Source organism: Notamacropus eugenii, chromosome 3 (genome assembly GCF_028372415.1).
Source record: "Notamacropus eugenii isolate mMacEug1 chromosome 3, mMacEug1.pri_v2, whole genome shotgun sequence".
Classification (NCBI taxonomy): Eukaryota; Metazoa; Chordata; class Mammalia; order Diprotodontia; family Macropodidae; genus Notamacropus; species Notamacropus eugenii.
In genome coordinates, this window is record NC_092874.1 from 87160103 (window position 1) to 87448460 (window position 288358).

The 288358-nt window shown below is 38.4% G+C and overlaps 1 protein-coding gene across 10 annotated transcripts; it reads right to left on the reverse strand.

The window, feature by feature from the left end:
* Positions 1-88903: 88903 nt before the first annotated feature.
* On the reverse strand, positions 88904-216192 carry DNAJB6 (DnaJ heat shock protein family (Hsp40) member B6). 10 transcript variants are annotated; one of them, XM_072652088.1, is made up of 11 exons: positions 216063-216183; positions 185948-185992; positions 180761-180851; positions 178132-178241; positions 166319-166381; positions 164628-164738; positions 148725-148850; positions 147047-147188; positions 146385-146455; positions 102580-102777; positions 88904-90634 (listed from the first exon to the last, which is right to left on the reverse strand). In XM_072652088.1, exons 3-11 carry the CDS (start codon positions 180823-180825, stop codon positions 90552-90554), a joined length of 969 nt encoding a protein of 322 aa, XP_072508189.1. In that variant the 5' UTR covers positions 180826-180851; positions 185948-185992; positions 216063-216183; the 3' UTR covers positions 88904-90551. The 10 variants fall into 10 exon arrangements, with proteins under 10 accessions (XP_072508189.1, XP_072508185.1, XP_072508188.1 ...); XM_072652084.1 differs by having other exon boundaries at positions 148725-148853; XM_072652087.1 differs by having other exon boundaries at positions 185948-186056; positions 216063-216176.
* Between the last annotated feature and the right edge of the window lie 72166 nt (positions 216193-288358).

The following is a 288358-nucleotide window of genomic DNA, read 5'->3' on the forward strand; positions in this document are numbered from 1 at the left end:
TCTGAAGGTCCTCAATGCCTGGAATGCTCTCCTTCCTCTCCAACTACTGACCTCCATGATTTCCTTTAAGTCCCAGTTACAATCCCGCCTTCACTTCCAGTGATTGTACTTTGCCCCCATTATCTTCAAGATCACAGCTCATCTGCATGGTGCAAGGAGGCATTTTTTTTAGAACTGGAGTAGAAAAGTGGTTTCCACAGTAGAAGTCAATCCCCAGAAGGGTCATAGAGTCAGCCCCAGCCCCACTCCAAGGTATGTGTATGATCAGCCAATCAGAAGATGGGAAGACGGGTCCCATCCAATCCTGATTGTGATAACCAATCCTTGGTTTTGAATCCAACCACATTCCCTCCCCTTATCACCCAACACTACCTCTCTCTACTCACTCTCCTGTGCAAAGTTGCAATGTGTGACCTTCTGAGCCAGTTGTTGGCCCCTCAGAGTAATTATAACCTAAACTAAACCTGTACCCACAAGAGTTGCACAGGTTCAGCTGGGAACGTTCCAGCCTCCCTGCCCCTAAGCCACTTCAGGGCTATTTTAAATACACCTCAGAGGGAGGACTCTGCTCTTGAGGTCAGTGACTGGTAAAATAAAAGTCCCTGTCTCACCCTTTTTCATTTTGAATTGAAACAATATGAATCACTCAGGATGCAACAGATATGAATAAATTGTGATCTGAATCCAGGGATCCTTGCTGTATGACCCTGGGCAAGTCATTTTAACATCTCAGTGCTTTATTTAGGCAATCCTCTAAGATTATAAATTAAAGAGAAGGTGCTGACCTACATCAAAAGAGATAATGAATCTCTCTACAGTAATGAAATCACAGATCCAGTCTCTCCCTAGTATTATGTACATGATTAATAAGTAAAATGTGCATCTATAAGAGATGTATGCTCACAAATTTTTTTTTACTGAGAAGGCACATGATCAAAAAGGTTTAAAGAACACTGAGACTTAATATGATTGCCAAATAATTTATTATTTTTAAAAACTTGCATTCAAGCCTGAAATACCCTGATAAGGATTTTGTCCATTCATAATCTTTCTTTTTTACTCTAAGAAATTTTCCCTTTATAACTTGGCTCCCTCATCTTCACTGTAAACAGGGTGCAAGTTACTAAGCACTCCTTCCTCCTGAGGTTTTAGTAATAACCAATAAGAAAGCACTTTATAAATAGAAAGAAATATAAACAAGCTTCTTAATGCTAACAATCTACTACAAGGCATCTGAAATGCTACTGTGAATTGCAAATAAGAGTTGGATTATCTCCAGTTAAATAACAAAGTGAAAAACTGCAAAAACACATCTGAGATAAAATTGCCCTTTAAACAACAAATTCCCTTGTCTTTTCCCTGGCATTCAAATGTTAGAAGACAGTTCCTGTATCTCCATATACTGTACATCATTAGTTAAAACTTGGAGGGGAATAAGGGGAGAAACAGCAGACATTCAAGACACAAGGTTCAACTGGAAAATTGTGACATTCTTTTTGTTTAAAAAAAATCTACCTTTTAATTAACATAAGTTTTGGTAACATTTTTCAAGAAATTTTTTTTTTATTACTACCTATTTTTGTGGTCTTAAGGGTGATCACTAATCAGAAAAAGTTGTCATTTAAAGGAAAAGAATGGATGGGGAACAATATAGCAGGGCAGAGTTTTCTTGAGTTAGAATTTCATAAAATTTGATTTTATCACTTCATTTCCTTACTTTCTTCTTACTTTGTACAATCTGTGATATAACTCTGGGTCTTCTTTGTATAAATAATTGTTAAGAAATGTCCCAAACAGGAAGTAGGTAATTATCAGTATTTTCACTCACCACTGGGTCTTCAAGACTAGAAGTCAGATACAGTATTAAAATTTTGACCTTAACCAAGGTCAAATATTCCTTAGGTCAATATCTTTTAGACAAGGAAAAGAAATGTATTGGGATGCTAAGGTTAGCTGGGAGCAGTGTCAGTTTCTGAGGTTGTAGATTTGGCTCATATAGCTTATTCAGGAGTGTTAGGAATGCATACCCAAGCAACAGTATTCTGTGGCATTTGGATACAGTCTGACTACATGAGGAAGTTGATCTGGAAAAGTTCTTGGGTGTATGCTGCGTGCAACATTTGTGGTATAGAACGTAAGCTATTTATTGTGCCATATGCAGCTAGGTGGTGCAGAGGATAGCATGCCTGGTTTGGAGTCAGGAAGACCTGAGTTCAAATTTGATCTTCAACACTTACTAGCTATGTGACCTTGAGCAATGGTTGTAACACAACCTCTGTGTGTCTCAGTTTTTTGAATTGTAAAATGGGGATGATAATAGTACATACATCCCAGGGCTGTTCTGAGGATAAAAATGAGATATTTGTACAGCACTTACCACAGCACCTAGAACATAATAGGTACCATATAAATATTAGCTGTTATTATTATTACAGGTAGGGAGACTAAGGCAAATAAAGGTTAAATGATTTACTCAAGGTCACAGCTAGCTATAAAGCACTTAGCACAGTGCCTGGCACACAGTAAACAGTATATAAATATGAGTTGTTATTAGCCACTCCCTAAAAGAAACACAAACACAAAACATATCCCCTAGACTTCCAATCAAGCAGTCAGGACCCTTAAGAGAGCCACAGAAACTCAGAGGAAAAAGGAAATCCAGGAATCTTTGACACTACCGTTTATCTTCTCAGAGTATATGCCCTTCAGCTCTGAGTCAAGCACAGCCCAAAGCAGACCTGAAAGCTTCCATTTGGTCAACCAAAATCAGAAATGGCAACTCTCAACATGCTCCATGGAACTGCCCTTGCTACAGAATACATTATAATTATCTTTTTTTTTTCAATTAACAAGATTTTATTTTCTCTCTCTCTGACCCAACTAAATAATGCAAAAATAAAATGCTTCTAACAAATATTCTTAGTTAAACAAAGCAAATTTCTACATTTACAATGTCTAAAACCATATTCATTCTGAATCTTGATTTTATCGCCTCTCTGCCAAAAATAAAGCTTGAGTAATCCCACAGCTCAATCCTTTGCTCTTCCCAAGGGTTCTCAACATGGGGGTAGATTTCAGGCATCCTGTGAATTTGATAAAGAAAAAAATTACATCTCTATTTTCATATAATTGTGTGGGTAATCCTAGGTATGTTAGTCTATGCATTTAAAACTATTATTCTAAAAAGGGGCCCATAGTTTTTACCAATATGCCAAAAAATCAAGAACCAGTGTAATCTAGACCATCCTAACAATGCCTACATTATGGGAGCTGACCGACCTTTCAAAATGACTCCCAAGTCCATTAAAGAGCTTCCTCTTCAATGTAAGGTTAGCTGACATGTTCCAAAGCCACCCCAAATTTCCCTCATATATCATCACAATTCACCAGCTACAAAGGCAAGCTCCCTAGCGTCCTCCACATGGACAGAGTGCTCCAGCCAAGGAAGCTGACAGGTTCTGTGTACGTTCCAGATCCCCATCACCCATGGACAATCCCAGGGAGCAACGGGAACATTTCTACCATGAACTGCATGAACTTCACTTCAGAAGAATAAAATAAGGAAACGAGAAATGTCCAAGCAAAGTGACGTACAAGACTTAAGGAAGGAGATATATAGGCAGCAGAGCCTAGGAAAGGGAGCTTAGCATGAAGGATAGGGCATTGGCTTGGACTCAAGGAGACCTGGGTTCCAAACCCACCTCTGACAATTATTTCTTCTGTAATCTTGGGCAAGTCACAACCTCCCTAGGTCTCAGTTTCCTCATTTATAAAATGGGAAGGTTGGACTAGATGACCTCTGAGGTTTAGATCAGGATCCCTAGATCCTAGGATCCATGGTCCATTTCACCCAAGGAATGTCAGGAAAATACCTAGTGTGTGCCAGACATCATACTAAGCACTTTACAAATGTCTAATCTGATCCCAAGAACAACAACCCGGGAAGGTAGGTGCTGTTATTAAATCCATTTTACAATTGAGGATACTCAGGCAGATGGAGATTTTAGTGACTTGCTCAGGGTCATGTAGCCAGTAAGTATCTGAAGCTGAACTTGAACTCTATTCATGGCACTAACTGCTTCTTAGTTGGGTCTTGAAGGGAGGGATTTCAATCAATGAAAATGAAAGGTGAGAAGAAGAGGAAATGATTCTTTCATTTATCCCTCATAACAGCCTTATAAATTAGATATCTACAACTGATACCTATCAGGCAATCGTTACTGGACTAAGGCTCTGGAGAGAGGTTTGTGAATAGGAGTCTGGATTTAGGAGTCATTTAGTTACTCGTCATGAGAGTGAATAAGTACACCAAAAGGAGGAAAGGAAGGAAGGGTATGAGAAGGAATTAAGCATCTACTATGTGCTAAGCACATTACAAACACTATCTCATTTGATCCTCACAGCAACCCTGGGAAGTAGGTGCTGTTATAATCCCCACTAAGGAAATCTGAGCAGACAGAACTTGCCCAGGATCTAGAATATATCTGAGGCCACATTTGAACTCAGGAGTTCTTGACTCCTAAGGGCAGCTATGTGGCACAGTGGATAAAGTGTCCAGCTTGGAGTCAGAAGATTCATTTGCATGAATTCAAATCCAGTCTCAGACACTTACTAGCTATGTGACCCTGGGCAAGTCACTTAAGCCTATTTGCCTCAGTTTCCTCATCTGCAAAATGAACTGAAGAAGGAAATGGCAAACCATTCTAGTATCTTTACCAAGAAAACCCCAAATAGGGTCACAAAGAGTTGGACAAGATTAAAATGACTGAGCAATAAGAAATAAAAAATTTCCTGACTCCAGGTCCAGCACTTTTTCCACTACACCACCTGGCTGCCAAGCTGTAGGCATCTCAAACAACACATCCAAAACAGAATTCATTATATTCCTCACCCCTTTCCTTCCCCTCCTTTCTTTCTAACTTTTCTGTTACTATCAAGGACACCGTCATCCTTCCAGTCACCCAGCCTCAGAACCATGTAATGTGTTTAATATGAGCAATGATATGAATGGTAGGCAAAATATATAACTAATGCTGAACTGAATGCTCATGGAAGCAATATCATGAAAACTCATGCAGGCTCTTCTGAGTCTTCTGGTCCATGGTCTATCCAGACAGTTCTACTGCTGGAGTTAATGACGGAGGTTGGTGCTGTGTTTAGAAAAGTGAACTTGAGATCATTTTCTTTTCATAAATGACCATGTTTTTGTTTGCAAGTGTCATCCCAAATCTACAAGAAAAGCTGTCATAGGGACTTGATTTAATAGGTTCATGCAATTTAGAGTAAAAAGGGCCCTTCAAGATCACCTAGTCCAACCCCTTCATCCTGAGGATGTAACAGGATCTGGAACATTCTCAAATTCCATCAGCTTACTCAGCTGATTCAACCTCATGTTGGAAGATGCTAGGGAACTTGATTTCCATAAAATTGTAATGACATATTATGGAAAGTGCATGGGAGAAACTGTGGAGCACATGTAGATATTCTACGACCACATTGTGAATGGGACATTTTTTTGATTGGCTGTGGAGATGTAGAAAGTTCTTAACTGGTTTTTACCCTCACTCTTTATTTCATTTAGCGTCTAGTGATAATCTATGTTCTAATGGGAAAGGTTTTATGGCCTTCACTGTCTCTCAGGCTATATGGCCCCCCAAAATGGACCTTGGTCCTTGATTTTTCATTTGGTCTTTTCCATTCTAGGTGAAATGATTTTTCCAACCTTGGGAGTTTTCAAGTTTGAGAGAGTGAGGCACAGATATCCCAAAGTCAAATTCCAAGCTGGGTTTTGCAGTCAGTACAGTACTGATACCCTGAGAAGCAAGGAGTGACCTTCAGCAGCCCAAGCCACCTGGCAGGCATGTCAAATTTGGACATGAACTTGGTGAGGTCAATGCTATGTTGGAACAGAGTTAAGTTCTGAGCCTGCTTCCCCAGAGAAATGAGGTGGCAGAGGGGGAAGTATTCTCCTGGGTTGTTGGAGAAAATGTTTGTGTTTTATTCTTGCTATACCTTACAAGTAGATATCTCTTTATAAAAGTGAGCTGGTGTTATAAGGCCATATGGAACCAAGATGATGGTAATTGGGTCCAACAAAGGAATGAACACAGCCAGTTAGGGTTTGAACTAATCAGAGAAAAGACTCTGTGGCCTCCTAGTATGACCCCTTGGGAACTCAGAGGGGTAGACACAGTATCTTGGTTGTGGTATAATAAGCCAGAGCACCCACATTACACAGAAAAGGAAACTGAGGTTCAGAGAGATTAAATGGCTTGACCCAGTACATAAATGTAGTAAATAGGAAAGCTAGAATTCAGACCTACATTCTCTGACTCCATCTCCAGTGCTCTTTCTCCCCCTTCCTCAGACCCCTCCTTACTCTAATTTGATTAACGTAGGAGTAAACCTCAAGAAGACAAAAGGAACATACCATAAGGTGATTTGGAGAGAAAGGAAGTATCTTGCAATAAATGGACTTATTCACCCAAGAATATTCGTTATAGCCACTAACATGTTATGCGTATAACACTGTGTGAGGATCTAGGATGGCTACAAAGCACAAGACACATCCTTGCCCTTGAGGAGTTTCCATTTAGTTGGGAAGAAAATATCTATAGAACTGTAAAGCATATTAGCAGGAGAAAACAACAGCACAAGGTATCTCCGTAAGATCCAGAGAAGTGTTGTTTATGAAGAATCTTACATAAACGTATCGCCCACCATTTTCTTCACTGAAAATAAATCCTTCCCCTTTAATTTCCTGGCATTTAGTAGTGCATTATGGTAGCCATAAATAGAGCGGAAGCAATAATGCCTGCCAGAACAGATTGCGTATAATGTTCAGGAATACCTAATAGCTAAAAACACATCTGCAATAGAATCCCACCTGAGTTCTGCTTCGCACTTTGATTGGGCAGAATTTCCAGGGTAGTTGTCTCCTACATTTCTATAACTTCAGGGTTATGCAGTTTTCAATCATGTGAGTCTCCCCTCCGCAAAATATCAGAACCTAGACTTGGGAGAGCAGGAGACTGAGAAACTTGGAAGGAGTCCGATGCTCTGAAAACTGGGACTCAACTTTGTTCTCCATAACAGGTGTACAGGTTGAAGAAGGTGATTATTCCTCACTTCTTTAACTTGTGATTTGAACATTAATGCAATAATTCTCTCATGGAACTATTCTAATGCCATTTTAATCATGCACCAAGCAAATAACCAAACACAGAGAGATGAAATGGAATATTTGTGGCTGCAAAGACAGATATCATTATTCAAGGGTAGAAGGATGGGAAAGGGTAAAGGGGTTTTAAAGGGATACTTCTTTGTTGTACTTAACACTGATAAATGACATACAAGTCTGCGTGACAGGATAACAGGGCAGAACTGCTGTCAGGGAGACAATGATAAATGTGGAGGCTGGGACAGAAAAGTCCACTAAAGAGAAATCTGTACATGACACCTTGCACATTGGATAGACTTGTCTGCCCAGCCTAACTAATCCACAAAGCAATCGTCTCCTCTCAAATTATGGTTCTGAGTCCATAATATACAGGTGCTCCATTTGTATTTGTTTTTCATGTTTACCCACAGCCTGTTTGGGGATGTAGGCAGAGAGGAAACTCATCATCATCATCATCATCAGAAGCATCAAAGGGTAAAAAGCAATAAGGCAATGACTCAATGCTAGAAGAGAGATAACGTCTTTGTTTTAAATGAGTTTGAGGCCACTTCAGCCACCCACTCCAAACAACATTTCCCCCTGTTGTTAGAGCTTTCTCCCTTCTCAGAGTAGTTGGTATTTCTTTATCTGGGTATATATTATATTTTCCCAATAGAATACAAAGGCAGGGATTGCTATCTTTTTGTCTTCATATGCTGGCATCCAGCAGAGTGACTTGCACACTTTTTTGGTCCAAACCTGTGATTTCAATTTATGATGGGAATTCCCAGTGTGGAAACTCTCTTCCCCAATGAAGCTCAACAACTCATTTGTAATCCCAGTACAATGAGAGATTAAGTGACTTGCTCATGATCACACAACTAGTATAGTTAAAAGTAGAACCTGATAGGTCCTCAAGACTCCAAGGCCAGCCCTTCGATTCATTAGACCATACTCCTGCTGCCTTGTGTATAATAAATAAGTTGCTTAATATATGCTTATTCAAATTAATGCTTACTATATTCATACAAATCATTACATTCATTGGACATTATAGTCATGTCCAACTCTCTGTGCCCCATTTTGGGGTTTTCTTGGCAAAAGATACTGGAGTGGTTTGCCATTTTCTTTTCCAACTCATAGATGACTTGCCCAAGGTCACACAGCTAGTAAATGTCTGAGGCCAGATTTGAACTCAGGAAGATGAGTCTTCCTGATTCCAGGTCTGGCACTCTATCCACTGCATCACCTTCATTCACCTATTACATTCATATAAAAGCTTATTCAAGTTGAATTGAATTGCTGCTGACTGAGGCCAAGACTTCATAGAAGTCAAGAAGCAGACCTCCCACTGCCTGATTGACCAGTCTGGATCACTACCTAATTGGCTTGGCACATTTGGATTAATGACTTGACACTCTCTAGGTATTTTCTAGGAACTGAAACTGACTGAGACCAATTAATGGTAATAATACCTAATATATAGGACTTTAAGGTTCACAAATCTTGTGTGTATATATATATGTACACACATACATATATGTAAATATACACATACATGTGTGTGCGTGTGTGTACATATATATACACACATATCATTCAAGTCTCATAACTCAGTGAGGTAGATGTTTCCTTTTACAGATGAGGAAACTAAGGCTCGGAGAGCTAGTAAGTTGTCAGAAGTAGGATTCAAACCCAGGTCATACTGACTTTAGGTTCAATGTGGGCTTTCCATTACATCCTGCTGCCATATCTCTTGAAAATTCCCAGAATGATCCCCACTAAAATGGAAAACCGATAAAACCTAGCCCTGCTTTTGAAAAACTACATAACCTTACAAAAATTAATTAATTTTGCTGAGCCCCAAATTTCCCATTTGTATAATATAAAGGGTTGGATATGATGACATCTAAGTTACCTTAAGTCTCTTAAATGCTATTTTTTTTAATGATTCATCCCTTGTAAATAAAACAGAGGCTCAGTGACTCTGATGCAGAAAAATAACTTAAATTCCATCTTACTCAAAATGACACCACCTTTTTATGTACCTTTGGTTCAAAGGAAAAAAGAAGAGGGACTGGAATCCCTCAAGAAAGGTATTCTCATCTTCAAGAAGCAATTCAGAGCTGTTCACAAAGGAAAATTCAAGAACCAAATCTGGAGAATACATTCATGTAATGCCCTGTGAACCTTCTCCTTTACAGATGACTAATGTGTCTCCTTTTAGTAGGAAGACAAGCACGACAGAATAAATGGGTTCTTGGGTAAGACTGGAAATAAAGGTAAGGTCAGACAGGGTCAACAAGGTTAAGATGATCTAAGATGCTAGTGATTCCAGATGTGGTAGATGCAGCTCTGAAGCAGAGACCCTATTGAAAATAGATGTTCCAAGTCAGTATCCATTGATTGGCGAATGCTTGAACAATTGGTGGTTTATGAATGTAACAGATTATTGTCTCCATGTAAAAAACAACAAATATGAGGAATCCAGACAAACATGGGAAGTGTCATATGAATGACTCAGAGTGAACTAAGACAGAATATAATATATTATATATATTTGTCAATATACATAGTATATTATTATAATACTATATTGTATTTACATATTATATATTATGTTAATATATTATGTGCAGTGTTTATTACATACATTATATTAATATATAATATATTATATGTTAATATGTAATATTATGTTAATATATTATATATTATTATAATATAATACTATATTATATTAACATAATCATAATAGCAGTTAACATTTACATGGTATTTACTACATGCCAAGCACTGTGCGAAGCCCTTTACAATGATTATCTCACTTGATCCTCACAATAACCCTGGGAGATAGATACTATTATTATCTCCATTTTACAGGTGAGGAAACTGAGGCAAAGAGGTTGTGTGACTTGCCCAGGGTCACACAGCTAGTCAGTGTATGAGGACAAATTTGAATTCAGGTCTTCCTGACTCCAGGCCAGGCATTCCATCTCCTGTCCCAGGTAGCTGCCCTATTGACTAAAATGCTGTTAACACAAAGAACGTTAAAAGACAGGCAAGTCCTAATTGACTATAAGGTCAATCTCAGAGAACCTGGAGTACAGTGGAAAGAATGCTGGATTTGGAGTCAAAAAACTTGGATTCAAATTCTGACTCTTCCATTTACTATTTGTGTGATTTGGACAAGTAACTTAACCTTTATGACCCTCAGTGTGCTCATCTATGAAATGAGAGGTTTGACCTAGACAATATCTAAGGTCCCTTCCAGTGCATCATTATGAACTAATAATGAAATATACTTCTGTTCTCTCAGGAGAGATACAGAGGACTGACTCCAGAGGGATGTAGACATGGTTTCTGAGCTTAAATATTTTTTTGTTAGAAGGGAGGATTTGGGGTAAGGAGGGGATAAGAGGAAATGACAAGTATAAAAAAACACCATCATTTATATAATGCTTTCAGATCTGGAGAGTGTTTTGTATATATTATCTACAGGTAAAAAATTAAAACTAAATTATTTCAGCAAAGAAGATCCTATTGTACTGTGACGTGTATAATGAGGTATAACTATAAGGTTCGATAGCACAGTGGATAGAGTGCTGGATTTGAAGGTCAGGAAGACCTGAGTTCAAATGCCTTCTTAGACAAATGTCTGAGTAGCTGTGTGACCCTAAACAAGCCATTCAGCTTATCTCAGGTTCAGTTTCCTCATCTGCAAAATGAAGACAATAGTAGTATCTGCCTCACAGGGTTGATGTGAAGACCAAATGTAAAGAAGTCTGCGTACCATATAGCCTGATATAAGTGCTGGCTATTATTATGAGATAATGAAGCTTTTCAAAAAAACAAACTCAGTAGAATCTGCATATCTAAATGAGCATAGGGAGACCCCTTGGGAGGTTAGACACTTAGTACGATGATATGGTCATTGTTTAAAACTTTAGAATGGCCTTCAAGGCCCCATAAGCCACCCAAAAACTTATTTAAAAGTCACTTCTCACTTTGTATAAAAACGTGATTATCCACCCTTATTTATCATTCACTTTATTCATCAAAGATGGCTCCAGGTGATGTCTGACCATTTCCAAAAATCAAATGGATCTTCAGAGAAAGATCTAAGGATATTCAAAAGAATGTGCTATAAACTCTAATGGTTTCCCAAAAGGTTTTGAACTGTAACATTGTTGGAATCAGTGGATGGTCTCCCATAGGGATTCTTGGAAGAGAATAGCCTTCATTTAGACAACGATGTTCTGGTGTGTTTTCCAAAACATAAGTCTCATTACCCATTTGTCACACCTCGTGTTTGTGTCTGTGTGTGTGTGTCTGTGAGTGTGTATGTGTGTGTGTGTGTTCATCTTACTGAGAATAATGTGGTTGAAATATGTTGCAAGTGTTTTTTCCAAATAGACTCTGCATATATCCAGTACATATTAATACATAATTATCTCATGGGCTATCCCACAGGGCTTGTGGATGCAGCAGAACAAATATAGCTATCAAAGTGGGAGGTCCGTAACAGCTATGGAAAAGATCAACAGTCAGCAGAGGAGGAACATGTACAGTCTAAGTTACAACACACTTAGCTATGGAGCATATAGGAACATAGGAGGAAAGATATCCCCAAGATATTGCTCCTTGAATCATTATAGAAGCAGTTTGACAGTCAGTTAACAAACAGTTATCAAGGATTTACAATGTCAAGCACTAAGTAAGACCTAGAAATACAAAGGGAGGTAAAAATAGTCCCTGTCTTAAGAAGCTCATAATCTAAAGAGAGAGACAAAATGCAAATAATTGTATACATAAAAGAAATGTGATAAATGAAAGGTAATCGCAGAGAGAAGGGACTAGGGGACTGGGAACTGGGGAAAGGAAACCTGGCAAAGGTTTTAAGCCAAGTCTGGAAGGAAGCCAGGGAGGGAGGAAGAACCTCTTTGACCTCAGGCAAATCTCTTCACCTTTTGGGCCTTAATGTTCTTAACTGTAAAATGAAGGCATTCAATGGGGTGACCAGGAAGGTCTTTTTGATTTCTCAATTTGTGATCCATGAAGAATGAGTACTGATAGCAAGGCACTCCTAAGAGTCTGCCATTCTTATATCAGACTATTTTTTAAAATTTTCTTTTTCAATTAATAAGCTCTTATGTTCTTTCTCTCTCAGCGCTCTTCCCCATTGGATAACAAAACCAAACCCTTATAACACGTATGTATAGTCAAGCAAAATAAATCATTTTGCTTGAATTTATCATTCACTTTATTCATCAAAGATGGCAAAGAACATCATTCTAGAGATGAGAGATGACCGGTATGAATGCATGAAAGTAGATGGATTGGAAAATATAAGGAATGGTAAATTGATGTAGCTGAATCCTAAGTGTGTGGAGGGCAGAAAAATGTAAAAAGACCAGAAAAGTTGGAAGGGGCCAGGTTGTAAAGGGCTTTGAGTTCCAAACAGAATATTTTTTTATTTGATCCCAGAGATAAAGAGGAGCCAGTGTAGTTTATGGAGTAGGAGAGTAACATGGGGTTTAATCAAATCACTTTGTTAGCTAAGAGGATGACGAAGAGTAGAGATAGGTTTTAAAAAAGGATTTAAAACCATTTATAAGGTTCCTGTAATTGTCTAGGAAAGGGGAGACAAGGGCTTGTCAAAGAGTGCTGCCTGTGAGTGGGATGACCTCCCTATGAGAGATAGCATGAAGATAAAAACATAAGATCTGGTGATAGATTGAATTCGTGGAGGAAGAGCTGAAAATGACACCAAGGTTGTAAGCCTGGGTATCTTTGAGGATGGTCGTGCCCTTGACAGTAACAGAGAAGTTGGGGAGAAAGGAGGGTTTGAGGGGAGGAGGAAGACAGTGAGTCCTGTTTTGGACATGCTGAACTTCAGATGCCGAGAGCTAGGCATCAGAGTGCTAGGCCTCCAGTCAGAAAGATCTGAGTTTAATTTCAGTTGCAGATACTAACTAGTTATGTGACCCTGGGCAGGTCCCTCAACCTCTGTCTGCCTCAATTTCCTCAACTATAAAATTGGAATAATAATAGCACCTATTCTACAAGGTTGTCATGGGGGTCAAATGAATAATACTTACAAAAAAGCACTTAGTACAATGTCTGGCACATAGGAGGCACTGAAAAAATGCTCCTTCCCTCCCCTCCTTCCTTTCCCCTTTTCTATAGGACATTGGGAGCTCAGGAGAGAGACAAGAGATGAAGATAGATAGATAGATAGATAGATAGATAGATAGATAGATAGATAGATAGATAGATAGATAGATAGAGAGAGATAGATAGATAGATAGACAGACAGATAGATAGACAGACAGATATACATGTGTGTATGTATGTGTATATGTGTGTATATAGGTATATATATTAGACATGTATATATGCACATGTATAATACATATCCATATATGCATACATACCTATCTGTGGACAGAGATGAATCATCTGAATTTTGACAATGTTATAGCATTAAAATTTCTCAAATAAAAAATCTTTTGGGATCACCATACCTCTTACTACACTCACATATCCTAATCATTGAAATATACTGAAACTATTCAATCGCATTCTACCTTTTTCCCCCTAAAGTGAATAAGGCATTAGAACAGCCAGATGTCTGATCAGATTTGAACTGAGACATACATTTTTTGACAAAGCAAATGTGGGGAATTTATTTTGCTTGACTATACATACGTGTTATAAGGGTTTGGTTTTGTTATCCAATGGGGAAGAGCGCTGAGAGAGAAAGAACATAAGAGCTTATTAATTGAAAAAGAAAATTTTAAAAAATAGTCTGATATAAGAATGGCAGACTCTTAGGAGTGCCTTGCTATCAGTACTCATTCTTCATGGATCACAAATTGAGAAATCAAAAAGACCTTCCTGGTCACCCCATTGAATGCCTTCATTTTACAGTTAAGAACATTAAGGCCCAAAAGGTGAAGAGATTTGCCTGAGGTCAAAGAGCTAGTAAGGGGCAGAACCATGATGTGAACCCAGGGTCTTTTGACTCCAAATTCATTTACCACTATACCAACCAAGCTACCTCCCAAGCTCATTGGTAAGGTTGCAGATTATTACATTGAGGAGAGTAAGAGGATGATATTTTTTTTAAGTTAGAATTATTCCCACCCACTTGTTGGCTATCATCAGCTCCAGCAAGAAGACAGATTTCAGTTCAACTCAATAAAGTATTATTGAGGTATTAAGTACCTACTGTACAAAGCAATGGACAAACTCCAGAGCATATACAGAATTTAAATAAAGCTCCTCATGGAGCATGGTGTCTGGATTTGACTATCATTATAATTGTGAACATAGCCTTTAGTTTCTCTAAAAGACCTTACCCTGTGTCTCAACTCCCTCTGGTAATGAAGACTCTTAAGACATTCAATTCCACAAATATCTATTGAATACCTACTCTGTGCCATGCATTGAAATGGATACAAAGTTGAAGACCACAGCATGAATTAAGCCAGGCTGATAAGAACTAGGTACATTATGACTATTATAATAATGGAGTAAAGGGAGGAGTAGATTGGAATCCCTCTCCATGGAGCCGCTTCTCAAGGAGCTAAGGATTTGCACTTTGGTTCTGTGGGGAGAGACTCCAATACAACACTCCCTCTCGTATAAATGAAAACACTAAAAAGCAGTTTAACACTGATAAGTTCTGATGACCCATTTTGGGCTAGAAAATTGATCAAACATATTTCCCTTTTCTCATTAGAGAGGTGGAGGATCACCAGTGTGGAAAACAGTGTGTATCATTGTTTAAGTAGTTTGGTTGATTTTGCCTAAGTGGTAGCAGTGGTAGTGGTGGTGGTGGTGGTGGTATTACAAGGGAAGGTTCAACAAGGGGGGTCATGGTATTGAGGGGGAATTACCTGGTATACAAATCAAACACTGAAACTTTTTTTTTTTTAATGAGCTCCATTAAGGAGTCTACAATCTAGTAGGGGATCAGTAAGTTTATCCTTAAACAAGCTCGAGATTATCTGTAAAATGGCTATAAAAATCTTTGGGAGATGTTAGAAGAGTTACTTCATCTTCTACAGTTAGGTGGATCTGCCTAGATTATACAAAGCAAACATCTTAGCAGGTCATTGTGATTGATATAATAATTACTACTCTAATCAAATTTAAGGGTACATACAGTTTTTTTAGGTGCATGTCCCCTTAAGCCACTGTATCAATTCCTCTTGCACTCAAATAGGAAGTGTTTCCCTGCTAATAGCTATGGAGAAAGAAAAGCAAAGCAGCCAGTTATCACCCAGATGCCCCCCTCTCCGAACTAGTCTGTCACGGTTTGTCTAATGTGAGTAACAATAACACATTGAAATAGAAACTGTTTCTGTGTCATCAGAATCAAATATAGAAAGGAGACCAGATTCTCAGTTTGGGGAAATTTCTGAATTTGTTGGTAATAGTTTTCCTCATTAGTCATCCCAGATGGTATGTGACAAAGGAAAAACATACCTCATTTCCAACGTTGCATTATTCAGTATTGATTGCCCCGAAGGTCACTCCAGTTCACTTTGATCATTTGTTTCAAGGGAGCTGTGTGTATTTTTTTTTAACTTTAGCTTCCCATATTTTCCACTTTATCTAATGTACTTCACAATTTACAAATGCCGTTTAGAACCCAAGGAACAAGTGACAGGTATTAAAACCCATGTATGTACCTCCAACAATGCTATTAATTTTAATTGAATATTCAATCAGTCTGTGGGAATACTTTAGAGTTAAAATTCTGTTCCTTTTTGTGGCAGCTTTAATGCATTGATATTCATATCAAATTAGGAACTTTTAAGTTGTTAATCTGTATCACCTAAAACTGATAATAAAAATATATCTATATATTTCAGAGCAATTACAGTTTCAGTCAAGAGAACTCATTTTTATGAAATACCTGCTTGCCAAAGACTACAATTTACTTTTTACAGTTCCATTTAATGATCTGACATTTGAGGCATTTCCTAATTAATTCAAACTCTGTCTAAACCAGCTGTGATAAATATAACCTGTACAGAGAGGATTATAATGTCACTTCTGGCAAATCTAGAGAGTGGGCAAGGATGAGAGTTACACAGAAGAAAATTTATATCAGTTCAATGATTAGTATTGGGACAGGTCTTGCGATTCTGACCTGGTTCACTGTGTAAAGATTGTATAGGAAAATAAAATAGCAGAACTCCTCAGGCAGCCTCTTAATTTGAAATGAATTCTCTTGTACAGTGATAGATATGCCATGTAGAGACTGATAAAAGTTACTGTATCCAGCAAATCAAACTCTCTTTTATATTCTCCCAAGGTGCTTGGTAGGTATATCTAAGCAGTCTTCAATGCAGCAAGATCTTAAAGGAATGGGACTTTAAAAGAGTATCAGAAAAAGAGGGAGAACAGACTTCATTCTAGGCTAAGCATATTTCATTTATTTGTTTGTTTGACTGTTTGTTTGTTTGTCATGTACTTCTATCCAGATGTAAGGAGAAGCCATCCTCGTTCTAGACTTTCTGATATCAAAGCCAGTCAAGATAATATAGATGTCAGGTCTGAAGAGGAGGTTGGCTGAGAGTGTGAATATTGTGAATTTTTTTTATTCTCCCCCTATGAATCATGTTTGGTTGAGGGTTTTCTTTTTGTTGTTGTTTTTTTATAACCACACAAAAGGCTAGGCATTTAAATTTAAAGAAGGCTTTTAGAGACAAGCCTTCAAAATGTGAAATCCCATTGTTGCCATCACACACAGTACCTTCCAGCTTCAGACAATAAATCCTTGAAATATAAGATTGAAGTTAACAAAAGGGCCACATAAAACTAGGGTCTCAAATTGAAATGGATGCCTTTGTAACAGGAATGACTTCTTTTCCCTCTTTATTTGTAGGAATGAGGAGGGCTCCTAGAATAGGCCACAATGTTTAAAGAATTCATACATTACGGGGTTTTGTTTTTTAGTCCTTTTGTGGGAATGGGGTAAGGGAAAGGCATTGTTATTACTGTCTCCTTTGAATTCTACCACATTTTTTAAAAATTCCATCCATATCTACAGATTTTTACCTTTCATTCAGTAACAATAAACATGGAGGTGACAGATGATTTTTTTGGTGCTAGATACCACAAACTACAATACTACAGACATGTCAAAAGTGAAAGACTGTAACCTTGTTCCTTGTGTTTTTTATGAGAAAACTAAAAATCCTTGGAAAGAAAATCAGCTTCAGGAGCTATCCACCTTAGCATTATTAACTAGTACGTTAAAGAACTTCTTTAAGAAATTACTAATGGCTAAAAGGCCAGATTAAGGAAACAGTCGTGTGTTTCCACCAGTAAACAAGTTGAAGGCTGATTTTGAAATGCATGAACATGAATTTTCTTTCCTTCTGTCTCAAGTATCTAGAATAATCTGCCTTCTTAACTGCTTGGTGATAGGATTTAGACAGGCTTGACATTTTCTTCCTATTATTCTTATTTTGGAGGGGGGAGAAGAGGGAAAGAGTTATTGAATTATTTTAGCTGAAAGATTCTGGAAATCATGGTCATGAATATTACTTTCTCCATTTGTCCAGGAAAACACAAATCATCATCTTTAGGTTAGCTAGATTATATTGCGTGGGGCTCCCTGAACCTGAGTGAGTAGCAGAGTGTGGGAAATGAGGATTTTATGTTATCCTTGAATGTAGAATAATCTGGGGAGTTGGTTCTGATGGCTTCAAATGTTTTTTTATTATTTTTCATTTAAAATTCTATTTATTTACTAACAGATTCTGAGTAAAGTTCTACATTATCTTGATCATTATTTGTATTTTTTTGATAAATCCTTTGATGGGTTTTCATTAGGTTATGGGATTAGGTTTTGAGATAAGTGTGAAACAAACAAAACTCCTTCTTCTGCTGGATCTCTCACTCTCCCTGATGAAAGAAATTCCTTTTCTTATTCTACCAAAGAGAAGATGCCTACCATCTCCTCTTACCCCCTCCAACTCATTTTGCCCCCAATTCACTTAAAAACAGTCAAAGTAACACCGATTAATTTGCTCCATGTGTGTGCGTGTGTGTTTGTGTGTGTGTGTGTGTGTGTGTGTGTGTGTGTGTTTTCCAGTGGTTGTGGATGTGGATAGCTTTAGCACTGTCCTGTTTTCTTTTATGGAGGTGCCCTCCAGTGGCTTCTGAAAAAACTGCAAAGTGAAAGTTCTAACATCACAACCTGTGGTACAATAGAATTTATACCCTGGAAACAAAATAAATTTTTTAATTCCTGCTTTTAATCACATTCTTTGACTATTGTGAGATCATTTGCTATTTGCTATGAACATGTTGTATGTACACATACACACACACACACACACACACACAGAGTTCTTTTGGGACAGGAACTGTTTCACTTTTTCATTTGTATGTACAGAATCCAGCACAGCACCTAGCACATAGTAGACATACAAATGACTGTTGGTGGGGTGAAAACAATAGAACACTCAACACTGAAAGCTGTGAAATTATAATGACCTGTCTTGGACCCATGTAAAAGTTATGAGAAAATCCTTCCTTCCCACTCTCATCCCATCGCTCCTCCTTTTCAGATATGTAACACTTTGAGTGTAGAATACCACACATATAATGGGGATAAGCTAGAAGCATTTCCAGTAAGATCAGGGGTGAAACAAGGATGTCCATTATCTCCACTGTTATTCAAAGGGCACTAGAAACATTAGTTTTAGCAATAAGAGAAGAAAAAGAAATTGAAGGAATTAGAAAAGGCAAAGAAGAAACAAAGCTATCACTCTTTGCACATGATATGATTCTTGAAAATTCTAGAGAATCAAATAAAAAACTACTTGAAATAATAAAAAATTTTAGCAAAGTTGCAGATATAAAATATACCCACAGAAATCATCAGCATTTCTAAACATGACTAACAAAGCCCAAAAGCAAGAGATAGAAAGAGAAATTCCATTTAAAGTTTACTGGAGATATTATAAAATATTGGGAGTCTACCTGCCAAAACAAAGCCAATAACTATATGAACACAATTACAAAACACTTTCCACACAAATAAAGTCAGATCTAAATCATTAGAAAAACATCAGTTGCTCATGGGTAGGCCGAGCTAATATAATAAAAATGACAATTTTACCTAAATTAATTTACTTATTCAGTGCCATACCAATCAAATGACCAAAAAAATACTTTATAAAGCTAGAAAAAATAATAACAAAATTCATCTGGAAGAACAAAAGGTCCACAATATCAAGAGAATTAATTTAAAAAATGCAAGGCAAGGTAGCCTAGCCATACAAGATCTTAAGATTATAAAGCAGCAGTCATCAAAACTGCTTGGTAGTGGCTAAGAAACAGACTGGTGGATCAGTGGAATAGGTTAGGTACACAAGACAAAGTAATCAATGACTATAAAAATCTACTGTTTGATAAACCCAAGACTCCAGCGTTTGGAATAAGAATTCATTATTTGACAAAAACTGCTGGGAAAACTAGAAAATAGTATGGCAGAAACTAGGCATAGACCAACATCTTCCACTGTACACCAAAATAAAGTCAAAATGGGTACATGATTTAGATATAAAGGCTGATACTATAAGCAAACTGAGAGAGCAAGGAACAGTTTACCTATTAAATTTATGGAAGAATTTATGACCCAACAAGAGGTAGAAAACATTATGAAATGCAAAATGGATAATTTTGATTACAGTAAATCAAAAAGTTTTTGCACAAAGCCAATGCAACTAAGATTAGGAGGGAAGAGGAAAAGTGGGAAAGAATTTTTACAACCAGTGTCTCTAATAAAGGCCTCATTTATAAAATACACAGAGAACTGAGTCAAATTTATAAGAATACAAGTCATTCCCCAATGGACAAATGGTCAAAGGATATAAACAAGCAGTTTTCAGATGAAGAAATTAAAGCTATCTGTAGTCATTTTTAAAATATCCTAAATCACTACTGACTAGAGAAATGCAAATCAAAACAACTCTAAAGTACCACATCATACCTATCAGACTGGCTAACATGACAAAACAGAAAAATGATAAATGCAAGAGAAGATGTGGGAAAATTGGAGCACTAATGCATTTTTGGTAGAGTTGTGAACTGATCCAACCATCTGGAGTACAACTTGGAAGTATGCCCAAAAGACATACTTTGCATACCCTTTGATCCAACAATACCACTTCTAAGTCAATATCCCAAAGAGATCATACAAATGGGAAAAGTACCTACATGTACAAAAGTATTTATAGCAACTCTTTTTGTGGTGGCAAAGAATTGGAAATTGAGAAGGTGCCCATTAGTTGGAGAATGGCTGAACAAATTGTGGTATAAGAATGTAATGGAATACTATTGTGCTTTAAGAAATGCTGAGCAGGCAGACTTCAGAAAAACCTGGAAAGACTTATATGAACTGATGCTGAGTGAAGTGAGTAGGACCAGGAGATCATCGTACACAGGAACAGTCACATTGTACAATAACTAACTTTGATAAGACATCTCTTCTTAGCAATGCAAGAATCTAAGACAACTCCAAAAGACTCAAGGTAGAGAATGCTGTCCAAATCCAGAAAAAGAACTATGGAGTTTGAATGCAGATCGAAGCATATTATTTGTTCTTTCTCTCTTTTGTGTGTTTCTTCTTTCTCGCAGTTTCTCCCATTGGTTCCAATTCTTCTTTACAACATGGCTAATGTGAAAATAGGTTTAATATGAATGAATAATTAGAGCCTGTATCAGATTGCAAGCTGTCTTGGAGTGGGAGGAGGGGAGAGATGTGGAGAAAATTTGGAACTCAAAATGTTATAGAAGTGAAAGTTGAAAACTAAAAATAAATTAATAAAAAAAATTTTTGAAGGAATACTGCATATAGTATCAGTCTTTTTTGATGTGTTGTGTGGTTTTGTTGAACTGGGGGTTTTTTCCCCTCCTTTTTATTCTTTATTATAAGAGATTGGTCTCTAAGAGGGGAAGTGGGAGGGGGAGAGATACATTGGGAAATGGAGGTGATAAACAAACAAAAGATATCAATAAAAAAAAATTTTATAACAAAAAAATTTTAAAGAGTAGATTGGGGACTTTTCATGAACCAACCAAAAATTGCTTGGTGATTGTTTGATTCACTTGGAATTTTGCTTTGTTTTAAGATTATTTTGCTACTCAGACTTAACAGGAATTCTTCAAACGCAGAGTAAAGACTTGAGCCCAGGTTCTCTGACTCGAAATCCAGCACTCTTTTTCCATCGTAAAGCATTACTTCCCCAGTCCTTAGAAAATGAATTTGACCTCTCCATGAAATCCTAAGAGTAGCATGTGTTATAAGGTAAGATAGGATTGAGGGAACGTAGGGAGGAAGAACAAATTGTTTTGTGAACTGAGCACAGGAGAACAATTTGAAGAGTCTCCCCCATGCCCACCCTTTCACCTTTCCATGTATCTGTCAGGTTAAGTAAAATCAATCCCCTTGAAATCTTTTATCTTCCAGTTTCTCTCTCCCCCTCTCCATATCTGATAGGTTTGCCCATGCATTTTCCTGTCCCTGTCCCTTTAGAGTTCAATTAGGGCTCTTCATGAGACTCCCTGTTTTGGGTTTTCAATGGTTTTGGAGATGGGCTGAGTTTAGAGTTCTTGTGTATACAAATATATCAAAAACCTTCTGACCATCAAGTTCATTTATTTGCATTTTGGATTTTTTTTTCAAGTTGTTCCTAAAGCCTAGTCTCATTCAGAAATATATTTTTCCATGAGGACTGAATATATAATCACAACAAGAATAGCTCACACTTCTACAGTACTTTGGGGCTTTCAAAGAGCTTCATATGCAATAGTTCTATGAAAGCAAGTGTTAATATCCAAGCTTTACAGACGAGAAAAACCAAGGCTCAAGGAGATCAGTCTGCTAACATGGCTTAACAGGTGCTGCAATTAGGATTTGAACACAGGTCTCTTAACTCCAGGTCCACTGGTTACACTGTCTTTGGGTAATAAGCTATAAAACAAAGAACCCAAATATTCTCCTCTCCTCATTTCTGAACCTGAGTCTGATTGTCTGTGGACATTTAGCAAGCAGTTAGAGCACTATTCTGAGAAAACTAAGGAAATGGCCCCTTCTCACCTGAACTAATTAGTTCCTCTCAGATTCAAGTCTTCAGGACAATATTCAATTCCCAATCAAGTATCTCAAAAACACATTGGTCACAAAGATTGAAAGGGTATCATGGATTGACCAATGCAGTTCTGGCAACACTATGTAGAAATGTAATTCAAAGTTTGTGCTTTATTGATGCTAGGTCCATAGTCAGTAGCTCTCCATTGTTGACTAAATAAAGTCTAAAATCCTTATCCTGGCATTCCAGACCCTCCCCAGTCAGGTTCCAACCTCTTTTCCTCCTCTTATGTCCCATTATTGTTTACACAACTCTCCAGTCTGGCCACAGTGGGAGAAATGCCCCCTATTTAAAGTTATAGCATATCTTGGCTCCTGCAATTCCTCCTACCCATTTTTGAAAGGCCAGGCATGGAGATTTCCATGGTCACTCCATCAGAAGAGCTACCTCCCTTCCTCAAATGGACTTTCCAGATCATCTTGCCTAAGGTGTCAAACATATGGCCAACAGGTTATATGTAGCCCAAACCAGATTAAAATGTGATTGAGAAATAGCTCACAAAATAAAAATACAATAAAACATAGATGTGAATAATAATTCTAAATCAATGTGTACCTGCAGGTATCCTTGTGGATGCTTCAGTGGACTTGTTTCTAATTGAGTTTGACACCACGGATCCAGACCAACTTATCCAACTTACAGATGATGAAACAAATACAGTAGAAGCGAAATGACTTGCCTATGGTCACACAACAAGAAAATGGCAGAGTTGAGACTTGAGACCAGGTGTTCAGACTTCAAATCATCAATGATCTTCCTACTGCAATACACAATTCCCATAATTTATTATTTGTTTCATTTATGTGACAGTTGTCACATGTTGCTTTGTGTTGATGCATATCTCTCACCTTTTCTACAAGACCATAAGCTCCTATAAGGCCTTTTGGGAATCAAGCTGGAGTATGAATATCATATTTGCTTGCATATTGGCAGGTTGCCCTGTGAAATATATCTGTTTCCTATTCTTTCTTGGTCTGCGATAGTGCCTGGCTGGTAGTAATCACTTGTGAACATTTGTTGAATGAATGATGTGATCTTCAGGTGTGAAGTTCTATGCTAGTCCAAATATAGGGTGTCTCAAAACTCTTTAGGAAGAAAAAGCTATTAAAGCTTAAAACTGTACTAAGATACCTTGGATAGACCTTCCCTTTCCCCTTCCTCCCCAACCCCCCCAAAAAGTCTAGCTTGTACAAAACATGGCCTATACTTGCCTTCTGACTGTCTTTTGTCTGATCCAGCCCTAGCTAGCCTCCCCATAAGACCATGCTATAGGTCTTTTTTGTTCCTTCCACCCTTTTGCATGTGTGCTTGTTTAAGAATCTGCCAAAGGTGCCTACCTGTATGTCCACATGAAGAAGATTCACATTTACACAGTGCTTTAAAGCCTCTTGCCATTACATGTAGGCTCTAAGATGCCAAACAGCGTGGCCTACCTCTCCTCCCCAACTGACCAACCATTATACCTAACTTGCACATTTTCTTAATGCCATAAGGTTATATGACCTTTTTTTCAGTATATATATCTATACTTTTCCTTCCTTTTAGAAAGATGTCATTTTAGGGGTGCAGCCTATATTTCACAGGGCAACCTGCCAATATTCAAACAAATATGATATTCATACTCCAGCTAAAGGGCTAAACATGAGGTTCTTAGACTGGACCTACTCAAATGGGTAATGGAACAAGGTATCCAATTACCAGGATCATTAATGACATGCAACTGGCAGAACCAGTACAATGTAGTCTCCTTATTAAAGGGTACATTATTCTATAACTTTAGAGCCTCCTTTAAATGACGTCTCCTGAAAAATGAAAACAGAACAGAAGCCTAGCAAAATAGTTATTCTGTAAAGATGGTGATCTACCTTTTGCTCAACAGGGAGCAAGGAAGGAAGGAAGGAAGGAAGGAAGGAAGGAAGGAAGGAAGGAAGGAAGGAAGGAAGGAAGGAAGGAAGGAGGGAGGGAGGGAGGGAGGGAGGGAAGGAAGGAAGGAAGGAGGGAGGGAGGGAGGGAAGGAAGGAAGAAAAGCTTGTATTAAGAACCTACAATGTGTCAGACACTGTGCTGAGAGCTTTACAAATATTATCTCGTTTGATCCTCGCATCAGCCCTGGAAAGTAAGTGCTATTCTTATTCTCCTTTTATAATTGAGGAAACTGCAATAGACAGCAGTTAAGTGCCTCGCCCTGGGTCACATAGCTACTACCCGAGGTAGCATTTGAACTCGGGTGTTCTTAACCCCAGACCCAGTCATCAGTCCACTGTGCTGCCTCTCGCATCATAAATCAATAAACAAACATTTTTAATTGCCTACTGCGTATGTGCCAGGCACTGTGCTAAACACTGGGGATACAAAAATAGTCAAAAGACAGTCCCCACCCTCAAGAAGTTTATAATCTAATGGGGTTAAGAACATGCAAACAAATACATGCAAAGCAAGCAATATATAGGAAAAAAGGAAATAATTAAAAGTGAAAGTACTGAAATTAAAAGGGGTTGGAGAAGGCTTCCTGGAAAAGATGGGGTTTTAGTTGCAACTTAAAGGAAATGAGGAGGGAGAGCATTCCAGGTTGGGCAGCCAGAGATGGAGTACCTTGTGTGTGAACAGCCAGAAGGCCATGTCACTGAATGGAAGAGTACATGTCAAGGAGTAAGGTGTAGGAAACCTGGAAAGGCAAGAGGGAGGTAGGTTGTGAAGGGCTTTGAATGCCAAGCAGAGCATTTTGTATTTGCTCCTGGAAGCAATAGAGGTTTGGGTAGGAACAGAAAGATCTGGCAATTGATTAGCTATGTGGGGTGAGGGAGAGTGAGGAATGAGGTGGCAAACATGGGAGACTGGAGGGATCGTGGCATCCTTGACAAAAATTTTGAAATGTCCATTAAGCAGTTGGTGATGCTGAACTGGATCTCAGGAGAGACACACTGAACAAAATAGCTAAATAAGTCAGAGAGATCAGAAGTTTGGGCCCTTTCTCATTCAACAGTCTTTCTAGACACCACAGCATGTTTCTCAGCATGCCTTACAGTTAAATGCATTTTTAATGGGCACATACAGCAGGAAAGCCTAAAACCTCAATTAAATGCAATGCATAGGGAACTGGAATGGAATTTTCTATTTAAGTCAAACAAACCAGAGCCTCTCCCGTCCTCCTTTTTAAAGGTTAGTTGCAAATCTTTCCCGATTAAGCTCCTTGAAGGCAGGGGCTGTTCTCTAGTGTTTGTAAGGCTTGTTGATGATGACAATCCCTGCCACTTAGTAAATTTCATGAAATCTTCATTGATTGATTGATTTAATACCCCTGAGCATAATGAAACATTTGGTGGCTTAAAATATCTTCCCCTAGAGTCATTTCCATGATCTGGGATGGGGGTGTAGTTTTAGAAGGTGCAGAAGATTGGGCTGAACACTCATACTTAGTGATATGAATATGTTACACTCACTTTTCTCCAGGCTAGTTCACTGAACTTTCTATAGTCTAACAACATGTAGGAGATGGATAGGCATTGCTACCTTATTTGATATCTGGAGGAAAACTGAATTCAGCAAACATTTATTTAGCAACTACTGTGTGTACAGAACTATGCTAGGGACACAAAGACACAAAAGATGACACTAATTATGCCCTCAAGGCAAAAATAAGAGAAAGTAGGGAGAGCTAGAGGCAAATGAGAAGCCCAGACAAAGAAAATGCTCTAGGAAAACATAAAATGTTAGCTGAAATAAGGACCTGGGACCTGAGCCTTAAAGGAAGGTAAGGATTCTGAAAGACCAAGATGAGGAGGGAGTATATTCTAGAAATGGGAGATGGTTACTAAAAATGTATGGAGGGAGAAGAAGACCTGCTATCTTCACGAAAGAGGTAGTAAATCAATTGGACCAAACATGAAGCGTGTGAAAGAATTCTGTGAAATGAGGTTATAAAGGGAGGGTAGAGTCAGATTATTTGGGAACTTTAATGTCAAGGTCAGGGAATTTGTATGTGATCCTAGAGGCAATGAGGAACTACAGAAGGCCTTCAAAGAGGGAGGTGACATGGCCCAACTTGTGCCTCAGGAAGATAATTTTGTTAGTTGTGAGAAAGCTTGATTAGAGAAGGGGAAGACAGAGAGGAAAGGAAACTAGTTAGGATGCCAAAATGAGAAATAATGAAGGCCTGAAAGAGGGTGATGACCATATCAGTGGAAAGAAAGCAATTGACGTAAGTCCTGTGGAAGAAGAATGGCAGGAATTTAACAAGGGATTCCATTTGGGAGGTGGGGGAAGAGGGAAGAGGCAAAAATGCCTCAGAGCCCAGGGACCTGTTGCATGGGATGCCAGGGGTAAAGAATTTATCATTCAGTTTCTTCACCATCTGGGGATGACTCTTTCCCTATTTGCAGGCTGGACTTCAGATAGTAAATCATCCTGTATCAGCAGTATCCTCAGATCTGTTGCAAGTTGAGAGAAACTGATGGTGCTTGAGTTCCCCTGGCAGAGCTTTCAAGAAACCAGGCTTCCCTTATCACCAGAAGATGACCTCAGAGATGAAGGCAGGTGGAAGAACAATACTCACTCACATTTATACCAGGCTTTAGGGCTTATGACATGCAAGATGTAGATTTTCTCATTTGATGTTCACAACAATTCTGGGAGTTAGGCAGTATGCATATTATTTAAATGCATTCAATTGTTGTTATACATATAGACCCAAATAAGCTCCCTGATCTTTTATCTCCCTGATGCTATCCATGCTGGGCACACAGTAGGTGTTCAATAAAGATTTGTTGAGACTTGATTTACAAACCCTATTCAACCTAATCAGTATTTATTAAATGGCTACTATGCACTAGGTGTCCCATATACAAAAATAAAGCAGTCTTTGCCTTTAAAAAGTTTAATTCTATTTAAAGAATATAACATGTCTTTGTATAAGTCATTTCAAGAGGAGGAAGAGCTGTAGCAGTCTTAGAAAGAGAACAGGAATCAGGGAAAGGCCTTGAGGTGGACACTGGAGCCCGGGCTTTGAAGGAAACTAATTTTTGATGATCATGACAATGATTTTCTGTCTGCTGGGGAAGAAAAATGAAGTGCGGTAGGTAGGTTCTGAGATAGAATGCTAGGCTGTGGACATTAATGGAAGTTTTTGTTGTTCAGTTATTTTTCTGACTCTTCATGACCCCATTTGGGATTTTCTTGGCAAAGATATCGGAGTGGCTTGCCATCTCCTTCTCCAGCTCATTTTACAGATGAGGAAACTGAGGCACACAGGGTGAAGTGACTTGCTCAGGGGCACACAGGCCAGACTTTAACTCAGGAAGATGATCTGACCTCACTCCAGACCTGGTACTCTATCCACTGCACCACCTGGCCACCACCAATGAAAGAAACATGCCCATTGTTCCATCTTCATTGAAGCAACATGCCACTGCTATTTGGGGCTTATCTTCCTCACAGCTGGCTTTGCTTTATAAGGCTGGCTTCAGTATTTTCTAGTTTACGTTGGTGAAGCACCAGACTTGACTTCTTGAGTAACATCTCAAATCTTCAGGGAAGGGAAAAGTAGAGGTGAAGCTAAGATAGGGATAGCCAGAGCTTGATCTTTCACAAACAAGGACTTTATTTTTAAATTTCCTGATGTCCCCGGACTGTCCAAGCTCCCTCATCATCCATTCACTCATCCACTCAATATGAATTTATTAGGAGCCTGCTGTGGGTTATGCACTGTCACTAGGTGATAGGTTACAAAGAAAAACAAAAGCAGTTCTTGCCCAAAAGGAGTTTAAATTCTAGTGTGGGGGAAAATATATGCACAAGTAAAGGCAAATTATACATAATATATATGCATACATATAATTCATTGTATATATACACTATAGATTATGTCCATGTATATATAATTTAATATATTTGGGTGTATGTTTATACATTATGTGTGTATATGTAATATGTATATGAAAATAGTTAATATTGATAGAATGCTTTAAGGTTTGCAAAGCATTTTACAAATACTATCTTATTTAAACCTCTCAACTCTGAGAGGTAGGTGGTATTATTCTTCTCATTTTACAGATAATGAAACCAAGGAAAATAGAGGTTAAGTGACTTGCCCAAGGTCACATAGTTAATAAGTGTCTGAGGCCATATTTTTAGCTCAATCTTCCTAATGCCCTATCTGCTGCTCCACATTGCTGCCACAAAGTCATATTGGGGAGTGGAGGAGTCTAACAATTAGGGTTCAGGAGAGACCTCATGTAGGAGTTATTACCTTAATTAAACCTTAAAGGAAGCTACAGGTACCAAAAAGGAGCTGTGAGGAGGGAGGGCATTCTAGGCAGAGGGAACAGCTTCTAGGAAGGCTTTGTCCAGCCGTAAGCAAATTTCTGGGCTACAGATCAAAATGAATCATCATCCACCAATGACATGCAGTGTAACCCTAGGCAAATCATAATCTTTCTAGGGTTTATTCTCCCCCTCTCTCAAATTATCAGAGGTAAAACAAAGTCACCACTGTTACCAAACATATATCCACATGGATATGTACTTTCCTGTCATTGAAAGTTCTTTTCTTAAAGAAATACAACACATCAAACCAATGGGCTTTCTTCCAAAAAAAAAAAAAGAAAGAAAAACATAAAGTAAGATGAAGATAAAGACAGAGAAAATATTGATCCTTCTGGTTGAATTAAGAAGTTAAAAAGGAGAAAGATTCAGTTCTCACTTCAACATCTTGATAATGAATATTTTCCTCCCAAATGCACATTTTCAATAGACATCAGCAAAAAGAAAAAGTTATAAGAATATAAAGAGAAAATACTATTCTATAACATTCTAATAAAATAGAGTGGTGAACATAGTTGGTTGGTTGGTTGTTGTCCTTTGCCCTCGAACAGGACCAAAATGACATCACCATGACAAAGTGAAGTTTCAGTGTGTCCAACTGTGGCTGATCAGACCAATATGAGCTCAGAATGCTCTACCACAGGTTGTGCACAGAGAGTCTGTGTGAATATTTGGGGTGGATACTCCAAATCTGTGCATCCAGCATTTATTTTGTGCTGTCTCAATTCTGCTTTGCTCATAGAACACAGCACCTTTACTGATGTGGGCATACCATGCCGAGAGGTCCTGTGCCAGTGTCTCCCATGTTGCACAGTCAAATCCAAAGTTCTTGAGAGAGACCTTGAGGGTGTTGTTGTATCGCTTCTTCTGACCACAGTGTGATCACCTGCCCCATGCAAGTTCTCCATAAAACAGTCTTTTTGGCAAGCATACATTTTGCATTCAAACAACGTGGCCAGCCCATCAGAGTTGTGCTCTCTGAAGCATAATTTGAATGCTTGAAAGTTCAAGTTAAGCAAGGACTTCAGTGTCTTTTACCTTATCCAGCCAGGTGATCCTCAGTATCTTCCTAAGACAGTTCAAATGGAAGCGATTCAGTTTCCTGGCATGGCACTGGTAGACTGTCCATGTTTCACAGGCATACAACAATGAGGTCAGCACAATGGCTCTGTAGATCTTCAGTTTGGTAGTCAGTCAAATATCTCTTCTCTCTTATGCTTTTCTTCAGAGTCTCCCAAACACTGAGCTAGCTCTGGCAATGTGTACATCCTTAGAAAGTATACTACCAAGGTAAGAGGATGTGTGTGCATATAGTACATACCCAGTAAATGCTCTTTGATACTTATAGGGTAAAAACAAGATCTAGAGTGGTATCTAGGACAGTTCTCTCTCTAGTAATACTAAAACACAGGCATTTTTACATGTAGGATTCAAATGTCTTTTCATTAGTATTTAACTCTTATTAACAATAAAATTAACTTGCCTGATTTAATGTCATTTGCAAAAGTATGGTTGTAATAGATTGGTTTTTACAAATGGAAGTCTGAGATCCAAAGATTTGGTAGGCTGGCCAACAAGCTCTGATGGTTCCCTTTTTTCAGAGACTGGCTTATTTTAAAATTTAAATATTGTCCCAATAGCTCCTTCTGGGACAGCTGATGAAATTATGGGTCCACTGAAGAAGAAGCATGGCTAGAAATTTTTGCACCAGGCCCAGAAAGCAAGAGATGCCAACTCAGCCTCCACCCTGATTCAGTCAACCAGGTAGCAAGCTCTATTGTTCCTAGGTGTTGTTGGACTACAAGGATTTTCAATGCCTTCTGTATTCAATGTCCTGAAGAATGTCCTAGTCATCCCACCTAGCCCATAGTTATGTATTAATAGCAGCTATCATTTATATAGCACTATGTGCCATGTGCTGTGCTAAGAGCCTTACAAATATCTCATTTGAGAGTAAGGACGTAAAGAGCATTTGTTCTTTTTCTCTGAAATTAGTCTGTAAAATCACTGAATCTTAGACTTAAATAAAACCTTAGACTCAATAAGTTGGCCTCCCACTAAGTAAAGAAATCCCTTCCTCATTGATGCTTGAACATTGTTCCTTGAACAGGGAAAGGAAACTTTACCACTTTGATGTGAACCCATTTTAACTGTCAGACAGTCCTAGTCATTAGAGAGGTCTTTTGGATATTAGACTACACCTGCCTCCCTATAAGCTGTACTCTTGGTCCAAAGTCTGCCCTGTGGAGGAATACATAATGAAGTCTATTTCCTTTCTAATATTTTAAGGTAGCCATCATGTCCACACTAAACCTTCTCTTCTCCCAGTGAATTATCTGCAGATTCTTTCATTATTACTCATAGCTACCATCAGTTCCAAACAGTGCATAGAAAGCTGGTCTCAGAGTCAGGAAAACAGGTTCAAACCCTGCCTTTGACACGTATTGGCTGTGTAACCTGAGCAAGTCACTTGACCTCCCAAGCCCAGATGATTCTCTCAGACTGTAAGTCACAGGGAAGGGTTGCTCCATATTGGTGGAGAGACTGTCCTCACTGGAAGTTCCCTAGACCAATGAAATCACAGAACTGGGAGGTGGGGAAAGGCAGGGGGAGGCAGGAACAGAGATCATTTCTTGATCATTAAACTCTTCTGAAGACACTCAAGTTTATCAATGACGTTTTCAATGCATCACCAACATAATATTCTCTAGACAATAAAGAATACAGTGGGACTCATTCTTACTCTGATCTGGATGTGTTAATTGTACAAATGTAACCTAACCCACAACAGCTTCTTTAGCTTCTACATCATACGTTTGTTTCCAATTAAGCTTGAGGTCAACAGAAACCCATGTGAGCCCAACCTTTGTCAGTCTCTTCCGTCTATTGGGAGCTAGAGATGTCAGTGTAGAAACCAAGCTCTATGAATTTATAACATCTGAAAAAAACCAAAAGAATAATAAGGGCAGAGGAACCCTAAAATAAATTGCTTTCCCTGTGTGCCCTTCTTTAGAAGGGAGTAGGGAGGAGTGGGAGAGAATAAATCCACCTACTTTTTTCCCCATGATCCCACCAGCCCCTCCAGTGTTAATTCCCTGCTTCCCCACATATCAGTAGTTTCTTTCTTCAATATTTCAACAGAGTTGTGATCTCATTAATGAAATACAGTATTATTCCTTTATTTATCAAATATTTATTGACACCTGTGCTGGTTTCTGTGAGAAAAACGATAAAAAAAGCACAAGGTACAATGTCTGTCCTTAAATAGTTCAGACTTTGATAAAGCAGCCTGGGCCTATCCAGCCACCTCCACCTCATACTCAAGCTCTTACCACACACATACACATTCTTCCCCACCCCATCCCCCTCTCCCTCCCCTTTCTCTGGGGTCTTCCCCCACCAGAATAGAAGCTCTCTGAGGGTAGAGATTATCTTGCTTGCTTGTATTTGTATTACCAATGCTTAGCTCAGGGCCTGGCATATGGTAAGTTCTTAATAAATTCCATATCTATTTCCACTTCAATATCTCTGCATCTCATTTGATCCTCAGGAAAATCCCTTGAGGTAGGTAGTACAAATATTACAAGCCTCATTTTATAGGTTAGGAAATTGAGGTTTTATTATTCCCATTTTACAAAGGATGAAACAAAGAGATGAAGTAATTTACCCATAGTCACTAAGCTTTTAAGTGGCCAAGCCAAAGATCCAACCCAAGTTGGGGTGGGTGTTTTGGGGGTTGGGTTGGGTTTTTTTTTTTAATTTCCAAGACTGGTTTTCTCTCTCTACTTGACAGTAACAATGCAAAGCGGCATCTGAAGGGTGCAGACAATAAGTACTACAGGCTTTCAGAGGAAACTTGAGTGATCAGGGCAGAATTCACAAAAGGAGTGAGATGTGAATGAGAATGTAAAGGATGGTAGGTAAAGAGGAGGAGGAGGGCATTCCAGGTGGCGGGCACAGCTTGAGCAAAGATATTTTCTCCTTCCCACTAACTGAGACAACTGAATGAATGTAGAAGGGGAAATGAAGGGAACTAGAAAGCGAGATATTGGGCGCTCTTTTTTTTTCCATTTGACAAAGTGCTTTCCTGCATCTGTGCTTGGCCCCCTGTCTCATTTAGATGTCTCCTTTCAGCCTTTAGGGCAGGGATGGTGTCATTCTTTCAGCTGCTGAGAGTTCCCAGCTCACCATGGGTGTTCCCTAATTTGCTTTCTTAAATTGCAGCCTTTGTCTGAGGGTGGCCAGACGGTCCATTTTTGTGGGCTTAGCCTGCTTTTCAGTACAATAAAAACTCGATTAACCAGAGCCTAGTGAAACAGACCCCTCCAATGGTGGGAATGTTTTCAATGTTCACTTTTAGGAGAAAGAACTGAATCATAAGAAAGCAAGCAAATATCTCCATACTACATAGGCAGGCATCACTGCAAAGAAAGCCCTGTTTCCCAGTCTCCTCAGCTCCATCACGACCCTTCCAGAAAGCCTGGGAGCCCACTTTGGGCCCCCCTCCCTGTTTTCTCTCAGGATGCTTGAGGATGGCAGGCAGACAGGCAGGCATCCATTTTGCAAAGGTTAATTGCTGATGGTTTTAACTGAGTAGTCCTTACATTACCCGTGTCTAATTCGTTATAATATTATATGAACAACCTGATGAGCTGGCAACGGCATGAAGGTTTAATTAAGTTGAGAACAGGGCTAAGTTGAATACAATTTAAGATCCGGCTTCCCTGTGCCAAGTGCAATCCGGAGGTACCACAATATGTAAGAACTATGGTGGCTGGCCAGTCTCACCATTTTTGGTCATTATTCAGAGGTAAAGAGAGATTACAAGTGGAATGTGACCTCAAATGAACCAAAGAAACCTTTTCCTGAGACCGGTGTGGATGATCTTCAGAAAGAGCAGTTTTATCCTTCAGACCACTGCTGAGACAGTGACCAGGAATACAAAAGATAAATCTAGGACCTAATATTTTATTGTCTAACGAAATAAGTGTCATCACCATCAGATTTTGCTGGGGCCTTGCTGAGAATGAAAATCTGTTAATAACTGAAGTGTTTGGTCTGCTTGTTTTCCCTTATGTTTATGTGGTACCTGGGGACCCCCAGGAAAGCTACCTTAGGTTCAGAGTACTTTGCAGATTGGCTCCATAGCCCCCATCAATGCATTTATTTTTACCAACCAACCAGAAGACACATTAGATCAAAAGAAAAGAGATTTAATCAAACAAATGAAATAACAAGAAAAGAATCTCACTCCTTCTGAAGTATACCCCCCCTGAGTTAGCAAAACAATATCAGAGGAGAAGGTATACATAAAGAACACATGAGTGAATGGGCACACACACAGGCACATGTATAACCAGGGTATGTGCACAGCTGAGGTAGCTAACGCTACAGAACTGCTGACATCCTCTAGTGACGTCATTAACCTGCTCTTTACTGTTCTCTGAGGAATGCTGTAGCCTTTCTGGGGATTCACCGTCTGTCACATCATCTCCACTGGGTATCTCTACTCTGGTCATGATTTCAAGCTGCTCATTAATTACTTCCTGTGCTGACCATCCTCCGTCCTCTGCTTCCATCTACTGGAATGCAGTGGCTAAAAAGTCTGTCCTTGTCAGGGAGAGCTACACACAGTGAGTAAAGAGAATTAGCAGCCAAGGATGCAGGTTAAAGAGGAGAGAAGACAACTAGAGAAGAGCTGCACCACAGAAGCCAAGAGAGAATGCCAAGAATGAAGGGATGTATGTTCAGGAGTGTCGAAGGCTGCAAAAATGCTAAAAACTAAAAAGCCCTGTTGTGAGGAGTGAAGCAGTGAGTGGAGGGTGAGGACATGAAGGCAGGAAGACTACTCTGTCTAGAAGTTTAAATAGTAGAGAAACAGAAAGATAGCTTGTGGGAGCGCCAAGATCAAGGAAAGGTTTTCAGGAAAGGGAAAAACCAAACCAATTTTTAAACTGAGGAGAAAGATCCAGTAATTGAAAGATATTCAAGAGGAAATAAAAGTAAAGATGAAAGATTGGTGGAGCTCCATTCCAGAGGAGAATGGATTTGGGATCGAGGCACAAAGATGATCTTGGTAGAGAAGAGGGCCTCCTCACCCTCTGAAACCAAAGGGAAGATGGAAAAGCTGATTGAAGACAGATTTGGATATGCACAGGATAGGATATGAGGGAATTCATATTACACAGGCTTGATCTTTGCAGTAATGTAAGACATGAGGTCCACTGTTCAGAACGACAGGGTATAATAGAGTTGGAAGCTTAAAGAGAAAGAAGCTTTACAACATTTTGGGGGTGTGATAGGGAGTTGGAAACGAATAAAAGGGTTGCTGGTCCCTCATAATCTTTCCACTGGACCATGTTATTCTAAGACCTTCCTGGATAAATGAACTTTATTCAGATTTGAGGTGGATAAGAATACCTAAGGAGAACATTCTATCCCATTCCCTAGTTATACAACCTGCCCAGAATGTCCCAGCCTGGAATCCAGTTTTCTACTCTTATGCTGATCAATCTGAAAAAAAGCTACACTAGGAACCTGATCTGTAGCCTTACAGAACATAGGACAGTAGAGTTATTCCAGGTCCATTTGGTGCCAAAAGCATTAGAATCTTAAATCTAAAGAGGACTTAAGAAACAACCAAGTCCAATACTCTCATTTTATAAATGAAGAAACTGAAATCCAGGAAGGTATATTGCTCAAGGTCATATATGCACATATATACGTATGTGTGTGTGTGTGTGTGTGTGTGTGTAACTAGTTAGCAGTATAGTTGGAACTAATACAGATGAAAATATAATTAATTTCCATTCTGCTTTCCAATGTGATTTCCAACAGTGCAATGAGGAGAAAATGCACTGCAACATGACAGACATTTGTTAAGTGCTTACAATGTGCCAAGCACTGTGCTAAGCACTGTGATCACAATGACGAAAAATGACAAGGTGCCTACCCTGAGAGAATATGCAACCTAATTGTCTATGACATGTATACAGGTTGGCATGATGCAGAGCAGAATGTGGGAGAAGCAAAGCAGGAGAGAACAAAACTACGAAAACACCAGAAAGAGAGAGTGCATAGGAAGATAGTGATAGCAGTAACATGAAGACACGTCAGGAAGGATCAGAACTGAGAAAAGGTCATTGGATGTCACAATCATGAGACTTTGTAATTAATATCTTTGGCAAGGGATGATGCAGCCTTTACGTGGAGACACCAGCTCTGGGGACCCCATAACTGCCTACTATCTTGAGGATGCTCAAACTATGAGGGCATCTCCCTTCTGTTAAATACGGTGAGATCTTTTAGACCCTGATTCTTGTCATTCTCCTGGATGGAAGTACAAAAAAAATTATTAAGATTATGTGTTATTCTCATTCTGAGTAAGGTATAGTCTCTGTCTTCAGGCAACTTGCACCATAGTTGGAAAGAGAAGACCTATGTATGTAGAGGAAAAGAGAATGAGGAAATAAAAGGAAATATTGTCATGTTTTGATGGTAAGGAAATGCCATTCTCACACAGGGAGATCATAAGAGCCTAGAATGAGTCATCACTGTCCCAGTCTGTCAGCAAATCTGAGTCGAGTGGGGTCTGAACAGTGAGGGAAGGGGCTCAGTGAACAGCAGCTGGGGAGCTCAGAGCAAGGCTCTGTGAGGGAGACAAAAAAGTGGAAGGAAGGTCTGCTGGAGGACTTCAGAATGTCTGGGAGATTTCAATGAGAGAAGTGGGAGAGAGAAGATTCTCCAATACTTTAGAGGTCTGGGATTTCCATGGGTACAGAAGCTCCCTCCACAAGTGGTTATCACACAGTCGGTAAATGAATAGGTAATCAGAGTGGCGTGGGGTTCAGAGAAGGTTAAATACCCTGCTCGTGGGTCACACATCTAGAAAGGGTCAGAGGCAGATTGGAACCCAATTCCTCCTAACTCCAAAGCCCAGACTGTGTGTGACATAAGATATAGGAGCATGAAAGGAACGCTGGTCACAAAAACCGTGTCAGATGAAAGGTAGGTACAATAACTAGAATTACAATTCAGATAAAAAGGAAAAATTGTGGGGAGGAAGATGTAGTGACAGAAAGCTTCAGAGAGGAGAGAGGACTTGGGCTGGGTCTGGAAGAATGCAGTTACTGTGGATAGGTGAGGAAGGAAGGCAGAAAAGGGGGAAGGGAAGAAAGGAAGAGGAAGGAGGAAAGGAAATAAGCATTTAATAAGCGCCTACTATGAGTCAAGCACTTGACAAATGTTATTTCATTAATCCTCAACAACCCTGAGGTAGGTTCTACTCCAATCCTCATTAGGATTATTAATCCTAATAATAATTATTAATATAATAATGATATTATATTATATATTATTATATTGTATTGTATATTTTATCATATTAATATAATAATTAGTAATGATAATTACTAATTATCAGGTGAGGAAACTGAGGCAGGCAGAGGTGAAATGACTTGCTCTGGGTCACACAGTTGGTAAGTATCTCAGGCTGGATTTGAACTTGGGTCTTCCTGGCTCCAGGCCCAGCACTTTATTACTCTACTACCTAACTGCCTTCTAAAGAGATAGGGGGGATGGACACTCCAGGCAGGAGACACAACTGGGCAAAGGCTCATCTCCTAGAGGTAGAAAAGTGAATGGGAATTCTAAAGCCTGTAAATCCTTCAGGTGACTTGGCATTTTGCCTCAGCATCTAAGCAGAGTGTCCCTGCAGAAAGACCTTTGTATGGCTAGAATCTAGATTCTGGCACCTCTAAATTCAAGGAGAAGGCTTATCAGAATGAACGCTTGAATGTTTGAATTCGATCTTGTGAGAATGTCCTGCCTGTTACCACAGGGGATGAGGGGAGGGCAGGGAGAGGGTGTCTCTTCACATGTGTGCCGCCTGTGCTCCACACCTTCTGATTCAATATCCACCAAATGGCAGCTTCTTTCTCCTCCAAGGAGAAGGCAATAAACACTTGCTTGCACTAGTTGGTGCCTGAATGGTGATTATAGCATAGTTCTGCCTGATAAGAGCTTGAAACATTTTCAGTAATTACCATTGTCATTCTTTCCTCTATTTCAATTACAGACATCAAACTTCCAGTTCCTCAAATCACATTCACAGCTGCAGCACAATGGTGGGAAGGCTAACCTCTCCCTGGTGGCTCCTTCACATGACATCGACTGCCAACTGCCCTGAAACCCCTTCTGGGCTGGGTGCAAGCCAGGGGAGCCAGCTCCAATCCTGGGGGCTTTCAGAACCACTCAGAGTCAGTGGGACCAAAACAGACGTCATTGCCAGTCTGAAACAGGGATGCAGGCCTTGTGGGAATTGCCTGGTGCTGTTCAAATTTTATTATGTGGGGGAGAGGTGTCGAGGAAAGAATGAGAGCTTCAAATACAGGGCTCTTGCTCAGTGAGTCATAGAATCATTGATTAGAGTTGGAAGGCGTCCTAGAGGTCATTTTACAGATAAGGAAACTGAGGCCCAGCTCATACAGATGGTCAGTGGTCGAACCAGGTCCTCTTATTTCAGGGTACTCTTCCTACCACACCCCGCCCATTCTTAGCCATTTAGATCATTGGTGTTATCAGCTCTGTGATTAACTCATTCCTTTGGTTTCTGCCAGTATGGGGGCTGAACTAAGCGATTGTGGTCAGTGTTTCCTCCAAGGGAGCAGGGAAGGTATGCCTACTTCTTCACAGGAAAGATAGACGCCATCTGTCTGCCTTTCAGCAGAATCGTCTGATAGGGCTGTGCCCGGTGTCAGGCTATGGATCCGACAGGCTGCTGGCCCTTTCAGAAGAGGATTCATTGGGAGACAGCCAAAAGGGAACACCCCATCCAACTCCTCACAAACCTGCCTCCATCTGCCCTGCCCAGGACCTGATTCTCTCTGACTTTCAAGGCTCCCACCTAACTCCATTGGTCCTTTACTTGGCTGCTTCACTGGCTTATGAGATTTAGAGCTGAATGAGATCGTAGCGTTCAGCTAGTCCAACTTCCTCATTTTACTAATGGAGCTACTTAGGACCGGACAAGCATCAATGATTTGTACAAAGTCACACAGCTAGTGGGTAACAGAGCAGAAATCTCACCCATCTCCTCATTCCAAATCTGACTTAATTTCCCCCCTAGCATCATGTTCCCGACTCTCATTCAAGCTTGGGTTTTGTTTTGTTTTGTTTTCTGCACACTTTGCTAAACCAGCCCTCTCAAGCCCTTAGTTCTGTCTTGAGCTGACCTGCTCCAGCATTGGAGTGAGGGAGGTTTGCTTGGACAGTGTTTCTGGAGCCAGGGCACTCACTGCTCAGCTGCAAGCCAACACCAGGTGGCTGCTGCCCTCTGCTGGCTTGCCTCAATCAGGCACCACCCCAGCTAACCCTGCCTGTCCCCAGACCCCACCTTGGCTTCCTGACTCCTTCAATATTTCAAGGATCTTGTCCCAGGCATGGGGGCTCCTACTGCTGATACGGATCCCAACTTTCATATACTTCAGCTCTCAAGCTTTAAGAGCTGCAATGCCCCACCCAAAAAATATTCAACACCCCACATTTTCCTTTGGGCAATTAGCCTTCCCAAATTTAGCCTTCCAGGTGCTTGAACGATGGGCTTACACTCTATTGCCTGGCCCCTACTGAAAGCTTCTCATCAAAGCCTTAGTAGCATGTGGCAGAGTTTACTTTTCAAAGGCATGGCCTCCATGCTCGCCTTCATGACCTGATGAAGCATTTGGAAAGGACTCTGGTGGAAGGGGTCCATGGAGACTGAGGGTAAGCTCTCCTATTCCTTGTCGTTCCAACCAAAATGATAATACTACATTTACTTAGCATTCGCAGATTTACAACACACTTTCCTCACAACAATGCTACAAGGAAAGTGACATAAGTATTATCATTCCTGTCTTATAGAAGAAACCAAGGTTCAGAGAGGTCCTTTGCCATTTATTACGCTGATAAAAAGGATTAGCACCAGGATTCCAAGGTCAGCGATCCTCTTACTCCCTCATGCCACCATGCTTGATTTTTTTTAGAAATCTTACTTCAAGCACTGAATATAGCATGGATACAAGCCCCTAAATAGTCTTCTTTCAACGATGAGATGAACCTAGACATCTGTGGGCTAAATTGTAAAGCAATGGGCCCTTTCTGTCTATTTTTCTTCCCTGGAAAAAAGAGAATAACAGTAGCCTATGGCCCTAGTGCCCTACCATCTTAAGAATCCATCCAATGAAAGTAGCAATCATCAAAACCACTTGGTACTGGCTAAGAAATAGAGGGGTAGATTGGTGGAACAGTCAATGATTATGGCAATCTACTGTTTGATAAACCCAAAGACTTCAGCTTCTTGGATAAGAACTCACTATTTGAGACAAAGTGCTGGAGAAAAACTGGAAAATAGTATAGCAGAAACTGGGCATAAACCAACATCTGATACCGTATATCAATAAAGTACACCACCATATAAATAAAGTCCAAATGGGTACGCAATTTAGATATAAAGGTTGATACTATAAACAAATTAGGGGAGCAAGTATTTTATCTGACTTGCGTTTGAAACCTCCTCTATGCATTGTTGCCTCTCTCACTGGAATGTGAGCTCCTTGAGATCAGGGAGGTCTTTTCTATTTGTAGCCCCATGCTTAGTACAGTGCTTTGCACATAGTAAGCACTTAGTAGATGCTTTATTCATTCATTCAATATTGTAAAAAACAAACTTTGAAAAAACTTAAGAACTCTGATCAACTCAATGATCAATCATGAGTCCAAAGGAGGAAGGGAGGAAAAATGCTCCCTACCACTTGACAAAGAGAATACGAAGTTTAAAATGTACCATGGGACAACATTTATGGACATGGACAACGTGGGAATTAGTTTTGCTTGACTACGCATATTTGTTATGAGTTTTCTTTTTCTTTTCTTTTTTCCAGTTGTAGAAAGGATTAGAGTGAGAGAAAATCAATACTTATTGATTGGGGGAAAATATTCAAAAGTACATGAGCACACACAGAGCAATAGCTATAGCTGGGTAAAAGTTTCATGAGATCAGATTTGGGTTTTGTCTTTTTTTTTTTTTTTTTGGAGGGAAGGAGCAATAAGTAGGAATGAATTGTCTGAGTGACCAGGAACGTAACAGGACTAGAAACCACACAACATGAGGATTAGTTGAAGGAACTAGGAATATTTAGCCTGGAAAGCAGACAATCATGTCAATGTGATAAGTATCTTTAAATAGTTAAAGGGTAGAAGAATTTGATATGTTCTGCTTCACCTGGGAGGGTAGAATTAGAACAAGGGCATGGAAACTACAGCCTTCCCATCATTTACAGGATGAAGTCCAAATTAAGGACCCCCACAATCTAGTTCCAATCTACCTTTCCAGTTTCATCTCCTTTTTCTCCTTTCACATGCACTACCAGTCACCCCAACCACACACTCTGTAATCCTGTGACACTGACCTCCTGGCTGTTTCTCAGACAAGATAATCCATGATCCTATTCAGAGAATTTTCACTGGCTCCATCCTTTATGCCTAGTATATTCTCCCTCATCTCCACTTCCTGGCTTCCCTTCAATTTCAGCTAAAAGTCTAACTTCTACCCTCTTTCCAGATCCCTCGTAATACTACTTCCTTCCTTCTGTTGATTATTTCCAATTTATTCTGTATATAGCTTATACATGCATACTTGTTTGCCCATTGTCTCCCCCCATTAGATTATGAGTTCCTTGAGAATGGGGGTTATCTGTTGCCTATGTATCCCTAGTGCTTAATGCAGTGCCTTGCATGTACTAGATCCTTAAAAGATGTTTGTTGACAGACTTGGATAAAGGCATAGATGGCATGCTCATCAAATTTGTAGATGATGCTAAGCTGGGAGGGATAGCTAACATACTAAATGACAGAATCATGATCCAAAATTATATTGACAGGCTAGAGCATTGGATTGAATTTAATAAATTGAAATTCAGTAGGGATAAATGTAAAGCCTTATATTTAAGTACAAAAATTAACTTTACAAGTACAAAATAGGGACACATGATTAGACAGTTTGTCTGAAAAAGATTTGGGGATTTTTGTAGATTGCAAGCTTAATATGAGTTATCAGTGTGATGTGGCATCCAAAATTCTCAAGATGGTGGAATTAATGGAAACAGAACAGTCCAATTTTCTCACAATAGCAAGGATTTGGAAGAAAAAAACTTCATATGATGAAATGATCAAGACAATGCAACTAATATTAGAAGGGAAGCAGAAAACTGGGAAAGAATTTTAGAAGCTAGTGTCTGTAATAAAGACCTCATTTCTAAAGCCTCAAATTGCATACTAGGGGCAGATAGGAGCCCTGATAAAGGTTACTTGTAACTTGTAACTATGTCACTCTGACCCTAACACAGGAGTTGGGAGTTTTCAGGGCTCAGAGTAGGAAGACAGTGATCAGGGCAGAGTGGATCATACCATCCTGGCCCAGATCACTCAGCATGAACTGCCTCAGCACAGGACAATGAGCCACTCTTTGGGTTCTTGAAGAACATAGTACTCATCACACAGACCCCAGATACAGAAACACTTAGAGGTGCAAATTCCCAATTAAGAATATAAGGTTGGAAAATGAGTAAACAGAAGAAAATAACTATGATGAAGAAATATTCTGGATTTAGGGACACTGAAGACCTAAACACAGAAGAATATGATTCCACATAATCTATAAACAAAAAATAAACCCACAGATATATCACAAACTCTACTGGAATTCTTGAATGAAAAGTTATGTGGGAGCCAAAAAAGGTAATGTTTAAAAAAAAACTGAATTAAGCAAGATTCAGCTTCCAAAGTTAAAGAGGTGATAGTCCCTTTATACTCTTTCCTTGATCAGGCCTAATCTAAAGTACTATGTTCAGTTCTGGGCACCATAATTTTGCATGCAACTGGGAAATAAGAAATACAGATAATGGAGTAGAGAAATCTATCTTACCCTACAAGAAAAAAGAAAAGATGGGGATAAGGGAAGGGAGGGGTGTGATAGAAGGGAGAGCAGAGTGGGGGAAGAGGTAATCAGAATGCAAGGTGTTATGGGGTGGGAGGAGGAGAGAGATGGGGAGAAAATTTGGAACTCAAAATCTTGCAGAAATGAATGTGGACACAGAAGGATGTTAGTAAGCTGGAGAGAATCCAGAGGACTTTCCCCAGAATGGTGAAGGGCTTCAAACTTATGCCATATGAAAATCAGTTGAAGCAACTAAGTATGTTCAGAAGAAGACTCAACTCAGTGGACACACAGTAACTATGTTCAAGTGTTTAAAAAGTTGTCATGTGGAAGAAAGGTTAGACTCGTACTGTTTGGCCCAAGAAGGTAGAACTAGATGCTTTGAGGCCCATAGTGCCTTGATTTGTGAGTATTATTTGGCCTACCATAACCATAGCTAGAACTACTGAAAATCCAAAAAAGAAAGTTCTCACCAAAGTCATAGGCATAGTCAAATGGTTCAACATAAGAAAGTGACATGGTTTTATCAATGGAAATGACACTAGAGAAGATTCATTACCATCTGCTTTGCCACTGCAACCCTAAGGACTATAGGGTTTTCCAGCAAACTCAACTGAAATGTCCTTTATGTGTTGACTCGTCCATTAGAATGAATTTCATATGAGCAGAGACTTTCTCTACCTTTTTTTTTGTATCCTCATTGATTTACACATAGCAAACATTTGATTAATGCTTTTTCATTCATTAATTAATTCATTCATCTAGCCAGCCTCTACCATGCTTCCTATTCCTTCCCTGCCACCTTGCCATCCACCCTGCCATCTACTCCACCCTCTAGACCATCTCCAGAGACCTTGCTCTAGAAGACTTAACCCCCTCAGTCCTAGAACTCTCACACTGGCAACCACACTGTACTGAGTGATGAATGTATTATTTGGCTCACTGTATCTAGCCAACCTCTGCCATGTGTCACATTCTACCCCAGTTAACTTCTTGCCATTCACCCTGCCTCCATCTCTCCCTTTCAGTTTTTGAGTTCTGAACCAAAATCAATCCTGCCACTATTAGGGCAATGACAACTCCATTATGGCTCCACTCCACATGGTTACAACCTCCCAACCCAAAACCCCTCACCCTGGCCACTACTCCTTTATATATGTTGTTTCCCCCCTTGGAATGTGGGATCTTTGAGGGCAACGTGTATCTCACTTTTGTGTCTGTTTCCCTTGAACTTAGAACAGAGCTTGGCATACAGGAAGCACTTAAATGTTTTTTCATTTGTTCAAATTGCATAAAAGAACATTTAAAGGGAGAGAAATTGGAACTCAAAGTTTTAGGAACGAATGTTGAGAACTGTTTTTGTATGCAACTGGGAAATAAGAAATGCAGGTAATGAGGTATAGAAATCTATCTTACCCTACAAGAAAAGAGAGAAGATGGGGATAAGAGAAGGGAGGGGTGTGATAGAAGGGAGGGCAGAGTAGGGGAAGGGGTAATCAGAATGCATGGTGTCTTGGGGTGGGGGGGAGAGAGATGGGGAGAAAATTTGGAACTCAAAATCTTGTGGAAATGAATACTGAAAATTAAAAATAAAAAAATAAACTAAAGAAAACTGGAACATACAATTTAAAAAAAAAAGGAACATTTAGGCTTGAGTTCAGTAAAAACTTCCTAACAATTAGAGTTGTCAGAAATTAAAGTAGACTCACTCAATAGAGAAATAAGTTCCTTCTCCTTGGAGGTCTTCAATCACAAGCTTGATGACTACTTCTTGGTTATGAGGTATTAGGTAATCCTTGTGAGTAAGCTTTGGACTCAATGACTGCTGGGTCCTTCCAAATCTCAAAATTCTGTGATACTGTGGTTCCAATGAGATCTCCAATCCCTTGACCTTTTGTGCCTCTTTGGTGGTCAAATAAGTCTACTCACCTTCCCAACTCTGTGTGGAACAATGGGGAAAGCACTGGTTCTGGAGCCAAAGGACCTTGGTTCAAACCCCCACCTGTGGCACTTAGTACTTTGGGGAAATCCCTTCCTCTCTCTTGACTCTGACTTCCTCATTTGTATAATGAAAATGGCCTCTGATGTCTCTTCTAGTTCTACACCTACGAACATATTATCATCCTTTCCCTCCACCTAGAATGGTGTCTAAATCCAGGCTACTCTAAAAACCAGCTCAAATCTCATTTCTTTCATTCACCCTTTCACTGATGGTTCTCTGCCTAAAGAAAAACCCTCCCTTCCCTAAATGACCTTGGTGCCTATTTTCTAGGTCTATCACCCTTTGCTATTAGTTGAGAATTGTCTCCTAACATTTCTCCCTCTGTTATCTTAAACCCCTACTGAAATCTTGTATTCTTAACTTCTTAATCTGTATACCTTACTTTCCGAACTATATATATTATTTTTTAAGTTAAGGAAGGAATTTATTAGTAAACCAATGGGAGGTCATAAATCCTAAATTCTTTCAGAAAGAAATGAAATATAAACCTGACAAAGTCCCCTATGTAGTCCTCTCTTTAAAATGCAAAATAGTATTTTCAGTTCAGTTTGATATCTGAAAATTTATGTAAACAAACATATCTATATACAAATATACACAAGCAACCCCAGCACAACCACATCTAGCTAGTAGGATTTAAAGGATAATCAACACAACTAAAGATCTTTTCTATTAAAACACTGCAGGAAATGCTAACTCTTGAAAATTCTCATACTGACTAGGGTTAAATGCATCTTATTAAAACATCAATACACCTAGAAGTGGGGAGAAAGGAGAGAAGTGAGATGAGCAGGTTGTCTAATTCATCCATTAATTAATCTGGGAACCACAAAATTCTGAAACAATTTCACATCATATACTATGCGCAGCTTGCAAGCCAAAACATTTTATAATTACTGCTTAGTAATAATAGATTTAGCACAGAGAGATATCTCCCATTTGTCTAGTAAGCCTTTTATCACACTGTGGCTCAAAAATCCCACATGTAGAGGTGTGATAGACATTCAAAGCTTGTTTTATCATTTCCCAACTATATTTTTAATCTTCTTGAAGACAATGACCTTGTCTTTTGTCTCCCCCATAGCCAAGAATCATGGATGTAAGAGCTGCATAAATGTTTGTTGATTTGATTTTATCTGAAAACAACTACATACTAAAGTAGCAAAAATACCTCAATCCCTCATCAGCTGGCAGGGAACTAAGAGAACAGGTGCATTGTCACTTAAAGAAACCTGTCCAAGGTGATTGTAGAGCTGAAAAGCTGACCTACATTGCACTGAAATTGATGCCTCTCTCTGTCTCCCTCCATCAGACTCCTGACATAAGGAAGACTGTGACTGGTCCACCCATGCTTTGGTCTTCCGCCAACCTTAATCCTCTGCTCAGGTTCCCTCTCTGGTTTCTTCACAAAAGGCAAGTATAAAGCCTACATTTTACTAAATGACAAACCTGACGCTCTGCTTTGCTTCATTTCCATTTGCTTCCATTTCCATCAGTCCAGAGATAGTCTTTTCCATTTTGTGACCCTAAGGAATAATGTGAGCACCTTGAGGGCAGGGACTGTCTTTTGCCTCTTTTTGTATCCTTGGCACTTCTCGCAGTGCCTTGCACTCAGTAAGTGTTTATTGATAGATAACTTACATTTCTATAGTGCTGTAAACTTTACAAAGCTCTTTCCACAAAACCCTGTGAGGTAGGTGATAGAAGTGTTAGTGGGTATTTGAAGTGGTTATAGTTTTATTTCATAAGGGAATATTTAGTAATTATGCATGACTGTACCCTCTGGTAAAGTACCCTCCACTTCCTTAGGAAATTGAGTTGATCAATTGTTCAACAAGGGTTTATTGGGCACGAACTGTATGCCCATTACTGCATGAGGCACCATGGAAATGCAAGAGAAGTCTAAGACTCAATGCTTGCCCTCAGAGAGGTAAGTAACAATGTAGGTGCAGAAACAATTAAATAACAGTAGTGGAAAGAGCACATAACTTGGAGTCAGAAGAGCTGAATTCAAATCTATATTTTTTTCACTTAATACCTATGTGACCTTGGACAAGTCATTTCATTTTCATAGGCTTCAGTTTCCTAATTTGTAAAATGAAGAAGTTGAACTGTCTTTAAAATCCCTCCAATTCTAAATCCATGACCCTAACTATATTCAAGGATAAAGTGGTATGGATCTTCAAAGACATCAGTTCTGCCAGAAGAACACTGTTCACAGAAACAGCCACAGTGGCCAATGACTGATTTTGATTGACTTAGCCCTTCTCAGCAATGCAAGGATCTAAAACAATTCCAAAGCATTCATGATGGCAACTGCCATCCACATCCAGAGAAAGAACTATGGAGTCAGAATACAGAGCAAAGCAGACTATTTTCTTTGCTGTTTTTTTCTTTCTCATGGTCTCTCCCATTCATTATAATTCTTCTATGCAACATGACTAACATGAAAATGGGTTTAATAGCAATGTATGTGTAGAGCCTATAACAGATTGCATGCTATCTTGGGGGAAAGGGGGGAGAAAGGAGGAGACAATTTAAAACTTATGGAAGTGATGTTGAAAACTAAAAATAAATAAACAGTTTTTTTTTTAAAGAGACATTAGTTCTGATCTGAATATCAGGAAAGTCAACACAGATCAGGTAAGACCTGAGCTGGACCAAACTTGAATGGGCAGAAAGGAATGAGAAGGGCACTTTTATCAGGGCTACTATGAATGAGGAATTTTCCAAAGGGTCCCTTAATAAGTAACTCAATTTTTTATAGCCCTTTATAGTTTGCAAAGCACCTTCTCCACAGCAGCCCTGTGAGGTGGGTAGTATAAGAAATATTGTCTCCATCTTACAGATGATCCCAAAAGATTAAGTGATTCACCCAAAGTCACTGGGGGAATAGTGGTCAGAGTCAAGGTTCCAACCAAGGTTTTCTGACTGCCAGACTATTAAACTGCCTACCCAATTCTTCATCTATTGTAGATAACAAAGGTCTTATCTTCCCGTTCAGGATTGAGGGTGTTTGGTCTGAGCTGCTCCCACATTGACAGTCACACTTGTAGAGCAATTATAAAATTCTAGAAAGAGACTTCAAGCTCCCCATTGGGGAATCATCACTTCAGGTCTTCAGACAGAGGAAACAGTGACCTGGTTGCCAGGAAATGTGGATCTAGTCCAGGCTTTGCCAATAGCTCCCTGTAAGATGAGTATCACTCCCTTCCCTTCTCTGGGCCTCAATCTCATCATCTGTAAAATGAGGAGGCAGGATTCAATTATGTCTAAGGTTCTTCCCAGCTCTAAGATATTATTATTCTACTCATGATAAGGGTAGAGGAACTTGAGTCACCGGGTCCACCTACAAATTCTTAAATTAAACACCAAGTATCTAATGAAAAGCGAACTCACTCAATGAAATTCAACAGAGAGCTTCTCCATGCCTTTTGTACACCTTCTAGGCTGGAATAAAAAACAAAAGCCAAAAGGAGAAATACAGTCCTGAGGCCCCCCCACTCCCTGGATATCTCTCCTCTCTCTCTGTCTTCAAGGTCTACTCACTTTGCCTACTGTAGATGACAGCCTGCCTGGTGCTCTAAAGAACTAGTTGGCAGACTACAGCCCAAAGGCTGAATCCAGCTTATGGCTTGTTTTCCTAAAGCTCACAAATATTAGCATCTTAGTTCATGAACTGTACAAAAATGGACTGCAGGCCAGATTTGACTCTTGGGCAGTAGTGTGCTGACCCCTAAGCTAATGAGAACCTCCCTCCAAATGCAGATAAATTCAAATGATCTTAAGACTGGTAAATATTTGAACCACAAGCTATTCATCTCAAAAATATTCAACCAACATTTCTTAACATGTATAAGGTACCAAGGGATGCAAAGGGGAATTACACTGTCCCTGCCTTTGAGGACAGGGGTTTTTAACCAAAAGGTTTATACACTTGGATGGGAGGGGGAAAAAAATCTTTATTTTTACTATTCCAACTGAAATTTAGTATCTCTTTCAATTGAAATGTAGACAATAAATACGATTTTGAGACAAGGTCCATAGGTTTCACCAAACTACCAAAGGCATCCATGATACAAAAAGAGTTAAGAACTCTTAGGAGGGTACAATCCCAGTAGGAGCTAACAACTCAGACTTCTGAGCTTGTCATTGAAAGTCTATAATTATCTATCCCGAGGCTGCCTTTCCATACATTTCACATGGTTTCCCTTCACTCCATCCATGTCATAGCCCAACTGGGCTGCTTGTTATTCCCCAAACATGATACTCCATGGCCTGTCTGCCCACTTTTTCAATGGCTATCCCCCATGCCTGACATCCCCTCTCTGTTCATCTCCACCTCATCACATCTCTAGTTTTCTTCAAGATTCAAATTATATTTTGTTGTTGTGGTTCATTCATTTTTCAGTTGTGTCCAACTCTTCATGACCCTATTTGGCAAAGATACTGGCATGGTTTGTCATTTCCTTCTCCAGCTCATTTTACAAATGAGGAAACTGAGGCAAACAAGGTTAAGTGACTTGCCCAGGGTCACATACTAGTAAGTATCTGAGGCCAGATTTTTTTTTTTTTTTTGGCATTTTTCTGATTCAATTTTTTTTTCTCATAAAATTTTTCTGAGGTCAGATTCTGATGTCAAGCTACATCACCTCAGGCTGCCCACTATGGGTCTAGACTCCTAAAACTATAGTTTACAAACCCCCATTGATATATTTGCTGTCAGTAATTAGCCAGAGGGTTAAATTATCTCAAAACAAAGGCATTTTCTAAAATGGAATGATGAGAGTAGCAGTACAAAACAATTTCCCCATATATACAATGCTGATCGGAGATATGGAAATGTGGAGCAGACCACCAGAAGCCTCCAAGAAGCCAGGAACTGAGTCAGAAGTTGGCCTAATAAGTCTAGTAACAACAGCCATCCCTGTCCAAACTACAGAAGGAAGGGGACCAAATAAGGCATACCCAACTCATCCAATAATGCTGGAGGGGACCAGCCTGAGCACCAAAAACTGAATTCAAGAACTGACGCTGATGATATGAGAAAACAGAAGAAAATATCGAATATGATGAAAGACTGAGAGAAGCCCAAGAGAAGTCCAGAAGAAAATAGCCTCATAACAACAGGCTATCCCGAAAGAAATTTTCTGGCTCCAAAAATAATGTGCATTTCTAAAACATTTAAAAGTTTTAAATTTTAAAGTTTTTTTAAAAGTTTTCCTTGCCACATCACCCTCTATGTTGTCTCAGATGCCTACCTTATCTACCCATAGTCATAGTTCTGCCCTGGGAGCAACAAGAATATTGGTTAAAATGGGGAAAATTCACACAACCCATACCAATAGATATTCTGACTTTTTTAACAAAAAAACTCTTAAAAGTTATTAACCTGGAGTCCTCAATTCTGGTGTTTTTAAAAAGTTTTTGATAAGTATTTCAATATGATTGGTCTCTTTGGTAATCCTATGTGTTTCTTAAAGTATTTAAAAATATTATTCTGAGAAGGGGCCCATGAGCTTCACCAGATTGCCAAATTGACCCATGATACAGAAAAGGTTAAGAACCCCTGCTATAGAGAAAACATTTTTTCATTTACAATGCTTATTCTACTTAATACAGTGTTGTTATATTAACATAAATATATTTATTTTTCATTTTAACATTGTGTTTAAAATCTCAGTATCAGAGGATATACTTGCTTTCATGAAAGGTTTCACCGATTGACTCATTTTGAAAACATTATCATCTGTGCTTGAATACACCTAGTTTATTCCCTGAGTTGTGTAGACTCGGCCTCAGGGTCTCAGGAACCCCTGAATTGATTAGCTGGTTTATCCCATGGGCGTGACTAAGTCAGAATGCTTGTCCAGGTGTGACTTTTTTCTCTTTTGAGGGAGTTCTGAAAAAACAGGCACCAATCTTTCAGACCCAGGTTGAAGATTACAGCTTTGTCACCTGGGAACCACAAGTCTGATTTTAGCTGCGGCAACCTGCAGCTGACTCACTGAACCATTAGAATGTGTAAACAGGGTCAGTGGGATGCAGTGCCCGCAGACAAAGCAGCAAAACAATGCTTACTGGACATCACACAGAATATTTAAGATACACTCGTTTGCAAAGCAGCACTATAAAAATGTTCATATTTTTATTTATTTATATACACACAAACTCTCTATATCTACAGCTCTACGAACATTCTGTTACTGAATTGGGATCGGGCCATAAAAATAACCCTACGGAATTAAGTTAATTAGCTTGGGGTAGCAACTGCCCAACATCCAAAACTTGCCAACTCCTCTCCCTCTCCTCCTAAATGATCACTATCTGCAATCTACTTCCTTTGCTACTCATTCTTATCCTCCAAAGTACAAGTTGCACCCCACTCATCCAAGATCCCACACTCTGACACTAGGACCACCCTCTCACTTCCAGGTTCTAGCACATTCCCACTCCTTACTGTTTGGGCAATATCCTCTCCATGGGAGTCTCTCTCCTTCCTCTGCTCCACCCTATCTCTCCCTTCCAAACCTCCTGCTAAAGCCCCTTTTTCTATCTGCAGCAGGGCTCTCAGAGAGGGGGGGAAGGAGCTATTAGTGACTGAAGTTTCTGTCACCTGCCCAAGAAAAGCCTTGAAACATTTGAATTTCCACTTGGCTTATCCACTCAGCAGGGCCGCTTCCCACCTTGGAGCATCTCTCTTCCTCCAGGCAATACTGTGATCTTCCGCTTCGTAGAGAGGCACCGTATATCCTCAAGTGAACTCCCCCTTCATCCTGAAATTTCTTCTGCATCTGCATTTTACAAATGGTTTTTGATTCTTAAAGAACTCAGATATTTTGGGGGTGTTTTCCCACGGACTTTTTTCTTAAATATTTAATGAAACAAAACAGGTTTTTATTCAAATTCATGTAGCAGTTTTTAATAATGTATGCATCACTAGTAATAATATTCCCATTTTAATGATATGGAAACTGAGGGTTAGATTAATGAAGTAACTTGCCCAAGGTTAGATAGCTAGTTTTCTAAGTCAGATTTGAGCTAAGAGCTTCCTAAATATGCAAGTCCACAACTAGGTCCACTGTGTAAAACTGCCTCTCAAATCCCATTTCTGACACATTCTTGCTGTATATCCCTCAGGTGGATCAATTAGCCTTTTGGTATCACCAGCAACCATTTAAGATTATAAAATATATACTCATTTCCATCTGGATACTTAGAAGGGATTCCCAAAGCATCTAGAAGTTCCCAATATCAATAAAATCACAGATCTAGTCCAAAATAATAACAATCCATTTCTAGTACACTTAAATATTCAAATGGATTAATGTTCTATTCAATTTGGAAATTCTTTCCAATAATACAGATTGCAACCTATTCTAAAGAAGGCTTAAGGTAGGCCAGTTCAATGATGCAGGCTGATGGAGCTGGGGAATGGGGAGCATTGGAATGCAGCAAAACATTTGAAGACCACAGATGCAGTTAAAATAATAATAGCAAGAATAACTTTACTAATCAGAAGAAATTAAAAGAGTACAGCAAGGGGTTAAGAACTTGGGTCAGGACCTCATTCCTGGCAGACAACAGGCACTCATTTAAAACAGTAGAAGCAACAGCCAACCTTCTGACATAATCCCCAGCCTAACTGTAGGCCTCTTTTACTCCAGGCAGTAAAGAAACAGGGCACTCCCATCCTCCTAAAGAACCAGCCCCAGCCTACCTGTAGCCACCCACTATCCAAGAGGGGCATTGTGCCAGGTTATCAAAGAAAGAAAAAGGAAAGTGAGGAGGTGATGGAGAAAGGCAAAGAAGAGCAAGGCTCTGGCAGCAGTTGCAGAGGGGAGCACCGCTTGTCTGCCCCTATGAGAACACAAGATTCTTAAGGGCAGGAACTGACTTGCTCTCCCTAGAACTTAGCACAGTACCTGGCATTAACCAATGCTTTTTCATTCATTCATTCATTCAGATTCAGTGGACTCTGTAATCAAGTCCCAGTTCTAATCCTGACTTATTGTCAAAGAGAAGTCCTCTTTCCACTATATGGCTACAACAATGACAAAAAAGGAGAGAGGTAGACTTGACGACATCCAGGGACCCTCAGAGGTTTCAATCTGATGATCATCAGTCCTTTGAGGGGAAAGAGTTCTACTTCCACCCCACTCTGATTCCTTGGAAGTGGTGCTGGAGGTCCTCCCCACTGGTGGGCAGAGTTCTTTCTAAGGCTGTTTATTTAATCTATCATCTTTAGCAATAGGATAAGAATGCAATTCTTCCCCAGCTGGATTTCATTTTATTATTTAAAGGTGGGAGGAAACAGTTATCTCATCCCTATGCCTCCTCTACTGGGGCTCAATCAATGTAACTTGGATTCTGTTGCTGTTTTCCTCCCACATCTCATTAACCCAATGGCTGCTGCTGCTGCATTTGCTGAGCAAGTGAAGGCAATGCTAAGAGTTGCTTCCCTCCCAATTAAGGGACTTGCTGAAATAGATTCACTAGACCTTGGGAACTCTTCTCTCCTTCCTAGAGTCTTTTTTTTTTTTTAAAGCCAAAGAAAACAAAGTTTATTAAGGATTCGCCTAATTGGGTTGCCTCTTAAGGAGCCTAAGCTTTTGTAACGCCTGTATTCACAAGCGGGCCAGACACAATCCCAGTTAGACAGAGTCTGAGCTGGATTGCATCTGAGCACCTTCATGGAGGCAAGGTGGGACTTAAATACAGAAAAGAGTATAGGAGGGATCTGGGGGGGGTGGGGGTGGTCTGGTAGTCCAGGGTGATGGGAGGAGGGGTTTAGGAAGGGTCTTGAGAAGTCCAAGGAGGGTCAAAGACTGGAAACACCTGGAGGCTATCAGGAGATAGACAATGGAGGGTTTGGGTGGGAAGCAGGTAGGGCAATCAAGGGATAACAGACAATGATCACAGAGCTGTGTGTGAAAGGCCAGATTCTGTGAGGAGAAACAGAGAGCACAATTTGAGTATCAAAAGCCAGGTTAAGTGAGGAAATTCCAGAGGAGCTCAAGGAAGTTCCTCGAGTCTGAACCTCATCATTCCCCCCTCAAACAGATTGAACCCAAATTCTTTTGGCGTAAGGGGCGAAGGTCTCAGTTTCTGAAACTTCTTCCTGCTGGCAAGGGGCGTAGAGCTGTCCCTGCCTCGATGGGTCCTGTTCAAGGGATCAGACTTCAGAATCTGGGTGGTGCCGGGTCCAGTGGGCTGGAGACCTAGAGTTGATGGCTTGCACTCTGGAAAAGAAAAACCTGGCAAGAAGGTTAGGCAAACACACACCAAACAGGTACAAAAGGAGTTTAAAGAAAAAACAATTTCCCTGGCATCCCTTCCTAGAGTCTTATAACTCCTACAGACACTCATTGGAGTCCCACTTTCAAATGAGAAAGTCCCGTTCTCTGCCTGCTTACAAGACCAGAAGGGAATGATGCTGACTGTCAGGAAGGTCATCCTTAAAACACCTTGGATAAACAAACCAAAAAAATTGTAATAAAAAAGAGAGGTTGTTATGGCTTTGTCACAGTAGGGACATAACCAGACAATGACATAAACTCCAAAAAGAGAGTTGGCTAAAGAAAATCAGGCCTTACCTATAAGTGGGGTAGGCTTATAACCTCTCCATCATATGGTATGATCTTTGGGTAGATCAAATGTACCCCTGTTTAACTTCCCCACTGATCCTCAAAATTCTACCATGAGAACTGGTTAAGTGTATATAATATTCCTAAGAAAGAGATGAACATACCAAGTCATTATCAGTTATCAACACTGAGCTGTACTCAGCTTTTAAAATTATTTTTATTTTAATTAATTACATAATTCTTAAAGTTTTATTTATACATTTTGTTTTTATACTAGTCTTTCCAAATATACTCTGAAACCCCAACTCTCAAGCTTTCCCTGACAACCAAAACAAATAACAACCCCAAACCAAAATAAATAATTAAGCAAAACTATACATCAACTGTCTGATGGCAAATATAATATTCTATACGCATAGTTCCCCACCTCTCCAATAGAAGGAAGTGAATTTCCTTATTTTTCCCCATAGGGTTAAAAATGTTCATTATAATTATGAGATTTCAGGTTTGTTTTATTGTACTTTCATTTAGATTAATGAAATCATCATTTATGTTGTTTTTGTGATTGTTTACTTCACTTATTTCAGTTCATGCAAAATTTTAATATCCACTTAGATGCTCCCTCAAGCTCCCAAACTTCAAAATTCTCTATTTCCTTTCATTCTCATAACATACTGCTTTACTTCACCTCAGCCACATTTAGGAATGGTTACACACTAGATCTCACTATTACCCATAAATGTTTGGCTTTTCTAATTAGAAACACTGACATTCCTTTATCTGATTGGAATCTCCTATCATGGGCTGCTGGGTGGTACGGTGGCTAGAGCCTTGATCTTAGAATCAGGAAGATTCATCTCCATGAATTCAAATCTAGCCTCAGACTCTTACTAGCTGTGTGACCCTGAGTAAGTCATTTAGCCCTCTTTGCCTCAATTTCCTCATCTGTCAAATAAGCTAGAGAAGGAAATGGCAAACTATTTCACTATCTTTGCCAAGAAAACCCCAAATGAGGTCATGGAGATTCAACAACCTCTTATGATTTCACCTTTTCCTATGCTTCAAACCCTCCTAAATCTGTTCTTTGCCCATATCAAGAATTTCGGACCCTTCATAATCAGTACTCTCTCTACTGTGACTTCACTTTACTCTCTGTCCAACCATTTCAACTTTACCCTGTCCTCTGCTCTTGAATCCCTTGTATGTTTATCCAGTCTTGCCAAATCTCAGCTCTGGAGGAGTTCTCCTCTGCTTCCTCAACCCCTAATCACAAGCTGCTGTATACAGCTAGATGTCTCACAACTGTGCTGACCGCATACATTACAAATTTGTATTATCCATTCTCAACTGAGCCCTCTCTGCAGCAAGGCAATTCTTTTACTGTTCCCTAATTGATTCCCTTTGATATGAAATCTTTCCTGATTCCCTTAACAGTTAGTTCTCTCCTCTCAAACAACCTTATAAAGAATATTCCAGAAGTCTTAAGACTTTAATAGCTTAAAAATTGCACTAAGATTTTTAGGACACCCTGTATTTAGCTACTTTGTATATATTTCTATTTGCTAACTTTGCATTTATATTGTGTATATTATCATATGTACCCATCTCCCTCATTAGAATAGAAGTTCCTTGCTTCTATTGTAATAGGAATAGTCAGAATTGCTTCATTCTTTGTACTTTTGTACACAACACATAGTATAGTACCTAGCACCTTACAGACATTTAATAAGTATTTGTTGGTTGATTGATTTTTCCAGGAATTACTCATATTCATCATTTCTTACAACAAAATATCCCATTACATTCATATACCACAACTTGTTTAATCTTGCCCCAGTTGATGGGCATCTACTTTGTTTCCAGTTCTTTCTTTCTACAAAAAAGTGATGCTATGAATATTTTGTATTTATGGGGTCTTTCACTCTATCTTTGATGTCCTTGGGCATATGCCCAACCTACTTTGTTTCTAGTCTTTGTTACCACAAAAAGTGTTGCTATGAATATCTTTACATATATAGGATCTTTCTTTCCGTCTTTAATTTCCTTAGGGCAGATGGGATCTCTGGACCAAAGGGTATCCACAAATTTAGACTCATATTTGGCATAACTAAAAATGGTTTTCCAGAACTGTTGAATTAATCCACCAAAAGCATAATGTGCCTGTTTTCCTGCAGTTCCTCCAATATTGACTTTTTGCGTGTGTTTTGCCATCTTTGTTGTTGTTTTTGTCCTTTGCTCTCAAAGAGAACCATGACATTAGGAAGATGATTCCATGACTTACAAATTAGTTGGATTTAGGTGAGGGAGGGCTGTGCAAGGTCACCAACCTCAGTTTCTCCTCTAGAGTCATCTGGGCCCACTGGCAAGTTAGAAATGAGGATGACTAGAGATGGCCCCCATGTGCCATCTTTACCCACTTACTGAGTGTGATATGAAACCTCAGAATTGTTTTGATTTGTATTTCTCTTATCACTAGTAATTCACAGCAGTATTTCATGTGGTAGCTTGTTTGAGAATCTTCTTGTGAGAAATTAACTGTCTCTCTCTTACCATTTAGCCCAGCACTTAGAAAAAAAAAAGATTTCTACTCAAAGAAACTTGCTAAAAAAATTGTTTCAAATTAAATTTTTGTTGGAGTAAATGGAATGGAATGAGTTTATAAGATCTCATGACAAATAATTGAGATGAGATTTAGGGAGCAGTAAGTAAATAACCCCAGAGTAATAGGAAAGGCTCTATCCTAGGGCATCTTCTCTTTTCTCTCTATCTCTACTCCCCCAATGATCTTATCAGCTTCCATCGATGCAGTTATCATCTCTCTGCAGATGACTCATAGATCTGAACGTCTGATCCTCATCTATTCCCTGAACTCTCATCCTGCTTCCCCAACTGTTTGTGGACATTCCATCTGGATGTCTCATAAGCATTCAATATTCAACATGCTCAAAATAGAATTCATTCTCTTTGCCCCTAAACTCTTCCCTCCTCCAGACTTTCCTTATTTAGGTTGAGGTCACCAGTATCTTTCCAGTCTACCAAATTTTCAACTTCAGAGCCTTCCTTGACTTTTCCTTCTTCTACATCCCTTATATCCAACCACTTGCCAAGGGTCATCCATTCTGCCTCCATAACCCATAATTCTTCACCTCTTCATTGAAAAGAGGGAGGTACATTTCCTCACATCTGTCCATATATTCTTTCTATTCACATGGCCACCACCCAAATCCAGCCCCTCATCAAATCTTGCCTGACCCATTGCAAAAATCTCAGATTTGGGTTCCCAGCTTCCACTCTCTCTTCTTCTCTTATCCATCCTTCACAAAACTGACAAAATGATTTTCCCAAAGCATGTTTAACCATGACACTCTCTCCTGAGCTCCAGCCCTGCATCACTGTCTATTGGATATTTCTAACTGGATGTCACAGAGACATCTCAAATTCAACATGTCCAAACCAGAATTCATTAACTCTACTTCCCCTTCCCATATCATCTCATCTTACAAACTTCTGTACTTCTGTTAAGAGCACAACAATTTTTCCATTCTCTCAGGTTTATAACCTCTCCATCACCCCCAATTCCTCACCCTCCTTCATTCAATATACCTGATCAGTCAAAATTATCCACTTTATAACTCAAAATGCTCTGTCTCTTGTTTATTCATAAATTCTTCTACCATACCTAAGTCTGATAGTAATGTATTCCATGTTCTTCTCATTTACTTAGAATATCTCCCTTTATATCCAGGTCATGCATCCATTTTGACTTTATCTTGGTAAATGATGTAAGATATTGGTCTATACAAAATTTCTGCCAGACTGCTCTCCAATTTTCCTAGCAATTTTTACCAAACACTGAATTCTTATCCCAAAAGCTTAAATCTTTACATTTGTCAAACGAAGTTACTTATTTGTCTATTTTGTTCCACTGATCCATCGTCCTGTTTCTTAGCCAATACCATCTCTTCTCATAGGGTTTTGTTGGTGATATATGGAAATGCTGATGACTGATGTGGATTTACTTTATATTCTGCTACTTTGCTAAAATTAATCATTTCAGCTAGCTTTTTAGTTGAATCTCTACAATTTTACAAGTATATCATCAAGTACATACAAATATATCTCTGTAAAAAGAGATCATTGCCCATTCTGATCCCTTCCATTTTTTCTTCTCTTATTGCTATGGCTAGCATTTCTAATATAATATTGGATAATATTGATAATAATGATAATTAATATTGATAATAATAATCACTCCTAATCTTATTAGGAAGGCTTCTAGCTTATTTTATCCTCATTACAAATAACACTTGCTGATACTTTTAGTAGATGCTTCTTATCATTTTAAGGACAAATTGATTTATGTATATTTTTTCAAATCTTTTTAAGAGGAATAAGTGTTGTATTTTTGCAAAAGCATTTTCTACATCTTGTTTTAAATTGATCATCTCATTTGAACCTCACAATAACTCTGTGAGCTACTTCCTATTAATGACCTCCCTCTCCTATTTACTTTACCTACTCCCCTCCATCACACGTGGATTCTCTCAGAGCAGAAGTCTCATTAGTTGAGTTTCAAGCAGTATGACAATGAAGAGAAAAATGAGAGGAAAAGGTTGGGAGCAGGAAGACTTTTCCTTCCTAGGAGCCCTCAAATCTAGAGATGTAAAGCTTCCAAAAATATTAAAAGCATGGAAAATGAGTGCTGGAGGGGGGTAGTTTGGAAGTTTAGAAGCTTTTGTTTCTAGAGGGAAGGAGAATGTAACAATCATAAAAAATATTTCTTGTTTCTATAGCCCTTTATGTCATACAGAGCACTTTCCTTGCAACAGTGCTGAGGCAGGTGGTGGTGGAATTATTAGTATTCCCACTTTACAGAAAAGAAAACTGAGACTCGGAAAAATGAAGAGGCCTGCCTAAGGTTACAGGATTAGTGTCAAAGCTGGGACTTAATTCCAGCTTGACTGCGTATATATTGTGTACCCCAACCCACAGCCCAGCAGTATGTGTAAAGTCTTTTTTGTTTGTCTTTGTGTGTCTTGAACTTAATAGGTGCTTAATTAATAAAAGTGTGTTTTGGATTGAATAGGACATGATTAATAAATCTTTGATAAGGTGAACATGGGAGCCTGACACCTCTGACCTGACTAACCAAACTCCTCCAGACCTGTGTCCCCACCCATCCTTGGTCCTTAGTGTCTTTTTCCCTTGGGGTTGACTCATATCGGGGAAAAAATCCTTTTGTTTTTTCCATAGCCACACCCTGTTTGAAACACCCACTATGACTGTCCTGCCCATACCTTCCTTCTGAGTACCTGGAGAAAATTAGGAAAAGCTTCTGGGAATAAACTCCCTTATAACAAAGGAATTTAAGGACAGAGGATAGTGGAAAAACCCAAAGAAGTAAGAGGGAAATAACCTTGCTGACAGCACATTTTAAGGGGGTGTGGGCATTACAAAAGCCTATTTCTAGAATGCTAAATATTCTCCTAGAGATGCTTCATGGTGGTAAAGCATGAAACGTGATTGGCTTAGAAAAATCAGAATTCCAGGCAACAAATGAAGGATGATGGGAATGAAATGGAAAGAACACCAGCTTTGGAGCCAGAAAACCTGGGTTCAAATACCACCTCTCACAATGACTGTTTGTGTGATGTAAATAATTCGACCTTCCTGCACCTCAGTCTCCTAAACTATATGACGAAGGGAGGTCTTTGAGATTCCTTCCAGTTCTAAATCTATGATCCCATAGGCAATGGAAAAACATGTGGAAGCTGTGAGCATGCTATGACATATAATAATTTGTAAATATATATATATATATATATATATATATATATATACATACATAATGTTTTGAATGCAAGTAATTATATAAGAGGCCTGATATTTGTTTTTGTGCTGTTTTCTGTAATGGCCTGTTTTAATTGATAAAATATCAGAGGGGATGCAAGGAAGGTCATTTGGGGTCACTCAGGCTGTAACTAATCCCTAGGTTCAAAGTACTCTTTGGATCCACACTTTTAAAACTATAACTCATGAGCCCCCATTGATATGTTTGCCTTCAATAGTCAGCCAGAGGGTGCAATTTGTTCAAAGCAAATGTATGGTAAAAAAGAAAAAAACAAAAACAGTAACAATATAAAACACTTCCCCTTCTCCTGTCTGAAACCCTACAGAATAGCATTAGGAGAGAAGGGACACACTATCTGTATTAGAAAGGCACACTCTCAAGGAATAAATGTGTTAAAGGCAAATGATGCCTTTGATGCCACAGATACACTAAATGAGCAGCTCTGATATTATATTGGTAGCCTCATGGTATTAAAGGGAGCAGAGGAAGTCCTTTTAGTGTGTCAGCTGAATCCTTTGCAGAGGATTTACAAAAGAACAAGGATGCACAGGATGGGAAGGAAAGGAGTGGAGGACCTCCAGTCTTCATTGCTGGGGGCTCTACTCACTCCAGTGAGATGGCAAATCCATTAAAGTATCTAAATCCACAAAGTCAGATTTCTTAAAACTTGAAAGACACATCCTTTCCTACACCATCTTACCCTTCCAAATGCTCTCTTCTGGACAACTTCCAGCTCAGGGATGTTTGGGATCTTTTCTTAAAGATCCAGCAATACCCTAAAGACATGATTCTAAATTTAAGTCCTTCCCTCCTTCCATCTACAAAATATATTTTATATAAACCAGCCCTCCCCATGTACCATTCCCTCTTGGTCATCAGACCTCACTGTTTTCTACTCATCTCCTCTAGTTCCCTAGATCTACTTTTTAGCTAGCACATATTCTTTCCTCCATCTTTTCTTCTTCTGAGGGCCACATCACTCATTACAAGAGTGTTCTGCTTAAGCATAACTTAGGATACAGCAGAGGGATCTGAGGTTTCCATATTTATTTTTGTTAATTCCACAACTCTCTGCCCATTTTCATTATTTTAACAAATGCTCTCTCCCACTACCCATTCTCCAGACTCATTCTCACCACATGAGGCAAAGAAGTAAAACTGTTAAACCAGAAAACATTGAAATGGAGATAAGAAGCTGCTCAAAGGTTTAGTCTCAACTGCACTTGCTAGCTATGTGACCACAACAAGTCATCAAACATCTTGGAGCCTCAATTTCCTGATCTATAAAACAGATAGCACAGGGTTGTTTGGAGGGTTAAATGAAATAATTTATGAGAAGGTACTTTGTAAATTGTAAATTCCTCTGCAAAAGCAAAGCATTGTTGTCATTACAATGGGTGTGGGTAGAAGAGCCAACCAAAGTGTTTGTGCATGCCCAGTTAGATCATGTTTTCTAAGTACTGTCTACAATGCTGGGCACCCTGTGGGAGTTTTATAGATCCTTCTTGACTGACTGGCTGATTGTGAAGTTGTAGGGTGGGCCTACCAAACAATTTCCTTAGGTCTACAGTCATGATTGAGAAGGAGAAATGTTTTCTTACCTGGCTTCTCTCCAAACTCCTTACATCATTTATATATCATTCACCTTCCTACACACCCACTCTCTTGCACTTGGGCTCATTACTGGTTGTTTTGAGTTGTTTCAGTCATGTCCAATTCTTCATGACCCCATTTGGGGTTTGCTATTTCCTTCTCCAGCTCATTTTACAGATGAGGAAACTGAGGCAAACAGGGTTAAGTGACTTGCACAGGGTCACACAGCTATTAAGTATCTGAGGCCAGACTTGAACTCAACAACATGAGTCTTCTGATTTCAAGCCCAGCACTCTATCCACTGTGCCACCTAGCTATCCCACTCTTCATTGGCTACTTGTGTTACTACCACCATCTTGGCAACCTTGGCACAGAAACATCTCATTGCTTCTCTTCAGTGAATTACCCACATCGCATTCGCAGGCTACCCTTTAGAGCTGAAGAACTATTTGACTGTCATGGGAGGAAACTCAAAATGCACATTATATACAGGTGGCTAAATTACAGACCCAGCTACAGAATTGAGCTTTGTCCAGTTCCAAGGGAGGCAACGCCAGTTTGGTGGAATAGAGAACTCACTCTGTAGTAAGAGTACCTGAATCTGACTCTACTTCCTCTGTGTCACTGGGCAAGTTACTTAATATCCCTCCGACTCAGTTTCCTCATCTGTAAATTGAGGAAGATTGAACTATATGACCTCTAAGGTCACTTCTAGCTCCAAATCTCTGCTCCTGTGACCTGATAATTTGGAGCTGGAAGGAAAGGACCTTAGAAATCATCTGGTATAATTTCTTCATATTTTTATCATTGTTCTATCATTTTAATCACATCTAACTTTGTAACCCCATTTGGGGTTTCCTTGGGAGAGATATTGGAGTGGTTTGTTGTTTCTTTTCCAATTCATTTTACAGATGAGGAAACTGAGGCAAACATGGTCCCTCAGCTAGCAAGTATCTGAGGTGGGATTTGAACTCAGGAAGAGGAGTCTTCCTGACTTCAGGCCCAGCACTCTGTTCACTGCACAACCTCGCTGCCCTCCATCCTCATATTATCAAAAGGGAAATCAAGGCTTAGAGAAAAGAAGTCACTGCTCAAGGTGACACAGAGAATTAATGGCATCTGTTCTAATTCTACACTCCTTCAGTCCTAGACTAGCCGGATTCCATTGCTCACTCTCAGGTGTAATCAACAAACATTTATTCATTTTTTCTGATAGACTAAAACACTCCTCTTATGCCCCATTATCAATATAAGATGATGTCCCTGCCCATTTTAGGATACCCCCACAGAAGTCAGAACATAGCTGTAGCTAGGTTAGGGCAGCTATGATAGGGAGGATAGTCACTGTTGAACTATATAAATGAGTTCCATCCACTAAAAGAGGTTTGGGGCTTGGAGAAGGTGATAGTGATAAAAGAAACTGGTAAAGGCTTAATCAGGGGCAGGGAACCTGTGGCCTCAAGGTCACATTTGGATTCAGTCAAAAAGGCCACACTTGGGGACCCCTACATCTTTTGAATGAATCCAAATGTTGCCTTGAGGCCACAGGTTCCCCACCCCTGGAAAACATGGCATAAAGCATAGATTAGCAGAGAATCTTATACCTCTGGCTTTGCAGACCCACTTACATAATGCAGCTAACATATAGAAGAGGATGAAAGAAAAGCTTGGGAGTATCAAACCATTGGAACTGCCAGAGTGTCTCAAGTTCACACAACTAGGGATCAGTGATATTGATTTCTTTCCTCTCCCCTTGACCTGGGCTTCCAGCACAGGGTTCCTGATAATCTACCTTAGTATTGCTAGTGAGATTGGGGCATTCTTAGAGAATTCTTAGTGAATCAAGTGAAACCTGAAATTGGACAAGGAAAGAGGAGCCAGAGACCTGTTTCCTAGAGTATGAACCTACTGGGCTTGCCAAGGCAAATACTTCTTCCTATTCCAGGGCTTCTATCAGCTGGCCCATAAGTGCTAGCAACAAACAAACAGGGACGAAGGCCCACCAGTTTCTGTGAAGAAAAGCAACCTGAAATGAAAGTTATCACTAAATGAAAACCCCAAGATTGGTAATGGCTAAAAAAAAAAAACCATCTCACTGACCTGAGAAGCTGGGTCATCTTTGGATGTGGTCAACATCAACTCAACAAGAGAATATCAGAGTTACAATGGCTCAGAGAACAGAATCCCAGCCATGAATGGAATTCAAGTCAATGTATGTTCCCTCATCCTAGTTTGGGCAACTATGTGATGCAGGAAGACTCGTCTTCCCAAGTTCAAATCATGCCTCAGACACTGACTAGTTGTGTGACTCTGGGCAAGTCACTTCATCTTGTTGGCCTCAGTTTCCTCATCTGTAAAATGAGCCGCAGAAGGAATGCTTTGTCCCAGCTTCATTTATCTAGGTTACTTCCCAAGATTCTTAGTCCCTGGAAGGATGACAGAGATTAGGGACATCAAATGAAGGGCAGCGCTAATCTTTGAAAGTGAAAGACAAAAAGATGAAGAGATAAGAGAGAGGACTCATTCATTGGTACTCAGTAATGCACCTGTCCCCATGCCACTTTGGGCATGGACAGGCTCTGCCCATAGGCACAGCCTTTGAAGTATTCTATCAGCACCACTCTTTAGTGATGAGTTTTTAGGGACAGACAGTGAAATCTCAGATCCTGGAGAGCTGAGCCCTCAAGGCAACATTCTGTTATCCTATGTATAGGCTAACCTGGACATCCACAAGGAGAGAAATCTGGGCTTCTTTCTTTGGGAACCTGGATATTTATAACCACATACTGATTTTTATTGACTTGGGACTCAGACCCAGACCGTGGTGTTACAAGTCAGAGCTGGGGGTTGAGGAAAACGGACAGTGAGCAGACAGGATTTCTCCAGTCTGGGGAGTAGAAGTAGGCATTAAACTAAAGTCAGTTTGTGATAAAATGCAATCATTTTATACTAACTCACTTGTGTTTCTTTCACCACTTTGATTAAATGCTTTTCTGAATCAATGCCCTCGGTAAAGGTGATTCAATAGCATGAAGGGACAAACAATTAAGAAGCCAAGCTGAGTGATTTGATTTGCAGACTCATCTACATACAGATACACCTGCTAGACAGAAACTTCATCATCCACTGTGACCCATGCTAGAGCTGAAGCTAAGGGCGGTTAGCAGTAACTGCTTAGAGCTTTTGACGGGAAGGATCAAGCAGCTTAGCTGATACTCAGAGAACATGCTGGTGCTGAGTGGTAGGCATCAAATTTGCAAGGGGGTGAGAAAGCTCCTGGTGACAAGACTTTTCATTCAAGGTCCTGCCCGAAGTGGGGACACAAGAAGAGGAGAAAGTGTTGGGGCTAGTCATCTCCCCCTCCTTATAGAAACCTTGAAAGTACAAAAGAGGCAAAGGGAATAATTGGAAATGCCCATTTGTACTATCCTACTCTATCCAGAGAAGGCTCCTCACATGCTGGTGATCAGGCAAAAACCACTATAGAGGGAAATTTTTTCAAAAGGAGAGAAGGGCAGGCTCTGAATTGGGATCTGTGGAGGCATAAACCAAAAAGCCAGGCCAGTTTGGTACCAGACCTTCTTTTGGGGGAAGGAGAGATGGGGGAGGAAAGGAGTCCAGAGTGCAGAGACAAGCTGGAGAACTCTTTGCTAAAACAGATATTCAAGCAAGTCAGTCCTGGATCAGGAAGATAGAGACAAGGTGTGTCAGGAGTTGGCTGTTTTTCTGAATCAACTCATCTCCCCCAGGGCCTCACTCCTGCCCTTCCTTGACATACCAAAATGGTCCCAGACCACTGGTCTCTCCTTGCCCTCTCCTAATTCTCTCCTGCTGTTTAGAGAATGGGTTTGGATATTAAACAAGAGAAAGTCAAGAAACAAGATCTATGGGAAGACAAGATGGGAGCACTAAGAAGGATACTGGTGGCTTTTAGCTATTTCTAAAATGAGCCAGGGAAGAAAATAAGTATTTACATAGAGCCTACTATGTGCCAGGCACTATATTAAGCACTTAATAAATATTATCTCATTCGATCAGGACAAATCACATACCTTCTCCCAGGTAGTGTAGTGTGAAAGGTGGAAAGAGGGTAATAAGGGATTTTTTAAAAGAAGGTATATTATTAGCATTGAAATTACAGAAGCCACAGACACTCAAGGATCAAAGACACCTTGAGCAATCTCATTCTTCTTCTAGAAGTCTGTAAGGGTAAAAATCAGTCAGCAGCTGGGATATTTAAAAAGGAAAAACTATAGTTATTAGCTGTAGAGAATCAGGCATGTAACTGCAGGTAACTTGATATCTTTAATCAATTTGGGTTGATCATTATTGTCCTCGTTCAGTCATTTCAGTTGTGTCCAACATTTTGTGACCCCATTTGGGGTTTTCTTGGCAAAGATAATAAAGTGGTTTGCCATTTCCTTATCTAGTTCATTTTACAGATGAGGAGAGTGAGGCAAACAGGGTTAAATGACTTGCCCAGGGTCACACAAACCCAAATCTTGGGAATTCGGAAAGGGTTTGTTTGCATTGTCTAGGTCCAGAGGAAGTGATTTTGATGTAATGTTTTCTCTAGTATGAGCCTCAGAGAGATAGTTGGAAGAGGAACATATATGCCTTTGTTTTCCTGGGTATTTTATAGCCTGTGGCAAAGTTTAGTATATACCCGAGTTGCAGGAGGTTGGATTTCTAGCAAAGGATGAGTCTTTGATGATAAGTGCTTTCTGAAACAATCCAGCCTGCATCTCCTTAGGCCGGAACCCTTAGAGTACAATATAAACTGTGGGCTATTACTATCATCAGTGATGTAACCTGAGTTTTTGCAGAAAGACCTTATCATCAAAGACACAGCCCTAGACTGAATACTTCTAATGTAGTTTCCTTGGTTATCTCTTTTTATTTTTTGAATGTTTGCTTTGTAAGATAGCATGGTGGTTAACTTCTGCTTTTCTGATTTCATTTGGAAATTTTTTTTCATCCTTTCAGTTTTATTTTGTATATGTCTTGGTTTTTAAATGTATTTCCAACAAGAAACAGATAAAAGGTTTTGCTTTCTTATTTAATCTGTCACAATTTATAACTTTAATGTTTGATCCATTCACATTTACAAGAATTTGTTTATTTTTTATTTATTTTTTAATTAATTAATTTCTTTATAAGAATAAGTTACAAGAATTAAGTTTATATTTTCCTCCATTTGGCTCTAATATTGGATTTTTTCAAACTATTTTTTCCTTCTCTAAATACTATATTTCTTCAGTTACTTCAGCTTAATTTCTTTTAAGGTGGCTCTATCCTCACTAGGCTCTTTTCCCCTCACCCTAACCTCTTCCTCCCCTTCATAATCTTCTCACTTTGGAGTTTTACTTATTAGTTCGTTTTTCTTTCCTGCTTTTATCTGGTTACTTAATTTGTGTCCCTCTTTTCTTCTCTGTCAAGTAGATTCCCCCTTCCTCTCTCCCTTTTCAACTAGTTCTTCTCATGAGGTTTTTAAATCTCATCTTTTCCACCCCTTTCCAGAGAAGATTTCTCTCCCTCTCTTCACTATGCATCTACTTTTTCTGTCTATTCTAGACCCTCATTTTTTTGGTTCATGACCCCTATCATTATCTCATCTCTTTCTAGTCTCTCTATGCCTCATGGAATCAAAGCTTCCACGGTCTCTTTTCTGGGCTCTCCTCTCTAGGCACTTTCTGCCTTGTAGCACTTGCACTGAAAGTTCCCTTTTTCCATGGTGCCTCACTCCCAGGACAATGCAAATTTCTGTAGGTGACAAAGAGGACACTGCTCAGTGATAGGACACCACCCCCCTTGCCAACATCTCTGATTATGAAGCCTGTTACTGATCTATACTCTTCCTCTGGCTACCTTTTTGCCCCATTTGTCTAAAAATTTCTTCCCTGAATCCATACCCTCCCATTCCCCCAGGTGCCAATTGTCCCAGTAATTCCAACTCCCCACCACCACCACACCCAAGGTAGGATGAGTGGTGTTTTCAAGTACCAAATTCCCCTGACAATACCCTGCACAAGCTCTCATCTCCTTTCATAGAGCATCTCTCTTGACCCATAGGAGCATTCATCAGTGGAACTGTGTCTCATTACCTAAAAAGACCTTGTTCATTTGCTCTCCTTTTCAAGCCTTCTCTCCTAATCTTCAACCACTCCCCTTCAGTCTCTTCTCTTTCTTAGAGACCACAAGGTCCCCTTTCCCTCTAGCCCTTGATTTGACCCAGTCACATCACACATATCTCTTTATTCCCCTGCTCACCTCTCCCCTTTTATGCATCTCTTATTTTCTAATGTAATCCCACAAAAAAAAATTGACTCACCTGTAGTCAGGGTATTACAAGTCTCTGTCCATAATGCCCCAGGCTACGCTTTCACCCCTGTCTCTGTGCAAATCTAGAAAAAAATCTCTTGTTGATCTCTCTTCTGTCACTCTGTTGCTATTACTGTCGTTGGCTACCGCTTTCATTCGCCCCCTCCTGTATTTCTGTTGTCTGGGGTGTTCAAGAAGCAAATAATTTCTTTAGGTTTGATTCTTTTTCTAAGGATTATTGAATATTCATTTTTTCATTTATAGGTAAGCTCTCATTTACAGGGTAGGCTACCCTGGTCTGAATGCTAAGCCCCATTGTTCTTCAAAAGATATTGTTCCACTCCCTCTTGCATTTTCTGGTGAGTGCAGAATAATCTTGCATTATAAAAATTTCCTTTCCTTTGTTTTTGAAGGTCTCTCTTGATCCCTTGTAGAACTCACTTCTGAATTGAACTGTTAAATTTAACCACTGTGTGTCTTATAGTTTGTAACCTTGGGTTCTGCTTTGGTTTGGTTTTATTCTTTACAGCTATAAATTCTTTGCATTGGTATTTCATTTTCTGTGTTCAGAAATTCTGGGTAGTTCTCTTACATTATTTCTTACATGATGATGTTCAGGCTTTTTGTCTTACTACGTTCTTCTGGGAGACTAGGAACCTTAGCTGTTTCTATACATCCTGTCTTTAAGACCAGTATATTTGCTTGAAAAGTGAGCATATTTTCCTTTAACATTATTGTTTTTGGTTTCTCTTCTTCTAAAATGTCCTTCACTTCTGTGTATTTGCATTACCAATCAGCTGTTCTCTCTTTGGTTTCCTTGGTGAGATTTGCCGTCACAGATTCAAGTTTTCCTATTCCGCCCTTTTATTTTTCTTTTTGCTGCACTGGCCATAATTCTAATTTCAGTCTTTTCTTCCCCTTATTTTCTCCTGTTGCTCACTTCTTTACTCCCTTCCCTCTGGTGGTAGTTTTCTTGGGGATTGGTTTCACTAGGTCTCTGCCCCAAGGGATTTTTGAGGGACAGAATTGACCCCAACCAGAAGCTATGTTCTTTGCCTCAGGCTTAGTGAAGGGTATCTTGTTCCAGTGTCCTGTCTGGCTCCCTCTGTTCCTCAATTCTTTGACCTAATACTAGCAGTTCAGAGAGTTTCCATGCTGGTACTACAGGGTTGATTTATGTAGTCAGGGTCTCCAAGGCTCTTGGGGATGAGGTTGTGGATTTTAGCTCTATTTCAAACCCAGACATATGCATGGCACTAGAAAGAGAAAAGGTGTGCCAGAGAATGGGGCTGGGTCTTGTTGCAAGTTTGTGGGTCATGTCTTTGATTTGGCTATTGTAGCCTCATTGTTGGTAATGTGGTGGACATTTAAGGGAGAGGATGTTAAGTGAGCTCAAGGTAAGTATCAGTTCAGTTCATGGTTTGTTTTTTTTTAACCCACTTTCTGGTTCCAGGTGTCCTAGACCATGGAGATAACTGAAGTTGCTTTATCTTTGGTGCATAGTTTTAAGTTTTAGAGAGATTTGAGAGATCATGGGAATGAGAGTAAATATCTAGTCCTATACCTTGTTGATCACATGACCTGGAAATCCTTGACAGAATATTTAGACCATATCATATTATTTATGGAAAAGGCTTCTAAAAACAGAAAGATAATAATGTCCTGAAGAGCCATGAAATACATATTCAATTAACAAATATTTGTTGAGAACCTACTAAATGTTCAGCCCTTTTTAGACTCATAAAAAAATTGACAACAGCAGCATATGAAGCAATCAGTGTGTGGTAGACCAAGATGAACTGGATGTATTTGTAGAAAGAGTGCCAGGCAACCTCAGAATGGATGGGCACCCAAATTCACAGCTTTACCTGCAGAGCTGGTCAGAAGCAGGCACCTCTGCCACTGATGATCATCCACACACATCAGTATGTGGCCATCTAGGCTTCCTCTTCTTCAGTCCTAGGACCAGCTCATTCTTCATCTGCAGTGCTTGATGGACTAATTCAATGGGTTACTCATCCAACTGCATGTAACAACCTGCTAGAAAGTCAGGTCTCCTAACATCCTGTGTTTTGTTCTTTTTAACCTCAAAGCAGGACTCTGCATTCTTCCCCATTATACTCCTTTTTTTTTAATTTTCTTGTCAATATTTTATCTTGTTGACATTATGTTGAACCTTGATTGTGTCCTTCAGGGTGTTCACAACCTCTTCTCATTTTGTGTTGGCAACACATCCAATAAGTATGCCTTTATGTCTTCATTCAAAGCAGTTGTGAAGAAATGGGCCAAGTAAAAAACTCTCTGACCCTCCTAGAGACAAGATACAATGGAAAAGACACTGTCTCTGCAATCAGAGGACCTGAGTTCAAATTCTTCCTCTGCTGATTACTACCAGCTAGGTACAGCAGCAGATAGAACACTAGACCTGGAGTCAGAAAGACCTGAGTTCAAATCCTGTCTCAGATACTTATTAACAGAGTCATCCTAGGCAAGTCACTTTACCTCTGTTTGCTTCCGGTTCTGCATCTGTAAAATCTGCATGCTGTATAATAACAGCACCTACCTCACTTGGTTATTGTGAGGATCAAGTGAGATAATGATTGTAAAGTGCTCAGTACAGTGCCCAGAATATAGTAAGTCCTATAGAAATGTTAGCTATTTCTATTACTACCTACAGGACTTTGGGCAAACTCCCAGAACTTAAGCTTCCTTATCCATTTTAATGAGGATCCTAAAATAGAGAGTGCGGAACTCCCTTCCAGTTCTAAATCTATTGTCCTACCATGCTGCAATCTTCCTCCAAGTTCTGATCTATTCATTAATTTACATTCTTATGGGAGGGGCTTGGCCTTTGGTCTGTCTGTTCCTGGGGCAGCTAGGTGGTGCAGTGGATAGAGCACCAGTGCAGAAGTCAGGAGAACCTGAGTTCAAATCTCACCTCAGACACTTGACACTCACTAGCTGTCACTAGTGGGCAAGTCACTTAACCCCAATTGCTTCATCCTGGGTCATCTCCAGTCATCCTGATCACTGGATTCAGATGACTATGGAGGTGAAGTGAGTCTGGTGACCTGCACAGCCCTCCATCACTCAAAACAACACAAAGTCAAGTGAAAGTCATGTCATTTCTCTAATGGCATGATCTTCTTCAGCAATGAAGGATGAACACACAATCCTGGATGATACAATGGAGTAGGAGTTCCTAGGACAGAGCTTTCTGCCAGGTGCCAGCCCTGGAGAATCTCCATGGATACTATAGAAAATCCTCGGTGGATGCCTCAGAGGACAACTTCCAACGTAAAGTTTGTCCTAGTGGTGGTAAGTAACCTGCAGTTTCTTGTATTATCCCAATTAAACCCCAGTCAGGTAGCCTTCCTACACCTCAAAAAGGAGAACCTAGTCATTTCCCCTTTTCCATTGAGGTTGCAGATAAATGTTAAATCAGCAGAGTTTGAATTAATATAAACATAGCCTATTTCAATTATTCAAAAGCTGATTATCTCATACCATCTATTTAATAGGGTTAAAGATCAAAGGAGATAACATACTGTAGTCATAAAACATTTTGCAAACCTTAAGGGACTATATCGCTAACAGTTAGGTATTAGCTATCTGTTGAGTATGGTCATTCTGGTACTTTTTAAAATTCCTTCTTTTCATTCATTTAATAAACATGTATTAAGCTCCTACTCTGTGCCAAGAACTGTGTTAGACATTAGGAATTCAGAGAAAAATGAAACAAAAAACTCAAGTTTCCATTCTATTGGCTTCTTCTGTCTACCTTATTGGGGAACACTTCCTTAAGAAAGGTTAACATTCAGGGGACCAAGAAAAACCAGAGTTATCAGGTGTAGGGGAAAATCAGTAGAGTAAGAGCACGTGAATTCAAACCCTGTTTATGATTATGCCTGTGTAAACGCAGGCAAGCTCTCTGGATCCCAACTTCCTTATCTATAAAAACGTGTGGCATGTCCTCAGGGGTGTGCTAAAAACCAACTTGAATTCACTTTTGCAAGCATATGGTTAAATTTTTAATGTGAGAATTTATACCTCTGAAATTGGCAAATGCTACAAATCAGGGCTTGATTTATGAGTGTGATTGTGTAAGCCTTAAGAAAGTGATAGAGATTTTTCACTTTTTTTTTTGGTTCAAGTTTTCTTCCACAAAAAAACTAAAAATCGAAATGTCTCTTACATGATTGCACATGTATAACCTATATCAGATTGCTTACTGTCTCAGGGAGGGAGAGAATTTGGAATTCAGAATATTTTTAAAATGAATGTTAAAAATTATTTTTACATGTAATTGGAGAAAAAATAAAATACTAAAAATGAAGGTAATGGAAAAGTTTTAATAATGCAGATTAGACTTAAAAGTGCACACATTTTATTTGGAAAATTGATTGTTAAACTCTTATCAATATATACCAATGTACATTTTGCTATTGGCTTTATCACAAATTTACCTTGCTACCCAGGGCCTCCAAAATCACATCCAGCTGAAGAGTGGATTTAAAAAGAGATAGCCAGAATTTCTCTCTAATGCCACCTTGCCACCACACACATGCACACTGGCCTGAAACCCCAGAAGACCCTAACAAGAGTCCTGCCAAGACTCAGAGACGGAAACCCAATTCCTGGTGGCTACAGCAACCCAATATGAACGCTGTCTTATTTATGAGCTCCCAAATGCTAATGAACCCAACAAAGAGGAAAGTGCATTAAGCTGGAAAGAGGAAACTCAGTCTATCTCTGGACCCACAGCAGTAATACAGTATTAGTTCTTGTAGTCTCTGGTGAAACGAACTACTCAGAGAGATAAGGTCTATGCTTAGAAAGCTAGGGATCCCCTTTTAACTATTTTCTAAATTTATTTTAAACTTAAATATAAAATAAGAAAAGAAAAAGAAAAAACATTGCCATGTACAAAGCAAAACATAGGAAATGATTCAATATAAAGCAATAAATTTCCATTTCAAGAAAAATCATATAATAAATACTACTCATTGTTTTCAAAGCTTTGCTTTGCTTCCTTGGAGGTTCTTTTGAATTTCTCAAAGTCAGATTCATTCACTAGCTCTCCTGGCTACCTGGGAGCTGCAGAAACCAAAATGAAAGGGCTGAATATTTGGGCAGAACTGAACAGCCTCTGAAAGCGCTACCTCCTCATTTCTATGATACTTTTGGTTTGATTTCAGAGGGATAAAACCTAATTTTAGAAGAAAAAAAATTGTCTGCCAACACAATCTGGCCCTGTAATCTGCAGTAATTAACAGAAAAAAGTCTCAAACCTTCCTTTATTCCATGCCTAACAACCACTACCACCAGGCAAAAACTTCAGAAAGATTCTCCGTCTTTTGTTTTTTGCAAAAGAAATAAAGCTCACCCTGACTTCAAAGAACTGTTGGTAAAGCATGTCTCCTTCCTCTTGGTGGCAAGGTGGTGAACTACAAATGTGGAAGAAGATACATGCCATCAGACCTGTTCTGTCAGTCACCACTTTCATGCTTTTAAAGAAGCCCTGTGAGCCTCAGTTTCCCCTCGTGTAAAATGAGAAGGTTGAACTAGATAATCACTAAGAACCCTTACAACTCTATATCTATAGATGTGGCCGTTGCATTGATCAAATTAGATAATATCTATAAAGCAAGGCATAGTTCCTGCCACATTTTGCTCATTTCAGTCATGTCTGACTCTTTGTGACCCCATTTAGGTTTTCTTGGCAGAAACATTGAGTGGCTTTCCATTTCCTTCTCCAGCTCATTTTACTGATGAGGAAACTGAGACAAACAGGGTTAGGTGACTTGCCCAGCTAATAAGTATCTGAAGCTAAATTTGAACTCAGGTCTTCCTGACTCCAGGCTTGGCAATCTATCTACTGCACCACTTTGCTGTTCACCTAGCACATAATAGGTGCTTAATAAATGCTTATTCCCTTCCCCTTGCCTTGTTTTGTTTTGCTCTGTTTCTTTGGGGATAGGGTTAATGGAATATTGGTTAGTGACAGCAAAATGAAAACAGAAAAACATCAGTAAAATATTTATGTCAAAATTTTAAAATATCAATTATTTTAAATATTATTTATTTATTGTTCATTGTTTTTAAAATAAAAATATTCCTTTTTGGGAAAAAATAAGTCCCTCCCTGCCAGGGGCCTCCTGCCATGAATGTATTCACTTTTGTGTATGGAAGGTCCCAATCATATGGAGTTAGCTGCTCACTGCTTTGGCCTTAGCTAAGGGAAAGTCCTGAGATTTTAGGGGGAGAACAAATGCTATCTTGTATCTTGGGTCCACTTAACATCCATTTTCCCCTATTCACCTCACTGCCCACTTTAAGCCCAAGTGTCACAGAGAGAGAAAGAGAGTGAGAGTGAGAGCGAGAGCGAGAGCAAAAGAGAGAGAGAGAGAGAGAGAGAGAGAGAGAGAGAGAGAGAGAGAGCGAGCTACTCAGTACCAGCTCCCCAAGGAAGCCTCCAAGGAAAAAGCCATTATTTCGGTGAACAGGGCTAGTTCTCTCTCAGGCTTAGGAGGCTATTGACTGCCGCTCCCATAAATCTAATTTATTTTCTCAATGATTGGAAGATTCATTGTCTCCTGACAACCAGTGTCAATGGGTAACAGCTAGCCAGTCAGGGAAACGATAATTTTTATGCCATAAAAACTGAATTCCGTTTGTTCACTGAGGAGAATGAATGCTGCTTATCAAGTGAAAACCTATAAAATCCCAAGCGACAAAAGGCAAGGAATTAAGTCATGATGTATGGTAGGCCAGGAGACCCTTAATTATCCATGTCCATTACCCAATGGCCTCCCTCTCCCTCCTTTGGGGGAATTTACAGCTTGGCCACTCAACTGTCCCTACTCTCCCATGGATTGTGGCTGGAGCCAAGGCTGACTAAGAATCTTGGCATCTTGAAGTTGAAAGGCACCCTAAAAACTCATTTAGTCCAACCACCTATCCTATATGTCTCCAGGAACAGGAAGCCCACAGGCAATTTAGGATATAATAGCGGCTCGTCCAGCGCAAATTCAACTAGACTGCCCATTGCATCCAGAGCAGGAGACGTAGCCTCACCACAGGAGAACTTAACGCCATCTGTGCTTGACCATTTCTGAGACATTCTACTAAGAAGTCAGCTCAAGGGTGGAAGAGGTCAGAGAAGCCAGCTCATCAGTTAGTTCTTGGCTGGGAAATGGGGGTAATGTTGTTCCCACCACCTCTCTCTAACTAAAATCTTTCCAGCTCTCCATGCCCAAGAATAGAAGTTGGAGCCTGCCATAGACTGGCCTGTCCCTCCCTCCCCATAAGACCCTTGAGGTCACTCTCCTAATGGAATGCCAGTGTTGCAATTTTCTGCATTCTCCCTGATTCTAAAGGACAAAATCTCTCATTTAGCAAATGCAAAATTCGAGTTATGCTCAAACTGTTCCCTAGTATTTCAACTTTGTTGGAACAAATGCATGTTTTCAACACAAGAGTTATAGCAGAACTGACTGTACTTTAGTAAATTTTATTGTATTCCCTACATGGTTTTATCAAAGAGGCATACGCTTTGTTCCAAATTTTGTACCAGATTGTCCTATAACAGAGTAATTTGGTAAACAGTATTATTGCAAGATTCCAGGGAAGAAGCTTTGCCATTTAAAAAATACCCTCTTACTCTCCTAAAACCTTTGCATGGAACCTCTAATATATGTCAGACTTCAAAGTTACTGTCAGTGTGCTGGCTAGTTTACTTCAATGGCTTTATTTTTTTAAATTATGTAATTAAATATTATTTTATAAGCATTTATCCCTCCCTCTCACTGGTCTCCCCATTGAACAATTTTTTAAAAAAATATAAAAAGCAAAGCTCTCATAACAAATATGCATAGTCCAGTAAAACAAATTCCCACAGCGTCCATATTCCAAACATTCTGCATTTTCAGTTCATTTCTTCTCTGGTAGGAGCTAAGCAAGGTTGAACTGATCTTTTTCCTCCTTCCTTCCCTAGTTTTACTTACAAGAGATGACTCACTGGGTAGGAAAGGAGGGAAGGCTATATTTGAAAACAAATGTGATACAAAATGGGGCAGGTAGGTGGTACTGTGGGTTAGAGGCCTGAGCCTGGAGTCACAAAGGGCACAAAGACCAGTGTTCAAATTGGACTTCTGAAACTTACTAGCTGTGTGACCTGGGCAAATCACTTAGTCCCAGCTGGAGAAGGAAACAGCAGACCACTCCAACAGTTAGGTGGTACAGTTAAAGCACCAGGCCTGGAATCAGAAAGAAATGAGTTCAAATACAGCCTCAAATACTTACTAGCTGTGTGACTCTGGGCAAGTCATTTTACCCTGTTTGCCTCAGTTTCCTCATCTGTAAAATGAGCTGGCGAAGGAAATGGCAAACTCTTCCAGGATCTCTGCCAAGAGACCCCAAGCAGGGTCACAGAGTCAGACCCAGCTGAAAAACGACTAAACTACAAACAACATGATGTAAAACACACAGAGTAAAATAAGATAATTTTTTCAAAGGAAAAAATAGGACTTCCCAAGTTATAAGTAATTGCCACAAATCTTTCAAATTAAAAGTAATTCTCCAAAAGAAGTGGACAAAGGATATCTGTAAAAGGGATCACCAATGGACAGTGAGCTGGACCCAGAACTTCACTCTCTGAGCAGGAGAGTGAATTGGATTTCCTTTGTGAAGCTGCTCTTTCACTGATCTCAAGCTTCGCCTAAAATGAAGGCCCATTTTGTCAACGTCAACATTCTTCCAGTGATGAGGAGCAATAACTTTTTATCTGACACATTAAGAGTGGTGAGAGTTAGTGAGTGGTTAGACACGTCAAGAGTTTCATAGTAGATACAGAGCCAGCCCAAGAACCAGGAAGACCTGGCGTCCTATTTTCTGTGTAGTGCTGGGCAAGTCTCTTCATCTCCCAGGAGACAACACAGACTATGATGACCACAATAATAATTAAGATTTACATTTAAATAGCATCCTAGGGTTTGCAAAGTACTTCACATACATTCTCTCATTTGATCCTATGAGCAGCAACTCATCCACATTGGTCGAGGAAGAGCCCTATTAGGAATTCTCTATCCCAAGGAAAGCATGAATCTGGTCTCTAAAACAAGGGTGGGGAGAGGGAGGAAGGCCACGAGCCTTAATTATAGACACCCAAGGAGTACAGAGAAGGAAGGGGAAAAGGCAAGGGGAATGGAGGCATAGGTGAACACTTCCAAAAATAGGGCAGCCAACCTCCAAAGCAGGCTAGGGAAGGGTAGGGAATGCAGAAAAAGTCAGGAACAACGGTCTTCAGGCCCAGGCAGGGGGGTAGAGTCCACAAAACCCCTAGAAATGCTGCTACCAAGGCTACATGTTACATACCTCTCAGTGCTGGGGGCATCAGGCTAGCTCAGGCATGTTGAAGGAAGCCAGGGGTTTTATAGGGAGGGGCAGGGTCTTGTTCAGGCCCCCCTGCTTGGTTTCCCACCTCAGGTGTCATAGGCAGGAAAGCCTGCCAGTTCCCCAAGATTGTATGGAAGTTGGAAGCCTCTAGCATGGAAGAACCCAGCAAGATTGCAGAAGAGGAACTACCAAGTAGAAGAGGGTATATAAGGCTGGGGCAGCTACAACATGACAGAGACAGACTAGACCACATGTGGCTCTCTACATCCTCAAGTGTAGCCCTTTGACGGAATACAAACTTCACAGAACACATCCCCTTAATAAAAGGATTTGTTCTGTAGAAGTTGGACTTTGTCAAAAGGCTGCACTCGAGGATATAGAGGGCCATATGAGGAATACAGGCGGCAAGTTCCTAACCCCTAGCCTAGACCCACAGCACCAGGACTTGTGATTACTAGTCCAGCACTTTTCCCCCATAATACAATGCAGGGAATTTTGAGCAGCTATACGGCAATCAATCAGTAAACATTTATTAAGCACTTACTATACACCAGTCACTGAGCTAAACCAGGGACAGCACTGGCAGCATGGGGACACTAGGCATAAGGCGAGGGCAGAGTGGACTAGAAGAAGACAACATGGCAGCAGTCTAGAGGAGTCTCTGCCAAAAATAACTGCTTACATTGCAACATTCCTTATGGTTGGGCTGGTCCTGGGAGAAATCTAGCAAAATCCAACAACTTATTGATCCTTAGTTGATAAGCTCCAGGGGGAAAGGAACCCCTTTTCCAATTTCTGCCCACTTGACTAACCCTACTGCTGCAAACTTCCCATAAGCCCCTTCAGATTCCAGAATTAGGGACCAGGATGACTACGCGATGAGATAGACTGGCCCAAGGAATGTATAAGTAGTCCAAGAAAAATCAGTGCTGCCTGGCAGATGGGGCCCAGCCCAGTGTAGGTGTGCGTATTAAGGAGTCACAACTCAAGAAAGCTAAGCCAGCATTTATTCTGTCCTGTCTGACATTCTCGGCACAGCTTCTGACTGACACACAGCATTAAGAGCTAACGCCCAAACCACTCATCTCCTGTTCTGTCTTACTTCAGGACCCCAGGCAATATGACGAGACTTATGAACTCTAGCTGTTCATTTGGGCTTTAAGAAAAGAAATACACACAAAAGTCTATAGAAATGAAAAGGGGATGTTGGGGGCTGAGGGGAAGAGAGCGGGGAGAGGCGGGAGGGGAGTTTGGGGGGGAAAGTTGGCTTTTAAATGAGATGTTAACATTACCAGAATCAGAATATTATATCTGGGAAGGAGCTTAGACAAACCTAATCCAACCCCTCAGTTATACAGATGGGGAAATCGACAAAGCCCTTTCCCCATCCATCCACCCACCTTCACCCCGCAGATCATCTACCCCTGGAGTTCCACCCTCTCTGGTAGTGTTATAGGTTCACACTGGGATGGAGGGCAGGGTACTCTCAAGGAAGAGAGATGAAATGAAGATTGGATGGAAATGATCTCTATGGTGCCTTCTAGCTCCAAATCTTAAGATACCACTCTCGCCTCCTGGGAAATGGAGTAGTGGGGTCTGATTCAGGGGACAGTTCAATTCAATTTCAATTTAGCAACCATGGATTAAACTTCCACTATGTGCAGGATGAGGTTAGTTGCTAGGGCTACAAAGACAAAAACAAAGCAAAAACAAAGTCCCTGCCCTTAAGGAGTTTCCGTTCTAAGAAATGAAACATGAAAAAAAATGACATGCACACAGAAGAGACTGAGGTGGAAAGGATGTATTTTAGCCTTGGTGGACAATAGATACATAGATCTGGAGATGGAATACTGCATGTGGGTAGCAAAAAGAGAGCCAATTTGGCTGTAATACCGAGCATGAGGAAGTATAATATGCAATAAGTATAGAAAAATAGGCTGAAGCCAGGTTGAGAAGAGCTTTAGAGGCCAAACGGAGAATTTGAATTCTAAAGGTAATGGGGAGACACTGTAGATTCTTGAGCAGGGATGTAATTCAGACCTTTAGGATATTGGTTTGTCAACTATGTGGAGGATGGATTGGGGAGGGGAAAGAGGAGGCAGGGAGACTAATTAGAAGGCTAATGTAATGATTCTATTGAAAAGGTCATGAGTGGAAAGAAAATAACAGAGATGAGAGATATGGAAGTAAAATTAGCAACAGTTGGTGACTCATTGGTTCCAGGTATTTTCTCTGGTTGTCCCCCATGTCTGGAATGCTTTCCCTGGTTTCCTTAAAGTCCCAACTAAAATCCCATCTTCTTTACTAGAAATCTTACTTAATCACTTAATTATTTATTATTTATCCTGTGTATAGCTTGCTTTGTATAGATTTGTTTGTATGCTGTCTCCAATATTAGATTTTTGAGGGCAGGGACTCTCTTTTGCTTCTTTTTGCATCCCCAGAACTGACATTATACCTGGCACATAGTAGGTACTTAATCAATGTTTATTGATTGCAATTATACATGGGAGTGAGGAAGGGGAAGGAGTCAAAGATGGCTCTTAAGCAGGGTGAGAAGAAAGATGGAAGGGTTCTCAGCAGAAATATGGAAGTCAGGAATAGGGATAACCTTGGGAGGAAAGAGGAATTTTGCTTTAGATATATTAAGTGAAGATGGTGGGATGTGTATCATCTCCCCCATTTGAGGGTTGAGGAAACTGAAGCCAAACTTGAGTGACTTGCTCAAGGACATAGAGCTAACTATGAGAGGCAGGAATAGTATCTGTATCTCTTCCCTCTGAGTTCCCCACATCTGAAATTCCCACCTGTCACTGTCTGAATTTCTGTCAAAATGTCATGGATCTGGGCAAATGATAACCTGTGGCCCTATCCCAAAAGGCAAACCTTGTCCCAGAAGTACAGGCCTGTCCTCACACAACCCCATGGTTCCTTGCCAGAGGCAGCACAGCTCATTCCAGTTTCTAGACTATACAAAATATTGGCTAACTGATGTGAACAAAGTCAAGGTTACCCTCGCTGTTAAAAAGTCTTCAAAAATATTTCTCCTGAACTTCAGTAAGAAGAAAAAAGAAACTAGTTTGCATCACTAGTTCCACATCCCCCCACTCTACCATGACTCTACCATCCTCTACCACGCACTGCTTCATAGATCACAAACTTGCTTTTATCTTAAATGTTTTACTTTCCCACTCAATGTTCTGACTTTTATTGAGACCTGACTCCTTCCTGTGAGACATTCTCCTGATCACACTTTCCAACTCTGGTTTTACTCATTCCCTGCCCCACCTTCATCAACGGTCAAGGGATGGTGGTGGTAGAGTTGGAATATCCCTCATCCCACAACAACACTTCCAACCTCTTCCTCTACCATCATCAATTAGTAACCTCTCTTCCTTTGAGGTTCATTCAATCCACATCTACCATTCAGTCAAAACTGATAGCTATTACCTGGGCCTTATCTTTCTTCCCTCAATGAGTTCAAGGTCTGAATTCCAACTTTCTCTCCCCCCTAACTCCTGCCTTTACACAAGGGAACTTTGACATATTTATTGATTCTCCTTAAAACCCTCTCTCTAACCACTAAGTTCCTCAGCTTAGTCACCTCCTGTGAGCTACTGCTCCACCTCACCTCAGATACACATAAAAATGTTTGCCACCATTACATTCTTGACCTTTGCCATCACTCCTAAGTGTTCCACTTCCATCTTCATGAACTCTAAAATTCCTTTATCTAATCACAATGTTGTCCCTCCCTCTGCCTTGCAAGAACAAATTCTGTTCATTGTCTCTACCAGGAATTCCATTATCTTGATTTCTCAGACCTTTCCCAGGCTCTCATCTGTGCTCTGGCTACATTCTACTTTTTTCCCTACCTTGACCCCTTAGTGAACCAGTTCAACACTGTACTATCCTCCTCTCTCGAGTGCCTTGCCCCCTTGCCCTGTTGCCTCGGTCTTGGATAATTCTCACTACCCTACTCACGTTCCTCTGAATGAAGCCGGACAAAATCACAAAACTTTGCTTAGGCTACATCATCTCAACTGGCTCATCGTTGTGGCAAGGCAATTCTTTCCGACCTCCCTATTTGACTCATCATTCCCCTCACCACAGCAGCATTTCCAAATCTTTTCATCCCTCCTCAAGCTTCCCATGGCTCCCCTTCCCCTACCCTCTCAGCTGAGAACCTTACTTCATATTTCATAGGAAAAAAATTAGGCCATTCATCTCTTTTATCCCTATTCCACTCTTTCCACTCTCCTCATCCCACGTCACTTAGATGCCTCCTACAACTCTGTTCCTCCAACCATCTCACAAGAGGGGGGGGGGGGGCATCTCCTTGCCAAGGTAAACCCCTCTACATGCCAAGGGATCCCATTCCATTCTAGCTTCTTTAGTAGATTGCCCTTCTATCATTTCTCACTTATTTTTCATCTCTCCCTGACTACTAGCTACTTCCCAACTACCCATGGACATATCCTTGTCTTCCCTATTCTCAAAAATACTCACATGATCCATCCATTCCACTCACTTTCTGCCTCTCCATATTTCTCCTCCTTTTTGTGGGAGAAGTCCGTCTACAATTGGTGTCTTCACTTCCTTTCCTCTAACTTCTTCACAACCCTCTACAGTCTGGCTTCAGGTCATATCATTCAACCATTCTCTCCAAAGTTACAAATGATCTCTTAACTGCCCAATCTAATGGCCTTTCCTCAATCCTTGTCTTTCTGGACTTCTTTTCAACCTTTGACACTATCACTCTTCTCCTTAACACTCTCTTCTCACTAGATTTTCATGATACTACTATAGCCTAATTTTCTTCCAACTTAACTGATTGTTCCTTCTCAGTCTCCTTCATGGGATCTTCATTCAGGTCACTCCTACTAGTGAGAAGTGTCCCCCAGCTATGTCTTGGGCCTTCTTCTCCCTCTCTACAATTTCACTTGGTGATCTCATCAGCTTCCATGGATTCAGTGATCATATATATGTAGATGGTTCTCAGATTTGTCTAGCTCTAATCTCTCTCTCTTAACCTCCAGTCTCACATCTCCAACAGCCTACTAAACATCTGGAACTGGATGTCCCATAGACACCTTAAACTCAAAATATCTGAAACTGATCTTTATTTCCCCCCAAACTTACCCTCTTCCTAATTTTCCTATTACTATTGAGGGTACTATTAGCCTTTTAGTCATACAACCTAGGTAATATCCTTGACTCCTCACCCCACCCCACCTCCACCCCAAATCCAGTCTGTTGCCAAGACCTATCCATCTTATTTTCATAACACCTCCCTTCTATATACCTTTCTCTCTCCATAACCCTACTAACCCAAAGTGTAGGCCTTCATCACTTCAATCATAATAGTTATTTGATTGGTCTACTTGCCACAAGTCTCTTCCAAATCTAGAACATTCTTCACTTAGCTGCCAAAATGATCTTCTTAAATTGCAAATTTGACCATGTCACCACCTCTTCCACCCATCCCCCATGACACCCCCCATCTTCATTCAATAAACTTCAACATCTTCAGGATCAAACATAATATCCTTTTGGCATTCAAAGTCTTTCATAACCCGATCCTCTCTTACCTTTCCAGTCTTCTTAACTTTGCTGTCCCCTCACATATTCTATGATACAGCAGCAATGGATTCCTTGGCTTCTCTTTGTACATACATATACTGGCTCTGGGCACTTTTGCCAGCTGTCCCATTGGCCTAGAATTCTCTCTCCTGATCTCTGCCTCCTGGTTTCCCTAGCTTCCTTCAAGTCCTGGTAAAACCTCCTCTTCTATGCCTTTCCCAGTCCCCCTTAAGGCTGGTGCCTTCCCTCTACTGATTGTCTCCAATTTATCCTGTGTACATCTTCTTTGTTGATAGCTGCTTGCATCTTGTCTCCCCTTGTTAGACTGTGAGCTCCTCAAGATCACAGATTGTCTTTTGCCTTTCTTTGTATCTGCAGTGTTTAAGCACAATGCCGGGCACATAGTAGGTACTTAATAGATGTTTAGTGACTGACAGCTCAGATTGAAGGATTCAGGAGTGGGAATAATATACAATGAAGCTGTAAAGAAGCTGGCTTGGAGCTTCCCTTCCCAGTGAAAGGAAACACAACTGTAGCACACAGGCAATGGAGGCGAGAGACCCCACTGAGAGTCCTACTGCCTACACTTACAGGGTATGTGACTTCTGGTAGTCTATTAACCTCCTGGAGCCTCAGTTTATATATCTGTAAGATGCATGTAATGTATTTACATTACCTCCTTCAGAGGGTTGTGAGGAAAGGGGTTTTGAGTAAGAACTGTCCCACGATCATTTATTTGCCTTCTTTCCTTTTGACCCAAGATTATGGTGAATCTTTCTGCACATCAACAGAACTGAAGGCTCCCTGGGGACAAGGACTGTGTCTTCTCTAAATTTAGTACATCTCAGAGCTAAACATAGCAGGTGCTTTATGGATGTTTGTTGAGTGAATCAACTTAGATTCCAAAGTATTTCCAGAAATTTTGCTCCCAGTATCTGTGGAATGAGCACACATCCTTTACTAAGGGTAGAAAATAATACCATCAGAGGAGTCCCAAGATATGGGTGCTCTGGTTTACTAAAGTATCACTATGGAAGCTAAACAATTCTGTCAGATAGACCCTTAGTCATGTAACAATCTATTTTCCTACCTGATTAGGGGACATGACCATATCTCCTAAACCTCTCAATAGGTACTGAAAGAAACAAAAGGAGGACAGTAAAATTTCCATGGTCTAGAAAAGAGAGCTTTGGAATAGTTTCCCTTGACAGAGTTTGAGTGAAAGGGAAAAAAAGGGGACAGTGCCAAAAGCCAATCTAATCAATGGCTAGCACTCACGCAAACTGTGATCAAGGATCTCAGATAGCAGATTTCTGCAAAACACCCATTTCAGTATTTTTGATGGCACTGACTGCTTTCTTTCCTCTTTAGCCTCAATTTAATAATAATAAAAAGAGAGGTTCCAAAATTTATAAAATAAGCTACAATGGTCTAAGGGGAAATAGGTTTGAACTACTTCAGACCTCTGATCATTTCAGTGACCCATCAGGACTTCAGAAAAATGATGGTGAAACATAATTCACACTAATTGACAGAGAGGCTAGAGGTGCAGGGTGAGACACACACTTTCTGACCAACATATGGATCTGTTTTGCTTGACTATAAAGGAGGTTGTTTTTGTTTTTAGTGAGAGTCATAGGGGAGGAAAGTAAATAGGAGTGTCAAAAAAATTAGAAAAGAATATTAATGAAATATTTATAAAATACATAGATGAGAGCAAAAGGAAGTTCAAAAAGAGACAAACAGGAAAGTATTGTAATTACCACATTAAGTTTATTATATACTTCTTAAGGGTTATATATAATAGAGATGCACAGCTTCCTATGCAATTTTTTTCTGTAGTTTTAAAATGGAAATGAATTATGCTTGCTGTCAAAGTCATTTTAAGAGAGAAAAGCCTCCTTTTCCAACTTTGCCTTAACAGAAATGGAAAAGAAAAGGGATTTTCCCATACTTTCATCAGCAGAGTTAAGGGTATCAGTATAGACATTGGAGGAGGGGAGAGAAGTGAGATCAGATTCATTCCAGCATCCAGACTGAGAGAACACCCCCAGAAGGGCTAGCAGATCTTTGTCCCCTCCAATACCTACCCTAAGCCATATCCTTCCCAGCATCCTCAGCAGGAAAAGCTCCTCTGTTCAATGCCAGAGCTCTAAGGGACCCATTTCAAATTGCATTGACTTTAACCCATCCATCAGAAGCCCCTTAAAGAAGGGCAATTTTATATTTGTCATCATGTTCTCAGTGCCTGTAACACAGTAAGGCTTTAATAATAAATGTTTGCTGAGTTAAATTGAAATTCCTGTTTCCCTGACCTTCCCACTGTCCATCCCCTCTATCAGGGTCCCCACATCAACTGAAAAAAACCCCTATCCTTAGCTGCCCGATTCATTATTATTTTGCAGTAACATTCTTCTACAGCTGCTCCCTTCCCTGATTTGGTCCTCTCTGGTCTTCCAGTCCTACCATCTGCTTAGATATATAATCACTGGTCCAGCACAGCTCCAATTGGGCCCCTAGCCTTTGATATCAGTTGCTATTTTAATCTTCTGATCTCCTGTTGTTTCCTCTGTCTGCTAGCTGCATCTTTCATCTCCACCCACCCACATACTCCCAGCTCCTCTCTTCTGTCTTCTCCCTAGTCTTAGCTGCTCTGCTTGGCACAGTTTTATTATCTATTCTCCCCATCACCCACCAAAACCAAAATTAACAGGGTAACGTGCACTGATGTGGTTTCGTCTTTAATAGACAAATGCCAGGACGTTGGAAACTGGAATAGAGCACAGCATTGGGGATGAATTTTTAGCTCTATTTACTAAGTTTTAATTCTGTAGATGAAAGGTTCATAACCTTTTGTTTATTACAGGCCCCTTTGGCAGTCTAATGGACCTCTTCTTAGAAGGATGTTTTTTAAAAAATATAAAGAAAAATTTAAATACATTGTATTGAAATACAGTTGTTGACATATTTTTTTAAAATACTGACCCTCTGAAATCTATCCCTGTGAACCCCAGGTTAAGAAGCCATGCTTTAGAGGATGCTGAAGTGTTTAAAAACTACTATTTCCTAGAAGAATGCCTGAAATGGGTATGCAAGGTGTTTGCTCTGGCTCTCAATAGTCCTTATTTAAGGTCAGGGTCATACATACCTGGGACTTTGCCATTCGAGGATTTCACTCATTCGTTATTTATTAGCACCTTTTATGAGTACGGTGCTGAGCTAGGTGCTAGGTTTACAAAGAAAAAGCCAAAATCATCACTGTTATCAAAGAATCTCCATTTTACTGGGGTAATAAAATATAAAAAAGAATATAATAAGTTCAAGATAATGGAAGAGAGCTCACCCACTAAGAGATCAGAAAAGGCTTCCTATGTAATGAATGTCACATGAGCTGATCCTTGAAAGAAGAGGGTTTTAAGAGTTGGCTATGAAAAGGAAGTGGATTCCAGGCATATAGCATAGTAGCTATAAATGGAATTCCAGGTTCACGCAAGGGGGCAGAGATCGGTTTGGTTAGAACAATGAGTACATGAAGAGGAGCAACGTGAAATAAGTTTGGAAAGATGGGCTAGAGGGAGGTTGTGAAGGGCTTTAAATGCCAAGCTAAGGAGAGGCAATAGAGAGCTACTGAGGATTTTTGAGGAGTGGAGTTACATTCCTAATACTCAACATTGCCTCTTCATCCCTAATTTAAAAAAAAACTAAACTCTTTCTGCGATGGTGACTCAGAACATAAAAACAGATGAGTTAATGTATAGGAGTGCTATAGCTTTATTCAGGTGTAGAACCCTTCCCCATAAGGTATATGGAATTGGCTATAGATCAAACTATCAGTCTCATCCAAATTTTGGTAACTGAGCTTCTGAGATGAACTGATTAAATATCCATGGTGAAAAACCTCCAAGTCCATAATGAAAAGAGACACACAAACACCATCTTCACTGGTTTTGCCACTTGGTGAAATAGTGTTAATGATTCTGTCATCATCCCCTTCTTTGCCATGTTTCCTCCTCACTCAACAATCACTATCTGAAGGCCAATCCATCATTCTCCTGGACCACCCTTCCTCACAACTTGCCTCTTTGTTTTTGTCCTTCCAGTGTGCTGAAGTGGGAAGTCGGAAAGTTGTAGTCAGAAGACAGGGATTCAAATTTTGGCTCTTCTACTGACTAGCCATGCGACCTCGAGCAAGTCAATGAGGAAAATGGGTTCTGAAGCTCCTTCTAGCTCTACATCTAGGATTCTGGAATCACCCTGGCTTGCAATCTCAAAGTCATCCCCAACTCTTTCCTTTCCACCCTCATCCCAGATTTAATCGTTGCCAGGTTTTGCCAATTTGATCTCCAGAGTATTTCACTGGTATCTGCTTCTCTCTGTTCATGGTCACCATCTCTCAACAGTGGACTGTCCCTTAACTGGACCCTCTCATGTCTCCATACCCTTTCTTACACAAACACAAGCATGAGCATGTCACTCCTCTGTTCAAAAACCTTTTGGAGAACCCTCCCTACCGCCTCTAGGACAAAATATAAACTCCCAACTCGGTATTTATTATTATTAGGTTTCCATCCAACCTTTTACCAGGTTCACTACATATTTCACCCCTTTACCTATTCAAATGTCCCAGCGAAAGTAACCTACATGCTTTGCCCTAAACTCTGCATTTCTTATCCTATCTCCATAGCTTTGCATAGACCCCATGCCTAGAATGCACTCCATTGTCCTCCTTTTTGGAATCCTTAGCTTCCTTCCTTTAAGGTTCAGAACATATGCCATCTCCTGTGGGAAACAACTGTTATTGAACCTTCTCCCTGTTTCCCCCTTAATGCTTATTGGACTGAAGTAAATATTTTCTCCATAAAAACAGCATTAGTTATAACTAGGAGTTTCAGCATGTGGGGCAAATTCTGTTGAGCAGAGGTGGATGAAGAGGCATAACCATTCACAGAATGGACTGCAGACAGAGGTCTTAGGGTGGAGAAGGTGGAGGAATTGAAAAGTCATGGGGTTTGAAGGGGCAGAGTTTGGTGTGTTGACTGTCATTCAGGCACTGAACCTATTGGGGAATAGGGAGAATGACTTCAAGGTTCACAAATGACATCATTGAGAGTCTCAATAGGATGGAATTGATTTTGAAGAATGACAATTCCTCTTGTGGTTGGAGAGTAGGAGAGGATTTCCAGACTTGGAAATGTATCAAGAGATTTGATGTCTTCAGGATAAAGTCAGGTTTTAATGAGCCAGAAGATGGAGGAAACATGGAGGGATCTAGGACAAAGAGGAGTTAAAGAACAGATTGGGGTTCCAGGGGGCATAATGGAAAGGTAAGGCAGAGAAAATTAAAGGAACTAGAGATGACCAAAGCTGACAGGAATAAGGAGGACAGCATGGGAAAGAAGTTTTTGAAGGCAGATCCATGGATACCATGATCAGGAAGGAAATGACCCATCCACTCCCTCTGTGATTACCACTGATAAAAGGGTCTGCTCCCTTGGCCTCCAAACTTCCCCTCTTCCCCACCCCATCCCAACCCTTTAAGACAGAGACATGGACCAATAAAAGAGGTGAGGCATGGGGATGAGCCACAATGGGGAGAAAGGAGCAACCCCACCTACCCACCCAGATGTCAGCAATGAGGACAAAGCCCCTGCTGTCCTACCCTAGTTACAGTGTGGGTTGGCATCGTTGTCCAATGGGTTCTGTGTCATTTATACTCAACACTTCCTGCATGAAATAGGAGGTGAGGATATTAGCTTCATGTCCTTTCTCCTAGGATGCATCTCACACTGACCTTATTCCACACCTACCTCCCCCCTCCCCCCAAATAAAGTATCCTTATATTTTCATAGTCACAGTTGAAAATGATGCCAAATCCATTTAGAACACCCACTCCTCCACCCCTCACCTTATCCCATCCCCCCAAAAAGACAGAACAATGAAGAGAACTGCTTTTATTTTTAAATATTAGTAACACAGCACAAACAACTTAGTGGTACTTATCAAGTGACCGACAGAAGAGCTATGCTAAATCTTAATGTTTCACATATGTAGTACCTAAAATATCCTGCATATGAAATAAAGGATCTTAATGTTTATTAAGGTTACAGTTTTCATGATAAGCATAAATACTAAGCCACCTCAGGGTTCTAAATTAACCTACCCTCCTTCCCTTCCCTCACTCCCCCCTCTACCCCTTCACCCCTCCCTCCCCAGATAAAAGGCCCTTAAAACATGATTCTGACACTCATTCCATACAAGCAGTGGCTACATTTGTATTCTGGCTTCCAAAGCTCAGTATGTTGTTACAGCATATTGACACGCTGCATTTTACCAAAGAGAGCTCGGCCTTCAACAGTGCTAGGTGGAAGCTGCTGGCTTTTTATTTTCCCCAGTCACATCAAAGATCTCAAAATGACTACATCTCGAAGACACAAAAGAACAAAGCAGTGTGACCCAGAGGCCCTGGTGTTAAGAGGGAAAGAGGAATTCACTGCCAAGGAACATGCAAGGAATCAAGTTAAGGCAATACAGAGATTCTAGTCAGTGCTCAAAGGAAAGGAGAGGTTAAGGAGCAATAAGGTCATGCAAATGAAATAATTACTGGGAGCTCTGCCAGATTCAAAAGAAATTATTTCTTTTAATGAAGAGAATGTTTGCAAACTGAAAGTCAGTTCAGTCTATTCACTCAGGAAAGCAGATGTCGCTTTAAACTAGCTTATTCCTTCTCCTCATCATGACCCCACATGAGAAGTCAAACTAGCACTGGGAACAAGGATTTACTGGGACAGAATCCTATATATCCACTGAAGGGCAGTCTCATAAATATAATAACATACAGAGGAGATTTTGCATCACCCCATCCCCCCAAAACCCCAGAATTTTTAAGTAGAATTTGGATGGTTTGGAGAGTGGGGGGACTAAGGTCATCATGAATGTAAGGAATGAGTGATTTCACCTTTGGGGTGATTCACCGGTCACCTGGCAGTACTTATTATGAGACACAGTCAGAGGCCTAGAAACATTCGTGCCCAGGTCTGGTTATCTTCTACCTAAGAGAAAGTACCTTCTTTATGATTCAATGTCTAACTCACAGTGTTACAGTTTTCTTAAATTATGCCTTCTTTAATTACCTAGCTTCCAAAGTAGTATATGTTCTACCTCCATTAGGGAAAAAGGGTCACTTGGCAGATCCTTCGAGAGCCCATTCCTGCCACAAATTAGGCTCATTAGGGCTTGGGCTTGCAGAGTTCTGTTACAGCAGTCTGTATGAGAGTTGCATGAATGAAAAGAGTGAGGCGAAGGTTTACCAAAAGGACCCAGAGGAAAACCTTCACTAGAATGGTGCTTAGCCCCAGTGGGGGAAGGACACAAAGTACAAACATCTATGATCTTCCAAATGGCCAACACAACACACGTCACCAAACCACCAACCACTAAGCTGGCAGTGTTCTCACCTGCCTATCCTGACAGCCGGAGTCTCAGAGAACCTGTGATAGTGCAATTTTAGTACAATATGAAAAGACGAGCTGTCTTCTGCCTAACAATGTGTACACACACACAGATGGCGCGCCCGGCAAGGCCGCTTTAATGGTTCCCTTTGGTCGACTTCTTCTTCTTCTGCTCTTCTCTCTGTTTCTGTTTCTTCCTCTTGCCACCTTCTTTGTGTCCTGAGGAAATACGGCTTGTAAAACACTGGTCAGATATTAACTGCATATCCTCTGTAAGAGGCAAATAGTTGTATATATTCTGCTTAAAACACACATACAAACTAGCATCTTTGCTTGCAAAATGGCCACCTTTAAAACCTATGTACGCAGGGGTGATCAGGGGAATCCCCTGTTGGGGTGGGGTGGGGAAGAGGGAAGTCTCCTGGAGATGGGCAAAGATTTTTTTTTTTTGCTCTTTGGGGAAGGATACATGCACTGGCCCCTTACTAGAGGCTCATGTACAACCAGAAGCTCTTGGTTAGGGCTCCTGATTGGGTCCTGATGTGTGCATAACAAGAGGATGTGCACAAGTCACAACCCATGCATATCATGGGCAGCAGGTCAGGAGGCTCCCTTAATCAATACAACTGCATCTAAAGCAAATCTAAATTCAGATTTTTTTTAAAGTTATAGGTTGAGAACCTTTTACATTAGAAAGAAAGAAATCATTCTAAGATCTTCAAAGCCCGTCATATTTGACATAGAGCCTACCTATCAGGCTATCTCTATCTGTAATCCTCCTAAGCCTCTCCACCCCTTCTTTCAATTCAGGGGAACCTCAACCACCTCCTTAGTAACCTGGCATATTAACAATATTTTTCCTGGTGAAGGGATTGGAGCGTATGCAATTGCGTTGGAGCTTTGCAACAGGCCAAGCCTGAACTGCAGGGCAAGGAAGTTACTTTCTCTGATATCCCCTGTTTGGGGTAAAGGTTTGCTGAAGACTGGACTCATTATGTGGCATGGTAGGATGTTCTCCATCAGAGCAAGTACCCAAAGTTCAGACTTGAACAAGAATCCTTCACCTTCCCAGTCTATCACCATGCTCTGAGTTAGGATTTTGCTTGCCAGAGCTGCCTGCCTAAAAGCGAAAGTCTGGTTCTGGACAGTGATGGCTGAGCATCACTGCATGCACTTATCCTCTGAAGCTCTAGTCAAAGGGGTCAAGACCGCAGCCCTCATCTGGTAGTCACTCTGGTAGAAGGAGAGCCCAGCTGCAAAATGTGGAGAGCCTGCAAAATAGGCTTGGCAGATGGAGAGGCCTGATGCCTAATTTAGGCAATAGAAGAGCAAAAGTTCAATCCAAATTTCTCAATTGAGAATCTAACACATGAAGCTAGTAATAAGGCAGAGCTACCATCAGCCTGTACCTTACAAAACACAGGTCCCTGAATCCACGGATGTATATCACAAAAAACAGAAGGGACTCCTGCTAAATGTAATCAATATTGAACTAAAGATGGCTGAAGTAGGTGGACTCTCAGTGGACAATCAGTTTTCACAAATAGCTTCTAGACAAATGACCTAGAATGCTTCCAAGCCTGAGAATGAATGCCCACTCCTACACTAGTCAAGTCGTCAAACATTCACCTTAAGGAAAGTCTCCCTTTTCCTTTGTTTTAGTTCAAGGGGATTGATCTGCAGAGGAGCCCTGTCTCACAACCTGGCTTGAGGCCTGGGACACACGCCCCCATGGAGCATGGTATATTTCTCATTCATGGCTAAAAAACAGACACATTTCACCAAAGGCATCAGCCTAATTATTTCCACACCAGAGTCTGCTGAGCTTGGCTCATCTTTGTTAAGTTCAAGTATCCAACCCTATGGTTTGGTTAAGGCAAGAAGTTTTTACTTAAGACCAACCACTAGTCTCCTAACAGGAAGCTTAACCAAAGCAGGACATACAGATTTATTGATTATTCTTCCTTCTCTCCACACCGGGGACACCTCCAGCTATAAAACAACAATCCCGAAGACAGCCTCTAGTTCCCATCAAATTTTATGCTATTGAAGTTAGTGCCTTTCTACTAACAGTCCACTTATTTTGCTGAGACTACACTGGCACTCAGAACTCTGAAAAATTCTCTCAACATGGTCCCTTCCATAACACATGAAAAAGACAGATGCCCTTACTCTTGAAAAATGTTCTGACCATTCAATATGCCAAGTGGTTTGGAAATCCCCATGGGTTTGAAAACAAAGGAAATTTTCCACTTCCCAGCCAAGATCCCAACATGGCAAAAAACTGCCGCTAGGTTGGCCAGCCAGAGATGGAGACTAAAAGCCAAAGCTTTGCCAGGAGGAGGTGCAATCTGAAAGTGAGAGCAGATCTGGTTCGATCTCCTCCCACAAATAAGGATGGATGCCAGGACTAGCTGAGGCAGAGAGCTTGCTGGGGAAAGAAAGCATTGGTCCTTCAGCTGGTCCCATGTGGAATGTGGAAAAGGAGTGGAGATGGAGGATTCCAATCCTCTTAAGTCACCATCTCAAAGTCATTCCAGGAGCATGTTATGAAGCAGACATCACAGCATGAAGCGAATCTTGCCTACCTCACCACCACTGTGGAGAACAAATCTCTCATGGTATTGCTTCAGGTTAGTTCCCCTCTCAATCAAAGAAGTCGTTCCTCTGTAGCAACCTGTCCCATACCCCCAGGGGGGTTTATATGTGAAAGTCTCAGAATTCTTCTCTGGACTCCAAAACCATTCTTGGTACTCTACCCCCTTTTCAATGCAGTCTTCTTCCATTAGGACATAAGCTACCTGAGGGCAGAGACTCTCTTTGTATGTATTTGTATCCCTAAAGGTCTGACATTGAGTAGGTCCTGAATAAAGGCTGGTTTCCTAAGTTCTTGGTCCGGCTTAATCTAATTCAGGAACCCAGGGTCCAGACTCCAGTTCTGACACTTTCTATTTATATGACCATGGTCAAGTCACAATCTCTTTGGGTTTCAGTTATATCTAAATAATGGATTTGTTAATAATTTTACTATTTATTCTACACGTGATTGTTTTGAGGAAAATGTTGTGTAAACTTAAAAATGTCATAGGGTGTTATTACCTATGGTGTGGGCTGTGAACCACAAGAGACACAGCAAATTTCCAGCTGTTGTTATCTCCAATCTACCCCAGTCTGGGATATAGGGGGAATGCAGATCAGTTGGGAGAAGAGAAAAGATGGACGACGAGCAAGAAATGATACGATTCAAGCAGCAAAAATCAGTTGAGTGTGTCTATGCCAAACAAATGCAAATTCATCTTGGACCTTCTATTTCCTCCACTTGGGTTTCTATAGGGGGTGAAAAAATCTTACTAGAAACAAGGCTCTGTATTCTTACTAGGGGAGAAAATAACAATTAACTAAAGGCTCTTAAATGGATATATAAAATGGTTATTTAAAATGTTGAGTGCCAGTGGAGAGCAGCTGACATCAAGGGAAGCACATTTCAGGCTACTAGTCTGGAGTCCTAATCTATCTGTCACTTTGTTCTGAAACATGAAGAAATGAAGTTTATAAATAATGGCAAGCTAAGGACACTGATGACTCCATTGCTGCTAACAGTACATTAAATTTAAAAATCCCACACATAGTTAACTGGGAGCCCAATGAATTAAGATGGCTAATATCAAGAAAGAGAGAAAAGAAATGAAGATTTTAAACGACATCCCTTGGCTTTCTGACTCATTTTAGCTCCAATTTAAAGGGGGGAAAAACAGGGATATATGGATGGCCTTCTTCACTCAGTAGATTCAATTACATTTACACACAATGGCAAAAAAAATAAAAGGGCCACTACTTAATCCACCACCAATTTAATGATTCTCAAAGAACTTCATTTATTTCCCTCCAAGGCTGTGGCATTTTGAGCTTCAGCAAGAAACTTAAAATTTAAAAAAAACAAAACACTCCCCACCTATGGTTCCAGTGATCAGGAGAGGAAGCATAATGCCTTAGTCATCTTCTTCAGTTGTCAGTTCCCAGTGTAATTATGACAACCAGATGGGTGGAGAAGGATTGGCAGAGATTGGGAGCAAAAATGGCATCAAATGAATTCACCTCCAAGGAAAAGCCCGTGGACCATTTGCATCCACGTGTGAGCAAAACTTGAATTGTTGGAGCATGAGCTGATAGGGAGCTAGGCAAAAAAGGAAGGTGACATCCACCTGTTGAAAATGGTAGGCTGAGGATTATCTATAAAAAGACAAATGCAATGACAATTTCTAATCCAAGCACTGCAAATAAAGGGAGTCTGGCATCATCCAATCCAACTTGTAAAAAGTCATGAAGGGAAGGAATTGGACTTTTAGGTCCTGTCTGCCATGTTGGAACCTCGGTATCTGCCTCTTACACCTCTTTCTTCCAGGTGCCTAGTGTTCTCATACTGCCCCCACCACTCCAGCTCCAGAAGAGAGAGAGGTCTGATGGATGGAGAAACCAGTAAACCAACATTTCAAGCATATACCCTTTGCGAGAGGTATGTTAAGCAAAAGGCTGACTCAAAGAAACATTTGTTGTTGTCCAGTCCTTTCAGTCTTTTCCAAGTCTTTGTGACCCTATCTGGGGTTTTCTTGGCAAAGATACTGAACTGGTTTGCCATTTCCTTCTCTAGCTAATTTTACAGATGAGAAAACTGAGGCAAACAGGGTTTAGTGACTTGCCCAGGGTCATGCAGTTAGTGTCTGAGGCCAGGTTTGAACTCAGATCTTCCTGACTCCAAGCCTGTCACTCTACCCACTGTACTACCTAAATGCTCCATATTGCTAGGGGTAGGATTTCAGCTACTAGGACAGAGGGCACTTCAAAAGATCATACATCTAGGGCTAGAAGAAACCTGAGGTCATCTAATCAAATCCCCTCATTTTATAGAGGAGAAAACTGAGATGCAGGGAGTTAAATCAATTTGCTCACAATTATATGGGAAGTAGGCATCAGAAGTGGGATTTGAACCTAACGACTCTCCAGACTACCTTCACTCTACCAGCCCTTCAGGCCACACCACGTGTGAACCACATACCATGGTATCACTAGTTTCTTTCTCTTAAGCCCTCCCTTCAAAGATGCTGCCATCCACAAGCACATTGTCTACACATGGCCAACAAAAAGGAGCAGGAGAAATGTTTGTTGCGGCTCTATTCTCCCCCATTCCCCCACACCCTGTTCACATCCTGCTCAGTCTAAGTTTTCTCTTCTCCCACATATGATTAAAAGAACAAAACGGTGTACTTATTAAAACCACTCTTGGAATCCAAGCTTATTACAACAACAACAACAAAAACCCTAAGTTCCACCATCAAGTTGCTCTTTTTACATTCCTCCCCTTTCCCATTCTGCACTGAGGCATTTTAAAACACAAGAGTTAGGAAACTCTTTTTCTTCATCCCCAGGTTTTCCTAAAACAACCTCCCTGGCTCTCAGGGTCACAAGTGTGACAAAACAATGCCTTCATATTCACTAACCAACCGAAGGTGTATTGGGGTGCTGTGCAGCAGAGAGGAAGGCAGGTAATGGAGAAAGAAGAGGAGGCAAAGGCAATGTCCTTGGGAGGTGAGGGAAGGAGAGGAAGACAGGGAGGCACTCCAGGGCTCTGAAAGCTGCTTCTGTCCATCAACAAACATTTATTGAGCAGGAGGAGAAGAATAATCAACTCCATTCATACCAATGAAGACCAAATAAACTGACATTGTCTCAGAGACACACTCTTTCTGACTCCAAGCTGTCCAAGTACAAATTCCATTGGAAATGTCAGTGGCTGACCTTAGCTTGGTGACTGGAAGTCTAGAAACAGAGGAAGCGGAAAAAACCCAGACAAAAACCACACCAAAAAATGCTTTCTGGTCTTCTTTCCCTGAACTGGAGCTCCTCCACCTTTCCACGGGCCACTGATAGAGAGGAAATAGGACAGTATGCTAGGTGGGCTACCTGCCCTGATGCATAGAGAAAGTTAAGAGCCTTGATTTTTGGTTCTTGGCAGAATGTTTGGAGAAATGCCTGTCAAAGTGGTTCTCCAACCACCATGTGGTTTTGAACCAGACCAGTTTTGAACCAGACCAGTAAAGAAAGCATAGTTGAAAAAACCTGACAAGGGAAACTATGCCTCTTGTGATTAGGTTCTTAACAGTCATTCCTGGATGGAGATTGGGGTCTAAACTAAATCTCACCATTGTCACTAAAGCCTGTCATTATGTCCTGTCCATGGTATACATGGAGTAGATCTGTGGATATGCCTTTCCCATATTCAAAAGACCATTAGGTCATCATGTAGTCTTGCCTGGTAATTTGCCAACATCATCCTTATGGATAGTTCTCAATTATCCACAACAATGTGGCTAACAATACTGTACTTTCTACTTGATTTCTTAGACCCTTTATCCTCAAGAGTTGTTCATCTTTTTAACATGCCACAGACCCCTCCCTTTGGCAGGTTTGGGAAAATCCATTCTCAGAATAACATTTTTAAATAATTAAAGGAAATACTAAATTTCAGCTGGAGGTTGGCGAAAATGAAGATGTTTCCTGAAAGCTATCCATAGACCCCTTGGGTCCATGGATTCCATATTAAGAAGGCCTGCTTTACCTAGACATTTGCCAAGGTCAGCAGATTTAGAGCAAGAAAGGCCCTTAGAGATGACCTAGTCCAATGCTCTCATTTTACAGCTGAGTAAACTGGGGGGGCTGTGTGAGGTGACTTGCCCAGAATCACACACAGAGGGAGGAGGCTACAAAGCCCAGGTCTTCTGCCTCCAAATCCAGTGCTCTTTCCAAGCCCACTAAGCTGCCTTGGGAGAAGTCAGTCTCCTGTTTTAAAACGTTTCACAGATAAAGCACATGCTTTAACCAAGAGGTGACTGACTATATAGTGTGTTCTTTACAACTTTCTCAAGAGTGAGCTTGGCACACTTTCTCTACTCTACCTTGTGGGAAGGTCAAGAGGTAGGAAAGGGGAGCAGAGGGACAGTTTAAAGTACAACTTGTCTCCATATTGCTCCAATTCAAATGATTAACAAACTAGTAAAAGATACAGCGTTCATATGATAGTTTCTTTGTAGCTTTTTTTTTAAGGCTGTAATTCTTAGCTGAAAAACAGAGGAAATCAAATACACAGATGTTAAGCTAGTTGTATTAAAAGGAATGGTTTTGAGGATGACAAGCTGAAAGTGAAGTTAACTATGAATGATTAGTTTGACAAGCTCCATGCTGAATGCAACATAGGTCATCACAATAACAGAAAACACTCGGCAGCATTCGTGGGCAAGTTAAGTGGTTTCTTTAAAAGAAAAAAAAAGGAAGCACACAACACTTTTTTTTTTTTAAACATGAAAATTTCTCAACCCCATTCATTGTCCAAAGAACTCAAGAGCCTTCCTTTACAAAGTTCTCTTTTCTGCCAAAGACCTATAGCAAGTTTGGGATTTGTCAGAATCAGATGACGCCAAAGTTCATCCTTTTCCATGACATGTGTTCCATGAAATGAATTCCGTTTCCAAAACAAGCTATTAAGTTTTAAGTAACACAATCACTTTGGCCATTTGGAACAATGCAGCTGAATTTTTAAGTTTCAAATGTAGATTAAATGTAAAACAATACAGTCAGCAACAAGGCTAAGGACCAATGGGTCAAACCTGCAACTGGGCTTTACCATCCTATCATCTTTACAACCCAGTTGATGCTATTGGCACAATAAAATTATTCCATTAACCAGAAACCAAAGCAGGAGTTGCTGCTGGCTTCCAAGAGAAAAAGTGTTCTTTATAAGAATCTCCTTTGATTTTCATCCTCAAGGAAATTTAACTGGGACTAGCTAGACCATGGTTACTCATGAGAACACGTCAACGTTTAAAACATAAAACAAACAATGGATCATAAGTGAAAGATACTTTTAGAATATCAATAACATTCATTAGAAACAATGGGTGCATCTTATATATATATATACACACACACACACACACACACGTGCTTTGGCTGAATAATTAATTGATTTCACAGTCAGATTTCTGGGTATCCTACTAGGCTGTGTGGTATGAGCTCTGATAGCAAGGTTCTCTGCTTAGCAACTAGTCACTAAATTGCTGAAGCATGAACATCTGTGCTATTCTCAGGAAACTCTCTAGTCCCCTCTTGCAAGACTTTTCAGGGCCTAATGTTTAGGCTTTAACAAATCTCAGTATATATACAGATAACTCCCTTCAATGGCATACTCTTTCCCCAACAAGATTTCCACAATAGAAGAAATACTTTCTAAGAAATTATGCTTAATCAAGTGAGAATAAGCTAATAAAATATTTCCTAAGTATCCCTCCACTAAAGCCCTATTCTGAGACTTTGATATGAAGGTCACACCAGCAGAGTCCAAGCTGTAGATCCAGGCAGGCTGTGTTGAAATAGCCACAAGGATCATCACTGCAACATTGGCCAAAAGGAGAATTTTTGGGGGGTGGGGGTGGGGAAAAATTGCCACTCATGAAAACCATCAATTAAGGTAGGGTGAGGTTGCCATCTTAATGGGTGGCAGAAATAAATGAATGAATCTTTAGTATAATGAGCATCCCCTAGATGGAAGACTCTTTGCCAGGAGATGGAAATTCAAGTACTGCGTGCGGTCTCACACAGCAAGCAAAAGAATGACTAGTGAGGACAGGTTTAAGGAGATGATAAAACCAACACCCTGGATTAAACTTATGTGTGTACAACACTACTGTAATACCAAATGGTGGAATTTTGGAAATGCAATAAAATCAAGGCCTGGCATTTGCAAAGCATCTGTATGGCTTTACATGAAGGCAAGAAGGAAACAGTTTTTGGGCCATATCTCTACATATGGTTATTTAACCTACTCCTGTTCTGTTGATGACTGAGGGTCAGACAGATGATGGCACAGTGAATAGAGCACTAGAACGGGAAGTCAAGAAGACGCTGAGTTCAAATTCCACCTCAGACATCTACTGGCTATATGACCTTGTGTAAATCACTTAATCTCAGCCTCAGTTTCCTCAATTGTAAAGGGGACAATACTAGAACCTCCCTTGCAGGTTGTTGACGGGATCAAATGAGAGAATATCTGTAACAGCACTTGGCACAGAGCCTGGCACAAAGCAGACCCTATGTTAATGCTTGCTCCCTTCCCTTCCCCTTCCCCCAGTCATGTAGCAGATACTTCTATTAAAGATTAACTCCTTCTTTACCAGAGGTGCTTGCCTAAGTGAGGCCCAACACTCACTGATTATCAGAGGGTACTTTGGCTTGTACCAAATTCTCCAAACTCAAAGCAGCCTCATATTCTAGGACCTGCTTAACCAATGACAAATGCTCCTGTCTTTCTCCAGTAGGCCCATGCTGCACCCTTCAGCCCCTCCTCCAAACATCCCAGAACCAGTGGGTACCCAGGGTATACTGCAACTGGGGAAAGTTTCTAAATCCATTCAACTGAGAACTGAATTTATTCTGTGTTCACACACGCTCTCCAATTGCCTCTATTTTTCATTCAATTACACAGGAAAGGGCTGATGCCTCTAAATCACCCATCTGCTTTTGCTGGCAATTCTCCATCTAGATTCTCAACTTGGTTTGTGCATCGCAGTTGGTTACTATGCCCATCCTGATGAGGCTTCAGAAGAGAACTCTTGACTACAGGTAGACAAAAAGGGCAGAGTGCCAGGGGGTTTACCATCTAGTTCAAGTTTATAGATGAGGAAACTGAAAGTGACTTGCCCAAGGTCACATGTGCAGAGTATAGATTCCACACCCATTATTCTCAACATTAGACACAGGTACTTTGCTTTTTACCAGGCCAGAGCATTCCTGGAATCACTAACCCTACATTTTCTTTTGCTTTAGAGATATTAAAAATCATAGATTTGAAGCTAGAGGACCTTGGCAGTTAACTAAGCCCTATCCAATCCCCTTATTTTCATAGGTGAGGAAACTGAGGTTTAGAAAAGTTAAATGACTTGTCCAAGGTTGGCCCTGTCATTACTGGCTGAGCCAGGAACTTGAATCCAGGGCTCTTCTCCCATTTGTCCATCATGCTGCTTTCCCATTTCATAAACACCCTGCCTTATAACAGAGACATTAAAACCTCAAGGGGCTGCTGTTTCTTTATGAAATTAAGCCCTCCAAGCACCAAGGACCTTATCTCTTTGCTTCCCAGATCAGAGATTCAGACCATGTTGCCTTCTGAGAGACAGATTCCCCTCTCCCTAAGTTCTTACTATTGAGCACTAAAAGAAAAAAAAATAAATTTGGAAGATTCTTCCACAAGACATCTTATGCTTCTTTTTCTATGGGAATAGTTTGAGGGGGCCCCACTTATGCAAATTGTCCAGTGGATATTTTACCAGCATACCTCCAAAATAAACCCATTTGGCCATCTGATCTTATGATGGCCAATTCTCTGACTTACCTAAATAAACAGACCTGTATTAACAAAAGGAAGAAGAGGCATGGATAATGCGAAATGATCATTTATGCTTGACTCTGGAATAGAGTTGGAGATTCACAGTTGGTCAGACACACACACACATGCACGCACACACACCCACACAATGCCTATGTCTGCATCTGGACCCAACCCCATAATGGTTTAGCACTAACAATACCCAGCGGAGGGATAAAGGTAAAGGCAGCTGTAGTTAATGATGACTATAACTGGTTAAGATGGAAGACATGCACCCACTCTATAAATAGCTTTGAAATTCCACTTCTGTTTAGAAGTCTTGGATCACAGCTTCCTTCTAGAGCAGCCTTTTAAAATTCTTCCATATCTGATGATTAGGAGATCACAGGACTAGATCTGGAAGGGGCCCTTAGAGGTCGGCTTGTCTAACTCCTTTCATTTTACAGATGAGGAAACTGGGACCAGGGAGGTAAAGGGACCTGCCCCAGCTCACACGGATTATAAGGAGCAAATTTTAAACAAGGATCCAAGTCTCCTGCCTCCAAATCCAGCACTCTTCCAACTAGGCCATTCTGGCAACATTCTGCAATCTGGCCCCCAAAGTGCAGGTGTGTAGGGACTGCCTTCATGTGGGGGGCCATCCTATGGCTGAAGGGACAGCAGGCTGACAAGTGGGTTCAGTAACACGTGCAGCCCTAGATGGACTTGGGAGAGGAGGGTGGAGGCAGGGTGGGGAGACACACAGAATCTCAGGCTTCATGTTTATTCACGAAAGATCACTCAGGTTAGCACAATCCTTCTTACTGCATGGGTCTTGTTTGGGAGGGTGTGTGGGGAGCTGAGGGGGAAGATGGGGGCAGGGGGGAGAGGAGAGGACAGGGTGGGTGAGTCTATAGCGGCCGGGCAGAGGAAACAGATGCAACACGTCTTTGGCACTTAAGAAACTTCCCACTTTACTAGGGCATGAGGGTATCCTGGAGCTTATAACTGACACCAGGAAAAGGTATGAGAGTATTTTTCTGTAGTTACAGAGTTCCCTACCTGCTCTACCTGTATGGAGTTCACCAGACCTTAAAGTTGAACATGCCCTAAACAAAACAATCCTTTTCCATTTCCCTAAGCTCCAGGTTATAGGCCCAGCATGTGTATCAGGGATGAATTAGAACCAGAAAACTGCAGCTAGGGTGGGGCTTAAGAGTGTTTCAAAGGAAGCAGCTCTTTGCAGTCATATCTAGCACCTTTTGTCCTGGAATAACAACACACTTCACACACACAAAAAGAACCATACAGCACACCCTGGTTTTAGAAGAAGGGGAAACTGGGAGGTTTGGAGAGACTAAGAGTTACTTGAAAGGACATCTGTTTCCTGAGTTAGGGAAGAGAGCTGTGCATGGAATCCTAAAGCCTGCCACCTAGCACTCTGCTGTTCTGCCCCTTTGGGCATCTCCCCTAACATCTCCCCAAGCCTCAGACATGCTCTGCCCAGGTCAGGTCAGAATACAGCAGCATTGGGTGTCATCTTTCTCTTTGTTTTCATCGGGATGAAGGTGTCCCTCATTTGGGGAACTCTCTACAGCAACCTTTTTCTGCTCATCTGTATTGCTAAGGGAATCTGGGGGGATGACATTATTTTGCTCCTCCAAAGTATTAGTTTTAGAACACTGACTTTTGGGGGAAGTAAGAGGGGTTTTCTCAATTGAGGGACAATTCTCAGCAACCTCTTTTTTCACACCTGCTAAGAATATGGGGGACTCCCAGCTGCTGCTGACCCGAGGTTTATCCTGCTCCTCCTCCTCAGAAATATTTTGAGGCACAGGTTTGGAGGTAGCAGGCCGGTTCATCTTCTGAGAACGGACACCAGACTGGAAAGGCAGGGCATTCTGTCCTCTGCGGCTGCACTCCTCTGCGAAGGCTTCTGCATCTTCTACACCTGAAAGAGCACACAAAGGCAAGAGAGATGTAAGAAGGGCATTCTGGAAAATGGCAGCCATTGCACCAAGAATGTGTTAGGACATGGTTCACTTTTTGTCCCCTAGCAGGAACAAGACAGCCAATGTTTGCTTTGAAAAATCTGAAACAAAGAGCTTGGCCTTGGCCCCTTTCAAAGGTAATGATTCCTGAAAGAGTCCTTCTGACAAGCTACCATCTCTTTCACCAATCACACACCATATACTTTCCATTTCAGTTCAGTTTAGCATATCTTAGATAGGAAAAGAGAAAGGGGAAGAATAATGTGTCATGAAAATTCAATCCTGCACGTTGCTGCTGTTGTGGGTCCAATGTTCTTCCTAGTGCATTTTTGACAGTTCAATAGACAAATCATTCCCTAGAGTGATCTTGTTCTAGATTTTTTTAAAAAAGTTTTCCTCAGGCAGACTGTCCTAGACAAATTCAACAATCACCATGCAGGGTAAAAAAGGCAAGGAATGGAGTTAATGATTTCATTTCCATGAAGCTTTTGCTCTAGAATCAGGGCAAAAAGCTTCTGAGTACTGAAGGTATTTGCTAACCATCCATCTAACATGAGGGGAAGTATACTGTGATAGAGGTGGTATCCTAATAGAAATGACAGGACAGTCAAATACCCCACCAAATTCCAGTATGTACTTCCTGAATGACTCCAACTGGGAAGTGGTATTGTTTTAGAGATTCCAGCCTCACTTGCACTGAACGTTGGAGTTTCTGAGTTCTGAACATTCCTCCCTTGGAATTTGAAGATTTATCATTCAGGAAGGAGATATTTCTAACTTATTTTGCCAAGTTGTGTCCTTGTTGTTTTTGTTAAGCTCTTCAAAACTGGGGGTTGGGAATAGCTTTGAATGCTGGGCAGTGAGTAAAAACAAAATGTGGGACTGGTTGAAAATAGTTGCAGAATGATTTCAATTTAAATTCTCACAAACTGCTTAGACTGGACTTTTGATTGAGTAGTCAGATGACACAGACATAAATGAGAAGCACTTGAAGCAATGGGAGAAGGTCATTAATGTCATTTAAAAATCCAGTGATTCACCTGATATGCTTAGCATCAAGAAGCAGTGATTGCCCCTGCCCCTTCTTCACTTGTGATGCTCCATTCCCTAACTGAATATTTTCTCTAGCTATTTTCCATGCTTTGGAATGCTCTCTTTCCTCCCCTCCTGGCTTCCTTCAAGTCTCAGCTAAAAATCCCACCTTTTGCAAGAATCCTTTCCCAGTCCTCCTTAATCTTAGTGCCTTCCCTCTGAGACTGCCCCTCAATCTAGCCTGTCTATATCTTCTTTGTAAATAGTTGCTTGCATGTTTAATTCTCTCCCAACCTCCATTTAGGTGTGACCTCCTGGAAAGCTGGGACTTTCAAACGAACAAAAAAACTGGACTTTCTGCCATTCTCTGTATTGCCAACTCTTAGCACAGTGCCTGGCACAGAGTGGGCACTTCATAAATGTTAGTTGACTGGTTGTACTTACTAAAGGATACTTAGGAGCACAAAGCCCACCCTGAAGCTTTGCATTTTCACTCTTAACACATCTCACAAAAGAAATACCATGGAGGCTTGTGATTTTATGTGGTTACAAAATGTGTGCTTATAAGAAGCATTCCGGATTATGCTCCCCCACAAGATCAACTGTGCCCTCGCGATCCTGTGCACTGTGCTGTTGTCCACCCTTAGTTGTAGAAGCTAATAAAAAGAAGATACTTTGACTTTCCATGACAGGATTCACACACAAATAAGATACCTGAAGTTTTTTATGTATCACCATTGGATCTAGGAAATAGACTCAAGTTTAAATTTACTGGCCTTTGGAAAAGGTTGTCTCCCCTTTTCACCAAACTTCCAGAGTTGGATGGGACCTCAGAGGCCATCAAGTTCTCTGCAACATGCCTGACAAATAATGGTTACATTTATGCCAAATTTTCTTACCAACCAGAATTTTGATGTACTACCTGTTATAAACACAATAAATAAAACCTGTTAACAACAAAATGTTTTCTAGAGAAACTGGACTTTCTCATTTCCCATTGTGGTAGTATAGCTGAAGCCTCATCCTTCTGATAACAGAGATCAATGAGCATAGGCTGTAATGAATCTTCTGGGGTAAGACAATCTCATCAATAAGCTTATGTTCAAACTACCAGCTGGAGTTTAGGAATTTTGGCCTCAATAGTTTGTCTCCTTAAACAGAGTATAAATCAGATTGTGAGAATAGTGAGCACAGACTTGCATTTTGTTGTCACTAATGGGAATTCCAGGTCCAGTCAACATTCACCTAGTCACTCCCCTTCATACATCACCAATAGAATTTCCCTTGAAATATAGAAAATAATCCAGCCCAATAATAACTGTGTTTATTCAACACTTCCCTTGATGATTTCAAGGGTGGAGTTCTCAAGACTTCATCTTCTAAGCTTCCCATGAATACAGCCTCCGCACACCCCCACCTCACCCCACCTGCCCTGAAGCTCTCCTCCTCTCCCAAAAGACACACAACAGTTATTCTTGTGGGCATGAATGCAGGAGTCCCTCAGCTCTACAACTGCCATATCCATAGACCAAGAGGCCAAAAGGGAGTGGCTGATAACCAATTCTCCCATTCACTCATAGTGTGTGATTACAACCGAAGTGATATATGGAAACTTTGGTCTTTCATTTCCTACCCACTAGCCAGAGAACTCCTCCCATAAGCCTCCTGAGGATTCCAATGAACAAGATTGTTGGATCTCAACATTTTAAGTTGGAAGAGACCTTAGAAAATCACAGGATCGTAACACAAAGCTAGAAAGTCTAGTACAAGTCATCTAATCACACTCATTTTACAGATAAGGAAACTACAGAGTTCAGGAAAGTTAGGGTTTGCCCCCAGTCACACAGGTGGAATTTGAACCCAGGTCCTTTGACTCTAAGGCCAATGCTCTTTCCACTTCGAACATTACAGAATCTAGGGCTGCAAGGGCCCCCAGAGATTTATGGTTCTAATTAACCTTGAGTAGTCTAATGTCTCATTCACTGTAGAGATGAAGAAACCAAGTCTCAGACAAGACAAATGACTTCCCTACAGTCACACTACTAATTAGGGACAGAAAAGTTACTGGAATCCAAGTCCTACCTCCCAGCCCCATGTGCATCTATTAACCATGTGGCCTGAGGGTCACCAGTAAAAGTAAACTTTTGATTTTTACTTTAATAAAAGGGATAACACGTAACCTAAAGAATCACTTCAATTTCCTCATTTCTAAAACAAGGGGGTTAGACTAGATTGTCTCTTTGAGTTCTCAAATTCTAAGATTCTACATAGGGCTTAGTTTAAGAAAACAAAACGAAGCAAAATCCATGGACCCCTAGGCAAGGGCTTCAAAGGAGGAATCTTCAAGCAGGTCCCTATGGACAGAATTTAACTGGGCTAATGGAAAAACTGGCCAGAACTCAGAATTTCCAGATGATTCAGTCACAGAAGGAGTATTTTCACTAAAGGTGAGGTGGCAACTGGAAACTGGTTTTGCCCCATCTGGGGTTTCTGTGGTATGATGCAGCAAACTGTGAAACTCCAAAATGCTCTGCCTGCAGGGTGAGGTAAAGTCTAGCATTGAACACAGACAACAAGGTGCAAACCTGGATCCCAACTAGCTGTCAGTCTACTTCCCTGTGAAAGGGAGTGGGGAAAACTAGAAAATTATGCTGTTACATCCTGGTGGTAAGGGCAGAGTGCTTGGGACACATTTCAAAAACCCTGATTGTGAAACTGAACAGGAGGGGAGATAGGAAGGGGATTTTTGTGACCAACTTTCTGTAAGCTCACCTGGCTGCTTCCTTTAACCTACGTGGTTTCCCTGGCGATGAGTCGGTTGCCAGTCAACACAGCACAGTACAGCTGCTAATCACAGTCACCTTAGGATAAACTCCTTTGCCTTCGAACATTAAACACTGGCCAACCGCTCAGTTTTTTTCTTCCTTGGGAAGGAATAGGCTCTTGGACCAATTCCACTTCAATAAAAAGCAGCAAATGTAGGTCAGAGATTGGGGTATAGTATGGGTCCCAGGGTAGGAACGTTTCAATGTTAACTAGTCCATCCTCCTGCCTTCAGGCAGAACCGCACCTAAATCATGCCGGACATGTGAGGAATTCATGAACTCACATAATTACATAAAATTTAACATATACCTTATTAATGTGGAAGATTTAACAATTTTCAAGCTTTAGCCATGTGACACTTTGCCTTTTGAGCCTAAAACAGAGAAAGTATTTCAGCATACTTTCAGGTACTAGGAAAGAGAGAAGCAACGCTCTCCATTAGTCTTAACTGGAGAGGTAATGGGTTGCCATAGCCACAAGACTGGTGAATTAATCACCCAGACCTCCAAGGTGGCATCTTGCCATGTCACCTTGAGATCTCATAAGGTAGAGGAGAATGAGTGCTGGATTTGGAGTCAATCTTGATTCTGCCCTTGCTAAATGTATGACCCTGGTCAGTCATTTTACTTTTCTGAGACTCAGTTTTCTCATTTTTAAAATAAGAAAGCTAGATTAAATGATCTTTAAGGTCCCTTCTAGCTCCAAATCTATGATCCTAAGAGGGGAAATCCAGAGTCAAGTGTTAAGGGAGAGCATTTTTGAATGTGGCTTTCAATGCATATATCACACACTAGATGTTTTCATTTCTTTTCTAAGCTGCCACTCCTACATAAAATCTTTTTTCCCCTTTCCCCACTGCTTTTGTTTTTAATTTATTACTTTTAACATTCAGTTTTTTAAAAATTATGAGTTCCAAATTCTCTCCTTCCCCCTAGCCCCTCCCACACACACTGAGAAGGTATGCAATATAGTATCAATCACATACCCACATAAAATCTTAAAGAGCTAAAAAGTGATCTCAGAGGCAATCTAGTACAATCCCTATTCAAGTCATGAAGAGCCTTGCACAACAACCTCAAAAAGTGGTAACTGAATTTTTGCTCTGATACCTAAAGTGACCTGGAAATCACTAGATACAAAGGTACACCATTCCACTGTCAGACTTTTTAACTATCAGGAAGTTTTTCTTTATGTTGAGCCAAAAATACTACTCCCTGCAATTTCCAGTGACTGGTCCTAATCCTGTTCTTTGTGGCTAAATAGTATAAGCAAATCCAATTCCCTCCAAATCCCTATTAAAACCTTTCAGATACCTGGAGGCTGATTATTTGGTCCCCTCTAAACTTTCTCTTCTCCACACTAAATATTTCCAACTCCTTATGGCATGGTTGCTAGTCACCATCTTAGTCACTCTTCTCCATGTTCTCCAACATATCTCTAATCCTATTAAATGTGATACCCAGAACTGGACACAACACATTGCCAGGGATAGTCTGGACAGGAACCGTTCAACAGGGCTAGCATGGCTCCCTAGGTCTAGATACATCTATTGATACGGAACAAGATTACACTAGCTTTTTGGATTGCCTACAACTGACTGTAGCCATCACACTATGGACAGAACTGATCCAACAGTCTATTAGAAAAGCCCTATGTTTTTTCACATGAATTGTTTCCTGATCTCCCTTTCCCTTACACTCTTTTCAAATTTTATTATCAGTTACAACCCAGCATAAGAAGGCAACTGCTTTGGATTCTAATTCTATCACCTATCATACTAGTCACTGAGGTATGACATACATTAGGGATCTCTTTCTATAAGTTACTTTATAGAACTTGGTTTCTATAAGGGTCTTTTCTGCCACTTGTTTCAGCAGATACCTCACACAGCTTGTTGAACTTATTAACAGACTTAATATTCAATCAAGCAAAACCACATTCCACCTTGACCACATTCTGTCTTTTGGGGACATTCATGTTGGGCCTTTTTTCTGTTTATGTTATCTATACTGCATTAATTTTCACTATGTGTGCTGGGGTCTGCATCACATATGTAAGTAAATCTTGTTGCCACAATGAGTTTGTAACTTCCTTGAATAAATCAAGGGCAAACCACCAATCACACTTCATTGCCCATTCAACATTCCCCAAACTGTATTGACTGAGCTGGCAGAATGGACAACCCTGGGAAAGGAAAGAAATGGAAGGTAACTGAAAAAATGAGGACCAAGAATCCAACAATGCCTTCTGATCCGGCTAAAAGTAAAATTAGGGTCTGATGAAACAAAGTTCAAAGCAAGAAAGATCCATCATTTTTTTAAAAAGAAAATACATGCCCCATCATCAGCGATTATCACTGTAATACCTATGTTAACAGAGAGACAGACAGTGAGGTACAATAGAAAGCACTCTGAACTTGGAGACCAAGAAGCAAGATCTGAACACCATTTCTACCACTTACTAGTTACCTCATTTTATGCAAGCCAATTAGCCTGGCTGAGCTTCACTTTTCTGATGTGGTGATAACACTTGTAATGGTTAGCTTACAGAGCTATAGTAAGATAATTATAGGAAGATCTCTGTAAAATTAAAGCACTATCTAATGTAAGCTATTATCACTCATTCCAACATATGAGTAGGTAGTACAAGGAACACAATCAGGAAGCAGCACAAGGAATGCAGTCAGTAAGTCAGTAAGTGCTTAATAAACCACTTCTTCCATTCAACTCAAACTTTTACTAACACCAACCCCTCCTAATTTTTAGTGTCCTCTTCTTCAGGAGATTACCTTATATTTAATTTTCTATTTGGTTGGTGATTTCCCCAGTAGAGTATAAGCACCTTGAAGGCTGAGTCTATTTCAATTAAGCCTCTTGTACTCCAGTGCCTAGGGTAGTGCCTTGTAGATAGCAGGTGCATAATAAAGATAGCAGAGTGGAAAAAACATTGAACTTGGGGTCAGGAAGACCTGAGTTCCAATCCACTGACACTTTCTTGCTATGGAACCCTAGGCAAGCCATATAACCACTCACAACCTCAGTTTTCTCATCTGTAAAATGGAGATAATAGTACCTACTCCCCATGGTTGTGAGGATCAAAGGAGATAATATTTGTAAAGCCTTTTACAAACCTTAAAGTCCTATACAGTGCTAGATATAAAGTGCTAGCTAATAATATTGTTGTTCATATTAAATGTGTGTTAAATTGAAACACTAGACACTGGAGAACAAAATTAAACATGAAAACAGTTTCTGCCTTAAAAGAGATGACATTCTCAACACACAACATAGATGCTCATACACAGGATAATATCAAGGAGAACATGCTATTCAGTGCTGATAACTGCCTAGGCATTGCCTTCAAGGGCCTTACATTCTACCAACAACTTATCAAGTCAGTTTTCTACCTGGACTAAATATTAACGGATTCTGAGAGGTAAATTCAAGGAAAATAGTCATTCCAGGAGTAGAAGCTAGCCTTGTGCAAAGGCAGGCAAATGGAAGGTAGAATGCTGGTTTAGGCACTAAAATGTACAGATAGACCTGTAGGAAAGCAGGACAGTCTCTAACCCCCTCCCACTTCCACCCAGGAGTTAACAGACACTGGTAAAACCTCTGACTTGATGACCTTTTTGCCAACAGATGGATGTGGGGCTAGGGCAGAGAGAGGGCACTTACCCACAAGGATGTCTAAGAATGAGAATACTGTACAAACATTAAGATCTATTCTGATTACTACTACCAACCAGCAGATGCCTACCCACTAATTGTTCCCCACCTGCTGCCACCCACTCTCGAGGAAGCTTTTAGTTCTGACCATGGTGCTTTCTGACACTGTGAAAGCATCTGTGTTTGAGTCACAGAGCCATAGGCCCTGGCCAGTTGCCATGCTACAGACTCAGAAAAGCCTGGCTGCTTCCTGATTCCCCAAGACTGCGGATTATTTCCAATGCCTCCTGGAACCTTAAAGAAGAAGAAAAGGGAACCGGAGTCTGAGATGAGGTACTAGGGGAATTAGCTGCTTACAGGCAGTATGGCAGGAGCACTTATTACTCACTGGAGGGCATCTCTGGCCCGGATTCTTATTTTATAAGATGGGAGGGGGGGATGGTGAGGGGGAGAAAGAAGGTGGACTAAAAAATCTCTAAGGTTCCTTCCAGTTAAAAAATCTGTGAGTCTACAATCCCAGAGGCAACATTTAAGATTGCATCAGGACTGCAGTCACCAAAATTTTCCAAATCACCAATACCTTTTGAAAAGCTGTGTATTTGGGGTGGGAGAAGGACACACAACAAAACTTGTTATTTTACTGGTGCAAGGAACTCCTAGTAAAGCACACACAGGCCCTCAACCAATGAAGACCACCACTTTCTCTACAAACGAGTCTTTAAAGCAACCTGCCACGGGTCACACAGACAGTGTCTGAGGCCAGGCTTAAACCCAGTTCTTACCAACTGAGGCAATCCACTAACTAAACCATGCTGCCTTTCACCTAGGCTGCTGTTGGGCATTATCAGACACAGAATATATAGTTAATTACTGGAATGAGTAATAGAAATGAGGGGAAAAAAATTTTCTCCCATTTTTCAAATCTGGTTGTTTCCCCTCATCTTTGCATAATAATAATAACTATACATTATTACATAATATATATTATTATATAATATACATATATAATATATATTATTATATAATATTAACTTTATATATTAACTCATTTGATCTCCACAAAAAACACTGAGGTATATACTATTATTATCCCCTTTTAGAGTTGAAGAAAACGAGGCTGGGAGAGGGTGACAGAGCCAATAGAAAGAAGCCTCTTCATAACATGGAAAAATGAGCTTAGATGTTTAAAGGGAGCCTTGGATATCACCACATCTGTAAGTCAGCTAGCTGGCCAGTTCCTGGCCAGGGCAGAAATTACTTTCTCACATTTAGGTAAGCATTTATTTCAAAGTTTAACAAAGTCTCTAGGTGAGGCCTGTGTATTCTTGCCATCTGTGTAGTTAGGGAAACAAGATTCTGAGGTGAATGACACAGGAATCCAGTCAAACAAACCCAGTACTTTCCTGTGATTTCCTTGCTCTCTTCGAGAAAAGTTATTGGCCACAGAAGGATGGATTTTGAATCATGACCCTGAAATGATTCAGCAAACTCCACTCAGGGACTTGGAGTCACCAACAATCAAGGTTAAGAGGTTTTTTTTTCTCCCCGTGGCATTGCCTAAAACCATTTCTTTATTCCCAAACCTGTTCTTCTACTCTGAAATGGTAAAGGAAAGAGCTGGGGGTGAGAAAAGGGAGGGGAAGAAGGAGGAAGACTAAGAAGAGAGTTAAAGGAGGCTATTCTGTTTGACTAATACTGGCACACAGCTAAACACTTCTCTCATCTTTCTTTCTCCAGGCTTAGAAAAATTAATGGGGATGGGAAGGTAGGAGATTTAGATCCAGAAAGGACCTCAGAAGTTATCTAGTGCAACCCCTCCATTTTATACATGAGGAAACCGAGGCCGTGAAGCATTAAGTAACTGAGGTTGGAGCAGGGAAAAGAAACTGTGTTTAAAATCAGAAAACCAGATCTATACCCTGTTCCATGAATCCATTTTTTCTGCACTCCTGTCCTTTGGCTTGAGATTTATAAAAACAAGCCCACAAAATGCCAAGGCTGAGGACCAGCACCCAGCCTGCCCTGTGTAGATGCCATCTGATACATGAGGACTACCTACAGTTACAGAATCAGAGTACCACTGTCACAAAAGCACTGGTGTCCTGGCTGGGCAGACTGACTCCTGAATCCCCAGGGTTTGCTCAGCCCTTCCACGCCTCACAAAATCACCTATGGCCTTCATTTGGGAAGAGCAGTCATGGGCTCAAACACGCAGGCAACAGGTTACATGTGACATTTAACTTAATATTAGCTTTCCAGTCTGTTTTTTGGGGAAGAGGAAGGTAGAAGAGTATAATACAGAACTAGAGGACAAAAGTATCAATTATAACCTGTGGACTCTGAGTAAAGTAGGGGCTGATCTTTTTCTGCTCAGATCCATACGGCCTGAACCTACAGCAAGATACCCTGGGATATGGAGTTCCCAAAAAGAAGACACATAAGCATGGGTCTCCCAAGGACAGCTATCCAGGTTGATAAAGTTAAAGTATGGTATCAAATAAGAACAAGGCATGAGTCCCTTTGTCACTCCAATACCTAACAAGATAATAAATAGCAAAAGCAATATTCAAATTGGAACCCAGCTATATGGATATCCATAAAGCTCTCCTACTGGAGAATGGGCCAGTGTTTGCCCCAAATTCCCAGCAGAAAAGGCACTCTCATGCTAGGGGAAGTCCTTTTAAATTAATTCTTGTTTAAGCCCAGGGGCTTCACCGATCTATCTCACCCCACTTCCAGGTTTTGGGGGAATTGAAAATTTGTTTTCCCCCACCAAAAGGAAAGGGGGAAGGGCAGAGAGTAGACTACTACCCTAGAGCAGAGATATTAAAAAAGAGGGAGATGGTACATAACACTTAAAAGTAATTGGGAAACATTTAACAAAATAAATAAGCATACAATAAAACAATGTTAATTTGTGGTTCTAGAACTCAACATACAACTACGGGAATCCTTATGTATAGTATAGTGGCCCCATTTCTATTTGAGTCTGACAACTCAACCTAGAGTGTGTATGGCATTAAGAATTCACTCTTTGAAAAGCTTTGGAGATACTATTTTTTTGGGGGGAAGGGTGGCACAGAGGAGAAGGAAGAGGAGTAGTTTTCTTTCTCCAGTGGGTATATATTAAAAAAGTAGGCCAAATAGCTCGTCAAAAAGGAAAGCAGGAAGAAAAAACCATGCTGTCCACAATTTTTCCGAGTTATTTACCAGCAGAGGGCAATATTGTATACGAACAGCTTGAAGCAAGCAAAACTTAGCTTCCAGGGTTGCTTTTCAAGAAGGATGATAATAATTTTGTTTGCTGCTAGAGACTTTACCTATTTGCGGTAGTTTAGACAAAATGTTTAACAACAACAGTAAAAGCCCAGGAAGACTGATGGAGAAGAACTTTCCGCAAAACTGCATCTCTAAGGGGGCAATGTTATCTACTTTCTGCCAACTGTTGCAGTGGCAGACTAAATGCAATCTGGCTTTTTCCTGACCACATGAAAAACTGTTTTAAAACCAAGAATGCCATGGATTGGAAAGACACTTGCTCCTGCCTGCCCATCTTTGTTGTTTTCCCTGTTATTTCCTATGGAAATAGGGGAATATTTCATTTTTTGCATCCCAAGTGTCTAATGTAGTACCTGGCACATATAGTAGACACTTAATAAATGCTCCTTGACCTTTTCCGAGGGGTCTGCAGGGAGCTCTTTTCAAGGCCCAACAACAGACCACAGAGGTCTGGTTGAGCACTTTCATAAAACTCAATCCCCCCTCCCTGCTGCCTTCAGGGCAAAGTTGTGGCTACCATAAAGGTAGTAAGGAGTCTATGTAAGTTCTCTTCCCACAGAACCTCATTCAACTGCCAAGTATGACTGTATTATTTACTTTCCTTTGTACTCAAGGGCACCCAGCAGGTTTACTCCATTTTAGGCCTGTAAAATGCATCATCCTCCGGTGTTAAAAACCAAGTTAAAAAGAGGCAAAGTTTAATGGTAGTGGAGTGACCAGACTGGTTGCGAATGAATGTCTGAAATTTCCAGAAAACATTTAGCAAAAATGTAAAATGCAAAAGTAATATTAAAGTTGCAACCCAGCTCTATATTAATAAAGCTCTCTATCAATCTAATGAGTCTTCTTTTCCTACAATAGTTACTAACAGGATCAAATGTGATAGCATATGTACAGTGATTCTGCAAGCCTTAAATATACATACATATTTAAGTAGGTTATATATAAATGTTAGCTATTATTATGTGAATATGCACCATGCACCATGAGGGCTTAACAGATTCCAGTTGTTATTTTAGTAAAGGCCTATATCTAGCCACACGCTTCACCAGTTGTCCTTGGGATCAGACGGATACATTTACTAAGCAGTTGAGACGTGGTCTGAAGTACAGACAGTGTCACAGAGAAAGGCTTCCTGGTCCAAATGAAGAGGAGGGAAGAGAACCCGTGAGAAGTCTCAGTGACTCCATGCCCTCATCAACTAAGTTAATAATTAATCATCCCATCTTTTATATAGCATATTAAAAATTAAATTTGCAACTAGGAAAATATGTATAGTTCATCTCTGCGTAACTGGAATTGCAAAGTGTGTGGCAGAAGAACAGGTGAAAGATTTATATTTTCAGAACAGATGGGTTATATTTATCTGGAGAGGCAGCAAGACTGGTTGATATAATACTGGACTTAAGGAAGATCTGGATTCAAATCCCATCTCTGACATTAACTGTATGACTATGGATAAATCACACAATTTCTCTGGTATCAGTTTCCTCACCAATAAAATGGGGATAAAAATCTGTGATACCTACCTCACAGTACTGTTTTGTGGGTCAAATGAGATATCATGTTGGCACTTTGCCAACTTTAAAGCTTTGTATAAAAAATTAGTTATTATTACTATTAGCCAATAAGATAATTCTAATTCTTTTTTGGTCCCACACTAAACAAATTTACAAAAAAGGCAAACAAGATTGGGATTAATTTCTTCTGTGTCATATAAGGCGCAATAACATATAATCCCTCTGGGTACTGGAAAAAAGCTGGCAATAAACGATCTGTATTCAGAAGGCAATTTCTTGCTATTTGTAGTATGTGTTGTTAGGGGAAATGACTTTAATTAAAAAGACAGAAACCCACAATACCAGGCTTGTCATTACAGTTCAAATAACTTTCCCTAAAACATAATGGAGCACCAAATGTGGAGCCTTGAAAGAGTACTATCAGCATTATAAAGGAGGGTCCCCCAAAATAGCTTCTCTTCTCTGTCCACAATGTAAAGTGACTTCAGTATTGCAAACCTTTAATCCTAGAAGGTTTGAACTCTTGATAGCTGTTTTCTGCTTTGTGATAATTCACAATCGTCTTTCAAGAACTGAACCCCAAAGTTGACATTCAGGTTCTAAGTTCAACTTCTCTGGAGCAGAGGTTCTATTTTTGTACTCAGTAATAATGAGATATGCTATTAGATCAAACAAAAAAATTAGCACAGGCCTGAAAGAAATTATGTTGGGCACGGAGGGAAAAATGAGAGAAAAAAATAAATGCTAATAAAAATTGACAACCTAAACCAATGTAGGTTAATTCTCAATACCCTCAGAGTGAAATGGACAAAATACAAAATTTACACCTTTGAATTCTGGTTGTTATTCCATGTGGTTACATTGCGAGAACAGGATATAACAAACACTATGAACATAAATGTTATGATGAAAGTTTAGCAAGGGAAAAGAACAATTTGGTAGGATTATCAATCAATCAGTCTTAGGGAATAGGTAAATAGCTCTTATAAACAAGTAGCAGTGTCTTTTAATAGGCAAGTAACCTCTACAAAGAGCTATTTAGAGTAAGTAGGGTTGGTCAAGATTAGGAGTGGTCACCAGTTTACTGGATTCTGGTATAAGATGCTAGGTGTACTGATTAAAGTTAACTTTGCACCCCCCCACCCTGGAAAGTATGGAGAAAGATCCAACATAACAAACTGTGACAGTCAAGAACTGAAAACAAAATCAGTGCCAAATAACTGAGGAAAGGCTGAATAAGCTGAAATGCAATGGAATATTTCTGTAAAACAGGACACAAATGAGGTAGCACAACGGACAGAGCTCTGGACTTGGGAGTCAGTAATTTACCACCTCAGATACTGTGGGACCTAGGCAAATTATGACCTGCCTCAGTCTGCTCATCTGTAAAATGGGGATAATACTAGCACCCATCTCACAATTGTGTTGTAAGGATCAAATTACTTAATATAAAGTGCTTTGTAAACCTTATAAAATATATAAGCCTATAAAATAAATTAAAAATTATAATATATAAAACATAAACCTATAAATATATAAACATATAAATGCTATTATTATTATTACCTATTATTCAAAGAAACATGAGATTAGTATGAACTAAGGCAGAGTGTAATCAATGAAGAAGCATTTACTAAGTGCTTAACATGTGCCAGGCAATCTGCTAGGCACTGAAGATGCAAAAAGACAAACACAATGAGCACAGACATGCTAAAAGGAAGTCCAACTGTGAGTAAGTGAGAAACCAATCATGGTTCCAGGGGAAAAGATGAAATCATCTCTACGGAGGAGACAACTAGAACAGAATGTTGTACACTCTGGCGCACATTTATCTGTCAGCTGTTTTTTTCTTAATTGTTTTTCTTCATTGTAAGAAGGTTCACTTTTGGGATAAGATAGTGTATCTCTAGAAATCATTTTGATATAAAAACAGAAGACATCAATAAAATAAATAGTATGGAAAAGCAATTAGTTTGTCACTTGCTAAGAATTAGGTTTTGCAGATTTACTTTGGAATTCATGACCATATTAAGCTTTTAAGCATCAGAATGTTATCTATTAAGCCTTTGAGAGATGTGGTAATCCAATGATGACTAATGTTCTGGCTTTTTCCAGCATTTCCTTAAATATTAGTCACCTTCATGCATCAATGCAGAGAAAAGTTAATTTCAAATCTCTTCTAACAGTGTATTTTAACATGTAACTTTTCAAAGGCCAATAAAAGTTCTAGGAGGTAGGAGAGCCATGCCCACTGTTAACAGACACTCAAAACTTGTGTTTCAAATATCATAGGTTGACAGACCTATCAAAGGGGATTTCCTTGGTTTGACTTAAGGATGGTAACAACAGCTAAGATTTATCTAATGTTTTAAGGCTTGCAAAATGTTATAGATAGGCAGATATAGATATATATATACAGGTATGTATATAATTTTCATCCCAAAAAAATCACACTAGTAATCATTACAGCCTCAATTTTATAGAATTGAGTCACAAAGGGTTTATGTGACCTGGTTAGTCATATTACTACTAATAGGTAGCAGAGTTAAGGACTCAAACCCAGACCTGACTCCAAATACAATAACTCAGAATTTAAACATGGATCATGAGTTCATAAAATCAGAAATTTGGACAGTTATGTGAGACCTCAGAAATCTAGTCCAATTCTTTCATTTTACAGATGAGGAAATTGGACCAGAAAGGTTAAGCAACTTGCCCCCTAAGTCACAGGTCTTAAGTGGCAGAGCTGGGATTTGAACCCGGGTTCTCTGAATGCAGAATTTGGGCTCTATCTACATTATTGCTTTGACCCCATTGTTTAAACTAGGTAATGCTAGATAACTATCTGAATAGATCTTGGCTTCCTTTTGGTTTAGTGGAATGAAAACAAGTTAGAACCACTTTCTCATCACCCTAATAAGTACACAAGGGCAGTTTCACCAAATTAGGATAAGCTTCACTAAGCCCCCAGTAGTCTTACTTAGGAACCGAAAAGCAGATGACAATTGTTAAGTCCTGCGCATCTCCATGGAAGCAATTCCAAACATTTCAAAAATGTTTCAGTGCTCAAATACTGCATTTCTATTGAGGACTCTCACTACCAGCTGAATACGCTAACATCGCAAAACTCCTCAGAGAATCAAATTATTAAACCTCACAAATTCAGCTGCCTCAATTTTCTTGTGCTCAGAAAGAGCTTCAAATTTTCTTGAATTTTATTCAAGTTGCCAACATTGCTAACTTGGGGTGACAATTGGTCAAGCACCTTTCCAGAGTGCTAACCCTAAAGAAGCAACACCTTAACAAAAGGGCAAATAATTCTTAAAAAACAAAACGAGACAAAAATCTGTCAGTATCCTCTAGGGCTAAAAAAGGCTAGAATCATTCAGAAGCTATCCTTGGAATGTAATGGCAGCTGTTACACTTGCACCATCATCTCACATGCCTCCATTCTTTCCCAAACTGGAGAAGTCCACAGGCCATGAAGGAGTTCAGTTGATAAAATGCAAATGAAAACATGAACCCGACTGCTCTTTTCCTTAAATACAAACTGAGCAGCTTTGACCAAATATGAACTGCTTCCCAAGGAATGTGGAGACCATGTTCTCTTGGTCTCACACTAGTTCCAGCAATGCATACCACCTGAACAGCATTTTTCATGATCGCTCCATTCAAGGCAAAGGTATATGCCAACATGTATTCCACTAAGGAGTTTGACCAGTCTGTGTTGGGAGCCTCACTGGATTGGCAGGGGGCATATACTCATCCTCAGCAATTAGCCAGGGCACAACCTCAAACTGCAGTGCTAAGTATTCTCATTCGAAGGGCTTTGGATCTCATCTAGCCCAATCCCTCCTTTTCATAGATGAGAAAACTGAGGTTCCAGTAATTCATGAAGTAACTTAGAGCAGTAGTATAGCACAAGAACAGATCACTTTTTCTAGGAATGAAAATACATTAATATGTGTTTAAATGGGCTCAGTTGCTTGTCTGTAAAATAGGAATTCCTGCACCTCATGGAGTTGTTGGTTAGAAAGCAACACTGTAAACTATAAAATGATAAAAGAATTTGAGCTATTGATAACGATTACTTAAGTCACAGAGCTCATGACAGAGCTGGGATTAGAACCCAGAACTCTGGACTCCCAGGAAGACACTGTTCACTATCCCACACATGTTAGTTCTTTATAAGGTTCTTCCCAAAGCTAAGGTTCAATGAAAAAGCAAGGCTTCAACTCAAGCTATACATCAGGGCTTACTGGAAAGCAGTGTCCCAAGATGACCAAAAGAGTACCACTAAGTTTTTGCTTTAGTCATCACACTATCCTTGCATTATAGGAGACCATAAATACTAAATACTCAGTGGCAATCTATTGGGGGTAGGTTCCAATGGACAGGTCACCTGTCAAACACTTAGGTTCACAGGATCAAATATTTAGGGCTGGAAGGGATTCAAGGGGCCATCTATTCCAACCCCTTAAATTGGCAGGGTTCAAACTTGTGTCTTCAGTCTCCAGTGTCAATGTTCTTCTGCTCAGTGTCTGGCTACTCATCTCTTACAGGGGCTGAGAGTAGGTGTCTCAGGCCAAGGTAGTGGGAAGAAACAAAGTGGGACAGAATCACAAAACATACAAAAGGAGACAAACGGTAAACCGAGACGGGTGACCTTGGGCAAGTCACTTAGCTAGTACTGCTTGAAATGTCTCTTTTCTCTCAAATTAGAACACTGGGCTAATCCTTCTCTAAGGGTTTCAGGAGCCAGAGCCTCAGAACAAAGGGAAAAAAGGTGACAGCACAAAGAACAATGGACAAAGGCTGGTATGAAGAACTGAACCCAATTGTTTTCTCAATCAGACCCTTGGGAAAAGACATGTCTTTAGGGAGTTGATAGCTTTCATTTGGCTTACTACACCCCCCCTCAACATATTACAACACAGCCACTTGACAGCACTGCCAGTTCACCCTGTTCCTCCCCATCTTACAAGTTAATTTTGGCTGGTGACGCAGTTGCCACCCATTAGGAGCTGAGCACTTCGGGCTGGAAAACAGAGGCTGGAAGGGAAGAAATGCCAACATCAGCAATAACCCTGCCCCTTTCTACCTACCCTTTCCCTAAAGGACTACTTCATGGGATAAGGCCTGTGTGTACAGACCGACTGGGGAAGGAGGAAAGGATGAAAACAATTTGGTTATTTTAACTCCCAGTTCTTCAAATGCAGACCCAGAGGAATGATTCATGCCAAAACAAATCTTTGCAAATGAAAGCACATATTGACAATGACTAAAAATAGATATGTAAACCTATTCACCCCAAATTAGCTCAGAGGGCCGCCTTCTCCATCAGTCCTCTTTTATCATGTTGGAAACCATACTGGTGCTGTGGGTGATTTAACCATGATATGCTGTAATGCTGTCCACAAGAGTGGCTTTTATAATTTTTAAAGAAAAAAGGAACAACTATAAAATTATGAGGCAGCCAAAATAAATCTTTAAATGATACTTTTACGGGATACTAACAAAACACTCCAAGCAGTGACATTTTGAACAATCTAATTTCTCCAAGCATTAGCTGCCCTATCATCACAGGAATATCCCATGGAAGCACTAGTCCTTTTTCTGGCTTTGAGATCGACCCTTTTGTTTAAGATCTCTCTCTCTGCAGGAAACTTTGGACAAAATAACATAAAGCCTGGTAAACAAAATGCCAACTGGGAGAAAACACAGGTATATACCTCAGTGAGCACAATAAGGACTATCTTAAAAGGTTGCCTATAGGGTAAAATATTGTGTAATAAATACTTTATTCCTGATTCATTTCTGTAAGAAGAGATATGCTATTACAGGGAAGGCCACACCTACTGCACTTGGTCATTTTAAGGATACTCCTCCTGGGAACTGGAGACTGTCTGCTGAGGGGTTTCCCTTGGATTAGCAGGAGGTAGGCAATTATCTTTAGAAAGGACCCAAAGAAAAAACTCTGCAGCACAGAGTTCTCTCCAGAGGCTGGTCACCATGGAAAAGGTGGGGAGGAGGGAGCTGTGCACCTACCCATCCCCGATTTCATTAAGAAGCACACAGTCCCAAGACAGCTAATGCAATTTCAAGATTCCAGCCTGATGTGGCTTCTGGAGATCATTACTTGGACACTGCTGTGGCTCCATGGATGTATCATTCACTTGAAGGAGATCTGAAATGTTTTCTTAATGGTCTGTTGACTATTGTTTGAATCTCAAAACTAATCCAGAAAATGGTGTAACCTTGTAAAGGTTTTCACTTGATGTTACGATGATTTCAAAGGGACTAACTAGGACACCACAGGAATAAAGGGAAGTACACCTATCCTACAACAAACAACAGAGATGATAAAAATTGCCCACAACACAAGTAACTATAAATGAATCCTATTTTACAATTGTACCAGAAAGAGGGGGAGCTGTTGCTAGGATGGTCACCTCACATTCAGTTAACAAACTATGTGTTGTCACTGATTTGTTTAGGCAGGGTACTCAACAGTGTCCTTTTCATGATCCTTCCTCTTAGGGAGTTTCAGTTCAGTTGGGATAGGCCACATGAAAACCTGTGGCGGGGGTGACAAGGGGAAGTTTGGAGGGAACAATTTGTGGGTATTTTTATCCAATTGATTCTCCCACAGTAAGTTAACAACATTAATCTACTCTGACGCAACATTAGTTTTTTCCTGGGGAAAAAACTTAGTTACTTCTGTTTCCAATACAACCAGAAGCAACTAAAGTTCCATTTGTTTGGCACTTGTTCCGTATCTCCCTCACTAACAGACTCCTGTGATGCTTCTTGGTGAGGTGGGGGAGATGCACCTGCAGGTCCTATACAAGCCAGAAAGGCTTCCAGTCCCAAATGATGATGATATTTTCATTGGAGAAGCAGTCTAAATTCACCAAGGCTCATCCCAGGTCGGCTGTGAGATGAATTTTTCTATCATATCAATTCTCAAAGATCATCTATTAAGTCAGATAGAAGGGCTGCACTCTGTATTTGTGGAAGGAATGCACACACTTATAGATTTGCAGATCCTTGAAGTACTGAAGTCTAAATAAAGCACACAGTCTGTTAGGCAATGTGCCCAGGGAGAGACATTACTCAACGCTTAACACTGTTTCTTGTATTCATGCCTGAAAATACAATAACTGACATGTTATAAAAAATGTTCTAAAGTTTGACTAGTATTTTAGACATCTCATGTGAGTCTTTCACAGTACTATGAATTAAATACTATGGACATATTTTCCCCCATTTTACAGATGAAGAAATTCAAACAGAGAGCTGATTATGACTTGCCCATGGTCTTAGCTAGTAAGGGTCAGAGGAAGGATATGAACACAGATCTTCCTATCCAGTTCAGCACTCCATCCAGCGTTGACACAACGCACAGGCTGGCGTAACTCTTAGCACATGAGAAAGTAAAAGCTGAATACAATACCCATTCCTATTAAAAACACTAGAAAACATAGGGATAAATGGAGCTTTTCTTAAAATAGGTATAATTTATCTAAAACCAAAAGTAAGCATTATCTGTAATGTGAATAAACTAGAACCCTTTCCAATAAAATAGGGGTTAAACAAGGATGTCCATTATCATTATTATTATTTAATATTGTACTACCTAGCTACAGCAAAAAGAAAAAGAAATTGAATAAACACAATGAGGAAACAAGGCTCTCATTCTTTGCAGATGCTATGATGAATCCCAGTCAATAATAACAAAATCAAAACAATTCAGCAAAGCTGTAGGATATAAAATAAGCCAATACAAAACATCAACATTTGTGTGTGTGTGTATATATAGATATATACACACACATAAAACAAAATGCAACAGTAAGATACAGAAAGAGAAACTGCATTGAAAATAACTACAGACAGCTATAAAATACCTGAGAATCTACTTGCCAAGACAGGAACTTAGAGAACACAATTACAAAATTACAAAATATTTTTCACACAAATAAACGAAAATCTAAATTATTAAATAAATACCAATTGCTTACAGGCACAGAGTCAATATAACAAAAGCAGTTAAGACTACCTAAATAATTTACTTTATTCAGTACCACACCAGTCAAACTACCAAAAAATTACTTTACAGAGCTTGAAAAAAATAACAAAACTGATCTGGAGAAACAATATCAAGAATATCAAGGGAAGAAATTTTTTAAAGATGTGAAAGGAGCCCGACATTACCTGACCTCAACCGTACAACAAAGTGGTAATCATTGAAATAACTTGATACTAGGTAAGAAAGAGTAGTTCATCAATGGAACAGATTAGGTCCACATTATACAGAAGTAAATGATCACTCTAACGCAGTGTTTATAAACCCAAAGATCTCAGATATTGGACAAAAACTGCTGGGAAAACTCAAGAATGTGACAGAAACTAGGCATAGACCAACATCACATACCATATACCAAGATAAGCTCAAAATAATTTAGACAAAAAGGGTGATATTAAAAGGAAATTAGGGTAACATGGAAAGAAGTTATCTGTCATATCTAAGGACAGGAAAAGAATTCATGACCAATTAAGAAATAAGGAGGTTCACAAGAGATAAAATGGATAATTTTGATAAAATAAAACTTAAAAGTTTTCTCAAAAAAAAAACCAAACTCAAAACAATGAGGCCAAAATTAGAAGAAAAGCAGGACATAGGAAGGAAGATGATTTCTTGCAGCAAGTTTCTAATAAAGGTCTAATTCCTCTAAACAGGGGAACTGGGCCAAATTTATAAGAATAAGATATATTCTCCAACTGATAAATGGTCAAGAGATATGAACAGTTTTCAGAGAAAGAAACCAAAGCTATCAATAGTCATAAGAAAAAATGCTCTGAATCACTAACAGAAAAATGTAAATTAAAACAACTCGATGGTTCACATCAAATTAGCTATTTTCTTTAGAAAAGGAAAATTAAAAAATGCTGGAGGGGACATGGGGAAAATAAGTACACTGATGCACGCTGGTTGGAGCTGTGGACTAGTCCAACCATTCTGCAGAACAATTTGGAACTATGTCCCACTACTAGGCCTATATCCCAAAGAGATCAAAGGAAAAGGAAACAAACGTACAGAAGTATCTATAGCACTTCTTTCTGCATTAGCAAAGAATTGGAAGACACCCAACAACTGGAGAACGAACAAATAATTTTATAAAAGTATGATGGAATACTACTGTGCTGTAGGAAATGTTTTTGTTTGTTTTTTCAGAAAAAATGGAAGACCTGTATGAACTGATTCAAAGTAAAGTACACAGAACCAGGAGAACAATTTATACAGTAACAACAATACTGCACAGATTAACAACTATGAAAGTCTTAGTAGTTTTGATCAATACAATGATCCACTGCAATTCAAAAGGACCCACAACTGAAAATTCCATCCACCTCCAGAAAGAGAATGGAGGGACTTGGAATACAGATTGAAGCAATTTTGTTTTTTACAATTTCTTGTTCCTGTTTTTCCAGAATATGAATAATGCAGAAATGTTTAATGATTTCACATATATAATGGGTATTGTAACTCTTACCTTCTTAATGGATGGCAGTGGGGGTAGAGAAACAGAATTTGGAACTGAAAATAAAAATATAACTGAATTTTTTAAAAAGAGTTGTAGGGGCAGCTAGGTGGCACAGTAGATAGAACCCCAGGCTGGGAGTCAGAAGAAGCTGAGTTTAAATCCATCCTGAGACACTTACTAGCTGTGTGACCCTGGGTAAGTCACTTAATTTTGATTACCTCAAAAATAAAAAGTTGTAAAAATACAAGAAATTTTATTTTTTTGAAGAACCATTTGGAATGACAAAAGTAAATATAAATATAATTTTGTCATATTCCAGGCTCCAAATAAGATTATTAGTGTCCCTTAGCTAGGTGGCACAGGATAGAATCTTGGGTCTGGGGTCAAGACCTGAGTTTCAATGCTTCCTGTCACCATACTTGCTGTGTGACCCTGGGGCAAGCCACCTAACCATTGCCTGGCTCAGTTTCCTCAAAAGTCAAATGGAGATCCTAATATCACCTACCTCACAGAGTTGATGCAAAGATCAAATGATTATCACAAAGCAGCCTGATAAATAGATGTTTAACGAATGCTAGTTCACTTCTCCCTTGCACCTTTACCCACTAGCTGCCAGACAGCTCATCAGTTAATTAGGCTCTCAATACTAAATTTTTTCATGTGCTAGTGAGTATGAGGCAAAGTATAAAGAAATTCTTTCTCCCAATGCAAGTCTGCACTTTCATTAACACTTAAGAGTCTCAGGAACTTGCCTGAAGTCACACAGTTGGGAAAGCATTGTCTCAAATAAGAAGTGAGACAATTCAGATTTCTGACTGCAAAGCTAGGGTTCTACCCACCACACCACACACTGCCTCTCTAAAAAGATACTAATGTGAACTGTCATAAAAGTAATAAAATAAAGGTACTACTTACCTCACAGGGTTCATGTCAAAGGTAGATAAATGTTAATTCATTTAATTTTTTGTAGAACTGGACGGGGCCATAAGTTATTATCCCTAAAACTATTGTTTACTTGGAAGAAATAATCAAAGCACTAGGCAGAGAAAAAAAATGAGTGTGGATGGGTTGATGGTCAAGGAACATCAATTCTGACTTTGTATATACCATGAGCTACTGCCCTTGCCTGACGAGAAGTGCTTGGGTCCTCTACAGAAGCGTCAAACACAAACTCAATGCTGCTGGCAATGCTCCTGAGTGTTTCCAAACCAGACTAAAATGTAATTGGGAAATATTTAACAAAACAAATAAAAAATACAATAGACTATAATGTTATAACATGTGGTTTTCATCATGTGGCCAGCATGATCCTTATGTATGGTTGAGTGCTACCCCTCCTCCTATTTGAGTCTGAAACCACTGCTCTAAACTGCCAAAGAAAGAACCTCTCTCTCCTTCACTCTTAAAGTACATACAACATTCTGTACTTTTCCAAAATACTTTCACACATTATCGCAGCCAACTTCCACAATAATCCTAGTGAAGGGGGGGGGTGGTGGTGGTGGTTAGGTGTTATATGTGTTTTAAAGGAGATAGACACTGAGGACAACTTGCTTTAAGTCAGTGCAATACTTGGGGTAGGACTAAAGGAAACATATCTCCTGGCCCAAGTCTTGGTATTTTTCCTTTACTCTCATCATTTTAATACCTTAAGCAGAGCCAACTCTGAATTCTCTTGTACCATCATCATAACTAATGCTAACATCTAAACAGAGCTCCAAGTTGCAAAGCACTTTAGCCAAATATCTCATTTTACACTCAAATCTACCCTATTCTCACATACATACTATTATTATAAAGATCAATCAACTTGGCCAGTGCCATATGGCTAGTGTCTAAGGCAGGATTTGTACTCAGGTTTTCTGGGCTCCAGGCCCTGCTACTACCTCTAGCTACATGAGCTACTTTAATTTAGGGCTGGGCTTTGCTATGCTAAACTGAAAGGATTATTCCCTACTTTATAAGGCAAAATGATTAAGTTACCTTCCAATGGAAGAAATGGCATCTGCTCTCAGGCACACAGAAGAATGTGAAATGGGAAAGCAGAGCCTGAACAGTCAGCTGAACTAACCACCCTCAAAACCCACTTTGTGTTCTTCTATCCCCATGTTTTACCTTGCACCATGCTCTTAAGTCAGAATAGTCCTTGATCCAAATCATACTTATCCTCTAAGGCCCGGTTCAACTCTTGCCTTTCCCTCCTCAAACCTTCCCTTACAGGTCAGCATTTATCATCTACACAGCTCAAATAGGACTTCACATTTTTGTAGATGTCATCTCCCCAGCTAGACTATTATCTTCCAGAGAGGAGAGACTTTTAAACTTCGTAATACCGAGAAGGCTTAGGCCCCAGAGTAGCGCTCAATAGGATCATTCAAAAAAATGGAAAAATTTAGCTAAGTGCCTGACACAGGGAGGGATGGTCATGTAGCCTTGCTGAAATAATCAACCACAAAGATTTCCTCCACAAAGAACCTGCTAAACTCCAAAACGAGTGTCCCTAATAGAATGCTTCCAAGAGACTGCTGAAAACAATATTCTTGATAGTTATATTGCAATTTCCTAATAATGATGGACACCATGCTACCTGCTGGAAAGGGGGAAAAGAGCAAACAAGAGAGAAGAGGGAGTATCATGAAATGGAAAAAATGTGTAATTTGGTGGCTGGAGACCTGGGTTCAAATTCTGCTCCAAAACATTTTATCTAGCTGCATGACTACAGAAAAGTTACAACTGCTCAAAAACCTCTTTTCGTGTCTGTAAAATGGGGATGATCCACCTATGAAAGTAAACTTGAAATACCTGGATCATGTGATCATAGTGAGGAAAATGTAATATGTGGCAGAATATAAATTTGAATTAATCTAAATGAGGGGTGGAAAAAACCAGGTAAAAATTTTTTTTTTTCAGACATCTTGAGACTCAGAAAAGACTGTCTTCTTTGGGTACGACAGATCAATCCCTGAGGGAGAGGAATCTGAGTTTATCTCAGTTGACTGTCTTGGGGACTTAGGGGAAGATTATAATGGACCTCACAACAGAAACATTTTAAATGTCTACCTACAAAGTTAATGGCCCGAAATATTTGTAGAGGATTGTCCAGAAAATATGTGAAATGGATATCGAAAACACCAGAATTCATTATCAAGAGAACAGTGGATTATACTTAATTGAATAAATGCCCTCACTAATCATTCTCCTAAATTTGATCAAAAGACTTCTCTGGCTATGGAAGATTTGGCTAATAAAGGTTAATCAGAAACCTCCTTCTATTGACAATTTGTTTTCACGTCATTTGCTTCTTCCTTTTCCCTCTGATTAAGTGAGACTTTTTATTTTTACTCCCATATATACCAAATGGATCTTTTCTCCCCAACATAATCTCAGATACAAGGAGAAAAATGCCTTGAGCAAACGTTATAAATAAGCTCTGTCACCCAGGGCGGTGACTTCAAGGTGTTTTCATTTGTAAAATGAGAGGGCTGAATTAGATAATCAGATTGGTTTTGTTAAGTGACTAACTCTTCTACCATATGGTCTTAATCATTCCAGACAATTGCCCCAAGAAAAGTTATTATGGTCTTTGGGCACTAATTAAAAGCACACATGCTCATTAAAAATACACCAAACAGACTACAGTCCATTCACACTTAATTACTGTTGCAATGGGAGTTCTCACTGACTCCATGTGGCATCAGATTCATAAGCAGCCACTCAAGTTACTTTTTCTCTAGGGCCAGGGGAAAGTATGACTAAGCAAGGTTACTCATTTATCAAAAGCTTATTGCAGAGTGCCAGGAGTAGCTATCTCCAGCACAGCCGAGGCTCAATGTCTTTGAACAATTTGCTTGCTATCATTCATGCCCTTTCCCTTTTGGCTAAACAAGGGAACGTCCAGAATCTTCTCCAGTTATAAAATCCAAACAGTATGAGGATCTAGTTAGCAAACGTTAACTTAGACACTTACAGACACTTACAGACACTACAGAACTTAAAGTTGTGTGACAAATTCAGTAAACTCAAATAGCCTTTTGAAGTGCATAGCCTTTGAACTGTAATCTACTAATAAGCAAACACTTGCTCTAAATAGTGAGACTTCTAAAACATACTCCCACAAATATACTAATGGTACAAATGTATCTACAATGACTCCTACCTACCTTTCCACTCTCATCTAATACTACTGCCCTTCACACTCCATTCCAGGCAAAATGGCCTAGTTGTTCCCTAAATTATGGATTAGATATACCTTCTCCAAAAAGCCTGTCTTGATACTATGCCTCTCCTTCCCAATCCTTAATTCTCTCTCAGATTTCTTATATTACACTTCTCTGTGGTCCTAGTGCAGAATGCTTAATAAATGTTTTGTGGAAGTTGTTAACTAATGTACCTCTTCAAAAGGGTGACCCTAGGATACACATTTACTACAACAATGTGGTCACTACTCAATACACATTCAGACCTTTGGAATCAGCTTCGCAGACCATCTATCATCTTCCTCTCCCCCCCAAAAAAAATCTTTCTCTGCTTCAGGTATGTTCTAGTTTTTGACCAGCAAGTCTTAACAATTGTCATCAACCTACCTTATTCACCAGGTTTGGCTCCAAGTACATTCTGCTATCTGCCCCACTTCCCCGCCCCTGCCAAAAAACACCCTCAATGAAAAATGAGGTGCCACACTGAAGACAGTAGAAGGAATTATCTGGAAGATCTAAAACCATTTCCACAGGAGAAGTTCCAAATATTCTGGGTATTGTTGGGTAAGCAGGAATTTTGAATTTTATAACTTCTTCAAAGGAAATACACACATAATTTTAATTTTTTCTTAAGTCATTATTTTATAATCATATTACATTTTTCTGATAACAAAGATTAATCTATCACCTACACATAAGTAGTATCGTTTCCTTTTCCTGGATCATTTGCCCCTTCCCAATGAGAAAAAAATTATTTACCAGGTAAAATGTTTTGCAAACATCAAGAAAGGCACATAAGTAAGTGCCTACTAAATATTTGTACAGGGGATAAAAAAATGAAAAGATAATAGAACTGAAATTGGATGAGAAAGGGACAGTAAGGAGGAAACTGAAAATAAAGCAAGACAGAAATAGTTATAAAATGACCAAATAATCAATGGTGTACATCACCCTCTTGGACCAGCTCCCATCAAATGGTTTTGTGAAATTTCTTCTAAGGATATATATTATCTTCTTGGCAAAAAGATAACACTGGTTATCAAAAAGCTCAACCCAATGATCTACTTGCCCCAATCTCTAAAACAAGGTCAAGAAAACTAAAGATCACATACTTAAAGCAATTTGTTTCTATTTCAAAAGAAATTTAGGATGTTCCATTCATTCATATTCTTTTGAAGATTGAATAAATAAAATTTTTAAAAATATCCCTAATCTATATCTTCCCTAATTATGCCAAGAATACTTCAACTTCTCCCATTCATAGGAAAGGTAGGAATCAGGGAGGGTTTGGGGGAAAGACAATAAGGTCTGTTTTGGACATGTCAAAGACTTCTAGTTTGAGATGTCTTAAAGGTCCACTAGAGGTGCAAGATTGGAAGCCAGCTGTTTGTGGCAGAAAAGGTAGATTTGAGAATCATCAACATAGAAATGGGGATTAAATCCTAGGAGACTGATGACATCACCAAGTGAAATAGTATAGAGGGAGAAGAGAAGAGGGCCCTGAGGAACACCTATGGTGAGAGGGCATGATCTGGAGGAGGCCCCAGCAAAAGAGAGAGGACTGGTCAGAGAGGTAGGAAGAAAACCAGGAGAAAGTGATGCCCCAACACCATTGAACACCAATGTTCAGCCGCATCTCACCCATTCCTTTCAATTCCATACTTCACAAAAGCCTAGGCTATATACCCTGAGGCAGCTAGGTGGTGCAGCGGATAGAGCACCAGTACAGGAGTCAGGAGGACCTGAGCTCAAATCTCACCTCAGACACTTGACTCTCACTAGCTGTATGACCTTGGGCAAGTCACTTAACCCCAACTGCCTCATCCCGGGTCATCTCCAGTCATCCTGATGAATATTTGGTCACTGGATCGAGATGACTCTGGAGGAAAAGTGAGTCTGGTGACCCTCACAGCCCTCTCTCACTCAAAACAAAGTCAACTGCAAGTCATGTCATTATTTCTCTGATGGCATGGTCTTCTTTGGCAAAGAAGGACGAACACATATACACACATACACCACATATGCCATCAGTTCAGTAGCTTTCTTGTCAATTCTATCTTCAAATCGTCTACCCTATCTGTACCCTTCTCTCCGATCACAGGACCACAACCCATATTCAAGATCTCATTACCTTTTGCCTGGACTCTTATAAAAATGTCCTAAGCAGTCTCTCAATTAAGTCTGTCCTCTCTCCAATACTCCCCTATTCTTACTTCCTACTACCTTTAGGATCAAATAAAATTCATTTGAAATTTAAGGAACTTGACAACATAATTCCAGTCTATCTTTCCAGTCTTAATTTATTCCTCCTTCTCTATGAACTTGAGTCCATCAAACTGGCCTTCTTAAAGTTCTTTACACACAACCTAATCACAACCTTCCCTCTGTGTCTTTGAACATTCAATTCCCCTTTTCTGGCATGCACACTCTCCTCTTTTCTGCCTCTTACAAATCCCTACCTTCCTCCAAAATTCAAGATTTTGTCCCCCTCCTACATATTTTCCTATCAACAGTTGCTGCTTATTCAAAAAATAAAATTACCTTGGATGTACTTAGTATACATTCTATATATGCATAAAGAACGTATCTTTTAATTTCCAGTGCCTACTACAACTTAAGTGACCTACACACACATAGAATCCAAATTATAGCACTGAACTGGCCCATATTATCAACTCAGGAATTAGAATAATCAGCATTGTCAGCCTGCTTCCAGATACTCTGATGAACTTATAATCTCATCAATATTACTGTTCCCAACCATGCCATCTCATCTTATGCAACTCTTGTTCATATTGCAACTTCTGGCCAATGGGGTGTTCACTCAACTTCAGTTTTAAAATATAACTGGCATTGCATGGTTATCGCTGGAGCATATAGTCAAAGTTATTTAACCACCACGTGACACTTGAAGAAACAAAGTATTTATTAAGTACTTACTATCTACAAAGCACTATGCTAAGAATTTCAGGTAGAAAAAGAAAACAGTCCCTGCTAATAAGGAAGACTGTAGCTACAAATCAGATGAAAAGATCTCATGGTTCCCAAGGTACATCAATAAAGCAGATGGTAATGTCCCTTCTTTAATGTCATTGACATTGATAAAAATATCAGTTATGATGCTGAAAAATCTGACAGTGCCAAGGGCTTTGGTGACAACGTTCTTTTGGGGGAGCTTCAAAAATGTGTTTGCAGCACGTTTACGAAGTTTCCAGGCTGGATCTCCACACAGGTTGACTCCCGGGATGAGTTCAGAGTCCAAGGGATGTCTCCAATAGGTATTAAGAGAGACGGTGGTCAGGGTAGTTGTAGTGGTGATTCAACTTGCCATGACCAGCCTATATCCTTTTCTTTAATAACAGTTCATGCACATTCTTCTGAATGTTTGTTATTACACTACAGTATACCTCCTTCTATAATATGCTCTTCATTTTTCAGTGACTGTGTTATTCCTATTTCACTACCATATAACATCACTAGAGAAAATCAGGGTTTTTTTATAGCCATGTTTCACACAGAAGTCATTAGTCTCTAATTAGAAAGCACATAATTTTCCAAAGCCCACATTCCTACTCAGTTCTAAGACTAGTTTACTGTTCATTTGCAATGTCTGTTCAAGAAACACATATACTACAGGAGCAGCTCTATGAGCTCTTCATTTCAATGCTTATCAGTCTAGAAAATAGGCATTTTTCATCCAGTCTGTCTACCTCTCTGGTGGTTAAGACAAACCAATAAAAGTAATTATGGATCTTTTTTTTTGAGGGGGGGAGGACATAGAAAGGGCACAGGAGGCTGTACAATTAACACAATACCATCCATAAACAGAATCATCTGTAAAATTTCATCCTTCATATGTCTCAATCATTTGGATTCTACACTGTATAGTCTCCATGATGGTGGTAAATGTCTAATGACTGGCTTGACTGAAGCACCTGGGGTTTGCCAAACAAAATCCTATGTTGATGCATCTTTCAAAGAATTTATTTTTTGAGTCACTGGAGGTCTTGCTGGAAAAGTTTTGAAAGTTTCATTTGTCTCATGAATGTTTTTTTTTCCCTCTAGTCAAAAGACCTTCTGTTCTCTCCATCTTTCATTCAACTGACTGTGAAGATGAGGTCAACTATAAAATATCTCTTGCAAAAGCTGTCTGTTCTCCTACCTTCATTGAATATGTCCTGATATATATATATATATATATATATATATATATATATATATATATATATATATATATATATATGTAGAAATGAGAAACTAGCCATATGGATTTTCTACTATTGTGCTTTCTTCAGAGCAGGCTTGTTTTTTTATATGAACCTCTTCCTATTTTGCTTTTGTTAGTGCTAGTTTTAATTTCTTATGTGACACACTGCAAACGCAGCATTCTTGTATCATGATGTATTTTAAGGTCCTCTTTTATCTCTCCCTAATCTATACAATTCTCCCAGTTGCCTGACTCTTCTTTAAACACTAGCTGCATGCCAGATTTTTCAAATGTACTGATAAAATTCTGCTGAACTGATTTCTTCCTCTTTTTAGTTTAAAATAAATTCTTTTTTATAGGGGATAACTGTATGGACAGGCAAGAGAGGGGTACAGGAAGAAATCTAACCAATGTCAAAACAATACCAATTAAAACCTATTTTTTAAATAGGTGAATTTTAGAAACACAGGTACCAAATTCTTTTTTCCTAAGTAACAGTGGGAAATAAATTCTGCTTTCTGAGAGGCAGCCTGTAAGATTTGTAAGAGCCTTTACAACCCAGTGTGATAAGCAATATAAATATCAGTAGCACCACCACCTCCCTACCCCCACTCTGGGTCTCCTTTAGACTGAAATGATATACCATGAGTTACAAAGAAAACGAGTAAGACCAGGACTGAAATCAAGGGCTTTCCCAGTTAACCATGTTAACCTATTTTCACTCTCAAGTTTTGCCTTCATTTGCTATTCAAGGATGATACAATGGACATAAGATCTGAATTCAAATTCTGCCCCAAGCACTTACTAGGGCACTTACTAGTCAGTTATGTGATCATGAGCAAGTAACTTAACTTTTCAGCCTGTTTCTTCACCTGTAAAACAGGGATAATAGCCATTACCTCACAGGACAGGTAATGCACTTTGCAGAGCTTAAAAAAACACATGTGCTATTATTATTATTATTACTTGCATTATCTTTTTCACAGAATTGTTGGGGGGAAATTCTCATCAACTTTAAAGTGCTACGTAAATGTCCATCACTATTACTATTCTGTAAGAAATTATCTGCCTCACCCTTTGTTTAACAGAAACAAAGATTTACATGCATCTGGACGAACACTTTAGGCTATTGCCACTAAAGTACTGAACTTTGCTACCTTTTTTATGACAGCCATAAACTAGACCACCTGTTTTGTGTTTAATCTATGGGCCAGGGGAAATGAAGGCCAGGGTTGAGTTCCCTCTCCCCTCCTCCAAAACCCTTAGGCTACATGTGAAGATAATAGAGAAGGTTCTATTTGAATGATAAAAAGAAAAAAAGTTAAGACATAAAAACTCCTAAACCTAAAAGATGGTAAACACCATCCACTAAACCTCCACACACATATATATCTTTAACTGTTATAACAGAAATAATAACAATTACTGTATAGTGCTTTAAGGTCTGCAAATTACTTGTTTAGCATGTTATCTTCTTTGACCCCAACTCAACAGATAGGTCCTATTATTATCATCCCAGTTTTAGAGTGGAGGAAACTGAAGCCAAGAAGAAATTTCCGACTTGACCAGGGCCTCAAAGGTAGTGTTTCAGGAAGCATTTGAACTCAGGTCTTCTTGCCTCTAAATCCAAAACTACTCACTCCACCACCTAGATACCATTTACACTACTCTCTTCGAGGATCCCAACCAATCCACCCGTGGCTACTGTGTGATGTATATTTTTACCCACGTCCACCAGTAATTTCACTTTATAGAAGTCCACTCAACATTCAAGTATTTTCTGTCATTCCCTAAACTGCCTCATTGCCTAATGAAGAAAATAGCTGTCTACTGGTTAGCTATTATTTGTGTTACACGGGACCATGGGATTATAAATAGATTATAGATTTGGAAAGGATCTTGGAGGTTATCTAGTTGGATCTTATTTTACAGATAAGAAAACTGAGATCCAGGGGAAATGATTCATCCACAATAACCTAAGTTACATACATAGTGACAGAAGCATGACACAAACCTAGGCTTTCTTTTTAATGGGAGACAACAGGGGTGGCAAAGTTCTACTTAGACAGAAAAGGACCAGTAACTTCACTGATGTAGAATGAAGACATTCTATCAGGACAGACAGGCTACAGCTGCAGGGGACTTCCTCTAACTCTCACAGCCAGTTTCAGTGGCAGGAATCAAGCCCAGGTGTCCCTGATGTCAGTTTTATATCCCATGCTGCCACACCTCAGAAGTTCACTTTGGAGCCCGCGTGACTAATGCATCTTTCCCCTTCCAGGCACGCATTTCTGATGATGTGCTTTACACATTGTTTCTCCTGAAAAACTTCTCATTTATATGTTGCAACCTGCCCATACCCTTTAAGTGACACTCAACTTCAATTATTCAAAACTGTAGCATTCTACATCTTACAGTCACATATCACCAGAAAAGTAATGGTGTTAAAAGGAATAACTGAAATACATGCAAATTTCCTAAAGTAAAGCCTTTCTTCTTTTTCAGTTCTGGGTCCATTTCAACGTCCATTTCCAGCACCTATCCAAGATATATGGATTGACTGATAGTCTAGACAACAGATATGGTTCACCCACTTAGTTTTTCCTATATGGATAATATACATTTCATTAAAGTGGCTTTACAATGTTCTGGGAGTTGATACAAATAGACATATCTGGAGTACTTTCTCCATCCAGAAGGAAAACATTTAGATGCAACAATATTAGATGTTCTCCATGACACCTTTAAGGATGATAAATCTATTTTGAGCTTTACTTAAATATTAATAAGGCTGAACAAAACTACCACAGTTGTTACTTATTTTAAATTATTTTGTGATTTTTGCATACGCACAAAAGACACTGCTGAAGGAGTCTTTAGAGGGATGACCAGTTCTACCAAGTCAAATGCCTTTTTTTACAGTCATGCATTAATTAAGCACAGTGAGATTATGTATTCCCTATATATTGTTCAGACAACTGTGTATAACTATAAAGACATGGTATACAGTAAGTGCTCCACACTTATAATTAAGGATGCCCTGATACAGCTTCTCATAAAAGTTTTGTAGAGATGAAAAAGTAGATAAACACGTCAAAGTCTCTTGTGACATCACCTAACAAGTTCCAAAATTTTTCCCACACCTTTAGCATATTTCTATGCTTTAGGTAACATGAGAGTCAATGCTTCAAAACCCTTCAAAAATGTCACCTTCAGGGCATCCTTCCTCTATCTATATTTGGTCTAGTCCAACAACTTCCACAATGGTTGCTTTTACTAACATTTAGCTTCCAAATACAGCACATCCAGGATGTAAACATGGTGGGTCCACTGATCTCAATGGTCAAAAGTCTGCAATAAAAATTTTGGCCATAATCTTAGATATTTTTATCAGTTATCTATTTAGTTTCATCTTTAAAAAGTCCAGTGGATTTAAATTACCCATTTAGTCTCCTGCCAGGCTCTCTAAACTTGTTACCTCCATTGATTTAATGTTTTATGATGGGCTACTGGCCATAATCTTGTTATCCTACTAAGATTTTAGAGAAGTTTATATTCTAAACTGTAATAACGTGTGGCTGCCATGTCTTTCTGCTTCACAAGGAGATCAAGTGTTTACTCATAGGGTATTACAGTCTCCTCTCTATGGCAACTGATTGATAGCAATAAAATTTCTTTAGAAAAATGGCAATATCTATTTCAACACATAGTCTTCCATTCATTCTCCACTTTTCAGTATCAAAAGTCAGGTTAAAGGAGGGTCTTATTTCATATTATAATTTTATTCCTGTTTTGCAATAATTTGCTTTTAACAAGTAAATGGATCAAATGCTCAAACAGTTGACAAGGAAACAACTCCCACATTAGTTATGAGTCATTCCACGTCTCTTAAAACATGACTGATTTCATTTCTCTTGTTTGGTCCTCCTCATGTCTAATGCATCCCACTTCTTTTCTCAAAATGATTTTTCCTAATAAAATGGTGTGAGGATTCTATGGAGTCTGTCTTGTGGCCTTTCTGACTGCTTAATCCTCAACCATATTTTCTAACTTGGGGGAGGGACTCTTCCCTATGCATTCAAGTCATAAAGAATCAAGGTGATAAGTTGATTTAACTTGGAGAATGTATACCTCTTCTTCCTCTGCAACAGATAAAGGAATATACATAGCAGTCTTCTTTCGTAGCAAGACTTTTGCAAAAATGTATCATTATTTCTAGAATGAAATGACCAAACGTCCCAGTGAATTTCTTTGTTGGCTTTTGGACATGTGAATAAAACCAATTCCACCAACTCCTTTCTTCTTAAATTTCATTCATAGCTCAAAAGTCAAGAACAACATGATTAAATTTTAGTAGGATGTCGAATCACAGGTCATTAGATAAGGATTTCATATTTGGAACACAAAGAGGAAGCTGATGTGTATAGACTGCCTAAACTGTCATTCTTAGTATATTCAGCCCTGTTACAACTATTCTGTCACCATCACTGAAGGAAAAAAGTCTTGTGGGACTGAGGATCATTTGTTACTTTTCTCATTGTTTTTATATTTCCAGGACCAATTATATATTTTTTTCCTCTAATAAGTTACAATTGTGACTGTATGTTGACACCTCTTTTACCACTCATCTGCAATGAACAGTTTTATCTCTATTTAAAATATATATATATATTTTTTGTGATTTGGTGTACACACTGTCCAACACCTCCTGATTCTCCTCTGCAGGTATTCATGATCTATAGGCATGAAGTACCTGAATAGACTATAAAACACTGGATTTTTATTCCTTAATCCTGAACCACATATCCCAATATATTCTTTGCCATCTTCCCACCTTTACAACAATACCAAGTATCAAAATACATGCTAATTTATCTTGAATGGTTTTGTCCAGTTCACCGTAATCATCTTTTACAACTAATGTCCATCCACAACCTATAATTATTTTAGTGATAGTCATTTATAACATGTGCTGCAATAAATAACCAATAAAATGTTTCTTGTTCCCTTTGGTATGGGATAAAATCACCGCCACCAATTCCTTTGTTGCTCCAACAAGAACCTAGTAGTTATTTAGCTGCAATTTTCCTTTCTCTTCTGGTTTCATTTATATTAGGAAGCTTCATGCATTACAATTATACCAAAAGTAGGTCTGCTTCTTTGTCACTGGACAAGGACCTCAATTTGGACTGCTAGCGGTCAAGTTAATGTTAATAGAGGGTCTTAAAAACCATGCAATTCTTAGCACATACTGTCCCCTTCCCTACCTCTCTCTAAATGGTGAGAAAGGGGAGAGGGGGTAGGATTGCAGGCTATTTTTATGAGTCTATTCATATTTAAGCTAGATTTATCCTTAAAGCATATTATCATCTTTTTACTAGGACCATATTCCAAGCCCATCTAGTATGACATAACTCGGCTGAGCTTGCACCCTGCCAGCATATGCAGCTTTTTGAGCACCCAAGAACAACTTCTCCCACAATAAGGCACTGTAGGACAATTTGGGGGGGGGAGCGGAAAATATATAGAAAAATGCAAGAAAAGAGGCAACAGAAGGGGTTGTTAGTGATGAGGGTCTCAGAAGACTGAGGGGAAAAAAGTACATGCTTATATCCTCAAGTCTTTATAAAATAATGAAAACAGTTGCTGTTTAGAATAAATTTCTTCAGCTGAGTAATCACAAGAATTTTAACAAAGAATGTTAAATAAAAACAAAGCTATAAAATGTAAATTTTTTCAAACAGATCTTAGTTACTAAGTTTTATACATATAAACTATGTCCAACCAACCAGATGCAAAAAAAAATTTTAATTAGAAAACTCTAATTTGTAATTTTAATGTTCATAACTCTAAAGGAAAAGTGACATCCATTTCCATTACATTTTATGCTACAGCCCTTTTTAGGGTAAACTGGAAGACAACTCACATCCACAAAAATTTCTTTGTTTCTCTCAATAGAAAATTCACATTTAGTCTTGTTTAAGTCAAAATGGGGACCACCTTGTAAAACATTTATGTATCATGCATCATAATTTTCAAATGCCTATTTTACAAGAATTTTCTGATATTTCCTACCAGAGACCTTCTTAACTTCATGTTTCTTTACAATAGCACAGGACAAACACAAGACTCAGACAATACCCACACAATCAACTATCTACCATGTCAGATGGTTGTTGTTCCTATGAACTACCTTTCAAGAATATATATTCTCTTCTGACACTCATGGAAATTCAAATTTCTCCAGAAAATGTGACATGAGCCTCCCTCATTTTTTTTTGATAGTGCTAGAAAAGACTGCATCATCAAGTTTCCCATTACCATCCTGATTCTCCCTCTGCTAAAGTACAGATCTGTTTAAAATACCCTGATCAACCAGGAAATACTGCTGTCATCTACAAAAAATAACCATATTTTCTCAGAGTTCAACACCAGATGCGGTCTTCTTTTGTACTCGTGCCCTGAAGATTTTGGTCTTCCAGTTTATAAATTTGATGATACATGATAATCTCCATTCTGACCAGTTCTGTGACTAACTGGGATACAGAAACAAACATCAACAAAATGGTTCTAATTTCATAACTTGTCAATTCCCCCATATGATCACAATCTGTTATTTTATCTTTCTCACTGACTTACTTCTCCAAGGCTCATTATAAACATCAAGTGAAAATCTGCTGCCTATCAGGTTTATTCAAATTTGTGAAAAATATACAGTTATTAGAGATTCAATAGCTGCAAACAGCTACACAGCAGGAATGGCCACAGGAATGTGGCTCTTCCAGCTTTCAGACCAGTCTCTCAAAACTACCTGACTTTCCTGGTTCTTAAACATCCTTAACGATCTTGACTTAGAACTTTCTTCAGCCTAAACCAACCCAAAGGATGGAGAATCACATCATTATCACTCAAAATTATGCTACCTACATGGTCATGCTCTATGAAATTCACCTCTCTGATTATAACCAATCACCTTCCATCTCCCCCTCACACCCTTGCTATAATCTTCTCCAATATTCTCTTTCCCAAACAGTTCAGCCTCACGTTCAAGGTATCACTGATATCTTTTATTCTCTTAACTTACAATCTGTTCATGTTTTATGAAGGACCAAGTTGAATTTACCCCCACTATCTACTTTTTTGGCCTTCTACAGACTCACCCCCCAGTTTCAAATTGGCTCTGATTCTGTAACTGATTTGTCCTTGAATCCTCCCACTGTTTCAGATCTTTTCTTCTCTCCATAGGCCCCCCAAAACTCATTAGAACATGTCATCTACTTAACTGTGAATATAGTCTCTAGCTCCCTTTTCTCCCTACACTATATCATTTTTCATTCCTTCTTTTCTCTAGTATCAAAGACAGAATTTTTCAAGGAAAAAAAAAACTCCTTTAAAAAAAAAACCCTCCCATCTTCCAGAAGCTTGTCCCCCCCCTCAATCATTCCATTTCTACTGTGCTCAATTTCCAGATGCAATGACTTCTTCCTTGCAGCTGGCAAACAAGACTCAGAGCTCCCACATCCCTGAAGACCTCCACTTGACCTTGTTATCACTTCCTTAGCTATTTGTTGTTTTTCTTTCATTTAATACTCACTGTATAATGTCTTACAATTTAAAATCTCTTAATTACTAAATTCAATTTTACCTGTTTTGCAGTTTTAGGTTCTACATCACTGCTTTGCTCTGAGACTGCTTCCTATTCTGTCTGATCCCACAAGCTTCATCTCCTTTTGCCAAATGACCAGTCCCATAGTATCTACCTGTTAGGCAACTCCCATTAGAATTTTTGAATAAGGTACTTAATATTCTCTCTCTTACACTCCATACTTTGCTGCTACTAAGTTCACTAAAATTCTCCTAGTCATCCAGGTTGATCAACTATAGAAACTTGATTTTCCCTCTTCTTCATACTTATATATCCAATCCAACCCAACTGAAAACATCTAATAGTCATTTTCAACATCTCATCTAAAAGCTACATCCCCAGTTCAGATGCTCAGAAGAATTACTAACTGAGCAGTAGGAAGAGCTTCCTAACTTGGCCCCTGTACCAGAGTAGTGGCTGGTACTCTGACTAGAGGAGTTCTAGTGGGGGAATAAGAGCAAGGAGCGGAAAATAGGCAGCATTTCCTATAGTCCAGGTAGCCCATTCAACTTTGGTACATCTCTACTTGTGAGGGAGCTCTTCTATCAGACCTCAATTTACCTCTTTGCAACTTTCACCGATTATTTATATCTCGATCTGCCTTTTGGGGCCAACCATAACAAGGTCCAATGCCTCTCACACTTGACAGCTTTCAAATACATGAAGACAGCTACCATGTCTCCGATTCTTCTCTCCTGATGGCTAAACATATACAACTCCTCCATTCAATCAGCTGCTTTAAGGATTCCAGTCTTTTCAATATTCCACTGGAGCCCTAACTTATTTTAGCCTTTCTCAGCTGTGGTGCTCAAAGGAGAATACAAAATTCCAAATCGTGGCTGAGTAGGGACATGTATATTGGCAACTATCACCTCCTACCTGGAAGCTATATAGCCTCTCAATGCTCACACAAATTTTTTTTACCTTCAATATCAAATACATTATTGATTTCTATTAAGCTCACAGCTTACTAACCTAGTCAAATCTTTAAGAGGTAAACTATTATCTAATCATGCCTCTGTCATTTCACATTTCTGAAATTTCTGTTTTGGAGCCAACTGTAAGATGGCAATTTATCTCTCCTCACAACGATGATGATGACATTTATATAGCGCACCCTATATGCTAGGCCCTGTGCTAAGCACCTTACAAACAGATCTTCACAACCCGGTGAGGTGGGTGCTACTATTGTCCCCATTTTACAGCTGAGGAATCTAAGGTAAACTGAGGTTAAATGACTTGCTCATTCACATAGCTAGTTATCTGAGGCCAAATTTAAACACTGATCCTCCTGACTCCAAGGCAAATAAATGTTCTATCCACTGCACTGCCTAGACATTACATTTCATCCTCATAGACTCAGCTCATTATTTAGGCATGTCAAGGTCTTACAGTGGCTGAGTCTGTCCTTCAGTCTACTAGGCTATCTCTTCTAGCTGTGGTCATCTTAAAAGCTGATAAGCATTCCTGTCTTTGCCATGATCAAAGGCACAGACAAAAAAAAAACAGAATTTAAAAAAAATCACAAGCTCTTAGATAAAAAGTCCATCTCTCAGTCAAAGATTTGAAACCCTCAACGATCTCATTCCCATCTATTTTTCTAGATTTATCTAATAGTAGTCACTTTCATTCTGTTCCAGTCAGACTGGCCTACTATTACCCAAAATCAGTATCCTGTACCGTATTCTGGAACACTCTCCACTTCCATCTCTTAGAATCCCTAGAATTCTTGCATCAAGGATTAGCTTAGGAGCCAGCTCCTATGGGAAGCCTCTCCTGAACTCCATGGGTTTTAGTATTCTCCTATTCTTGATACTACTTAATATTTACTTATATTTGTTTTATGTTATAGTTCCCTCCCTGACAGAACATAAGCTCCTTAAAAACTGTTGAATTTTTATCTTTGTATACCTTTCTACAATCCACACCCCCACCAGATTCCAAGTACCTAGCATGTGCTTAAGAAATGGTTGTTGAATTGAGCTGTTCTCATCTAAGTTCTGTAAAGATAATAACTTGTTATTAACACCATATTAACCATTCTACTGACATTATACTGTGTGTAAAATTAACTCTTATCATGAAACTAAATAGGAGCTGAAGATTAGGTCAGGCTCCTAAAAGCTTAATTTTTAATTGCCTCCTTAAACTAAATGAAAAATTATACAAACTTAAAGGGGAAACTTCAGTTGAGTCAAGCATTTGAAAGACAGTCTGTCACTAGCCCACTCAACATTTTGGCTCTTAGTGAACATGGGTCTTCACAATTTAGCATTATTATTTTGTCTGAAGGATTATCAAATGTACCATATCCACATTCAAATTAAACACACAATGCATTTATCTAACAAATTAATTATAGCTTTTGGTGTTATACTATTTTACCTCCATGGAGTACAGTTAAAAAAAAGCTTAATTGGTTCCATATAAAACAAAGCTTATAATTAAAATTCACCTTAATAATTTATTACATTTATCAAAAAATGGTAGGAGACAAAAAAAAAGGAAGAGATTTGATGTTTTTATAACAAGCTTTATCTCTAGAACATGATCACTATAAAATTTCATTAAGGCTTTTCATTTTTAATCACGCAAAAGAGAAATGGGAGTCATAAAACCTAAAATCCTGCTATTTCAGTAACCTTGAGTGATAAACATTACATCCAAGTTCATAAAGTTGAAAGGTAATTTACAAAACTTAGGGTCGTAGAGATCTTGTAAAATTAAAGCCTGACAACACAAGATTTTCCATGGAATCTTTTATCACATAACTGGATCTCATATCTTATATGTTAATGGATTTTTTTAAGTTTCATGAAAACTGAACACTTACTTTTTAAAGTGTTCAATGGTTGAAAATTTTTCTTATATGGTATGTGCTTTTGATAAAGAGCTGTTACACCACAGAGAGACCTCCAGAAAGAGTATGAAGAAAACAAGTTTCCTATTCCTAGATTCTGCCTATAAGCATTGTGAATGCAGTTTTATCTAATAAAGATTATTCCCAAGTTCTCTTTCTGCTTCAAAATTCAGTAATTCTTGGCCTTGGGTAATGGGATTTATTTTTCCTGTCATAATTATACTATAGAGAGCCAAAAACAAAATGAAGGGAATAAAAGAAAGCCTTACCATATTGCAAGCTAAGTCAATCTTGAATTGCCTCTACTAAGCAACTGATTCCACATTTAAAAATGTAAATTAATTTTCTTCCTATGATCAGCATTTATGAGGGCTATCACTATCATACTGAAACAACCAAAATTAATCAAAATTACCTAACAATCAAAGTATAACTCAGGAAAGCAACTTGATGAAATTTAATATCACTGCTTGACTCATAAAAACTTTAAATGAAAATTAAGATTGTTAAATTTCCTTTTGAAAATGTAGCCATTTGGAAAGTGGTACAAGGGGAAAGAGAGTTTGGTGAAAATTTTACTTTGACATAGTCCATGAATCAAAAATTAGAATGTAGCTGTCAAATCTCTGATGTGACAACCAAGAAAATACGCAATCAATCATATAATTAGAAAGGCAAAGTAAGAAAAAGTGAAATTACCCAAATACACATAAGAAACACAATAAACTTTAAATTTAACAATGTTGAAAACAAGTATTCTAATGATCAATTTTTTTTCAGTGTTTTTAATTATGGGACCAAGCCACTGTTTTCTCTTTAAAATATATTTCAATTAAGAAAATACCTCACTAGAGAAGGTCAGCTAAAACCTAGTATCTTAAATTTCCTGACTTCCTCACCAACACTGATTCATTTCACCAGTGTATAAAACTTTGGGTTCCAAGTACAAAAACAAATTTAAGGTATTTAAATTAAATTATCATTTAAAATCTAAAACATCTAAGTTAATGTCATTAACAGAATGTTATTGTCATTCTGGCTGTAAAAAATAACAAGATTTACAATTCCTGACTAAAATAAATTCAAATACGGTTGCTTTCCCACCACTGACAGAAAAACACTTACCTTCTTTGAGGGTAGAGGACATTGAAATGCTGTTCTTACAAAAAATATGTATAGATATCATTTAACAAATGTATAGAACATTGTTTTTAATCATTTTCAAGAACTCAAAGATTGCTTCCAACACCTAATATTAAACTTAAAACAAATTTACACAAATGCCTTGTCTTTGACACGGTCAATCATTTTAGCTACATTGTTTCTGAATTCTAAATTAAACAAAGAATAGTTGTAAAATATACTACCTATTTTCAAGTACTTAAAAATCCTAATCTCAATATATCTTTAAAAGATACCAGGTTAAAATAATTTAAATCACAACTTTCATATTTTTTCCTACTATATACAGCGTCTTGGGTTTTGTTTTTCAAACATTTTATTCACCATGAATCACGATTAGTCTACCTTGGAGAAGTTTCCTTTTTTGTATATACCCTACCAATTCACAAAATAATATAAGGTAGATTACAGTAGTTTGGGTGCAATAAAAATTTTGATAGTTTTGTATTTTTGCTTTGTGTATTTTTAGCAATACTGATAACTTAATATAACTTCACAAACCACTTCACCCATGTTCAAATCATCCCAAAGGATTAACAATGCAAATTGTGTGCTTTCATAATGATTTTTTATTCCATAAAGCACACATACATGCATGCAGACATGCGTACACACACACACACCACACATACACACACTGATATAAAACCAATCTCCCTCTTTAAAAAAAAAAATGCTATGACAACTGAAATGTTTACTCAAGTGCAAAGAGCTACCCTACCAAGGTATGGGAAACTACATATATTTTGCAATGATAAAAAGAAACCATCTGCATAGAAGAGAGGCCCATATCCACCAGCAAAAAGAAATTGAAGTACTAAGAAAGCAAAACTGGCTCCCCCCGAATCACACACAGACACAAGAAGGCTACAAATCCCATTCATGAAAGAATGCACCACAAACATTAGCATTTATTCATTTTCTTTTTTTTTTTTTTTTAGCAAATGACAAAAGACCCAGTTTACCAGATTTACTTTTTTTTTTTTGCCTAGGCTTAACATTACATATTTAAACAATTGTCAAAACTTACTAAGTTTTGCAGCATTCATGCACAACTAGAAAACATCCTTAATTTATTTCAAACCAGAAATGTATTACCAGTAACGTATTAATACCTTTTACTACTAAATACTTTAAAAAATTGAAATTAAAAAAAAAAAAAAGATTCATCCTGGAAATGTTAACTTCACAGCAGACTTAAACTACTACTTGGCTCACATTTCAAACAAAATGGAAAAGCAAGATTCATGCTGGTGTTAGTGTACATTTTGCCCTAGCACTACGAAAGGATCACTGTTCACCTTGGATTAATTTTAATAAAAAGCAAAGTGCATACAGAAATTTACAACAATTTTAAAGACAAAAAAAAAATGGTCCTATTAATGTGGTCCCAACAATAAACTCAAAAGTCTATGACAAATAGGTGCTTCGATGAGCCGTTTATAAATACTTTAGATTAGGTACAATTATACTGAAAGAGTTCTTTTGAAATCTTCAAAAAAATGTTCCTGTTAATCCTCAAATGGTGCTTGTAATAGCTTAATATTTCTGTTAAATGCGTGCGTTGAATTACTTGTTATCCAAGCGTAGCAGCTGCTCCTTACCATTTATTGTTAAGGACTTTAACTGGCCATCTTCTTCAACTTCTACTCTTTCTTGACCATTCTCAACAGTTCTGTAGGACAAAATTCATTTAAAAATCTTTATGGAGCATGTTTATTAAAGGATGTAACTTTAACACAGAACATGAAACATGAAAAAACTAATCCCCATTCTCAAGTGACTGTATATAATAAGATGATGCAACAACTACAGTAAGTCAAGCTTTCTGCCAGAATGTTTACTAGCTATCTTTCCTAACTAAAAAGATTCTTTTCTAAGTATGAATAAACTTTGAACCACTCATCAGAAGGCATTAGTAATTTTTAAAAAGTAAAAGAGAAAAACTAAACCACAGATTTACCTAATAGTGTAGGAAAAGTTGGATCATTCCACATCAAAATAACTACTTGGGATTCAGATTATAGCAAATCACATCAAGCAGAAATTTAAAAAGGAAAAGGGTCTTAATAATTATGGACTTTTTTTCACAAAAAAATATAGGAACTCACTGCCAACCAATTCTTATGATTTTAGACTTAATCCAAAACCTAGATTTCTCATTCTGAGAATGAGCATCTGAACACAAATTTGTTAAAGACTGACAATACATCAAAAAATGATTGGTCATTTAATATATAAGATAGTGTTTAAAATACCACTGTACCTCTTTGTAGTGATTTTCCTGCCATTTACTATTTTAGTCGTAGTTGATATGGACTTGAAGTTACCCATCCCACTACCACCAAATGACGTAGAAGAGAAGGAAGTAAGACCTCCATGCCCCACTGAACCAAATGAAGTAAACCCTGTATAAACACAAAAGATAATATAAATTTAAAACATTGTTTCTGTTGTTATAAACAATTCAGAGTAAAAATGGTTATTACTTATAAAATTCAATGCTACTCCAAGTAACATTTAGCAATACAGCTGCCTTTTGTTTATCACAAAACAAAGGATCATACAGCAATCAAGTACTCTAAACCAGAAATCAAGGGTGCAAATGAATCAATTGTGCCAATCATAATCATGTGTCAATAGGATGTAGAGCTGACAGGAATCTTTTACTTAAAACAAGAAACACATACTCCCTGAACTTGGAAAACAAAAGAGCCATGCTCTTTACACCAAGGGTCATGCTTTAAGTTACACAAAATGTTTTGAAACTTCAACATTTTAACGTGAACATGGCTCACCTAACTGACAGGTTCAGGGAGCATGATGCTTCCTACTCTGGGCTGTGAACAATAACCATCAACATCTCTCCTAAACAGTATCATTTTCCTATTTCTCCCTACATTTTAACTATAAAAGAACGCATCCTGAGCAACTTTGAACAAATATTTCAAATATCATTGAAACTGGCAGAATACCTATAACGTCAATTACCTACGGTTTTTATACCACACATGGTGGTTCTAGGTCTAGCTACAAATTAAGGACAGGGGAATTTTTCTTCTATTCTTTCTCTGCTCATAATACAATAACACATCAACTAATTTATGTCTTTAGAATCTTCCATAATTTGTCACTGTACAGTTGATATAATTCAAACTGCTAAAATGAAAACCATTATCATTACTTCTCTCTAGGATTAGTTCTTTATAAGCATCTACAATTCACTTTGTAGGAGAAAATGCCCCAAATTTTCTTTATTGTATAACACCACAAACTAGACCAGGATATATCACAAAGAAGGAGAAAAATGCTCTGGTCTAATTTGACTGTTAATATTGAGAACCAACTGTATAAAGCAAATGATGCATCAAACACTGACAACATTCTTACTATCTCAGGGTCTCAGTCAACAAGCAAGAGGAGAACAGAAAAATAAACTTTACTCAAGACACAAAAATGTTTTTAAGCAAAAGAAAATTTTGTATTCCAAATCTTGAAGCATCTTAAAAATCTACAGCATTCTATAACACTGTTGCCTCAAAGAGTACCTTAAAGGGGTCAAAGAATAGGTAGCAATAATAAAGCAAATGAATACAAATTACTAACAGTTTAGAGCCAATCAGATAGATGGATCAAGGTAATCACAGTTTAGATAGAGGTTTAAGACTGATCAGGCAACTGAGTAAATGTGGAGGCAAAGTGAAAAATAAAAGACCTTGACTTTTTTCTTTTCACAGAATTGTAACAAACAAAAAGAAAAGTTTTCTTTTGTTTGGTGTGGGTCATATACAATTTGATTCCTCAAGAAAACTAGGCAACAAAATTCTAATATCCCAGAGAATACAATGATCAAGTTGATATACCAAAAATAAGAATTACATATGAAATACATTTGTAAATCTTTTTTAAGAGTATTAGTTCCTGTTTATAAGACTGTAAAATACCTGTATCAAATGAAAGTCCACTTCCAAAACCTGGAAATCCACCAAATGCAGAGAAAAATGGTCCTGCACCTCTGCTTCTGTTTCCACGAGTCCCTCTTCGATTCCCAAAAAAGTCCTCAAATGGATCTTCTAGGAACAAATATATATTGTTATTTAAAATCCCATTTAAATTGCCTCAGTTACTACAGATGGGTAAGAACAGTTAAATAAAAAATATATGGCACTTTCGATTTTAAGATAGTATTCTTTAGGTGATGAGGAAAAGGTAAGACTACCATCAAAGGAAAAAACTTACCAATTAGCAAAAATAGCTATACTTTTAACTGAACCTCTAGAAAATCGTTAGAATACTCTTTCCAAACAGCTCCTTTCTCTTACTGAGGGTGAAAAATTGATAAGTTAAAGCTAGAAAGCCTTCATGAAATGAAAACATTCAAGCTTTCCAAGATAATGGAAAATACTTTCCTCATGCCTCTCCCCTTTTAAGGGAACAAGACACTTTCATGGTTAGGCATTATGCTAAATCTGATACTTTCAAAACTAAACAATAGCTGAAAATGTAAAATGATTAACACTTATATGAAATATATAATGGAATACATGGTATAGACATGGGAAAGATACCATTATGCCGATACCAAATCCCCAAAAGACAACACACCTCTTTAATAAGAGATATAATCACTCAATATGTATAGAAGAAAATCCAAACAGATAAAGAATGCCTACTGTTCAATTCTGGATATGCAGATGAATGAGCAACCTATTGAATTAATACATTCATGTACTTTTTAGCTACTGTAGAAGAAAAAATGAGATTGGTTCAGGAAAAACTGGAATGAAGAAAACATTCCATATTCCATTTGAAAAACTACAGCACTTTAAAGAATCCTAAATGGCACTCTATATGCAAAAGATAAAACCACCAAAGAACATTTTTTAAAATGAACATTATTCTGTTGATATTCCATCACTATGAATCTTAACACCAAAGGTTTTAAAGAACAAAACTGCAGGCAAGCTGGCCAAGATTATGGCAGAGGTGGGGACCTGTGGCCTCAAGGCCACATATATCCTTCTAGACAAAATGTTCTGTAAAATTTGGATTCAGTCAAAAGGTTGAACTTAAAGATCTAGAAGATCACATGCGGCCTCAAGGCCACATAACTCTAGGTTATGATATATTGTCAGCAATGAATGCCACAGAAGAAGTTAGCGTAAAATATACAATCCAAAAAAACAGTGTAACAACAAAAAGGGATGGAATGGTCATTTAGTGAAAGGAATAAGAGACAAATAGCCATATCAGTACTGCTGAGACAAATAGCAGTATCGGTGCCTAGAGAATGGTAAAAGACCTAGAAGGCCTTTACTGCCTTTAAGAGAATTTATAGAAGGACATGAACAAGGACATCTTGGGCTGAGAAAACCTTGCCCTACTGAAGAGAATACTCACACCCATTTTACATAAATATATATCACACATATAAAATATACATATGTTTATATGTAACTTTACACAAAATTGTTCAAATAAGAATTTCTAACAACCTTTTTTAGTTAGGTAGATGTCACTAAAAATATTCAAAAAAATAAAATTACTGTCAAGATTTACATTATCTACTGTGCTATAAGAAATGATGAGGAGAATGGTTTCAGAAAAACCTGGAAAAGACTTATATGAACTTGAAATTAAAGTGACCAAAACCAGAACATTGTCTATAGCAAGAGAAATAATGTACAATGATCAACTGTGAACGCCTTGGCTATTATTTTATTCACTATTGTTGACTATTTAACAGTACAATAATCCAAGACACTTCTGAAGAACTTGTGATAAAAAGATCTCTCCATTTCCACAAAAAGAACAGAAGGAATCTGAATGCAGACATATGAATGTGAAAAACATGAAACATATTTTTTACTTTATTTTTCTTGGGGTTTTTTTTTTGAGGGGTGGGGAAGTCCTCTATGTTCTTTTACTACATGGCTAATATGGAAATGTATTCCATTATTGCACACATATAATCTACATTAAACTGCTTGCCTTCTCAACGCAGGGGGAGAGAATCTGGGAAAAAAAATTTTTAATGAAGTTTTTAACATGTAATTGGAAATAATCTTTTTTTAAAAGATCTGAATGATCTATTTATATTTAGCAAAAGGTTCAGGATGCATCTATTAAGTTCTCAGCAATATGTATAACCAAAGAAAATAAATTATGACAGCCCCCCCCCCCCCCATCTTGGCTATGGGGAGACAAAGTATATATGTTGAAAGAACAAGAAATATAAAAGAATAAAAAATATTAACACCAAGTTGTGTGGTAATGATTTAATATAGTTAAAAGAAAGAATAAAAAGCAAGGACAGTGGGGAACTCAATGAGAGACAACAATCTTAAAGGACGAACACTACTTAGATAGGTAAAGAATAAGTCAGATGATCACAAGCAAAGCAGATGTCAAAATTAGTATATTATACAGTGAGGATTGTATGGATTTCATAATGTATCAGTCTGCCTAACAAAGTCCATGAAAGTAGTAGGAATTAAGGTTATATAGATGATCTACATCAAATTTTAAGAGACCCAAAAGGTCAGGTATAAGAATTTAGTCTTTATGCATTCGAAAACAAAAGTCCCTGGTTGGAGAGCGGGGGCATTTACACAGTAACTAAAAATGTAAGACTAATACTGATGAGGATCTGTGCAGGATGCTAGAAGTAAGAATGAGAAACACGGCAAGGAAGAATCAAAACATATGGTGACTACCTGTTGAGGAAAACGAAGAGGTGGAATATGGTGAAACCACTATCAAAAGGGATTTATAACCAGCTGTATGAAAAAAATGACGTTTAGTTTGGGGCACTTAAGTGGGAATGTCTAACAGATATAAAAATATAGCTTAGAAACATGGCAACAGTTTCTGAATTAGCATAGAATCTCAGGTAAAGTACATATCCATCATTTGGGGAACGGCTAAACCAACTATAAAATATTAATGTAATGTAAGATTACTGACCATAATAAATTATATGAATTCAGAAAAACTTACTGAGATTTGTGCAAACTGCTATGAAACAAGCAGAAGCAAGGTAACAATTTACACAATGACTATAAGGAAAATACTAATGAAAGACTTCATAACTCTGATCCAATCAATTCCCATTTGTAACTTGAGAGAATAATAGTGAAGCATGCCTCCAACTTACTGCCAAACAGGTGGTGGAAAACAGAAATGGAATTAAACATTTTAAGATATGCTCAATATGTTCAATTTTTTTGCTTGACTATTTTGTTACGAGAGATTGTGGTTAGAAGATTGTGAGGAGGCAAATCACTAGGAAACAAATGGTGAGAGTGAGACAGAAACAGAAAAAGCAATGAAATATCTGAAATACAAAAAATATATACCTTAGGGAACCTAAAGGCTGGAATTTTCAATCTGGGAGGTGTGAATGCAAACTAATAGTAGATTTCCTTAAGAGTAGAAAAGTTCTCAGTGAGCTCATTAAAATGGAGAGAAATACATGGGTTAAACCATGAATAATATTTCAAAGAGGACAGAAAAGAGAACAAACAAAATAATACCTAGTTTCCAAAAGAAGTCAATGGAAGGATTGCTAAAGAGAAATCTAAGAAATCTGTTGATTTTTGGCTATTAGGAACTCACTAATGACCTTTAAACCTACATAGTTCAATAAAGTGGTACTAATGCCACATTTTGGAAGCTAAGGAACAGATGACGAATAAAAGGAGTGAGTGAAACATGTTGGGCTACTGGTAGACTGGAGAAAGGGATAAGGCTTAAACACAGTTAAACTAGGTATGAATGAAAATATGATGGGCAAAAGGTTCAAGTACATAACTGAATTAATAATTGAATGGGGTCGAATACATAAAGAGAATAAATAAAGCCAGAGGAGGCTAAAGGACTAGGAAAATAGGGGAGAGTAGTACAACTAAAGAACGAAACAAAGAGAAAAAATAAGTTTGAGGAGGCAGATGAAATGATGGAAAGTAGATTCCAATCAGCAGTAAGAACTTCAGAGTTCAGGACTGGAGTTTTGTAAAACATAGATGATGGTGAGATCTAGGGTGAATATCTTTATGAACGGCTCAGCCCACCTATAAAATGCAGGTTGAAATGAAAATGTAGGTTGATGGGAATTAAGGTTAATGAACTAGCACATTAGGGTGTCAAAGGAAGCCCAATTAATGTATATATTGAAATTCCCAAGTACAGAAGAAGGGGTTGGAGGTGGGAGGAAAAAAGTTGTCAGGTACTGACCTTCTTGAGAAAAGAAAGGGAATGACTTGGACAGTAATAAATGACTGTAACAAGGATCTGTACTACGTGATGTAGATGCATGCTGAGGAACTTGCTAAAGTCAAGTCTAGGTGGCAGTGAGGAAAAATAAATATGTCAGTATCTACTCATGGCTCAGTGTTTCAAGAAACATTTCCAATGTTTCCATCAATACCCTGCAATGGAAAGGACGATCAGTCGCTAGAGTCAGATTTCTATTACCAGTTAGCACTAGAAGATAGGAAGACCGTTAAGGGACCTAAGAGGAAAAGAAAATTTTTGGTTTTTTGAAATTCTTTTTTACAATACAGTGGGGATTACGGAGGGTGTGATGAAAGAGAAAGGCAGAAAAGAATATGGATTGAAAAGGCAGCTCTAGAGTGGGGAAAGGATTCAGGAATTTCCCAACCATAAGGGACAAACAAGTTGAACAAGGTCTCACACCTTTGGGACAGGGGGAGGTTCTATAGTAGATAAGCAGTCAATGTGGGGTGGAGGTTTCAGTTTCTATAGCTGGTCCATTCAGACCTAGGGAGGAAGAGGATGCTGGAAATGGGAAACAATTAGCTCTTTCCAAGCATCTAGGGCAGATTCTCAGTTTGGGTTGAACTCATGCTCAGTGCTATCCCACAGAAGCAAAGATAAAGGCATACCTGAAATACGGAACTAGCACTCACTTGTAACTCCCATAAATTACTTTTAGAACTTTGTATTTATAACATAGTACTACTAACTCCTGAAATAACCATAATTCAATTATGCCTACCATTTATTAATTCAAAAAAGAAACTTCATTTTTAACTACCACTTAATATCTGAAAAAATTGGAAATAAACCTGCTTTTCAGCCAAAACAAAAACAAAAAAATCACATTTATAAACAACTCTGTCAAATACTAACAGCTGAAATTAAAAACCGAAGTAGCAATTTCTACTTACACACTACAAAAAGTCTATGGAATGTATCATTAAAAAAATGATTCCAGTTTTATCATATTTTCCATAAACCAATCTATACTTCAGAGTGCTATGTTCTTTGTCAGGTGAAACATTAAGCAATTCTGTAAGTTTACAAAGACTCGTAACATAACCACAACTGTCTTGTACATACACGTGTACAGTCTATGTCCTTACTATTTATAGTTAACGTTTTTAAAACTACTTGTTAAGTCCTTTTATTCCAATTTCATTGAGTAAAGAGCTGAATTTAGAATCCGAACCTATTCAAATCTTTTTTCTGGTACATATTACCTTTGTGCCCTCGGGCAATTTAAATAGAGTTGGCTTCCTTGACTGCAAAATGAGTTTAACTAAATAACCTTGTTCTAATTCTAATCATACCATGAGTCTTTATTTCTTATAACTCAATATGCTCTATAATGAAAATGAGGCTAAATTTGCATATGGTTTTAAAACCTAAAGGGGAGAAACTCAAATTTCTAATCTTTTACCTGATCAAATAAATATATTAAGTTGACAATTTATTTTAACTATATGACTCACTACAGATCAAGAATTTCATTTACGCCTCATGTACTGTTAAATCCTTCATTTCTATCAAGTTCTTTAAAAAAATTCACTTCATCAAACTCGCTAGAGGAAAAGAAACACATAACTTTAGGATTTAAAATTAAACTGTTTCAGAAAGTTTTTAATTGAGCTAAAAAAAAGTGCTACTCTAAAGATAATTTGGATATAAGGAAAGCTACTTCAAAAGACAGGAATATTTTTTCTTTTGCTTTGTATGTATATCCCCAGTGTCCATTATAAGCTCTTACACATATTAAGCATGTAATCAAAACTTGCTGAATGGATTCATATTGTCAATCAACTAAAATTTAGAATGTTAACATAAAGATAACTACAATTCTATATGATAAACCCATAGCCCAATATAGCAACTCTATTTTCCAGAAATATTAAAATCTTTTCAAAAGAGAAACTGTTAGTACCATTTGACAAGAATTTGCAAAATCCTGTTCTAAAATATCATATTCTAGTCTTGTGAAATCAAAAATTTTTTTTAACACATTAAGATTGCAGATATATACTAATTCTATTACAACACGCAATGTTTAATTTAATGTTATGCCCCAAGGCAGCCCTTTTCACATTAAGCAATTCTGACTGTTACTTTATTATTTACTAGTGTGACTAGAGCCCCACACCTCAATAAAGCTTTCACAATCTTCTAATAAAGCAATAACTAAGAGGGTGAAATTTAGGGAATAGATTCAATTTGGCAACAATGGAAAAGTACAATTTTCAATGATTGGGAGTGATTCAATTCAATTCCTAAAACAACTAAAAACAACCCTAATCCTAACTCCCCTAGGTTAATAAATTTAACTCTTCCTTCAACACCTGGCAAAAGTGACTGGTGAAAGAATTTTAAAAATTGTGGACAATAAAAACTTAATAATGGGCTCTAGCCTGCATGAAGGAAGACAAAAGCTGATGAGTTTCTGACAATTTTTCTAATATTTTCTTTTTCTTTCTACTAAGAATCAACTTTCATATTTTTGGATTCTCTTATACAATGACAGCAATGACAAAGAAAAGTTCTTAATTATCACTTATACTTGTCTTTTTTAAAAGTTTGCACCTTCCTTCCATATTACTTTTTCTTGACTAAGAAATAATTCATAGGATTTAATCCACTAACACTTTTGATATCAAACAGAAATTAATACACACTATGAAAACACATAGCAATATCAAAATACTATTCAAGAAAAGTCACAGTAAAAGAAAAGTTTAAAGTAAATCCAATTAAGAGACAACTTTGACTTTGGTATTAAGTACATAAAAATAAATATAAATGTGTTTTAATTAGTTAAGAATAGTTTAAAGCAAATCTCTATGCGTAAGGATATTAGGATAAAAGCACTTCTTAATAAACTTACAACCACTCCTTCAACATGATTCTCTTTAAAAAATAAGGAAAACACATTCTAGGCATATAACAGAAAAAAAAATTAAAGATACAAATATACACAACTCTGCATGATCCTATCAAATGTTGGGCTATTTTAAGATTTATTTAACTAACAAGAATACTCAAGACCCTCAAAAAAAGGTTAATAACTCTGATCTTTCCAGAGGTGGTGGATGAGAAATGAGGAAATAAGATATACATTTTCAGATATGACCAATGCTACAGAACTCCCTTATTTTATAAATAACCAGAGAAGCACTGTCTTGTGCTAAGCTCTGTGCTGTGCACTTGAAAAACAGTAGAAATATGAGATAGTCCCTGCCCTCAAAGAATTGTCATTCTACTGGGAGAGATACATGTTTAAGGAGAAACAGACATAGGTAGGATATATGCAAAATAAGTAACTGAGGAATGAATAGAGAATCAAGTTGAACCTTGAAGGGAGCTGGGGATTCCAAAGGTGGAAGTTACCAGGCAAAATATGAAAAGCAGTTTGCGCTACAACTAAGGATGTCTATCTGGCTGAATGTAATGAACCTAGAGCCAGATTATAAGGGTTTTAAATGTCAAAAACTTGGTATTTTACCCAGAAGACAATGAGAAACCTGGTTTCCTAAACAAGGGGTTAATACAATAAGAATTATCAATTTGGCAACTCGGTAGAAAAAGGAGTGAAAGAGTGGATGGAGACCCATTAAGAGACTATTCTAACAGTTTGGGTAATGAAGGTCTGGACCACAATGGTTGTGGTTCAAGTATAAAAAGGGAAAGGAGCAGAAGCATGCAGGGAGGGGGAAAGGAAGAGGAGAGAGAAGCTTGCAAAAGGTCAATATGAAATGAGTTAAGATTTAAAAGCATTAAATAAATATTTTTTAAAGAAAACAAACATATCATTTGTTAGAACTATAAACAACCTTTGAGGTCACCTAGTCTAACTCTGATTTCACAAAGGAAGAAAATGTGACACAAAGATAAACTACTACCCAGACTAACCCACTTTTTAAGTGGTAGAGGTAAATCCTTACCCAGGCTCCTAGCACCCAGGCCAATTCTTTCCCCACTATATTACACTACCTTCAACCAAAACATTTAAGGGTTGGGGAAGAATTATGCTTGGATAGAGTTCTGTCAGTACTACTAAGAACAAATTCATAAGCAACTACTTATCCATAATGCTAGTTCTAGCCCTTTTAAATCATCTGACCATTAATTTCTCAAAAATTAATTGCTATGCTGCTGATCCCAAATATCTACTTCTTGTTCATTCTATTTCTTTTGTCTTAAAAGCTCCCAAAGGGTACCACAGAAGCAAACAGTAAAACTTGGGGTTTTCATTTTAAGACTTATTCTACAATTAAAATGGCTAAGATAAACCTAATTCAGACTTTCAGATTAAAGTTCACAAAAATATTTACACAAATAAAATCACAGTAGATTTTAAAGAAAAATGTAAAGATAAAGAAATCTTCTAAGATTAATACAAGTTTTATAGGAAAAATAACAGAAGTCATTAAAAATATCTGAAAAAAAAACTATAATTTTTAAATTATCCTGTAAACAAGTGAAGGGAGTATCATCCTTAACATCCTACTTTTGCTGTTAAAATCAAATGTAAGGTGGAAGATCAAAACTCAATAGATTACCTTTAAATGATTTCTAGAATGTGCTAATTACCAAAATTTCTAGGTGAATGTATGTTATTTACCTGAAAGTACTATAATTCCTCAAAAATTTTGGGAAAATAGGTACCACATAAGATTCCAACCTACTACACTTTGCTAAAAAGTATGATGGCAGTAGAGTATTATGAGGAATAAGTGTTTAGACAAAGCTACAGTATTCAAACTGCAAATAATAATAAAAAAATAACATAATCCCTAGAGAAGTGGTGATAACTTAATTATTACAAGATAACTTATAATTAAACTCAAAGGTCAAAAGTAATGTGATAATTATTTTATTCCACATATTCTGTTTCATCAATTAAATTTTATTAGAGATCATGCAAAAATTATATTTTCATACCAAAAACAATTGTTTAAAACCTCAAGTTTGGGATGTTTCTTAATAATTGGGGAAGAAGTGAGAACAGAAATCGTTTAAAAGTGAAAGGTTTAAGCAGTTCATTACTGAATAACAAAATACAAATCTTAATCTAAAAAGATCAGGTGAGTAAACATTAAGGGAAAAGGAAGAAAAACAGAACACACTGCTAATAACAACAATTTCATTTTAAATAATACCATCAGGAAATGGATCACCAAAATTTTCTAAGAGAAATTTACTCTGCAATAAATTCAAATGCCAATACATAGTCTCCAAATCCTTAGGAAAAGCTAAAATTTCAGAATACAGTAACCTAATTTTTAAATCTAAATATCTATGCAGCCATAAAGTAAATAATTTTTCATTCACAGTGAGAATTACTTTTTTTAATAGGAGGGATCTACTACTTGAAGGAATGAATTTATCTGAAAGGTAATTGTAGTTCACATAAATCCAAGTGTTTGTTACCTTAGTTCCTTCTAGCTTACTGATTCAACTAGCTTCTTTCATTCCCTCAAATTATTATGTACTTCTTTGAAAATCGTCTTAGATGTTTTAAATAGCAGCATACTAATAAAACAAATATTTAATAAAATCCTACACAATTCACAACCACCAGGATGAAAATCATTTCCCGTAACTGCTTGAACTTTTCAAGGAAGAGCACAAAATTTAAACCCTTAAATGAGCCTGAGGTTTAAGCGATTGGTACGAGAGAGCTTACAGTGAATTCTACGACACTCATATAACCATAGAATTTCTTGACAAGGTTTTTCTTCGTAGTTGATCTCAAGCCAATTAAACTCCATAAATACAGTCAAAGCCAAAGTACCTGCATTTATACAGGTACAGTGCAGAAACATCAGTAGCACTCTCTGAAGCAATTTCAGACTATTTTATTGAACTTTTATTTGATAATTGCTCACTAACATCCATGTACTGTTCACCACCTCAGAGTAGGTTTATAGTTTCTTCCTGTTCCTGGGATGAACTCTAACTCTTCATGAAGATAGTTACAGGTTAATAAAGAAAGAAAAAAAAGAGAGATGAACATAAATTTTGCGAAAATTAGCAGTTCTTAGCTATCACATCTGAGATTTTAAACATTTTTTCAACTCTGGTGCTGAGACATAACCAAAGTTCTCAAAATTGCTTTTATTCATGGGTAGGGTTTATTAATGTAGTCATTAAAAGGGAAAAGGAAAAAGTGGTATTAACTGTAAAAAAACAAAAAAACAGGGAAACGATATAATAGAGAAGAGTCCAACCACATCTTCAATTCAATGCTCCCAAGTCTCTCACAGCCAACACCACCAAAGCAAGATTCAGAGGGCTCTTAGATGCCTGTGGTGAACTAATCCTGTTCCTGGATTTCATAAGATGTTACCACTGGGTGGAAGAATGGCTTCTGGACTACTATTTTTTTTTTCCTCATGTGATGTATTTCCATGAAGGTTTCTTGATTTAAAAACAAATGTTGGAAAAATAAAATGTACCTAAATCACCTCCCCCATGAAGAAAATATTCTATTAGGTTCAGGATTTAGAGTTGGAAATTACCTCTGAGAGCTAATCCAACTATCTCATTTTACAGAAATGGAAATTGAAGATAGAAACATTAAGTGGTTTCCAACTGCCTGATTTTTCCACCAGCATCATGGTACATGAGTTATTTCACATAACTTGGGTTTATCATGGTTTTATTTTAACCATTCATATAGATATCATAGGTAGGTAGATAGGGAAGGGAGAAACAGAGAAGAGGGGGAAAGAGCAAAGGGAAATGGGGAACGGGAAGGTGGAAGGGAAAGGAAGGAGTAAAGAGAAGCATTTCTCTCCATAAAAAAAGGAAACTATATCATCAATAAAGATTAAATAATTGCCTTATTACAACAAAGCCCTCTGAGGCTAAGTAGTAAAGATGGCTCTTAACTAATTCTCTTTGAGTTCTTGAAGTTACCTTTTTAAAAAGACACAAACAAAACAAAACAAATAAACTTTCTTTTTTCTTCTCAGAGATCACTTTTTATTGCAGACATGGGTCAGGTCTCCTTCCCAAACCCCACTTCTAGTCTATGTGCTAGGGAACAACAAACTAACAGCCTTATGACTAAAACAAAAAGTGAAGGGCAGAGGGGCTCTCCTAATAAAAGTAAAGTAAAATTCTTGAGTCTTTGGTGCTTGGGGAATATGACCTCTACTCTGGGTCTTCAAAGGTTTGAGGTTTGGGGTTTTGGGTTTTTTTCTTTTGTATCTCCTGGTATTATTCTATGTACAGGATAGCTGGGGTTCTCTGTTTATTTTGGTTATCAAATAAATGGGGTTGGAGAATTCTGGTACAAAGCATGTTATAAAACAAAAACAAATCACATCACCCACGTTCTCTTTTAATGTTTATTGTTAAACCAGTAGTGCCTCCCGTTCCGCCTCACTATGCTCTTCCTCGCTGAGCAGCTCTTCATACTCTTCGCTGAGCTCTTCCATATCCCCGTAATAAGGGAGCCTTTCACTTGCTTCTTCTTCACTAGATACAACTTCCAATTCCTCACTAAGCACTTCTCCTGGGCCTCGACTGTTCACCTCACTTGGTTCCTCTTCACTAGAGATAATATCCAGCTCCTCACTGGTCAAATCTTCAAAATACTGCTGTTGTCCTGAAACACAGAGCTCATCCTCACTGGATACCACATCCAAAACCTCACTGCTCTCTTCGCTAGGAACTTCGTCAAGCCCATCACTGTTCTCATCAAAACCAGGCTGATCTAACTCCTCATTGGCTTCCAATTCTTCACTGGTCAGCTCTTCGAATCCTGGTAGGGTAAAATGGCTCATCATATTAATGTTTATTAAATCATAGCTCACAAAATATAACATTAAACTATCTAAGACTCACAGACTGTGCCCTCAAATGGCCTCACTCTCCTGTGTTTCTTTTCTTTTCACATTACCTTTCTCTAATTCTCTATTATCTTATTTATTTCCAAAGCTAAAATTTTAACATTAAAGGAGGAAGTCACTGTGAGCACTTTTGCCTCCATACAAATATTTTTCGATCAGGATACCTATATGCTTATCTATTTAATGAGTTTAAAAATAGGTGATAATTTCAAGTAATAAAGCAAACTACACTCACCCCACTCCCAAATTATCTGTCATTTTATGGGATAAGCATTTGTGAGTTCATAGGGAGGAAAATCAATAATTTTTTAATGGTACCATCAAGGATATCATTATTAAAATATTTAACTGGCTAAATCATTCAAAATCAAGTTTTATAATCCTTAAATTACTTAAAATACTAAAAATTTCCAATTGACATTACCGTAAATGGATGGACATTTACCAATAACTGTCTAGAGGAGATTTAAGATAAGTCACCTACTCTACCAACCTACCATAAAGGTAGGTATTTACAGTCACCTTCTCAATTAAACAGTTTTCAGAGTTGATTTTATATCTAGAATATGAATCTGTAAGTGCCACTGGGAACCTAATCTCTTATCAATTTCTGCATCAGAGAGTTCATCCTAATGTCTAATCCAATTTTTTACTGTCATAATTTAAACCCCTTTCATATTGTGTTGTCCTCAATCAAAAGAATTACTGCCTACCACCACGTGTATTGTGTCCTTAAATATCTATATCCCCTTCAAGTCTTCCCCTGGTCTTTCTATCTAAGTTCAACTATAAAATTTTCAATCAAAAAAGGGGATTGCTTTTCTTCCTAATCTTGTTAATTTTCCACATTGCTTAAGATGCAGGGCACCTAGACAGGATATAGTACCCTAGGTGCTGATAATCTAATAAAAATCATTCTGAAGTGTGCCTGGTATCATTTTTGAAAGGAACAATACATACACAAACACATACACCAGAGCACTAGGAAGAAAACAAAAAAGGCTCCAAAAAATAATTTGTGGAATGAACATTAAAATTAATTTATCTCAAAGGAAAAAAATTGCAAATTCATTAAAAGTACAGCTTCATGGATAACAAAAATCTCCTGCATTGTGGAAATAACAAAAAACAAAAAACAAAAAAAAAAACAAAAAAAAAAAGCCCAATTTCAAAATAAAGCTGAGAATCCCTGAATTCACCCAAATCTACACTAAACATACCACCAGCAGGACGGACAGTTACTTCATACACGTGGAAGCCATCAAGCATCCTCTTTTCCCTTGCGTAAATCCTTAGTGACTGAAAATGGAAGCCACCTAGAAGACCTATAAAAATGGATTGAACAAGTGTCACTGCCAAACTAATGTAAGTCATAAATATAAAAAGGGGGCAGGCAGCAGTAGAATGACAAAGGGATTTCAAAAACAAGATATATTAGAAAACAAATATCCTAAAAGGTATTTAAGAAGGAGAGTGCCTGAATATTCTACTATTACAATTTAAAAATTGGCTACTTCTTTCAAGGTCTTTGTTTACAAGTAATATAATTTCTCTTTACTACCAACTACTTTTTTCTTATAACTACAGCTTCAATTACTTTAATTGATAACTATATTGATAAATATAAACACTAAGCTTCCCTGGCAATAACACATTTTTAGTTTAAAAGATCCATATCATGAAATAATCTAAGTTTTTTTATCCCCAACAAAAGAAAATTACTCACTAAAAATGAGTTAGAAAGAGGTCTATTTTGACTATGTTGGCAGTCATATAACCTCTTTTTTTCTCCTAAATGGAAATCAAAAGATGAGGTTTAAAGGAAAAGCGTCATTACTGAATGACACTTTCCATTCTTTTCATACCATTAAAGATAAACCAAATTCAACACGCCTAATGACAGAATCAGAATTAAACAGGAACTTAACCCTACCTCCAAGGGAAAAACAGAGTTAAATTAAATTACCCCCTGGAGAGAAGAATTCAAAGTATAATGTGGGTTTTCATAAAAATTGGTTCCCTGGTTACATTAGATACAGTCCATCCACAAAATTTCATAAAAATTCTCTGCCCTCACCCTCATTTTCCCCTAAGAAAAATGAGCAGCTGAAGTACTCTACATTATAGCTAAAGACAGCAAAAAACATAAAAACTAATATTGACAGAATTATCAATTACTAGTTCTAGTACACTACCTGTATTTCTACCATATATTTTAATAATTTCTTTGAACAAAGTTCAGCCTTCATTAATTATAATGTGAAGATTTAAATGCAAGTTTAAAGTTTCACATTTTGAACATTTGGATATACTCAATCAATATCCACATAAATTTATACTTGTAATCAAAACTAAGACATGACCATCCTTCAAAGTAAAAGGATTAACAAGCTCCCTATCTACTCACTGTGCTTCCTTGCCATAAACATTAGTCCCTTTAAAGTATGTACTTGAGTCTTCAGCTGTTATTTGTGTAAATGAAAATATCGAACAATTACTAGTGATTTTCCCCTCTTCCTATCAGGTTGTTTAAAGGAAAAAGTGGGGGATCATGAAAGTTAATGATGGAATTTCTTTGCATCTCCACACTATGATATGTTGCAGAGTTGCACCATAAATAAAACCTATTACCTACCCGAAGTGCTGGTGATTTAATTCCTCTTCTGTGCCTACGATGGGCAGGGGCCTCCACTTGTTTTCCCCTGTATTCTTTGTAGACAGAATTGCTCTTCTTGTTTCCCTCCTGGGGGGGATCCAGATGGTGATCACTCTCTCCAATCAGGCTCCAGGGAAATGAGGGGTAAACACAGGATGTGTTTCCCCTTCAATGAGCCAGAAGATAAAAGTGGCTGAAGCAGCACAAATTTCAACCCTGACCTCCAATGTAAGCAGTGCATGTATGGAACACCCTGACAGTTCAAACAGCCAACTACAAAAATGGGAAGAAGCACTAACAGCAAAATGCTGACTGACATCAGGTACCTGACAAGCCTTAAGGAATAGCCAAAGCACAGTTCTTTGCAGAATAGGCGCTTAATAAATGTTTCTTTAAGTTAATAATCCAGGCATATGTTAGAAAGTAACAAAGATGAACAAGAGATCTACTTGATCAGGAAGTCCATAACCCTATCAATGAAGAAGCAACCTAATCAAACACTACCCCTCGTTATAAAACTAGTTTCTCACTTCAAAGAACATCTCCAGAATCCAGATCTACTGACATCATTCCCACCCTCCTTTTAACAAAACTGGACCAAAAGATCACAGTACACCACACTTGGAAAAAAGAACATTATTGGTAAGTCAGACTAGCATTTCTTCTGCTTCTGAAAAATAACCAAGCTATCACTTGAGGTTTCTATACATGGCAAACACTTAACCCAAAAACCAGTTTTCCAAATGGGAACCAACATACATACACAACACCTGAATCCTTAGAAGTTTTTCCGCTCATAAGTTGGCAAAAGACATTTAAATTTGTATTTCAACTATCTTAAACCAATGACGACTATTTCAAAACATCAGAAGCTTCTATAAGAGGCAAAAAGTAAAATGACAGTAAGAAATTTACCATACATTTTAAAGAGAAAGGCTTAAGACATGGCAAAATTCTAATTAACGGAAAAAAGCTGAATAAGTAAATCTTATTGAATATTGTTAAATTTTGTATAGCGCCATCATACCAGGGATACAGTACCACAACCAAGAGCTTACCAAAGAAGTCAAATGAAAATGGGTCCCTTCCACCAAAAAATTCCCTGAAGACATCATCTGGGTTCCGGAATGTAAATCCATATTCAAATGGATTATCAAAATGACTTCCACCTATAGAAATGATTTAAGAAAATCATGAGTTTATAATTATCTAGTATACTGTATATAAGTAGTATCATTTGCTTTGGGAAGACATAGCAAAGTTAAAAGCCCTACTTAGTAAATTCATAAATTTGGGCTTCTCTAGCTTCACAAAGTTCATCATGTAAGTTAAGATGCCCTGACTTCACTTGTACAACAGTAAAATTTACATTTCACAGTAGAGATGGAAAACTAACTACCATATTCATCTTGTTAACATCTATGATCCACACAGCTCTCAACATATTCTGTAATATATTCCAGAGGAGACTCATGAATTTCATGGTCACTACTACAGTATTGAGCAAACTTAAGGGACAAGACTTTTCTATTCTTAGAATGTTACCAAGACCCCACATTTTTTGTTTCCCTCCAAAATGGCACAGATTTTACACTAGCTCCACCTATACTGGTTTATGTACTATTAACTGGGTACTTTAAAAAGCTAATAATATAAAAAGACTAAATAATTTATCTTCAGAAAGCACTTACTAAAATTCACATGTGGGAAACTAAGTAACCAAAGAATTCCAGTAGATCTCTCCAATTTTCAAAACAATTTTATTCAGTCAGTTAATGGTTACCTATAAAGGTCAGGAAGGTCTGTATACATGGCCTTCAGGAAATAAGGCACTAAACAGGAGAGTGAAGGATGCCAGCAGGAAGATACTGGGGGTAGAATATAAAGGAAGAACTCCAAAGTATGAGCTTTACTTCCCTTAGTGAAAGTGTTCAACTTCACACTGATACAGTATTTCAATTATTACTGACTTGATTTTGGCTAGACAAACCATTTTTTAAAAATTATCTTGGTCTAGAGGAATGGACTAGGAGTCAAGTTTTCAAGTTAAATTAAGAATGTGTGGCATACATACTTTCTACTCTTCAAAATAATTTTCTACTTCTAAAGTAACTGGTCAAAAATGTAAAAAAATTATTTCTCCCAAAGAAGAAACTTTAAAACTCTATGTAGACAAAACACACTCATACCCACCCCAAGAAGAACTGAATTGAAAGGATAGCACTCATAGAACGGACAACTTTGAGTTTGTGAGGAATTGTATTTTTTGGTTTTGCTAAGTTTTCTTTCCCCCTCTTTCTCTTTTCAATGTTTTGTTACAAGTGATGGCTCTCTGGAGGAGATAGATACAGTTGGAAATGAAGTTCACATAAAAACAAAACATCAATAACAAAAGTTTTAAAGGGAAAAAATTGGCTACATAGGACATTTCTAATACCTACATATTTATAACCATGGCACACAACTCAAAGTTGCTCAATTTTACAAAGGCATGGAGTGGCATCCTCTCAACTATTATTTGGATCCAAGCTTGGTCATTCATTATACAGACACAATGTTCAGTTTTTCCATTTTTTTTTTAAATTCTCAAGATATTCTAGCTTTAAAAGAACATAAACAATAATTTATAGTAAATTCTAGGATCTAGGATAGTTTATGGTATTATCTTCAATGCCACTCAAAATAATTTAAAAACCAAAATTCAAGTTGGAAAAAAAAGGACTATTTTTGGTGCAAAATGTCTACATACCTCCTCCACCTCCACCATTCAATCCTTCTTTTCCATATTTGTCATAGATGTCCCGTTTTTTGGCTAAATAATGGAAAAAAATAAAACTGATGTGTGTGTGTATATATATATATATACATACCTTTTCCCCCTCAAATGTAATAGAAAAGATATTTTCCCAATTATATACTGTTATTAAACATCCATAAACAAATATTTAAGATTTTCATAGCACTAAATCTCTTTGTAATTGATGTAAGTCAGGAAGAAACAAGTAGCAAAAAGGAAAGGAACTATTTTCAAAAGAAACAAAAAACAACAAATATTCATCTTAGAAAAGTTCATATTCACCAATAATGATGAAAATTAAAGCAACTTTTAACAAAATTTCAAAATACTTTACATACATTATCTCATTTAAGTCTCACAACAACCCTGTGAGATAGGTAATACAGGTGATTTTTATTCTCATTTTAAAGCTCAATCAATCAACAAACATTTAATCACCTATTATATATCAGGAATCACATTAGGCACTGGAGAAGAGAAAAATGAAACCAGGCTGCCCTCAAGTAGCTTCAAAAGATTTGCACAAGTATACAAGTATAGGCACAGCATACACAAATCAAACACAAGGTAACAGGGAAGAAGATAGCACTAGAAGATGAACAAGTTTCAGAGAGGTTAAAGAGCTTCCTTGTCCTTGGTTAGTTACACAGCTCATAAGCCAGATACTCTGGATTCCAGCTCTTCCATTTTACCAACAATCCTCAGTTTCTCAAGCTAATGAAGTTAGGATACAATGGAAAACACCTCATTGTTGGAAGAGCTATGGGAAGACAGGAATATCAATTCACAGCTGATAAAGCTGTTTACTGGCTCAATCACTTAAAAAAAGCACTGAGAATTGTTCAAGAAAAGGTTCCACTATTAAGACTATATTCCAAGGCAAATGATCTAAAGAAAAACTTGTTCCCCATATGTACAAGAACATTCATATCAACTTTACTTGGATGAATAAAAAGCAAGAAATTAAACCCCAAAAATAAATGGGGAGTGTTTGGGCAAACTACGTTCTATTAATGTAATAGAACATGACAGGTGAATTATAAGGAAAGATGACTATAAAGCCTTCAAAGGATTGGCGGGATTGGGGGAATGGAGCTTGTAACAAAGACATGAGGAAGAGTGAAAAAAGCAACCCTGAAAATGATACAAATTGACAATACTCGAATCAGTGTCTCTCAGAAGGTATTTATGTACCTCCAATTATATGTGGTTTACACTTGCAACATGCTCAAGCAGTCGCCAATTCTCCCTAGTGTGGTTTGAGCAGCCAAATCAGAACCAGAATACGCATCCTCTGATTCCAAATGAGCATTCAACAATACACACCACACTTGCTTGAAGATCTGGAGTTTCTTTGAGTGTATGCTTTTTTTTTTTTTAATTCAAGTCACTTGTCAACATCTCCTTTACACTTAATAGTAACATTATTTTCCTTGTTGACAATACAAGTGGACTCATATGTCATTATCTTATTTCTATAAAGCATAACATTTCTATAAAGCAAAGTGGACCCATCTTAAGAGTTAGTAAAAATTGTGTATTTGAAAGGGACTCAAATTATTTATTTACAATTTTTATGAGGAATTCCAGGAGGCCAAAGCTTTCTGGCTGCTGTGAGAATTATGTGAAAGGGTCCTTCCATTTTATTTTTAACAGTAAATACTGGCTAAAGAACAGGGTTCATTCAGATAGACTTGAATCCAAGTGATGCCTCTGAGATATGGGGATGGGTTAGGGATAGTTTTATTACCTTAACCTCTCAGTGCCCCCAGCAACTCTGTTACGCTTCAAAGGGAATCTGTGATTCATCTATACACTTATCTGCAACTTTTAAAAATTATACTGACATAAAATTTTGCTTATATTGAAAATATAGAGATTGATTCATTCATATCCTCAGTGTAATTACATTTGGGCAATGTTCCATTCAGAGTACTACCAGTAAAGTTTTTATATAAACTTTGTGTAATTTTAGCACCTTCTATCTCCCTTTTTTTTTTTTTTTGGACAATTAGAGCAACCACAAAAAAAATTAAATGACCTGCAAAGACAAAGGGGGCAGGTAGCAGCATTTTGTATTTTCTTTGTTTCATGGCTTGGTGTGAAATCCCTACTGGTGATCAGCCTTTCCATATTTACGTCTAGCCCTTGAAAGAAGTGCAGCTTTTTGATGAGTAAGTACATAAACTAACAGAACTTGGGATCTGCTAATGTATGTTTCAAGAACCTCTGGGGTGACGGATTTTTTTTTATTGTTAAAATGTTGTGAAGATGATCATCAAATAATGGCTGGAACTCTCTCACTAAGTTTATAGACATATTTCTTTATCACTGGTAGGAGTACCTATAGCAATAAAGACAATGGAGCTTTTCAGCCTAGAAGGTATGTATAATACACTGGTCTATATAGAGTTAACTGCAGCAATATTAATAATTACAGTTTACTAATGAACATGCAAAACCAATTGTATTAAAGTGAGATCTGGGGTGGCTGGAAGGTGTAATTATTGGAGAGGGGAGGACATACTTTATGGAATATATGAATACTCACCTTAAAGAGTAATTCGGACAAAACGGAAGCAGAAGTGAGATCAGCATTAAAATGTGCAAAAAGCTTCCTAACAATGACAATTTGTGCTCTAACTAAAGCAATGATCATTGAATGAATCCTACTGCCTCTGTACTTTCTAGCAATAATGAGCTAATTAAAACACCAAATGTTTTTGTGAAGTGGCTTAGGCACTGAAAATAAGGCCAAACTTAATCAATGTTCCATTCAAGTTCCTCTATCAATGTTTTTCTTTTCAGACTCATTTTTCCACTTCAGATTTCTGTTATCACTGTCATACATATAAACTTTTACCATACTGCAATAAGTTGCACTAAGAATTTTGGCACACTCTTCATACATAATACTTTGTGTGACTTGTAGTCTCCAATTTTCAATTTTCATCTGCTGCCCTGCCTGGTTTCAACTTCGCAAAACAAGATGCACCTCAAAGAATAAGCTCACCATTTCTAAACTTAGCATGATATGTTCAACTCCCTCCTCAGCCTAGTCTCCCCTTGGTAGGGCAGAGTACTGAACTTCAAAGCCTTCCTTTACAGAGGGAAGAGATTCAAATTCTTAGCTCATTCCACTTTGCCTCTGCTGCTCTGCCTGGCTTTACCTCCACAAAACAAGATGCCCCAGTGCAGACTGGGTCCACCAACCACTCTTTCCACTGGTATTGTTCTTCCCACACTTTCCTGCCTCCTTTTGTGTGCTGTCTCCCCCCTCTACATCCTAAACTCCTTGAGGGTAGAGGCTAACTTTTATTAACTGCATCCCAGCACTTAGCACAGGGCCCTGGTACACAACGTTTTTGGATTGGAGTGGGTCTTTTCTATATATAAGACAGCTAGTCTGCCAGCCAACAAGTGTTTATTAAGTTAAGTGATTACTATGTATCAGGCATTGTGTTATACACTTACTATGTGCCAAGTACTATGGGGATACAAAAAAATGGTCCATGAACTTACATTCTAATGATGGCAACAAGTATATAAAATATAGAGCAGACAGAAGGTAGTATTAAAATGGAATGGACTAGCAGATGAGGAGAATGGAAAAGCTTCCTTCAGAAAGAGGTGTTTGGGCTAATCTTGAAGGAAATCTGGGATTCTAAGAAGCACAGGCAAGCAGAAAGAGCATTAGAGGTATAGAGGGGCAGCCAGTGTAAAAGCACAGAGCAACATAGTGAGGAGCAGAAATGTGTATCTTGGTAACCATTAACAGTATATGAAGCTTACAAATATTTTAGATATATATATTTACATACACACACACACACACACACACACACACACACATCTTAACATTTCAAACATGAAAATAAAGGATTTTCCAAACATTTCACTTCTATTTCTAAACCTTTTCATATATCAAGAAAACGAATTCAAGGCTTTTTCAAGGTTGGGGGATAGGCGAAGGAAGAGGAGGAAGCAGTACAAAAGATGTGATTTCATTTCCCATTTTATAATTGCAATTTATAATCTTCAAAAATTTGCCTATTAAGGAAGTAGTCCCAGAGCTAATGTGGCAAAGAGAGAATCCTCTCTATTCCATTTTACCATGAATATCCTTTGCTATTTCCTTCAGAACACACGAAAACTAAAGTCCTCTACAAATAGAATGAGAATGCTAAAACATCCTATGCTGTGCTAAATAAATCAAACCTGTGACCTGTAATCTGACTGCATACAGAGGGAAGTGTGTTAACTATCCACTCTGAATGAAACTAGCCACCAGTTACTGACTGTTTCATGCCAAGTAGGCTGGACTATCTGCCCATGTTTTCCATTTAGAAGCTCAGTTTGAAGACCTGCAACAGCACTTGCTTTGTGTCCCAAGGCACACCACAACCTATTCTTTTAGTGAAACCACTGGTTTTGTGCTCAACAATCATCCATTCATACACAAAGATCCAGGCCAGTGGATTTAATTTTCGATGATAACAATCTCAATACCTAAGAACTAGTTGTAACTGAAAACTATTTTAACTTGAAAACTAGGTTAAAAACAAAACTTCCATCTTGTAAGTTGAAAGATCTGGAGTAATAGTTTATTACTTCCTGAATTTGAAACTAGTATGTTTAGGTCATCTAACAGTATTATTTGAAAGCACCCAAGTTAAAAAAAAAATTCATTAGAGGTTTCAGCTCTAATGCAGCAGCAGTAAGGATTTCTGACTAGAAAGTTTATACGCACTAAGGTAGAACATAATCTGTCAGGATATGGAAAAATCTCAGCTACACAGTTATTATTTTGGGAAAATGGGTGATAATTTAGAATACTCTAAAATCTATGCTTCCATAGAAAAATCAATAGCAAAAACAGGCATTAGAATGGTCTTAAAGTGAAGGCATTAAAATGTCTTCACTTTGTACAACTGAAAAAAATTTCTAAGTATTCTCATTGGTTCATTACTGCTAAATATCAATATGAAATATAAAAGGCTTATAAAAATTTGGCTAATCCTAGCTTCAAATAAAATTTATAATTCTATTCAGCTTTTCTTTGGAATAATCAAATTAGGTGGTTATCCAATAAACTCTTGAGCAGATTTACTGATTAGATATAAAGGTAACAACATAAACAAAAGTTAGGTTTCAATATTATTCTTTTACATAGTAAAAAAAAAAAAAAACAAGTCATAAATACTGCTTCTTGACTAGAGAAAATCAGTGTAATACATACTCTCCAATTCAGGGGTGGGGAACCTGTAGCCTCAAGGCCACATGTGGCCTCAGAATTCTATTCAGGGATTTGTTCTGTGAAGTTTAGATTCCATCAAAGGGCTGCACTTGAGGACCTAGAGAGCCACAGATTCCCCACCTCTGCAAGTCTACATCATAAATCAATTACAAATCACACAAGATAGTTATGAGAAGTAATGAGTCCATAATTGTGGCAGCTAGGGGGCATAGCACTGGGCCTGGAGTCCGGAAAAGCTGAGTTCAAATGTGGCTTCACACAAACTAGCTGTGCGTTCCCTTTGGCAAGTCATTTACCTCTTTCTGCCTTAGTTTCCTCAGCTGTAAAAACGGGGGTAATAACAGCACCTACTTTTCAGGATTATTGTAAGAATCCAGTGAGATAATGTTTGTAAAGTGTTTAGCACAGTGCCTGGTATGTAGTAGGTGCTATATAAATGCTTATTTCTCCTCCTTCCCCCTGCATAATTATCAATGTTAATACTTTACAGATATTTCCCAGTTGGTAACAATGGTCCCATCAAAAGTACCTCAGGGTTTTATGTATTGATAAAACACACCTGAAAATGACTGAATAGCACGCCACATTCCTAGTCATTAATTCAGAAAGTATACTGTCAGGGCAAAAACAACTTTTTAATTTACCATTAGCTCTATTTTACAAGAATTTTAAGTATAGTGAGTGAATGCTTAATAAATGCTTTTTGGTTAATTGATAAGAAATGAAAAAATATAAATGATCTACAAATTTAGTAGAAAAACAAATCATCCAATAAAGAAATAACCAAAATTAACTTCTGATTAAAAAACCCACAATCGACAAGTTTATTAAGTATTTGATATGGTCCAGGCACTAAGCTAAATGATGAGGATACAAAGAAAAGAACAAAAGTCTCTGCCTGCAAGCTTACGTTCCAAAGGAGGAGACGATGTGGACGTATATAAGGTATGTGCAATACAATATTTACAAAGTAGATTTAAGGTAATGTGTGCGTGTGTTCATCCTTCACTGCCGAAGAAGACCATGCCATCAGAGAAATGATGACATGACTTGCACTTGACTTTGTTTTGAGTGAGGAAGGGCTGTGCAGGTCACCAGACTCACTTCTCCTCAGGAGCCATCTGAGTCCAGTGACCAGATATTCATCAGGATGACTGGAGATGACCCAGGATGAGGCAATTGGGGTTAAGTGACTTGCCCAAGGTCACACAGCTAGTGAGTGTCAAGCGTCTGAGATGAGATTTGAACTCAGGTCTTCCTAACTCCTGCACTGGTGCTCTATCCACTGTACCACCTAGATGCCCTAAGGTAACTTAGGAAGGCATTACCAAGTGGGAAGAAGGGCATAGAAAGAATGAGATGACTACCAAGAAAGATTTTTTTTTTTTGCTGAAGACAGTATTTGAACTGAGTCCTGCAGGAAGCTAAGAATTATAAGAGAGAAGAGGTACAGGAGAGAGATCATTCCAGTAATGGAATACAGCCAGGACAAAAAGAGAGAGAGAGAAGGGAGAGTATATGATGTGTGAAGAATAACAAGCAGGTCAATGTATCTAGATAGTCAATTATGTAGAGGAGAGTAATATGTAAGAAGACTGGAAAGACAAGGTTGTAAATAGCCTTAAATGAAAGAATTTATATTTGATCCTAGACTAGAAAACCACTAGTTTTTTGAGTCAGGAAGAGGGACATAAACAGCTGTGTTTTAGGAAAATTAGTGGCTATGTGAAGAACAGACTGGAGTGGGGTGAGACTGTGGCAGGGAGACTAATTAGGAAGCTATTGCAATGATCTAGCTGAAAGGTGATGATGGCCTGAACTAGAATGATAGCTGTGTGGCTTATAAAAGACTGATGCTGTAGGATAGAAATGGTATTTGGAACCGAAACTGGACATAAGGAATAAGCTTCACAGTGAAAAGTGGAGAACAACAGTTGCAAAACCTGAAAGGACAGTACTGCCTCAGTAACAGTGATGAGCATCAGGAAAGGTGCAGGAACCACTAGAGATCTCTGGCAACCTAGTCCAGAAAGAATTCACGGGACTCAAGCAATATTAAGTCAAGTAGGCAAAAAAGTTTATTATTACACTTTTCAGTGGGCAAGGGTTCTTAAGGAACCTGGAATTTAAAGGAGTGATAAAGCTTATATAGATTATACCATAGTAAAACATGTGACAATTATGCTAACCAGGTGTTTTGGGGTGGGATTAGGGAGTGGTTAGTTCTTAAAGGAACATGCACATTTACTATCTACTGCACAGGTATTTTACCCAAAATTCATCAGGAAATAGCCTGGGGGCGCAGGAGGCACTACATGGAAGTGTGGTTTTAGGCCTGAAATGTCACTTGGTCAACCAACGGTCAGGGCTGAATGAGAAATACCCAGGCTGCTCTCATCAATATCTTGTTAGACAAGATAAATGTAAGGGAGTATATGTATGCCTAAGTCTAGGATACATAAGATTGGTCAATAAGTAGTAAATGTCGTTATGACCCAGTACACATCCTGTTCAGACTAATAAATTCTATAGGTGCTGCTAGCTACTGTAGCAGGAAAGGAAATAACGATTGTTGCTGCAGCAGGCTGTGTCCTTGGGCTGGGGAGAAACTGCCTGAGATAGTGTGTTGAGGCTAGAAAGAAATGTGATTTTAGAATTGCGGTCCAAGCACATGTACCCAAGCACCTCATCAATAGTAGGGAAATTCAGAAGAGAGATGAAATGGGGTTGAGAAGAAAGATAAAAATGAGATGCCTGTGGGATGTTCCATTTGAATAAGACAGGATTAGGGACCTCATGAGAGAGGTTAGGACTAGATAGATAGATCTGGGAATCATCTGCATAGAAATGACAATTGAACCCTTGTGAGCTGATGAGACACCAAATGAGAATACAAAGAGAAAAAAGAAGAGGGTCCAGGACTAAGCTTGAGGGGGAAACCCATAGTTACTGAGTATGGCATAGATGAAGAGCTATAGCACGAATGAGGACAAAAGGTTAACAGGCAAGAGTGGAAGTGAGAGATATCAGTGCCACAAAAACCTAAGGAAAAGAGAGTATCTAGAGTCAATCAAGAGTGCCAAACTCACAGAAAGATTAAGGAGGATGAGGTCTGAGAAGAGGTCATTAGATTTGACAATTAAGAGATCACTGGTAACTTTGGAAAGATCCCTTTGAGATGAATGATAAGGTCAGAAGCTGGATTTTTTGGAGGGGGTTAGGGGGACAGGAAGATTAAATAATACTGAAAACTAAAAACAAAGTATAAACAGCTTTTTCAACAAAAGGACAGTCATAGGGCAATCTATCCAGAACAGTAGAATCTAGTCAAGATTTCTGAAGGATAGGAAAGAATTCAGTGTTTGTAGGCACAGGAAGGAATTGTTATGTTGGGACAGACTGAAAATGAGGGAATGGAGAAAGGAGGGAATGGAGAGACACGAAAGCAATCTGCTGGGAGGGAGGGGCTATTGGAGAATTGGGATCAAGGGATACATGGAGAGTTAGTCTAGTCAAGGATAAAGATTAAAGGAAATGGTAGGGAATCATATCAATGGGATATGAGATAAAGAGAAAATTAAAAGAGGGAGTACTTGACAAATAGATTCAATTTTTCTTGTAAAGTATGAGGTAAGTTTCACAGTGAAGAGAAAGGATGAAAAGATGTAGGAGATTTAGAGAGAAGAGGGGGTTTAGAACAATCCCTGTGGTGAATGAGAAAAGAATTATTTAGAGAGGAGTAAAAGAATTTCTTTGCTGCTTTGGGAACCCAGATGAGATTGTAATATTACTTAGTAAAATCATCACTAATGAAATATAGCACCATTATTATCTAGCACCAAAATCCAAGAATTATATATATCAGTCATGCAATGACCTGAGAAGAACTGTCAAAACTGAAGTTTCCATCCCACTCCAGCACAAAGACTGAACGTCTGGAATTAATTTTTCTGCAATAAACTACCTGGCTGTTGCTTCTATATTTGACAGCAATTTCTGATTCTCCATCAATATCTGTATAATTTTTTAAGAGACAGAATTTATAGGAAATTGTTCATTGAAGACAGGGCCTAATCAGTGAAAATGACATTGCAGGGTTTCTTTTCTGAATGTGGCATCAGCAACTCCTTTTGAGCACTTCTGTCTTACCAGCAGGAGTCAACAAATTATTTAACTTCATGCTGCCAGGAGGAAAATGCAACACTCATGAATATCACTGACAGATGTAGGGAATAAGGAGAGATTTTTAAAAAAGAGAGAGACAGAGAAACAGAGAGACAGAGACCAGGGGTGGAGGGTAAAGGGGAAGGAAAAGATAGGTAGCAGGAAAGGAGGAAAAAAAATGGTAAATGACTATTGGTCCAAAGATCATTCAGCAAATCCCAGAGTGAAGGTAACCTACCCCAAACAAGAAATTCTTTTAGAGATTCTATAATGCAGGATTCAAACTAATATAAAAGGCTGACAGAAGTCAAAAGGAGGTAAAAACCAGGTATGCTATCATTAGACCTAACGTGTAAGAAACCAAGGATGTTTCCTGACACTAGTAGACAGCACAAAAGTAAAATCTCCCGAAGAGCCAACTAATCTCCATCTGTATAAATTGTTGAATATGTTCTCTAATACACTTAAAGTGGAGGAAAATAGAGCAAAACTACAATTTTCCATTGCTGAAAAATATATAGCAACAATCCTCAGCTTGTTATTTTTCAAGTCCTATGCAAAAGTAGCAAATAATTGCTAGAAGTCAATACCAGTCCACAGAGCATACGTACCGGGACATAAAAAGAGAGATGGTTGCTCAATCTGAACAAAACCTTTATGCAACTGTGAGGGCAGTGATAGAAAAAATAACTAAATTCTGTAAAAAGTCAACCAAAAAATACAATATATATGAAACAGTGTGATCTGGAGCCATTTAGCTAGCTTGTCTTCAGCAATTCAAAACATAGGAAGAATATATTCAAGAGCCTCTAATAGGAACGTCGAGGTAAACAAGCTTACTAGGTAAATAACAATGGAATCTACGGTAAATATTTTAATAAAAGTGAACACTTCTTGTAGCATATTAGTAGTACTTAAACAATCGTTTCATTGAAAATAGGCTGCTATATAGGGCCGCAGTCAGCAAACTAACAGCCCTAAATACAATAAAACTTCATTTTAAAATGAAAAAACCATTCATAGCTTTCAGGCAAAACAGGTGATGGATCAAATCCACAGGCTGTATAGTTTGACAAGGCGCTGCTATAGAGAAACAGCTCCAAAATGTTATAATTCTGCTACTGTTTCCAAAAGTCAAGCAAAATTCTAAAGGATGAAATCCCCATTTACAGTTATGAGATTTTGGATTGGTAGAGGTTTCTAAAAAATCCAATGCCTTTTAAATATATACAAAACACTATTCCCATTTAAAGATGAGACAACAGAGGCTCAGGTAAGACAGGTGACTTGTCCATGGTCACATAGCCAATAAATAACTGGAGCTGGGACATGGAACTCAGATGTCCTGATTCAAAATCTCAATTTCTTTCCACACTACGTAAGTATACGTACATACCAACATCACCACTATCACCACCACAAAATAAAGAGAAAAAATATGCAGCTAGAATTTAATCCCACTCAATCTAAATAAACTATAAATAACCCACCTTTCAACAAGTGAGACATTTAAGACTAGATACCCAAACTTCTTCTGAATGGATTTACTCTTAAGATCTGCCATCATCACAAAAATATCAATATACTACACAGCCTAGGAAGGCCTAAGAAAAATCTTGCAGATTTACCTTATTTCATGGTTGTTTTTATTGTTGATTTAGCTTCTATACTAAATAAAAAGAGCGTTCTTAGATTAAAATTTAAGGTATTAAAAGTCATCTATCATGAAATGATCAGTATCACAATGGTATAAAGATAGAAAATAGAAATCTAAATAGAATTAACTAGCTTTGATAACTATCTGAGAAAAGTTCATCCTAAAGACTAATCACAGACACTAACTCCTCCACCAGTCTAAGCTATAGATTTATATAACTGATTAAAGTACTTATGTAGCTTAAAAACTATTAACATTGCTATTAAATTACAAGTCAGTATCTGTCATAAACAGTGCCCAAATAAAACTTTCTTTCAAAAACCCAGACCAAAGAAACTTAATTCCAATGGTACATACCACTTTTTTGCCTTTGTTCCTTAAATATCAGAGATGGTGGGCACTGTTTTTAAATTGTCTAATATCATCATACAATCTATGAAAAAAAGCCAGCTGTCACACCATTCACAGCTATTACTGTCAAATCATTTTCCAGAACGTTGCCAAAGCCAGATTTTCATTCTGTCTGCTTAAAATCAGAAAGTTTTAGAACTTTAGCAGTGCTTTCCTCTGAGAACGCCAAAATTCACTTAAAAAGGCAAATTACTGTACACACTTTGCATGCGCTTAGAATACCATTCATTATCTTCACTATCCAGTCAATGTACATTACACCTCTGTAGTACTTACCATCTGATAACACCTCATATGCCTCAGCTACTTGTTTGAATCTCCTTTCTGCTTCTTCTTTATTTTCAGGATTTTTATCCGGGTGCCACTTAAGTGCCAATTTACGATACCTGGAATTAATAAAAGTACGGAAAAAGGTATTTATTACACAGTAATGTGTAAAATCAATTTGCCTTCAATGGTAACAATATACTTTCAAGAAGAAAAAGCACTTCAAAGATGATCGTTTGCTAGACAGTTGCTACAACTTTTAAATCAAGTGCTCATCTTCTCTCCAACACTAAGATAAAATTATAAACTGAAAATGCAAGGTGGCCTGATATATTGAGATAGGGGAAAGGCTGCCCTTAGATACAAAAAGAACTGGGTTCACATAACAGCTCTGTGAACATGGGGAAAGTCGCAAATAAAGAGTTGCCAGTGTGTATGAGGTGAAGGAAGTTTCTATACCAGGAGGTTCCATATCCTTGAAACATTAGAAATCCAAAAAAGAGAGGGTAGAGATACCAACTCAATGTATCAAAATAGTGAGGCTCACTAGCACTTGAAGAAATCTGGTCCATCAAGACATTCTACAAATAAAGCAAATGTAAATACGTCTGGGGTATTAAATGCATAAACAGTACCAGAGATGGCAAAAATTCATGTAGGGTATAGAGAAATAAAGCCTAGAAACTAAGTAATATGATTCTTGTTCCATTAAGTCCTAGTTTCCCATCCCTACTTTACCTAGTCCAACACAAATAAACTCTACTTTAGGAAATGTATAGTTTACTATATAACTTGCAAATAGATCTAGAAACCTTTTATTTTTAATCTTCAAAAATACAACTAGTCTTTATACCACATTTTGACTTTTAAGGTAAATACATTATTCTCATTTGATACTTTAAAAAAATCTGTAAGGCAGGCAGAGAAGGCACTAATTCTCTTTTATGGATGAGGAAACTGCAGCTAAGAGAACTCAACTGACTTGTCCACAGATCAAAGAGGTAAAAGCAATCATCAGTGGTAGAAGTAAAACTCAGGGCTCCCCTGACTTAAATCCAATGCTTTCTCTACCACTGCTATTAATGTCCATCATCCCCTTGTGCCAGAATCTTATGGCTAAGGTTCTTGGCATTTTCAAAGATATCTTCAGCAGGAGCAAAATGAGTAACGAGAAAAAATGGGTAGCTTACCTAAAATCTAATTAAGTTGCTAACTCTAGAACAAAGATACTTCAGTCTACAAAATCTATTCAGCTTACCTAAAACCTAATTAAGTTGCTAACTCTAGAACAAAGATACTTCAGTCTACACAATCTATTCAAAACTTACCTTTTTATTAAAACATATACAAAAGCCTATTTCTAGGCACAATTTGGTTTGCTCTAATCTGCCCCTTCAGTTCACAATAAATTCAACTAGCAGTAATTCAGTGGTAAGCAGCATCCTTTTAAAAGTTAAAATGTAAAAAGCGAAATCAACCCCACACTTAAGTAAGAAAAGCTAATGTCCTAAAGAAAAAATAAATCCTACTAAGTTCTAAGAAACTTCACCCAATTGATAATATAACCAACTATGGAGATATGTTGACTATATGACTTTCAACTGAAATCTTTTAATGCTGACCAAAAATATTAATTCCAAACCTCTGCCCTCAAGCACCAAATTGTATTAGATGATGATAATACTATGTACGCAACAACTGTCTTGTGGTTTGTGTTGCTGATTCTACTGCAGAACATCTGCAACGCTGCTTTTAAGTTAGTGGTCATTATTTAATAGCTGAACTAACTGTTGATTCCCTAAAACTAATCAATCACTGGAGTTCAAAGTTGGTGCCCCATGGAGGGGTGAGGTGGGGTCATTCTCATATCAGAATTATTTAAGCTCCCTATAGAATATTTTCTCACAATACATGCTCTTTCATTCATTTTCCAGCTATGTTAAGTTCGGCATAAATATGTCAGAGCAAGGATTATTTCATAATCTCTTTGGATGCAAATTAGTCCTATAAATGCTGTTCCATATAACTTCATGTCTGTAACTATTCTGACACCATCGTGCCCACCAGTCTCCTTTGATTCAACTTGATACTTCCCTGTCAAACAGCACTAGACAAACTATACTAGGAAAAAAAACTTAACCTAATTCCTTTTTTATGTTCTAAATTTCCAATTAGAAATTTCCAACTAGAAATCTTTTATTTTCATAGTTTCCCTCATGTATGCAGAAATATAGGCTCCATTTTTTCAGGTTCATCATCTATCTTTACTGTTGTGATGGTCTACAATCAATTCTAAGGGTATCTTTTCAGTTTACAGGGAACTGGTTTAAAAAAAAAGAATTAAAAAAAACACAAGAATTATGTAGATTTATTCATTCTAGATAACTGAGGCCTTTTCTTCTAATATCCATCCAGATTCCAAGTCACAATGGTTAAAGGTAGATATACATAACCAATATATTACAAAGCCAATCAAATATATTATATCATCCACACATTTTTCTCAACTTACTCACTTAAAGTATTTATTTCAACCAGAGAAGGCAAAGCACTGTGTACCTCTTTGCAAAGCCAGGGAACTCAAAAGAATTTTAAAACAAGATTAAATATCTTTTTAAGTAATTAAAAGAATACTTACGCCTTTTTAATATCCTCGGGTGAGGCATGTCTCTGCACACCTAGAACTTCATAGTAATCCACCATGTTTTAATAGTTTGTTGGAACAAGTCCTGAAATTAAAAATCTTCCGTAAATGACAGAATCATAATAATTTCTGAATGGGTGAGTTAAAGAGTCACTTCCCCACAACATCTATTGGCCCACTTCTACTTTGAGGGCAGAAAGATGGCTTATGTTATTTAATAACCTATGCTGCTATCTATTAACCTTAGGCCTTATGGTAGAGCTAAAAGTCACAATGTCAAAGGAAGCAAATTTCACAGATTTATATTCCGTTGGCTGCAATTTTTTAGACCCTGAACTTAGCTAATAATAATTTAGGAAAGCAAACTCTCACATCCCCAAACGTAATCAAACTGACATATGTCCTAAATCAACTATTCAATGAGTCCTCCCAGACACAGGACCCTGCAGATACAGGCAGGATGCAGGCATCCATCAACAAGCATTTATTCAGTACTTAGCCAGGTACTATGCTAAGTGGTAGGGATATTAAAAAGGGCCAAAAATATGTTCCCTACTCTAGAGGAATTCACATTAAAAAGAGAGACACAATATACAAACTACGTATACATAAAACATACATGCAGAAAGATAATCAGGGAGTGGAGGTTGGGGAGGATTAAGAAGAAGGTCTCCCAAAGGGAAGGTCTGAGCCGAGTTTTGGAGAAGGTCAGGGAAGAAGGTGGGAGGTGAAGGAGAACATCCCACATATGGAGGTGAGCCAGTGCAAAGGAAGGGTCAAGAAACAGGAGTGTGTGAGAAATAGCAAGTAGGCCAGCATGGCTGAATCCCAGATATTGTACAAGAGAATCAATCATAAGACTGAAAGTTAGGAAGGGAGTAGGTTGCTTTACAATGCCCAAACAAGAGGATTTTATATTTTATTCTAGATATAACTAAAAACCATTATTGGAGCTGACTGAGAGGATGACATGGTCATATCTACACTTTAGCAGGTGAGTGGAAAAATGCCAGGCACTAAGCTAAGCACTGGGGATAAGATGAGAGAGAAAAACAGTCCCTATCCTCCAGAAACTTTCATTATAATGGGAGAGGCCGAAATTATGTAATTAAGTATGTACCCAAAATTTAAAAAATGAATACAAGGTCATTTTGGAGGAAGGTACATTAATAAATTTTGGGGGCTGAGGAAAGGCGACAGAAATTCAGAGAGGCCTTCATATAGAAAGTGTTATTTGAAGAAACAACTACAGATTCTAAGAGGAAGCAGTAAAGATGAAATGCATTTCAACCACGGAGATCAGCCAATGCAAAGGCCAAAGAGAAAATGGTATGAGTGGAGTGATTTGTGTTAAGAGCTCTCACTTCTTACCCCAAATATACTTCCCCCCTTTCAACTCAAAATCTGTGATCCTATAAAACAGAAAATATTACATCAATGTCATTCAAAGCCTGAAAAGATGTGTTTTAAGAGAAAACAGAATGGAGAGCAGTAAAGGCCTTCTGAAGGAAGTGAAATGGGAAAAAATGTCCCAAAGATTTTAAATTTTCTTGGTTTCTAGGATTCTTGCATTTCTCAAATCTAGACAGCTACCCAAAACCGATTTCTTTTCAAAAATACCCTTACACTTACACTAAGCACATCATGTCTGCTGTGGCTATCCAGAGGCAGCACCAAACAAAAACCAACTGCTGCTATGCCTCTGTCTGTGGGACTGCTTCCTCTGGGCACAAAGGGGAAATTAATAACAGTGTATACTGTTCTTACCAATTAACTGCTTCATTAAGGTACCCAAGGGAAAGTGAGGCAGCAAGAAAAAGTTAAAATTTGACAATGGGAGCTAAAAATTAATCATGAGAGCCAATTAATCAATAATCATGATTGCTTATCATCTTTTTAAAAAAATTTCCAAGTGAATTTTTCTGTTGCCTAAAATTACTGTAGCTAATTTGTCACTTCTGTGGATTTATACTTTACTTTAACTTCCTTAAAATCATCCAATCTAGCTAAATCTCCAATGAAGTAAAATCCAAGAAACTTCCAAAACTATCTGATTTTTTGTACTGTTCAAAATGGCTCTTCATCTAGTAAGTCAAATTCTCCCAGGCTCATTCCCAAACCAGGTACTAAGTCTTGATCTATCATCTAAGCATTTTTACTTAAAGGCACTGGGTTTACCCTTTTTTGGAGATGTTTAAATCAAGACTTATGATCTCAAAAGTAGTACACGTATGAAATCACACTCATTCCTGAATCCAAAATTCCATGCTATACTAATCTCAGCTAAAATTAATGCCAAAATTACTAGTCACCTTCTTTTTCATGCTTTTGTTTTGCTTATTTTTGTTTCTGAACTCTGAACATGAAAAAATATAGCTGAGTAATCTCATGAAAACAAAAAAGTATTCAGTAAAATACAAAGTCAAGGTAGTACTATTCTATCACAAACAAAAAAGGAGAATTTTTTTTTAGCAGCTTGTATTAGGATCAGGTGTTAACATGAGTCAGGCCAACAGAATTAAATGAAAATGTAACTGGGAAATTATTTAACAAAATAAATAAAAATACAAAACATAAATAATGTTAGTATATAGTTTTCTTATGTAAGGTTTAATGGTCCTTATTTCTATTTGAGTTTCACACTGCTGTATGAAATGGTTTATGAATTTATGAATCCCAGATATTGTACAAGAGAATCAATCATAAGACTGGAAAGTTAGGAAGGGAGTAGGTTGCTTTACAAAGCCCAACAAGAGGATTTTATATTTTATTCTAGATATAACTAAAAATCATTATTGGAGCTGACTGAGAGGATGACATGGTCATATCTACACTTTAGCAGCTAAGTGGAAAAATGGCAAATATCACTATTAAAAAGAACAAGAGGGACTATTTACATTTTTCTTGATAAGACTAATATTTTTTTTCTGGTCCCTTTCAGTTAATACCCATCCTATATATACCTCCAGGACCTCATTGTAGAAATCATCTCCCCCTGCCCCATACATCTTCAACCTCTCATTCTATACTCTTTACTTGCCTACAAAGATACTCAGGATCTCCAAATTGGGGGTGGTGGTGAGATGGAGAAGAAAAGGAGAAGGGGCATACATGGCAACACACTTTGACAGCAGGGTCTATTTCCCCTTTGGCTTCATATCTCCATGCTCTAGCAAAATACCTAGCAGAGTGATAAAATGCTTGCAGATTAATCAGACTTTCATCCACTGGACTGAAAACAAATCTCTTAAAGGTGATCATGGCCTAATCACCAAGTCCAGTGACCCTAATCCAGGACCTGTATTAATAAGATTAAGTTAGAGAATCTAGACTCAAACTCCATCCCAGGTACCTCTGGGAAGTTCCCGGACCTGCTTCTTCATCTGTAAAATGAAGGTATGCATGGACTACACAGTCCCTTCTAACTCAAAGGATACTTTTTCCTTGACTTCTCTGAATGAAGAATGATAATCTGCCCATATCATCTTTCTAGACCCTTTCTCTCTCCTTAACTCCTGAAGATACCACACTCTTCCTACTCCCCTGGAACCACTCCACATCTTGCAATGGTGCTCTCCAAGGTTCTATTGTCTCCTCTCCAACTGCTTTTTGCTCTTGGCATACACACACACAAAAAACAAAACAAACAAACAAAAAAAACACTTGGCACATCAGGAACTTAATAAAGGCTTATAGACTGATTCTTTCCTTCGGCAATTTCATTCATGTTCTTGGCTTCAACTAATAACTGCAGAGTTGACTTCCAAATGTCCAACCCAGACCTCTCTTCAAGTTCTACACTTACAACTGCCTATATGTCTACCTGAATGCCCTGCCAGAACCTCAAACTTTAAGTATGTCCAAATCCTAATATATTTCCCTTCTTCCAAAACATGCTTTTCCTTATGAATTTTCTACTCCTATCAGCAGCAACACCTTTCAGTCTCCCAGAGGATTCAAACTTACCTTTCACTCAAGTTGTGAATGAAGTCCTCTTGACTCTACTTGAATAATCTCCTCCCATTCATCTTCCTAGGTTCTACTTCCATTCCAACTATTATTAAGTATGAGCAAGCCCTCACTACCACACCCAATGGGACTGATCACCAAAGACCTCCTAACAGATCCTCTTTTGACTTTGCAAGACATCTTATGCTTAATCTGATCATGCCATTCCCCTGCTCAAAATTCTTCTCTATTACCAGCCTTGGAAAGTTTAAAGTACTTTGCTTAGTCTCAAAAAAGGCCTCCCACAATGAAGTACAACCTTACTTTTTTATCCTAATCTTGTACCAGTATTCCCATTCAGACAGTCTACATTCTAGTCAGCTCCACTCTCTGTCCCTGAAAACCAGCAGCACTATTCCACCTCCACAACTTTTCTCATTCTATTAATACTCTAATCAGGAATGTCATCCTCCATCTGTTGAATATCCTACATATCTTTTGAAGTCAAATTGAAATTCCACTTGTTCTAAGATACTTCAGCCCACCCTCAACTAGTAATAACTTTCCTGCTCTAACTTGACAAAAGTTTCTGTTTGTTTTTTGCACCTCTTATAGTCCACCTTTACAAAGGTTATCAAGCACTTTATAAATTCAATCCTCATAATGGACCTATACTGTACCATCTCATCTTAAAAAGGGGAAATGATGGATTGAAGATGTTAAATGAACTGCTTTACATTCCTAAAGCAAGCTAAGGAAGCTGCAACCTAAGCTCAGATCCTCTGAATCCAAATCATGTTTATTCCATCATATATGCTAATAAAATTACTTGTCTATATCCTATTAAACTTTATTGCTCCATGTATGCAGAGACAATACTGTATCATTTAACATAAATCCTAACTAAAACCTAGGACAACTATCCTAAGTCTATTGTAGAAAACATTTCTGAAGACAAGATATTTAAAATAAATGTGTGGAGAATTCAATTGTTGATAAAGATAAGCATAGCATTTTAGAACTGGAATGGAATTTCCATTAAATTCAATTTAACAAACACTTGACCAGCTGCTCTTCATTTTGCAGATGAAGAAATGAAGTAGGAATATAAAACAGAGGGACAACTATCTTCCATTCTCAAACTGAAATGGCTCCCTATTTAATAACTGTAGAATCAAATGCAAATACTTTTTTATGGTATTTAAAGCCCTTCACAATATGGCTTCAACCTACCTTTACAGCCTTATTATTGCTCCCCTGAACCACCTTCAGTGATCTCTGAAAAATCAAACAGGAGAGGAGTATGCCTCAGAGTGGAGATGGGCAAACACAACCCCAATTTCTGGAAAGGGAAAAGGCAAATTCTTTAAATTATGGGCCAAAGATACTGAACAAAGTCTTGGCAAAAATTCTATGACATAACTTTTCACAAGTCTCTGAGAACTTAAAAGGGAAGTAAACACTAAGAGCAAGAATATGTTCATCAAAAAGAGGTTTTTTCCTTTGTTGACAACGGTTTATTAAAAGGAATCAGAGGAACGTCTTGAAGCATATTAGAACACTGACACTGTTAAAGGTGGCCCTTTTTCTTGAACAATGATATGATTACTATGAACCATTTCACTATTTTGTCTCAACTGTTCATTTCTGCCTGCAAAAAAAAAAAAAAAAAAAGGCAGAATGTTGGTGTGCCCCTTGACTGGAACTAGATACATTTACAACATACAGTCTACTAAATTGGAGATTCTCTTCCTAAAATAGAAGGGAACTTTTTTTTCTCTGAAGTACATCATAGCTCACTAGGATAATAGACCTTATATGGACCTTGGGAGTCATTTTGTCTAGCCTTATCATTTTACAAATGATAACTGAGGCACACAGAATTAAGTGATTTGCCCAAGGTTCAACAAAAGTAACAGACCACAATTTGAGGCTTCCAAGTCTTCAAACATCAAATACAGTGTTCATTCTATTGTATCACATTACATTTTAGTTCCCAGTAACCTCCTAGCTGGCCTACTTAATATTTAAGTGCTTTTTTCTCTTTGTGACTTTTGCAAAGATTTACTAGTGTTTTACCAAAGCCTACTCCACCCCACCCCCACTCTAAGAGCAATTACTTATAAGGTTGTTTTTAGAACAGTTTATTAGCATGTATCTAAGCAGGCTGCCCACCATGAGACAAACTGTCACCTTCTAAAATTAATGCCATCTGTTATCCTTAGGACAATGAGAAATTACCCAATACTAGATTCCTTTCCAAATAATAACCACCTATGTCTCTAAGGCTACTGAGAATATGGAATGTGTGCCAAGTCCACACTGCTCTCACCAAAGGACCAACCTTGTGGGCAAAAAAAGACTGGCAGCAAACTTAGCCAATCTATCCTCTCAAAACCATTGAGGCTGGCCTAATGGTAAGAATGTGCACCAATAAGTCTTTTTGTATATAAGCAAGAACTGCTTAGTCTCAAATTTCATTCTCTATAATGTGCATCATTTTCCTATCCTCCACAATTCTGACAAGATGACTTATGCCCAGAAGGAACACTGGTAGCAGTGATGTACTAATACCCTCCATCATGCCATATTACATTCTTCAATAAACCCAACAGATATAAGAAATCTGCAAGTCAGTCTTTCTCACTTATTAGTAGCATAGTGATTTAACATCCTCAAAGCTACCACATAAAAACTTTACTGCTAAATGCTGGGGAATGATAAAGGAACACCTCGCTAGCCTCTGAAAAATTATCCTCCCAAACCCACAAGATATTTTGTCAAAATGTTGTTATGTTTAGATAACTCTCCTAATAGTCTTGTGGGCAACCTAGAATGAAGAAAAAGGCTCTGTAAAAGTAGCTAGTTAGATGAATAATTCAACGCAAAGAGTAGTGATTAAAGGATCATCAACAAACAGAATAGTTATCTCTAGGGGCATTAATCTATCACTGGTCCTGTTCTTTCTTGCTCAGTAGTTATCAATGATTTGGATATAAGCACAAAAATATCATTACAAATTTTCTGAAGCTAGAGAGAACAACAAGCTTGATGACTGAAAAATACCAAAATATTTTATAGGCTAAAATTATGATCCAAATCTACAGTAAGAAAAAAAATTTAATTCCAGAAATACAAGAGAAAATGATTACACAACAATTTCTATAGAGAAAAAAAAATTACTATAAAACAAGCAGATTTCAGTTCACGTATAAGTGGGACCAGGTAACCTCTGAAGTCCCTTACAACTCTATAAACCTAAGATGCTGGTAATCACAAGCTGATGTTCTACCATTGAATAGCTGTGTGACCTTAGTAAATCACATACTTTTGGAACTTCAATTTTTTAATGTGTAAAATGAGAAGATTGGAATGTTCTAGACTGGATAGTGGACTCAGTTCTCTCCAACACTAAAATTCTATGACTCCACCTAGTTACCAAAATTAAGTTACTTACAGCTAATGGTTAAGTTACTTATAATTAATTCATAAGCATGACCAGACCTAAGAAATCAAATCTTAAGAACAGCAAAACTCAAAATCTGTTTTTTGAAAAAACTCCCAAAGGTTTGCAATTTAGTCTACTTGGTTCACAGTTTAATATTAAAAACATGATGGTTACTACTGTTGCAATATTGTCAAATTTCAATGATACATGTGTCATTTAAATTATCAAAACCTGTCTGATGTTGAAGAAAAGTACTTTTTAAAGGAGTTTTTGAAAAAAAAATTTCAGTTGGCCATTAAAGCTGGCATTGAGAGATCTTTTAATTATGCAAGAGCTTTCCTGCTTCCTAGATGCAGTGGCATAAGGTAGCACAAGATTCAGGAAGATCTGAGTACAAATACCGCCCCATCTACTTACTTACTATGTGACCCTGAGCAAATGACTTTTTCTTCCTTGAACTCAGTTTCCTCATCTGAAAAATGGGGATAGCAACATCAACCTCACAGAGTTGCTATGAAGAGCAAATGAAACAGTATACGTCAAGCACTTTGTAAATGTTAAAGCCTATAAAAACTGTTAGCTATTTAAGAATATTTTATCTTACTGATGTCCCAACCTAAGTCAAAAATTGCTTCAGCTCAGTTGATTCTAGTCACAAAACTAATTTTATAGTTTTGGACAAAGAGCAAGCATTCAAAAAATACTGATTCTCTTAAATAGCCTGATGTAATCAACCTCTGTAAACAACAATAAAAACAAACATCTGCTCAAACAATTCAAGTTTTAATTGAGTCTTATTATCTTCTACCCAGACATTAAATTGCTTTTTTATGCTGCCTCTGTTGCTGTTAGGAAGAAGGCTGGACTGCCACTTCAGCAGAAGTGCAACTTAACCACTCTGGGTCCAGTTTCCTCAACTGTAAAAATAAGGGGACTGGAATTAAATGACCTCTAATACACCTCTCAGCTCTTAATCTATAATTATGATCTCTCCTACAAAATATTCCAGATTCACACATAGCTGAGATTTATATGTAAATGAAGCAAGTGCCTTCTTTTTTCAGACCTCAAATAGACACTATCCCCACTTTAAATACTATGCACCAAAATAATTATGTAGATATTTGGGAAACTAAAGAGAAGAATTCCTCACAAAATACTTACTTGTGCCAACCATTTTAATAGTTCCTTACATTTGGCTTAAGACACAATGCTTTGGAAAAAATGTAATGAAGTCTGTGGTCATTGTCACCCTCTCACAAAAGTCAACATTGTTTATATAAGTTATAAAACACTTTCCAAATTTTCCAGGTTTTCTAAATTAAGAATGTTTGTATACACACATATGTACATTTTTAAAAATCGGTACCAGTATCTCCGTGTGGTGATTTCCCCAAGAAAAATATCTTTCTAATTCTACAGTATAGTAGTTTAAATGCAAGTGTTAACAGCAGATCCAGTCTGGGAATGGCCTTATAATAAATAAGGGCTGGTATATGTAAAAATGCAAAAGCCATTCTCTACTACAGTTTAGAGAAGGCAAAGGTTGCCATTTTCAAAACTTGGCTGACATAAAAATTCCTAATCAGCCTCTGCTTAAATACTTGAGAGCAAGACAACTCCTACAAGAAATATCAAGTGGCCTAGCAGGCACTTTTTAAATAATTAGACAATGAAGTTCTTTAAAAGTACAAAAGGTTTTTTAAAAAAATTACACAAGGCTATGAGAATTAAAATGATTTACAATAGTAATGAGAGCCATACTAATGGAATGGAATATTAAACATTATCTTAGTGGATATGCTTGGACCATGAAGAATGATTTAAGTCAAAGAAGTGATAAATTGGAATGAGGGAAAATACTTCTTGGCTATATTGATTCTACTCTCTCTCTAAACCCTTTACAGTACTTAATCTGTAATATAATAAAAACATTCTTACTTTAAATTTAAGAACCACCAACAAGCATGAACGTTCAAAGAAATGGGCACAAATTCTGAAATGATTGCTCATGAAACCATAAACTTCTATTATACGTTTATTAATGTTTCTAAATGTTATTTGTCCCCTTAATTTTGTGTATATTGTTTTTTATAGCTGTTGCTTAAAATGCATATTGATCTTTTTTTATCTTTGTTCATTTTTTAGCATCATTTTATATAAATCTCCCCACATGTATTTTGTCATTTCTTATAGCACAACAAAATCACGTTATACTCGTGTACTATTTCCTAACTGCTGGATGCATTTGATTGTTTCTCGTTTCTTGCCACTATTGTCAATAATACTGATACAAACGTTTTCGTACAGGATAGATCTTCTTCCCTCTCATAAGCAGTCCCACCACAAGGCCAAGAGTTTTGTAGAACCGATCCTATATTGCTATAGTGATTCCAAATATATCAACATGCACCTCCTACAGTTTAGCATTCAATTCTATAGTCTAGTATTTATTTTTTGTATTATTTGGATTAGTATTATATGTCCCCAACTAGATTTCAATTGCTTGAGGGAAGAGATCTATATCATATCTTATATCACCTTCACGGAAAGCATCAGAGCTAGGCACAAACTAGGTCAAATATGCTACGGTGGGTATTCCTTTCATGTATGGAGTCTGACTAGAATTCAAGGGCTCTCAACCTGAGATTTGTGAGCTTTTTTTAAAGACTATTTTGATAGCCGTATTTTGGTTTTTCCTTTGTAATTCCTATAATATTTCATGAATTTAAAAACATTCCAAGAAGTTCAAAGGTTTTACCAGATACTGCCGAAGAGGTCCGTGACACACAAAAAAGGTTAAAAACTCCTAAAGTGAGGTCCCTTCATCTCTGTCTAACTTACTTGTTGTGATAAAAAAAAATTAAGCCCTCCATTTAAGGAGGACAGCCAGTAACCACAAGGTTACTCTCCACTGGCATTCTCTATCATACCCCAGAAACATCTTTCTCCTGAAGATCACTCCACTCCTGTAATACTGGAGAGCTCTTCACAGAACCTGCAATCAAGGAGAGTCCAGGACAGTCATCTCTTCATTTCAAGTTGCACTCTCCTCTAGACTTCATCATGACCCTTCATAGAATACTGTTTCTCCCTTCAGCCTTTTTCCAATGTGTCACCTTCCCTATTAGAAGGTCTGCTACTTAAAGGCAGAATTGTCTTTCTTTCTACTTGTACTTGTATTCTCATGCTTAGCAACAGTGCCTGACCCATAGGAAGCACTTAATAAAAGTTTGTTGACCACAACAGAACCAAAGAGAATGGCCAGTAAAACAGAAGTGGAAAAAGAAATACCAACACCAACAACAGCAGCAGCTACTCCAGCATGCCTTTCATGAGCTCTACAGGTTCTCCTTTGAACCTAGAAAAGCATTTTTATTTGCTGTTTGTTACTTCATTCGGTTCCATAACATTAAATGTTATGGGTTACTTAAGATTGAATTCCTTATTTTCTATGCTCACTGAAACCATGAGGCCTCACACTGGGCTTTGAGCTTGAAAGGCCTGGATCCTGAGCACCTAACAGTTCTGTCACAATCTCATCTACTTTGGTAGAGGGAATTCCCATATAACTTGGACTTCTCTGTGGGTCAATAAAATCAAAGTCTTTGGTTATTTAGGTTTGAAAAATGCCTTTTTTTTTTTGAAATTTGCCTTTATTTGCTTTTGTTAAATCATTATTAAAATTTTAAAACACTCATTAAAAATATTTTAGCATCTTGGGATCCTGATTTTTTTCAACATACAAGATATTCTTCTCAGTTTGTCATGGATAACTCCAGTAAATTCCTCTGTAATGGAGATCTTCAAGCAAAGGCTGGATGAACACTTGTGGTACCTATAGGGGAATGGATTTTGTTTTTCACGTGTGGACTCAACTAGACAGCCTCTGAGGATTCTTCCAACTCTGAAAATCTGTGATAAGCCCTCATCTATATCTTCACATGACTGATAAAAGCAGTGAACACAAAGGACCAAGGCAAGGACCCTGTGATGTGCCATTAAAGTCCTCTTCTATGACTAATCTATCCATTAATCAATATTCTAGATCAAATAATTCAACTAATTCTAAATCCCCTTAACTACATTATCCAATTCTTCTCTCCATTTGTCACACAGCATATAACAAATGATTTACTACACCTAGAGTTTGCCATGTACTTTGTAGAAACTTAGTAGTGATTAAAGTGTTATCCTCATTTAACAGATAAGAAGACTGAGACCCACAAGAGATTAAATGACTTGCCCACAGTTCACACAGCTAAACAATTTTGTCAAGAGTTGAGAATGTGAATATGGATCTCTCTGCCCCAATTCTAGCACCAATCAAAACCACTATACTGCCTCTCACGCGAGATTTTTGTCAAGTGTGCTTTTTCGCAAGGGAAAAAGTTTCTAAATTAGTATCATGGTGTTTCTCTTACTTTTAATCTAGCAATATAGTCACGAAATGAAGTAATGTAAGTCTAAAAGGCCTTTTTCTTTACTGAAACCATATTAATAGTCCTCTGATCACCCCCTTCCCTTTCCCAACAAATATGGTTTGCCTTTGCTCCCATCCTACTGCTCAGGAAAAACACTGGGTCTAAAATAAATGTTACATAATCTCAAGGGGGCCTTCAAAATAGCCAAGGCAATTTTTTCACACCTCCTTAATCCTTCTCTCCCTTTCACCACAATCCATTCCAAACTATTTCATCCTTCCTCAATCCTCCCACAGCACCCCCAACCCACCCTTCTCAGCTGAGTAAAACTCTCTAGGAAAAAATCAGATACTTAGCCAAGATATTTGTATCTCCCTCTTCCCTCCACACATCTCACATCACTCAGAAGTCTTTCTCCAAGCTAAGGCACATCTTTGATCCAACCCCTTTGCATTCTCCAGGAAATTGCCCCCTCTAATATCCTATGTTCCATTTTTTCCTAGCCACTAACTGATGCCTACAAACATACCCACATGTCCCCTATTCTTACAAAACTAAGACGTGGTCCTACCATCTCTGTTAGCTGATAGTCTATAAACTTTCCTCGCCTTTTGAACTAAACTCCTTGAGAAAGCTATCTACAATCAGTACCTCCACTTCCTCTCTTCACTGTCTTCTGAACATTCTAAAATATAGCCTCCAACCTCAATCAACCAAAACGGATCTCATCAAAATCACCACAAGTCTGTTAATTCCCTTGTCTCAGTTCCCTCACCTGTAATATGAGTCCCTTCCAGCCTCTAAAATCTATCCTAAAGCAAGTACTTGAGTACATACTATGTGCCAGACACTGTGAGAGGCACCTGGAATACAAATACAAAAGTGAGACATTCTCATTTCCTCAAGAAGTTTATTACACTTTGAGCTAAAAATACACGCAAAATAAAGGGGAGGGAGGAGGAAATCAAGAATCAAGAAAGGTCTCACTCAACTCAACTAGCATTAAGCCCTGTGCTGGGTGAAGAGAAAAAAACAAAACAACAAAATCAAACAGCCCTTGCCTAATAAGAAAACATAAAAGTAAACACAAAACTCAGAAGCACCTTTTATGAGCAGTCACTGGTATCAAAATCAAATAGAATTTTAAAATCTTGGGTAAAAGAAACTGCCAGGTATTGTTTTTAATTTATTGTTGTTGATTAGTGAATAATGTAAAAGGTGCCATTTGAGCTGAACTCTGGAAGGATGTTAAAAAATACCAAGCGGTAGAAGCAAGCTTGCAAACCAAAAGTTTGAAGGAGAGTAATATACGAAGAGTTTTTAAAATGCCAAGCAGAAGCGTTTGTACATTAACTCTCAAAATTTAGATACATACTTCCCAAGAATTAAAAAAAAAAAAATGCCTAAATATTACTCCATGGGTAAACATTTATGAAGTGCCTGCTATATTTCAAGCACTGTCCTAAGCACAAGCCCATACCAGTAAATTCTCTATACTGAGACTCCCTACACCTACTTTTCCAGTGTTGAAATATTACCTATTGCTAACAAAGATAACTCAAGGCTCTTCCTAGCTGGTATTTCTTTTCTGAGCTCCAGGTCAGCAGCTCAACTACCTCTAGATATTTTCACTTGCATATCCCACAGGAAAAATCAATCTCAGCATGTTTAAAACAGAACATTATTTTTTTCTCTTTTAACTTCCCTATTCCTGTCAAGAGTACCAGAATTCTTCTTACTCTCCCAGGTTCAAAACTTCCCCTTCACCTTTGTTCTCACTGATACCACCACCCTATTTTGCAATTAAGACCAACTTATGCCAATTCTATTTCAATTCATCCCCTTCTCAAACCTGGAAAGACTCACATGAACTAATGCAAAGAACACTGTACGCAGTAACAGCAACACTGTATGATGATCGACTGAATACCTTAGCTATTCTCAGCAATCAACAATCCAAGATGAAGAATTTATGATGAAAGATGCGGTCCATCTCCATAAAAAACTGGTGGAGCCTGAATGGAGAGTGAAGATACTTTTTCTTTATTTTAAAATCTATTTCCTTCTCTCACTCACCAAACAAACCTACTCTAAGCTCTAGTCTCAAATATTACAAATCTCTCTGCTCCAATGAATACTCCTAACGCACAAGTAACAACTCCTACTTCAAAGGCTCCCCAACACCTGGGACAGAATTCCAACTTCATTTGGCATTTAATCTGCCCCATTCACAGTCTTGTCATCTATCAAAGCTTTCTACGTATATATGGACATATATTTCCACCAAAGCCCCAGCCCCTAAAAGGTATTCCTGAAGATATAGGACCATTATCATTATCTACTTCCTTGATGTCTTGAAAAAGTTTGTCTCAGTACCAAAGACTCCAACTCCCTTAAAGATGCAACTTTAATACCCCACACACACACACACACAACCATTTAAGAAGCATTTCCCAATTCCCAGAGTTGTAAATCCTACCAAACTCCTAAGTCACTGTTTCTATTTTGTGTATATCTTGTATTTACTCAATTGTGAACATGCTGTAAGCCACCACTGGGGGAAAAAAGGCAAGTTATTTGAAGACAGGGATGGAACCCATAAAATACCTGTAAAAAACTGACTCTAAACAAATTCTAGAGCAGCAAAACCCACAAAATGAAGGAGTGGAACAGATTTCCAGCCCAAGACAAGCTGGAAGGCTGATAGGAAAGGTCTATCGCACAGGTCTTGGAGTGGAGTGAAGCACACAGAGCCCAGTCCAGCCTTGACTGGGCACAGCCTGGCAGGGACAGGATCAGAGCAGGCCTCAAGGGGCAGAATCACAGGCACCAGCTGCAGTTCCCCGATTACTTAACTCACAAATGCCAGAGACAGCTTCAAAGGTCAGTGAGAAAGCTTTCACCTGAGTGAGAAGGGAACGTGATCTAGCCCTGGTCCCAGGAGGTCGAACCCTGGTCCCAGGTGGCTTGAGTGTCCATTTTTGTAGCCCTCAGCCTAAAGACCCTGGGGGAATGCAGCTGCAGATCTGGGTCTCAGCCCTAAGTGGCAGCCCTTGGGTGAGGAACACTGGCCTGGTGGAGCTGGTGGAGACTCTGGGAAGGGAATTCTACTCACAGATCCTGGGCAGAAAAGCTTCTGGTTGCTCCCAGACCAGAGCACAAGCAAGGAGAGGAGTAAACGCCTGTCCCTTGATTGTGCCACCTTGGAGGAACTGTGAACAGATCCCTAGAATATACCCTCCACTTGACAAAGGACTCAAAAGTCAAGTAACTCCCTTGGAAAATACCAAAAAAAGGGGGAAAAAAAATAAGACTATAGAAGGTTACTTTCTTGGTGAACAGGTATTTTCCTCCATCCTTTTGGATGAGGAATAACAATGCATACCATCAGAGGAAGACATAAAAATGAAGGCTTCTGCATCCAAAACCTCGAAAAAAAAAAATATGCAATGATTTCAGGCCATGGAAGAGCTCAAAAAGGATTTTGAAAATCAAGTAAAAGAGGTGGAGGAAAAATTGGGAAGAGAAATGAGAACAATGCAAGAAAATCATGAAAAGCGAGGCAACAGCTTGCTAAAGGAGATGCAAAAAAAATGCTGAAGAAAACAACACCTTTAAAAATAGACTAACTCAAATGGCAAAAGAGGTCTAAAAAGCCAGCTTTAAAAAGCAGAACTGGCCAAATGGAAAATGAGGTTCAAAAGCTTACTGAAGAAAACAGTTCTTTAAAAATTAGAATGGAGCAGATGGAAGCTAATGACTTTAGGAGAAACCAAGAAATTACAAAACAAAACCAAAAGAATGAAAAAAAAAGAAGACAATATGAACTATCACATTGGAAAAACAACTGACAAGGAAAATAGATCCAGGAGAGACAATTTAAAAATCATGGAACTACCTGAAATCCATGATCAAAAAAAAGAGCCTAGACATCATCTTTCATGAAATTATCAAGGAAAACTGTCCTGATATTCTAGAACCAGAGGGTAAAATAAATATTGAAAGAATCCATTGATCACTTCCTGAAGGGGATCCAAAAAGAAAAACTCCTAAGAATACTGTAGCCAAATTCCAGAGTTCCCAGGTCAAGGGGAAAATATTGCAAGCAGCTATGGAAATACAATCAGAATAACACAAGATCTAGGAGCTTCTACATTAAGGGTTCAAAGGTCTTGGGAATATATATTCCAGAAGTCAAAGAAACCGAACAAAAACAAAAACGTTCCCCTACCCAGCAAAACTGAGCATAATACATTTCAGGGAGAAAAAATGGTCATTCAATGAAATACAGGACTTTCAGGCATTCTTAATGAAAAGACCAGAGCTGAACAGAAAATCTGACTTTCAAACACAAGAATCAAGAGAAGTATGAAAAGGTAAACAGGAAAGAGAAATCATAAAGGACTTACTAAAGCTGAACTGTTTACATTCCTACATAGAAAGATAATATTTGTAACTCTTAAAACTTTTCTCAGTATTTGGGTAGTTGGAGGGATTATACACATACATACAGACAGAGGGCACAGGGTGAGTTGAATAGGAAGGGATGATATCTAAAAAAATAAAATTAAGGGGTGAGAGAGGAATATATTATATAATATATATAATATATAATTTTGCCATATTATATTATATGGCATGGAACAAATTCTCTCTCATAAAAGAGTCAAGAAAAAGCTTTTTCAATGGAGGGGTAAAGCGTGGAGGTGAGAGGGAAAAAGTGAAGCTTCCTCTCATCACATTTGGCTTAAAAGAGGGAATAACATACATGCACACTCAATTTGGTATGACAATTTATCTTACACTACAGGAAAGTAGGGGAGAAAAGGATAAGTGGGGTATGGGGGGATGACAGAAGAGATGGCAATTGGGAGGAGAGAGAAATTAGAAGTAAACATTTTAGGGGAGGGACAAAGTCAAAAGAGAGACTAAAATAAGTGGGGGCGCAGGACAGGATGGAGGTAAATATAGTCTTTCACAACATGACTATTATGAAAGTCTTTTGCAAAACTACACATATACAGCCTATATTGAATTGCTTGCCTTCTCTGTGGAGATGGGTGAGGAGGGAAGAAAAAGTTGGAACTCAAAGTTTTAGGAATCAATGTTGAGAATTGTGTTTGAATGCAACTGGGAAATAAGAAATACAGGTAATGGGGTATAGAAATCTATCTTGCCCTACAAGAAAATGGGAGGAAGAGGATAAGGGAAGTGAGGGGTGTGATAGAAGGGAGGGCAGATTAGGGGAAGGGGTAATCAGAATGCACAGTGTTTTGGGGTGAGGGAGGGGAGAGATGGGAAGAAAATTGGAACTCCAAATCTTGTGGAAATGAATGTTGAAAACTAAAAGTAAATAAATTTAAATTTTAAAAAGAAAAAGATAAGGATAGCTCATTTTTGGATCTGTGGCCCTAGGACCTGGCACAAAAGGCATTTAATACTTCTTATTCTTCACACAATCCAATTTCTGTCAAATTGGACTACTAAATATTTCAGAAATTGGACATTCTAGTCTTCTACCTTCTTAGATTCACATTTGGCCCCCAAGGTTGTAATGTACTTCCTCATCTGTACATTCAATCCCTTAAAGGCTGAGTTCAGGTGCTGCTACTGCCTAACCTTTTCTAACATTCCCAACTCCTCCCCCTAAAATTCCCTCTCCTTAAGTTTTCCTAGAAATTTACTATTCCCAGAGATTATGTTTATTATATGGCATATATATGTATGCCCTCCCATGTAACACCCTCAAATAATAACCTTCTTAAAGGTAAAAACTGTTACTTTTGTACACCCAACACACATAACCGAGCTTAATATGTGTATGCATTTCAACTCAAAAGGATAAATAATCAAATGCTACTTTCCCCCCATTCAGATTAAACTGTTTGTTGATCAAGTGACATCATTAAAATTGGCAAGACTAGAATCTTAGTAAGTAGTACTGAGTTCTCAGGACCCCTTCTCTGTGACCTGGTCTTATAACTTTACTAAGAGACCATTCTCCAAGAGCTCCCTCTCTTATTCCCCAATTTAACTTTCAAAACCAAAGACTTTCCACTATTCTTTCCCATTACTCCAATCTCTGGTGAAGAGATAGTCTTTCTCCTAGACAAGGTCAATCCCTCTACTTATTATACCCTTCATCTCCTCTAAGAGACTGTCCCCCAATCATACCTTTTCTCTAATCTCAATTTCTCCCTATCTAATGACTTGCTACCTTAAAAAAAAAAAAACAACAACCAAAACTCTCCACTTGCTTGGGTTTCAACTCCAAGGGACAAAATGCCCTTCCCAGGATAAACTGATCATGTCTTATCACAATGTTGGTAACTCAAGCCTTGGACACCCCCTCCCCTCAGTCTCTTCTTACCTCTTAATGGGAGGGCTGGAGAGTGGAATACAAAATGCCTCCAAGTTTTCCTTAATAGAGAGCAGAAAGTGTCCTTCCAGCTCCCTCCACTCACCATCTGAAGCTCTGCCTGCTTTCAATTCCATGGAACAAGTCCCCACACCAGGTACCTCCAGGTGCACCCCACTTCCAGCTTCCTTTTTTGTGCATGGTAGTCATCCCTAGGTAGGTAGTATGCTCCTTGAGGGCAAGACCTATCTTTTTTTTAAAATATGCATCCTCAGCACAGAACAGTGCCTTGCACAGTGTTGAATAAATATTTACTAAACTAAAATAAATTGATGGTCTTCTCAATACTTAGCATTCATGACCTCTTTGCCAGATTTCACACAGTTGACCTCCCTTCTCCTATATACTTGCTTTTCTCTAGGTGTTCAGGACACTACCTCCTTTTAGTTATTCTACATCTCAAAATGCTCTATGTCACCATCAATATCTAGATGCCTGATTGTGGGTATACACTACAGCTCTGTTCCTGGAGCCTGTTCTCTTCTCCCCATATAATACTCTCATTTACTGACCTCATTAGTTCTTATATGTTTAATTGTCTCCATTCAAATTTAGTATGTCCACAACCCAACTTCTTGTCTTTTCCCCACAAAAACCTTACTCATACACTGAATTTGCTAATTGCTACTGAGTACCACCAATTTTCCAGTCATCTAGAGTTATCCTTGATTTCTCATCCTCCCTCACCAGACGTAGCCATACTGTTGCCATTGCATCTTGTTGACTATACGTCCATAACAATTCTTGAATACATCCCCTTCTACCCACTCACAGGGTAACCAACCTAGTTCAGGTCCTTCCTATACCTCTTCTGTGAACTACTGCAATAATCTCCTAATATATGTCCCTGCCTCAAATCTCTTCCCAAACCCATCCCCCAACAAAGTTACCAAAATGACATTCCCAAAGCAGTCAGATATAACAATGTCATTCTCCCACTAAATAGACTCTGCACTATAAACAGACTAAGTATTACCTATTACCTCTAAAATCAAATACAAACTCATCTTCCTGGTATTCTAGGCCCTTCCCAACCTGGATTCAAATGATGTTTCTGGGTTTACTTCCACATGTCATTCCCCTTCATGAATTCTTAAGGTCAGCCAAAATGACTTTCATGATAATTCTAACACTCAGCATTCCTTCTCCCATCACCTCCATTTTCCATGAATTCCATTTCTCCTCTCCAAACATGTCATCTCCTACTTAGAGTCTTCCCTGATCCAACTCCCAATCGCTACTGTTGTCAACTCCATATATCTACCCTGTAAATATGCTAACATATTTATGTGTACAGACTGTCTCTCCCCACCATATAACAGAACATGATCCTTGAGAAGCAGGTAACATTCCTCTTTGTTCTTTCTATTCCAACATGTGGTATAGTTGTGCCACACAGCAGGCACTTCAAAAATATTTATGACATCCTAAAACAAAATTAACCGATAATTTTTAATTATTTACTATATATGGGGCACCATGTGCTAGCTAGGAAACTGAAGATATTCAAAAATATTCCCTCTCATAAACTAAGAAAAGAGATAAAATACAGAAACAATCATTACATATTATGGAAATTATGCTACAGAGAATCAAAACAAAGCACTCTTGATATCATATCAGAAACAATTTAAGGTTCCTTGGAGGAAGCAGCAGTTGGACTTTTAAAGTGGGTGGATAAAAAGGGGAACAATGTGAAGACACGGGAGTGTGAAAATGTTGTATATTCCAATGAGATAAAGCTGGAAAGGAAGTTAGGACAGCACCAGATAATGAAGGACCCTGAATGTCAGGCAAAGTTTGGAGTATTTAGCAACATTTCAAGTTCTACAAGAAACAAAGGCTGACAGCTATATACAGGGTGAACTGGAAGGGGAGGGTGAACTGGAAGGGGAGTGCTAAGTGTCTTTATCAGGCTGTTGGTTGCAGTAATAGTAACAAGAGGGCAAGTAAGCAAAATACCACAGAGAACTTCAAAAGAGTTATACATGAAAAGGAAGAGAAATTTAAAAGAACCTTGTAAGGTAGGAGTAACACTTTGAGATCTTGCCCTGTGCAATTTAGGCTAATTTTTCCTTTAAGAAACCATCCTCAAAAATGGATTGGGTCGGAGGACTAAAGATTCAGATCATTAACATCACTTTCTAGTCATGCGAGTACTCAACCTGACAAGGAGCTTCAAGTACCTTCTCTGAGGCTCAGGACCAGGATGATAATTCAAGCAAAGGAGATTCAGTCAGCTATGTCAATTGGAAGCGCCCTCATATATATGTACATATATATGTTATGCATGTGTGTGCATATATTTAAATATATATATATATATATATATGCATGTGTGTATATATATAAATATATGTCCAAACTCACTTAATTGTAGTCTGGGGAGGGGGAAGGAAGGGAGGATAGAGTTAAGAACAAAGTAAAAAGTGCACAGCAGAGAACAAAAGAAAATTTATAAGGAAGTAAAAAAGATAACACAATGAGTAATATTTATTATATAGGCTTTTTGGAAATGAAAACTTATTGCTGTATATGTTGAATTCTTTCTTACATCCTCCTGTACACATGGTAATGCTTTGTTTTTCCTATTGTATATAAGTTTTCATGTTTAAGTCTAAAGTAAAAATTTTTTAAAACATCAATGCGTAACAAAAAAAGAACATATCCTTCTAAGAACAGGAAACTGTCTTTTTCTTTAGGCTTCTTTTTCTATTTCCCTTCTCCTTCCTCTTCAGCACAGTGATAGGCACAAAGTGTTTAATAAATGCTTACTGTTGACTTTACTTTTCCTTCAAGTTTTTCAAGGGAAAATATTCTCACATCTGTATATTATTTCTTGTAATCAACATCTTTGAGACTCATCCAAATGTTACTATAGATTCTAACTTATAAACTTTGTGAAATCAAAGATTTCCTATACTTGGAACAGAAAAAAAAAATCTTTGTAAAAAGACAACTGGTCAAAGAAACCCAGCCATTTGTTCCAAAATTAAATAATACTATAAACTAAGAAAGTCCAGAATTATAAAGACATTTGCAGGCCAATGCACTAGTAGAGCGGGATGAAAACCAACCAAATGAAACGAAGACAGCGTTCATATAAATTCAACGTACTACATTCAGTATTGTGAAATTCCCTAGTAGAAAGTTAGAGATTTCAATATTTACTGACCTTGCACACAATCAAGCAACAAACTCTAAAGCTTGTTAACTGAGAATACTATTAAACAATACCTCTATTGAGGCAGCTAGGTGAATTGGATAGAGCATTGGCCCTAGAATCAGGAGGATCTGAATTCAAACCCAGCCTCAGATATTTACTTAGCTTTGTGACCCTTGGGTAAGTCACCCCATTGCCTCCAAAAAAAAAAAAAAAAGGAAAAAAGAAAAATTAAGAAATAATTTTTTAAAAAGAACAATACCTCCTCCCTCAGGGCTCTCCAGTCACTCTGGACTAAAGGGTCTTCAGCCAATCAGGTAGGTAGATCCAAAGACTCACCCAAGAGAAATCTATTGATACCCCACCCAACAAATCAGAATTTCTCAATAAGGAGATACAGGAAAAGAGCAGGAGTATATTACTTCTTCCAGTTAAGTCCTGACACAGGAGATCCCCTAAAGAACCTCACAAATTTGTAACCTAAATGTTTGAGATTAAAAAAAATAGCTTCTCTTCAATAAAAAAGTTAGGGGCCCCATCCCAAAATGATTTTAAAAGGCTTTTTAATGACTGAAATCACACCTGAATTCCATCCCCTAAAAAAGTGATACTATTCAGTTCTAGCATCCTAGTAGCACATTACCTAAGGAAACTAAAGATCCTGAAGACTGCAAAAATGGCAAACAATATTTTTTCAACCAAAAATAATGACACAAATGATACAGTTTAAAAGGAAAATATTGTTCAGGTCTGTAGAGTTCTAAAGTGGTCACATCAAAACAAAGTAAAATGTGAACACAAACCAACAGTTTTGCTTGATTTATCTTTTTTTTTTTTTAAACTGGTAGGCAAGGGTGGAGCCAAGATAGCAGAGTACAGTAGGGACCTGCTTGAGCTCTCCCCTGCAAACTTCTCAAAAAAACCTGTAAAAAATGACTAACCAAATTCCAGATCAGAAGTCACAAAATGACAGACTGAAGCAAATTTCCAGTCCAAGACAATCTGGAAGATCCGACAGGAAAGGTCTATTGCACCAGAGGGGAGCAGAGGTGGGACAATGTGAAATATCTCATTGGAAAAACTACCTGGAAAATAGATCCAGGAGAGATAATTTTAAAAGGGCCTAGACATCATCTTTCAAGAAATTATCAAGGAAAATTACCCTGATATTCTAGAACTAGAGGATAAAATAGAAATGGAAAGAATTCCCCAATCACCTCCTGAAAGAGATCCCAAAAGGAAAACTCTTAGAACTATTGTAGCCAAATTTCAGAGTTCCCAGGTCAAGGAGAAAATATTACAAGCAGCCACAAAGAAACAATTCAAGTATTGTGGAAACACAATCAGGATAACACAGGATTTAGCAGTTTTCTACATTAAGAGATCGGAGGGCTTGGAATGATATTCCAGAAGTCAAAGGAGCTAGAATTAAATAAAACCAAGAATCACTTATCCAGCAAAACTAAGTATAATACTTCGGGGGAAAAAAATGGAATTTCAATGAAATAGAAGACTTCCAAGCATTCTTGCTGAAAAGAGCTGAATAGAAAATTTGATTTTCAAATATAAAGATCAAGAGAAATATGAAAAGGCAAACAGGAAAGAGAAGACATAAAGGTCTTTAAAGTTGAACTGTTCACATTCCTATATGGAAAGATGTTATTTGTAACTTGAGACCTTTCTCACTATTAGGAGAGTTAGAGGGAATATATATATGTATAAGTGCATATGTGCATGTGCGTGTGTGTGTATATACATATATACACATATACACATGAGGGGGAGGGGGCAGTTAAAGGGCACAGGATGAGCTGACTATGAAGGGATGATATCAAAAAAAGAAAATTAAGTGTTGAGAGGAATGAAGTAGGAGAAAGAAGAGAGAGGTAGAACACAGTAAATCATCTTACACAAAAGAGGCAAGAGCAAGCTTTTACAATGGAGGGGATGAAGGGGAATAAGTGAGCCTTACTTTCATCGAATTTGGCTTCAGGAGAGAATAACATATACACTCAATTGGGTACAGAAGTTTCTCTTACCCTACAGGAAAGTAGGGAGGGGAGTGTATAAGAGAGGGGGGATAATAAAAGGGATGGCAAATTGGGGGAAGAGGTAATAGGAAGCAAACATTTTGATTGTTAAATTGTTTTGCATGACTCCACGTGTATAACCTAAATCAAATTTCCTGCCTTCTCAATGAGGGTGGATGAGGAGAGGGGGAAGGGAGAAAATGTGGAACTCAAAAACTTTAAAAATGAATGTCAAAAATTGTTTTTACATGCTACTAAGAAATATAGGTAATGGAATTCAGAAATCTATCTTATCCTACAAGAAAATAGAAGGGAAGGGGATAGGGGAGGTATGATAGAAGGGAGAGTGGATTGGAGGAAAGGGTAGTCAGAATACACACTGTCCTGGGGTGGGGGAAGGGGAGAAAATTTGAAATTCAAAATTTTGTGGAAGTGAATGCTGAAAAGTGAAAATAAATAAATTAAATTTTTAAAACTGGCAGGCAAACAACACTTCAGGAAAAATAGTTACAAAACTTAAGGGGGAAAACTATGAATTATCTGAAATAAATTATTATTAAAGTATTACTTCAAAGTTCCAGTTCCCCATTTCTACAGGCAAGAAGCAAACTGCATCATCCCAATCAATGCTTCTTCCTTTTCGGGAAACAAAGAACTTGTTGTTGTTGTTGTTGTTGTTGTTGTTGTTGTTGTTGTTGTTGTTGTTTCCACAGTCATGACCTAGGACAGTTAGATAAAGGTCAGAAAACTACACTGGCTCCATGACCTATGTGAGGAAAAGCCTACCAGAGAGGAGAACATAAAGTCACATGGCCAGGGGATGGTATCCAGGGGGATCCAAAGTCTGGAAAACACTACAAGAAGCTCCATTTTTCTGATCGTGCTGTAGTCGTCCTATAATCTTGTTGTGTCGGTCCTTTATTGCTGAAGAAGACCATGCCACCAGAGAAATGATGCCATGACTTTCACTTGACTTTGCTTTGAGTGAGGGAGGGCTGTGCAAGGTCACCAGCCTCACTTCTCCTCCAGAGCCATCTGAACCCAGTGACCAATCAGGATGACTGGAGATGACCCAGGGCCTAAAAGGGCCAAGGTCTATGCAGGTACTCACTTAGGGTGAGGTAACACTCATCCATTGAATAGGTCTGTTTAAGAAGTAGCCAGGGCATGGCTCCTTTAATGAGGCAAAGAAAAAGAAAGACTTGGAGGGAAACAGCAAGTTACTATAGATAATCACTTTAAGCCAGGAGAGTCCAGAAGAGAGCCCTTATGCAGGTGCCTAGTGTTGTCCCAGCTTCAGAGTGCAGTAGGTCTGAGGTTTGGGGGATGGGATGGGATGGGGAAAGGGAAAGGGATCTAGCCAACAAAACCCAAGTCAACTGGGCATCTTCCAGCCTTACTGGGGAGGTGACCCATCCATTCAGGGGTCATTCCCCCTGAATGGAATGTCAGATTAATAAAAGTTTTCCTGATTTCACAATAGGTATTGTTCCTTGTTTAAGGTGAGCATATTTCTCACAGTTGGGGACTTGTTAGATGGGTTCATTTCTCACACTATGTCAACCAGTAAGTATCCAAACTTCACTTGAACCTATCTTCCCCAGTTTCATGCATGGTGCCATATAACTACTTTTTCCTCTCCAATTCTCTTTATATTCGCTACAAACTGTAAATCGATTCTCCCCTGACCTCCATTTTTTGGAGGCAGAGATGAAGACATCAACAAAATCAAAATATTTCAAACGAGAAATATGATTTCAAATGAAACCCTTCAGAATAAGCTTTTAAAAGTTTTAGATCTTTTAATATGTTAGCATTTAAAGTTTATAATCCAGTTCTAGCCCTTTCCCACTAGTCCAAACTTCTCAGTACATTACTCCAACCCAAACACACTCCATGACCCAGACATATTAGTCTGCTCCTCACACAATCCTCCACACCTCTCCACCTTTTAATGCTAGCTTTTCCCCATGCCTAGAATGCTCTCTTCTGCCAAGCAGTCACCTTTAGGAATCAGGTTTCCTTCAAAACTCCAGCCTGGCTCCACCTTTAAGACTTCTTTCCTGTTGTAGCTCTCTACTACTAGTTATAAACCCCTTCTTAAATTTGATGCCTTCATCTGTACATGTGCCTCCTCCATTAGAATGTAAGCTGCTAGTGGACAGGGACTGCTTTCCTTTGATCTTTGTATATACAATACAGTGCCTGGCATGAAGTAAGCACCTGATACTTGCTGACTGAATGGATAATTAACAACCCACATTTAAATGGCATTTAACAGTTCACACACTGCTTTCATTACAAATATATCAATCCTAGTTTAAAGATTCAAAAACTGAAGGTTAAGAGGTTAAATGACTTGTCCACAGTCCAGGTATTTTCTAGAAGGGAAATAAACTTATTTTCAAGTTGTTTTTTGCTGTTAATGAGGTTGAGTTTTTCACGAAAAAATATTTTATTGATTCATTTCTTTTTGTTTCATTGGAAAACTATTCACTGCCCTATGATTAACCACTCCAATAGTCATTTTGGATACCCAGCCTACTGACAAAATAACCACCACCTCTTTGTCCAATCCAAGTGAAAATTAATCCTCTCCTAAATCAATGCTCAGGGGTACCTGCACCTAGCTAGGGAGACAGAAAGTCACAAAGCTTAACATACTTAACTTATAAATGAGGCATTGACAATAAATATAATGGGGGGGGGAGGGGTGGAGAGGGAGGAGAACTGATATCATTCAAACTAGAATGCAAAAGCACAAATCACTATCTTTCAATGCACCTTAAAGTTTCTCTTTCGACTTTTACCAAAGTCTACTTACCTATCTATATTGTCCCCTGGTACCCTGCTTTTTCCTCAAACATTCTTCAAAAACTTTTACTTCAAAGCTCTTGATTGACAGACAACTGAAGTACAAAAACACCAGCCATAAAAAACCCTAAAAGTGAGTTTTTCTTACAAGTTGTTTTTCCAAGGATCTGAGAATTTACTCCTAGAAGCAGCAACATTTTAACCATTTTATATTTTTTTTTTCTAAATTGCATTAGTAGCTCATTTATTTAAAACTGGGGTTTTTTGGTTCAAGCCTGTGATTTCATCAGTGTGGGGAATTCTCAGTATAAAAACTCTCCCAATTAATAAAGATTAACAAGCTGTAATTTATTGTCTTAGAGAATTACCTAGGTCACTGAGAGATTAAGTGATTTGCCTATGGTCACAAAGTAGCAGAAATAAAATCCAGGTTGTTGTGTTTGTCCTTCATTTTCAAAGCAGACCATGGTATCAGCAAAATGATGACATGACTTACAGTTGACTTTGATTTGAGTGAGGGAAGGTCCTTCCACAATCCAAGGACAGACCTCTAGCCAATATAACATGCAGCCTTTCTGAGGTAGACAGTATATATTATCTCAATTTGAAAGATACAAAGTCAGGCTCAAAAAGGACAAATGATTTTCCCATGATCACATACCCAGTAAGTGAGTGGCAGAGATAGGATGTGAAAGCAAATTACTCCCAAATTTAACGTTCCTCACACTAGATCATGCTATTTTTCTCTGTGGTTCAAGTGAGTACATATATACTAAACAATTTGATCTTTTTCCACAATTCAGGATCACTGTCCATCGTTCTGGTCCAGTGTGAAGTCTCTAAGTTTGTTCCCCTACTAACTGGCAGAAAACTTTTGTGCTTTTTAAGTTATGTCGGCTTTTGGGATTTTTCTTACTTCCTCATTTTTTCTTGCATTCTTAGTGTGCCCTCTTCTATAAATTGCTACATATAGGAAAACCTGATAAAGAAGCTTATTTGAACTTAAAGTCTGAGTCAATTAAACACAGCACAGGAAGCTTGATGTTTGCCCCATGAGTGAAGTATACAAACTGAAATCATCCAACTTTACTTTACTCTCAGGATTTCCCCATCTCATTATTACCACAACAACTTTGTCTCAGTGAGCTGATAGACTCTGGGTTTCCCCCTTCAATTTTGTGTGGTTTTCCCTTATTAAAATGTAAGCTCCCTGAGGGTAGGAACTGTCTCTTTTACTTGTTTTTGTGATCCAGAATGTTGAACTGTTCCTGGCACTTAAGTATTTCATAAACGTTTTAACTCTGTATTTCATGAAAATTTTATTCTCATTGATGGAATGAAAATTTTGCTTACTTTCTGGTTCCTGGTTAAGTTCTACACAGGTGAGCAATTATTGTTGTATATAAGGGACCTCTCATGAGTAGTGTCTATTTTTCCAAACAACTTCTATATGGGTCTTTCAAATATTTATATCTGAGTACCAACCTTGAGTTTCATACCTCAAATCAAATTGTCACATTTATATAATTTTTAAGAGGAAATGTCATCTAAACACTTAAATTACGTTAATAGGTTACAAACTGGTCCATCTCTAGGCATTTATTTTTACAAAATAACTCTTTAAATATGATTTTTATAACCTCCACTCCAAGACCCAAGAATTAATAATGGCTCCATACCATTTACATATCAAACAAAATTCTTAACTTACTAATTCAGGGCCTGAGTTAAGAACTTCTACACATTTCTAGATAGAAATTTCCCCCTTACAGTCCCTCAGACTAATTTGCTTATTAATCCAAGCAAGGGTTATTACTTCTTCTAGGCCTTTGTTTGTATGTCATTTTCAAATGAAGTGCCCTTTTCAACTCTTTTCCAATCCTCTTAAGTTCAATATCTCCAAGAAGTCTTTCATGATAATTCTTCTTTTACTGTCTGATATAATCACTATGAACTTACTTGTTTCCAAATAATTGAGACATTTATTAAACAAAGATGAAACTCCAGAAGCCTATTCAAGTTAAATCATCATAGATGATTGTAATACTGCAATGAATTCAAGAGAACAGGTTCAGATCTATCTCACTCTCAAGTATACTCTTACCCAAGAGTACAGCCCAAAGGTTCAGAAGATAATATAAATCATAATTTCTCCAGATATTCAGAAAAGGAATCAAAACAAGTGTTATGTTTTACCTAGGAGAAATGGATTAATCTAGACTATTTCTTTTCAGGGAGCAGGAAGATGGGAAAGGTCTAAGAAGGAAAGTAGGATAGAGACACTAAACAAGCTTCCAGCTTTCTCCGAGTCAAATTTTGACATTATGATTTTATGGTCTAGTTTCAAGCATTCTAAATTCACAGATCAGACAAATCTATATTTGATTAAGCAGGTTCTAAAGCCAAATCTTCCACTAAATTATCGTAAGTCATTATTTCACACTTACTAAGCTTGCTTGCTAGAGCTCTTAAAACACAGGAAAGGGACTTACCCTACTCAAACGAAAAGTTTAGTCCCCTAGGTCAGGGACTAAAGTGTTTTTTAATTCTACCTCTACTACAATACCTAGTACACACATGGAACTCAATAAATAGCTGAGAGACAGAGTAATGTCTCAGAGTCAGGCATCTATCTATCTGATAGATACTAGAGGAGTGCCTATGCACAAGCTGCTTAATCTATACACTCAGTCTAAACATTTATTATGTACCAGACACTGTGCTAAGGAGCAAGGATACAAAGAAAGGTAAAAGACATTCCTGCTCCCAAGGAGTTCAAAGTCTAAATACCATACACACTATATCCAAAATTACATACAAAATAAATTTAAAATAATCAACAGAGAGAAGGCACTAGAATTAAGGAGCATCAATAAAGGTCTTTTGTAGAAAGTGGGATTTTAAATGGATTTTAAACTCCAGAGAAATCAGAAGATGGAATTGGGGGTATGCAGGGGGAAAGAGAAGCATTAACAGGCATAAAGGTCAGTAAGGGTCAGTGAAAATTCTCAGTGTTGGGAATGAGAGTGTTTTGTTCCAGAAAGAGTAAGGAGGTTGGTGTTTAGTAAACTTTAGTTTAGTTTACTGGTGTTTAGTAAAAGGAGTTTCCTCATCAGGAATTCCCAATACTAATAAACTTGAAAGTAAAAGAAGGTTAAAAAAAAAACAAAGTAACTTCCTATCTTTTGTTTAAAAAAAAAAATCACTTTTACAATATAGAGGGGTCACAGAATTATTCAATACTTGGTAGAGTTTCCTCCTTGACTGAATTCCCTAAACCAAACTGAATATCTTTGATAAATGAATGTATTATTTTTCCGGGTTTTAATCATCTCAGTAGTAAGACTGAACTGGCATCCATCTTTCTCTTTGGATCATTCTGACCTCCAAAGCAAAAAACAGCTTGCAAAATTATGATGATAACCTTTAGAAGGAAGTGGGGGTGGGCCAACTCAAAATCTCAATTAATCCAGAGCAGAACCAGCAGAAGAACATTGTACACACCTACAGACACATTGTTCACTGACTAACTTTGATGAACTTAGCTCTTCTCAGCAATGCAAGATTCTAAGACAACTCCAAAAGGCTCATGGTTAGAAAATGCCACCCATGTCCAGGACAAAGTGTCACCATGCAGATGGACCATACTATTTGCTCTCTCTCTCTCCCTTTTGTTTTGTTTTTTTCTTTCTTGTGGTATATTCCATTGGTTATAATTCTTCTTTACAACATGATTAACGTGCAGCTGTTTAATATGAATGTATATGTAGACTATATCAGATGGCATACCATCTTGGGGCGAGGGGATGGGAAGGTTGAGAAAATTCAAAACTCAAAAGCTTGTAGAACTAATGTTAAAAACTAAAAATAAATTTTAAAAAAGTATTTTAAAAAACTCAGTTAATCCTCTCCTTTTATAGAGGAGGCTGAAATCCAGAAGAGCCAAATGAGTTGACCAAGGTCATTCAGCTAGTAAATCACAGTGCTGGAACTTGAACTTCAAAAATGTGTATTGAATAAATGGAAGCTTGTTATGTAATAAATGTAGCCTCATAACCTTAATTTCTAGACTAAACTTTACAAATAAATTATGTTGACATAAGTCAACAAGTAAAAGAATAAGTGAGATGGTCAGATAGAAATGTTGGGCGTATTAGTTTAAAAAAAAAAAAGTAAACCAGAAGTTCTTTCAAACTAAGACTACTCAACTTTACAGTTCTAGTCTTTTAGTCTGTATCAGTAAGCACCCCAACATAAACAGGGGGGCCTCCTATCAGGTTCTTAGATCTGCATTTATAAAAGGAAAGGCAACTTTTGGAGGGTCAACATTCGCTTTAATTGGTTCAACCAAATGCTTCCAGACACACTTTTTATCTTTTACATTTGCATTTACTACCAAGTCTCCCATCTATTCAACAAACAGAGAAAATATGGAGAAATAAAAACCAACAGACAAGGCTTCCAACTGTCTGACAATTACATACATACATAAGTTACCAGAGCACTAACATCTGGGTTTTCAAAAGGGGGGGAGGGGAGAGTTGAGTTGTTTAGCACCTTCCCAGAGTCTCATCTGGCACACAAAACCTTCTTCCCAAACTAAGCCCCAAAGCAAAACCTTCCCTCAGAGTATATATACTCTTTTCAGAGCCAGAGGGCACAACCCCTCTTGACCCAGTGCCTCATTAGCAATCAGCAAAAGGTGAGTAGCCTTCATAGGAAACAAGTCTCCCCTAATGAAGCCTCCCTCAATAGCCCCACCCAGGCCCATCAAGAGGCAGGGCAGATTTTTAACTCCAATTAAATAGTCCCAGCCTTATGTCCCAGCAAAGATATAAAGAAATTAATTACTTCCAAATTCAAATTATCATTGAATCGTCTACGATTTCAAGTTTTCCCCTTTTTAAAGCTCATATACCAGTTTAAAAAGAAACAACACACCACTATAAACACCTAAGGAAATTATAAACCAAGATAATGATACCTTTACAGGAGGCTCCAGATAGTCAAACACTTTATCCTAGCCAGTGTTGTTAAATAAAAGATTAGCAGATCAAGCAAAAATCCTTTTACAAAAAAGTTCTAAAAGTCTGTTACAGCTTTAAATTCAGATAATTTCAAAAGAAATCCATAATATCACCTTGTGGCTGCCAGTAGTTTCAATTTTAGAGCAGCATTTATGACTGAGCACAATATTATTGCTCCACTAAATAAAATTTTTCTTCTATAATCATATTAACCCTGAAAGGAAAATGCTTCCCCCCATACAAAAAAGTTACAGGAAAAATGTACCAAACATCTGTATTCAATCTACAAGGACATAAACCTAATATGTCCTTACAGGATTTATCAGAAGTTAGTCTTCAATTTGAGCTTTCAATTTTTATACTTCACATTTCTTCATTACTGTCTCTGCACCTACTTACTTTTTTTTTCTTCACTGCACTCAATTTCTTCAAACTCAAAAAATTATCTTTGGTTCCACTCCCAGTCACAAAGTAGTGTACATTTTCCACATCCATTAGCTATAACCGATCTGACACCATGTTTGGAAAACTGATCAAATCCTTGCCATGTTTCTCCACTAGGTGGTGCTTCTTTTTGAATTTAAAAGAATCCCAGAATTTGGGGGGAGGAAATCATCTTTTCTTTTAGGTAAATGTATGTACTAAGACCAAAATATTTCCATGAAGAACATATCTCCATTTTGGGATGAAAATTAATAGAATATTATTTGCAATGCAGATTCAGAAGTACACTAAATTCAATATTCTTAAAAGCTGTTTAAATTTATTTTTTATAAATTTTAAATCTCCTACAAACTTACATGTTCAGAAATTCCGCAGTAAATCTTTTTAAGAGGCAATCAATTGCCTCTTCCCTTTGAACACTACCAAATGGCCTCTTTCCATGTTCCTACCTAAATGTAATTTCTCGAGACTATCAATAGTAACTGTTGCAGTTTCCATCCCAGATGTAGCCTCATAAAAACGAGCCATGTCCTGCCTACTTCTTAAACAGGACTATTCAATGAATGGGCGTTACCTCACTCTAAGTGAGTACCTGCATAGACCTCGGCCTAAAGGGGCCAAGGTCTTCTAGTGTATCCTGGGTCATCTCCAGTTCATCCAGAGGAATATCAGGTCACTGGATTCAGATGGCTCTGGAAAAGTGAGGCTGGTGACCTGCATAGCCCTCCCTCACTCAAAATAAAGTCAAGTGCAAGTCATGTCATCATTTCTCTGATGTCATGGTCTTCAGTAAGGAAAGACAGACACAACAACAACCCAGGGCTACACCAGAGAGCAAAATTTGTACCTCCTGGAAAGGTTTCTTTCTGGGCCTGAATAGGTGAAGGACTGCCACTCAAAAGAAGTTTAGAAAGGCACAGAGAATTCACAGGTTACTTTTTTGCAGGTACATCAATTCTTTAAATCAGAAATTCTTAACTTGGTTTGGGAAAGTGTCAAACTATTGGGGGGGATTTGCTTGATGATTTTTGTTTTCTGTTTTGCATTTTGGCAACTGTTATTTTGATATAATATATGCATTTAAAAACATTCTAGTAAGAGGTCCTCCACAGTTTCACCAGATAGCCAGAAAGATCCACGACACAAGAGATTAAGAATCCCTACGTTAAACTGTCCATTAAAGCAATGAAAAGATTGAATTAGTGTATGTGTAAAGTATATCTAAACCCATGAAACTGAGATTTTTGAGGCATTTAAAAAGAATGAGATGTTTGATGTTTCATAAAATATATTCAGTAAAAAGTTTTAGAGCCAAGACCTAGTTTAGAGCTAAGACCTCAATTCTTTACAGATAAAGAAACAGAAGCATATAAGTTATTTATCAAGGTCACAAGTGGTTGAATAGGACTTGATACATCCCAACCATCAGTCTAATGCGTTCTATATTACACTATTTCCTGTTGCTTAAAAAGGTACATATATGTAACACTCCCTAGAGCCCACTTTTCCTAAATCATTTGGGGGGGGAGGGAGACATATTATGGGAGTCAGTATCAAAAAGTGAACAGAAAATTGGTTTTGTAAGTAGGAAGATCTGGATGTAAACCCTAACTGGCATACTTATGTGACTCCAGACAAATTATTTACCCTCACGTCCCAAGCAACTCTTTGAGAACCTAAATTACAGAGGTAGCAACTTCTACTATCAAATAGTGCTGATAAGCACTGGCAGAATTTCCTCCTTGAACGAATTTCCTAAACTCAATCAAACATCTTTGACATACTAACGTGTTACTTTTCCAGGTTTTAATCATCTCAGTAGCTACTACTGGAATGGCATCCATCTTTCTCCTTGGATCATTCTGACCTCCAGAGCAAAAAAACAGCTTGCAAGCCCACTTCTTTCAGGTGTAAAACTATGATGATAACCACTGAGAGGAGGTGAGGGTAGGCCAATTCAAAATCTCGATTAAACACTTAATTACTTACAAAGTCACTTTTTTGTTCATTCTTGTCACCCTCACACTCCTTTTTTGCTCTTATGTAAGCAAAATTCTCCCTTTAGTACCTACACTTTACAGTGAGCAGGCAGTCAAGCTGAATTTTCTCTCCTAACTTCAAATCTGAGCAAGTGTCTAAAGCCACATCAGAATTAAGGGAAATATATTACATTTTACTTATTTCCCAAATTTTGTTTGCTGTTTCTATCCAATGTTAATACCTTTTGGAGATTCATTTATTTGACTTGCTGATTCTATAAAAGGTAAACAACTAGAAACCGTACTTTCATAAGTACAGTCGGAGTGAACAAATTTGATAGTGGTTTAAGATTTCTCTTCTTTTATACTTTCTTAAAAACTGATTACCACTACTTTACCAGGAATTATACAACCTGAACTGCACTGCCAAATCGGTTGTTTTTCTAAGGTAAAACCGAACTACAAGTTACTTTTATACCACTGAGAAGGAGATGTTTACTTTTCAGTTTTATAATTCGATGGATCTGAAGTCAGGCCTATCTGCCTGAGTTTCCTCATCAAACAGCACCTATCTCCCAAGGTTGTGTCAAGGATAAAATGAGCTAATACTAATAAAGGGCTAGTAAACTGTGAAGTACCAAACAAATTCTACTAGCGGCTATTATCTCCCCTGCCTCTCTTACCTTATTTCCTCCAACTCCTGCCTTTATTCTAATAAAAAGTTTACCCAAAAAAAAGGTTTGAAAGAGGGGCAGCGGTCCCACCTGCGCCCCCAAAGTCTGCGGGGCCTCTCCGCTCGCCTCCCCGCCACCCTCGCAGACTCCAGCCCGACCTTCCGCAGCGAACGCTCAGATTCCGTCTCCGCAGCGTCGGACCCCCTCACCGCCCACAACAGGCTCCTCCACCTCCGGCGCCCTCTCTCTATCTCCAGGGCAGGGACGCGGTGTTTGCCTTTCTTGGTAAGCGCACCCCTGGCACCGGGCCTAGTACACAGTAGGCCGTCCATAAATGCTGAGTGAACGAGAAAAATGCCCGAGGGCACCCAAACGTCGTGCCCATCTCGGTCAGGCGCTCACATTCTCATCTAACCAACTGCATTTTGGGGGAGAAGGGGCCTAATTTTGGTCACGCGATGACAGGAAGAGAGGTACTGCACTAGCTAGGGACACTGAAGAAATCCCTCCGCCTTCCCCCGCAGACCAACGAGAGCCCCCCCAAGGACCCCCGACCATCCGGGGGCTTTCAGCCTCTTCCCCATCCAGTCCGAGGGCGGGTGGGGGCCGAGCTGAGAATCCTCGGCGAGGCCCCGAGCGCCCGGACGCGTCCTCCACCCCCTCCCCCAACGGCCCGGGCCGCAGAGCCGGATGCCCGGCGGCGGCGGGCAAGGACACCCGAGCCGGCGGTCGGGGCTGGGAGCAGACACTCCGAGTCCCCGCCCCGCGCAGGCAGGCAGGCCGCAAGGCCCCGGGAGCCGGCGCGCTGGGCGGGTCAGCAACACCGCCGTTGCTAAGGCGCCGGGGACAAGTCCGGCCAGCCCCGCCGCGGCTCAGCCCAGGACCTCTCCTCCCTGAGCCCCGGGCCCTGACAGGGGTCTTCCTTACCCGAAGAGGGTTGACAGCTGGCGGCGGGGAGGAGGGGCTGGGCGGCGAAGCCCGCGGTCTCCTCTCGGCTCCGGCGCTGCTGGTGGTGCTGGTGGTGCTGGTGGTGGCGGCGGCGACTCCTCGCGCTTTCCTTTCTCTCCGTTTCTCCAACAACAAACAGGAAGTGCGTCAGACGTCGGAGCTACGCGGCGACGCTCCACTTCCCTTCCACCATTAAACTCAGTGAGCTGGAGGCGGCGACCGCGGCGGTGGGGGCGGCTGCCGCGTCTGCCCGAGCCCTGCGCCTCCTACGCCCCGCCCCTACGCCACCTTCCCGAAAATTCTCCGCTCGCTCGGCAGACGCTCAGGCCGCCTGCGGCCGTTGGCGCCATCTGTCGGCCGCCGAGTGAACGACGGTGGGGGAAACTCCGCCGCCCCCGCCTTGGGCCCACCCGCCTAGTGGCGGCCCTCCCCTCCCCCCCTTGAAATCCACGTACGCTCCGGCGCCCTCTGGGACGTCAAAGGGCTGAGGCCGCCGCCCCTCCCCCCAGCGACCGTTGGGGCTGATGAGGCACCTAGAGGGGTCCGGCCTTCGGGGAAAGGTATCACTGCCCTCGTGGAGCTTACGATCCAGGGACCAGGAGAGGACTCTTCCTCAACCCGCCTGTCTCCCTCCCCATGCGCCTCCCCGCTTCAGATCCGGCGGATCCGGGCCCCCCGACATCTGAGCAAGGCCGGCCATGGTAGGGGACCCCCGGACTCCTTCCTCGCCGCGTGGCCCCCCCTGGGTCCTCCGGGACTGGGGCAAGCTGCTTCCGTGGTGCTTGCCTCAGTTTCCTCATCTGTAAAACCCTCCCAGGGCGGTCGTGAGGATGAAATGAGATGATGACGTAGGGCAGCACGGTGCTTGGCACGTGGAAGCGCCCGCGAAGGCCTAGCTCTCCTTAATATCCTTCTTTTCGGGTCTGCCCAGCCCGCCCTAGTCTCCAACAGAAAATCACACTGGGCCCTACGACAGCCTCACGCACAGGATGACCTTGCGGTCTTGTTACCGAGCTGGCCATTCTTATTGTTCAGGAGCAAGTTCTTTTCCCCTTAACCTTTTTTTCCCACTCCATCCCACCGAGTATTTTTTTTAAACTGGAGAGCAGAGCCTCCGGAGCCGGGGCCTGTTTCAGCATTTTAAATTGATCCCCTTTTTATCGGGATGGGCCGACCTGTTCATCTTCTGGGACTTGGGATTTGTCACGCTTCAGCTGACGAAGGTCCTCCCCGTTACCTCTGGAGTTAGGCCTTTCACCATCTAAGCTGGCACATTCATATGTACCCCAGTCCCTTCAGCCATACCCAGTAGGAAGACACCTCCTTGTCTCACAATTTTGAACTAAAATGAAGCGAATTACTATAAATATTTTTGCACACACTGATCCTTTTTTCTCTGATTTCTTAGAGGGTAGTGATGTAGCTAGGGCAAAGGATATAGAGAGTTTGGTAACTTTCTGAACAACAGAATTATTTCTAGAATGGCTGGGCCAATTGGCAGGTTCACCATCAGTGAGTGTATTTTCCCAGAGGTCTTCTGATATTTGTCATTTTCTGATTTTGTCATCCTTGCCATTGTGGAAAGTATGAGTGGAATCTCAGAGTAGCTTTCATTTGTATTCTCTATTAGTGATTTAGAGCATTTTTTCATGTAATTGTCGATAGCTTGGATGTCTTCCTTTAAAAACTGCCTGTTCGTATGCTTTGCCCATTTATTTTCTGAGGAATGCCTTAGATTGTTTCTCTTCTTTTAAAAAAGACTGATTGTCTCTATGTTGTCCATGCTAAAAGTACAGAGACTCTTCCTGGGCTGATTCCACTGCTCATAGACGCAGAAGCTTTGACCTCCATTTTGAACTTGGACTTGTTCACTCCTCCTTGGGCAACTTGGTAGCTCCCTGCTCCTGAAGATGAACCATATTCATGTCAAACCTACTTCTGATGCTGTGTTCACTTAGCTCACTCTCACTCAGAACCCCCCAAATCGAGATCTTGTACCAGATATTAAGCTATTTACTCTTACCTCTCAGCAACCAATAAGGGGACTGCCTTACTATCTACAAGCACTGAACACTTCATCCCTGCGTCAAATGTATATGTTTAACCCAATGGAGAATCTCTGCTCATGCTCTGTACAAGTATCTGTACACATGTATACATATCTTTATACACAGTTCAGTGGTATTAATAAATAAGACCTTGTTAAGACCTTTGTGTAGTAGAAATTTATTCCCTCTCCCCTACGGAATCTGGGTTAGCATTTCACATGCAGAATCCCAAGGCCATGGCCTTGCTACTTGGAAGAAGAACCCAAGGCCATTTTTCTGGTATTTGCCAGATAATTTAAGGAAAAATTCCTTGGAAGGTTCATACCCACATCACTTGGCATGCGTCTTATAAAAAAATGTGCATTATCCTCTTTTGCTAAAACCATACAAAGTCTCCCCCACTTTTCTCAATAATAACTTCATAGATAGGTTTCCATCTGGGCTTAGATGACCTTATAGCACAGAAAAGACCCTCCACATGCCCTTTATTAGCAAACCTTGAGTTTATCAGGGAAACATTCCAGTTGCATACTCTCATCCCCCTCAGTCATTTTCTGTGCTCAAAGATCCCAAGGCATAGCTTTGTATATGAAGATAACAAGTAACCTCTTGCTACCAACCAATAACCAACCTCAAAACTCCCCTATAGGAGGAACATCTATATAACACATCAGAAATGTGTGGAAGTCTAGGAAGACATCTTCAGAACAGCTACACCACCCCAATTCAGATATGATTCAGAGGACCACAGCATCCCAATTCCATCTCCAGTTCTCCCAAGGCTTCTGGGGACTATACAAATATCCTTTCATAATTTTTAAACACATCTTTTCCTTTGGACCTTTTCCTTTCCTCTACTAGTATAGATGAGTTGCCATATGAGTTGATGAAAAATATAGGGTCTAAACAAAGAGCGCTCAAACACAGTGAGTGGCCCTAATTTACTAAGGCCATATAGAACTGGGTTTATGACATCTAACTTGCAACTACAATTGAAAGACAACTTAATTAGTAATATCAAGTTTTTAGATTGAACTGTAGAACTCCATACAGTAAAATTCCATAGGAATTCCTGGAAAGACAGTATGATGATGACAGCAATGATGGCCTGTTTGATTTCCCTCAGATCTTATGTTCAATACCAAAGGACATTAAAATACAGTTTAAAAAAATAAAAATGAACCACTAACTTAGAAAGAGTGGCTTCCCTTGCTGGAGGACACAGAAGTGCCATAGCTTCAATTACTGTTCCAAGAAAAGAATTGCTGTCAATACCTTGAGTCAATTCAGCACAAATCTGACAATGTTATTCCTCAGGTCTACTAAAGCCCTTCCAAATCTAGCTCCAGTCTACCTGTCTGGGCTGGTTGCCCATACTTTTCATTCCAGCTAAACTGGCCTATTTATTGTTGTCTACACAGGCCTTTCCCTTTCCAACTCCAAGCCTTTGCACAAACTGCCCTTCAGGCCTGGAATGCACTACTCAACACCAGTTCTTCAGAATTTCTACTTTCCTTCAAGGTTCAGCCCAAGGCCTTTCCAGAGTTCCCTCCCCCACCATTGCTCATGTTTATTTTGTAAATGTTACTTCCAGGTACCATAGTGAGGAGTAAAATTGGCAGATTAGTACACCTTTCTCCTCCTCCTCCTTCCTTTCTTAGGGGAAAGTTACATAAGAGAAACCTCTCAGATCCTAGGTATCTCCTCCCACTGTGACAGCTAGAAAAAAACAGGACTTTCCCTTCTTTGCATCTTCCTCAGGTAAAAGGCAGAAACTTTTTGCCTGAAGCAAAAAGGAACTCAACCTTTTTTGTGTCTAGGGCCTCTGGCACTAAGGTGAAGCCCATGAATCTCCTCTTTACTCCTCAGAATGTTTTTTGGTCTAAATTCACAATCAAAGGGAATGCTAAATTTCAGTTGGGGATAATGAAAATATAGATGTATTTTTTTTTCCTATCCAAGTTCACAGACTCCCCTAAAATCTATGCTTGTGGTCTCTGTACCTCCAGTTAAAAACCACTGCCGTAAGGGGCTGGAGACCAACCCTATTCTCAGGATTGGAGACTTTTTTAGACAGCCAAATCTGAATAGGATTAATAGTCTAGAGGCTGAACCCCAGATTCACTTTGAATTCTGCATATGGAAATTTATAAACTATTAATAAAACAAAATAAGAGCTCATCATGCCCCAAGGTTGCCCTTAACAGTGAAGCTGGAATGTAATTTCAAATAATCAAAGGCTTAGCCATTTGTACTCACTGAATATGACCAACATGTCAGGAAGAACACATTTCTAGGCATGCCATAAATGCATATGAAGAAAGAATAATTATCACTATAAAGAAACAACTAAGAATAAAAAGAAATAAATTACCAACACCTACCTAATAAGAAACGCACATGTAGAGGGGAAAAGAAGTTGGGAAGATGGTCCCTTTGTAGAACTTGCTCATAGTTCTCATATTGGGACAGGCACTTCTCAGTGTAAAATTAAAAACTGATTTTAATTCAATTTTTTAGAGATAGTCAAGCTGGCATAGATTTTAATACTATTCCAATCAGTGTAAATCCAAACTCCTTACCTATGTAACTTCACCCTTCACCTACATTTCCAGAAACTTGCCTAAAGGTTAAGCTTTTGTTTTCTAATTACCTCCATTTAGGATTCAGTTCCATTGTGAATTGAAACTCTACCCTTGTAACCTCACAGACAACCCACTAATCTCAAATTCACATAGATTCAATCAAAGCCTAGTATGCCACTAGTACCATCACTTGAGGATCACTTCCTTCTCTAAGCTCCTCATTAAAATGGCTACCAATTGGAATTATTTTACCTTTGTCTGCGGAGGTCAAAATGAATGACTGTCAAACAATTCAGTAGGACAACATACCCTTGTCAAGACCCGGTCAACCCTCTCTAAGGGTGTTTGGTCTTTAAGCAAGATCATAGATCTAACTTATTGCTTATTGGAGAGCCTAATCGATACATTAATCATGTTTGGACCATTGTCTCTCAGTTTACCTCAATTTTCAAATGTAACACTAGTAAACAATCAGATTTCCTTCTCATAAAGCCAAAAAATAAGGCTGCCAGAGTTTACTCTTAGAGCAAAATCCTAACAATCATAGAAGTCCTGTGGTTTTCCTGCTACCATTAAAAACCTCAACCCCATCTTCCTTCATTCTATGTCTCTTCCCCCAAGCTCTAGCTGTTTTTTAAATTTCCTGCTGTTGGATTCAGCATTTGCAACCTTCCAAACTTCCTTGACTGTAGTAACTTCACCTGACCAATTCCATCCAACAGAATGGAAATTCCTCGAGGGGAAGAACTATTTTTGTTTTTATTCAGACACCCAATGGGCCCTGGAATGAATGAAAGGAAGGTGAAATGACCTGCTGCAAATGGTTGAATTTGTCAGTTCTATTGATACTTTTCCTTTGGCTTCCTCTCCAAAGCTTTGGAAAAAAATGTCTACTACCTCAATTTCTCTAAATATAGCCATTTTAGGTTTCCCATGAAAAAATAAAAAATATAGTTTGAAGCTTCTTGAAAATGTAAAATGCTGTAGAAATGCTACTGTTGAGCCACAGTGGAAGTTATAACCACATTCTCAACTAGTTGAACATTTATTGAATTCCTTCTCATGTTAGCCCTTGAGATCCGTGAATAAAAGGCACTTTTTTAACACTTTATATATTTATAAATACTTATTAATAGTCTCAAACTGAGAACCCTGATTTCATAACATCAGTAGCCATAGTGGACCTTCCCACTTCAAAATAATTTAAAAGATTGCTTTTTGTTCTTCATTAGTTTCATTTTCATTAAAACATTATTATGGCTCCCAATAGAATAATATCCATGGCACATACCCAGAACAACAAAGCAGCTGGTTCCCTCTAGTGGTTTTTTTAAGTGTCCAATGCAAATGGGAACATTAGCACATTTCACCTGAAATGTTCATTTCTAGTTATAATTGGTTTAATAGTCAAGAGACGTATAAATAGCCAGGTTTGTGTCTCACATCAAAACTGAGGCAAACTTAACACTGAGTAAATTTCATTCGGAAATATGCAGAGATCTTGGCACTGTCACATGTAAGCCATATCTACAACAGCAGATTGCTGGGTTTTTGTTTCTCTTCAAGTGTTGACAACACTATCTTCCATCAAGTTTCTGCATTTTATGTTTAAATAATTACCAACAATAAACGTGAACTAATCTTGAAATGGAGCAATACACAGAAACATGTGAGTATAAAATAAGGAATAACTTAAAGATATTTTTAGGTCAATAAAACCTATTAAATAAGTAAATGAAAAAGCATTTATTAAACATTTACTATTTTGCCAGGCATTGTATTAAGAACTGGAAACACAAAAAGAAAAACAAGATGGTCACTCTTTTCCAGGAGGTCACATTCTAAATGCAAGAGAAAACATGTATAGGAAGGTTTGGCTGCCAGAAAAATGGAGAGTCCTAAGGATTCAGTGGAAGGGGAACAATGAAACTGAAGGATCCTTGGGATGCATTGGCAGATCAAACAACAATGTCTTCAGATCTGAAGGAATAGCAGGAGAGAAAATGTTAAGATTCAGTGGACCTTCAGCTATAGTAGCAGGATAGATAAGGCCTGGCAATTTGTCTAAAGGATTATAGTTGGTGACTTCTGCCATCCAAGTGCAGGAGATGATCCTGAAAGGGCCCAGCCCATCACCACAGGGAAGAAAAGAAGGCTTTGGAAGATTGAGGTAGAGTGGAGATGCTGGTGGTCAGCATCTAGCCAGACTGAAGAGGTGAAAGAGAGCACTGGCAGGAAGGAGGCTGGGAAGGATTTTCCTATAGTGCCTGCTCCCACCAGATGGAATTGTGCAGACCCTTCAGTGCCAAGTTAAGTTTGGATGTTGTCTAATAGGAAACATTGTGTTTTCAGAATATTAATCTGACAGCGATGAGTCAGTGTGACTAGATGATCTAGAAGATATATTGTGATAGTAGAGACTATAGGCACAGAGAAAGTGGTCAGCTTTGTTCAGTAGTCCAGATATGACACAATTAAAAACTTGAGAATTGACTTTCAAAGAGAAAAATGACTTGCACTATTGAATTAGAATGGAAAGTCAGAGAGGAAGGAGCCAAAAAGGATCTGAGATTTTTAGCCTAACTAGACTAATGATAATAATTTATAATCATTGAAATAGTGTGTAATACAAGTTGAAGGATTGGGAGGAAGGGAGTTTGATTTGATTGGAAAGAGGGGGTCTGATTTTAGACATCTTAAATTTTAAGTGAGAGAATATCCAAAGAGAAATGTCTAGCAAATAGTTGGAAATGTGAGGCTAGAGCTTATGAAAATATTTTTTTAAAAGGTCACAGAAATTAGATTTGTAAAGGTCCTCAGAGACCACCTGACCTAACAACCTTTGGCAAGGGAAGTGACTTTTTCTAGTTTATACAAATGATTAGGTTTCAAACCAAGGTTCTCTAAATCCAAACGCCATACTTTTTCATCAATATGTAATTTCCATATGATTTCCATTGAGGTGTGTCCAGTAGATCTCCAAAGAAGAGCACAGAGTTGGATATAAGACCTGGAAAATGACTAATTAAGAGAGAACAGGAAAAGGAGTTAAAGAACAAGAGAATCCAGGAGGAAAAACTATAACTAGAATGGGGCTGCTGGGACTTTTATCGAGGTGCTGCTGTAGGATATCAAGTTTCCTCACCTTGAGAGTCAGGAATCAACAAGCTGCCTTGTGGTTTGCCAATCTATACCCACTCACCACCTCTCTAATCCCCTTCCCATCTTAATAAGGATTGGTGGGATAGGAAATTGGCCCAGAGGAAGATTCAGGGTTGTGGATTAGCACATAAATATGGATTGGCATGACAGTGGCTGGAGGCAGAACAATCCTGTACCCACCAGGTTGAAAAAGTTCTTTGTTAGGCCTTTGGAGAGAAGTAGAAAGTGAATAAGGATTAAAAAAGAAGTGGTAAGAAGAAAGGGGAAGGGGAAGGGGCAAGATGGTAAAGGCAGAGACTCACCTGAGTGCTCCCAAATTTCCCTGCAAATAACGTTACAATAACACCTCAAAATGAATTCTGAAACAGCAGAACCAAACAAAATGTCAAAGTAAAACAACTTAGAAGTCAGCAGGAAGGTCTCTCTTACTGGGGTGAGAGTGTAGTCCAGCACAGGACATACCATGACAAGCAGGCAGCAGGCTTTGGGGATTGCAGTGATAGCAGCTGGAGCTCTCAGCCCACAAATGTCAAGGGGGTCAGACAACTGATCAGAAGGAGATTACAGGGATCTTTTGCTGATATTCAGAGCAGAACTCTGCTACATTGCCCATACATGGTTCCAGCTTGTAGTTCTAGGGCAAAGAGGAGCACTGGCACATTAGTGCTTTCACTCAGAGGAAAGCAAGGACCCCAGTCATAATTCTAGGGCAGAAAAGGCTGCCTATGATTGTTCACAGACCAGAACATAGGCGAGAAGCAGTAACCACACAAGAACTGAAAACTTACAAACTCCAAGAACTAGCTCTGAAAACAGCAGCACATAAAACCCTGAAACATGGAACAATGCTCCCTCCATCCTGGGAAAAGAGCCCAACTTTAACATAAAGTTAAAAGTCAAGAAATAGACTGGAAAAACAAGTAATAATAATAAAAGAATCTGATCATAGAAAGTTGTTCTGCTGACAGGGAAGATCAAAACACAAACTCAGAAGAAGAAAACAAAGTCAAAACATAAGCCTTGTCAGTCTCCAGTTTGATCTAAGAGAGATAAACAAAATTAGGTTGTCTGAATCCATGTTTTTATTTTTCTCAAGCTCATGACATACATGCAGAGCTGCAGTCAAAGACTGAGGTCATTTTGGGATTGGGGTACCCAGCTTATATACCTTTTCAACACAGGCTGATATCACCCCATTATCATTTTACTATTGGACAGAGGAAATATCTCTTCTATCAGACCACCCTGACTCCCCTAACCATACCAAACCACTCCCAGCTTTGGGCTATCTAGACAGAAGAATCTGTCTCCACTCAAGCCTAAGCTGAACAAAAGTGAAGCTTCCATACAGTATTTCATTAAATCAATACAGAGCTTGGGTTGGGATTTGACCAAAATAAGGAAACTTAATGTAATCTCATTATCAGAAATATCCTTCTGAATAAAAACTGAACTTAAAGTCAGGACTTTGAAAGAAGGGGGTCTGGGGAAGTCTCCAAGATAATGATTACTAAGAAAAATCATTTTCCACAGCCTCAAAGAAAAATGTGAATTGATCTCAGGTCCAAAAGAATTTATGAAGAAGTTCAAATAGGATTTTAAAAATCAAATAAGAGAGGCAAAAGAAAAAAATGGGGAAAAGCAATGAGAAGGATGCAAGAAAATAATGAAAAAAAGAGTCAACAGCTTGGTAAAGGAGACACAAAAAATATTGAAGAAAATAATACCTTAAAAACAAAATAGGTCAAATGATAAAAGAGGAACAAAAATCCACTGAAGAGAACTCCTTAAAAAGTAGACCTGGCCAAATGGAAAAAAAGGTACAAAAATTAACTGACGAAAAGAACTCCTGAAAAAAGGAGAATTGGTCAAATGGAAAAGGAGGTACAAAAGTTCTTTGAAGAAAATAATTCCTTAACAATTAGAATTGGATAAGTAGAAGCTAATGACTCCATGAGACATCAAAAAAACCCATCAAACAAAAGCAAAAGAATGAAAAAAATAATTTAAAAAATGTGAAATATCTCATTGGAAAAACAATTAAACTGGAAAATAGGTCAAGGAGAGATCATTTGAAGAACTATTGGACTATCTGGAAGCCATGATCAAAAAAGAGCCTAGATATCATATTTCAAGAATTAATAAAGGAAAACTGCCCTGATATCTTAGAACTGGAGGGTAAAATAGAAATTGAAAGAATCTACTGATCTCCTGAAAGAGATACCAAAATGAAAATTCCCAAAAATATTATAGCCAAATTTCTGAGCTCCTAGGTCAAGGAAAAAATATTGTAAGCAGCCAGAAAGAAACAATTCAAATATTATGGGACTACAGCCAGGATAACACAAGATTTAGCAACTTCCATGCTAAAGGAACAGAAGGTTTAGAATATGATATGCTAGAAGACAAAGGAGCTAGGATTACAACCAAGAATCACCTACTCAGCAAAATTGAGTATAATCATTCGGGAGGTTCGGGGGGATATGGATACTTAATGAAATAGAGGACTTTCAGGCATTCCTGATGAAAAGACCAGAGCTGAAAAGAAAATTTCACTTTCTAATGTAGGACTAAAAAGAAGCATTAAAAAGATAAACAAGAAAGAGAAATCATAAATGGTTCGATAAGGATAAACTGTTTGCATTTCTACATGGGAAGATGATGCTTGTAACTCCTATGAACTTTGTCATTATTAGAGGGGTTATAAGGAGTATACAAAGATAGATAGTGCAGGTGTGAGTTGACTATGATGGGATGATATCAAAAAAATAAAATTAGGGGATGAGAAAGAAGGATGCACTGGAAGAAAGCAGAAGAGAGAGATAGAATAGGATAAATTATCTCATAAAAGAAGCACAAAAGGAAGAGCTTTTACAGTGGAAAGGAATACTGGGGGGGGGGGGGTAGGCAGTGCTTGAACTTTACACTCATCAGAATTGGTTCAGACGGAATAATACATACACTCATTTGGGTATAGAAACCTATCCTACCCTATAAGGAAGAAGGAAAGGAGGGAGACAAGGGAAGGAGTAGGGGACTAATAGAAGGGAAAGTGGATTGGGGGAGATAGTGGTCAAAAGCAAACATTTTTGAGGAGGGACAGGGTGAAACAAGAGAGAGAGAAGAATAAATGGGGGAAAATAGGATGGAGGGATCAATAATCATAACTGTAAATATCAATGGGATGAACTTACCCATAAAACTGAAACAGATAAAAGAATGAATTAAAAACCAGACTCCTACAATATATTGTATACGAGAAACACACTTGAAGCAGAGAGACACACATAGAGTAATGGTAAGGGGCTGGAGCAGTATTTATTATGCTTCAGCTGAAATGTAGCAATCATGATCTCAGACAAAGCAAAAGCAAAAATAGATGTAATTAAAAGAGATAAGCAGACATTTTGCTAAAAGGTACCATAATCAATGAAGTAATATCAATACTAAGCATACATGGACCAAATGGTATAATATCTAAATTCTTAAAGGAAAAATTAAATGATTTACAGCAGGAAATAGACAATAAAACTATAAAGTTGGGTGGCAATTTTCTCCTCTCAGAAATAAATAAATCTAACCAAGAAAATGAATAAGAAAGAAGTTGAGGAGTTGAATAAAATTTTAGACAAGTTAGATATTATAGACCTCTGGAGCAAATTATGTGGGAATAAAAAGGAATATACCTTTTTCTCAGTGGTACATGGCACCTATACAAAAATTGAATATGTATTAGTGCATAAAAACCTCACAATCAAATGCAGAAAAGCAGAAATACCAAGTGCATCATTTTAGATCATAATGAAACAAAAAGTATTCCAATAAAGGGCCAGGGAAACATAGATTAAAAATTAATTGGAAATTAAATAATTTAATCCTAAAGAATGAGTGGGTCAAAAAAGAACTCATTGATTGTTTCTACAAATTTTTTTTTGATCAACTCATTCTTTAGGATTAAATTATTTAATTTCCAATTAATTTTTAATTAAACAATTAAATTTAATTAAAAATTAAGCAATCAATGACATCATTAAAGAAACTGACAACAATGAGACAACATACTAAAATTTATGGCAGCCAATGTAGTACCTAGGGGAAATTTTATATCTCTAAATGCTTACATTAATAAAATAGAGAAAGAGCAGATCAATGAATTAAATATACTTTAAAAAAAAAAAAACTAGAAAAAAGACAAACCAAAAATCCCTAATTAAACACCAAATTAGGAATCCTGAAAATAAAAGGAGATATTAGTAAAACTAAAAGTAAGAAAACCATTTAACTAATAAATAAAACTAGGAACAGGTTTTATGGGGAAGAACCAATAAAATAGGTAAACCATTGATTAATTTGGTTTAAAAAAAAGAATGAAAATGAAAAGGGTGAACTCACCACCAACAAAAAGAAAACTGAAACAGTTATTAGGAACTATTTTGTCCAATTACATGCCAATGAACACAACAAGGGGAAATGAATATTTACAAAAAATTTAAGTTGCCTAAATTAACAGAAAAGAAAAATAGGCAAAGAAGAAGTCCTATCAAACTCCTTTTATGACACAAATATGCTGCTAATACCTAAACCAGGAACAGCAAAAACAAAGAAAGAAAACTGTAGGCCAATTTCCTTGATAAATACTGGTGCAAAAATTTTAAATAAAATGCTGGCAAGGAGATTATAGCAATATATATCAAAGATTATATGTTATGAAGAGATAGGATTTGTACCAGGAGTGCAGCGCTGTTTCAATATTAGGAAAACTAAGCATAACTGACCATAAACAAAAATCACATGATTATCTCAATAGATGCAGAAAAAACTTTTGACAAAATACAACACTCATTACTGTTAAAAGCATAGGAATAAACGGAGATTCCTTAAAATGATAAAGTTGACTGCTGTCCTTCAAAGAGGACCAAAATGACATCACTATTGTAAAGTGAAATTTCAGTGTGTCCAACGGTGACTGATCAAACCAATATGAGCTCAGAATGCTCTACCACAGGTTGGGCACAGATAGTCGGTTTGAATATTTGGGGTGAATATCCCAAATTTGCGCATCCTGTGTTTACTTTGTGCTCTCTCAATTCTGCTTTGCTCATAGAGCACAGCACCTTTTCTTATGTGGGCATGCCATGGTGAGCAGTGCTGTGCCAGTGTCTCCCATGTTGCACAGTCAAATCCAAAGTTCTTGAGAGAGACCTTGAGAGTTTCCTTGTATTGTTTCTTCTGACCACAATGTGATCTCCTGCCCCATGTGAGTTCTCCATAAAATAGTCTTTTTGGCAAGCGTACATTTTGCATTCAAACAACGTGGCCAGCCCATCAGAGTTGCGCTCTCTGAAGCATAGTTTGAATACTTGGCAGTTCAGCATGAGCAAGGACTTCAGTGTCTAGTACCTTATCCTGCCAGACGATCCTCAGAATCTTCCTAAGACAGTTCAAATGTATCGAAAAACATCAGCAAACATTGTCTGCAATGGGGATAAGCTTGAAATCTTCTCAATAAGATCAGGACTGAAACAGATGCCCGTTATCATCACAATCATTCAATATCATACTAGAAATGCTAGCTATAGCAATAAGGGAAGAAAAAATAATTGAAGGAAATAACTAGATGATCAGGAAACAAAACTATCACTCTTTGCAGATAATATGATGGTATACTTGGAGGATCTGTGAGAATCAACTAAAAAACTCGTTAGCAACTTAAGTAAAGTTGCAGGATATGAAATAAAACTACACACATCATCAGCATTTCTATATATTACCAACAAAGTCCAACAGGAAGAGATAGAAAAATTCCATTTAAAATAACTATAGACAATATAAAATACTTGGGATTATACCTACCAAGACAAACTCAGGAACTATATGAATACAAAAACAAAACATTTTTCAAACAAATAAAGCCAGATCTAAACAACTGGAAAAAATTAAGTACTCATGGGTAAGCCAAACCAATATAATAAAAATGACAATCTTACCTAAATTAATTTACTTATTCAGTGGCACACCAAATGAATAAAAAATATTTTATAGAGCTAGAAAAAATCATAACAAAATTCATTTGAAAGAACAAAAGGTCAAGAATATCAAGAGAATCAATGAAAAAAATGTGGAGGAAGTTGGCTTACCAGTGTCAGATCTCAAACTGCATTAAAAAGTGGTAATCATCAAAACTGGTACTGGTTAAGAAATAGTGGTGATTCTGTAGAATAGATTAGGAACACAATATAAAATAGCAAACAACCATAGTAATCTAATGTTTGATAAACACAAAGATCCAAGCTTTTGGGACAAGAATTCACTATTTGACAAAAATTGTTGAGAAAACTGGAAAGCAGTTTGGCAGAAACTCTGTAAAAACCAAGATCTTGCACCATAAAACAAGATAAAGTCAAAATGAGTACATACTTTAAACCTAAAGGGTGATACCAAAAGCAAAATAGGGGAGTATGGAATAGTTTACATGTCAGATCTGTAGATAAAGGAAAAATTTACAATGAAACAAGAGATAGACAGCATTCCAGGATATAAAATGGATAATTGTGGTAACATTAAATCAAAAAGGTTTTGGGCGAATAAAACCAATGCAGTCAAGATTAGAAGGAAAGTAGAAAACTTGAGCGGGGGGAGAAATGTACAACAAGTAGATCTGATAAAAGATTCATTTCTCAAATACATAGAGAACTGAGTAAAATATATATTTGAGTCATTTTCCACTTGATAAGAGGTCAAAGGATATGAATAGGCAGTTTTCAGATGAAGTAGTCAAAATTATCTATAGTCATATGAAAAAATGCTCTAAATCACTATTGACTAGAGAAAGGCAAATTACAACTCTGAGGTACCATCTCACACCTACCAAACTAGTTAATATGACAGAAAAAGAAAATGACAAATGTTGAGGGGATGTGGAAAAATTAGGACACTAATGTTTTGTTGATGGAGCTGTAAACTGATCCAACCATTCCAGAAAGCAGTTTGGAACTATGCCCAAGGGCAATCAGACTGTGCATACGTTTTAACCCAGCAATACTGCTTCTGGGGTTGTATCTCAAAGAGATCATAAAAATGGGGAAAGGATCCACATGTACAGAAATATTTATAGTAACTCTTTTTGTGGTGGCCAAGAACTGGAAATTGAGGGGATGCCCATCAATTGGGGAATGACTGAGCAAGTTGTGGTATATGAATGTAATAGAATACTACTATGCTATGAGAAATGATGAACAGGCAGACTTCAGAAATACCTGGATAGACTTAGATGAACTGATGCGGAGTGAAGTGAGCAGAACCAGGATAACATTATCCAGGGTAACAGCCACAGTGTGTGAGGACTGTTTTTGATAGACTTAGTCCTCCACATCAAGGCGAGGACCTAAAACATTTCCAAAGAACTTATGATGCAAAATGCCATCCACACCCAGAGAAAGAACTATGGAGTCGAAATGCAGAGTGAAGCAGACTATTTTCTCTTTTGTTATATTTGGTTTTGTTTACTTTTACTCATGCTTTCTCCCATTCATTTTAATTCTTCTTTGCAACATGACTAATGTGAAAATATATTTATAAGAATGTATGTGTAGAGCCCATATGAGATTGCATGCCATCTTGGGGAGGGAGGTGGAAGGGAGGGAAAGAAAATCTGGAACTTATGGAAGTGATTGTTGAAAATTGAAAACAAATAAATAAATTTGAAAAAATGCATGTCAAAAATGTTTACATGTAGTTGGAAATTATTTAACAAAATAAAAGCATATTTTTAAAGACAAAAAAATAAAGTAAGCAGAAACAGGAGAACATTGTACATAGTAACAGTAATATTGTAGAATGATCAACTGTGAATGACTTAACTATTATCAGCAATATGATGATCCAAGAAAATTCCAAGGAACTTGTGATAAAAGAAATCCACTTCCAGTAAAAGAACTGGTGAAATCTGAACACAGATCAAAGCATACTTTTTAACTTTGTTTTTCTTGGTTTTTTTTTTTGTCTATGTTTTCTTTTACAACATAGCTAATAAGGAAATATGTTTTTCATGACTGCACATGATCTATATCAAGTTGCATGCCTTCTCAAGGAGGGAGGAGGGGAAAAAGGGAAAGAAAAAACTGGATCTCAACAAAATTTTAAAAGCATATTAAGTGTTATTTTAGCATGTAATTAGAAAAAATAAAATATAAAGTTTTTCACATAAAAAGGAAAAAAATCTTAGAAAAGAAAAGAAAAATAAGAAAAGGGTAGTCTTTCATACCCATCAGACAGGCAAACATGATGAGGCAAAAAAGGAAAGTGACAAATGGGACTCACTAATGTATCATTGGAGCTATCAATTTGTCAAATCATTCTGGAAAGCAATCTGGAACTATGCCCAAAATATTTCTAATTTGCCTACACTTTGATGCAACTATAATACTATTAGGAGTTGTGATGGCAAGCAAAATAGGATCTTTTGATGTTTTTTGTTCTAGTATCATCAGTCAAGTGTCTCTGATTGAATCTTACTTTTATGAATCAAGAGTTTTTACAAGGAGTAAAGTACAGAAACAAGAGTTTCTTTAACTAGAAACGGTATATGTATTTGTATTGTTAATAATTGTAATGTGGTTAATGATCTTCCCCACCCATTAATGGGCCCGTCCATTAAGGGGAGTTTGATTAGGGAAGATCCGTGGGAAGGCCCAAGGCTTTTGTTAATGAGGCACTGATTGTCCTCTGGCTCTAAAAAAAGTATAAATACTCTGAGCTGAAGTTTTACCTTGGGGCTTACTGATTGGCTAGACCAGATTCTGGGAAGCCCAGAAGGAGCCTCTCAGCTTTGAAAACCCAGATGTTGGTGCTTCCCTCTCTGGTTAACTATGGTCAGTCCCCTGGACCTGTCTGTTGAATCAAGGCAGAGAAAGCCATGTTTGTTGAGCTTTGATTTCTCTATATTTTCTTTGAAGTTCAAGGTGTTGACTCCTCTGAACGAGGTGAATGATATACGTGCTTGGTTAAAGTGATTAACCCCTTGGATGTTGCTTTCCTTTCATGAATGCAGAACTAAGAACCTGTGATGGCAGGCCCTCCTGTGTATGTGGGGGTGCTTACTGATACAGGAGTACACCCAAAAGAGATTAAAGGAAAAGACTCAAATGAAAAAAAAATTTATAGCAGCTCTTTTTGTGGAAAAGCACTGGAAAGAACTGGAAATTAAGCAGATGCCCATCATGATTGGGGAATGACTGAACAATTTATGGCATATTATTGGATATGTAATATGTAATAGAATGTAATATTTTATGTAATATGTAATGGAATACTATGATGTTTTAAGAAATGAGGAAAGGGCCAGTTTCAGAGAAATCTGGGAAGATTTGTATAAACTGATAAAGAATGAAATCAGCAGAACCAGGAAAACAATTTATTCAATAACATTAACATCAAAAAAAACAAACAAACAACTTTGAAATGTTTTAGAACTCTGATCAACACAATGATCAACCAACCACAACTTCAGAAAAATGATAAGGATACTACCCACCTCTTGATAGGGAAATGATTGACTCAATGCAAAATGAGACAAATATTTTCTGGACATGGCTTATGCAGGAATTTTTTTTTTCTAACATGCATATTTGTTACAAGGGTTTCGTTTTTGTGTGGTTTTTTAAATTAAGATAAGGAAGATATATGCATATTTGTCAATGGAAGGAAAACAATCAATGGAAAGGGAGAGATTAAAGATGCTAGAAAAAAGGATAATTAGTGGAAACCAATGATGCCTCAGAAAAAATAGAATTGAGACACAGGTAAAGGGTTTATCCTTAGAAAGTAGAAATGAAAGCAGAAATGGAACTTATTCCTTTGTCATAGCAGGGAAGTAAAAAGGAATGTAAGTAAAAATTATTTAGAAGTAATCAGGAAATTCAGGCTGGATAGTCTTGTTCTTACTGAAGAAAAGGGTTTCATGGCTATGGTGAGAATTCACTAGTTTTCTAAATTTGGAAAAAAGTAAAAACAAAGACTGAAGAACAGTTCTGCATTTCATTGGCTAAATAGGTAGAAGTAGAGACTTAATATTGACAATACTAGAAGCAGAGGCAAATGAGTCAAAAATTATATTTCTTTGGAATTGCTATTAATTTGAAATACAAATCTAATGTTATTGGTCTCATGGAATCCCCCCAAAAAGCTTTATATTAATGATGATGCTATTTTAACCAAGCCACCTACCCTGTTTCCCTCTCTATAAAATGGGAATAATGGCAGCTACTATACTTTACATAGGTGCTGGAAGTAATTAATGCTTTGAGATCCCCAGATAAAAGGTACTATAAAAGCACAGAGTATTATTATATGATAAATAACATATTTTACATCCACTATGAATATAGATTTCTCTTAATGAAAGCATCATCTTCAAAACTACAAACGAAACCACGCAGATCAGATGTGAATGAGTATCCAAAAATTTCAACACCTTCTAGAGAATGCTCTAATATTAGGAAACCTATGTTTCACTTTCTAGTTATCATTAAAGACTATCTTCCAGTCTATCAGAAAAGCCTGGCCATAGTCTACACTGAAATTATCATTCAACTAGGGCTCCCAAGCAACTCAATATATTGGAGGAACATCCACTTCCATCTATAGATATGTTCTTTAAGGGGATTTTCTCTTATGAATGCACTATTTCCAGATATCATATGAACATGCTTATTCTCTTTTAGGAATTTAAGGAGTTGGGTCAAGGAAGTAAGCATCCATGACATTTAACCAACAATAAACTATAATTTATTGTGAGAACTCATATGTTTTTGTTTTTCTGTCTTGATATTTACTTAAATCTCTGTCTGAAAGATGTTCTCCATACTCTCAGGGGCATAAATAGTTAAACAGAAAATGTTAAATAATACCAGAGCCAAACTATGATCTCCAAGTCTAATTCCATAGCCACTCATTATCCTCACTACCAGCTGGAAAAGGAAATCTTATTTGTAGCTATAGACTGTGAAGTGAATGGTCTATTGCTTTGTGAATTATAATATCCAATATTTGACTTAAACTAATTTATAAAAGTAATTCATGTTGCTAAGTAATTTTTTCTTTAGCTTGGAAACCTAGGAAAAGCATCCACTAATCCTGCTACTTCTACCAATTCTAGGCTAAGGGAACACCAAGACCTTTTTGTACCACTCTGAGATACAGTGTTATGAGAGTAGGAAAGACAAAAAAGGATCAGGTTTTCCACTGAAAACATGACATTCCACTCTCCTCATTTTCAAATCAGCTTAATCTAGGACTTATAGAGAAGGAAGAAGAAATGGTTCCCTTATTTTTTTTTATCTCATTTGACCACCTACCTTCTAACTCTTTCTATTAGATAGTAGAAATATGGTATCACTTTACCACATCTATTTTCTCTTCCAGTTCCCAGTATTCTCATTTTTTAGTGCAATGTGGGCCATCCCATGGAGCATGTTCATAGTTGTATTTCCTGTTTCCAGTCAACTACAATGGAGCTTTGGATCCTACTTCCAGCCATGTGTGACTCAGGGCTAATGAGCTTGCCCTTTAAGATGATGGAAGAGTCGTCTTATTGTCTGTGGAGCTGGAAGAGCTGATGATTCACTAGATGTTTAAAAGAGAGCAACCCTAGCCTTGGTCCTCTTGTTCTTTGTGGCTACAAATCACACAGAATTATTTTAAATCAGTTCTCAAGTGTAGGGTAGAGAAGGAATAACTTTATCTATCCCCTTCCCTGGCTTTCATTTGGTTATGAGCATATGGTATCCCATATCCAACTTAAGGAAGACTGAACCTGGTGTAAAGTATATCTCTTGTCTTCCATTCTTGAGTAGGTGACCTAACATCGCTCATTGTTCAGGACTGGAGATGAGTTTAAGAAGTCTGAGATCCTGGGTCTATAGAGTGAATGAAGCTAACTGGGGAAAGGAGAGTTTCATCAGAAATGATGACCACCGAGAAGAGAATTAGCAAAAACTTAGTGTTTCACTGGCAGACAGACACATACCAAGAGTTGTTTGGACAATCGATGCAAAAGCAAAGCAAGATATAAAATTCCCAATTAGAAATGTTATGAACTGCATTATATTTAGATGGCTTAAGTATTAATCCCTTGGACAGGTATAATAGTAGTTAGTAGTTAGTCTTACTGTCAATGTACCCTGGTGAGAATTTTTTGTGTTGTAGCATTTCTTTTGTGTGTAGGAAATAAATACCTGAGCCCTACCTGATGCATTTTGTGTATTAAGTACTTTTCTGCTGCCCTTTTGGGGAAATAATAGACAGGAGTCTAAACCTGTGTTTTGGGTAGGTTCTTTTACCCATAGAAGATATGTATTTCCACATGAGATGTCTAAATATACAAAATGTGATTCTTACCTTGAAGGGAGCATGAGAAGTGGCCATGAGGCCATTTATACTGCTGCCTTTTGATGAAAAAGCTACTAGGTGAGAATTATATCTTATTTGCCCCACTTCAGTTTTGCTGGCCTAGTGGTAGAATTTTTAGGTTCAAAAGCCAAGAAAAGCAATTAAATTCCCTGGTTGTTATCCCTTAAAGGGAGAATAACCCCTGCAGCTTAAATCCACAAACTGGACTCCTTATCAAATGCTCATAATAGGCTATCACAAATAGTGGTATAATACTATACATATAATGTATAATATTACAAATAATGAGTAAACCTATTTATCCACATAAAGAGCAAACAGAAATCAAAGATCTATGGGTTAGAATATACCAGAAAATGCATAAGTGAATAAGCTCTTTAGATGAGAAAGAGATGAGATCTCACTCAAATGAGACATTCCAATATCATCTAAGGGGAAATTCCTTAAAGTCTCAAGGGAAGCAAGCTGGAAATCAGGGATGAATTGAGGATCTTGTTTCCCCTATGGATCTGTCACTTCCACAGTTCCCTCCCTGAGGAGAGTTTGGAACCACAGTATCTCTGTGGAAGAAGGAATGAAGATTCTCCTCACCAACGTTATTTTACCAATTCATTCATTCATTCATTCACACAGTCATGTCATCATTCTATCCACTCATCCATAATCACACATAACACAGCGCAATTCCTCCCCTACATAATTTGATTGGGAGTTGGGTTATATCTAAATAATTTGTCCTGGAAACACCAGGGTGTGGGGTTTTAATGAGACAAAAAATGAGAGAAAATGGAGTTCTCATTAAAGGCCAGGCTCCTCCAGTATTAAAGACAGTCTAGAATATGTGCTTGGGTCCAGACCAGAAGGACTCTTTCGGGAGAGGGTACAGTCCAGTGTTCCAGTCCTGTAGACCCAACATAGTATGCTTATTATTAGGGTTGGGGTTTTTTTGTTATAATTTGGTTTTAATTTACAATGAATCAAAGGAATCCAAAATTTAGGAAATGCCTTGTCTCATATCTCTTCTACTTAACCCTTTTAACTTAAGTATGTGCAAAGTTTTTCTTCCTTCCTTCCTTCCTTCCTTCCTTCCTTCCTTCCTTCCTTCCTTCCTTCCTTCCTTCCTTTCTTTCTTTTTAACCAAGATTAATAAGCCATCACTCCTAGCAATGAATGAAAAGCAATTCATAACAACGTCTGACATTTTTTAAGAGCAAGTGTTTTAGGAAACTACAGAAGGAACACTAGAAAGAAAGTGAATGATCCAGGGCTTAAAGTTTTGTCTGCATTTTCTCTGCTTACACTTATCGGGTTAGACTGATTCTTTATAGTTGAACAGGTGCACCATGGCAGGTTATTCAGAAAAAATGCCTGTGTCTTTATTGTCTTTCTGTTAGATTTTGGGAGTAGAGTTTGTTTCATTTATTAGATTCATATCATCAGTGTCTAGCACAGGCCCAGCACTTGGTAGACATAATAGATATCTGTTTATTAGTGGAATTCTCTATGTGTCAATTCAATTCAGTCATTAAGATGTTTTAGTTACTTAGGTCATCTGACTCAACAATCAATACACACGTTATAGACCCAGCTATAGTGATACTAATTTATCCTAAAGCCCTGGAATTATATGGGTCCTGGGAACACCTTATGAAGCTTTTATTGAAACTAGTCATTTATCCAGAGTTATTTGAATTCTGTTGTGCCTCAAGATGGGAGGATGTAAAATGTTGCTTTGTTGAAACAGCAAACGTAGGACTAGTAAATGGTCATGCTGATTGCTTATACCATGAATATATGTGTTCAGAGATAACTGAGTCAATGGGCTTAAGCCTCCCAAATGTAATTCTCACCACTCAAGTCAGTAGAAGTGAGGATAAGAGGAAGAAGGGAATATTAAATTAATTTAGAAGAGCAGAAGCCCTGGATTAGCCATAGAACAATATAGCACTTAGAGTCAGCTAAGAGTTACTCAGTTAATCAGTGAATCAACTGAATACACAGTAGGTACCCATTAAGAGAGAACACGAGTTTCTTCCAACTCACTCCAACCCCAATTTAATGAAGCATGACTTTCTTAATTTTATCAACAGATTTAAAAAGTCACTCAATGTCAGTCACAATGTTTTTTAATGCAGTATATTCACTCTTAAATAGTTTTTGTGTAAAATTTGACACAAAAGTATTTACTACACTGTAAATATATGTGACAACATACTGTATCATTTTAGTTTTTGTAAAGCATTTAGTTACTATACATGGACAACACAAATTTGATTATTCTTGTGTTAGTATTGTTAACCCCTTGCAATTTGCAATTATGTCATGTCATTTAAAAGGAAATGTTGTATACTATAAAATTGCATTGTTATATGATAACTCACACTTCTTTCTATTGGGGCTTAAATTCTGACAGTTTCCTTATCTACAATCCTGTTAATAACTCCAAGTGAGTCTACACAAGCAGTAAAACAGCTACTGAAACAAAATCAATAATTCTAGGTAAAACTGTAGAAATCAGTTTCAAATAGTTGTTGTTCCCTATGCCCATTTTCCTCCTCATGTAGGTATTCCCCCCTTTTATGAAGTAAAATGTAAATTCAAACTGCAAAACAGTAAAGGAGTGAATGAGTTTAAATTCATTTCTCCTACTTTGAAGGAATGCTTATAAAAACCTGAAATAGAAGCCAATGATCAGGAAAAACCCAGTCGGGATGGGGATGGGCAGCAGTCTCAATGAACCCCAGTATTCATTCACCAATTCACGTGACTGTGTCTCACCACCAAAGAGTTAGGTCAGGTGAGATTCGAGGCTTTAAAATATGTCTACATAGTAACCCCAAATCAAGGACCCAAATTTCAGTGAATGAAAGTTTTTGCCTTATTTATTTTTACAAAGGCAGACTTTTCACCTCACTGATTTTCAATATTCACATTAGAGGTTTCATTTCATTTCTATTCAATGTTTTTCTACCTGCAGAGTACTTTCCTGACCACAGGATCTTCACTTACATTAATTTTTCTGCCTCGATAGCTGCTGAATGAGACGCATTCCAAAATGACCCTGTATTATTGGTTTCCATTTTGATGCTGTCAGGATGTAGTGACAGTAAGTGTTGACACCTTAGCAACATGAAATAAACATAAAAACAAAACCTGAGTATTTTACTGCTGAGCTTTGGAACCTTTGACCTAATAGAGTTAGAAAACCCTTCACCTCTCAAACACTAGCACTTAAAATATGAAGTATTTCATTTGGAAATTCAAGTAGGAAGTGCCCCACTTCCATGAGCCTCTGTGTATATGTGGAAAATGTCTATGCAGTGACAGAGGGTTTTCCCCCTAGTTTCCTGTATGTGGATTGTAAAGAGTTTTTAACAGTAAATACCTGATAATAACTACTTCCTGAAACTAGTAGTGACTTCAATGAATTAACAAAACTTGTGATCAAGCCTTTTGAATAAGAAAAATAACCCCTGAAGTATTTATAGTCACATAAAATAGTTCAGCCAATATTCCTTCACAAGTAAAAATAAATATGGTGGCAGCATAAGCCAGGAATTTAAGTTCAGAAGAAGCAAACTCCTTGAAGGAAGTGATCATACTGTTTTTTAACATCCGCAGAACCTAAGATAACACAATGCACACTGTAGGTATTTAATAAATGTTTGTTAAGTTGAATTTGCCCCTTTAGTCAAAGTTTAAACCAATTGAGAATCCTCACTGAGGCTCTAACAGATACCACTATTTAAAATTTATCTTCCTCTCAGAGGATTTGATCTCCAATTAAAAAATTCAGAAATGTGCATGGTATCTTCATCCCTGTACTAACCTTGTTGGGATCCTCTGCGTAAGTTTAATATTTAATTACTTTAAATTTTTTTAAAAAACTGTTTTGCTCTAATTATATACCTTGTAATCATTCCATTAAACTGAAAATATTAATAACAAGAGTATATTTCAATATAGTACTTTAAGATTTACAAAACACTTCATATATATTTTCTTGTTGAATTCCTACAAAAACCTGACCTGAAAGATACATAGTGCATGTATTATTGTCCACATATTATAGGTGAAAAGACAGGTTTAAAGATATTAAGCTATTTGAGTAAAATCACAAAGGTAGTAACTGATAGATCTGAAATCTGAAGATGGGACTTGTAATTCTAAGTTCAGTGTTCTTTCCAGTAACCCATTAAACACCTAATATTTGCAAACAAATGTGTTGAACACTGTAGGATACAAAAACTAGGAAAACATGATCCTTATCCTCTGGGGACCTTGTAACTAAGTGAGGGGAAAGGATTAGCCAAGTGTACCAAGTACACCAAATTTATAATACAAAGCAGTCATGGGAAAAATAAAAGAATGCATTGTCCAGCACAAAATGCATTGATGGTAGAGTTGTGAACTGATCCAGCCATTCTGGAGAGCAATTTGGAACCATGTCCGAAAGGCTATAAAACTGTGCATACTCTTTGATCCAATAATACTACCATTAGGTCTGTATCCCAAAGAGAGAAAAAACAAAAAGGAAAATGAACTATTTTAACAAAAATATTTATAACAGCTCTTTTTGTAGTGGCTAAGAATTGGAAATGGAGAGGATGCCCATTAATTGGGAAATGACTAAACATATTGTGGTAAATGATTGCAATGAAATACTATTGTGCTATAAGAAATGATAAGCAGAACGATTTCAGAAAAATCTGGAAAGACTTACGTGAAATGATACAAAATAAAGTAAGCAGAACCAGAAGGACATTGTACACAGGAACAGCAATATTGTATAACAAACAAGTGTTAATGACTTAACTATTTTCAACAGTAAAATGAAAATAGTAAAATGTATAACCTATATCGAATTGTGTGCCTTCTCACCGGGGATCAGTGAGAAGGGAGGAAGGGAGAGAAGTTGGAACTCAAAGTTTTAAAAACAAATGCTAAAAATTGTTTTTACATGCAACTAGGAAATAAGACATATAGGCAATGGGGTATAGAAATCTATTTTGCCCTACAAGAAAATGGGAGGGAAGGGGATGAGAGAAGGGACAGGTTTGATAGAAGGGAGGGCAGATTGAGGGAAAGGGTAATTGGAATGCCAGATGCCTTGGGGTGGGCAGAGGAGAAAGATGGGGAGAAAATTTGAAACTCAAAATCTTGTAGAAGTGAATGTTGAAAATTAAAAATAAATTAATTAATATTAAAAATACACTCACCAAAAAAAAAAACCAAACAGTACAATGATCCAAGACAACCCCAAAAGACTTATAATGAAAAATGCTATCTGCCTCCAGAGAAATAATTTATGTCATCTGAATGCACACTGGAGCATATTATTTTTCACTTTCTTTTTTTTTTGTTTGAGTTTTCTTCCACAAAATGACTAATATTGAAATATTTTACATGATTGCATATGTATAACCTATACCAGATTGCTTACTGTCTCAGGAAAGGATAGGGTAGGGAGAAAGGGATAGACTTTAGAACTCAAAACTTTAAAAAAGAAGGCAAAAATTGTTTTTAATATAACTAGGGAAAAATAAAATATTATTTTAAAAAGAATACAATTGTCTATGTACGAAAATGTATGCCTCATTCCACACCTATAGTCTACCACCTCTCTACCGAAAGGTTAGGAATATACTACATAATCGGTCAAAATTGTTTCTTATTCTATTGAATTTATTTTCTTTGTTCCCAGCCATGATTTGATGGGCATGAGGGTGGGGGTGGGGGGCGTGTGTGTGTGTGTGTGTGTGTGTGTGTTCAGGGACAGAGGAGGGATAAGGTGATAAAGATGAAATAACTTGTAAAAATAGAAAGCACAAATCAAACTTCATGCTGAAAAAGTAAAATGAAACAAAATAAAATAAGAAAGTCAGGTGTTCTCTAATATCCCTTCCAACTCTAAAATCCTAGGATCCTATGATAAATATCATGAAAAAGTGCAATGAGCACTCAGAGAAGGAAGAGGGAAGCATCAGTTGTAGGGAAACTAGGATAGGCTTAAGAAAGCTTGTAACTAGGTCTTGAATTATAAATAGCATTTTGACAAACAGAGATGGGACTGGGAGATCATCCCGGAAAAGAGAAATTGCATAATTAAAGATTTGGGTCTAAAAATGCACAAAATCATGTGTGTTCTGGGAATATCGAGTCATTTAATTTGGTTGCTTCCGCATGAAGGCAGGGTAGATGATGAGTCTGGAAATGTAGATTGGGATCATGTTGTGGAATGCCTTGAATACTAAGTTGAGGAACCTGGACTTTATTAATCAGAAGGCAATAGGGAGCCATTCTTCTCTAGCTTTAAAACATGGCTCAAACTTGAAGGTTTTTACATGAAATCTTTCCTAATTTCTCCCAGTTGCTAGTGTGTCCTCCTTCCCTCCCTCCTTCTCTCTCTCTCTCCCTGTCTCTCTCCCTCTCTGTCTCTGTCTCTCTCTCTCAATCTCTCTCTGCCAAAATGTAAGCTCCTTGAACTCAGGGATTGTTTCATTCTTTGAATGTGACCCCAGCACCTATGACAATGTCTGGCATCTAATAAGCAATTAATAAATACTTGTTGGTTGATGATCTATTGATTGGAAATATTGATAGGAATATTCATCTTACAACAGGATAGATTAGAGGGAAGAAAGATTAGATATAGGAAGTTCATTTCAATTAAATTTAACAAACATTTCTTAAGTGTCTTCTATATTCCACAATGGAGGGATCACTGTAATAGTCCGGGTGACATAAGGAAAGCTTCAACTGGAGGGGCAGCATTGGGAATGGAAAGGAAGGGACAAATTCAGGAAATCTCAGGAAACATTCTTCAAAAGACATAGGAAGGAAAAGAGTCTTTTTGATTTGTTTGTTTTGTTAAGTAAAAGTCTGACAAAATCTGACTTCATCTTCATAGGTTCGATTTTAAAACAAAACAAGGCACTCATAAATCCTAAACAGTTAACAAAAAAGAGGTTTATTGAGGTCCAATACACCTGAATTTACAAGAATACAATGGTACTTAGCTTGGACAGGCCCTTCTCATCTCCACATAGGAATAGTTTGGTATGCTGACATAAGAGGTCTCCCAGCATTCAACCAGTTGAAGGTTCTTGACTCCATGTGAGTAGGAAAACAAATGTCTGTTGTGGCGAAAGGAAGTAGAGAGTGGGGGAATCAGAGGATCCTGGTCCTACCACAACTTGGGAAATCAAAATCACAGAATCGTAGTTGAATGGTATCTCTACAGGCCATTAATAGACCTCCTTCCAAAATTACTATGATGTTGAGTCATTAATAACTACCCTTTGGGTCTGAACATTCAACCAGTTCTACATCTACCCAATTACATTATAATCAAGTCTGCATAGATCATTGATTTATAACTAAAATGTTCCCATGTCCAACCCTTTCATTTTATAGATAAGGAAACTGAGGTCCAGAGAATTCAGTGACCTGTCCATGGTAACTCAAGCAATAAGTAGTGGAGCTAAAATTTAAACTGATTCCAAATCTAGCATGCTTTCCACTGTTGCTTCTGATGTCTCCATTTTGTCCACAAGAATAGCATGACAGAGTTTGTCAAATGTTTTGATAAAAACTAAGCAAACTATACTTATGGCATTCCTCTAGTCTAACAGTCTAGTAACTGTCAAAAAGATGAAAACAGGTTCATTTGGAATCACTAGTTCTTGATGACTATTCTTTCACCAACATAGTTTACACAAAACTATGTTGTCCTCCAAACATTAGCTTGAAGTTCTTGTGAAGTTCTGAGGGGCAAAAAATTCCCTTACAGCCAGTGACAAGCAGGAAATCAATATGGGAGAAATTAGAGTTAGATCGATAACTCACATTTTATACCAAAATAAGCTCTGAATAGATGTGACCTAAACATAAAAGGTCACATCATAAACAAATTAGAGAAACAAGAAGAAAAGTACCCCTCAGATCTCAGGATAGAGAAAATGCTCATGGGTTGGAGAGGATCACAAAAGATCAAATAGCCCCCTGTAAACAATATTATTCAATATTATGTTGCAAATCCTAGCAATAACAGAAAGAAGAAAAAGATATAGGATGAAACAGAATAGGATAGAAGGCAATAAAACTATCTCTTTTTGCAGAGGATATGATAATATACATAGAAAATCCCAAAGACTCAACTAAAGTTAGTTGAAACTTTTAATAATTTTAACAAAATAGCAGAATATAAAGTAAATCCATATAAATCATCAGCATTTCTATATATTACAAACAAAACCCTGTAAAAAGAGATATTAAGAGATATTCCATTTAAAATAACTCTAGACATATAAAATACTGGGAAGTACACCTGCCAAAAGAAACCCAGGAACTATATGAACAAAATTATAAAAAAAATTTATGCAAATAAAATCAGATTTAAATAATTGGAGAAATGTTTATTTTCATGAATAGGCTGGGCAAATGTGGTAAAAACAACAATTTTACCCAAACTAACTTATATATTCAATGCCATCCCAATTAAATTACCAAAACAACATTTTGCTGAATTAGAAAAAAAATAGCAAAATTCATTTAGAAAAACAAAAAGTCAAGAATATCAAAGGATCTAACAAAAAAATGTAAAGGAAGAAGTTTTAACAATACCAGATTTTAAAGTATATTATGAGGCTGTAATTATCAAAACTATCTGATATTAGCTAAGAAATAGAAAGATCAGTGAAACAAAGTAGCCATGCAATTTATAGCAGCAAATAAATACGGTAACCTTGTATTTGACAATGTAAAGACAAGTTTTGGGGATAAGAATTCATTATTTGGTAAAAATCGTTGGGAAAACTAGAAAGCAGTTTAACAGAAATTGAGCACAGATCAATACCATATACCAAGACAAGATCAAAATGGATACATGACCTAAATGTAGAAATATTACAAGAAAATTTGAATATGGAATATATTACCTGTTAGACTTATGGGTAAGCGAACAATTTATGGATAAACAAGAGATTGAGAGCAGTGTGAGGTATAAAATGGACAATTTAGGATTATATTAAACTAAAAAGGTTTTATACAAATATAAAACAAATGTATCAAGATCAGAAGGAAAGCAGAAAATTGGAAAACAGTTCACAGACTATCTCAGATAAAGGTCTCATATCTCAAATATGTAAAGAACTTGGTCAAATCTGTAAGAATATGTCATTTGCCAAATGATAAATGGTGAAAGGATATAAACAGGCGGTTTTCCAATGGAGAAATTAAAACAATTTATAGTCATATGAAAAAATTATATTGGTCTAAATCATTACTGATTAGATATCATTTCACACGTATCGGATTGGCTAAAATGATTAAAGGAAAAAATGACAAATGTTGGAGGAGATGTGGAAAAATTGGGACACTAATTCATTGTTGGTGGAATTGTAAGAAGAGATATTATGGTATCTTGTTTTACTTCCACAAAGGTTATTGGAAAATAATCAGGATTCATGGGGAAGTTTGCTTATTTTATTTTAACAAGACCATCAGGGGCCAGGAGGACTAGAAAGGTTAAAACGGAAAAAACAGTTCAAGCCTGAGGGATCATACCCGGTCATACTCACAAGTACTCTCATTGACCATGCCTACATAATCTACATACAGAGAGGATGTAGGGAAAGGAATACGAGGAATTTGAGGAATTTGACTCACCCTAACTCTAGCAGGAGAACTGGGTAACTTTACTCCTGCCTCTGTATCAGGGTGAGTGTTCCTAGTGAGCACCTCACCCACTTGCTCATGAGAAGTATAATATATGCCTTCTCTGCCCACTCTGTCTCTGAGTTTTTTCAGTGAAAAAGTGTTTACTGTACTAATGGGCATATCATGTGGATCTTTTTAAGGCATGCTACCAGGGAAGCAATGGGCAGCAGCAGTTCATCTACAGTTAACTCCCTTACCCTGACTGGGAAGTCCTGTGATCCCCACAGACATACTAAGGGGCATCTCATACAGATCTTCTTAAGGGCACGCTACCAGGGGAACAGGTGGCAGTTTGTTCTGGGCTAGCTTCCTGACCTTGCCTGGGAAATCCTATGATCCCCACAGCTGAGTTTCTCACAGAATCATGAACTGATCCAACCACTTTGGAGAACAATCTGGAATTATGCTCAAGGAGTTATACAACTGTGTATGTCCTTTGACCAGCAATACCACGATTAGGTCTGTTTCCTGACCTGATCAGGGAAAAAGGAAGAAAACCTAAATGTTCTAAAATATTTATAGCAGCTCTTTATGGTGGCAAAGAACTGGAAATGGTGGGGATGCTTGTCAATTGGGGAATGACTGAACAAGTTGTGATATATGATTGTGACAAAATAGTACTGTGCTATGAAAAATTATGAGCTCAATGATCTTAGACCAATATGAATAAACTTGCACAAAATAATGAAGAGTGAAATGAGCAGAACCAGGAGAATACTGCACACAGTAACAGCAATATTGTTATAAGAACAACTCTGAGTGAATGTCATTTTGACAATTATAAATACTCAAATTAACTACAAAGGACATATGAAGGAAGATGCTATCTGCATCCAGAGAAAGAACTGATAAATAGAAGAACGTATATAGTTTTACATGTTATACACACACACACACACACACACACACACACACACACACACACACATTTGTGTCTGATGGTAGCCATCTTGGGGAGGGAGAAATTATATAACTTCATTATATATTTAAAAGAAACAGCAAGTTGTACACAATAGATTTGCAGTTTCATGTACAATCTTTTTTTATATTCTACTATATTATGGGAAGAATGCTTGTCTTATTTTTTAAGTTCAGAATAAAATAAATACAATTTTTAGAAAAGATCAAAGGGACAATTTTGATTATATAAAGTTAAAAAGCCTTTGCACAAACAAATCCAAAAGAACTAAGATTAGAAGGAATAATTGCGGGAAAAAAATTTGCAGCATGTTTTTCTGATAAAGGCTCATTTCCAAGATATATGAAGAACTGACTCAGATTCACAAAAATAAGAGCCATTCCCCAGCTGATAAGGATATGAAGAGGCAGTTGTCAAAGGTGGAAACCCAAGTTATCTATAGTCACATGAAAAAAATGTTACAAATCATTAATGATTAGAGAAATGTAAATGAAAGCAATTCTAGGATTCTACTTCATGTCTTTCAGATCAGCAGATGACAAAAATAGGAAATGACATATTGGAGAGGCTGTGGGAAAAGAGTGATGGACTTTACTTCTGGTAGAGTTATGAATAAGAAAGCAATTTGGAATTATTTTTTAAAAAAGTGCTAAATCACGTATGCCATTTGACCCAGCTATGCCATTGCCCAAAAAGATCAAAGAGACAGGAATAAGTTTACGTGCACAAAATATTTATAGCAATTCTTTTGATGATGGCAAAAACCTGGAAATGAAGGGGATATTCATCAATTAAAGGATAGTTGAACAGTTCTGGTATATGAATTTTAAAAACAGTTTTTTAAAAAAGTTAAGCTGGATGGCATCCCACAGAAGGCAACCAGGATGGCAAAGGACCTTAGCCTTGTGCCATATGAGAACTGGTTGAAGAGACTGAAGATATTTATGCTAGAAAAGAGAATATTTTAGGGATCTTCAAGTATTTGAAAGGATATTAGGGAAACAGAAACTGCCTTGTTCTGAATGGTCTCAGAGACCAGTAACTGGGTAGAAGTCACAGAGAACTGATTTCAGCACAATAAAGAGAAACTACATAAGATAATGTCAGTGACCTACTTTGTAAACCGAGTACTGTATAGATACATCAGCTAGTATTATGCTGTTATTGTTATTAAGTAGAGCTAATCTAAAGTAAAATGGATATCCTTGGGAGCTAATAACCTCTTTGTCAGCAGACATTGGCCACTTGAAGTGGCCAATGGATGATCTTTATCAGAGATGTTGTAGATGGGAATTACATGTGGGATGAACTAGGTGGTCTCTAAGGTGTCTTGAAATTCAGAGACCTTGATGCTTTGATTTTGCTTTTCGTAGCAAGCTTTTAGTTCGCAACCCAGGATTTTTTTTCACATGAACAGTCATCTGGCCACATCCTCCATATTGGATATTTATTTAATTGATTCTTTTGAACCAAGTGTAGAACTTTATACTCACATCTATTCATTTCATCCTACTATATTTGACCCGTTATTCTTAGCTACGGAATCTCCTTGCTTCCTAACTTTATCATCTACCATCTTAGCCATTATCTCTCTCAGTTTTATGTCTAGGGAAATCTGATACTTTTTATCTACACTTTTAACCAAGTCTAATAAGAAGTGTTGATGACATTGGAACCAAGGACAAATATCTGGGTCATTCTACTAGAAATTTTCCTCCAGGTTAACATCAGTCAATTAATCACCACTAGGCATTAATCTTTGTATCTGCTTCTTTGCTTTCATATTTGAGAACAAAATGGTAGGTGGGTTTTATGGAACATGTGCATAGGTATTTCTTCCTAATGTTTCAATATGGCAAGGGTCTATGATTTCGTTTGTGTAGTCACTCCCTTCAAAGATTCAGACCACAACCCCTCCTAGTAGAGAATTCAATGAATTGTTGTGCTTAAAAATCATTATCTTGTGTCCAACCTTTCAGTAATGCACATTTATGAACTTATCTAGAATTTGTCTGTCTTCAGATAACAGACTTACAATCTGGCACCAAGTCTCTATTCACAGGCTTTTCATCTTGGGAGGACTTGCCAAAGGCTGGTTTGTGTTGGACTAGCCTTTCAGATCCCAGGGTCCCGCTCTATACCATGACAGGGCATGCATATAGAACCAGAGGGGAAATGCTTCATTAAGAAATCATGTATATCCCTAATAATATTAAGATTAATAAATTTCACTCTCCAACTATAGAATTCATAAGCCCAGTTAATTTTTAAAAGTTCACTCAGATAAGAAAAGTGAAACTACATCCACATCCAGAGAAAGAACTACAGAGTCAGAGCTCAGAATAAAGCAGATTATTTTCTATTTTGTTACGTTTTGCTTTGTTTTGGTTTTTCTCATGGTTTCTCCCATTCGTTTTAATTCTTCTGTGCAACACGACTAATGTGAAAATATGTTTAATAAGAATGTATGTGTAGAACCCATCTGAGATTGCATGCCATCTTGGGAAAAGAGGGGAGAGAGGGGGAGAAAATTAAAAACTGATGGAAGTGATTGTTCAAAACTGAAAACAAATTATTAAAAAACAATAACAACAACAACAAAAAGAAAAGTGAAACTGACAGTGACTGATTTCAGAAAACATTTATGGTACTTTGAACATTGGGCATTGCTAAACATAGTCAAGGCAGGATGCAAACACCAGGACAGAATGAGTCATCTCTGGGTGTTTGTTGACCCTGAAAGCTTTTTAAGCTCTTAACCCTGCAAGCAAAATTCCCCTCCAGTACTGACTATATGTCTCTTTAATAAAAAGGAAAAAAAGAAAGAAAGGAAGGAAAGAAGGAAGGGAGGAAGGAGGGAAGGAAGAGAAGGAAGAAAAAAACCTTTAAGCTGTGGCTCCCCAAATTTTCCTGCTATCCAGAAACTCCTTTTGAAGTCTGGTTAAACTGAGGTTTTAGGAAATGACATTACGCCCTTTAGAAAATATTCTTTTACGTAGTTTCCTGGTGATAATAGTTTATATTTATATCACAGTTGAAGGTTTACAAAACACTTATCATATAAAACCTTATGAGACAGATAGTGCAAGAATTAGCATTCCCATTTTACAGATGAAAAAATTAAGTTTCAGAAAGGTGAAGTGACTTATCTTTGGCCCACAAAGCCTATCACTGGCTGAAGAATAAGTCAGATCTAAGATTCCTATCCCCCATTCACTGCTCTTTTCACTATACCATATTGTTGGTATACCCCACACCACTCAAGTCTTGCCCTATCCCCTTCCACTGCCAAGAAAGGATTATTAGTCATATGAGGAATAGGAACTCTTCTGCATGGTGACTGGATATGATTAGGGTTGAATTGTGTGGCCATAGAAAAGTTTTTCTCTGTGAGAAACTAACTCTATGAGGATTTGGCATCCAAGTCCTTTCCACTGAGTGTGTTAAATCCAGTGAAAGGTTGCCAAAACTACAGATTCTTCAGTCTCATAGCCCAGTCCCTTCCATGAAACTCACAAGTGTCAGGAGAGGATGGCAGCACTTGCCAATCCATGACCTTCCTAAATGGTGATAGAAAACCAACAAGTTTAACCTTGATATCTCTACATTTTAGCAAACTTAGAAGTATACTCTACCTTCCAACTTGGAATATTTAGAGGATTCTCCACTTTTCTGTGTTATTCCACAGTAATCCTAGCACTTCTAGAACCTAGGATGAGTACTTCAAAAGTCATCTGTGACAGATTCATAAAAGAACCGCTCAAACTTAGGAAAGGTCAAGAGAAGGGGTGGATATAAATCTAGAGCTTCTTGGCAGGAGCCTCCCCTCTGGAAGAAGGTAGCCAGCATGGTGCCTTGTGGTGAGGAGACAGATACTGGCATAGCAGTCTCTGGAGGGAAAGACCTCAGGATACAGGAAGTTCACTGGTAGGAAAGCTATCCCTGAGGATGGGAGGGTGGGGCAAGGAGTGGAAACAATCTGGGAAAACAACTAACTTGGGATGCAGACACCTGTAGTGGAGGAGGGAGATTAAACAGGTCAGGGGGAGCTACTTAGTTTAACTAACTATTCATGAAAGATATTGTGCCATAATGGATAGAAGGCTGACCTTGAAGTCAGGAAGACATGGGCTCAAGAGTAGCCTCTGACTCATAGTAGCTGTATGACCCTGAACATACAGTGCTCCAGTCAACTCTCTAATTATATCAATTACTCAAGAGTTGTTGACCTGCTTTGGGGGAGAGAATTTCCACTGGAAAAGAAAAGAGAGAGAGAGAGAGAGAGAGACAGAGAGAGAGAGAGAGAGAGAGAGAGAGAAAGGAATCCTTGTTGACAAGGTGTTAAACTCAATAGTCTCTGTCTGCTGAAGGAATATATTAAGTGTTGCGAGTCCTCTCTGAATTTCAGCAGCCTGAAACAAAGTTAATCAAACGCCTCACTTTAGTTATGGTCCTACATAAAATCATGTTTTTATGAAAATTATTGGAACTGGACTATTCTGGAAGTCATAAAACTTGTTTTTTCATCTTACACCTACTATTAAATTGCTGTGTGAGCTTAAGCAAATCACTTCTCATTTCACTTCCCATCAGTTGCCTCATGTAAAATGAAAAAGTTTGGACTCAATAATCTATAAAGTCTCTTCCAACTCTAACATTCAGTGTTTCTAATTTCCTTGGTGTGTGACTTTGGATAAATTAGTTCTAATATATTTGTCTCAATTTTCCAATCTGCAAAATGATTGTATTATGTTGTCCCCACAGAATAGGCTTGATTTTCTGACATATTTTGTAGGATAATGTTAATTTATTTATATACATACACATATAGATATACTTAATGACAAAAGGTGTGAATTTCTAATGGGTAAACAAAGGTTGTCTTCTTTCACACTGGGAGAAACACAAGATCTCTTTGTTGAGAGAAAACAAGATGAAAAAATGATACAGCCTGCCTTCCCTGGCGAGCCAGGGACACTTAGGAGTGGTATGTTGCATACGCAGTAAGATGTCATTTATTTGTTGGTTAGTTTTCCTGAAGCTTTTTTAAAATCTTTTTTACAAGTAAAGGTTCCCTGAAGAAAGGTCAGGGGGATGGCATATTCATAAGTGAATGGGATGTAAAAACAAACAATACAAATAAAAATGATTCGCGAATTTTCAGGGTTGATAAGAAACCAGAGGATATTTGGGTAAAGTTTGGACTTTGCAGAAGTGGACAAGGTTAAAAGGTCTACTTTCTTGGGCAAGTGAGAAAATAAATTTAGGAGAAAAGGGAAAGAGAAAGACTGAGAGAGAACAGTGATTTAGACTGGTAAAAGCAGATAGATTGCTGCTACTTGAGAGAAGCTCTGCTCAACCAAAGCGGGAAAGTACAAACTTTAGGGATCTAGGATAAGAGAACCCTAGAATTGTTGAGGGCCCGGGTGGAGTGCGGTTGACAAGATCAGGATAGACCTTCAGGGAAACTTCTTTGACTCTGTGCTCACACCCCTCCCATGTTGGTGTCTCCATGAGACAAACAAGAGAATTACAGAAAACAAAGGATATGTAGAATAGATGCCCTCTAGGCTCACAGTCTTTAAGATGAGACTGATTAAATCACTAGGGCAGGAGACAGGCAGAATGTCACAGTAGGCTTGCAGTTTCTGTCTATAAATACCCTGACCCTCAGATCAATAAACGGAGTTTGTCTTTCTTCTCCCACATCCATGTCTTTCTTCTTCACCACATCACCGAGTCATGTAGGCATGCAGGCCATCCGCTACATAGAATGAGACAAGGAATAAGTTCAGGGAACTAAACAGAACTTTGTAGAACAAGAACCAATAATCATTCTCGTAAGCTGTAAAGAAAAATTCTTTATTTTATCTATGGATTGATAATTACCTAACCTAGAAATAGTTCATATCCACATATGTATGTATATGTACATATGAGAGCTACAGAGACAGACATAGAAGGAGGGAGGGGGAAAGGAGAAGAGAGAGAGGGAGAGAGAAGAAGAAGGAGGAGAAGGAAGAGGAAAAGGAGGAGGAGGAGAAGGAAAAGAAGGAGAAGGAGGATGAGGAGGAGGAGAAGAAGAAGAAAGGGAAGAAAGGAGAAAGAGGAGAAGTAAAAGAAGAAGAAGGAGGAGGAGAAGGAGGAGGAAGAGAAGAAAGGAGAAGGAAGAGGAGAAAGAGGAGGAGGAGGAGAAGAAGAAAGAGGAGGAGAAGAAGAAGGAAGAGAAGAAAAGAGAAGTAAAAGAAGAAGAAGAAGAAGGAAAAGGAGGAGGAAAAGAAGGAGGAGGATGAGGACAAGGATGAGGAGGAGTAAGAAACACACATGCAGAGACAGAGAGACAGAGATGGAAGGAAGAGAAAAGGAGGGGAGGGAGAAACATAATGTAATGGAAAGAGCAGTAGCCCTGAAGTTAGAAGAACTAGATTCAGGACAGTATGGCAGGAGTGCTGGGTCAGAGGATATGGGTTCAGATCCTACCTTTGACACTTACTCTGTGACCTGGAACAATTCACTTAACCACCCAGGTTATGTGGTTTTTTGTTGTTCTCTAATTTCAATATTACATGATTCTAAGAAAGGCCTCCAAGACCTAGGACCTACTGCCATGGCACCAGAATGGAATAAATCTAAGCAAAAATGTCCTCTACAATATCTTTGACAAGATACCATCCAGCCTCCACTTAGGAATGGTGACCTGATTACTTCCCACAAGATCCCAATTCACTTGGGATGATTTTAATTGTTGGGAAATTTTTTAATATGGTAGCTGTCCAAGAGAGGCAGCCCGGTGATTTGGGTTCCACACCTACCTCTGACACAGGATTACTCTGTGGTCCTGGGCAAGTCATCCAATCTCTCAGTGTTCTGGGCAGCTCCCTAAGATGGTGGCAGTGATGGTGCCAACCTGCATTGGGAGACAGTTTCCTCACCTGGGAGTTCCCTATACCAATGAAATCATAGATTGTCTCTCTTTTGGGGGGGGGAAGGAGAGGAAGACAAGGCAATTGGGGTTAGGTGACTTGTCCAAGGTCACACAGCTACTAAGTGCCAAGTGTCTGAGATGGGGTTTGAACTCAGGTGCTCCTGACTCCAGGACCGGTGTTCTATTCACTGAGCCACCTAGCTGTCCTGTAGGTTAAGTCTCTTTCCCCTCGCTAACTCCAAACTCCTTTGTAACTTTTCATTCTTTCTAGCCTCTCAGGCCAGTTTTTAAAAGTCCAGTCCAACTAAAGCTTCCTGTCTAGATTTTTTTTTTCTGCTTGATTCTTATGAAGAGCATAGTCTACCGTCTTATAATCTGGTTCAACCAAACAATTGTAGACTGCGCCATAGAAAAGGGCATTGCTTCAGTGTATAAATGCATTCACTGGCTAATAATAAGTCTCAGCCCAAGCCTCACTTGCTCATTGTTTGGGCTGTGATGGCTCAGAGTGAGTATAAGCAGTAATTGTGTTTGTTCTGGTCAGAAACTCTGAGGGCCTTCCCCTCCCAAAATGATCCTCTTGTGAAGGCAAACTAGGCCATCTTTTGTCTCAGTTTTTACCAGCCTTAAATCACTATGGGTGTTGCCTCAGACAAATTTAGACCTGGGAAAGAAGTTAACCTAAAAAGGCAAAGGTCTTCCACTACATCCTGAGCCATCACCAGTCATCTTGACTTATGTCTTGTCACTAGATTCAGATGACTCTGGAGGAGACAGTGACGCTGACGACTTTGCACAGCCCTGCCTCACGTAAATCGAATTCCCCCCTGCAAGTCAAGACTTCACCTTCCTAATGTCATTGGTCATCTTCCAGAATACAGAACAAATAACAACAAACACCAGTCTACTCCAGCTACCAGGAGCTGGGCAGGTGAAATCAAAAGCTGGACCAAGCCTGTGTGGCTCAGAGTACTGCAGATTGTTTGGGATTCTGTGGAACTCCAATACGCCTTGCTTCTCTTTGAAATTTCCAGCTGGTCCTAGGCCACATCCCTTCACCTGCTCCTCAAACTCTGGAACCACTTAGAGGTAGCTGGTTGCACAAGGGATAGAGCGCTGGACATGGAATCAGGAAGAACCAAGTTCAAATCTGGCCTCAGACACTTGTTAGCTGTGTGATCCTGGGCAAGTCACTTAACTTCTGTTTGCCTCAGCTTCTTCAATTGTAAAGTGGAGATAATAATAACATTTACCATTCAAGGTTGTTGTAAAGATCAAATAAAATCATATTTTTTAAAGCACAATGCCTGGCACATAGTAGTTCCAGCCCCCATGGGGTTGGACAGCTCTGATCCATGGTAGATCCTATCCTAGGGCCCACCCAGACAACAGGCCATTCAGAACACTGTTCTGACCAGTTGCTAATGACATATGCACAGTTTACCAGGGAGACGAGCGTTGTTGTCCCACTCGCCAGAGATGCTCCAAGTTGAGGGAGCTAAGCAGATATATTGATATACTCTCTCAAGATATTTCTTATAAATCTGCAAACTTTTTTGAGGTTCATATTTAAATGTCTCCAAACATATGGCTCAGATAATGAGACTCTTATAAGGTAGATCTAAAGTAAATACTTTGAATTGAAATTCAGAAAGCTTTAGTAAGTCAACAGGCACATTAGGGAAAGGAAAGACACAAAATTAATGTATCTAAATCCAAAAGAAAAGAAATGAAATTGTGGGTACAGTCAACTGATCCTTAATCCCATGGGCAGAAACATGACTGCTAAAAATGAGCACCCCCCAACCTTTACCACTGGGGAGAGTTCCTTTAGCATTTCAGTGGTTGCAGGCATGGGCCTGCTGCTGAACCAAGGGGTGAAAGAACTAACTAGAACACAGGTCTATATAAATCATAGCAGGGTGGGGACAGAACTTTGGTCCTTCCTTATATACATAACAGAGTTTCAATTCCACAGGTGGGCTATATAGGTATTAAAAGTTCCACTTCCACCTGTCTAACTTCCAAGAACTATACACTCCATGTGGAGAATTGGAAGTCAGAAACCAAACTTCAAATTTCATTTTATAGTAGTTCTTGGGCCTTGACACTAGGATTCTCATCAGCCCACAAACCCATGAGGAGAGGGGAGATTTTCTTCATACATGCTTTATCTAGGGGTTTACATCATTTGTTAACAATGTCAAGGAGAAGGGTGGTGTACAGACAGCAAACAGGCCCTAGAAATTCCACATCAATGATAAAAAAGAATTCAGTGTGGCATTTTAAAAAATAAAATAAGAATAGAAAGACAGATACTGTATGTGCATCAATAAACACAAATGGATGTATATATGTGCATGTATGTTTTCCTATTCTAATAAAGATTTTTCTGAGTAAAATAACATAACATATAAATAATCCGATAGTATAAATAAAAAATATGCACACACATACACACGAAGAAATTCCCATGCTACTCATCAGGGAATCTCTTACTCTACTCAGTAAACGCTAATGAAACATGTCTCTCAGCAACAGGAGTTGTAGCTTTGTTTTTCTCTCCCAACAGATTAGATTAGTTCAACAGAAAAACAGAGAAATATCTTTTTTTAACAACAACAAAAAAAACCAATTATAGGAAGTTTTAGGTCCTTTCTGGAGGTGAATGGATAGCTGCATGTATTGTTTTTTTTAAAGGATATTTTTTCTTTTCATATTTCCATTTGTAAGAAAAACAAATCCCTAAAGGCATTTCTTCTGCACTGGAATGTCATTTTTCATCCACCCCATCCCCATTTCTAATGTCCTGCTATCCTTCATGACTTAGCTGAAATACACATCTTCCATGAGACCTTCCCTGTGCCTTCAACTAGAAACCATCTCTTCCACTAAATAAACCCTCATAGTAACTTGTTTGTCCCTTCCTTAGGCTTTTATCCAATAGAATTAAAGATATTTAAGAGTAGGAACTCTTCTTTTATTTTTGTATCACTAGCATCTAGCACAGTTCCTAGCATTACTCCTTCAAGTGAGGAACTCCCCCAACCATGGGATATCACCACCTACCAATCTTAGTCCATATTTCTTAGAATTAAGAGAGTTACCTGAGGCTTGAAGAGGTTAAGTCATCTCCCTCCTGGTCACAAAGCTAGTATCAGAGTAATAGTTAAACCCATATCCAGCATGCTAGACTATTTCTGATGCCTTGTTATATAGGAAAAGATTAATAAATGGTTGTTAAATTTGCTTGATCATATCCTTTCATTTATTGGAGTTACCTGGGTATATGCTTTATCTACCATACTAGATTAAAAACTCTTTGAGGGTAGAAACTATGCCTTATTTATCTTTGTTTCTCTTTCAGAATCTATCATTATTTATAGAAGATAATAATAGGGAGTATTAAGAAGATAATATATGGCTGTAGAATATATAACTCTAGAATAATGTTGTCCTTGCTATCATAAAACAGAGAAGTTATGTTCATTGAATAATAAGAAAAATGGTCTTCAAAAAAAGTGCCTGGATATTTCATATAGGCACAAATACACTATCACTCTTACATCATCCCTTACACAGAGTACGTAAATGATGACATTGAACCACAGGACTCAGGGAACAAGTCTTTTCTTAATGGAGGTGGATATGGGGGCAAATAGATAAGCAGTGGTGATGCCCTCTTCTCCTGAATTAGCCTGAGTACTTGTGGAAACTTCTCAGACTTTGTGCCACCTAGAACAGCTTCCTCTTTTTAAAATGGGGTATTTGATGGACTTCTCCTGTCTTGTCTGCTGAGGCAGCCTGCTGTTGCTGGGCCCTCACTGGTATGCTGTCCATTGCCAGAGTCTGTCTTCTTTTCCTTAAATCCATATTTGGGTGCTCCAATAGACCCTGAGGTACGCATGTGTCCATTTTAGTCAGTGGTGGAAGTGCCCACATGAGGACTCAGGAGTCCAGGTTTGAAATGTGGCCTCTCTGTGTGTCAGAATCAGAATGTGTTTTTTTTCTTTTTTTCCAGAACTGTCCAACTCATCTCCCTTAGTGTTCCTCAACAGTTTAGGGTTTGTGTGAGTTCCATGGTGATTGACTGTGTTAGGTCACAAACATTAGACTGTGGCATCACTTGGTGAGTCAGACTGGAAGAAGGCACTAGAAATGATCTTTGAGGTCAAACAGCTCAACATCCTCATTTTAGAGATGAGTATAATGGCCTGCTGCATGTATTAGACAACAGGGCTGAGAGAAGAAAGAAAAGGTGGTCAGTGTCACTAGATGGACGAGTTGTATCAGGGAATAAGGTATAAAAGGCTGAAAAGGCAGGAGGAAGCTAGGCTATGGAGGCCTTTGAAGACCAAACAAAGCATTGTGTATTTCCTCCTGGAGGCCCCTGGAGTTTGTTGAGTAGGGAAGTGACATGGTCAGACCTGTGTTTTAAGAAGATCATGTTAGTGGCTGAGTAGAAGATGTCTCAGACTCCAGTCTGAGAGACCTAAGGCAGGCAGTCCTACCAGCAGGCTATTATAGTAATTGAGGGATAAGGTGATGACGTCTTGAGCTAGGGTGGTGGCAATGTCAGAGGAGAGAAGGAGGCATATTTGAGAGATGTTACAAATCGACAGGTCTTGGTAACAGCTTAGATAGTGAGTCCAGGATGATTCCTCCATGATAAGCCTGAGGGACTGGGAGAATGGTATTATCCTTTACAGTATTAAGGAAGGTAGGATGAGGGGAAGTTTAGGGAGAAAGATAAACTGAGTTTAAGATATCTGAAAGGCAGTTAGAGATGCAAGACTGGAGGGCAGCAGAGAAATTGGTGCAGGATAGGCAGACTTGAGAATCATCAGCATAGAAACAGTAATTAAATACATGGAAGCTGATGAGATCAACAAGTGAAGTACTATAGAGGGAGAAAAGAAGAGGCTCCAGAACAGAACCCTAAGGGAAACTTGCAGTTAGACGGTGTGATCTGGAGCAAGATCCTGCAAAGGAGACAGAAAAGGAGTGGTCAGATACTTATCCAGAGAACCAGGATAGACTGGTGCCCAAAAAACCTAGAGAGAGAAGAGATCAAGGGAGAGAGTAATCAACCAAGTCAGGGGCTGAAGAGAGGTCAAGGAGAATCAGGACTGAGAAAAGGCCATTGGATTTGGCGACTAAGAGATCATTAGTAACTTTGGAGAGAGCAGTGTCAGTGGAATGATAAAGCTGGAAGTCATGTAATTGTAAGGGGTTAACCAGAGTGGGAGGAGAGAAAGTGGAGACCCAATTGTAGATGACCTTTCCAAGGTGTTTAACTACAAAGGGCAAAAGGGACATAGGATGATACTTAGAAGGGAAGGAAGGACAAGTGAGGGTTTTTTCTGGATAGGAGAGCCATGGGCAGGTCTGTAAGCAGTAGGAAAAGGGCCAATGGAGAGGGAGAGATTGAAAAGAAGTGAAAGAGTGGGGAGGACAGAGAGGTAATCTGTTGGAGACAGGATGGAATGGAATCTCTTGTGCAGGGAGGAAGGTCAGTCTTGGCAAGGAGTAAGGCCACTTAATCATGTGAGATGGAGTGAAGGAGGAGATAGTGCAGAAGGCATCTGAGTGACAGGAGATGAAGAAGAGGGAGTTTGCTACAAATGGCTTCAATTTTTTCTGTAAAATATGAGGCAAGGTATTCAGCCAAGAGAGTGGGAGGGAAGGAAATCTATGGGAGGCTTGAGAAGGCATGGCAACTTTGGAAAGACTCACAGTGAGGTCTACTTGAGGTTGCATAACATAAATTTGTAGTAATCCCAGTCAGAACCATTGAATGATTTTCTTCACCATCTTTCACCAGCACCTGTTTAGGAGTAAAGGTAACGAATGGTGGGGGGACCCAAGACTGGGAGTAACTGGTGATATGATAAGGGGGGTAATGGAGAATAAGGCTTAAAAAGAGGAGGGCAGTGTAGAGATGCATTGGTTCACCAAGAAGTTCAGATGGGGAGAAGAAGAGAGAGTGGCTAGTGCATGGAAGATGGCCTGTGTGACATAAAAAAGTTCAAGAGACAATTTCTGGATAATTAATCATTTTATTAATCGTTCTAGCAATAATAAATAAAAGAGGTCAGTGATGCTCTCTAATGTCAAAGACCCCTCCTGGAACTGTGTAGGATGGCTCGGATCCCTACTTAAATTAATTACTCAGAGGCCTCTCAAAGTGATGACACAAAGTTTATTTATTAGATTCTCGAGAATCAAGCAACTCCTCTACCAGGAAAAGCCGAAGACAAAGGAGAAGCAATGATATACATAGACTCTAACGCAAGTCCCTCCTTCCCCACTGAGAATATGATCTTACATTCTAGACACGAAATCTAGCCAATCCTTTTTGAAATGAAGACATCAAAGAATTATGTAAGCTTCATCCAATCATTGAGACCCTAAATGTACTACACAGTTTTATATCCTTATATGGAATTATTCCACTCTAAAAATATTGTAACCCTGAGCCTCTCAGTCTCACCTCACCCCTGGGAGAAGAATTACAATCTGAGAAGTCTTCACTAAACCTATTCCACTCAGAACCCACTCAACACATATGCTCTTGGAAGAGTGAGTATTCCTGGGAATGGCAATCAACTATAATTGGTTAATAAGTAATGAGAAAGAATAAATATTATAATGAGAGGTGGACCTATTCTAATGAGGGGCTGGGAGAGTGTAACTTTGATCATGTCATTTGCTTTTAAATAACCCATCCCCTTGGGCAATTTAATCAAAGAATTTATTCCCACCCAAACCAGAGTAGAACGTAATGGGAATATCTATTTACCTAGACAAAATGGTCTAGGTGGGGTAAACTTTTGGCAGAGGTCAGTAATGTCCTTCAAAGACTAGACTTCAAGAAAGGAAATAGGACAGGGAAAAATCCTAGATCTTCCCCATAGTTGGCTATTAATAATCATTTCTCTCACCTGGGAAAGAATATAAGTAAATACACGTATATATATGCTTGTGCCTATATAGAGACATAGATAATACATGTATATGCACGTATGGTATATGCATATACATACATATATACATAAATCTACATCTATACAAAAAATTTAGAAATAGATTTATGATTTCATTGATAGAACTCCTAATAAGAAGAGCCCATACACTCATAGAAATCTATACCTTTTCTGCAAATTACATGAGAATAAGTAAGACAGCATGGAAAGTCACATAAATATACATGTGCACATATATACATATATGAGCATATCTACACATATGCATATATATCTATGTGTATATACATGCAGATGTATACATATCATTATTGATTCATAAAAATTAGATAACTGTAGTCAGATATGTCAAACAAATCTCCCTGTTTGGTTCTTATTAAGCAAAAGTGTCCTTTAACATTTTTTAAAAGAAATATATTCATTATCATGCTCAAAGGGCTATAAAACTGGACATACCCTTTGATCTAGCAATACCACTACCAGTTCTGTATCCCAAAGAGATCATAAAAAAGGGAAAAGGATTCACATGTAAAAAATACAAAATACAAAAGTATTTATAGGACCCCTTTTTGTGATGGTAAAGAATTGTCAACTGAGGAATGGCTGAACAAGCTGTAGCACATGAATGTAATGGGCTACTATTGTTCTATAAGAAATGGTGAGTAGGTGAACTTCAGAAAAACATGGAAAGACTTGTATGAACTGATGCTGAGTGAAAAAAGAAGAACCAAGAGAACACAGTAACAGTAACATTGTGTGATAATGAACTTTGATAGACTTAACTCTTCTCAACAAGGCAAAAGACTCATGACAGAAAGTGCTCTCTACATCCAGAAAAAGAACTATGGAGTCTGAATGGAGATTGATTACTATTTTCTCTCTCTTGTTTCTTTCTCATGGTTTTCCCCTTTTGTTCTAATTCTTCTTTCACAACATGGCTATTGTGGAAATTAAAAAAAAAAAGAAAACTATTCATTGATATATCTTATTTTTATTTTATATATCTTCCCCAATATTTCCATCCCCCCTTCCTTGTCCCTGAAACTAGTCCTTTATAGCAAAGAATAAATGAGAGAATAAAAAAAGTCAGCAAAAATAACCAATATATCAAAAAATCATTACATTCAGTGAGTGTTCCACACTCATAGTGCTCCTACATAGTGCCTTCATTTCTGCAAGGAAGCAGAAGTGTCTGTTTACTTCTCTTCTTTGAGATCACACTTAGGCATTATAATTTCGCAGCATTTAATTTTGGTTGTTTTTGTTGATATTCTATTTTGGTTGGTTTGTGTTGTTTAATTTTGGTTGTTTTATTGTTTTTTCTCTTTACATTACTGTAGTCATTCTATATATTGTTTTCTAACGCTTAGCCCAGTGCCTGGTGTATAGTAAGTACTTCATAAATCCTTTTGACTTGATGTCCTGGTTCTGCTTATTTTATTTAGGCATCAATTCATGTATCTTTCTATGTTCCTCTGTATTCATCATTTTCATCATTTATTACAGTACAGTATTTATACAGTAATTATTACATCCTTAATTACATATTCCGTTACTTTCATGTACCACAATATGCTAGCCTATCCCCCTAGTTCTTTGCCATTAGAAAAAGAGCTGCTGTAAACATTTGGGTATATATGAGGGTCTTCTGTTTTATCATTGATCTCCATGTGATATATACCCTGCAGTGGAATCTTGGGTCAAATCCATGCAGACATTTTTGTCACCTTGAGAGAATTCCAAGTTGCTTTCCAAAAAAGACTAATTCCCCACAAAGTTAAATGGCAGGACAGGGACTAGATCTCAGGCACATTAGTATGCCTGTCTTTCTACAACCCCTCCAACATTGTTTTTTTTCATCTTTTATCATCTTTGCCAAATTTGATAAAAGTCAGTTAAATAAATTAGTTCATAAAAGGAGATTATATTTAGCTATAACAAGAAGACTAATCAATAGGTATAGGTATTGAGAATACCTCTAGCTGATTCAGTTGAATGAAGCTCCCTTTTCTGAGTTCTCCCTGATGATTCACTAGCCAAGCATCAGAGATTGTGCCTGGGGCTCCTTGGGTTGTTTTGTATTCACGAATCCAGGAAGTAAGTGTTAACAATCTTAATTTTTAGTCTCCTGAGCCAACCACATCCCTAGGATGGTCTCATCTCAATGCTTTTTAAAGAAAAACTAGATTAACTCTCATGGGAGAAAGGAGTTAGGATATTGCTTCCTCCATAGTTTCTCATGCAATAAAATTGCAGAAGTGTTTGTTTTAGTGTTTAATATGTGCCTCTATTCCTTGTTTGGTTAAGAGTTCACTCTTTAGCCTCACATAACTATTAAAACTATATGATCTGTTTCTCTTCTAATTTTTTTTATGGTAGTTATACCATATATGTTAAAAATGAAATCATGTGTCCATTTTTACTGCATTGTGGCACAGCAGTTAGAATGTTGAATCTTTTTTTTTTTCATTTTTTTTTATTTTGTAATGTTTAACAATCACTGCCATACAATTGTGATTTTATCCCCCCCACCTACCCCCCACTCCCCCCCTCCCTCCCCATGACTGCATACAATTCTGTATAGATTCTACATATACTTTCCTATTGAGTATATTTTCACTATAGTCATGCTATGTAGTCAGACTAAGATAAATGAAAGAAATCGTATAACAAATCAGAACATGATACACAAACACATACACATACACAAACATGATCTGCTACAATATGTGAGTGACTTCCATATTTCTCTCTCTGAGTGTGGCAGGCATTTTGCCTTGAGATCCTCCATTGGGATTTTTTTTTTTTTGGTAAGAAGTTCTTGTGTTATTACAAAAATCTAAGTCTACCAGAAAAAACTCTCACACACTGTGGTTGTTGCTGTGCATAAAGTTCTCCTGGTTCTGCTCCTTTCACTCAGCATCAGGTCATATAAGTCCTTCCAGGCCTCTCTGAAGTCTTCTTGTTCATCATTTCTTATGGCACAATAGTACTCCATTACATTCATATACCATAATTTATTCAGCCATTCCCCAATTGATGGACATCCCCTTGACTTCCAGTTTTTGGCAACTACATAGAGTGCTGCTATAAATATTTTTGTACATGTGGGACCCTTTCCCATTTTTATGATCTCTTGGGGATATTAGAATGTTGAATCTTTAGACTTTCAAAGGCAGCAAGCTGTCTCTCTTGAATCCATGAGATAGGTCATGAGACAAGTAAAGACTAAAGAAAGGCCACTAGTGCACATTTCAACAATTCAAAATATTTATGCATCATATATGTATAAAGAGATTGCAATCCCTTCACATTTTAGTGTATCTTATCTTTGTTAGTTGCCATAACAAGAAAAAAATGTCATCACTGATGGGCTATCTTGTGGTGATCACAGCTGATCACTTGGCTCCTGGTGAGAAGCCTCTTCAAACTTTGCTAGGCTGATCCTTTGTGGGACCTAGAACCAAAATCTTTCCAGTTTTGCTATACTTCTTGACCTTGTGCTCTACTCTATGCCTTTCAAGAGTTCAGGGTCAACTCATGCTAGAAAGAGGCAATAGCATAGGACTGTCCCAGAGGATCTATGTAGAGAAATATGTTGCATGACCGAGGCAGTACCTATTCCTGTCAAGACACACCCTATTTTGCAGAGTTTATTTACTTAATATATGCATATTTGGCATTTACACATAGGCTAGCTATTTCTGAAATTAGCAAAGGGATTGAGCCATAGTCATCAAAGCTTTGTACAGCCATTCTAGAAAGTACCTTTTAATTAAATTCAGGCTTTACAATGAACTTTGTTGATAGCTTATCAGGATCAATTAGATAAGAAAAACTAGAAAGACAGCTCACGTTGGACTTTCAACTTAGAACTATAAGACTTTAAATAGAATTGGAAACAATATAAAACCCAGTTTTTACTGATGAGTATCATAAGTCTTCTTTTAAATCAGATACTTTCCTGCCTATCTAGAGTAGTAGTCATTGTGATACTTCCAGTTTGCGGCAATTAACACCATCCATTCATTAGGAATGAGATTATGTTGTACACATTATTATTTCAGCAGAAACCTGCCTTTTCATATTCTCCATAAATTTATAAAAATCGTACCCTATGCTACTTGGCCTCTGGGCATAATCATATATCCAATTTCTCCTATCTCTCTGGTCAATCCCAGCATCACTAACCAATCAGGCAAGAAACTTAGGATAATTTTTGATTCCTCATCCTTTGTTCTCCGCTGCCATCCCATTTTATCCCAACAGCTCTCTATCCTGCTTTTCCTCTCTCTTCTTAGTCCAAATCCTGGTCATCTCTCACTTGTCCAATAGCTTCTTCTTCCTTATTGGAATCCCTCATTTCCAGGACTGACCTCTTTAAATCAGTCTTCACTTATTATTGAAGTTGCTTTCTATAATGCCAACAAACAACCTTCCTCTATACAATTCGCTGGCATACTATATCTTGCAACTAAGGTCTAAGAAACCTTATTTGTCAAAGTCACTTCACCAAGCCATTCCAGACTGCTGTACTTACTTTATTATTATTGTAATGATAAGATGATTATAATAACAGTATTACTATCAGCAAAAATTTACACTCATATAGCATTTCATTTTAAAACAGCCATTTCCTCACAACAAATCATGAGCTAGACAGTTCAAGTATTATGACCATTTTACAGATGAGGAAACAGAGGCAAAGAAGTTGAATCACTTGCTAATGGTCACACAGCTAGTAAGTATCAGAGCCATGTCTATGCCTGGGTCTCTGATTCCAATTAAGTCTCATGCTCTTTCCAACATAACTTTAATTTTTCTGTTCCTACATTCCCATCACCTTGTTCACATCAAATAGAAAAGAAAAGACTCAGCAGGAATGAGAACCTTTTCAAGTATTTGAAGGATTATTGTGTGGGAGAAGGATTACCTTTGTTCTATTTGGCTCTGGTGGACAAATTAGGAGCTGTGGTTGGAAGACTGAAAGAAACAGATTGAGGTATGATATAAGGAAAATTGTCCCTATAATTAGAGCTATCTCAGTGTGAAATTATTGCCACAGGAAGTAGTAGATTCCCCCCTCATTCAAGGACCTTTATGCAAAGATTGAATGACCAATATCAGGAATGAGATAGAAAGAATTCATTTGGGGTATGAATAGATGTCCATGAGTTCCCTTCCAATTCTGACATTATGTAATTCTATGAAGTTCACTCAATATCCCTATTGTCCAATTACCCCACTCTTACCTACAAGTCATCTCCTATGTTGTGTTTTATAATGCTTGGATTTACATTCTAATCCATGTTGTTCAGCTGTTTCAGTGGTAACCAAATCTTCATAATCCCATTTGGGTTTTCTTGGCAAAGATAGTAGAGGAGTTTGCCAGTTCCTTCTCCAGTCCATTTTTCAGATGAGAAAACTGAGGCAAATGAGGTAAAGTGACTTATCCAGGGTCACTCAGTTAATAAGTGTCTAAGGTTAGATTTGAACTCAGATCTTCCTAACTCCAGAACCAGCTAGTTGTTCCTTGGGTATGAGGACTTGCTAAACCCTTTTCAGGGCTATTATCCACCTTTGTTGTCCGCCTCTCACCCAACCCTCATCTGTGGCTCCAAAAAGCTGTAGCATGCACAGTGGCCACACCTTAGTAAAACTATCTTGGCAAATGGGCTAAACTAGGTCGAGGGTAACCAGCAGCCCTCAAACCTGTCCTTGAGTTAGATGGATGTCTACTCTAAGCTTATGAAGACTTTGCCAAGTGGAATGGGTGGATAAGAACAATTTGTTCCAACTGCCATGAAAGCAGCTGAAGTAGGTGCTGTGAAGTGCTTATTTTTACCTCCCAAATGTCTTCCAGGTCCCCCTCCAAGGTAAGGAGAAATATGTAAAAGCAAGGACAGAGCTGGTTTGAAAGCTTGTTGGGGAACAACAATGCAAGTCAGTGAAGTGATGTGACTTCTACTGCTTGTTATAAAATCCCACACATCTGCTAAGGTCAGAGGAGTTTCCTACAAGCCTAAGGTAGCAGTTATAGTAAACCACTCATTTCCTGTGACTAAATCAAGAAAGCAAGCTTCTACACTGCTTCCCTGGGCTATATGAAATACCCTCATATTTTTAGCATTTTTGAAAGGCCTATTTTTTCAATGATTAAAATGAGAGAATCATGAGCCATTTAGGAGTAACATGGATGAGTTACTAAGTGGAGATTATAAAGGATACTCCCTGTTTCAGAATTCTAAATCATTTTTTTGTGTCATAGATCCTTTCGGCAATCTGATGAAGCCTATGGAACCCTTCTTAGTGTAACATTTTGAAATCCATAAAATACAATGCATAGGATTACAAAGGAAATCAATTATACTAAAAGATTTTTTTTCGGTTACAAGTTCCTAGACCATTTGAAATCTATCCATGGAACCCTGAACACTAGGTTAAAAACCAATGCTCCATTTCCACAGCCAGAACAAAGGTAAAAGTGCAACACTGGGTTGTGGAAAACTTGAGACGGTGGCAGCCCTGCTCTGCCAGGCAAGGGATCACTTTTTCTCTATTGTGCATTCTCAGGAACCATCTTGAGTAAACAAAACCTATCTGTATTATTTATCTGCATGTTAAGAAAAAGCACATAGCAGCATGACTAAGTGTTACTCACACACATTTTGAAAAACTGCTACGAAGGCCTGACCTTCTCAGGAATCACAATCTAGTCACAGAGAAGATAGTCCTGCCCCTAAATCTTCCAGAAAGATACAGGATCTGAGGATCAAAGTTGTCTTAACATATTTGCCCTTATATTAGGACCCAAATCAATATGCTTGCCACCATTCAAAACGATAGCAATATGATAACCTCATTCCTCTTTAGTGAAGAGATTTGACTTGTTGGTTGTCAAAAGGATTCCTAGTCAAGGTACTTCTTAATAAACCTTTAAGTGATTGAGATGAGCTAGAATTCTCATCCATACCACACATTCAAGACAAATCCATCCAGTCTACTTTATAATCATGTCTAGATAAGTAAACAATGTAAGCACTGTTTGATGGTCAACACAGTCACCAACAAGTACCTCTTGAAAGCTATAGCTACGTTGGCAGAGGATAAAGCCAAAGGCATTTGCCAAGTCAAGCCAGGCCAAGACAAGCCCTCTTCTGCCACTGATTATATCATCCTTGGTAGATTTCCCAATGAAGCTCTACTCAAAGTATCTCTCATGCTCCATATTCTTTTTTCTGTATCACCTATATAAACCCTGCAACCTTATGCCTACCCTGTGGCCTAGTCAGTCATTATGTTGGTGAATAATCCCCTAATAGTTTCTCCACAATGAAGAACCTCCAAATGAAAAGATGAATTCAGTAGCTACTTTTATATATAAAGACAGTGAGTGAGTCACACCAGTAAACCAGAACAGTGGAGTTTTTTTCTTCAAAGTAGCAATTAAATGTGGCTCTGAAAGTACCCCACAGATCAGACCAGCATTCTTTGACTGTATATACAATGGATATCGGCCTTTCCTGGGACTGGATTTGAGATCCTACAATGCCCACCAGACATATCCTCGTGGGTCATAGTGTCCAATAAAAGTGATGTTTTCCTTCATATTCCATTGGGGTAGTGTAAAACAAACCACATGATAAAAACTATCATTCACAGCCACACACGTTCCACACCCCATGTCACTCTGTGTACCCTTTTACCATCATTCCCCAAAGAGACTACCAATAATAGCTGTTCAGAAGAGTTCAGAAATGCAGGATTCAGAGAAGCAGGACAAGATCAAATACAATTAACATACTTTTATTCTTTTCTCTTTCACTGGTATAAATTGGGCATCCAGAAAACCTCAAATGGGGTCACAAAGAGTCAGACATGACTGAAACAACTGAAAACCAACCACTGGCGTGTTTTACTGTATAGAGGACATTAGGAAGCATATTCCCTTATTTCCTTAGATCATGACTCAATATACAGCTTGAGGATAGCCAGTTCCACACTTGCACAAGTGTTTTATAACTCTCAGTCTTTATCTCTTTCTGGTACTCTCCCTATATAGGAAGCAAGATGGCACAGTGAATTGAGAGGCCCAGGCCTCTACAGCCAGGAAAACTGAGTTCAAATCCAGTCTCAGATACTTACTAGTTATGTGACCCCAGACAAGTCACTTAACCTCTGACTGCCTCAGTTTCCTCAATTGTAAAATGAGGATAATAATGGCACCTACCTCCCAGAGTTATTGTTAGGATTGAGGAAGATAATATTTGTAAAGTGCCTGGCACATAAAAAGTGCTTTATAATCTTCTCAATCACTCTCTTCTCACCCTTTCCAAATTTCTAGAATCAAATACCTCTACCATACAACCCTTGATCAAACCGGCACTAATGCTTCCTTTTCCACACCTAGGCTAATTTCCGCCCCACAAGTAGCAGTAACTGTGAGGTTATGTCCTAAAACCTATAAAACAGTCCCCCAAAGTCACAGGAAGTTACATATTCTTCCAGTCTTGGATGCACATACAGGTCCCTCCTTCCCTGAATGGTCCCCTAATATCTTCAACATAACATGCCAGATTTCTGCTCAGAAGACTTGGTCAAATTCAATTCTGCCACTTCCCACTGCAGTAATTTTGAACAAGTCACTTCTCTGATCTGTAGTTTCTTCCTCTGTAAAATCAGAATAATGATCCCTGCTTAGCTGACATAGGGTGGTTAAGAAGATTGAATGAGATAAGATTCTTCCAGCTATAAAACTATGATCCTGTTAGAAACTGTCCTATGAAAATGTCAGAAATGTGAAAGCTGAATGAACTGAAGGGTTCAAGGAAAACCAAGGGTCAAAAAAAGGTCAATCCTCAAAGAGGAGGATCAAAGAGAACTATAGGCCCAAGATGTATGTAGCTCACGGTGGATGGAATGACAGGGGAGAGAATACTGAGTGCCAGATCTTCTTCTGTTACTATTTTCTCTGCCAAGGAAATTGAACTTTGGACTGAAAAGGACAGCATAAAAGTGACTCAGAGAGAATTGCTACATAAGGTAAGTAAGGAGATAGTATGAAAATATCTAGATGCCGTTGATGAATTCTAGTCATCTGGCCCAGATGAACTTTATTCCAGAATATTGTAAATTCTGCCAGATGTGATCACGGTCTTTGAAAGACTGTGGAGAACAGTAGAAGTTACAGAGACAAAGTTAGACTTGAAGAAATGAAAAACTTCCCAAGAATTAGACTTCTCCAAAAGTAGAATGAATGCCTTCTTTCAGGAGACTGTGGGCTGCCCCTTACTAGGGGTCTTCAAGCAAAGACTGGATCACCATTTGCCAGCTGGATTGTAGAGGGTATTATTGTTGAGCTTAGACTTTGGACCCCTTAGCATCCAGTGTTATTCAGTCTGTATTATTTGTCTGTGTCAACCACAGTATTTCAATTTCTACACTCTTATCATCTTAAGGGGGACCTACTACCACAATGCATTTCATTGTTGTTGTTCAGTCATTTTAGTCACATCCAACTCTTCATGAATCCATTTGGGATTTTCTTGGCAAAGATACTAGAGTGGTTTGCCATTTTCTTCTCTGGATCATTTTACAGATGAGGAAACTGAGGTAAATGGGGTTAAGTGACTTGTCCAGGGTCATACAGCTAGCAAGTATCTGAGGTCAGATTTGAACAGCGCTCTGTGAACTATGGTGTCACCTAGCTGCCGTAAACTGCATACAGAAGACATCTACTAAATCAGGTTTAAATCTCTAATCTCTTTTCTTTGTTTCTTAAAACAAAATATTAAAGGTCTTTCACCTCTACCAACTGTGACTCAGTTTTCAAAGTCTTCACAAGCTTGTCCTGTGGGGTAAGAGGAAGTGATCTCAGAAGGTATTCATCAGAAAATCAGCTTCTGTTGACCCTGTAGCATCAACTCCATGCAAATTCATTTCCCAATGATGCTATAAGAGCCCAGCAGCACAGCTGCATTCATGAGACACAGACTTCCCTGGAATTTGCTCTTCTCTTTTCCCAGGGAGCCCTCACCGGCCAAGGAAAACATCTTAACGGACAAAGAGATAGACAACTGTTGCTTTAGGAACACATGAAGCCCTGCAGCATCTGGCTCCTCCCCTCTTTCTCCAAACACTGATGGGGGTGAAGGGGAAGAGGGGGTGGGGTATGCTCGCAAATATTTCACAACTGGCTCTCTAGGGGAAAATGTACTCTTGACATGCTTTTGGGTTCAAATGGCATTATCGGCATTTTTCCCATCACTTTCTTAACTCTAGATAATCAACAAAACAATAAATTAAGTCTTGATTTTTAGTGTTTGCTGAGTTCCGAGGTGTAAATTGTCACACTGAAAATTCAACAGGTAATTCTCCAGAAACCTTGTTTCTCCCTTCCTAAACGTGCTGCCTCTAGGCTGGGCACTACCTGAGGGAAGGTGGACTTTTGGACTCTTCTCCCTCAGTGACCCAGCTACATCGCCTTTCCTGATTTGTCAACACACCTGACATTACCATTATGACTGCCACGGACACAGTTAAATCTTTGTTGAAAAATTAACTCCCTGCTGAATGATTACACGTTTAACCTATATCAAATTACTTATCGTCTCGGAGAAGGGGGAGGGGAAGGAGAGAATTTGGAACTCAAAATTTTTTAAAATGTTAAAAATTATTTTTACATGCAATTGGAAAAACATAAAATTCCTTGCTGAAGGGAGAAGAACCGGGAGAGCACTGTGCACAGTAACAGCAATGTTGTAACGATGATCGGTGTGAGAGACTCGGCTACCCTGATCAATATGATGATCCAAGACATTTCCAAAGGACTCATGATGGAAAAATTTTAGCAACCCCCAGAGAGAGAACTGATGAACTCTGAGTGCAAATTGAAGGATAATCTCACTTTCTTTATTTTTCTTGCTTTTTTTCTGTGATATGGATAATATGGAAATATGTTTTGTATTATTTCACATGCATAATTGATCATATTGCTTGCCTTTTCAATGGGTATGGGAGGGAGTTGGAGGGAGAGGGAGAATTTGGAACTCAAAATGTAAAAAGAAAAAAATGTTAAAAGTAAATAAATAATAAATTGAAATGTCAAAATTTAAAAGAAAAAGAAAAAAAGTCCCTCTTGTGGAGAGAAAGTCCGCCTCAAGTCAAAAGTTCTCTCCAAGGCTGAGAAGAGAATTTGGTCTCTCTGGCGCTAAAATTCCAAACAATCTGTCCCCTTAAGACAGTTCATGAAGCAAACCGAGAGTACCTGCCCTGACCTACATGCTTCTTCCTTACTGTAAACTTTGGCAAGGTGATTGATAACCATGAGGTTAGACCAATAAGCTGAGAGCACACCCTTAGGAAGCGTGGGTGAGGGGCAGGGAGGCGACAACAATGGAGAAGGCACAGCGTCTTCTCTGCTCTGAGGCTGCGCCACCTGCACAGCTAGCAGAGCCACTGAGATCTCCTGGTTGGTCAGGTAATCAGCTACCTGATCATCTGAGCTGTCCAGAGGAGCTCTGCAGCCACCCATCCACCAGTCCTTTGTGCGTGGGCTGTTCTCTACTGCCACCTGCTGGTATTCTTCTAACTTGTCCCTACCATCATGGGTCCTCTTGGACAAACAACAAGGATTGTTCCGGGAGAACTAGCACGTCTAGTGTAAGGGCTTGCTAAACCCTTCTCAGGGCTGTTCATCCACCTTTGGTGTCCACCTGATTCATCCACTCTCACCTGTGCCTCCAAGAAGCTGTGGCATGCCCAGAGGCCACACCCAGGTAAACTGTCCTGGCAGACAGGTTCCACCAAGTTGAGGGTAGCCAACAGGCCTCAAATCCATTGGTGAGTTAGGGGGGTGTCTACCCCAGGTGTGTGAAGACTCCCCCATTGGAATAAATGGGAGAGAACAATTTGTTCCAAAGGCCGTAAAGGTTTTAGCCTTGGTCAGAGATTGGTCAGACATTGAAGACGCCAAGGTCATCCTCTGCATCCCAAGCCATTGCCCATCATCTTGACTTTTGTCTTGCCGACTTTGATGACTGTGAAAGAGAGTGTGAGGCTGATGACTTTGTGCAACTGTGCCTCACTTAAATCCAGTTCATGCTCAAGTCAATACAGTGCCCCATGATCTCACAACAACAACTATGTGGCTCTTTTCTACTCTAAGGAAAGGGTTGGTTTTTGTTTTTTATTTATTTTTATTTATTTATTTCTGAGGGGTCTGAAATGTTTTAGGAGAGTTCTTTAAGGGAGCTCAGGTTTCCAAGAGGTGACAGTAATCGAAGCATGCTAGGCAAGGGTGATAAGTTTTAAATAAGTTTTAACATTTTTAACTTAAAATAAGTTTAAACATGGTTTTGATTCCCTCTAAACTGCTATGAAGTCTTTTATTTGACAGTGAGAAAATTACATGCAATTCTTCAATTCCCATGATGCCAGTTGTGGCCCATGCAAATCACCACCCCTAGGATATTCAGTTAAAAAGACTGGAAGGTCAGGGCAGAGTTAAGAATATTTTGTTCTATATTTCTACTTAACAAAAATGCTACTCAACTTAGAATAATTACAGCATTTATTTAAACTATGCCTTGATGTTTAAAAAGCACCTTACATGCAATCAATCAACAAGCATTTATTAAGGGCCTACTATGTACCAGTGACTGTACTAGAGACTCAGAGGATACAAATACAAATGAGACAGTCCCTGTCTTCAAGAAGCTTTCTTTCTACCATGAGATTGCAATGTGTACACAGATTTTAAAATTTACAAACTAAGTATTCAGTGACTTGGTGCAGGAAACTAACAGGTTCTTGAAGGAACTAGCATGCAGGCTGCGTCTTGAAGGGTCTCCAGGAAGTAGAAGCAATCAAAACACTCTGCATGGGTGGGACCCATATGTGTTGGAGATGGAAGAGATTAGATGCTGGGAAATCAATTAGGAGACTATTGCAATAAACTAGGTAAGGTGTAATAAGGGCATGGATTGCAGTGGTTAAAGTGCAAGAAGACATAAGGGGAAAGGTTACTCAAGAGATAGAATAGGCAAGATTAGGGAATCATCTGGAGAGGCTAAGTAAGGTCAACGAATCCAGGATGACCACGCAGTGAGAATAATGGTGTTCTAGGTAGAAATAAAGAGGAAGGAGGGCTGGATTTAGTAGGAAATATAATGAACTCTTTTTTGAACCTATAGTTTGAGACACCTATTGGACATTCGGGAAAGACTTTAAAGCAGAATTTTCAAGACTAGGTAGGAATGCATTTGGGGAGAGGAGGGCAAGAAAGGAATTCATATACAGAGATGATGAGTAGTACAGATTGATTTAAAGGTATAGGGAGGAGAAGTAATAATAAGGGTGAGAAAATGGTAGTGGTAGGTTATGGAAAACACTGAATATCAGCTTGAACTTTATCCCATGGGAAGGAAGTCATTGGAAGGTTTTCAGCAAATGAGAGACACAACCAGATCTATGCATAAGGAATTCATTCAACAAGAGATAAATAAGTAGGAAAAATATCGGCATTTTTTTCTTCTTATAAAAATTTATATATTTATTTTTAGTTTTCAGCACTCACTTTTATAAGATTTTGAGTTCTAAAATTTTCCCCTCTCTCCCCTCCCTCTTCCCCAAGATGGCACACAATTTGATAGAGGCTATACATGTATGATCATATTAAACATATTTCCACAATTCAGAACAAAAGGGAAAAACCATAGGAAAGGAAAAACAATAAACAACAAAAGAAATAGAAAATAGTATGCTTCGATCTGCATTCAGACTCCATGGTTCTTTCTCTGGATATGGATAACATTTTCTACCATAAGTCTTTTGGAATTGTCTGAGATCCTCAGCATTCTTTTCTAAGCACCGGGAGTAAACTGTCCTAGTAAGTGAATATTTGCAAGGTTGAACCTCAATCTAAGAAACATGAAATTATTCTAGAATTCCAAGGTGCTCTTTGTCATTTGAGCCTTACAACAGTTATCCAAGATCAGATGAAAGATATTTTCCATTTTATAGGTGAGGAACTGAGACTCAGAGAGACGAAATAACTTGTAGGTGGTAACAAAGCTATTAGTTTCAGAGGCAGGATATGAAACTAGGCTTTCATGACTCCACGTCTCGCACTCTAACTACTGCACCATAATGCCTGTATCATGAAGCAATAATTCAGGTTAATTCCAGACTCAGAACATGACCTAGAGTGAAAAGGGAACTAGAATAGTTTTCAGTATCAACTCTGACAACAGACTATTCACTTCCTCCCTTCCTCCCCCCACTACCCGCCAAGCTTAAACCAGTGCTCCTGGCTGACCACCATTTTCGCCTTGGGGAAAAAGAATAAAGAGATAGGGCAGAACTATAATTAGGATATAGTTTATTTGGAATGATCCCCTTATAGTTTCTGAGATGTGTTGGACCCAGCTCTGGCTTGCTCCAGATTGTTCAGTCTTCACTGTGATCAATCATTTACACCACTTTAATCTCAAATGCTACAAATCAAGGCATGATTTATTGTTTTGTAATGGTTTATATTATTTAAAATGAGGGAAAACATGTTAATAATATAAATTAAACTTTTAAAACATCATGGGTATATTCTTTTTCTTCCAGGAGAGATGGTTGTTAAACATTTGCCAGCTCAAGTTATCCAGAAATTCCAAGTAACCCTGGGAGTTACCTAGAGACAAGAGATGGGAGAGAACATAAAGGATTCATCGACACTCCTTTCCCCACGCCACCACCCAGACCTTCACTCACCCACAATACACCAAAGAAAAATCAGGTAGTACTTTCTTATATACATAGTGTTTTTCCTTTTCAGGAAGGTGCTTTCCTTTCAAAGTCAAGTCCCAAGAAACTCTACCAATGCTCCAAATATCACTGTACTAGGACCTCCACATTTTGGGAAGAAGATGGATGGGACAGTTAAAGAATTGGGGCCAGAGGACCTGGATCTGAATCTTGACTCTGCCACTTATTCCAAGATCATCTTTGTGAAATTGAGCAAGTGCCTTAATTTTTCTAGGTCTCAGTTTCAAATGAAGGGCTAGATCACTTTTAAAGTCTTTTCTAGCTCCAATCTCTCTCTAGGTCCCACCCTTAAGATGATTGGCAAATTAATGATCTTCTGTCTTCACTTGGAAATCACACAAAATGGAATGTGTTTTTCCATTATTACAAGCTTCATAGAACCTACTGTACTGGTTTTCTTAAGTTGTCATTACGAATTATGATGATCATAACAGGATGCCACTATCATCACAGTTTTAAACAATCCAACCTCTTCTAATAGATGTACCTAACCATACATAAAACTGCAAGCCAACTATCTCATTTGAAATCTTTTTCATCTATCCCACTGAGTACTTAGATACTTACAGATAGAGACTTACTCTTTGTTCCCATTTCATCACTCACATTCTTTGTACCTATCTCTGATTCTGAACCTAGTTTTAAAAGTGTTCACCAGTGATCAAGAGATCTTGCTACTGGACCAGTCTCTAAGATGTGCTCTGTCACCCAATGGATGATGCTTAAAGGGAAGACCTTCTATAATGAGCAAAAGAATTAGATTTCAAACTATTTGACAAAAATTGATGCTAAAGAGCCATGTTCCCTAAGGGATGCAATAATAAGTAACTGACTAAAGGCTCTTAGACCCTAAAGCCAAGAGTCTTTCCATGTATCTTTTCCTATGTTTTAGCTTCTATTGAACATGAGTTTGGCAGATTGAAGAGAAAAAGTAAAAGAAACACAAAAGAATTGGGAATGAAGGAGATAAGAAACATATAGTAAATGAATATCATTATCTTGGAATATTACTGTGCCATAAGAAGTGACAAAAGAGATAATTTCAGAAAATACTGGGAAATGTGAATTGATGCAAGGTGAAGTGAATAGGACCAGAACAATTTTTACAAGATTTAACTCCTTTGATCAAAGAAATGACCCACCACGATTCTCAGGGAGCTGTGATGAAGCACATTAACTACCTCCTGAAAATAGAAGTCATGGGTTCAGCAGTGCAGGAAAAGACAGGTGTTTCTGGAGATGATCATTGTTTGCATTTGCTTTGCTTATGACCATACTTGCTGCCTACAAGGGTTGGTTGGTTGGTTTGTTTGCTTCTCTGTTTTTAATGAAGTTTGGATAATGGTGTTCAAAAGAAGAGAGTCTTTGAAACGATTTTAAAATGCACATGACAGAAGGAAGCACAGTCTGGTATGACAGTTTTGAAAGTTATGTTGAATCTGTTATGCATGTTTTTTAAAAGCAAGTAGAGACTCACAGTTTCATGTGTTCTATGCATATGGAAATACCCACTCTTCTAATGTTTAAGTTCAGAATAAAACAGTAACACCAAAAAAAATCCACTTGGTGCACCACACGTTAAGTACTTTAATTCTTGCATGGAGTTGTGATCTCATCAAAGTGAGTTTCTTTTAATGATGCTGATTTCAATTCATCTATGCCTGTCTATAATATGGGATTCTTGTCTCTACCCTCCAATAAATTCTCAACAGTATATGTTGCTCTGTGTGTGTGTGTGTGTGTGTGTGTGTGTGTGTGTGTGTGTGTTGGGGAGAGGGTGTAACCAACATGGTGGGAACTTTCCTGTAGTTCTCTTGATATTGCATAGAAACCCATGGAACACTTTGGCTTACCCATCTATTATTCCTCACTCTTGACATGTGACTGGCCCACCTGTTTTTCTAGTCATAAATCTCTCCAAGGACATCCTTTAAGTTGCTTCTCTTGCAGCCAAATTAAATAGCTAGCTGAATAATGCATTTTATTGGTACCTGATAAGAGATGATATACTCTCATTTCTCTATTTGTTTAAGTGTGCTTGGTAAGTAATTGTGCTGTATTAGGTCACAATCATCAATCAAAAGACCAGAGCTTTATGCAACAAATGCCTTAGAAATGCACCAGTGAGATCAGCTGGGCTGGCAGGGTGCCATAGTATAGGAGACACACCCTTTCCCTAATAGCCTTTCCTCACTGGGAGAGGAATCTTCCCCATGAATCCAAATCTCAGAAGAAAAATAATCTTATGACATTGCAATGACACTGACATTACCCAAGATGGGGAGTTTCCTACCTAATAAGAATTCTGGTAAAAGAGGGGTGTATCATGCCCAAGGAAAATTCCATTGGTGGAGCCCTTACCAACAAAGGGATATTTGGGGAGGGGAAGATGAGGGGAGAAAGGTCTGGAGAGATTGACTTAGCAGAGGTTCCATTAAAAATCTTTGTGGAATTCAGAATGAATGAAACCACTGGCAGGTACATGGAAAGACCTTCAGATTGGCTCAAGGAGATATTGTTAGCTCCCTCCTCATTTCAATGAGATAGTTGTGAATAGACTAAGCAGCCATTTTGAGGGCAAAAAAAGTCAAAGAAGGTTGAACCATAGCCCTTGAGTGTTGAAAGGGCCGTCATATAGTTGAACTCCCTCATTTTACACACGAAGAAACTAAGAGACAGAGAACTCAAACATTAGCTGATAGCAAAGCTGATACAATGACCCACATTTCCAGAGGGAGTCCCCTAAACCATGCTGTCTTTTTTAATGATGGATCTATTCTCATTAGGGAGGTCCTTCCTCCCCCATCCAATACAATCTTTGTATTGGACACACTTTGACTTCCTCTTCAGAAGGAAGGAAGCACAGCCTAGCAAAGAGCAGAGCCTCACCTGTTAACAGTCTCACCAGTCTAGGATCGCTGAAGGGTGGTTGTGCCCAGAGGCAGAAAGATAGACTGGATAACGTGGCAAGGTCCATTCCAGCCCCAGAATCTAGTCGGCTACTCTGCTAATGAATGATTGCTACACAGAACCTGCCCCAAGGACTCAATAGGATGTCTGTCAGCCCTTAGAGAGATCACCTTTCACCCTGTCACAAGGATGCTTCTCCTCGAAGGGATGCTGGAAGGGTGTGCAAATAGGTCATCAGGCTAGATGATGAAGGGTGTCTGATACAGCAGGAAGGAGACAATCTTCTCTGGGGAGCAGGGACAGTGGATGTCAAAAGACAACAGAAAAAGCCAAAAGACAGGCACAAGACAGGAAAAGGAAGCAGCTTATCTGGATAGGGGGAAAGGGAGTGCAAGAAGTCCCTGGGGGTGCTGGCCAAGGCAAATTATAAAGTGAGAGGGAGTTTGTCCCACTTCTTTCCCTCCTGTTCCCTGAGCCTAAGCACCTTTGCCAAGTTCCTGAGCAGCAGGGTATTGATTCCCAATAAAGTGTCTGTTGATAAAAATTTAAGGTGTTACCCCCTTCCAGGGGTATTTACATTTTATTAGACTAAAAAGCCTCCTGAACCCACAGAATGAATCTCTAATGGTGAAATTTCAGGCCAATAGGGGAGATACATTTGGCCAAGAATGGCTTTCCCAGCACCTCACAATTATACTTTGTAGATTCTGGCTTGCTCCGCTTACATATAAAGCTGGTCCTGCTTAGAGGGTAAGGTCAAAATCCACTAGGCCCCAGTGGCTAAGAGAGATCACCTAGAGGTAGAAATCTGAGTCTAGCATAAAGTTTAATTTAACCACAGTTGCCTTTGGAGAAACAAACATTGCCATTTCATTAGAAAAAAAGGAACAGACTGAAAAGTAATTTTCAGGTGGGGATGGAAAGTAAACATTCTAGGAAGGCATGATGTAAGAGAATAAACATTGGACTTTTGAGTCAGATAGCCTGCCTCTTAATAGCTGAGGGATTTGGAGAAGGGAAGCAAAGGGAAGCTCTTATTAAGTGTCACTTATGTGCCAGGCACTGTGCTAAGCGCTGAGGATACAGATAAAAAGGTAAGGGTTGTCTCTGTTCTCAAGGACCTTCCAGTCTAAGGAAGGAAACAGTACATGTGGAAGAGAATTATCCAGGGGTACCAGAGGCCACGGGACTTACCTGTGGTCACATAGCCTACTTTTTCTGAAATACTATTTGAATCTAGAGAACAAGTGACAAGAGTCAAACATGGCTGACCTTTGGAAGAAAACTTTAGCTATCAACAAGAGTGCCACCATCACCCTCCTGAGGCATTCAGTGTGGGTGCAGTAGAAAGAGCACTGTGTTGTTCAGTCGTGTTTGACTCTGTGATGCCATTTAGGGTTTTCTTGGCGAAGATACTGGAGCGGTTTGCTATTTCTTTTTCCAACTCCTTTTTACAGATGAGGAAACTGAGGCAAACAAGGTTAAATGACTTGCCCAGGGTCACACAGCTAGTAAGTGTCTGAGGCCAGATTTACATTTATGAAGATGCATCTTTCCAATTCCAAGTTCAGAGCTCTATCCACTGTGACACCTGGCTGCTGGGAAAGGGCTCTCGATTAAGATTAAAAACCTGGGTCAAGTCCCTCCTGGCTCCTGCATTTTCCAGCTATGTAGCTGTGAATTCATTACTTTACGCATACACACATATACTCCTGCCTCAGTTTCCTAATCAGCAAAACAGAGGTAACCGTCACTGTGGTGAAAGCATCTTGTAAACTCCAGAGTGCTGAAGAAACATGAGGCAGTCCTTAGAGAAGGAGGGAGTTAGCTGGAAGGAAGTCAAACACCAAAGACGGAACACAGCGACAGCAGACTGCAATGGTGAGGAAGGCCCAGGATGCTTCCTGGGATGGAGGACGTTGTGGGGCGTGCAGGGCACCAAAAGGGAGTGAAGCTGCCAGCCACGGAGCAGTGCATCCACAGGGGGGATCAGAACCCAGCCTCCCTCCCCGCTGGAGTGCTGCAATGGTAATGATGAAACAGCAGCACCAACTAGCACTTACAGAGTAGTTTCAGGTGTGCAGAGCACTTTGCAACAGCTCTGTGAGGTAGATACAATTATTATCCCCATTTTGTAGACGAGGAAACGGAGGCTCTGAGAGGTGAATTGCCCAGTCACCCAGAATCCCAGAGAGAAGGAGGGCGAAGGCTGTCTGGATTCTCCATTAAGCTCCCAACACAACAGTGACAATGAGATTTTCAGATCCTTTCTTTTGTGGTAGGAAGGAGGAGGTAGACCAAGTCACAGAGTGTTTGGGGGATCAGGGAATGGGGAAATGGGGAAAGGGCACAGGTAAACTTGATGAATTTTGCTGTCAGTCTCGCTTGCCTGGGTTAGCTCACTACACACAACAGGAACTCAATTTAACCAAATGTTAGCTGGTTGACTAAACTTGTTTTCCTGATTCATGAGCCTAACTAAGAACAGCTGGGACAGCAGAGTCCTTGGCTTTGTCCAGGCTGCCTGTTTATAAAGCTTAAAAGGGAATGAACTAAGTAAGGCCTGACCTGTGACTGAACCTATTAAGTATGCTTTTCATAGTTATAGAGTCAAGTCCTGAGTGTATATTATTAAAGCCATAGTTAGCTTTTATAGATCTGCAAATGTGTTGTTTTCCGCAAAGTCAGCTTCATCTTGGACTCTGCATTTCCTTCATCCGTGTTTACACATATTAGGTCAGAGATGTCCAATTTTCATTGCTTACCTTTTGTGCCTGAGTTTTGGCCTGTGTGGAAGGCACACAGCAGAGGGACTGGCCCACTGTGCAGCCAGTAACTGGGACAGCCTAGGAAGGACGGTATGACTCAGGTCTGAGAAGGGAGAACCACAACTTCCTGTTAGCAAATAACCATGGTATGACTGTGTGGTTTCTAGATCACTTTTCTTAAGGTTGAGGCCTCCCTGAGGGCTAGTATACAAGTCAGACTTATATAGCAGTAGTTTAAAAATTTTTATTATTAGGTTATAGAGGCTGAAACCCTTCCAGGACAGACTAGAATCTTCTGAATCACAAAGGGCTTGCTGTTAGGGAATGTGAAGGACAACTGGAATTGCCTACCATATAGGTAAACAAGTAGAGAATTTCTTCTGGTAAATACAATTCAGCTACGTTGTGAAGTGGAAAGAGTCAGGAGACCTGACTTCAAATGTGACCTCAGACACTTACTAGCTGTGTGACCCTGGACAAGTCACTTGACCCTCAGTTTGCCTCAGTTTCCCCACCTGTAAAATAAGCTGGAGAAGGAAATGGAAAACCACTTCAGTATCTTTGCCAAATGTGTCACAAAGAGTGAGACATGACTGAAAATGACTCAACTAAACAATGCTGGTCTCAGAGGAAGAGATCTAACACTTCTTTATTTTCTGTGGGTTTAGGTAGGCTATGGGGAAACAGTTTGAGCCAACATTCATCTGAATCCATCTGTTTGACCTTGACAATCAATCCCTTTGCAAATGTCCACTAAACACTTCCTATTTGCCAGTCACTTTGCTAGATACTGCAGATACATCAGGAAAAAGAATTGCCTGACCTCTGGGAGCTTACATTCAAACATATGTATAAACATATATAACCATGGTCTGATCTGGGCTGGTTCCACTAAGGATGGCCCCTTGGGGGCCTCTGAAGCATGTCCAGATGTTCTAAAATGGAAGTGTCTTCATCCCCTTCCTTGGCCAGCTCTTAATTCTCTCTTTTTAATTAATTTATTTTTAGTTTTTAACATTTACTTCTATAAGATTTTGAGTTCTGAATTTTCTCCCCATCTCTCCCCTCCCCCCCAAAACGGCATGTAATTTGAAAAAGGCTCTACATATATATTCATATTGAACCTATTTTCACATTAGCCATGTTGTAAAGAAGAAGAAAAAGAGGAAGCATGAGAAAGAAGAAACAAAACAAAATAAAACAACAAAAAACAAGAGAGACCAAATAGTACGCTTCAATACGCATTCCGACTATAATTCTTTCTCTGGATGTGGACAGCATTTTTCATGACAAGCCTTTCGGAGTTGCATTGCGGAGAAGAGCCAAGTTTGTCAAAGTTAGTCCTAGCACAATGTGGCTGTAACTGTGTACAATGTTCTCCTGGTTCGCTTCACTCAGCATCAGTTCGTCTAAGTCTTTCCAGGTTTTTCTGAAGTCTGCCTGCTCATCATTTCTTATAGCACAATAGTATTCTATTATATTCATATACCACAACTTACTCGGCCATTCCCCTTTTGATGGGCATCCCCCACTTTCTAATTCTTTGCCACCACAAAAAGAGTTACTATAAATATTTCTGTACATGTGGGTCTTTTCCCATTTGTATGATCTTTTTGGGATATAGACCTGAAAGTGGTATTGCTGGGTCAAAGGGTGTGCACATTTTTTTAACCCTTTGGGCACAGTTCCAGATTGCTCTCCAGAACGGTTGGATTACTTCACAATTCCACCAACAATGCATTACTGTTCCAATTTTCCCACATCTTCTACAACATTTATCATTTTCCTGTTTTGTCATACTAACCAATCTGATAGAAATGATGTAGTACCTCAGAGTTGTCTTAATTTGCATTTCCCTAATAAATAGTTATTTAGAGCATTTTTTTCATATGGCTGTAGATAGCTTTAGTTTCTTCATCTGAAAATTGCCTGTTCATATCTTTTGACCATTTGTCAATTGGGAAATGACTTATATTCTTATAAATTTGACTCATTCTCTCTATATTTTAGAAATGAGACCTTTAGCAGAGACACTGGTTGTAAAAAATTCTTTCCCAGTTTTCTGCTTCCCTCCTAATCTTGGTTGCATTGGCTTTGTTTGTGCAAAAACTTTTCAATTTGATGTAATCAAAATTATCCATTTTGTATTTCATAATGTGAGAGATATGAAATAGTTAAGTTTCCACACTGCTAAAATCATCTTGGGGGAAACAGTCTTAGGGGAAACAGAAGTTGTTTTGATAAGATAAAAGTTATCAGCCAGTCTGCAGCAAACCAAGGGGGCTCAGAAGCCACAAACTCTGAAGTCCTAGGCAAACTGGACCAAGCCATTTTGGGGTCATGACCATTCAGGCCTTCTCTCACTATACCACATGCTTAATTAACTTTATGCATATAACAGGAAATTCCCCAAATAAAATTAGAGCCTCATTAGAGTACCATACGATGCATGATGATGGAGGGAATACATGTGAATGGGAAACATGTAAGGTAATATATGAGGAAGAATGTAATCCAGAAGGATTAAGATCAATTCTGATGCAGAAGGAAGGAGTTAGGATTATAAACCCTATAAAGCTTGTTCTCACTTATATATTAACACTCTCTCTTTACTATAGGGGTGTGACCTATACTCGACAATCAAAGGGGAATGTACTTCAAGCTTTCTAATAAAGAAACTTTGAGATACCAGTCTTTGGAATTGAGTCTGGGGTCATTCTTTATAAAAATAATGTTCTCTATCTCTTGTTTGGTAATAAATTCTCCCATTTTCCATAAATCTGACAGGTAAACTATTCGTTGCTCTCCAAATTTGCTTATAGTATCAGCCTTTATACCCAAAACATTTTGACTTTATTTTGGTATACAATGTAAGAGGTTGGTCTGTGCCTACCAACTCTTAACTGTTAAGCATGGACTTCATGACCCGAACCTGTGAGAGGGAAAGGAAAGGCCTTCCTCTTCTCCCCTCTCTCTCTCTCTCTCTCTGTCTGTCTCTCTGTCTCTCTCTCTGTTGTCTCTGTCTCTGTCTCTGTCTCTCTCTCTCTCTCTTTCCTAGCTTTACAAAATAATTTTTTGGTAGTTTGGTTTGGCACTGAATAAACAAATTGATTTAGGTAGAATTGTCATTTTTATTATATTAGCTCAGCCTACCCACAAGAAACTTATATTTTTCCAATTATTTAGATCTGATTTTATTTGTGTAAAAAGTGTTTTGGAATTGTGTTCATATAGTTCCTGGCTTTGTCTTGGCAGTTACACTCCCAAATATTTTATAATGTCTACAGTAATTTTAAATGGAAGTTCTCTTTCTATCTCTTGTTGTTGGACATTGTTAGTAATATTCAGAAATGCTGATGGTTTATGTGGGTTTATTTTATATGCTGCAACTTTGCTAAAGTTTCTTGTTATTTCAGGTAGTTTTTTACTTGACTCTCTAGGAATCTCTAAGTATATCATCATATCATCTGCAAAGAGTGATACCTTAATTTCTTCTTTGCCTATTCTAATTCCTTCAATTTCTTTTTTTTCTCTTATTGCTAAAGCTAACATTTCTAGTTCAACATTGAATAACAGTGGTGGATAATGGACATCTTTGTTTCACCCTCAGTCTTATTGGAAATGCATCTAGCTTATCCCCATTATATATAATGCTTGCTGAAGGTTTTAGGTAGATGCTACTTATCATCTTAAGGAAGGCTCCATTTATTCCTATTCTCTCTAGTGTTTTTAATAGGAATGAGTGATGGATTTTGTCAAAAGCTTTTTCTGTATCTATTGAGATAACCATATGGTTTCTGTTAGTCTTGTTGTTGATATGATCAATTATGCCGAGAGTTTTCCTAATATTGAACCAGAAATTTGTACCATTTCTGGTATAAATCCTACCTAATCAAAGTGTATTATTCTTGGAATAAGTTGTTATAATCTTTTTGCTAATATTTTATTTTAAAATTTTGCATCTATATTTAGTAGGGAAACTGGTCTATAATTTTCTTTCTCTGTTTTATCTCTTCCCAGTTTAAGTATCAGTACGCTATTTGTATCATAAAAAGAATTTGGTAGGGCTCCTTCTTCATCAATTATCCCATATAGTCTATATAGTATTGGAATTTATTGTTCTTTGAATATTTGATAGAATTAGCTTGTAAATCCTTCTAGGTGTCTCTCTTTTATCCCTGGCTCTAAGAAATCAGCCTGGTGGTGTTTCTTTCTGTTCTGTGTTGTCTTCAGTTTCAGGTTCCAAAAGTAATCTCCCCAAGACTGGGAGTTTGAGGTATGGTGACCTTGGGACTGCAGGAGCAGTGGTACAACAAACCAGATCTACGTGGAAGCCCTGAGAAACCAGTGTCCCTGAGACTCAAGACTGAGGGAGTTTGGGACTTGAAACTGACACTGTGCTATAGGAATTGAGCTAAGCTAGAAAGCTAATTCCTCTTCTCCCCAAGGAGTGAGATGTCAGGAAAATTATGCCTCCCATTTGGGGGAGAGAATAAATTTCTGTATTTGTGATTATACCTTTTGAAGTAAATATCTCTTCAAAAGCTCAGAATAAATGCAAATAACAATAGTTTCTCTTTTCACCAGAAACCCTGAGGGTCTTCCCCTCCCATATCTATTTTCTGCCTCATTTTATTAAGCCTCAATCACTGAATGGGTACTGCCTCAGTCAAACTGACACCTGTTAAAGACCTTAGCTTAAAAAGGCCAAGGTCTCCCACTGCATCCTGAGCCATCTCCAGTTATCCTGATCTAAATATTGTCACTGCACCCAGACAGCTCAGGAGGAGAAATTGGCACTGGGGACTTTACACAGCCCTCCCTCACTTAAATCCAAGTAACTTGTATGTAATGGCATCACCTTCCTGATGTCATGGTCCCCTTCAAGAATGAAAGACAAACAGCAGGAGCAAGAGAGCAAAAACTAAGGCAGGGGCAGCTAAGTGGTGGAGTGGGTAGAGCACCAGCCTTGGAGTCGGGAGCTCCTGAGGTCAAAAGCTCCATCCACTGCACCACCTCCTTGCTCCTAAAACACTGAAAGCCTTTAAACTCGCTCATCTGTTAAATGAGGAACCATGGAAGTCCTTCTCAGCTTTGGATGTACGGATCCCATCTTTCCATTTTGCCTTGCACATAGTGACCTACTGCAATTGCAGCCAAAAACCTGCAGGAAAGTTACATTCTGTTCTGCTCAGGCAGCTTCAAAGGCATATAAGTCTCCTATTAAAACCCAAGGAGTTCTTCTAACAATCTATAGATGATCAACAAATCTTACACTTAATGTGAGTTCCTCCTTATTACTTGCAGCCAGACCTTCATCAGCAAATTATGCTGAATGTCTCACTTTCATTAACATGATCTATAATTGGCTTGGAAAAAAAATTCTCATTCAGGGGTCCATGAGGAATATTAGTTAATTCTATAGAGCCTTTGATCGATAGGTAGCATTACATGAAGCACTTGCAAAAAGTCTTAGCAGCATTTTGCCTTTGGAACGTTCTCCAAGTCCCAGCATCATTGACATTCCCAAGTTTCCAGAGGGCAAAGTGAAAAGAGCCCTCCCATGTCTCTTTCATTTTTGAATGTAGACTTTTTTTAATGTGGATTATTCACTCCTTGAGGGAAGGCACTTTATCATTTTGCAGACTGTATCCCTAGCTCCTAATATATAATATATGCTAAATAAATGTGTTTCTGAACTGAATTTATATACTTCCTGATTTCTGCTTTCACTATTTATACTCTGAGCAACCAAAAACCAGGTCAGAGTAGAACAGGTCAGCTAGTGTTTAAATCATCTGTGGCAAGAAGTTTATTCACTCCAAAATTTAATAATAACTCATGAATATAATGCTTTAAAATTTGCAAATTCTCATAAATACTCTGTGAAATGAAGAAGTGCAAATGTTATTATCACTATTTTACAGGGGAGAAAACTGAGGCTCCGAGAAATAAAGGGATTTGCCTCTCAGCTGGTATCTGAGGTAGGATTCGAACCCATTCTAATTCTACCACTCTTGCCTCTCGGCTGCCTCTCACCGATTTACCACTTAGAATCAAAGATTGATTAAAACCAGCTTGGAAGACAGAAAGACGTAGGCTTAAGTCCCATCTCTGCAATATACTGGCCATGTGACCCTGGACCAGACACCTAACCTTGCAGTGCTCTGGGCAAACATGGGCTATCAGTTGTAGAGAGTATATCCACCAGCATTGGCAGAGGGCAATGTCTTTTCTATATCAGTGTTGTGATTTCCTGCCCCTACTGCATCCAAGGCACTGGAGATACAAGAGTAAATAAGACACTTCTTAAGTTCATAATCTAATCTGTTTCAATAATGGTTGGGCAGTAAAGGAGCAGGAGAATATTGAAAGCAATTTTCCTTTCATTATTAGAGAGAACCCAATCACAGATCAGTCCAGGAAGGGATCATCTTAAGAATAACCGGAACCTTAAACTACAATACCTCAGGAATGGGGGTGGGGGTGGGAGCGGGGTGGAAAAAATCAGTCGAATTTGTAAATTAATTAACTAATTGTGGCAGGAGGTAAAGGTGCTTCCAAGTCCATAAAGGTGAATGACCCCTGAAAGAAGGCTATCAGTAATGCAAATATCCTGTCCTTTCCGATCTCTCATAAACAAGACAAAGAACCCTAGAGGAGGGACCTCCAGACAACTTCATTTTCCTGGCTTTGGAAGGCAGAAAAAGGAAGCAGCATTAGCTCCTACTTGGGCTGCTAGGATTCCTTTATTCTGCTCTCTGGTGAGAGCCCATAACCATTAGGAAATGGTTAGGATTGTCCTTAAAGAAGCCTTTCGATTTGGAGGGGTGATGGGGCTACATCGAGCTTGCAGCAGCAAAGCCAAATTCTCTAAAATGAGCTTGCTTCCAAATGAAGAGAGCTGCCGTTAATTTTTATAGACTTGGGGGTGTGAAGCCTTTTACCTACATTACCTTTTGAGTCTGATGGGTAACTCATTGTCCTTACCTTACAGATCAAGGATAATATTTGTAAAGTACTTAGT

Coding starts and splice junctions, on each gene's coding strand:
- DNAJB6 (XM_072652082.1), bottom strand. CDS start 180,825: ATGGTGGATTACTATGAAGTTCTAGGTGTGCAGAGACATGCCTCACCC. Junction 178,242..180,760: donor CCCGAGGATATTAAAAAGGC/GTAAGTATTCTT, acceptor TATTAATTCCAG/GTATCGTAAATTGGCACTTA. Junction 146,456..147,046: donor AGGAAAATCACTACAAAGAG/GTACAGTGGTAT, acceptor TTTGTCCTACAG/AACTGTTGAGAATGGTCAAG.